The 288,358-nt window shown below is 42.2% G+C and overlaps 13 protein-coding genes, 1 long non-coding RNA gene and 1 pseudogene across 39 annotated transcripts in view; 10 read left to right on the plus strand and 5 right to left on the minus strand.

Annotated features, from left to right (window-relative positions):
• Nucleotides 1–7,391: 7,391 nt before the first annotated feature.
• Nucleotides 7,392–10,939, minus strand: LOC110538114 (uncharacterized). The gene is made up of 2 exons (XM_021624713.3): nucleotides 10,581–10,939; nucleotides 7,392–9,444 (listed from the first exon to the last, which is right to left on the minus strand). Exon 2 carries the CDS (start codon nucleotides 9,268–9,270, stop codon nucleotides 7,735–7,737), a length of 1,536 nt encoding a protein of 511 aa, XP_021480388.1. The 5' UTR covers nucleotides 9,271–9,444; nucleotides 10,581–10,939; the 3' UTR covers nucleotides 7,392–7,734.
• Nucleotides 10,940–14,800: 3,861 nt separating this feature from the next.
• On the minus strand, nucleotides 14,801–28,778 carry LOC110538115 (uncharacterized). Of its 2 annotated transcripts, none has more exons than XM_021624714.3 (4): nucleotides 28,227–28,778; nucleotides 23,843–24,148; nucleotides 21,174–21,494; nucleotides 14,801–20,876 (listed from the first exon to the last, which is right to left on the minus strand). In XM_021624714.3, exons 1-4 carry the CDS (start codon nucleotides 28,573–28,575, stop codon nucleotides 20,404–20,406), a joined length of 1,449 nt encoding a protein of 482 aa, XP_021480389.2. In that variant the 5' UTR covers nucleotides 28,576–28,778; the 3' UTR covers nucleotides 14,801–20,403. The 2 variants fall into 2 exon arrangements, with proteins under 2 accessions (XP_021480389.2, XP_021480390.2); XM_021624715.3 differs by lacking the exon at nucleotides 28,227–28,778 and adding an exon at nucleotides 27,188–27,272.
• Nucleotides 28,779–54,538: 25,760 nt separating this feature from the next.
• On the plus strand, nucleotides 54,539–55,823 carry LOC149979363 (uncharacterized; annotated as a pseudogene).
• Nucleotides 55,824–56,648: 825 nt separating this feature from the next.
• prf1.3 (perforin 1.3) lies at nucleotides 56,649–60,914 on the plus strand. The gene is made up of 4 exons (XM_021624717.3): nucleotides 56,649–56,688; nucleotides 57,701–58,220; nucleotides 58,390–59,259; nucleotides 59,566–60,914. The coding sequence occupies exons 2-4, from the start codon at nucleotides 57,709–57,711 to the stop codon at nucleotides 59,870–59,872; spliced, it is 1,689 nt and encodes a 562-aa protein (XP_021480392.2). The 5' UTR covers nucleotides 56,649–56,688; nucleotides 57,701–57,708; the 3' UTR covers nucleotides 59,873–60,914.
• A 4,515-nt stretch (nucleotides 60,915–65,429) lies between these two features.
• Nucleotides 65,430–125,220, plus strand: LOC110538117 (syntaxin-1B). The gene is made up of 10 exons (XM_036938149.2): nucleotides 65,430–65,934; nucleotides 94,545–94,619; nucleotides 96,965–97,064; nucleotides 102,702–102,776; nucleotides 109,120–109,193; nucleotides 113,246–113,354; nucleotides 114,880–114,953; nucleotides 115,239–115,376; nucleotides 116,832–116,942; nucleotides 117,503–125,220. Exons 1-10 carry the CDS (start codon nucleotides 65,905–65,907, stop codon nucleotides 117,581–117,583), a joined length of 867 nt encoding a protein of 288 aa, XP_036794044.1. The 5' UTR covers nucleotides 65,430–65,904; the 3' UTR covers nucleotides 117,584–125,220.
• A 2,130-nt stretch (nucleotides 125,221–127,350) lies between these two features.
• LOC110538118 (zinc finger protein 646) lies at nucleotides 127,351–153,086 on the minus strand. Of its 14 annotated transcripts, none has more exons than XM_036938150.2 (7): nucleotides 152,642–153,086; nucleotides 138,731–141,517; nucleotides 138,118–138,192; nucleotides 136,814–137,929; nucleotides 134,783–135,690; nucleotides 129,774–130,160; nucleotides 127,351–129,652 (listed from the first exon to the last, which is right to left on the minus strand). In XM_036938150.2, exons 2-7 carry the CDS (start codon nucleotides 141,319–141,321, stop codon nucleotides 129,174–129,176), a joined length of 5,556 nt encoding a protein of 1,851 aa, XP_036794045.2. In that variant the 5' UTR covers nucleotides 141,322–141,517; nucleotides 152,642–153,086; the 3' UTR covers nucleotides 127,351–129,173. The 14 variants fall into 14 exon arrangements, 10 of the variants coding, with proteins under 10 accessions (XP_036794045.2, XP_036794048.2, XP_036794047.2 ...); XM_036938153.2 differs by having other exon boundaries at nucleotides 129,748–130,160; XM_036938152.2 differs by lacking the exon at nucleotides 138,118–138,192.
• A 6,680-nt stretch (nucleotides 153,087–159,766) lies between these two features.
• LOC110538119 (MBT domain-containing protein 1-like) lies at nucleotides 159,767–178,100 on the plus strand. Its single transcript, XM_021624720.3, has 17 exons — nucleotides 159,767–159,988; nucleotides 161,045–161,246; nucleotides 161,463–161,596; nucleotides 163,236–163,368; nucleotides 163,580–163,662; nucleotides 166,195–166,312; nucleotides 166,591–166,725; nucleotides 167,086–167,174; nucleotides 167,419–167,653; nucleotides 167,987–168,042; nucleotides 168,144–168,248; nucleotides 168,371–168,518; nucleotides 168,694–168,776; nucleotides 169,151–169,385; nucleotides 169,858–169,929; nucleotides 171,427–171,621; nucleotides 171,884–178,100. The coding sequence occupies exons 1-17, from the start codon at nucleotides 159,968–159,970 to the stop codon at nucleotides 172,000–172,002; spliced, it is 2,163 nt and encodes a 720-aa protein (XP_021480395.1). The 5' UTR covers nucleotides 159,767–159,967; the 3' UTR covers nucleotides 172,003–178,100.
• Nucleotides 178,101–178,934: 834 nt separating this feature from the next.
• Nucleotides 178,935–181,546, minus strand: LOC110538120 (nucleoside diphosphate kinase B). The gene is made up of 5 exons (XM_021624721.3): nucleotides 181,476–181,546; nucleotides 179,929–180,058; nucleotides 179,749–179,850; nucleotides 179,479–179,591; nucleotides 178,935–179,232 (listed from the first exon to the last, which is right to left on the minus strand). The coding sequence occupies exons 2-5, from the start codon at nucleotides 180,052–180,054 to the stop codon at nucleotides 179,115–179,117; spliced, it is 459 nt and encodes a 152-aa protein (XP_021480396.2). The 5' UTR covers nucleotides 180,055–180,058; nucleotides 181,476–181,546; the 3' UTR covers nucleotides 178,935–179,114.
• Nucleotides 181,547–181,659: 113 nt separating this feature from the next.
• On the plus strand, nucleotides 181,660–185,102 carry LOC149979364 (uncharacterized). Its single transcript, XR_016485227.1, has 3 exons — nucleotides 181,660–183,104; nucleotides 183,389–183,425; nucleotides 184,645–185,102. It is a non-coding gene; the product is annotated as an uncharacterized LOC149979364 (long non-coding RNA).
• A 156-nt stretch (nucleotides 185,103–185,258) lies between these two features.
• On the plus strand, nucleotides 185,259–188,809 carry LOC110538121 (uncharacterized). The gene is made up of 5 exons (XM_090191397.1): nucleotides 185,259–185,267; nucleotides 185,334–187,599; nucleotides 187,766–188,064; nucleotides 188,188–188,275; nucleotides 188,599–188,809. The coding sequence occupies exons 1-5, from the start codon at nucleotides 185,259–185,261 to the stop codon at nucleotides 188,760–188,762; spliced, it is 2,826 nt and encodes a 941-aa protein (XP_090047523.1). The 3' UTR covers nucleotides 188,763–188,809.
• A 1,285-nt stretch (nucleotides 188,810–190,094) lies between these two features.
• On the plus strand, nucleotides 190,095–207,303 carry LOC110538122 (U3 small nucleolar RNA-associated protein 18 homolog). Of its 2 annotated transcripts, XM_021624723.3 has the most exons (14): nucleotides 190,095–190,584; nucleotides 191,009–191,145; nucleotides 192,054–192,149; nucleotides 192,237–192,307; nucleotides 193,314–193,411; nucleotides 193,898–193,984; nucleotides 197,029–197,067; nucleotides 197,360–197,534; nucleotides 203,075–203,175; nucleotides 203,309–203,399; nucleotides 205,026–205,149; nucleotides 206,308–206,482; nucleotides 206,679–206,821; nucleotides 206,959–207,303. In XM_021624723.3, exons 1-14 carry the CDS (start codon nucleotides 190,378–190,380, stop codon nucleotides 206,981–206,983), a joined length of 1,569 nt encoding a protein of 522 aa, XP_021480398.3. In that variant the 5' UTR covers nucleotides 190,095–190,377; the 3' UTR covers nucleotides 206,984–207,303. The 2 variants fall into 2 exon arrangements, with proteins under 2 accessions (XP_021480398.3, XP_090049289.1); XM_090193163.1 differs by lacking the exons at nucleotides 203,075–203,175; nucleotides 203,309–203,399; nucleotides 205,026–205,149; ... (1 more) ...; nucleotides 206,679–206,821; nucleotides 206,959–207,303 and adding an exon at nucleotides 199,170–199,352.
• Nucleotides 207,304–210,223: 2,920 nt separating this feature from the next.
• btr30 (bloodthirsty-related gene family, member 30) lies at nucleotides 210,224–226,586 on the plus strand. Of its 7 annotated transcripts, XM_021624728.3 has the most exons (12): nucleotides 213,336–213,451; nucleotides 213,729–213,817; nucleotides 214,156–214,800; nucleotides 216,524–216,619; nucleotides 217,022–217,255; nucleotides 217,532–217,703; nucleotides 218,239–218,316; nucleotides 221,177–221,203; nucleotides 224,486–224,512; nucleotides 224,747–224,922; nucleotides 225,136–225,521; nucleotides 226,354–226,586. In XM_021624728.3, the coding sequence occupies exons 3-11, from the start codon at nucleotides 214,174–214,176 to the stop codon at nucleotides 225,499–225,501; spliced, it is 1,803 nt and encodes a 600-aa protein (XP_021480403.1). In that variant the 5' UTR covers nucleotides 213,336–213,451; nucleotides 213,729–213,817; nucleotides 214,156–214,173; the 3' UTR covers nucleotides 225,502–225,521; nucleotides 226,354–226,586. The 7 variants fall into 7 exon arrangements, 6 of the variants coding, with proteins under 6 accessions (XP_021480402.1, XP_090049290.1, XP_021480401.1 ...); XM_090193164.1 differs by lacking the exons at nucleotides 213,336–213,451; nucleotides 213,729–213,817 and adding an exon at nucleotides 210,252–210,374; XM_021624725.3 differs by having other exon boundaries at nucleotides 225,136–226,586.
• Nucleotides 226,587–227,382: 796 nt separating this feature from the next.
• Nucleotides 227,383–236,731, minus strand: LOC110538124 (NEDD8-conjugating enzyme Ubc12). The gene is made up of 6 exons (XM_021624729.3): nucleotides 235,955–236,731; nucleotides 234,555–234,649; nucleotides 234,220–234,258; nucleotides 230,197–230,300; nucleotides 230,005–230,068; nucleotides 227,383–228,343 (listed from the first exon to the last, which is right to left on the minus strand). Exons 1-6 carry the CDS (start codon nucleotides 236,067–236,069, stop codon nucleotides 228,203–228,205), a joined length of 558 nt encoding a protein of 185 aa, XP_021480404.1. The 5' UTR covers nucleotides 236,070–236,731; the 3' UTR covers nucleotides 227,383–228,202.
• An 8,176-nt stretch (nucleotides 236,732–244,907) lies between these two features.
• Nucleotides 244,908–272,920, plus strand: LOC110538125 (F-box/LRR-repeat protein 19). 2 transcript variants are annotated; one of them, XM_021624730.3, is made up of 11 exons: nucleotides 244,908–245,634; nucleotides 252,071–252,256; nucleotides 259,345–259,488; nucleotides 259,698–259,784; nucleotides 261,001–261,183; nucleotides 261,812–261,844; nucleotides 262,175–263,385; nucleotides 263,621–263,784; nucleotides 263,906–264,067; nucleotides 268,831–269,052; nucleotides 269,389–272,920. In XM_021624730.3, the coding sequence occupies exons 2-11, from the start codon at nucleotides 252,086–252,088 to the stop codon at nucleotides 269,544–269,546; spliced, it is 2,535 nt and encodes an 844-aa protein (XP_021480405.1). In that variant the 5' UTR covers nucleotides 244,908–245,634; nucleotides 252,071–252,085; the 3' UTR covers nucleotides 269,547–272,920. The 2 variants fall into 2 exon arrangements, with proteins under 2 accessions (XP_021480405.1, XP_021480406.1); XM_021624731.3 differs by lacking the exon at nucleotides 261,812–261,844 and having other exon boundaries at nucleotides 244,926–245,634.
• Nucleotides 272,921–273,372: 452 nt separating this feature from the next.
• Nucleotides 273,373–288,358, plus strand: part of LOC110538948 (importin subunit beta-1) — a 19,410-nt gene continuing 4,424 nt past the window's right edge. Inside the window, exons 1-16 of one of the 4 annotated variants that reach the window (XM_036938160.2) lie at nucleotides 273,373–273,924; nucleotides 274,888–274,946; nucleotides 278,288–278,470; nucleotides 278,822–279,022; nucleotides 279,255–279,407; nucleotides 279,681–279,749; nucleotides 279,864–279,953; nucleotides 280,281–280,391; nucleotides 280,780–280,881; nucleotides 281,720–281,944; nucleotides 285,005–285,196; nucleotides 285,703–285,833; nucleotides 286,380–286,527; nucleotides 286,783–286,854; nucleotides 287,210–287,354; nucleotides 288,219–288,301. In XM_036938160.2, the coding sequence (XP_036794055.1) occupies nucleotides 273,885–273,924; nucleotides 274,888–274,946; nucleotides 278,288–278,470; nucleotides 278,822–279,022; nucleotides 279,255–279,407; nucleotides 279,681–279,749; nucleotides 279,864–279,953; nucleotides 280,281–280,391; nucleotides 280,780–280,881; nucleotides 281,720–281,944; nucleotides 285,005–285,196; nucleotides 285,703–285,833; nucleotides 286,380–286,527; nucleotides 286,783–286,854; nucleotides 287,210–287,354; nucleotides 288,219–288,301 (2,004 nt within the window). In that variant the 5' untranslated portion in view covers nucleotides 273,373–273,884. Of the gene's footprint in view, nucleotides 274,647–274,887; nucleotides 274,947–278,287; nucleotides 278,471–278,821; nucleotides 279,023–279,254; nucleotides 279,408–279,680; nucleotides 279,750–279,863; nucleotides 279,954–280,280; nucleotides 280,392–280,779; nucleotides 280,882–281,719; nucleotides 281,945–285,004; nucleotides 285,197–285,702; nucleotides 285,834–286,379; nucleotides 286,528–286,782; nucleotides 286,855–287,209; nucleotides 287,355–288,218; nucleotides 288,302–288,358 lie in introns of all 4 variants that reach the window. The other 3 variants (XM_036938161.2, XM_090193166.1, XM_090193167.1) reach the window with 3 other exon arrangements.

Below are 288,358 nucleotides of genomic sequence, written 5' to 3' on the forward strand. Positions count from 1 at the left end.
GGTTGAGAATATACCTCTAGTCGTGTGGGGGCTGTGCTTTGGCAAAGTGAGTGGGGTTATATCCTTCCTGTTTGGCCCTGTCCGGGGGTGTCATCGGATGGGGCCACAGTGTCCCCTGACCCCCCTGTCTCAGCCTCCAGTATTTATGCTGCAGTAGTTTATGTGTCGGGGGGCTAGGGTCAGTTTGTTATATGTGGAGTACTTCTCCTGTCCTATCCGGTGTCCTGTGTGAATTTGAGTATGCTCTCTCTAATTTTCTCTTTCTCTCTTTCTTTCTCTCTCTCGGAGGACCTGAGCCCTCGGACCATGCCTCAGGACTACCTGACATGATGACTCCTTGCTGTCCCCAGTCCACCTGGCCGTGCTGCTGCTCCAGTTTCAACTGTTCTGCCTGTGATTATTATTATTTGTCCATGCTGGTCATTTATAAACATTTGAACATCTTGGCCATGTTCTGTTATAATCTCCACCCGGCACAGCCAGAAGAGGACTGGCCACCCCACATAGCCTGGTTCCTCTCTAGGTTTCGTCCTAGGTTTTGGCCTTTCTAGGGAGTTTTTCCTAGCCACCGTGCTTCTACACCTGCATTGCTTGCTGTTTGGGGTTTTAGGCTGGGTTTCTGTACAGCACTTTGAGATATCAGCTGATGTACGAAGGGCTATATAAATACATTTGATTTGATTTTGATTTGATTTTATTCAGACCCTTTACTCAGTATTTTCTTGTGGGTGCACCTTTGGCAGTGATTACAGCCTCAAGACTTCTTGGGTATGACACTACAAGCTTGGCACACCTGTATTTGGGGAGTTTCTCCCATTCCTCTTTGCAGATCCTCTCAAGCTCTGTCAAGTTGCATGGTAGCACGGTTCAAGTCCGGGCTCTGGCTGGGCCACTCAAAGACAGTCAGAGACTTTTCCCGAAGCAACTCCTGCATTGTCTTGGCAGAGCGCTTAGGGTCATTGTGTTGTTGGAAGGTGAACCTTCGCCTCAGTCTGAGGTCTTGAGCAGGTTTTTCATCAAGGATCTCTCTGTACTTTGCTCCGTTCATCTTGCCCTCGATCCTGACTAGTCTCCCAGTCCCAGCCGCTGCAAAACATCCCCACAGCCTGTCACTGCCACAATCATGCTTCGCCATAGGGATGGTGTCAGGTTTCCTCCAAACGTGACACTTGTCATTCAGGACAGTCATTCAGGAGTTCAATCTTGGTTTCATCAGAACAGAGAATCTTGTTTCTCATAGTCTGACAGCCTTTTAGGTGCCTTTTGGCAAATTCCAAGTGGGTTGTCATGTGCCTTTAACTGAGGAATGGCTTCCGTCTGGCCACTCTACCAAAAAGGCCTGATTGGTGGAGTGCTGCACAAATGGTTGTCATTCTGGAAGGTTCTCCCATCTCCACAGAGGAATTCTGACGCTCTGTTAGAGTGACCATCGGATACTTGGTCACCTCCCTGACCAAGGCCCTTCTCCCCCGATTGCTCAGTTTGGCCAGGCAGCCAGCTCTAGGACGAGTCTTCGTGGTTCCAAGCTTCTTCCATTTAAGAATGATGGAGGCCACTGTGTTCTTGGGGACCTTCTATCCTGCAGACATTTTTTGGTACTCTTATCCAGATCTGTGCCTCAACACAATCCTGTCTTGAAGCTCTATGGACAATTCCTTCGACCTCATGACTTGGTTTTTGCTCTGACATGTATTGTCAACTGTGGGACCTTATATAGGCAGGTGTGTGCCTTTCCAAATCATGTCCAATCAATTGAATTTACCACAGGTGGACTCCAATCAAGTAGTCGAAACATCTCAAGGATGATCCATGTGTAACGGCTTTCTTCTGTGGACGAAGGATCGGACCAAAGCGCAGCGTGGTTAGTGTTCAACATGTTTAATAAAGACAATAAACATGAACACTACAAAATACAAAACTACAAATGTGAAAAACCGAAACAGTCCTATCTGGTACATAGACACAAAGACAGAAGACAACCACCCACAAAACCCAACACAAAACAGGCTACCTAAATATGGTTCCCAATCAGAGACAATGACTAACACCTGCCTCTGATTGAGAACCATATCAGGCCAAACATAGAAATGGGAAAACTAGACACACAACATAGAATGCCCACTCAGCTCACGTCCTGACCAACACTAAAACAAAGAAAACACAAAAGAACTACGGTCAGAACGTGACACCATGGAAACAGGATGCACCTGAGCTTAATTTTGAGTTTCATAGCAAAGGGTCTGAATACATATGTAAATGAGGTATTTCAGTATTATTTTTTTAAATACATTTGCAAAAATGTCTAAAAACCTGTTTTCACTTTGTCATTATATGGTATAGTGTATAGATTGATGAGGACATTTTTTTTTTATTCCATTTTAGAATAAGGCTGTAAACGTAACAAAAAAAGCAAAAAAAAGACATTTTATAGCATGTGAAATATCCAAAATGTATGAATTAAATTCCAGGAAGTCATACTCATTTCGGCTTTTCATTTAGTAGAATTCGCTGCATACTATAGAGGAAGATAATAATTTCACATTTTAGTTCATGTAAATGAACTAACTATTATTACGTTACAGTATAAAATAGCTGTGTCAGCCAAGATTACATAATGGTTGTGAATTTGTAGACGTTCAAGAATGTGATTTAAGAGGTGATTTAAGACATACAATATGTCAATATGTCAATATTGAAACCCAGGTGTGTTTGACAACAGCTGTCAATCAGCTGAGGGGACCAACTGTACCAAAATGAATGAATGGCGAGAATTAATGTAATTGCGCATTAGATGACGCGTTGCAGTAGGATGAGCCTAGTATGCTGATATTTGTTGTTAACTGCATTTGTTTTTTACTAAACAGTACGTTCTAAATAGTATTCAGTACAATAACTACACATTATGCAGTTTAAGTAAGTAGTAGGTAAGCCAGACTTTGGACACGGCCAGTGTCTAAAGGCGCCTGCATACTACGTTTGGTTTGCTCGTAGCAGAACTTGGCTAGGTGAAGCGAACATCTGTGCCTCGCATACTCCCTTAACTAAACGTCTAAGTCGTTGGGGGGAATTGTTTTAAGAGGGTCATACCATGGATCATTTAGCTCTTTGAATTTTAGGCCCGCTTTAGGTATTAAAAAAATACATTTAACAATTCTTTGATAAAATATAGAATTTGCCCTTTACCACTACACATTGAATAACACATTAATAAATGTCAAAAATTAAATCAGAAGGAATAAGGTTCTGAAGTGTCTATCCTATATTTAAGAGATAGAAGAAAGCTCAGGAAACGTTTGTGTCTTTTTTACACGTATTTAACCACTCATTTTTGTTGGCACAAAACTACCTCCATACTTCTATTAATTTGTATGGGTTACCGTCGTAGAGCAAAATAGAGAAAACATTATGTTCGCGAGAGTCTCCCTTTTCCATAGAGGGGTCATAATAGCTCATAATAGGTCAAATGCTACAAATGTTTTCGTGAGAAGGCCGATTTTTGTGATGACTCAAAAGGATTAAAAGACCGTCGCTTGAAAAACTAGATATGTATTCTATCGTTAATGCTGTCTTTGGTGTGCTTTGGCGTGCTTATCGAAACAGTAGATGCCTACTGGAGAACTTATTTGTATTGCTCCTATCAATAATTGTTTTTTTATTGAGTCATACAAAATTAAAACATTGCATGAAGTTTAAAATGCATTCTGTGTAATGTAATATATTTTAACATGATTCATTTTTATAAAATAATTTGATTAACAAAATATTTAATCAGTCATTTATATATACTGTATATATATATATATATATATATATATATATATATATATATATATATATATATATATATATCAGATTACAGAGTGATACAGCAACACTCAAGAAATGACAGAAATAACACTTTTTTTGCATTCCCATTGCTGTCCACCTGAAATCACATGATGTATCCATACTATATGCTTTAAACTCATTGCCTTTCCTTTTGGTCACAGAAAAAGCATCCCTGGAAGGTAACCTCTTTGAGACAGAGACATTACTCTACTATGTCTAGTTATCAGATGCAGGTCACCAGCTTAGCTTGGAGGAACAGTTGGGAAATCTCCGGGCTGACCTGGTGCAACATTACAGCAATGAAGGTTTTGATGCCCTGTGGTACTTTAATTTACTTACTTTGCTCTTATATGTTTTGCAGTAACAGCAGAATGTCGTCATCCTCCACCAGAACCACAACTGTGATCACTACGATGGAGGATGGAGAGGCTAGTCTGGACCTGAAGTGGGAAAACTGTTTGTGGACTTAAAATTGATGAAATGCTGTAGGTCCTGTAGCGGTGCAATCTTATTTGTCTTGCAGTAACATCGGTGGAAGTTCCTCCACCACAACCAAGACAGTGACCATGGTGGATAGAGGAGAATCGATGTGGTGGGAAAATATTTTAAATGAAATAATTAATGAAAGCATTTTTAAACATGAAAAATACAAGCTATAGGTTTGTGACTCACCTTCTCTCCTGTTTGTGTTGCAGCAGTAGCAGCTCCACAGTGGTATCTGTGATAAAGGATATGGCGAGGTGTTCTCACGCCATACCTAGTCACACACGAATGAGGTTCTAGTCATGGCAAGGGTCAACCCAACTAAATGAACTAATCAAGCTATTCTTTATCTCTACAAAAATGAATTCCATTCATTTTCAAGATAAACCTGTTACATCTTAAACATAAGTGTGAGTTCTAGTGAATCTGTTATAAAGGTATAATACTCAGGAAGCGTGATATACAGTGGGGCAAAAAAGTATTTAGTCAGCCACCAATTGTGCAAGTTCTCCCACTTAAACAGATGAGAGAGGCCATCATAGGTACACTTCAACTATGACAGACAAAATGAGAGAAAAAATCCAGAAAATCACATTGTAGGATTTTTAATGAATTTATTTGCAAATTATGGTGGAAAATAAGTATTTGGTCACCTACAAACAAGCAAGATTTCTGGCTCTCACAGACCTGTAACTTCTTCTTTAAGAGGCTCCTCTGTCCTCCACTCGTTACCTGTATTAATGGCACCTGTTTGAACTTGTTATCAGTATAAAAGACACCTGTCCACAACCTCAAACAGTCATACTCCAAACTCCACTATGGCCAAGACCAAAGAGCTGTCAAAGGATGCCAGAAACAAAATTGTAGACCTGCACCAGGCTGGGAAGACTGAATCTGCAATAGGTAAGCAGCTTGGTTTGAAGAAATCAACTGTGTGAGCAATTATTAGGAAATGGAAGACATACAAGACCACTGATAATCTCCCTCGATCTGGGGCTCCATGCAAGATCTCGCCCCGTGGGGTCAAAATGATCACAAGAACGGTGAGCAAAAATCCCAGAACCACACGGGGGGACCTAGTGAATGACCTGCAGAGAGCTGGGACCAAAGTAACAAAGCCTACCATCAGTAACACAATACGCCGCCAGGGACTCAAATCCTGCAGTGCCAGACGTGTCCCCCTGCTTAAGCCAGTACATGTCCAGGCCCGTCTGATGTTTACTAGAGAGCATTTGGATGATCCAGAAGAAGATTGGGAGAATGTCAAATGGTCAGATGAAACCAAAATATAACTTTTTGGTAAAAACTCAACTCGTCGTGTTTGGAGGACAAAGAATGCTGAGTTGCATCCAAAGAACACCATACCTACTGTGAAGCATGGGGGTGGAAACATCATGCTTTGGGGCTGTTTTTCTGCAAAGGGACCAGGACGACTGATCCGTGTAAAGGAAAGAATGAATGGGGCCATGTATCGTAAGATTTTGAATGAAAACCTCCATGCAAGGGCATGGAAGATGAAACGTGGCTGGGTCTTTCAGCATGACAATGATACCAAACACACCGCCCAGGCAACAAAGGAGTGGCTTCGTAAGAAGCATTTCAAGGTCCTGGAGTGGCCTAGCCAGTCTCCAGATCTCAACCCATAGAAAATCTTTGGAGGGAGTTGAAAGTCTGTGTTGCCCAGCAACAGCCCCAAAACATCACTGCTCTAGAGGAGATCTGCATGGAGGAATGGGCCAAAATTCCAGCAACAGTGTGTGAAAACCTTGTGAAGACTTACAGAAAACGTTTGGCCTCTGTCATTGCCAACAAAGGGTATATAACAAAGTATTGAGATAAACTTTTGTTATTGACCAAATACTTATTTTCCACCATATTTTGCAAATAATTTCATTAAAAATCCTACAATGTGATTTTCTGGATTTTTGTTTCTCATTTTGTCTGTCATAGTTGAAGTGTACCTATGATGAAAATTACAGGCCTCTCTCATCTTTTTAAGTGGGAGAACTTGCACAATTAGTGGCTGACTACATACTTTTTTGCCCCACTGTATGTGCGTAGAAGTCCATTCAAATTCTTCCAATGATATTGTGAACCTAACAGTGCTGCTGGTGGTTGAAGGATTTCAAGCATCTGTGGTTACTGGTATCTTCATTCTGTATCTCAGAGCAAACATGTCTATAGTGTCATAGTACTAGAGTGTGCAATAAAGTATGTTATAACTAAGAATTGTAAAAAGGACCATGAAATCACATACCTAGCAGGCAGTTGTGTAAAGTACCAATGTCATGTGTTATCTGTACTTCTCTATTTATATTTTAGACAGCTTTTACTTCACATTCCTAAAGAAAACAAGGTACTTTTTACTCCATACATTTTCCCTGACACCCAAAAACACTCATTCGATTTTGAATGCTTAGCAGGACTGGAAAATGGTCCAATTCACACTTCAAGAGAACATCCCTGATCATCCCTACTGCTTCTGATCTTGCAGACTCATGAAGCACACATGGTTTGTTTGTAAATTATGTCAGTGTTGGAGCGTGCCTCTAGTTATCCATAACTATAAAAGATACAAATTGTGCCATCTGGTTTGCTTAACTAGCAATTTGAAAAATGTATACTTTTGATACTTTAGTATATTTAAAGCCCAAAACTTTTACTCAAGTAGTATTTTACTGGGCGACGTTCACTTTAGTCATTTTCTACTAAGATATCTTTACTTTTACTCAAGTATGAAAATTGGGTACTTTTTCCACCACTGCTAGCAGGGAGGTGATGGTGATCACAAACAACATATGGGAGTGTTTGGGAGTCATCTTTTCTACAATGAAAATACTACAGTACCCATTTTTACTACAGTGCTACCAGTATCTATACTACTTTCTCAGCTCTGTACACTTTATTTATAATGAGTATAGTGGCAATACAGTAGTGTGCAATTGTGGTACAACATTCAGGGCCCAACATTCAGTCTTGACCTGTTACCAATGTTCTAGTAAAGAGATTCATTTGCCACTCCGGTAGACAATATCGTAATTCAGGATCATAATACAGGATAAGACAAAAGAAAGGAGAGATTTGGTGTTGCATTAGTTTCTTTAATAATGAATTCCAGTACATGGTTTTAGGAATTACATGTTATCAATAAGTGATTTTCCTGGAGGAAAGAAACTGGAATGGCACTCACTACAACACAGATCAGACAAGATAGAAAGTTTTCTATAAGTCCCTCAGTAACTTCACTGATCCCAACATACAGACATTTGCATAATAGCAAATCAGTCAAGTTGACCCCCAAAGAACATAACTCAAAAAGCACAAAAGGTATGAAAAACGTAAGAAAAGTGTAAAGAAAAACATATATATATATATATAGTATTTATATAAAAAAAGGAATAATACTTAAGAGGTTAAAGGTATTTAGCTACTATCAGTACTACGGCTGCTGCTGCCACCACTGCTGCTGCTGGAGCTGCTGCTGCTCATGTCTGATCTCTCTCTTTTGTGAATTTGCTCGTGTGCTTTGAGATGGCCTGACTGGCTGAAGTTCTTCCCACACTGGAGGCAGGCGAAAGGTCTCTCCCCAGTGTGGATTTGCTGGTGTGCTTTAAGATGTCCCAAACGGCCAAAGCTCTTACCACACTGTGTGCAGCCGAATGGCCTCACCCCGGAATGTATCTTCTCGTGTGTTTTGAGGACCCCCGAGTTGCTGAATGTCTTCCCGCACTGAGAGCAGCAGTACGGTTTCTCACCGGTGTGAATCTGCAGGTGGTTGTGGTAGCTCATTTCCTTGGTGAAGCTCTTCCCACAGTGTTGGCAGCAGAAAGGCCTCTCTCCGGTGTGGCTTAGCTGGTGGGCTTTGAGCTCCTTGGACTGCCCAAAGCTCTTCCCACACTGAAGGCAACAGAAGGGCTTCTCGCCGGTGTGTAGCCGCTGGTGTGAGCGAAGGTCATCTGCTTTGGTGAAGCCCTTGGGGCAGTGGGCACAGATGTAGGGTTTCTGACCCGTGTGAATGAGCTGGTGCCTCTTCAGGTTCCCTGCCTGGCCGAAGCTCTTGCCGCACTGCGAGCAGGTATACGGCCTCTCTCCTGTGTGAATGCGCTGGTGTGTTTTGAGGTTCCCCAGAGTGCTGAAATTCTTCCCACACTGGGTGCAAGAGAAAGGCTTCTCCCCACTGAGGTTACGAGGTTTACGTGGGGTTGTGCTATGCCCTTTCGTGCTTGTGTGCCCTGGGCCTTTGCCAGCATGGGTAGACTGCAGCTCGTAGAGGCCTCCTGCACCAGGGAACTCGTTGTCCAGCCTATGACCTTCCATGACACCGTCATGGCTGAGCTTGTTTAGCTCAGTCCGGAGCTCGGCCATGTGGATAGACTCTAGGCTCATTTCGGTCTTGATGTGGCTGGACATCAGGTTGGGCTCGTACTCAGTCTTGATGGCCCCGAGCTCGGTGGTGTAATAACACTGCAGGTCAGCGTGCTGCTCCGACCTGATGTAGTCCAGGCTGTCGGACACGTGGGTGATGTAGTCGAACACCAGGCTGGGCTCGTAGTGAGACTTCATAGAATACGAGTCGCTCTCGTACTCAGAGCTGTGGAAGCAGTGGAGGTCGTGGACGTGGTGCTCAGACTTGATGTAGTCCAACCCACTGATCTCCATCTTGATCTGTTCGTGGCCCAACTCCGCCATGCTCAGTGGCTGGATCTCTGACAGGTCCACGGTGCGGATCGGGTCCAGGTCGTCTGCGGGCTCAGTCTTCACGCAGGGCAGCATGATCATGGGCTCTGCGATCTCTGCCGTCAGCGTGCCGAGTGTGGGCGTACTGCAGTCGGACGAGAGCAGGTGGAGGGTTGGCGAGGTGCACTCAGGCCGAAGTGGATCCAGCGGTGGCGAGCCACACTCTGATGCATGCAGCGTGTTGAGTCCTAGCATAATGCACTCTGTCTCTAACTCTGCCATGGCTGCAGAGTCCTTATGCACCCGTCTCCAGTTAGTCCAGTAATGGATCAGAGAATAGTACTACTTTGCCCTGAAAAGAGCCTTGGTCCACTTGAGTGTCCCTCTGACAGTATAGCTTGTTCTGATGCCAAGCCTTCTTCCTTGGGTTAGGAGCAAAACCTATCTTTGAAGCCCCTGGAATAAAAGAAGACAAGGGATATGAAATCCTTCAGTTAAAAAAATATAACCAATTGTCTTCTACAGGCCTCACTTTAATTAGAATATAGCAGGGGTAATGTAACGGATAGGCCTAGTAGGGAAAGTAATACAAAAATAACAGGTCTGTCAACTCATAATAACATTGGCTTATTATTACAAATAAACCAAGCACACAGAATACTAAAAAGATAACTACACAGACTCACAATAACTAGTGACAAGCAAGCTATATGTATGAGAAAACACACAGATGTGCAATGACAATAGAGATGTGCAAACTTCGAGAACTGTGTATTTTGTATTTCGAAAAGTTTTAATGATGGCTGGTGAGAAGTTGGCAGCCAAACGTCCTGAAATAGTTTTGGCTACTTCTAACTTCACAACATTCATGCTCGTCAATTCGATGACTATACAATAACTCGCCTTGAAATCTAAATAGCACATTGCACCAAAATTAAGGACTTTAATGTAAACTTCCAACATGAGTGTTCATGTAATACCTGCATGTTCTGACCAACTAGGCAAAATGACAAACCAGCCACGCACATCATGCACTAGTTGGCTGCAAGAATCTGGCGGCGATTTTTTTCTCTCACCCAGTTGGTTGAGGATGGCAATATGCAAGCTATTGGGTGACATATGAAGCGCTTACAACCAGCACAAACTTTTCGGAGAGGGGATTTTTTTCACCAGCCAACTCTTTGCATAATTTTTAAAAGGCATATTTCAGTTTACCAGCTGACTACCATCGTACAAAGACAGGGCAAGATGCCATTTCTAGCTAACTAGCTAGCCAGTGGCCATCTTGTTTATCGCTAACGTCGATGTTGCTAGCTAGATAGCTAGCTTTACAGATGCGTCTAACTAGCTCGATGACATGTAGCTAGCAAGGAAAGTGAGACGGCTATACTGCACTGTTACTAGCTACTTTTTTTTATTCACTTTGAGCGTGCATCCTGAACCCTTGCAGGTTGTACTAGGCAAGTGTCGCTAAATAAATTGTGTCGAATTACGAAACCTGTGTTGGGCCATGCACATTCACACACTGGCATATGAGAAAGTGGTGGAAAAAGAAGGAAATCGGTATAAAAAAAACAGCTAGCAATAGCTACCTGCGGTTTCTCCGATTCATGGCTTTTTTAGCCTTCGGCTCGCTTTCGCCACAGTTGCTTGGCTTCAAACTGAACCGGACCCGCCACGTCCACCTCGACCAAGCAACTCTGCAGCCTCCGTATTGCTTTCTCCTTTCTTTTCCTTACTCCCTCTCTCCTCTCCTCCCTCTCCCCCTCTCTCTCTCTCTCATTGACTAATTCTGCTTCGTTTTCACTCCCTTGACGCTTTCCCCGATGTTTCTGCTGTGCACTTCCGTCGTCTGATGGAAATGCGCGCGCAGCATGCGTTCATCTCGCTTCATATATTGCTGTCAATCCGTGGGACTCGCAACATTGTATCATTCTCTCCACTGATCTATGGACTCGGCTCGTAAACGCAGTTGTAAATCAATCAGAGTATTGTCAAAGACCAGCCCTGTCAGAGACCACTCTTGTAAAACGTCCAGGCTACATCATAGGCCAGGCTAGTGCTTGCAAAAACATAATTACAGACATAAAGACAGTAACTGAACTGTAAAGGAACGTCTTTGATTTTATTTTTTCCAATAACCTATGTATAACATATTTTAACTATTCATGTAACTTGACATAAACTCAAAGTATAGCAGTAGTTCAATTGTGTCTAACTTGCACTTTGTGTTGCAGTACTTCTCTCTATTTCTACTTCTCTCCACTATTTATTGTTCAAATTACATTTTCACTCTCCAGGTGTGTATATATACCCATGGTAAATAAAAGCAACACATGACCACATGTTTACATTACATAGACATTAGAGTTGGTACTAATAACTGGGTCCCTGACTTGAGTCAGCATCTGATGCAGCTTCTTTTTTGTTTGATCACCTGGACCAGCCTTAAATGTCTGCACACATCCCTGCTGAGAAGACAAGCACAAAGACCCCCACTGACGCCAGGTACCTAAAATCACGAGACTCAGACATGAGACACTTTTCACGAGTTTTACCTGCTTGGCTTATACTGGCAATATAGGGTGCACAACCAATCAATTACACTATCTGATCAATTATTGTAAGTGCCAGGGAGAAAAGAAGGACTATAATTGCTACATTTACTATCAATATAGCATCAAAAATAGTTTTCCAGATTGTATTTTGCCAATTATTTTTCGCAATGTGAATATTGAGACAAGCTGGATGAGAACCACTGATTTAAAGTGATAGTCTACTCAAAATACAACAATAACATGATTTCCCACTTACCTGGCTATTATTGATTCACCAAGACAGTTTTTGTACATACATGTCACATACCTGGGTTCATCATAACCATGTGTGCACACCACCTATCAGTAATGTCAGAGCATAATGTCAGAGCATTTATTGGCCGTTTTTTATTAACAACACTTAAGGGATTTCCAGACTGGAAGCGATGGGACGGAGTGGAGTTCGCCCAAATAGAGCAGATTCTTATTTTCTCCGCCTCGGCTGAGTGGCTTTCACGTGCACGAGCACCGTCGGCCTGGAAAGAATTCCGCCCACCGCCATTATAAATGAATGCTAAACTCTGCTAACGCTTCCTGTCTAAACACAATACCAGAATATTACTTTATTTTCAGGTTTACCTTAAGATGTATGAGGACAATTGCCTCCTATCCCACATTTAGATAGTTATTGCTCACCAAATGACTTGGAAATTATTTTGAATAACAAGAGAAAATTAAATACATCTCATTGGATTACATCCAAGTTTCAAATTAAATCAAATGTTATTGGTCACATACACATGGTTAGCAGATGTTATTGCAAGTGTAGCAAAATGCTTGTGCTTCTAGTTCAGACAGTGCAGCAATATCTAACAAGTAATATCTAACAATTCCACAACAAATACCTAATACACACAAATCTAAGTAAAGGAATGTTCTTTATATAAGAACGACAGAGCGGCATAGGCTAAGATTCAATAGATAGTATAGAATACAGTATATACAGTTGAAGTTGGAAGTTTACATACACTTAGGTCGGTGACATTAAAACTTGTTTTTCAACCACTCCACAAATTTCTTGTTAACAAACTATAGTTTTGGCAAGTCGGTTGGGACATCTACTTTGTGCATGACACAAGTAATCTTTCCAACAATTGTTACCAGACAGATCATTTCACTTATAATTTACTATATCACAATTCCAGTGGGGCAGAAGTTTACATACTCTAATTTGACTGTGCCTTTAAACAGCTTGGAAAAATCCAGAAAATGATGTCATGGCTTTAGATGCTTCTGATAGGCTAATTGACATCATTTGAGTCAATTGGAGGTGTATCTGTGGATGTATTTCAAGGCCTACCTTCAAACTCAGTGCCTCTTTGCTTGACATCATAGGAAAATCAAAATAAATCAGCAAAGACCTCAGAAAAAAAATTGTAGACCTCCACAAGTCTGGATCATCCTTGGGAGCAATTTCCAAATGCCTGAAGGTACTACGGTCATCTGTACAAACAAGAGTACGCAAGTATAAATACCATGGGACCACGCAGCCATCATACCGCTCAGGAAGGAGACGCGTTCGGTCTCCGAGAGATGAACGTACTTTGGTGCGAAAAGTACAAATCAATCCCAAAACAACAGCAAAGGACCTTGTGAAGATGCTGGAGGAAACAGGTACAAAAGTATCTATATCCCCAGTAAAATGAGTCCTATATCAACATAACCTGAAAGGCTGCTCAGCAAGGAAGAAGCTACTGTTCCAAAACCGCCATAAAAAAGCCAGACTACGGTTTGCAACTGCACATGGGGACAAAGATCGTACTTTTTGGAGAAATGTCCTCTGGTCTGATGAAACAAAAAATGTAACTACTTGGCCATAATGACCATCTTTATGTTTGGAAGAAAAAGGGGGAGGCTTGCAAGCCAAAGAACACCAACTCAACCGTGAAGCAAGGGGTGGCAGCATCATGTTGTGGGGCTGCTTTGCTGCAGGAGGGAATGGTGCACTTCACAATATAGATGGCATCATGAGGATGGAAAATTATGTGGATATATTGAAGCAACATCTCAAGACATCAGTCAAGTTAAAGCTTGGTCACAAATGGGTCTTCCAAATGGACAATGACCCCAAGCATACTTCCAAAGTTGTGGCAAAATGGCTTAAGGACAACAAAGTCAAGGTATTGGAGTGGCCATCACAAAGCCCTGACCTCAATCCTATAGAACATTTGTGGGCAGAATTGAAAAAGCGTGTGCGAGCAAGGAGGCCTACAAACCTGACTGTTACACCAGCTCTGTCAGGAGGAATGGGCCAAAATTCACCAAACCTAGTGGGAAGCTTGTGGAAGGCTACCCAAAACGTTTGACTCAAGTTAAACAATTTAAAGGCAATGCTACCAAATACTTAATTGTGTGTGTTAACTTCTGACCCACTGGGAATGTGATGAAAGAAATAAAATCAGAAATTAAATATTCTCTCTGTTATTGACATTTCACATTCTTAAAATAGTGGTGATCCTAACTGACTTAAGACACGGATTTTTACTAGGATTAAATGTCAGTAATTGTGAAAAACTGAGTTTAAATGTATTTGGCTAAGGTGTATGTAAACTTCTGACTTCAACTGTACATATGAGATGAGTAATGCAAGATATGTAAACATTATTAAAGTGACTAGTGTTCCATTTATTAAAGGTGCCAATGACTTCAAGATTGTATATAGGTAGCAGCCTCTCTGTGCTAGTGATGGCTGTTTAACAGTCTGATGGCCTTGAGATAGAAGCTGTTTTTCAGTCTCTCGGTCCTAGCTTCGATGCACCTGTAATGACCTTGCCTTCTGGATGGTAGAGGGGTGAACAGGCAGTGGCTCGAGTGGTTGTTGTTTCAATTATCTTTTGGGAATACCTTAGTGCCCCATGGCAAAATGAATAGAATTGTATGAAATTAGTCATACAATTGCAAAATCTTCTCTCCGCCCAATGGCAATGGCAAAAATGTGAGGAATTGCCGCAAACTTGCTGTAAAACAGCAACATTTTCTCTCCGCTGTCAGTGGGGCCATGAAAATGTTTTGCTGGCAAGGTGAGGGGGCCCCCAAAAAATTCCCCCCAAAAGCTAGGGCCAGTTCTGACTGTACGTGTGGATATGGACGTGGATATACAGACACTGCAGTCCCTCATGAGTTCAGATGTTTTGTGGCCTCCACCCTCATCAAAGTTGCTAATCTCTGACCTAAATAATAAACAATAAGGGATAAACAATAAGAAACAAAAAAGGTTGATTGTTAACATTTATTTTTCTTACACTAAGTACCCAGTTGTTATTTTCTAATGGGTATAACACAACGTCACATTGCCTACATAATTACATTATCTTGGCAGAGTTGACTTGGCATGAATGGCATTTCAGAAGTGCTCTCTTGTTTTGAAGAAATCCAGAAACCAAACTAGTTTACAATTTGGCAAAATCTAGCTTCAGTATGCCAAATTATAAAAGAAATACAGATATAGGATCTTCATTTGATCACCCTGTTGCAGGATAACTTTGTTGCAATGCAGGACACTTAAAACGTGTCGATAATTTGAGGTGTAAAAAGACATCTGAAATTTGTAATTTCCACTTTGACATTTCCGACCTGATTTTCCCTCATGAAAAATGTATCAACCCCTACAAAAATGTCCATTAATTATAATCCACATAATTCAAATTTCCTGTTGCTGCAGGATTATTTTCCTGCTGTAGCAAACTGGCTCAAATTAATATCCTACATCTGTATGTCCTACAATTGATCACATCTTATCAGAATAGAATTGAGTGAAGAACTAAAAAATTTAACAATGTCACGAATGGAACATAAAATAAATAAAATCCTTATCTGAAATCATTTTAGAATTTGGATGTCAATTTGAAATCTGCACGTTCCCTGGATTACAAACATCATTCTAATACTTCTAAGAAATAAAACATACAACCAAAACCACAAATTCAAAAAACACATAAAATATGTCTACTCCCTTTAATTACCTCTTTCAAATGTAGCATCACAATTCATTTGAAGTCCCTTCTTTAATCATTTTGCACCTCCTCCTTCACGTTTGGTTCAAATCAGGATGAGGAGGCTTTTACTCAGTTCATATTACTTATAAAAAGGTAACCACTCAACCACTTTTCAGGAAATAACCTGAATAAATATGTCTAGAAGCAAGACACACAAGATTGCTTTACCATAATGCAATGCTCGAGTGAATGCACTTCTTAATGACGACCAAACTCTGTGTGCATGCTCTTAGTAGGCTATAACTATATCCCCCTATTACATGCATACGGATAAAACATTATATCTGACTAAACATATAAGGCTACCATCTTTTTGCACATCGTATCATATTGTAATTGTACAGTTGTGCAACTGTGACAAATGTGTATGGAATTAAATGTCCTATATTTCTTGCCAGGTAACTAAATAACATTTATTCTGTGGTCCCATCAATGTTTGCAACCTTACAAAGAGGTAACTGCCAAAATAAAGGAAACACCAACATAAAGCGTCACAATAGGGTGTTGGGTCACCACAACCCAGAACTAACTTCAATGCACCTTGGCATAGATTCTACAAGTGTCGGGAACTCTATTGGAGGGATGATACACCATTCTTCCATGAGAAATAAATTGTCCAATTGGGTTGCGATCTGGTGACTAAGACAGCCTTGGCATATGGTTTATTTTCATGCTCTTCAAATCATTCAGTGACCATTCTTGCCCTGTGGATGGGGGCATTGTCATCCTATTGGGGCATTGCCATGGTAGCCAAAATAATGGCCTGCCCAGCATTTTTATGCATTACCCTAAGCATGATGGGTTGTGAATTACCTGCTTTCACTATACTTTGTATTCCTCATTTACTCAAGTGTTTCCATTATTGTGGCAGTTACCTGTACGTCCATGTGACAAGGCAAGAGAATATGCTAAATAGTGAACTGTTTTGGTAGGAATCCTTAAGGTTGTGCCAGTTAACGCCAGTCAAACACTATTCTGTCATGCAGACAAATATTAATATTTGTGATAATATTGAGGTAATGTTTCAAAAAACCAATTTGCTGTGTTTACTCTTTTCTGATATTCAACGTGAGGTACAGAGGTCTTGTAAAGTAACGGAAAGATAACAAAGAAGAAAACATGTCAGTAGGCATTTGAAAAAAAAGTGGCTGGGTGATTCATTAGCATAAGCAAAAACAACTAAATGAGTTACCTGTTGAACACAGTCGTCACAACTGTTTCAAGAGGTGGATTGCGCTTAGCAGGCATTAGGAGACAAAACGGCTGAATACGAGAGTGAAGTGCTAGATAGCCATAACACACTCCTGTCTTTCTCCTAACATAGAAAAGCAATAAACAGATTCCGCATTGTTCATGGTTAGCGTACTGCTTAGCACAAACGTGTTTTGAGTGGTGATGTGACTTTACAAGACACTGCTTTTAGTGGGAATGAAGTGCACTATGTGAGTTCTAGATACTAGGACAAAGCATAGGCTAATAATCAATAACACTACATTAATTGCAAGTGTGCAGCACTGGCTGCAAATACAATCAGAAACATACATTTTCTACCACTTAAAGCCTTTGAGGGTTTCTACAATGTTTCAGTCTTAGGCTGTGTTTACACAGGCAGGCCAATTATATTTGTCCAATAATCAGTTCAGCTCTTTTGCCAATAATTGGGGAAAAGATCAGAATTGGGCTGCCTGTGTAAACGCAGCCTGAGAGACAAGTCTTTAAAACACTTCAAAATCCTAAATTTGCACATTGGTTACAACCCTGAAGACACAGAGGGAAATTCTCTCTCTCCATATATTTTCATACATTTTACCTTGTAAAAATGTGAAGACATTGCATGCAATTTCTTTAAATTGGTTACAGTTGAAGATGAGAGGTTGTGTACCAAACCATTTTTAAAATTGTACCCATGTAAACTTTAATGCTGGTTTGACCTGAATAAAAGACCCAAATCTTTTGGAATCCATTGTCTTCTCAGATTCTGATAGAAATAGAACACATGGTCCTGATACATAGTAATTAAACTATCTACACTTTATGTCAAGGACTTACATGAGTTAAAGCACAAGGGAGTGTAAACTAAAATGTAATCTGTGGCTACAATTAACCAAAACACAAAAAGATAGCACAGGAGGAACATTTCGAAACAGCGTAAGTACGACTACTTTAACAGAAAAAGTCAGTGGGCACGAGGGCACTTAAAAAAAAAATATATATATATATATATATATATATATATAAAAAAAAATATGTATGTATATATATATATATATATATATATACACACATATTTTTTTTACAATGGATTGGGACGTTGCCATGGGTTTCCCGCTCTAGTGTAGAAGTGTGACCTGATCTCTTGGAAACAGAGCCACAGAAACAACCTTCCCGGAGGAAGACAAAAAAAAAATCCTGTGGATTACAGGGCCGATTTGAGGATTTCTTTGCATCGATTGTTGTTTGAAGTACAGGTACATCGTCAACAATCGGTTACTGGCTTTGCCACAAATAGGTAACATTACCATGTTGTCAATGGTACACAGTATTGCTTGCTATTACATTAATGCTTTGTGCAGAGCGATTAACCATAATTTCAGTTATTTTGACCGATGGTAAAAATGGCCCGATGGCAAAATTATTTGAATTCCATTTTTTCTTCTTCTGAGAGCTCAATGTGCATATTGCAACGTTTCTCTACAGATAAATCAGATCAAGCCTAAACTGTGCGATATAGTAGGGAGTTGCAGTTTCAAACATGCCAATATTCTACATCGTTTAGGTGCAGAAAATGTGGTAATTAACTACTATGCCGAAAATACATTGCGTGTCTACTTGTCCCACCTGTGTGTTTATTTTACGCCTGCTACGTCAGGTTAGTGTGGGGCAGACAGAGAGAATGCGCAATCAAGAGGGAGAGAGAGCAGTTGCTACGCGAGGTATCTCTACCCGAAAATACATGATCTTAAGTGATTGATAGTTGGTATTTAGCGGTCATAAAATTCTACCTTACTTTGAAGAACTACTAAAATAGTAATTTTGTCAGACAGCTTAGGCAGCAGCTCCATAGAGATTTGAGATGACTTGGAATTAAATAATAAAGCCATCAAATAAAACATGTAATATACACAACTGAAATATTTTATTAAAGTAATGTGAATAAATTATGGTTAATAATGGTTAAGTCATAAATGGGCAGTCGCTACCATCATGGGACCGTAATTATTTTATTCTGTGTTACAGCAATCAACCTACATAATGCATGTAATGTTATTTTTTCCCAACTTAAAACCGTGATAATTTTTTCAGAATTGAACCGAAACCATCCTCAAAAAGCACAAATCACTCAGCACTACAAACTGCAGACGCATCTACAAGATACAAAGCACAATCAAAATGGGAAGACGCTACGATACTTAAGGAATCTGGCAGAGGGTCTTGAACAGTGTTTGCCTTTCTACAGATATCTTTTCGGAGGCCAAGAGCAGTCCTGCAAACACCTGTAAGTCTCCAAAGTCTATACAACCCTGCCCCTCAACCCCACCACATCCCTTATTTGAATGGCCCATCCCTTCAATATTGTATGTTCCCAACAAAGTATTCTGTTAGGCATGGCCATATGAGCAGAAACAATATTCCCGATGTCCAATCAGATGCTCCACATCCATTTGACTCATCCGGAGGTCAAACAAGACAAAGCAAACCAAAAAGTGTTTCTCATCAATGTGGTATTTCTCTACATCCCATGACACTTGAGAATTCAGCCTTCCACAATCAGCACGAGGGCAAGATTCCGTTCTTTACCTCACTATCTTCTTAGACTTGTGTCAGGAATGGTCCTTCCAGGGCAGACAGGATATATAAAAGCCCAAGATGGACCATTGTGATATGTCACACAGCTCGTGCTAGTCATCAACTAGAGGTCTGCAGACTCTGAATCTGTGGTTCTTTATAAAAAAACAAAAAGGGCTACCAACGTAACAATACCTTTATCAAACATTTGAGTGTTTTTAAGGAGGTATTTATGTTGAGTGAAAAATAAAAATACTGTCAAGTGAGGACTGTAAATAGTGAATTGCATGAAGAAGGTAAAAGAGAAATACCAGGTTATTTCCATCTGTACAGAGATTCACATTCAGAGGTAAGCAAAACAAAGGTATGACATCTGCTATTGACTCCAGCAGTCCGTCGCTCTCCCCCTTTACCCTGGGCACATAAGCCCTTTGAAAGTGAGTCACTGTTTGTAGCACCGGAAAAAAGACGAGTTGCGATTCACATTCGACTTGAGACAACGCGTCTGCAACTGAAAGATACAATTCTCACAAATCAGTGTACTGTTTATTGAAATTGCAGTCCACAAAAGCCAAGATCATTGCCTCCGGTATAGCAAATAACCTTGATGTTAAATAAAGCACAAAGAGACCAGTTTGATATTCCAAAAAAATTTAGAAAAGTATACTGAGAAAACTAAAAAGAGCACTTAAAAAGGTCACTTCATTGCTTGTTGTGAGCGCCACTGTCCCATGCTATACATAATGTAAAATGGTGATACTAATCACAACTACCAGCCAGATCCAATCCCAAATGATTACAAAGTATTTACCTTGTCGCCACATGTAAGGAATCTTAATGGTGGTAACAATTAAGAAACATACAGCAGTCAGCAAAAACTGTACCTTCAAATCAGCAACATGAAAAAAATGCCTCCGATTCCCAACTTGTAAGGTACTTAAAGTGAACTCAAATGTATGAACTCGAATACCGGTGACCATCCTGCTACTATGGCTATTTGTGAGATATGGACTGAAGAGCGACTTTTTTTTCAGGACTCAGGACTTTTTCCCAGTGTGAGTCCGTAGGTGCGCCTGTAGCCGGGATGCCTTGGAGAAGCGTTTCCCGCACTTTGAGCAGCAAATTGCTGGCGTCGTCCCCATTGCTGTGGTGATATGAGTCTGCTGGTGAGCTTTCAGGAGCGGCGCCCGGCTGAACTTCTTGCCGCATTCTTTACACTCGTGAGCCTTCCTGCCTTTGACAGGCTCGGTCTTCACCTTTGAGTCCAGCGTCGTCGTCCCTTTGTCTTCCTTCTCTTCCTCCTCCTCCAGTGAAACAGCAACCTTTTTCTTGGGAGATGGGCAGCTCTGGTTAGGCGATTCTGTGTTTTGCCGTCGCTCAGCTGCTCTGCCAGGGGAAGCGTCGGCGAGCAGCGGAATGGTTTCCATGGCGTTCTCGTCCTCGTCTAGGAGCTGAGCAGGGAGTGTGAGGAGCCTGTGAAGCATCGACGGAGACCTGAGGGACTCCTCAACTGAAACACAGACAGAGGGATATAAATAAAAGAGAGCAAGTGAAATGAAGATTAAAGGCAACAAAGGCTGACAGAGTTTTTAATAATAGGGAAGGAAAGACGATTGGTCCAGGAGGATGTGACAAGGAAGCTACAGCGGTCTGGTTTTGTACTAGACTAAGAGAATACACATTAAGGAGAACACATATCTAAATATAACACAAAATTAAGCATAAAGAGTCATGGGACTTATGAGTAAGCGTGCGTGCAACTGGCCAGGTCACGTAGGGGCATCAGTTCAGTAGTTCCCATGAGCACCTGTAGCGCTTATGGTAGCAGGAGGGTCTTGCGGAGTGTCCAAGGTCGAGGAGAGGACCTCCATGTCCTCCAGAGGCATCCACTGGGGGTCCTGCAGGGGGCTAGTGGGGGAGGGCTCCAGGTTCTCACGGATCAGGGCGTTCAGACTGGGGAAGGAGCCCACAATCCCCAGCCCAGATCCCCCAGTCCTCTCCTCACCCCCCTTCCCTGAAGCCAGCTCTTTGATCTGCCACAGGTCACTGCACCACTTCTGCCCAAACACCTTGTCCAGGATGGGGACCCAGTCCTGGGCTACGGTCAGGACAGCCTGCTTGTCACTGTCTACACACAGAGAGAGGGAGAGAGAGCAACAAATCTGAGAAGACAAACCTGAACTGGAAAACAAGTACAATTCACACTGGCTGTGGTCAGGACAGATTTCTTGTCACTGTCTGCACAGGGAGAGGGAGAAAGGAACAAAAACAAGACAACTGAACTGGAATAAAAGTGCAAAACCTATCCATGATGTGGATACAAACACTGACAAATATTTATAAAAACAGCACAAGTGCATGTTTGTGTTCATACATCATTGCACCTGAAGAAGCAGTTAACACATTCGGTGATTATTTTCATCATTATAGCAGTTATTTCTAATGCAGTACATTTTAATACTGATCCATTTTTACAAAAATGCTTACATTAAGAGACCCAAGGCAATATACACATAGGAAGTGTTTGCTTATAGTGAACCGGCTTAATAATATCTAAGCTGTATTACCAGCACAAGTATAAGACTGGACTCCTAAGAGTAGAGGGAAACCTATATCTACTGTACATGGCATACCTAACATGGCGCCAAATATACGTAACAGACTGCAGGGGTTTAACTGGAGCAACTATTTGGCACTGACACTGTTAATAGTTAACTATAACAGGGGAGCTTCAGCTCCCATTTTGACAGCTACTAAATAGGTCAATTGACCAGTTCAACTGATTCAGAGGACTGGTGTGTGAAAGTCATGGCTTACAACATGGTTATGAAACACACAAACATTTTTATTTATAAAAAAAATGGTGCCTCAGTGCTCTGATTAGTCCATATTGAATCCTAATCATGTTTTTTTCCCCAGTCTGACTACTTACACAAGCTTATTTTCAGCACCAGAAATGAAGGTAACACTTGATGCGTTTAAACTGATATTTAAAATGAAGTGTGCCCGAGATTAACAATACCCTTGTATTCATTTTACTATGTTGTGTAAATCCATTTGAATTCAATCACTTTGACAGCATCCCTTTTCATTTAAATAAAAACTTTCCATACATGTTTGCCCATGGATGAATTGGTCAGAAAGTCACTTTTCAGACATGAATGCCAAAACATTCATGAGATAAAGGTGCTCAGAGTTGACCCATTTTGCAAACCATGAGACATCCATTTCTTCATCACTAGAAAAGATAAATGGTTGAGTTTGATATCATTTAAAAGCTTACAAAAAAAAAAAAGGGATGTCAAACTATTTTACAGTTTCTCGATAAATGTCAACAAAAAAAAAACATTTTTAAAATGTACCTTTAACGTCAATTATATTAAAGCATGTGGCAATTTTTTTTCTTCATATTAGCATGTTGTAACTTAGAGCCGACTTCACATTATCTGAGGTTATGTTGTGCCCGCCCTCAGTTGAGACACTACATGCTCATAAATACAGGTTGGGTGTAATTTGGATCGTAGAAATCAGAATGTACATGTCCCTTCAGATCACTGCAATTTAGCTGCTACACCATTGACATTTACATTGAATGTTTTACTTCTAATTAGTACCAGAAAGACTGCCGCCGGTCCATCCACTGTCAACTTAAATGGTTATGTCTATTATCTATATGATTTCAATAGGTTTCCTATGAAGAATTGACAGTACAATGTAAAACAGATATTCCCATTCAAGTCAAAATTCTCTGATGTGTGGACCTCCATCTTTGTGGTACCATTTGCACGTTAGAAATGTCAATTTTATTCCAGTTTCTGTACATTTATCAGCTAAAACATGACACCCATGCTGTATTCAAGAACATGTGTCTCAACCGATGATGGGCACACTACAACAACCTCAGATTATGTAAAATATGGTCTAAGATACAACACGAGAATTTGAAGAAAAAATGAATACCTTTTAAAGTTAACATATTATATATATAAAACTTTTTTTCCCCAGGGAATTATCAAATTGATTGACAACCCTGTTTGTAAGCTTTTAAATGAAACTCAGCAGTTTATCTTTTCCAGTAATGAAGACATGGATGCCTCATGGTATTTTCTTAGTACATCTACAATGGGCAAATATGTATGGAAGGTTTCATTCAAATCAAAAGGGGTGCTATCAAAAAGTGATTGAATTCAAATGGATTTACCCTGTGGCATTGAGTTGCAACTTGAAAACATATGAACAGGAAGTTACTGGCCTCTCACGAGTAATTGAATGTATAGGCAGAGGAGGTGCTGAGTCTTGGCACTTTCCATCCCTATATTTTTCATAAGAAAGCATAACCTCCAGTGCTGTGGGATTTGATTGGTATCATAGCAAGCATCCCCAGATTCTGTGTGTGTTACATTTGGGACTTGTAAATAAAGCCTGGAGTTGATTATCATGTTGACTAGAACATCATGTTAAGGTTCAAACACAGACCATTTGTTGTCTCAGTTTGCTCTCTTTGTTCTCGGACAATTTTGACTGTGACGTTTCTGGATTCCTGCCGGGTGTCCTCTGAGCCGCTGGGGAACGCTGTGTTGTTTTCCGACCCACTCCTCCTCGACACCCCGCCCTTCCTGTTCTCCTGGTGCGCCAAGTGGCGCAACTGCTCCTCTAGAGCGATGTGCTCCCGCTCTTTCCTGGTCAGCTCCAGGAGCAGGTCATCGAAACTGGCCTCCACAATTTTGGTCAGCTCGCACACAGCAAACTCCAGCACATGCTCCATGACCATCTTGAGCTGACCTGCAGAGAAGGACATGGACACAAAATAGTCATCAGAATTAGTCTACTGTCTTTAACGATAACTATTTCCTTATGTAAATAATGGACAGGAAAGTAGAAATAAAAACCTGTTGTGTGTAAAGAGGAAATAATGAGGCATAGATCAATGGCTGGTATGTTTGTAGATAAATAGTGACACATTTGAGAGCTGCCACTGATCAAGGTTAAAAAATAAATAAATGCGTTGCGCACAATGCTGTCATTCTAGGATATTTGTTGAACACAGTAGGCAAAAACAACCCCGTATCCTTACAAGGAAACGTCTCTCCAAACGACTCTTTTTGCTATGCAAATGACTAAGGCTGCAATTATTTGTGTCGCGGTTTTAATCAAGTAACACAAAAGTGCATTGTGCAATGAATTTACAAAGCACACTATTTTCAAATTTGGTTTGGATAAAATGGTGCCTCATCCATTTAAAATGTTACGGTCTATTTTAGGCTCAGCCATTAGAATTGGAAAAACAACAGCCATTGAGTCCTTTTGAATGTCCATGCCTGCTTTACACAAACTATCCCTGAGAGCCCTTGGTTGTACAGCATTGTTATCATAAGCATTTCTCTAGCCTACATATATGTTACACACACAGTGGCCCTTTTTTGGGGGGCCCAAAACACTAAGAAAAACATTGTCATCCCATAATGAATTTTACTCGGCATCCTTTGAGATGAACCATTTTTTAGCAACCAGCAATGGGCATTAATTTTTGCCTACGCAATACAACGAGTCTAAAGTTACAGACCTCAGCCATGGCTCTTGATTGATATGTTGTAGCACTGCCAGACTGAAAATCACTTGATTGATAACAACCATATAAGACCCAAAAAATACATGTGTCTAGGGGACAGATTTGAGCTTTCCTTATAAAATGCCAATTTCTCAGTTTGGGATTGGTGTATATTTGTAACAACAACCAATCAAAACAGTTTAAAATGTGAGGCGGGTTTTATTGGGCATTTCATCCATGGTGGCAATGACAATAAATTAGTTATATTCAATATGAGTGCATTACTATAATTAAATCTGCTTACATAGAGAGGTAAAATATTGAAAGGAATGATTTATAATACCACGAGAAGGCTTTATTGCTCAGATAGCTCGGGTCACATCCCCCTTTGCAATAGGTATAATTTGGGAGTGGTAAACACTTCCCTGAAATAGTCGAGCAAGTTCTCACCGATCCCATAATGGTTTTTGAAGCTAAATCAATTACCACACTTGATATTTTCAAACATCTCCAATCAGAGAAAATGATATAAGCTTTTCATCATACAAATATCTCCATGATGATATCTGACAAATGAGCCAGGCTACTCTAAGAATTAACACCTGTGTAGTAGAAAGCCTAGGCGGCATACTGAATCACACATTGTCTACACACATGATGACTCTCACCCCATTCTTAACCACAAGTTCTAAATGTAAAACAAGTTGTGCAAAACATGGCGAGAAAACATTTTACATATCCATCGCCACACATAGATGGTGTTAGGTCTTAGTTACAGATAAAGCTGAGAATAAACTGAACTAAAACTACTTAGTCATTGATCACTGTTTCATGAACACAATAATAAGATTGTGGATAGTCAGATTAATAGAATAGATTGTTTAAAGATGCACTATGCAGAAATCCCTCTGCCATTTCCTGGGTGCTAAAAAAAATAATAAATCTAATAGTTTGCCTAATTTCAGTTTGTGACAAAACAAGCAACCGTAGTGTAGAGAATAAATTGTATCATCCAAACCGCTGTGAAAGATATTTTCCATTTTCAGCTTTTTGAAGCTGGTGTACAAAACCAAAAGACGCAAAAACTAAACTTAATTAAGAATGGGAAGCATAGAAATAATGCACATGGAACAGATCTACTGCTTTTTTAGTCTTTCAATATGAATGACAGATAAGTAGCTCACTTTTCTATGTGAATTTGGTCAGGGTGCACAAGAAGTTAAATTTTGCAGCTATAAAATGTTTACATAAAGAACAATTTCACTAATAAATGTTATTTACATGACATCTGAAATCAGGCTTCACGTGGGACTTTTGATATATACAACAACAAAAATCAGCAATCAAAATAAAAGTTATGCCACAGTGACCATGTTACTTTTGTGAAGACGTGTTCTAAGTTTGGACATGAAGTTTGTATGTGAAAACAATTTCTAAGATGCATACTTTCAGTCCTTCCAAACTCAATTCACTTGCGCATAAAAAGGAGGCTTGCGCTACTGGTGTGCTGGCAAATGCGTAGACCAAATACACTGCTGGAACACCGATTACATGTCCTAAATATTCAGATTGCTCAGAAAACCGGGTGTTTTAATCAACGCATGCTTACTTCGATTATGACCGTACACCGATTAAGATAAGCAAAGTAAGGTGTTTACGTGATTGATGCCACACTCGGCCTTCTGCTACAAATCAGTTTCAAATAAAAAAAAGTAGTCTGCATTTAAAACGTACTCATTGATGCGATTTAACTAAAAAGTAGGAGTGGGATGGCAACTGCTTGAAAGCTGTGGTGAGCAGCAGACAACGACAGCATAGGCCTAGTAGGTTTCTGGCAACCTTAGATCTACAATGTTGTTTTGACAAAGCAAACAGGGTTTTACACACACACCTGGTCTGTTTTACAAACACACAGGGATTGATAATAAGAAGAATTTGGTCTTAACTGACTTGCCTAGTTAAAGTTGATTTTTTTGTTTGTTTTTAAGTAACTTACATAACTAGAAAAGAGAATGGATTACATGTCCAAATCCCTGAGGAAGAAAACAAATCAAGTTGGAAATCAATTGTAAAAACCGTGAGCAGCATGGTCTCTATAAGTGCCCATTTTGTTAAAACCACAGGATATAAATAGTAATTGAGCAGAGTCAAAGAAGAAGCCTACTAGCCTAATTGTTGTGTTGCATTGTGTAAGTGTGACATCATGCACTCTGAGGAGCTACCTGTGTGGGTGTCTGAAGTATGAATGTTGCTGCCAGGATTCATTTACTTACATCAAAATGGCCTCCCTGGCCATCGCAACCTAAATAGGAGCCATGGCTTTATGCTAAGTGGCGAGGTACAGCCTCAGCTTTGTCCAAAATGTGCAAATTGAGTTGAAGGCCTGCCAATGGCCTCAGCATTTTGGGGCATAATGACACACAGCTTGCCCAGTGTCTCCTCCTGCCCCCTTTTATATCTCACACCCCTCCTCTCCCTAAATGTATCCTCTCTAAGAACTGAGTGGGTGTGGTTTGCACTTGTGACTTTCATTGGAGAATTATTGGGAGGGGGGCATCTGTTCTTTTGCTGCCAGCGCTGAGGCTCAACAACAATGTCACTGATAGTCCTCTCATCACAACCAATCTTCAATTACAGAGAATAATGTTTTAAGGGGTAGTCAATAAGTAGGCCTATCATTTTCACTGATAGGAAAAATGATTGAGGATGGATGTGCTGCCTTTCAGTGAACCGTGTGCTCGACACCTCCAGTGACAAGGTTGGTGATGTCACTGGCTGTCATTCCACAACTGTACATTGTAACAATCTCAATGGCAACAATGTCACCACAGATGCCAATAATTAAGCATCAGGAGGCCAATTTTGTCAAGTGTACACCTCTTGAGACAAGAGACCATTGTTCACAAGGACACATGCCTGAGTCAAACAGAACACCAAGGTAATAGAACCAAAATGAAAACGACCGTTTTTCATATCCTGAAGATTTGACCACAGGTCATTGATTCTCAGTGTGCTACAGGCTACTACTGCACGTCATCTTACAATATCAACTCTGCTTATTATCGTCATCAAGACTTTCTGCTCTATGCGGAAACCCATACCAAGATACTGGTGCTTTGTCCTTTTTGTTGTTGACTTCAACCCTATGTAAACGGAGTGTGTGGATACGTTGTGCCACAGAAACATAAACAAAAGGTCCACGATCAAACAGACTGTAGGGCAACATAATGGTGTTGTTGTCTTGTGTTTCAAACGTATACGATGAAACCTCTAGGTGCCATGGTAGTAACCTTGCCTAGCTAGTAACCTTACCCACTACTCGACATTTTTGATCCAGTCTTAGAGTGTTTGCGTAAAAGCCGGGCTCTGCGCTGTGGCTGGGGGTGTGTGTCTCGGGCTTTGTTCGATCCGTGGCCGCGTTGTCTTCCCTGCCACCGTTGAATTCGGCTCCATTTTCTTCCCCATTACATTCAAACTCCAGTGACTGAAGCTCTAACTTAAGTCGTTGGTTTTCTTGTTCTTTGACGGCCGTTTTCATTAACATAGAAGTCAAGCTTGATCCAACAGTCTTGGTTATTTCCTGTACTGCGACTTGCACTACTTCCTCTAGTGCAGATTCCAGCTGACCTTGAAAAAACGAAATGTATACGGCGCCGTTCATGATTTCGTCCGTTTTGGTGGAAGACCTTTTTCATTCTTCCCCCAACGCCCCAAAAATATAAAATAGAAGTCAGCACACAACTGATTTACACGAGAAGTAGATACCTCTATCAACACATCGTGTGTACGCCCCTTGGATGCTACCGTAGTATCACGAGTGCAAACGCAATGACGTTCCCCCATCTCATTAACGCCAATTGTGTTTCCAGTCAGGAGAGGGTATAGGGACACGCCTGGTGCCCACATTTATGACGTAGGATATGTCGTGTGCGTGAGAGTGCAGTGTGGAGACGATTCACGATTCCATCCACCTTACAGGTGTGGCATATCAAGAAGCTGATTAAACAGCATGATCATTAAACAGCTGCACCTTGTGCTGGGGACAATAAAAGGCCACTAAAATGTGCAGTTTTGTCACACAACACAATGCCACAGATGTCAAGTTTTGAGGGAGTATGCAATTGGCATGATGACTGCAGGAAGGTCCACCAGAGCTGTTGCCAGATAATTTAATGTTAATTTCTCTACCATAAGCCGCCGCCAATGTCATTTTAGAGAAGTTGACAGTACGTTCAACCAGCCTCATAACCTCAGACAGCGTGTAACCATGCCAGCCCAGGACCTCCATATCTGGCTTCTTCACCTGCGAGATCGTCTGAGACCAGCCAACCGGACAGCTGATGAAACTGAGGAGTATTTCTATCTGTAATAAAGCCCTTTTGTGGGGAAAAAATATTCTGATCGGCTGAGCCTGGCTCCCCCAGTGGGGAGTAGTAGGATAGCAGCCTCCACAACAAAGAACTTGTAATATTGGTCGTAACCATTTGGATGCCACCGTCATACAGTCTACACTGCTCAAATGGGAGAGTTTGCTCTGCAAGCCAACGGACAACACAACTACACCGGGCACAGTGTCCGTCACTCCTGCAGTAAGGAGAAGGAAATAGATAGATAGTGTACGCAATATCAGGCCAGGTTGACGGCTGAACCTCATTTATTGTTGTTTTCACCGAAAAAATATACATCTGTGGGATTAACGTCTAATGTTACATTTTTGTTTATAAAAAAATAAATCTGATATTAAATGAATGATTCGGAACACTCCCAAGTTCCAATTTCGGCTGACAAGTTGAACATTATCTCTAGAGTTTCTAGCCACAAGTATTATTCTTATGTTTTATAAACTAGAATGGTTCATCAGAACTACTGACTGACGTGAACCAAATAGTCATAGCCATCGCGAGACAATTCCGATTGTGTTATTTTCTTCTCAAAGCTGACGGGATGTCACGTGTCCTACTTATATCAGTACACTAGTGAAACCTGAAGCATTACGAAACTTTATTCGATCAAATAAACCTCACGTAGCAAATAAGCCATTAATGTATATGTTGACCTAATTCCACACTCTCATTGACGTCCATACAAAAACTCTTTGCTTAATTGGCGAAACAACGAAAAAAATGCCACCTGCTGGAGGGAGACAGATTTTCCGCAGAGTTGGACATCACAATTCAATTCAAGGGGCTTTATTGACATGAGAAACAGGTTAACATTGCCAAAGCAAGTGAAGTAGATAATATACAAAGGTGAAATAAACAATAAAATGAAAAGTAAACATTACACTCACAGAAGTTCCAAAATAATAAAGACATTACAAATGTCATCATGTATATACAGTGTTGTAACGATGTGCAAATGGTTGAAGTACAAAAGGGAAAATAAATAAACATAAATATGGGTTGAATTTACAATGGTGTTTGTTCTTCACTGGTTGCCCGTTTCTTGTGGCAACAGGTCACAAATATTGCTGCTGTGATGGCACACTGTGGTATTTCACCCAGTACATATGGGAGTTTATCAAAATTGGGTTAGTTTTCAAATTCTTTGTGAATCTGTGTAATCTGAGGGAAATATGTTTCTCTAATGTGGTCATACATTTGGCAGGAGGTTAGGAAGTGCAGCTCAGTTTCCACCTCCTTCTGTGGGCAGTCTGCACATAGCCTGCCTTCTCTTGAGAGCCAGATCTGCCTACTGCTGCCTTTCTCAATAGCAAAGCTATGCTCACTGAGTCTGTACATAGTCAAAGCTTTCCTTAAGTTTGTGTCAGTCACAGTGGTCAGGTATTCTGCCACTGTGTACTCTTTGTTTTTTTGTTAATTCTTTCCAATGTGTCAAGTAATTATCTTTTTGTTTTGTCATGATTTGGTTGGGTGTAATTGTGTTGCTGTCCTGGGGCTCTGTTTGTGTTTGTGAACAGAGCCCCAAGACCAGCATGCTTAGGGGACTATTCTCCAGGTTCATCTCTCTGAAGGTGATGGCTTTGTTAAGGAAGGTTTGCGAATCGCTTCCTTTCAGGTGGTTGTAGAATTTAACGGCACTTTACTGGATTTGTATAATTAGCGGGTATCGGCCTAATTCTGCTCTGCATGCATTATTTGGTGTTTTACATTGTACACAGAGATATTTTTGTAAAATCCCATTTTGTGAATTCTTGGTTGGTGAGCGAAACCCAGACCTCACAACCATAAAGGGCAATGGGTTCTATAACTGATTCAAGTATTTTTAGCCAGATCCTAATTGGTATGTCAAATTTTATGTTCCCTTTGATGGCAAAGAATGCCCTTCTAGCCTTGTCTACCAGATCGTTCACAGCTTTGTGGAAGTTACCTGTGGCGCTGATGTTCAGGCCAGGGTATGTATAGTTGTTTGTGTGCTCTAGGGCAACAGTGTCTAGATGGAATTTGTATTTGTGGTCCTGGCGACTGGACCTTTTTGGAGCACCATTATTTTGGTCTTACTGAGATTTACTGTCAGGGCCCAGGTCTGGCAGAATCTGTGCAGAAGATCTAGGTACTGCTCTAAGCCCTCCTTGGTTGGGGACTGAAGCACCAGATCATCAGCAAACAGTAGACATTTTACTTCAAATTCTAGTAGGGTGAGGCCGGGTGCTGCAGACTGTTCTAGTGCCCTCGCCAATTCATTGACATATATGTTGAAGAGGGTGGGGCTTAAGCTGCATCCCTGTTTCACCCCAAGGCCTTTGTTTTGGTTTGTTTGTTTGTCAATTAGGTTGTGCAGGGTGAATACGTGGTCTGTTGTATGATAATTTGATAAAAAGCCAAATCTAGAAGACTGGTTTTTGTATAGGCCTATTGTCACAAAGTAAGCTGGTCCGGACAGTCTGTAAGTAAACAAGCAACTTTCCAGCTTCAAATAATGTAAAATGTTTTTCTCTCAAGGAACTTCATTTATATGAGTTTACATAGATGCTATGATAGATCACCTTTAACTTCTTTCCCTGTTCCTATGTCTAACACAATAACTCAATAATGCTTTAAGTCAGTGAAGAAGATATAGGCCTATAGCCTATGTTGCTATCATAATTATATCACAGTATATTATTATTATTTAATGTCTGCACTTAAATGATTCCCTTTTTCTTATTTGAATTCTAGGTTCCTCGTTGCCCTTAAAAGTTACATGGCATTTAATGTGCTAAACTATGGGAATTTTGTAATTAGTCTACTACACTACAGTCCCTGGTTCAAATCCAGGCTGTATCACACCCGGTCGTGATTGGTAGTCCCATAGGGCGGCGCACAAATGGCCCAGCGTCGTCCGGATTTGGCCGGGGTAAGCCATCATTGTAAATAAGAATTTGTTCTCAACTGACTTGCTTAGTTAAATAAAGATTAAATAAAAACATTTAAAACAATTAAACACTAATCCGTGACTGCGTTACATAAGTGCGCGCCACTTGCAACAATAATTTATCGCGCTCTTCTCTCTACCCTACCGTACAAAAAAATAAACGACCATTCACAACGCAACCGGAAAACAGGGCTAGGATCATGGTAGATCATTACACTCCCTCGTCTTGGTTTCAATAGGATCTGGCTCCAGCAGATACCTTCTCACGCCACAGACATAATAGATGAGACAGGATGTCGGGTGGTGAAATTACATTCATAATTAGAAACTAGAGTAATAGCGCTGCACAATTAACAGTGGATAACATAACGCCCTGGACCAGAGCAAATGCGTCGACTGGTATGTGCATAGCACACTAACGCCTTGGAACAAAGCTACAGACTCACTCGATACAGGAAACCAAAAGGTTTACAGGTTGCGTGCGCACATACCGTTTGAGACGCATGCGTATTGTAGACCACACAGCCTCAGCGCATACTGCAGCTGGATGCTTCCACTTTAACGCGGCTGCATGGTCAATCTGACTAGCATTTATGGTGATATGGCCGCTGCAGAAGTCAGGGCAGTCATACTTCTTGTACTTTCTTGAGCAGCGCAGAGCTGTTGTCAAGGAAGTGTGTGTTTATACAGGACCTCCTGCCGTCAACCAATCATGTCAATGCGAAGCTATACGAGCTATATGGAGCACTCCGCATTGTTATACAATTTGGGAGGCGCATGGCGATGCAGTACGGTGTTCAATTTGTGTGTGGTAGTATGACAAAATAACAAGTCACCCTTCCTGAATCAAATCCGTCCGAAGAAGGAGGGGCCAGTAGAGGAAAATGTTCATGCTAGTCTTAACAAAATCTTGGTTCTTGCAAAAAGTAGGCATCTCACTTGATGTTGAATGATTTTATTTGGGTTTTAAAAGGGTGTGTTCACAATTTTTGCCATTTCAAATTGTGTTGGGCACATACACATGTTTAGCAGATGTTATTGCAGGTGTAGCGAAATGCTTGTAAATGTGTGTAGTAGTAACTGTATGCTCTCCTCCATGACCTGGAAACCAATAAGTGGCAGAGGAGAGTAAACAAAGATGATCTATTGTGATCTATTATAATCGAGTGACCGCTATAAGGGCTCAGACACACCAATAGGATTTGCTGGCCTCGAGTACTTGGCACCTCTGAATGTAATTTGCAAACCGAGTGTGCACCGATTTTACATGTAGAATCATGTTAAAAATGCTGGCAGTCAGATATATACAATACAGCGTGAGATCACAGAGCACTGTCCTGTTTCCATTACCCAATCACATCACATTTCCCTTGGTTTAAAAACCCATACAGTTGTTTTCTCTGGAGCTTAATCTCCCTGTCATGCAATCTCTCTGTAGAGCTCTTGTTTGGTTTAGCAACTACATGGCACTTTGTCCGTTACCCTGTGAGTATTGTTTTTGTTATGGTGTTTGACTGTTTGTTTGATGGTGGGAAAAGGGTGTACCAAGACCAGTCGCCCATGGGCATACACTACCCGTAGGAGTTTTTTTTTGTTTTTGTCTAAGAACACTAGTTAGAATGGGGCGGACCACCACTGTATTTTTGGTTAGTTAGCTGTATTGAAGTAGGCTAGTCTAGCTTAGGTTTTTAAAAAAAATATTTGTTTATTTCCTTGGGTCCAGCTCAGCCCCTTTTCCTGCCCCCCTTTACTGTGTGTTTACCAAATAAACCATGAGTGTTTGATGGTAGATTTTAAGTTGTCTGTGGTTATTTGTTCTCACTGTTACTTTTTCATTGTTATAATTTGCTTGAGTTATGTTACTGGTCTCGACTGTAGAGCCAATGGGATTTGTAACAATGCCTTATGTACCAAAACTGTTACTTTCATTCAATCAACTTCACTTTAAAATGTAGCCAACCTGTATACAGTTTGATTTCAAGAGAAGAAACTGTCAAATCGCAGAGTACACACCGGCCGACCCTACACAAATTATTGTGCCGATATTGTGTTTGGCTACTCCCCAGAAATGTCAGGTTATGTAGGCTATAGATATGGTACTCCCTCAACTATACTTTGGAAAGTGCATGAGCAATTAACTATTCAATACAGACTATAGGGGAGGGGACTATGCAATAGTTTATTTCCTTTAATCTGTATCACCAACATGTTTATTTCCAACACTACAGCGAACTGATAAAGAGTCAAATCAATACCAGTGTTGGAACTACAATTTAACAACTTCTTGCAGTAGCTTGGTGGTTAACTAAATTAAAATACTGGTAGTGTTTAGAGCAAACTTTTTTTTGTCGTGTAGCTAACTACTGGAACTACGTATTTTTTTATTTGAGAAAAAAGTGAAGTAGGCAAGAATTTCTCACTTGAAACAGTTTGTTTAATAGGCATAATTTTGTTAACATCTGACTCCAGAGTGATCAGTTATTCCAATTTGTAGTCTGACATTTCAGATTTGGATATGATTTATCACAAAGTAGTTTGGCTGTAGTGAAGTACTTTTTCAAAATAATGCTAGTTAAGTAAACTCTTTTTCTAAGGGTAGCTTAACTTCCACCAGTGTGAAGCAATTGGTAGCTAGGTAAACTACACTGCGTTTACAAAACATTAGGCACACCTTCCTAATATTGAGTTGCACCCCTATTTGCCCTCAGAACAGTCTCAATTCGTCAGGGCATGGACTCCACAAGAAGTCGAAAGCATTCCACAGGAATGCTGGCCCATGTTGACTCCAATGCATCCCACAGTTGTGCCAAGTTGGTTGGCTGTCCTTTGGGTGGTGGGCCATTCTTGATAATCTATAGGTGAAAAACTCACACCTATTTAGGCGAAGTGCTGGCTAGCGGAGTGGATCACTTTTTTAAAAATAAACGGAGAACCGCATAGTCTAGGAGCTCAGATGCAAAAATATTTATGTCCAATGTTTCGACAGACAAGCTGTCTTCACCATTCTTGATACACAGCAGCTTTGCAGTTCTTGACACTCAAATCAGTGCGCCTGGCACATACTACCATACCCTGTTCAAAGGCACTTAAATCTTTTGTCGTGCCCATTCACCCTCTGAATGGCACACATACACAATCCATGTCTCAATTGTCTCTAGGCTTAAACATCCTCTTTAACCTGTCTCCTCCCCTTCATTTACACTGAAGTGGATTTAACAAGTTAAATCAATAAAGGATCATAGCATTCACCTGGTCAGTCTGTCAGGGAAAGAGCATTTTGTACACATTGTGTAGCTTTCCCAACACTGATCAACACAATCTTGGAATATTTTAAATTCTCCATTAACTAGAATGAAAGTATTCAGACCCCTTGACTTTCTCCACATTTTGTTACATTACAGCCATATTCTAAAATGTTCCCCCCCTCCCTCAATCTACACACAACACCCTGGAATGGCAACGCAAAAACAGGTTTAGAAATGTTTATATTTTATAAAATAAGAATAACGGAAATATCACATTTTCATAAGTATGCAGACTCTTTACTCAGTACTTTGTTGAAGCACCTTTGACAGTGATTACTGCATCGAGTCGCCCATTCTTCTCTGCAGACCCTCTCAAGCTCTGTTAGGTTGGATGGGGTGTGTTGCTGCACAGGTATTTTCAGGTCTCTCCAGAAATGGGTTCAAGTCCAGGCTCTGGCCCTGAAGGACATTCAGAGACTTGTCCCGAAGCCACTCCTGTGTTGTCTTGGTTGTCTGCTTAGGGTCGTTGTCCAGTTGGAAGGTGTACCTTCACCCCAAACTGAGGTCCTGAGTGCTCCTCTGGAGCAGGTTTTCATCAATAAATTATCCGTACTTTGCCCCGTTCATCTTTGCCTAGATCCTGACTAGTCTACCAGTCACTGCCACTGAAAAACATCCCCACAGCATGATGCTGCCACCCCCATGCTTCACTGTAGGGATGGTGCCAGGTTTCCTCCAGACATGATGCTTGGCATTCAGGCCATAGTCTGAGAGTCTTTAGGTGCCTTTTGTCAAACTCCAAGCCGGCTGTCATGTTCCTTTTACTAAATAGTGGCTTCCATCTGGCCACTACCATAAAGGCCTGATTGGTGGAGTGCTGCATAGATGGTTGTCCTTCTGGAAGGTTCTCCCATCTCACCAACCTCATGGCTTGATTTTTGCTCTGACATGCACTGTCAACTGTGGGACCTTATATAGACAGGTGTGTTCCTTTCCAAATCATGTCCAATCAATTGAATTTACCACAGGTGGACTCCAATCAAGTTGTACAAACATCTCAAGGATGATCAATGGAAACAGGATGCACCTGAGCTCAATGTCAAGTCTCATAGCAAAGGATCTGTATGCTTAAGTAAATAAGTTATTTATTTATTTTTTTATATAGATTTGCAAACATTTCTAAAAACCTGTTCACTTTGTCATTATGGGGTATTTTGTGTAGATTGCTGAGAAAAAAGTAATATTTTATCCATTTTTGAATAAGGCTGTAACGCAACAAAATGTGGAAAAAGTCAAGAGGTCTGAATACTACGACCTGCAGTAGTGTTTAGCTGATGAATGTGTCATTTGTCTCTATAGAGTAGCCTACAACTTCATACGTTTGTCATTTAATTTGATCCAATCTGTCATTTAGGAAATTAGGAGTCACATCTAATGTAGATCCTATAAATATTCAAATGGTCAACTAGATTTAGATTTAATAGCATATTTTTTTTCAATTAGGCTTGAGGAGTGTTTCCTCTTTTGATTAATAGGGTACTACAGCCTGTCATGCAATATACCCATTCCCAATCTGTTATCTTTTGTCTCTGGTGGACAGATGGCATTTGGCATTTAAATAGTCTCTCAGTAGGCTCAGTGAGAGCAGTGGAGTGACTGCTAAAGAACAATCTGTGATTCAGTGGAGGTCAGATGAGGAAGACCTATTAATAGAGTCAGGTTTCTTCCAATCAAATGTCAATATGTGGTTATCATAAAGTTTCCTTGAAAAAAACACAATTCAAACACAGTTATTTTTTCATCATGTCTTTTAATGTGATTGTTATGTTTTCTTTCCCCCACCAGAAGACTTTACCCACTTAGTTTTTATTATTTTATTAGGATACACATTAGCTGTTGCCATGGCACCAGCTACTCTTCCTGGGGTCCAAACGGAGATAAAAACATTTAATCAAACAAAGCAATGTGCATTATACAAATTTACATTGCTCAATTATAATATTACAACACTACATTACATTACTAAGAATAATGTTTGGGTGTGTTTTATTGTGTGTGTGTCTCTTCACAGTCTGCGTTGTGCAGTTTTATCTGTTTTTTCAATTAAATCAGATTTTACTGCTAGCTTGAGTTACCTGAGGTGGAAGAGAGCTCCATGTAGTTGTGGCTCTATATAGTACTGTGTGTTTCCTAGCCTCTGTTCTGGACTTGGGGACTGTAAAGAGACCTTTGGTGGAATGTCTTAGGGGGTATGTATGACAGTTTGGTACCTTAAACACGTCAATACCTCTCACAAAGACCAGTAGTGATGCAGTCAATATCTCCTCTACTTTGAGCCAAGAGATTAATATGCATGCTGTTGGTATTATCCCTCTGAGTACATTTAAGGGCTAGACCTACTCTGTTCTAGACTGACTGTAATTTGCCTGTCCTTTTTTGCCACACTTGACCATACATACTGGGCAGTAGTCCAGGTTTGATAAAACCACAAACCGCAGGACTTGTTTTGCTGATTGTAATGTCAAGAAAGCAGAACAGAGCTTTGTCACGGATAGACCTCTCCCCATTTTAGCAACCGTTGAATCTATGTTTTAACCATGTCAGCTTACAATCTAGGGTTACACCAAGCAGTTTAGTCTCCTCAACTTTCTCAATCACCACATTATTCATGTCTAGATTTAGTTGAGGTTTAGGGTTTAGCGAATGATTTGTCCCAAACACAATGTTTTGGATATATTTAGGTCTAGCATATTACTAGCCACCTATTCAAAAACTGACTGCAGCTCTTTGTTAAGGTTTGCAGGGATTTCACTTGCTGGGTAGTTGTTGTGTACAATGTTGAGCCATCAGCATACATAGACACACAGGCTTTATTCCAGGCTAGTGGTAGGTCATTAGTAAAAATATATATATATATATATAAACAGTAGCGGGCCAAGGCAGCTGCTTTGAGGTATACCACACTCTACCTGGTTTACGTTAGAGGCTTCCATTAAATAAACCCCTCTGTGTTCTATTAGATAGGTAGCTCTCAATCATTAGTAATATAGCAGGATGTAAATCCATAACATATAAAAAAAAATTTAGCAACAGATTATGATCGAAAATATAAAAAGTCTAAATACAGCTCCCACAATCTTATCAATTTCTTTCAGCCAATCATCAGTTATTTTTGTCAGTGCCGTACATATTGAGTACCCTTCACTATAAGCATGCTGAAAGTCTGTTGATCTATTTACAGTGAAATAACATTGTATCTGGTCAAAGAAAATGTCAAAAGTTTACTAAGGCTGATTGGGGCTGTTTGAACCGGTAAAGAGTGCTTTGCTACACTTATGTAAAGTAAGTGAAAAAAGACTAAAGGAATAAGGTAGTCCTACGAGGTGATGGTAACAGCTGAATGGCACAACAATGGGTCTCGGGATCGTATCACAGTATCTCTGTGCATTCAAATTGCCATCAATAAAATGCAATTGTGTTCGTTGTCCTTAGCTTATGCCTGCCTGCCCTTACCAAAACCCTACTGCCACCATAGGGGCACTCTGTTCACAACATTGACATCAGCAAACCGCTCGCCCTCATGACACCATACATGTGGTCTGCGGTTGTGAGGCCAGTTGGATGTACTGCCAAATTCTCTAAAATGACGGAGGCGGGTTATGGTAGAGAAATTAACGTTCAATTCTCTCACAACAGCTCTGGTGGACATTCCTGCAGTCAGCATGCCAATTCCACACTCCCTCAAAACTTAAAACATCTGTGGCATTGTGTTGTGTGATTTTTTTTTTAGAGAGGCCTTTTATTGTCCCCAGCACAAGGTGCACCTGTGTAATGATCTTGTTGTTAAATCAGATTCTTGATATTCCACACCTGTCAGGTGGATGGATTAACTTGGCAAGGGAGAAATGCTCACTACCATGGATGTAAACAACCTTTTGCGCAAAATTTTGTGCATATGGAACATTTTTGGGATCTTTTATTTCAGCACATGAAACATGGGATCATCACTTTACGTTTTATATTTTTGTTCAGTTTAAATTGCAATCCACACTGCGCTCACCCACAAAGACAAGAGGGGAAATACCTATGTGAAAATGATTATTGACTACAGCTCAGTGTTAAACACTATAGTCCCCTCAATCTCATTACCAAGATTATGACCCTGGGACTGAACACCTCCCTCTGCAACTGGATCCTGGACTTGCTGATGGGATGCCCCCAGATGGTGAGGGTAGGTAACAACACCTGCGCCACGCTGACCAACAACACTTAGTTGTGTTCTTAGTCCCCTCCTGTACTCCCTGTTCACCCATGACTGGGTGGCCAACTCCATCATCAAGTTTGCTGATGACACGGCGGTAGTGGACCTGATCACCGACATTGATGAGACAGCCTACAGAGAGGAGGTCAGAGACCTGACAGTGTGGTGCCATGGAAAAAAATCTCCATCTTAATGTCAATCAAGACCAAGGAGCTGATTGTGAAAAGGGGGCACCCCCATCCACGCTGACAGTGTGGAATGGAAAGGAGAGCGTCAAGCGCTATAAGTTCCTCTGTGTCCCCATCACTGAAAACTTAACATGGTCCTCTCACACCGGCACAGTCGTGAAGAAGGCGCGACACCGCCTTTTCACACTCAGGAGGCCAAAGAGATTTGACAAGGCCCCTCAGATCTTCAACAGATACACCATTGAGAGTATCTTGACTGGCTGCATCACTTCCTGGTATGGCAACTGCACCGCCCTCGTCCGCAAGGCCCTAAAGAGTGGTGCGGATGACCCAGCACATCGAGCTCCCACTCATTCAGGACATACACACCAAGCGGTGTCTGATGAAGGCCTGAAAAATGTCCAACGACTCCAGTCACCCCTACCATGGACTGTTCTCTCTCCTTCCGTCCGGTAGGCGGAACCAAAGTATCAGGTCTCGGACCAACAGGCTCCGAGACAGCTTCTACCCCCAAGCAATGAGAATTTTAAACAGACAATAGATGCCCACCCAGGTCTCCGCCCACACACCCACACACACCTAAACTGATACTCTTGCACAGACTCACCCACTCACATTCACTCATGTGCCTTCAGAAAGTATTCGCACACCTTGATTGTTTACACATTTTGTTGTGTTACAGCCTGAATTGAAAATGGATTACATTTAGCTTTTTGTAAATGACCTACACACAATACCCCATAATGTCAAATTGGAATGATGTTTTTGAAATTTTAACAAATAAATAAGAAATTAAAAGCTTTAATGTATTGAGTCAGTATTCAACCCGTTTGTTAGGGCCAGCTAAATAAGTTCAGGAGTAAAAAAATATGCTTAACCAGTCACATAATAAGTTGCATCGACTCTCACTTTGTGTGCAATAATACTGTTGAAACATGTTTTTTGAATGACAACCTCATCTCTGTACCCCACACATTTCAAACACAGATTCAACTATTAACACCAGGTAGGTTTTCCAATGCCTTGCAGAAAATGGCACCTGTTGGTAGATGGGTAAAACAGACATTGAACATCCTTTTGAGAATGGTGAAGTTATTTATTACACTTTGGTTAGTGTATCAATACACTCAGTCACTACAAAGTTTCAGAGTTTAATGGCGGTAATAGGAGAAAACTGAGGATGGATCAACAGAATAAAAATATTTAAAAACGTCCATCCTGTTTGCCATAAGGCACTAAAGTAAAACGGCAAAAAGTGTGACAAAGTAATTAATACAAAGTGTTATGTTTGTGGCAAATCCAACACATCACGGAGTACTACTCTCCATATTTTCAAGAATAGTGGTGGCTAAATCATATTATGGGTATGCTTGGCAAGGACTAGGAAGTTTTTTTTATGATAAAATGAACGGAATAAAGCTAAGCACAGGCAACATCCTAGAGGAAAACCTGGTTCAGTCTGCTTTCCAACAGACACTAGGAGACAAATTCACCTTTCTGCAGGACAATAACCCAAAGTCAAATAAACTGTACACTGGAGTTGCTTACCAAGATGACATTGAATGTTCCTGAGTGGCCTAGTTACAGTTTTGACTTAATAAATCGTCTTTAAAATCGCTAGCAAGACTTGAACATGGTTGTCTAGCAATGATCACTCATTTTATAAAGCTTGAATTAAAAGCATGTGCAAATATTGTATAATCCAGGTGTGCAAATCTCTTAGAGACTACCAAATTTAGAATTAGTCTTCCACTTTGACATGAGTATTTTGTGTAGATCGTTGCCAAGAAAAAAGACAATTAAATGCATTTTAATCCCACTTTGTAACACAACAAAATGTGTAGAAAGTATTCACACTTTTTAAAGGGACTCACCACCACCACCCTCCCACCACTTATGCTGCTGCTATAATGTTAACTATATTTGTATTTTTTATCCTGCTAGAACTGTAGCGGAGAGGGAAACTGTGTCAGGCAAGGAAAACCAGCACAACAGGCTCTAAATAGTAACAAACGGCTAGAACTGTAACCTGACTGAGCAGAGATTACAATCTGGCAGTGTGGAAGTGGCAGGACTGAGTATTTGTAGAGGTCTTGTTCATGGAACAGGTTACAGCTGGTGGGGATCTGCTCTGACTCCAGCACACCTGTCTGTGCCCACACAATCACACACACAGAGGGAGAGGGCACTGGGAGTGGCGGCAGGTCAAGGAGTCACAAGATGAGCAGTAGAGGGCATGGCAGGAGCAGATGTAACATAAAAAGAAAATGAAAGTTCAAGTCACCCAGTAAAATACTACTTGAGTAAAAGTCTAAAAGTATTACATTTACTTAAGTATCAAAAGTAAAAGTATAAATCACAAAAAATTCCTTGTGTTTACCAAACCAGATGACAGCATTTTTTTATTTTTTTTATTTACAGATAGCCAGGGCACAGTTCAACACTCAGACATAATTTACAAACAAAGCATTTTGTTTTAGTGAGTCTGCCAGATCAGAGGCAGTAGCGATGACCAGGGATGTTCTCTTGATAAGTGCGTGAATTAGACAATTTTCCTGTCCTGCTAAGCATTCAAAATATACTTTTGGGTGTCAGGGAAAATGTAAAGAGTAAAAAGTATATTATCTTCTTTAGGAATGTAGTGGAGTAAAAGTAAAAGTAGTAAAAAATATCAATTGTAAAGTACAGGTACCCCAAAAAACTACTTAAGTAGTACTTTAAAGTATTTTTACTTAATTACTTTATACCATTGTTAGGGTTATGGCAATAAATAAGGCAATAAATAAGGAATAATTAAGTGTGGGATAGTCACACACTGCACAAATATTAGTTTTATGTTACAGCATATACTTTGCTGCAATGTTGTCATAAAGGTAAATCAAGTACTAAGACTTATTTTTCGATTGCAAACTCGAAGATAACAGGGCAAAGATAACTTGGTGTAAGTATATTAGGAATGTTGAAAGGCTGCAGGGATTACTCCCAAAATACGACATGTTCTCATTTCTCACCCAATTTGTCATCCCAATTGCAGTGCTATCTTGACAGTTTAGAATGCATTGAGGGTCTGGGGGTTTGGAGAGAGCACTGCACTGCACATTGATATGATGTGGCTTCCATCATTAATCCTTGTATCGCCATTCCCAAAAATAACTAACATCAAATATATGTTGACACAATTAAAACATCTGATATCGATAGGAAATAACAGTTTAATTATACTGAAAAGCTCCCCCAAAATCTGTAAATTCAGTAAATAACGTAAAATCAAATGTATAATAATAATCTATTGTCAGACATAAACAATAATATATTTATTTTGAAGATGATCTTGTCATTTTTTGTTGTTGTTGCTATATTACCTCTATTCAGCCAAGTGATACTGTGATACATGATTCGACCAGAAGGTGGTGCCGTTTGGAGGAATTGTATTGTGGAAAGTTGATATTGTATGCATCCTGCATACAAAGCTCATTGAAATTGAGCTTCGCACTCAGTTTTAGAGCTAAAAAGTTACAGGGCGTTTGGGAAGTTTTCTTAGGGAAAGTTTGTCCTCTCACACAGCTGCCACAGGAATTCCTTAGTTAATAAGGAGCTGACACACACGCCTGCACAAACACAAATACACACACACACACACTGGCTGGCGCTGTCTGGCAGCCGGTCGTCTCTCCTCCTGTCTTTCAGATGTCACAAATGCTGGAAGACGGGAGTGATGTTTCAAAGTAAAGACCAGGCCTCTTCCTCAAGAGCCTGATCGAACATCTTCATTGATCCAGGGGGACAGACGTCATTGGCCTTAGCAAGCTCCCTTACTGTACTCTGGGTCTGTTGCTGTACCTGCAGAGAGCCGGAGGGGACATGCACACTTAATGACAGGGATCTCCCAAACATGTCTGTCTGAGCCTCAGGTCACCTTCACCAGAGACAAACATAATGCCTCCCCAAATAGAGTTGAATAAGGATTCAATTGTATAAGAAGCAACGCTTCCCTTGGAAACCTACTTTATAAACCTGAGCTCTTTAATAACTGACAATTGAACAGTTTTAAGAGCTCCCATCTGATTAACCCAAGCAAAAAATAAATATATTTAAGTATACTTAAATCAAACTTGATTAATATATTTGAATATATTTAAGTAGGTGTGTGATAAATATACTTAAGTATATTTAAAATGATCTAAATTGGAACAATTGAAATACACATAGTGCATTTAATGTCAATTGTATGTACTACAAAAGTATATATCGTATTTGAAGTATATTTAGTGTACTTGTAATATACGAAAATAAAATAAAACATTACTTTGGTAGCTATCATCCCCTTACCGGCAGAGGCAAGTTGCTTTACATATGTTCCTGAATCCTTAGAAAATGGACATGGATGCGTGACCACAAGGTCAAATAATTACATTTGACTCTTTGTCATGCATAGAGGTTACTTTACATATTTTACATAATATTATCTACACACTTGTCCTGTCAAGGGTGTTACAGAGCCTTCTTTGAAGTTCTACTTTTAGGCTGATTTGTTTTTGCAAGACTGTGAGGCCATTATGTTGATTTCCCTATTTTAAAGCCAAATATAGGCTAAACTTGATTATTTATAATTATTTCCGACATGTAAAACTCACAAAAAAAAACATCTTGACCAAGTGATATAGCTAACTATCTTGTTTAGAGCGGAGAAAGGCTTCCTCCTGCCAAACCAGCCTACACATACTGTAGCCCTCAAGGAATTGATTTAGCTGTTCCTGTCATATACTGTACTATAATTAGCTTCAGGCCTCACAGTTACAAAAACTCTGTAGGATGGCCTCCCTCGCATCCCAATGTAACTATTTATCTCTGTTACCTACAAACACACCGTAAGCCAATGTGTACTTAGTACAGTTATGTATGATAGGGGGATTAAGTGCAGTGATTGATACACAAGCAATAGCATCACGGTAGCAGTGTTTTTCTAAATAGGCTCACTCTCTGTGTGAGTGAAAGAACATCGCCTACCTACATTACCAAGCCTCTACCTCTGTTTTTGGTTAGAGCATACAGAAAAGGACACAGCCTAAGACTGTGTCTGTTTTTTTTTTTTTCTTCTTTTTCGTTATCTCAAACGTGCTGGATCATTCTGCTAAATGTAGCACTGGTATCTCCTGGCTGGCATCAGTTAATCTTCAACAGGGAGAGACAGGGTCATCGCGGCAATCTAAGATCCTCCACATATCCGCGGTTTTGGAAAGATTCACCTTTTAAAACCATACCACTTGTAGATATTATTATTATTATTATTATTAAACCTTTATTTTGACAGAGAAGTCATACTGAGACTAAGGTCTATTTTTCAGATGAACCCTGTATAAATATATCAATCATACTGTATATACAGTGCATTCGGAGAGTATTCAGACCCCTTGACTTTTCCCACCTTTTGTTACGTTACAGACTTATTCTAAAGTTGATTAAATTGTTATTTTCCCTCGTCAATATACACACAATACCCCAATATGACAAAGCAAAAACAAGTTTGTAGATATTTTTGCAAATATATTAAAATGAAAATATCAAATTGACATAAGTATTCAGACCTTTTACTCAGTACTTTGTTGAAGCACCTTTGGCAGCAATTACAGCCTTGTCTTCTTGGGTATGACGCCACAAGCTTGGCACACCTGTATTTGGGGAGTTTCTCCCATTCTTCTCTGCAGATCCTCTGAAGCTCTGTCAGGTTGGATGGGGAGCGTTGCTGCACAGCTATTTTCAGGTCCCTCCAGAGATGTTTGATCGGGTTAAAGTCCAGGCTCTGGTTGGGCCACTCAAGGACATTCAGAAACTTGTCCCAAAGCCACTCCTGCGTTGTCTTGGCTGTGTGCTAAGGGTTGTTGTCCTGTTGGAAGGTGAACCTTCGTCCCAGGTTAAGGTCATGAGTGCTCTGGAGCATGTTTTCATCAAGGATCTCTCCGTACTTCGCTCCGTTCATATTTCCTCTCAATCCTGACTAGTCTTCCAGTTCTAGCCCCTGAAAAACATCCCCACAGTATGATGCTGCCACCACCATGCTTCACCGTAGGGATGGTGCCAGGTTTCCTCCAGACGTGATGCTTGGAATTCAGACCAGATAATTTTTTTCTCATGGTCTGAGAGTCCTTTTGCCTTTTGGCAAACTCCAAGCGGATTGTCATTTGCCTTTTACTGAGGAGTGGCTTCTGTCTGGCCACTCTACCATAAAGGCCTGATTGGTGGAGTGCTGCAGAGATGGTAGTCCTTCTGGAAGGTTCTCCCATCTCCACAGAGGAACTCTGGAGCTCTGTCAGAGTGACCATCTGGTTCTTGGTCACCTCCCTGACCAAGACCCTTCTCCAAACAATGAGAAAATGGTCGCCCCTCTGTTTTGGTAAAAAGCTGAGGGCCTGGTGAAATGTAACCACTCTTAGAAATGAAACCACTCTCAGATTAATAGACAGAGCTATGGATGCCAGGACTGACTATCCATGATATCAAAATTATTGTTTTAGCCATGATATGAGACTATACAGCGTTTTGTTTACATTTACAATGTTTACAAACATTGAAGAAAAACAAGCTTATATTTTGGGTGCTCGTGGAGTGTGACAATTGAACTAAGCTCAGGCATTTACAAGATATGTTCTTCAATAATCAATTAATATATACACTACCGGTCAAAAGTTTTAGAACACCTACTCATTCAAGGGTTTTTGTTTATTTTTACTATTTTATATTTTGTATAATAACAGTGAAGACATTAAAACTATGAAATAACACATATGGAATCATGTAGTAACCAAAAAAGTGTTAAACAAATCAAAATATTTTTTTATATTTGAGATTCTTCAAATAGCCACCCTTTGCCTTGCTGACAGCTTTGCACACTCTCGGCATTCTCTCACCAGCTTCATTATATATATATATATATAAAAATATGGCCTCCCGGGTGGCGCAGTGGTTAAGGGCGCTGTACTGCAGCGCCAGCTGTGCCATCAGAGTCCTGGGTTCGCGCCCAGGCTCTGTCGTAACCGGCCGCGACCGGGAGGTCCGTGGGGCGACGCACAATTGGCCTAGCGTCGCCCGGGTTAGGGAGGGCTTGGTCGGTAGGGGTGTCCTTGTCTCATCGCGCACCAGCGACTCCTGTGGCGGGCTGGGCGCAGTGTACGCTAGCCAAGGTGGCCAGGTGCACGGTGTTTCCTCCGGTGCATTGGTGCGGCTGGCTTCCGGGTTGGATGTGCGCTGTGTTAAAGAAGCAGCGGCTTGGTTGGTTGTGTATCGGAGGACGCATGACTTTCAACCTTCGTCTCTCCCGAGCCCGTACGGGAGTTGTAGCGATACTACACAATTGGATACTACGAAATTGGGGAGAAAAAGGGGTAAAATTCAAAAAATTATTTTTTTTTAATTTTTTTATATATATATATATATATATACAGTGGGGCAAAAAAGTATTTAGTCAGCCACCAATTGTGCAAGTTCTCCCACTTAAAAAGATGAGAGAGGCCTGTAATTTTCATTATAGGTACACTTCAAACATGACAGACAAAATGAGAAAAAAAATCTAGAAAATCACATTGTAGAATTTTTTATTAATTTATTTGCAAATTATGGTGGAAAATAAGTATTTGGTCAATAACAAAAGTTTATCTCAATACTTTGTTATATACCCTTTGTTGGCAATGACAGAGGTCAAACGTTTTCTGTAAGTCTTCACAAGGTTTTTACACACTGTTGCTGGTATTTTGGCCCATTCCTCCATGCAGATCTCCTCTAGAGCAGTGATTTTTTGGGGCTGTTGCTGGGCAACACGGACTTTCAACTCCCTCCAAAGATTTTCTATGGGGTTGAGATCTGGAGACTAGCTAGGCCACTCCAGGACCTTGACATGCTTCTTACGAAGCCACTCCTTCGTTGCCCGGGTGGTGTGTTTGGGATCATTGTCATGCTGAAAGACCTAGCCGCGTTTCATCTTCAATGCCCTTGCTGATGGAAGGAGGTTTTCACTCAAAATCTTACGATACATGGCCCCATTCATTTTTTCCTTTACACGGATCAGTCATCCCGGTCCCTTTGCAGAAAAACAGCCCCAAAGCATGATGTTGGGGCGGCAGGGTAGCCTAGTGGTTAGAGCGTTGGACTAGTAACCGGAAGGTTGTGAGTTCAAACCCCCGAGCTGACAAGGTACAAATCTGTCGTTCTGCCCCTGAACAGGCAGTTAACCCACTGTTCCCAGGCCGTCATTGAAAATAAGAATTTGTTCTTAACTGACTTGCCTGGTTAAATAAAGGTAAAATAAAAAAAAATTTAAAAAAATGTTTCCACCCCCATGCTTCACAGTAGGTATGGTGTTCTTTGGATGCAACTCAGCATTCTTTGTCCTCCAAACACGACAAGTTTAGTTTTTACCAAAAAGTTATATTTTGGTTTCATCTGACCATATGACATTCTCCCAATCTTCTTCTGGATCATCCAAATGCTCTCTAGCAATCTTCAGACAGGCCTGGACATGTACTGGCTTAAGCAGGGGGACACGTCTGGCACTGCAGGATTTGAGTCCCTGGCGACGTAGTGTGTTACTAATGGTAGGCTTTGTTACTTTGGTCCCAGCTTTCTGCAGGTCATTCACTAGGTCCCCCCGTGTGGTTCTTGGATTTTTGCTCACCGTTCTTTTGATCATTTTGACCCCACGGGGTGAGATCTTGCATGGAGCCCCAGATCAAGGGAGATTATCAGTGGTCTTGTATGTCTTCCATTTCTTAATAATTGCTCCCACAGTTGATTTCTTCAAACCAAGCTGCTTACCTACTGTAGATTCAGTCTTCCCAGCCTGGTGCAGGTCTACAATTTTGTTTCTGGTGTCCTTTGACAGCTCTTTGGCCTTGGCCATAATGGAGTTTGGAGTGTGACTGTTTGAGGTTGTGGACAGGTGTCTTTTATACTGATAACAAGTTCAAACAGGTGCCATTAATACAGGTAACGAGTGGAGGACAGAGGAGCCTCTTAAAGAAGAAGTTACAGGTCTGTGAGAACCAGAAATCTTGCTTGTTTGTAGGTGACCAAATACTTATTTTCCACCATCATTTGCAAATATTTTTTTTCTCTCATTTTGTCTGTCATAGTTGAAGTGTACCTATGATGGCCTCTCTCATCTTTTTAAGTGAGAGAACTTGCACAATTGGTGGCTGACTAAATACTTTTTTGCCCCTGTGTGTGTGTGCGTGTGTATGTATATGTATATATATATATATATATATATATATAAATAAAAGTCCAAAAATTGATGTAGCAACTACAGATTGCCCCTTTAAGTCTTTCAAACGTGTGCGAGTTTGAGCATGTGTCCATTAGGCCTATATATTTATTTATTTTATCAGCATGAAGTAGATTGAGCAATAAAAGCTCCGCGTTTATTCCATAGGCTGGGATCCGCACTATGCAGCTGTTGCAAGAGGGCATTTTTCACTGGCTGTCCACTGATTTCAAAAACAATGATTGATAGGCAGCTTAAACTTCTTGAATTCAGCCATTATTCGGTTCAAATACACATTTAGATTTGTGAACAGCCACCCACAACAACCACAAGGCGCAAATAGCTAAATGAGAGAGCAGCTGTGTGATTCACATCAATGTGCTATGTAGACATCAATAATAAGTGATATCCATATCACTGTAGACTACACCACTGCTGTCATCCTTACCTCCAAGCGTTCATTCATGTTGGACAATCTTTGGATGCCGACAGCAGTCGCTCCATTGGAAGACACATTTTAAAATTAAACTTGCGTCTTTTTTCAATGCTGATTTGAATGTCATTGAGAAAACAGAGAAGATTCTTTTTTTTCTCGCAAACATCCTTTCTGAATTTCAAAGTAATCCAATAAGTAATCATCTAGTTTTTCCAAAGTATCTGATTACAATATTTTTGTTGGTAACGTAACAGATTACAATTGCTGTTTTTTTTTGTATCCCTTACATGTAATCCTTTACTCCCCAGCCCTGACAACAAGCACGGTAGCCGTAGTGGTACTATGTTTAGGTCTGAATCCGGATTGATTAACATTAAGAACACCATTTACAGATAATAATGTAGCTGTTTGTTGACAAATGATTCTGGGATTTCCGCATGACAAGGGAGGATTGGAAATGGCTCGATAATAATCGAGATCACTACTATCCCCGCCCTTATGGAGTTGAGTAGCAAACACAAAAGCTGCTTTCCACACTTTTGGAATATTTCCTGATAGTCAAGTTAAACAAGAAACGTGTGTTACTGAGCCAGCAATGGGGGGTGCTGCATACGTAAGCAAAGACGGATCCAAATTGTCAGCCTCTAATGACTTCTTGGTGTTAATAGCTAATAAGGCAGCAATAATGTCTGTTTCTGTGAGTTGCCCAAAAGAAAAACCCTGATAAAATGCTCTTGCTAATCAAACATGAGATGGACACCACAATTTCCATCTAAAGCTATCGCCTGACCTTAAACCTTCAAACCCAAGGTGAAAATCAATTTTTTTAGCACATGGCAGAGTGTGTCTTTGCCGTCTTTAGCCTCTAGGTGGAGCAGGGCCTGCAGCAGCATGATTCAGTGGACTTTTGAGTTGAAGGGCCAGAGGAGCAGAGGGATGGAAAGAATGACTGTGACCAAGGAGGCATGCCAGGGAGCTGTAATGGGACAATATAACACCATTTCACCCACACATACAATTGGCCTGTTGGTCAGTTAAGCGTAAAGTGTTGCAGTGCATTGTGGGTCCAGCTGGCCTGTGACTACACTGTGGAGAGGTGATAAGGGATTAGACAAGTATGTTGACATAGCCCTAATTTGGTGTTTACAATCACTAATTGTTATTCGGATTTAGATGGGGAGGGCTTAAAAATATATATATCCTTAATTTCTGCTCATTCTTTTGCATGACAAGTATTATTTTCAAGGCACTGTTCCATCTTGCACTGTCACAAATTAAATTTAGAGTTCTCCCTTTCTCAAGACGTTTTGGAATAAATCCAATGAGACTAAGGCTTTTTTATAGCCTCCCATTTCTGCCATGACTATGTCAAATAGTACATCATCATAGCAGTATCAGAGATTTATCTGAACGCATGTTGAAGAACTAAGAATATAAGTCTCATTCTGGATTTTTCCATTCACTTCCTGGTTTGTTTCCTTGTCCTGGCAGCGTCTTGCGCAGAGTGCTGAGGTGTCAGTAAAGTACTGCAGTGGGCACCAGGCCCTGGCCTTTATTTTGGAATTCTGTGACATTGTTTGATGGCTTTGGCTTCCACCTGAAACTGAAACAGTAAATTTATATGTCCGTCATCAGTCCCCTTACGCCTCTGCATCCTGCCGGTTAGACTGAACATAATTTGATCTCTCAGAGGACCTGAGTGCTTATGTGTCAGATTCGGATCTCGGTTTAATCTGTAACCAAGTACAATTCCTCACATCAAACATAGTTTACCTTTAATTGCGGCACATTTAACCAAAAATATGTAAGTTTATAAATAGACACATTTATTGTAAATCTGCTGAGGTCATGTCTCAGGCCATGTAAGCATCTGGGATTTCCTCTGGCTGCTCAGACGGTTAGAGGATTCTCCTGTGCTAAAACTGTTGCGTTAATTAGTTCCATGACAAGGGCTGCGGTGCATATGTAGTTCATATTTTAAATTGCTTACAACATTGTGGTCTGAATTTGAATTGAGCTTCACTGTACATTCGGAAGTCTTTTGAGATCTTCAATCATCAGTCTTGTATCATCATAGAACGTGACAAGATTCTCCCCCCCCACAAATGGATTGAACAACCCATTTTACTAGGCTACATATCAATAACCACTACTGCAACAGACAGACTACAGTAGACGGACATGGAAACATGGAAACTCACACCCTTGTTCAAACCAGGCCATACAGACTTCAATACGCAACAGGTATTACAGCATGCTCAGCAAAAACCATGCTGGCAGGCAATTTGTCCGTTGGCCGACAACCCTGAGGCCACTTGGGGTGAAGTGAGAAGTAAAGACAAGCAGATGAAGCTAATTTTGACTGACTTGCCATAAAAAAAAGGGAACTAAGTTCCTCTTTCTGTTATAAGAGAAGGTGCCGTCTCGGCAGAGCCATTTGAGAGGTGTGACTTTCCCCAACTTTTCTGCTGAGTCATGTATTTGTCTTCTTCCCTTTCAACACATCTGAAGCTGTTCTGTACACACACACACACATGCAAATTCTCACACACAGTTACACTCACAAAGCATAGCCAAGCAATGTGTCGACTGTAGTCATTTCTACTACTAGTACAACTAATACTACCAATACTACTTCTACTACTACACTACTAGTACAACTAATACTACCACTACTACTACTACTACACTACTAGGCCTACTAAATAAATGAAACAACCATTTTGGAACCTAACAATAAAACTCCTATCTCTACTGTACCAGCATCACAGCTGCTGTAATGAGCCAATGGAAACCAGTTGTACCCCATCACTAATGGTGCTTTTCCATTGAAACTTACCACCACACCAGTGGGCCGCCAGTGTTTTGTGTTAATGTGAGATCTAGTGTTATTTTGGTTCCATCAGGAGTGTGATCGAGCAGAATCAGCAACTGCATCATGCAAGACTGTTGCTTTCTGAGAAGGTGTGAACATTCACAGTTAGCCATTGTTATGTCATTTTTTTATTTTGTATTTAACCTTTTTTTAACTAGGCAAGTCAGTTAAGAATTTATTGTATTTACAATGACGGCCTACCCCGGCCAAACCCTAACGACACTGGGCCAATTGTGCGCCGCCCTATGGGACTCCCAATCACAGCCAGTTGTGATACAACCTGGAATTGAACCAGGGTCTTTAGATGCAGTGCCTTAGACAGCTGCGCCACTCGGGAGCCAGCTGAAAAGTAACCAGGGCCTTGACTTGGCTCCTAGATAGAGCAGGTCCGCAGAGAAGTCTGAGCCTTTTGGGTAAAACACTGGGGAAATGCACCATGAGTGAAAATGGCTCAAGGACATACAGTATCTGCTGCTCAACAAACCCTGTGTCTGAAATCAATGTTGAGAGCCATATTCAATTAATTTTCTGTATATTAGTTGCGTAATTCATGTAACACATTTATAATAGTAACACATTTTCATACAAAGTCGTATTACATGTTTGTGTGTGCATACTAAACAATGTGCTGGATTCCATTTGTCACACATACAGGACAATCTGTCTAAAATGTCTACAGTATTTACCCAAGTTCACTGCAGACACAACATTAAAGTGCCAATATGCAACTTTTTGGTTGACCAAACCAAATTCACATAGATATGTGCGTTATAGATCTATCATTCTACTTGAAAGCAAGTCTAAGAAACATCTGCGGATCTGTTCTATGTGCACTATTTCTATGCTTCCTGTTCTTAAGTTTGGTTTTTGTTACTTGTTTTGCACATCAGCTTCAAACAGCAGAAATAACAATATTTTTGGTTACTGAACATATATTTTAGATGGTACAATGATTCTCTACCCTATACCAGGCTTATTTTGTCACATAAACTGAAATTAGGTGAACTATTAGAGGTTTAGCAACCAGGAAATGGTGGAGCGAAAGCGCAAAGTGCAATGGATTGGAAAACAACCGTTACTGATGTGCACACTCCAAAGGGTATCTTGAAGGATGCAACATTAATGTAAATTTGGCACATCTGGTTTTATACTCCTGAGCATTCATTTTTCATCAGATAAAAAAACCGAGGGCCTGATCGAACTCTCAATGTTCAGGGCTGGGACTGTCATAAAATATGCAGTTGGAGGAACAAGAAAGAGTGTGTGTCAGAACAATTTTACTGGTCTGTCAATGGGAAATCGTCAAACTAAATAAGGCTAAATAAAGCAGTGAAGTGATATTTTTTTTATTACAGTTTTTTACGATTGCTTACACACTAAAATTGAACTTTTCCCCCAATTAGCAAAACCTTACACTCAAGGAGCAAAACACAAGGCTAGATATGCACAACTGTAAGCACATTGTCAGCTTCACACTATTTGCAAAACACTAAACACACTTGTATACATCGGACACAGAACTATATCATGATGTCACTTCTTTGCAATTCCAAAGCACTGACAGTCAAATTACCACACCTATGAGCCAATCTGTTAAACACAGCCATCAGGTGCACAAACACATGATTGCTAAAATGTAGACACCAATCAGGTTTAAGCACTATAAAAATGCAGCAGGTAGGTTCATCTGCCTTCAACCAAAATGGAAGGAGTCAGAAGAAGAGTGAGGGTGAGAGGAGGAGTACACAGAGGAGGAGAAGGAGGAAGAGGAAGAGGCAGAGGCCGAGCCAGAGGTCAAAGAGGAGAACGTGCACAAAGAAGAAAAGGACCAAACTTATCAAATGACATTCGTGCAACACTAGTGGACCATGTTGTGAACCACAGATTGACGCTGAGGGAGGCTGGACTGAGATTTCAGCCAAATCTTAGCAGATATACACTGGCATCTGTCATAAGGACTTTTCGACCAGGAAAACAGGTAAAAGAAGATCTGTCTACAGTTACAGTAATCAGCCGCTGATTGTCAGCACCATGTCAGCACTTGTGATACCCCTTCCTGTGACATTGTACAGTAAGTTACATGTATTATTCTCTACATAGGATTGAGGGTCGGGAACAACAAGGAGGAAGGGGGCCCATATTCACGGAAGAACAAGAGAGAGAGATAATAAACATGGTTTTGGCCAATAATGCTATCAGGCTCAGAGAACTACAAGCCAACATTATCAGTGACCATGCCATTTTCAATAATGTCCATCAGGTCTCTCAGTCAACACTGGCACGCATCCTGAAAAGACATCAGGTTCAAATGAAACAACTTTATCGAGTGCCTTTTGAGCGGAATTCAGAGACGGTCAAGTGGCTGCAGCATGAGTATGTGGAGGTTTGTATTGTTCACTTTAGCACTGTGATGTTGCATACTGCACACATGACTTTTTTTTACATTGACTGTATACTAGACCTATCCTGAACTACACAATCTTGTCTTTCACTGTATTTCAGGGAGTTTTGCAGATGGATGCTGAGGAAATCCTGCAAGAATTCGTATATATTGATGAGGCAGGGTTCAACCTCACAAAAGCAAGAAGGAGAGGCCGAAATATAATTGGCCACAGGGCTATAATCAATGTCCCAGGGCAACGTGGGGGTAACATCACCCTTTGCACTGCCATTTCACAGCATGGGGTTGTCCTCCGTCATGCCAAAATGGGCCCTTACAACACACCTCACATTCTCGCATTTTTGGACCGATTGCACCACATCGTCACAGCCAGGTAATGAAATCCACCAGATGCACTACACGGTCATCTGGGACAATGTGTCATTCCACCGCTCTGCTTTGGTCCAGAACTGGTTTCAACACCATCCACAGTTGACAGTACTATATCTTCCACCATACTCTCCGTTTCTAAACCCTATCGAAGAGTTTTTCTCTGCATGGCGGTGGAAGGTTTACGATCTCCAGCCCCAGGCTCAGGTACCCCTCATTCAGGCCATGGAGGTTTACGATCTCCAGCCCCAGGCTCAGGTACCCCTCATTCAGGCCATGGAGGTTTACGATCTCCAGCCCCAGGCTCAGGTACCTCTCATTCAGGCCATGGAGGTTTACGATCTCCAGCCCCAGGCTCAGGTACCCCTCATTCAGGCCATGGAGGTTTACGATCTCCAGCCCCAGGCTCAGGTACCCCTCATTCAGGCCACGGAGGACACCTGTGACCAAGTCGACGCCGCAGCTGTGCAAGGATGGATTCGACATTCAAGACGGTTCTTCCCGCGTTGTCTTGCTAATGACGATATTGCTTGTGATGTTGATAATTCTCTGACCAGATCCAGCTAGGTGAAGAGATTATGTATAGTATGTTTACTGTAGTATTTTCTGTACAATATTGTCAGTTTTTCTTTTCAGATTATTTTTTATGTTGTCGTTTACTGTAATTGTAACCTGTACTGGATACAGTATTTTACGTTTGTCTGTTTGCTGAGCTAAGTGTTATGCACACTACTGTAGTAGCATGAAAACTGACATGTTTTGTTGTGATTCTCCATGTTGACATGTTGACTGATGTGGGTATATGGAGAGAAATACATGATGTTTTCCTCAGTCTGCAGCATTGGTCTTGTGTTGTGTTTGTATAGTTGCACTTTCTCTGTGTACTTCATTTACAGTACTCTAATCACTGACAATTAGACTTGCTAAAAGTATTTTAGGTTGGCAACAGCAGTGTGTAACTGTTTCAAAAAGATTTAAGTCATATGAGATGTGTGTGTTTCGTGGTAACAAAATATATATTTTTTTATGAAGTCGTGTATAGTTTTGACAAAAGTGTTCCATTTTGCAAATTATCTGAAGTGTTGTGCTACTTTGATGTAGGGTTGTGCTAATTGTGTGTCGTGGTTTGACAAACCGGGCCCTGTTTTCAAAATTGTGCTAAAACAATTGAAGAAAACTAAGTATGCCTGTCCCCTTGTATTTGCGTTGTGTGTATGGGTATATTTGGGTGTTAGAGGTTGTGAGAAAGTGTGTGTGTGTGTGTGTGTGTGTGTGCTTAGTTGGTGGTTTGGTTTGTCACAGGCTACTCCATAAATGGGTATATCTCTGTTAGCCACTCCCCATTCACCAATCTGAATATTGGTATATAAAGATATAAGTAGGTTTACTGTCCAATATATTTCACCTCAAAATACCAACATCTCTGTGTAAGGTGAGTCCAAATAATTTGATTGCATTCCTCTTGTAGAAAATGCACTATTGTTTCATTGCCACTCAATGTACATATTTTATGAATCATCACACTTGATATAAAGTATTCAAAATTAAGTAACGTTATTCTGAATTTCAGTTCTATTTTCGTCATCTACATGATGGTCATATAGTCACTATTGTGAACCCTGGAACTATTGTTAACTCACTTGACTATTTCCAACAGTTAATAAGAGAGATAATCACAATCCAAAGAATTAAAAGAGCTTGATTGTCCAAAAGACCATACTGCCTAATATAAGGTTTAGGTATTTGGATTATCAAAGACCGTTCAAATGAGAGAGCCATTCAGTCAGTGAAGAGTATGAATACTGTAATCATTGTTGCACAGTACGGAGAAATTGAGAGCGAGAGAAACAATGTTGGTACTAAATCATGTATTTATTTATTACTAGAAAGTCCTCTTTAGGATATGATGGCAGATCAGTAAATCAAATAACAATCCATTTGCTCCTCAAAGTAACATGAGTTCTAAAATAACTTCTATTCACTATGAAACTGATTTTAAGATATACTTTATCAAAATGATTCTCTCATTACAGTATGTACAGCAAACTCTTCCCGTTAAATGTCAACCTTTGCTTTAGATCTGAATCCAAGATGTTTGCATCAGTAACTCTTATATCCAATGTATGATTTATGTTATATTATTTTCCAATTCATTAACTTTAGTGACCTTTTAAAGGCAATGTGGGAAATACAAATCTTGGAATGCCTGAACTTCCGTGTGGTTTTCACAGTGACCTGAGATGTTTTATAGATTTTGTCCTTTATTAATACACCCAAATGTAGTAAATACACCCGTTTTTTGTGATGTTGATGTGACGTCTTTGCCCAGTGGGATGGCAATTGCAAAATCGTATAACTTTATTTCTAAAATCCCTCATGATATTCTTTCTATGTCTATCCCCTGCCTTTGTCACACCACATTTGCCAAATGTCTCTCTTCCCAGCACCTGCCATGCCTGTCAACCTTCTACTCTTCCTCCTCTTCCTCCCTGTGTGTCACGGCTGCCACACTGGCTCCTTCACCGACTGCCAGAAGGCTCCGTTCGTCCCCGGCCACAACCTGGCCGGAGAGGGTTTCGACATCGTCAAGATGCAGACCTCCGGCGCCTTTGTGGTGGATGTGCGGAAGTTCATGGTGGGTGGGCACGACGGTAACTGCACCCTGTGCACCAACACTCTGATGGGCGGCCAGGTCCAGAAGTTACCGCTCTCCGTACTGGACTGGCGCACAAAGGTGAAGTGTCGTCGGAGCCTCAGCAGCCAGATGTACGAGTCGAGCACCTCCGTTCTAAAGGAGACCGCTAACGCTGCCAGCGTCAGCTGGAAGGCTGGCCTGGGAATCCAGGGCATTGCTGGGGTTGCTGTTGGAGGCACACACTCCAAAACTGCCATGTTCGCCAGAGGCCACTCCACCAATGACAAGTTCTCTTTTACCAGCCATGAATTCAAATGCGAATATTACACGTGAGTCGAAATTTAGATTTTAGTGCCATAGGATGTAAATTAAGGTGGCCCAAAGCAACAAAAAAAAAGCAGACAGCTATTTATATAAATTGTGTACGGGGAAAAAAAACAGTGTTCTCCATGTTGTTGAAGTTGTTTTTATTCATCATACCTCTCTCTCTGACCTTAGCTTTCGCATCCGAACCCAACCCCCTCTGAGCCAGGAGTTTCAGGACTCCCTAAAAAACCTGCCCAGCACGTACACTCACAAGACCAACCCTGCCTACAGCCAGTTCATCTCCATCTATGGCACCCACTACATCCGCAACGTGCACCTGGGGGGGCGGGTGCACTCCACCACAGCCATACGCACCTGTAAGATGGCCATGAGCGGCCTCTCCCTCCATTCTGTCAGCAACTGTCTGGGGGTGGAAGCCAGTGGCACCATCAAAGGTGTCACGATCAGCGCCGAGACCAAGTACTGCAAGTCCCTGAGCAATAAACTGAAGACAGGCGTAAGCTTCGGAGCCACCTTCTCGGACCGCGTCACCGAAGTGCAGGGCGGCAACGTCGAGGTTGAGGACATCCTCTTCAGCCCTGACAAGAAGTCTGGCTATAAAACCTGGCTGAAGACCCTGAATAAGGTCCCTGGTGTGGTCTCCTACAAGCTCAGCTCCCTGCATTTCCTGGCCAGAGACAACCCCATCCTTAAGGCCAACCTGCGCAATGCCATCAGAGACTACATCCAAAAGAACGCTGTGTCCACCTCCTGCCCTTCTGCTTGCAAGACAGGGAGACGCAACAAAGGCTGTGCCTGTATCTGTAGCGGTCACAGGAATGTGGACTCCAACTGCTGCCCCAGTAAACCGGGCGTGGCCAGGATGAATGTGACGGTGGTCCGAGCTACGGGGCTCTGGGGCGACTACTTCTCTAAGACAGACGGCTATGTCAAGGTCCTCTATGGAAAGCAAGGCAGTTCCACTCCTGTGATCTGGAACAATGACTTCCCCTACTGGAACTATAGGATTCAGTATGGAACAGTGGATTTGAAAAGTAAACAGTGAGTTTTTTTCCATTTTTATGTTAAATAGTCTCTTGAGGGTTACTATGTATAGGCATCCCGTGCAAAGGAATAAGTGGAGCAACAAGACATATGATAAGGGTGTTTTGGCCTCTCTGTGTCTTTGTCAGTGGGATCTCCAGGGTAGTTTCCAGTTTGCTAATTATGCTCCCTATTCTATAAAACCTTGTAAGAGTTTTTTGAAAACAATTACATTTAGCCAGCATTGTGAATATTTTGTGTATTACCACTGCTCTTACTTAGAGCTCTCTATCTCATTCACCCACTCTCTGTGTTCCCTAACAGAACCTTGTACTTTGAGGTGTGGGACCGCGACAACAGATGGAACGATAACCTGCTAGGAAAGGGCTCCATAACCCCTCAAAGGGGCATGAACGTCAACCAAAGTTTCAAGTTGAAACACGGCACGCTTTATGTCTCCCTGTCTGTGGTCTGCGGCCCCAGCCTTAAAGGAGCCTTCTGTGATCAGTATGCCCCCTCACCTGGGTCCCAGGGTAGGCTGAGTTACGTCCATGACTGGGACAGAGCGACAGAGACGTTACCCACCCTCTTCCAGGGTTCTCACAGTACCCGGAACAGGACCTTCCTGTGAACGGTGCCCCTCATGTTAATTTACTTACTTAATTATAATAATATAATAACATGTGCCATTTGGCAGATGCTTTTATCCAAAAGGACTTACAGTACGGTGCATATATTTTTAGAATATGTGACCCCAAGCGGAAATCAAACCGACAACCTCTAACCAATGCTCTTACCAGCTGAGCCTCATATGACTATTTTCTCCTCTTCACTCTCTGTGGAGCATAAGGCCGCAACAACACATGCCATGCCAGACGGTCCTTTGCCGTTTTCTCTCTGCTTCACCTTTGTGACATGAGGCTAATGGTAAATCAGTTTTTTTTAAATGCATTAAATCGATAGGTCAACCAATTAGCTTGCGTTGACAAGCTCGGGTATTCCTTTCCACGGCGATAAAATGATTCATTGCTTCAGGGTTGCCTCTACATTCATATATTTTTTCTTTCTGTCACAAAACTAAATTATTTCTCAATATTGACCTTTTTTTGTGTATTTTTTGTTGCACAATTCTATGTAATGTCTGATACATCCAAATAGTTGGGGTTTCAGTATTACTCGTATAACTGTGACACACAAAAAAAAACGTATTGAAAGTAATGTGAAAGGAGGGATTTTAGGTCTACTTGAGGCCTGCTTGAAGAGGAACATTACCCAAGTGCTTTTGCTGATTCATTACCACCCAGATGAAGTGGGTGAGACCACTGACTCTGGATGCGTCGCAAATGGCATCCTATTCCACTTCTAGTGCATGCCTTTGACCAGGGCCCATAGGGCTCTGGTCAAATGTAGTGCACTATATAGGGAATAGGGTTCCATTTGGGACTCCTCCTCTGCATTAGACCAATGTAACAGGAACATGACCACATTCCTCAATTGACATGACACTTGGCAATAGCTGAGAAAGCAAATGTGGCTTACATACAGTACGTCACTTACATTTAGTTTTCACTGTATTTATCTTTTTTTTTTATGTTTATGTTCCTTTCCTTTCACATTTGTTTGCATTTTCTATTTTCTGCTTGTACTGTCATTCAATAAACTGAGTAGACCTATCGTGGTGCCAGTGATTATTTAACTACTCAATAATTTGATACCTGTGGGCTGAATCCTACCTGTGGGCTTAATTTACACGCGTTAACCCATACTTTCATGTAAACCATGTATTGGGGTCAATGGTAGATGTGTATGTATGTATGTGTGTGTGCGTGTGTGTGTGTGTGTGTGTGTGTGTGTGTGTGTGTGTGTGTATATGTGTTGGTATGTATGTATGTATGTATGTGTATATACTGTATACAGTGTGTCTGTATGCACAGTGGCACAAAATGTATGCGAACCCTTTGGAATTACCTGGATTTTTGCATAAATTTTACATAAAATTCACAACAATAGTCACAACAATAGACAAACACAGTGTGCTTAAACTAATAACACACAAATTATTGTATTTTTCTTGTCTTGTCTATATTGAATACATAATTTAAACATTCACTGTGTAGGTTGGGAAAAGTATGCAAACCCCTAGGCTAATGACTCCAAAATCTAATTGGAGTCAGGAGTCAACTAACCTGGAGAAGAATCAATGAGACGAAATTGGAGATTTTGGTTAGAGCCACCCTGCCCCATTAAAAAACACTCACAAAGATCGAGTTTTCTATTCACAAGAAGCATTGCCTGATGTGAGCCATGCCTTGAACAAAAGAGATGTCAGAAGACCTAAGATTAAGAATTGTTGCCTTGCATAAAGCTGGAAAGGGTAACAAAAGTATCTCTGAAAGTCAGTCCACGGTAAGACAAACTGTCTATAAATGGAGAAAGTGCAGCACTGTTGCTATTCTCTTTAGGAGTGGCCGTCCTTCAAAGATGACTGCTGGAGCTCAGCGCAGAATGCTCATTGAGGTTAAGAAGAATCCTAGAGTGTCAGCTAAAGACTTACAGAAATCTCTGGAAGATGCTAACATCTCTGTTGACGAGTCTACAATACGTAGAACACTAAACAAGAATGGTGTTCATGGGAGGACACCACGGAAGAAGCCACTGCTGTCCAAAGTAAACATTGCTGCACGTCTGAAGTTCGCAAAAGAGCACCTGGATGTTCCACAGCGCTACTGGCAAAATATTCTGTGGATAGATGAAACTAAAGTTGTGTTGTTTGGAAGGAACAAAACTGTAAAGTATGGTGGAGGGAGCATCATGGTTTGGGGCTGCTTGGCTGCCTCAGGGCTTGGACAGCTTGCTATCATCGACTGGAAAATGTATTCCCTAGTTTATCAAGACATTTTGCAGGAGAATGTAAGGCTATCTGTCCGCCAATGGAAGCTCAACAGAAGTTAGGCGATGCAACAGGACAACAACCCAAAAGACAGAAGTAAATCAACAACAGAATGGCTTGAACAGAAGAAAATACGCCTTCTGGAGTGGCCCAGACAGTCCTGACCTCAACCCGAATGAGATGCTGTGGCATGACTTCAAGAGAGCAGTTCACACCAGACATCCCAAGAATATAGTGGAACTGAAAAAGTTTTGTAAAGAGGAATGGTCCAAAATTCCTCCTGATAGTTGTGTGGGTCTGATCCGTATCTACAGAAAACGTTTGGTTGAAGTTATTGCTCCCAAAGGAGGGTCAACCTGTTATTAAATCCAAGGGTTCACATACTTTTCCCGACCTGCACTGTGAATGTTTACACAGTGTGTTCAATAACGACATGAAACAGTATGATTGTTTGTGTGTTGTTAGTTTAAGCAGACTGTGTGTGTCTATTGTTGTGACTTAGATGAAGATCAGATAACATTTTATGACCAATTCATGCAGAAATCCAGGTAATTCTAAAGGATTCACATACTTTTTCTTCCCACTGTATATATGTTTGTATATTATTTTACTGCTCTAGGGATGTAGTTATTGTTTGGATAACCTTATTTACTAATATGTATTGATTTTCTTTCTTTCTTTCTTTTTTTCACTCTTTATTCAATGCACAGTGAGTGCAGAGAACACCGGAAGAAGAATTATCATTTAATTATCATTGTAAATGATTGTAATGTTTGTTTATGTGTCAATTAATCCCATAAGGGATGGGTTGCCAGTTGGCGATTCGACACAGGAAAAAAAAATATATATATATATAAAACTTTCCTTTCGGTAGCCATGAGAATTCAAGTTATTCATGGATACCAAGTTACAGTAGGATTTGGCCCTGTATTCCTTTACAGAAAAACTCAAATATTTCCCATGTGGAAAATCACATGATTTTGCCTGAAATTACATGTGAAATCATGCGAAAACATGTTTTTGGAACACTTCACATGTGATCAGGTTTTCACATGTGTAGTTTCATGATATCACGTTGCTTTACATATTGTCACATGTTATCACATCAACTTCACATAAGATCATGTGTTCACATGAAATTCATGTTGTTTTTCCATAAGGGTTTGGTGATGACAGTTCAGAATTCTAATTATAACGGCTGATTATTTGGAAAAGGATAATCAACCCTAAAGACGAATTCCTGGAGTGAAATGTTTTTACGACTTCTTGAAGGGAGCACTTAAACTGCCAGAGATATTTGGGGTGTATACGACAGGTATAATCTCTGACTTAACTTCCTCCTGATCATGGGTTTTTTATTTCAGTTGTAGGCCTTAACTCCGAGTCCTTTTCAGCAGGCCTGGTTTTGTGAGGACAGCTGGGAACTTGTTAGAAAGGAAAAGAACAGGTTACCCAGTTACCCAGTTAAAACAGAGCAAATGTGCACAGTGGATTTCATTACTGTATCTATTTCAGCCTACTCAGACAAACTGAGCTGAACCAAACTGTGCCGAGCCAAGCCAAACTGTACTGGGCTGAACTGGTTACACATCCACCATAGTTACTGTAACTCTGCAGGACAATGTGAAAAGAAATGATCCGAGCCAGCGAGGTATAGTTCAGGTCGGCCCTATAGTGTGTATCAGGCATTTGTGACATGCAATGACTATCAGGGTCTCCTTCAGGACATAACCCCTTTTTAGTGAGATGGACCCCCACTCTATTGGCTATGTTTTAAACCTGCCTCATCTCTGCTTTTTTCTTTCTACTCTATGCCAGCTAAATGGAAGACATCAAGGTGGGTTATACAGTACAAGACAGTTTGTCACTGGGCATGCTGCCACTTCCAAGGAAATTAGAGTAGAGCGTGAGTTCATCACAATCATAAAATTCTTATTTGAAATGAATCTGCACCTTGGCCCAATCTATTAACTATCTTACTGGATATAAGACGTCACTGCATAACATAGGTACTGATTCATTGGTAGATAGTATATGTTTATCCTTTGAATTTCTCACGTGTAATATTGGTAGCCTAACAACTTCGGTCTAACCTCAGTACCTGTTACTGTAATTAAAACTGAGAAGTATTTCAGATAGTACTGGACCATTGCCAAGCCACAGGTTGGGTTATCTGGGCTAGACGAATGATTCCACTGAATGAGGACATCGTGTGCATTATTAGGACATGAAGTCCATACATTGCCTTGAATACAGGCATTGAATAATGTTAGGAGCTCTTATTGATTCTTCTTTGCAGTAGGCTATGCTCAAACAGTCAGGCCATTCAGGGATACTGTCAATGTGGAATGTGAGTGCACAACTCTGATCAATTGAGTCAACATGTGAGGAAATGGAATTGTAACATGAGGTTGAAGACAACATTTATGTTATGTTTAGTAATATGACTCCTTCTGTTGGTTTGGGGGGAAAGGCCACTGAATACGGTATACAATAAGATAACTTTGACACAAGATGTAGACTCATAAAGAAATCTAACATGGTAGCCTATTCTAATTGAATTAAACAAAGAAATGTTGAAACAACTTTGATGTCATTTGCCTCAGGTTATAGGCTATTAGAATGCAGGTCTAGATGTATAACAATCGAATAACTTTTATATATTTTTTTTACCTTATACAATTTTGTTAAGGTTTTCAAAATCTAGGCCTATTTTTTTTATTTTACCTTTATTTAACCAGGCAAGTCAGTTAAGAACAAATTCTTATTTTCAATGACGGCCTGGGAACAGTGGGTTAACTGCCTGTTCAGGGGCAGAACGACAGATTTGTACCTTGTCAGCTCGGGGGTTTGAACTCACAACCTTCCGGTTACTAGTTCAACGCTCTAACCACTAGGCTACCCTGCCGCCCCACTATCAGTAAAATAGTTAGCCTAATATTAAAACAGAAAGTAAAGTCTGATATTGAATTATCTAAATCATTAGGTTACATTGCCTTTTAGTCTACAGCTGACTTCTATTCCAGTCATTATGATGGCGTTTGCCAGTTTGTGGTGGACAGCTCATAAATAGAGCTCTTGTGCATTGAAGTGGGTGGCTTCCGATAAATAAAAAAAAAACGTGTTTAATGGGGGTAACATCACCTCATCCTCTGATTATCTCACTTCCTTCTGCCTGCCACTATAGACCACCCTGAGCCCCTTGAGGAAACCGCTCCTTTGGGAAGGGGGGCTGGGGTTTCCGTTGCCCTACCCAGTCTCCATGCGCGTGGATTGAATTCCACCAAATGATTTTAATTCACCTAAAACAAACTACAGTTCACTGGTTGGCTTGGAGCGCCGACCGATTACGCGCTGCGGATAGACACCGAAGGGAAAAAGGGCGGAGGGGGAGGGATAGCAGGTAAAGTGTTAGAGATGGAGAGAGGGAGACCGCGCGTGCGCACAGAGTTCCATCCCTCCGCATCGCTTCTTTTTTCATCCTTTTTTTTTTTTGCAGCATCAGTACCGCGCTCGTATCGCATTCGTTTGCTGGAGTCGGAGCGCGCTGCGGGGCGACACTGCACCGCCAAGGAGGACGCACAAGCACGGTAGAGGGGGGACTAGAGAAAAGGAAAAAAGGCAGAGAAGGTAGCTAACAGGGGAGACTCATAAGCTATCCCCTCATTTGAATACTAGAAGAAAATATCAAATTGTCGGACCTTTGGACATAAGAAGACAACGAGGCGGAAAAACCCAGGCGATTATATTTTAGCCAGCACGGCGGGGAAACAATGAAGGATCGTACACAAGAACTACGAAGTGTAAGCTTATATATTTATACTATTCCTGCCCTCTTCCCTTGGTTCCACACTCTCCTCCCTTCCGAATCCTCAGCGCAATCGGGCGTCAGCGTCTGACATCTCCTTGCTGAGCGCTACTTCACCGCAAACATAACAAATATGTGAGGTTTCGGTTCTTACCAAAAATACAGAGGCGGATATCTTTAGGCTATTCATTTATATTTTACGCATTCGAATGTGTCTTCCCATCAGTGTCAATAGCCTAGTGGTGCCCGCATGCGTGCACTGATGATCATACACGTAATATGAGCAGGATAAAATATGACTTCTCTATTAATGGTCCGTTAAAATGCAGTGATTTGAGAAAATAGTATAGGGCTATTAGCATTACAGGCAGGCAGACAGGCAATAATATAAAACAAACACATCTACCATAAATAGTCTCCTGCTAGAAATCACCCAAATCAATATAAGCTTATGAATTCTTATTGCTGGCTAATATGGATGGACAGCTACCCTTAACAGTGGTAAAATACAGTGGATGAAAGCTATCATAGCCCATAGTCCTCCTAGCCAAGCAATCCCTGCAAACACCGTTAACGATTGTTCTTCAACCCTTGGTAGAACGAAATATGTGTTCAGAATTACCTCAGCCATTCGGATTTACCTTTTTCTAGATAGTTGATGGAGAGAGCGTTTTATAGGAGTGGGACGGGGTCGAATAAAGTGGGGGTGGGGGGTCATATGAGATTGTACATTTTGTTATAACTGGCCTCTACAATGGGGTATAGTTTACACTATTCCTTGTATTAGACTCAAATTCAATCAAGGAGGACAGAATTGTAGCTCTCTCCCAACTATGCGTCTGTAGGGTTCAATTGGGTTTGCTTTGGCGACACCATGCTATGGCAGGATCTGCACCAGGGTTTCATTTTTTTCCTGAAAACCACATTCATACCGGTTTATAACACATTCGGTGACTAGATATATGCCATGAGGATAGCCACTGTCATATGTTTGTGCAATTTGTCTGTCTAGGTTTAATTGAAAAACAAGGCAATAAAATCGATATGAGGCCCGAAGCATGCATGGCATTTTTGGCGTACCTCCAACGGCTGGAGATCAATAAAATATCAGAGGAAACGCCTGGACTCACTGCCGCTCTGCACGTATATCTAAAGCGTGTGTGTGCGTGTGTGTGTGTGTGCCTGTGTGTGATTATTATATCCAAATGTAGAGCCAATACAGGCTATACTGCTGTGAACATTATAGCACATGATTGTGATTGTGCCACTGTTCCTGAGATAGCCCATGGTCAGCGGATTCACCTTGCATGAATTCTGTGCCCCCTCCTGTGCCTTCCCACTGAAACGCTGAAAACGCTAGATCCATACTCAGTCAGACACTAGGCACTTGCCTCACTGCCCACTGTAGATTCAACGAGACTAGGCTACAGAAATCTCTCGGCTATGATGCTTACATGTCCAAACGAACCATAAGAGCGTTTATTAGACGTGTTCATTTTGTAGATTATCTTTCTCTCTGAGACGGATTTTCGTTATTTCTTTACCTGTAATTTGTGGTTTTGTCCCCCGCCCCCCCACGTACCCGAAATAATGGATGCCATCTGAAGTGAAATGGATAAATGATCACTACCGTCAGTCTAAGTTCTATGAAAATAATATTGTTTATGTTATATATAATGATCGAATATCACGTAATTCTGGCAACAGCTGTTATATGATTGGGTAATAATTACATTTTATGTAATCGTCAACATCACAGTGACGTATACGTTGCGCGCTACATCGTCCTACTCTGAGCGAGCCGTGTCTGCACGGGTTTTACCGAATGTGCTACATGTGTGAGTGAGCAAAAGATTGGCCGGCTATATTTACCATGTCTATACCGACTATTCCGGTGTAATCCAAAGAGACGGCTGATAGACCTTCGATTGAGGGTGCGCTCGTGCGTTGCTGCACAATATCTGTACCAATTGTATTGATTATAAACTGGGGTAGGGGTTGCTAAGAAGGGACATAATCGAAGCTCAATCGCACTATGTATCATATACCTAAAATGAAACTGAAACTTTGAGCCAAATTCTGGGGGTTGAAAAGGCACAGGCATAGTTTTCTTATTCTAAAACATATTTCTACGCATTATAGGCTACAGATGTCATAAAATTAATATTGCTTTCTGTCATTGACACACACACACATTATTGATTTGTTCTCCCAATACCAAAATATATCACTCACCTAATGTCCTTAATATTTCTGCATGATGACACAATACATTTATTCAGTGCAAAATTGTGTGTATTTTTTATTTTTATTGGTTATATGGCTGCATTTCGACAGGCACCCCAATTCTGATATATAGTTTTTTACCACTTATTGGTCTTCTGACCAATTACATCATATCTTTTCATGTCAGATCTTTCTCAGAGCTGATCTGATTAGTCAAACAACTAATTAGTGAAATATCATAATCGGGCTTCCTTTCTTAATGCAGCCAAAGTGTCATTTTAGTTGCAAAGTGGATACTCTTCTGGACTGTTTTATGTATAGGCCTATAGCATTGCCAACCGCTCTCATATTGGTAGTCTATAGAGCTTTATGTCATTTATACTGTCTTGAATATCAGTAAAATTACTTATGGCCTTGACTGGCAGAGCCATAAATTCCATACATGCATCCAATTTGTACCTACTCGGTAAGCTTATTTATAACAGGTTTATAACATATCAGTGACATATTGGTGTCCAATGCAGAATTAGCAAAACATTCTGTTATTCCAGTTACTGTATATTTTGTGTCGTTTTGCTTAAAGCTTTGTGTGCCTCGATTCCCTGTGTTGCTTTATTTAGCCCCACATGTATTTAGCGTTCATATTCACCACATGTATTTAGCGTTCATATTCACCACAGGTATTTAGCGTTCATATTCACCACAGGTATTTAGTGTTCATATTCACCACATGTATTTAGCGTTCATATTCACCACAGGTATTTAGCGTTCATATTCACCACATGTATTTAGCGTTCATATTCACCACATGTATTTAGCGTTCATATTCACCACATGTATTTAGCGTTCATATTCACCACATGTATTTAGCGTTCATATTCACCACATGTATTTAGCGTTCATATTCACTACATGTATTTAGCGTTCATATTCACCACATGTATTTAGCGTTCATATTCACCACATGTATTTAGCGTTCATATTCACCACATGTATTTAGCGTTCATATTCACCACATGTATTTAGCGTTCATATTCACCACATGTATTTAGCGTTCATATTCACCACATGTGTTTAGCGTTCATATTCACCACATGTATTTAGCGTTCATATTCACCACATGTATTTAGCGTTCATATTCACCACATGTATGCCATGACGGAAGTTTAAGAGTGAGAAAAACAGCATTCACCTCCCTACCATGCAATGTGTCCCAGATAAACAGGGATTCTAGTAAGTCACAAGCTGGAACTCCCTGATTGTGCCAGAGGAAAGGACTGTTTGACTTCCTTCTCCGGCCTAGACAGCACACCTTTATTTGCATTGACAGGCTTTTTCCTGTAGAGTTCTGTGGTAATGTATATAAAGTGCCGTCAGAAAGCATTCACATCCCTTTACGTTTTCCACATTTAGTTGTTTTACAGCCTACATTTAAAATGGATTACATTTACATTTTGTGTCACTGATCTACACACAATATCCCATAATGTCAAAGTGGAATTTTGTTTGTAGAACATTTTAGAAATGTGTATATAAAAAAAAATGTCTGGAGTCAATAAGTATTCACACATCTGTAAGGTCCTTCAATCGAGGGGTGAATTTCAAGCACAGATTTCCAATGCCTCGCAAAGAAGGGCACCGAATGGTAGTGTAAAAAAAACATCTGAGCTGAATATCCCCTTGAGGTGAAGTCATTTATTAGGCTTTGGATGGTGTATCAATACACCCAGTCACTACAAAGATACAGGCGTCCTTCCTAACTCAGTTGCCGGAGAGGAATGAAACTGCTCAGGAATTTCACCATGAGGCCAATGGGGATTTTAAAACAGCTACAGTGTTTAATGGTTATGATATGAGAAAAATAAGGATGGATCAACAACATTGTTGTTACTGTACTCCACAATACTAACCTAAATGACAGAGTGAAAAGAAGGAAGCCTGTATAGAATACAAATATTTCAAAACATGCATAGTTTGCAACAAGGTACTTAAGTAATACTGCAAAAAATGTGGAAAAGAAATGAGCTTTTTGTCCTGAATTCAATGTCTGGTGCAAATTCAACACAACACATCACTGAGTACCATTCTTCATATTTTCAAGCATGGTGGTGGCAGCATCATGTTATGGGTATGCTTGTCATCGGCAAGCACTACAGAGTTTTTTAGAATAAAAATAAATTGAATACAGCTAAGCACAGGCAAAATCTTAGAGGAAAATCTGGTTCAGTCTTCTTTCCAACAGACAATGGGAGACGAATCCACTTTTCAGTAGGACAATTACCTAAAACACAAGGCCAAATCTACACTGGAGTTGCTTACCAAGATGACATTGAATGTTCCTTAGTGGCCTATTTACAATGTTGACTTAAATCGGGCTTGAAAATCTATGGCAAGACTTGAAAATGGCTTTCTAGCAATGATCAACAACCAACTTGACAGAGCTTGAAGAATTAAAAAAATTATAATGTGCAAATATTGTACAACCCAGGTGTGCAAAGCTCTTAGAGACTTACCCAGAAGGACTCACACTGTCAAAGGGGGTTCTAACATGTATTGTCTCAGGGGGATGAATACTTATATAATTCAGATATATTTGTGTTTTATTTTTCATAAATTTTTCATAAATGCTAGAATCTTTTTTCCACTTTGACATTACAGAGTATTTTGTGTAGATCGTCGACCAAAAATTTGAATTCCACTTTCTAACACAACAAACTATGGAAAAAGTAAAAGTGGGTGTGAATACTTTTTGAAGGAACTGTATATTGAAACATTCACCTGTACAAACATGTCCCACACGTCTACGTTAGCAACACGTTTAGCTCAGATTATACAGTACCATACTTAAATGTTGCAAAACATTGTTATTGCAATGATATAACAATGAAACAACTTTAAGATTACATTGTTCATATTTTTATCAAGGCTGTTGAGAATTAGGCTGGAAGAGGAGACATTTATAGCATCTATTCTGAATCAAAAGCCTATGTTTTATGACAATCCATCATCGAAATGGATACAAGCAAACACAGATAGCAGCTGATGAACGAGTGAACCTTCTATAACCTTTTGACCTTTGACAACAAGGGTTAATTAAGGCTCCCTCAGCACAAAATTATACTAAAGCTAATAGGGCTAACGTGGTGTAATGATAGTAGAATACAAAGGATAGCAAAGCACAATTTGCCAGCTGTAATAAAGATTATGCCACATGAAATTTGTGATATATCTTGCCTCTATTGTGCCTTAAGCTGTCATTGAGTCATTGAAGGGCATGGCACAAACCACCACTTAAAAAACGCAGAGCAGAACTGTGTACAGGGGAGTGGACAGAGACACTAGCGTATTATACACGCTGAATGAGGTTTGGTCAAAGTGTATGACTGGATTCTGTTGGATGTACTTCAGAAATGATCATATTTAGGTAAATAACGGCATGTTAAAATCTGTGTGAGGGAAGTTCTGTCTCAAAGCCATGGCCTAGCAGTTTTGACATATTTGCATCTATTTGTAGCGGCTTTTGTAAAGGATTTTATTGGCACATTTGAAATTAATCTTGTCTTTTATTTGAAGTATGCATCTTTTATGTTACACAATTCCATATTAGGACATTTCTATAAAGTTTCTAGGAGACAGTAATCCTACCTGACCCTAAAATGTCAACATGCTCACTGCTAAACAAATGATATCAGAGACCACAGTGGCGATTTGCATTTGATGCAGTTAGTAGATGTATAGGCTATCATTACCCCCCCCCCCCCCCCCCCCCCCAACACATTGTTTGAAATGATTCTTATCCTTAAGTGGATTTTTTCCAAGAGGAATGGGGTCACAAAATGTTTCGCAGAGCATCTCCATTTGATGGCCATCCAATAGTCACTCCCCATGAGTGATTACCGCAGCTAGTAATACATTATGTATGAGCACCACCCCTGACTACATGCCACATCAATGTAATAGCGGATTGCACCAGAGAATACTGGTCGCTCCGTGTTGAGTATTTTCCTTAAGGCATGATGCTTTGTGGATGGAGAGTAGATTCCAGGAGAGGTCAAGGATGTGCATTATCTATTCTAAAGATGTGTTTGTATCAAACGGTGAGTCATAACGGCAGCCATGTTGGAAATTAATGACCCAGGAAAAGCCAGAGTTTCCTGGTTTAGCCTAAAGTCTAGCTCGTCTGTGGTAGAGTGGGGGATGATGTGGGACGGGCGCAGTGTTCTGAGAGGTCATATGCAACCAAGGGCAGAGACAGCCACTATATTTAAAACCACAGTGCTTTTCAGTGGTACACACAATACAAACACAAACCTAGAACTACCGGTAGATTGGTCCCAAATTGTATTTATTCCCCAATAAACAAGGTTGCGCAGACCCAAGCTGAATGAGTTATGTGTGTTTTGAGTCCTCCAAAGTCATTTAAGCAGAGGGATCTTATTTGCACTCTGTCAACCCAAAAAGTAATTAAGCCTGAAATTGTAGTCGTGGAGACACAAAAGTTCAACAATGTAGTAAAAAAAATGCTAATCAGTATTAAATAGCAGGAGGGAATGTGACGGATTTCTTCCAGCTAGACGTCTTTCATCTGACCGAGGGATCGGTTTGCCAACTGGTACTTACAGACTGGTACATGTGCCCTTGACGTGGTGGACACATTAGACAGTACAAATACCCCTCCGAGGCATGTTTTAGCATCTAAATTCCTCTCAATGGCAATGAACTGGACAATGGAGGGAGAAATCACTTGAGGTGGACAACAAATAGCCTTTGCTCCGAGTGTAGTATGTATTTTGTGTGGATTGGGTTTGGGGGTATGGTTAAAGAGTAACCCTAGTCTAGTAGGCTTAGGGTACTCAGGAACAGCCTCGGTCTCTGTCTTTGAGTCTTACTCACCTCACACTGGTGAATCTGTCACTTGTTGTTTATCTATTATATGGAAACTACCTGGATGTCTGCCCCGCCTTTTTGTGATATAGTTAAGTTTACCTCAGTACAGCTAGTCATTTCTCCCAGGTGTTATAACTTCAAATGAGTTCCAGAAAGTCCAAAAACCATCTGATAATTCCTACTCCACTTTTACTCAATTGTTTTTACTATGCGCTATATAAAGAATAGCTTGCATTTTTAAAATGTCAAGGTTAAAGAAAGACATGCTGACTGGCCATTCCAGGCCGGACCACTTACTCCCGTCAACAATTTTAGCCACTAAATTAACACCCTGAATAATTACTTTCGCTCTGGCATCCATCCTACTTTTGTGAGAATTCTGTGTCCGACTGTGCCCATACAAGTCAGAGAGTAGCGGGTTGATCAGTCAGATGAGATCATGTGGCTGTCTAGCGGAATTCTGTTCATAGCCTACCTCACATCCTAAAGCTAAAGACAGGTGGAAGTGAGATCACCACCAACCACATGGAGCCGTCTCAGGATGCGTACAATGTCGTACAGTTGGAATTTATTGTGACTCACACTCCTTTAAGTAATAAGACGTTCCAAGGACTGTCATTCTATCGTTCAAGCTCTGTAGAATGTAAATCTCTTTGGATATTGAATGCCCATGATCATTCAAGTCCGTTTTTGTACGTTTTGAAACACGGAATCCGAAGTGTTGTGTGTGCCAACTCCAACGACCTATATGGATAGGGATGTATTGAAATGTTTCTTACGGAAGAAATATGAAAAGCATATGTATAAGCATGGCTGCCATTGAAAGGGTTTGCAAAATGTAATTATGGGAAAATTATTAGACCAAAGGTTAGGACACAACAGTTCACCTGACATAAGACTGAATCCAAACATTACACTATTGATTTTATGTACATTTTACATTTACTGTCATTTTTGCCGCGTTTGTTGATAACAACATCAGAAAATACTCGGAATACATTCAGTAACATGATAAGAATGTTCCTGGAGAATGTGGGGTAGGTGCAACATAAGATTACAAGGTTTCGAGTGAGCGGACTAACTTGTGTATTCAAGTGGCCACACTCCTCTCCAAAGTGTGCACAGTTACTAAGTCAATTCAATGCACTTCAATGACTCAAAGAAGAGTTGTCAACTATAAAGTGCTTTTTTTGAGCTCTCCTAGCTGTGCCGTTGAGGAACTAGAGCAAGTACAATTGTAGTTGTTCTGATTGGAAAACAACCCTGCATCCTCGCCATCAAACAATTACTGTTGTTTACACAATCCAAAAACATCCCATTATAAATCACAGTCTGGGTCAGGTGGGCATCATTTGAAAGCTTGTTCTATTGCCAAGCTAGACTAGATACGTTATAAAATACTATCTTACCGTGTAGGGCTTTCATAAGGCAATTCAGCGAAACAGACTGTAACTTTGGTGCGCATATGCTCTTGAATAAAAAGGGTTCATCGGTTGTCCCAATAGGAGACCCTTTGAATAACCTTTTTGGTTCCAGGTAGAACCCTATTGGGTTCCATGTATAATCCTTTCCCCAGAGGGTTCTACATGGAACCCAAAATAGTTCTACATAGAACCAAAAAGGGTTCTACCTGGAACCAAAAAGGGTTCTCCTATGGGGACAGCCAAAAAAACCTTTTGGAACCTTTTTTTCTTTGAGTGTAGAAAGGAGTCATGAGTGCATTCAGGTGTGTGTTCCGCCTTAAATTTTCTTCACAATAGACAAACATAGGCTCATTCTGTTCAGAACAACACGGGGTATAACACCATGTCATCTTGTAACTGTACATCAAACATAGTGATCAAAAACGTTGACACTGTATGTGACATGAGTTTTATGATTATGGAAATGTGAAGTGCACATTTGGACTCACAGGTGTTTGGCTTGCTTGTATGACATCAAAACAGCATTCATTATAATCCTCAATGTCTCATCTTTCAAAATACACAGAGTCCTCTTAATTTAAAGCATTTCCCTTGCTCAGACAACAAAACATCTGCAAAAGTTTCCACTAGTGGGAGAGACGGGGGAAGTTCAGAACGGCTGTCAGTCAAAACCCATACAGCGCTGTGAAGCTTAGAGCGAGAGCTCCGATGTAATTTATAGCATGTTACTGTACAGCTACTTTGTTTCAATTTAGGTGCTTATCAGTGCCCAAATCTTCCATTTTCAATCCTGAGTGTGATTGTAAAGGACTACATCACGTGATATGGTTTTAATCTAACATCTTTAAATGACTCAGCACAATGGTAGGACAAAGGAAGGACAAGAGTTCAGCAGCAACATGCCCCTTAAGGACCACTATGTTGGGGAGATGTTATTGAAGTTGGATTATCACCTGCTCTCTCAGTTTGCATGATCACCATGTTATCGGTGCAGAATGTTATTGCTAGGGGAATTTGTCTTGGAAACAATCTAGGAATGTCAGATGGTCTGATTGTGTTGTATGATCTTTTGGAGGTCAGAGTTTTGCCATTTTTGGGGGCGAGGAGATACAACGTCGGTTTGTATTGTGAAGGGTAAATGTCAGATCTATTTACTACACTGTGGAGCAATCATACACCCTGATGACAAACACATTTAAAAGGTGCTCCCAGATATATCAATCCACCCACTAAAGTGAGTAAAATAGTTTTACAACAGAAGGACAAAACGTTTATATGACCGATTTAGATTGATGTACTGTGTATTTGACATCCTCAAGAACCCATGCCTGCAGGTAGCCTAACTATCGATAAAGCTACAGACTACAGTACGTGAATAAGTTAAGCACTTAAAGCATTTTGATGGGTGAGAAGCTACTTATGGCTGATGTAAAGCCCTCATACTACCATTTTACTTAGAAACCATACTATAACAACATTGTAATTGCTGACAAGGAAATTAACAAACAACAATTGAATCCTGCATTTAGGGAGGAAATCCAGGGCTGATAGTACCATTATATAGTAGGGCTGATAGTACCATTATAACTGTACAATCAAATCCTGATATGAGAAACAGCTCTGAATTGATTTGTCCCATACTGTCACTTTCATTCCGAATATCCATCCTCATTTGTGTGTTTATTTCTGGTTCTGTCGGCACAATGCCCCTCGCATCCTTAAATTACCTAGTTTACAAGTATTGCTGATCTCACATTGGTATGGTGGTAGTGGCAGTACGCTTTGAATCTCCCACATTACATAATAAGTTGTAGCCATTGAATTTGAGTCTGGGCATAACTATCTAACTACGTAAATTACAATGAAACAGCCTTCAGATGCTATACTTAAGTGGGTAAGCTCATTTACATATAGTTCAGACTGTTCTTTTATGTGTAAGTCGAACATGTAATTGATCACCCACTTCCTGTTTCATTCATGAGGCGAGGGATGGAAGGAGGAAGGGGAGGTGAGGAAATATGCAGCTCACTGCTCATTATAACGTCTTCTGCAAGGGGATTTGGCAAGGCAACAGAAAACCAATCAATCAATTAGTCAATACAGCTTCATCATCCTAATTGGGTATTTGCTTTTAACACAAGGGAAAAATTGGTGACACTTTACTGTAGGTGTCCTTATGTATACAATCATAAAGCCTTTAAAACAACTATATAACACATTATAGCATTTGTCATAAGCTGTTACAAGTAGTTTTAAATAGTTATGAGTAACGAATAAGATGTTATAAAACTAGGTATAATGGGCGTTATATGGATGACTGTTCATCCTGTTGTCATATGCACTCATGTCAATGTTAACTGCTATTACACAGTCTGCTTGGCAACTTATGTCATATGTTATTACATGCTACACAAGAGTCGACATACCAGATGATATTACAGGGTGTTATTTCATTTACCAACCTCTGTGCCACATTATTACATTGAATGGAATGATGGGCGTCATAACCATGTCATTTGCCGTTATAGAGTGTGCACAGACACCTTAAGTAACGTGACATTCATTTGAGGTCTTATAAAACAGTTATGAATGTGATTATACCACAGGATGAGTTGAGAGTATCACAACATTGTACCATTCAAAGGATTTTAAAAAACATGGGCAAATGGGAGCACAGATGTACTTAGTATTTTTTTATTTGGATGAGACAATAAACTGCTCAGAGTCCACATATAAAAAAGGACACATTATAATACCAACAACTTGCCCCCCCCCCCCCCCCCCCCCCAAAAAAAAAAATGAAACAGAAGCTAAAAAATGTTACAACAAAATCAAGGTTTCTGGGGCACAACAGGATTTGTGACAGCTGTGAAAAAAAGGAAGATGAGCAGGCTACAACACAAATGACAGCTATATTATAAAGGAGATTGGTAATTAGTCAGGTTGCCAGCTAGCTAACTAAGTAGTTGATGGTGCAGTTGCAACATGTAGCTCTCTCCAGGAACAGAGTTGGAGAGCCATGCTTCTCACAATCCAAATATTTTCTGTAGCTAGCTAGCCGCAGACGTAGGGCCACGACATGAGAACAAGCAGCCCCACTGTGCCCCTATCTATGCATAGCTAGATAGTTAGCTAGCTAGCTTGCTAGCTACCGGAGGAATTTCAAATTATGAAGCAAATTTTGCAGCACATCACACGATATATTCTCTTTCAGTACACTTTAAACAATTACTTTTTATCATTTTCATCGTTTCTCATGTGTTGTTGTTCTGTTTTTAAGTCTTCCGATTTCAGGGATATGATACGCTGACACGAGCTGAAGCTAAATAACTTTTCATAGGATCTGCAAACTGTCTTCTTCTTCATGTGCTTTTCCGGCAGACTAGACGCTTTGTTGTGAATTGCTGCTTTTCACAGTTCAGAAAGTGCATTGACCATTTGTTCGCAAAAAATAAATAAAAAGGAAATGGGGAAAAAAGGAAATTGCACCACCATCTAACCCTACATACATACCACTATTCCCACCACACCTTTCCACTACAATTGCCCTAACAGATCATACACCAGGCCGTCGGCCTGGGAGGCTGAAACCCCTTCTCTCAAAACCCCCTGTGGTTTTTCTGCATTAAAATCTATGACAGCCTAAAAACTCTGCTGCTGCTACTACCAATTCAATCTTCTGGGATTCCTTTTCCATCTGTGCAGTACAATTAATGACCATTGTAATAAACGCCAAGAAGCCAACTTGAATAAAGCGCAAACTGTTTGGGTCACTGTACTGGCCTACTACCTAATACTCTCAGGCTCCCTCACCCTTTGCCCACAATCCTCTACTTTCCTCACTGCCTCAGCATATAACACTTTCTGCACTACCCTCACCCTGGAAACTTAAAAAAGGTCTCACTCGCATAGGACATTTCTAATCCCCAGCTACATGGCCACCCCCACAATTGAAGCACTCCACTTTGTCTCATGTCCACCTGCACACTTCTCACACCTTGGAATCTCCCTCCTACATACTGCTGCATCATGACCATAAACTTGGCACCGAAACACTGTGGTGTGTTCAGAACAAAAGCTCTCATGGGATAACTTATATACCCTAGCATGACTTTATCCGGCAAACACTCTGCATCTAAACAGACAGAGTCTCCTCAGTCTCGTGCTCGCCACTGGGTCTGTGTTGTGCCAAACGGCGTGCATCGCAGACACAGGGGATCCTCAACTTCAGTGGATCTACTTGAACACTCAGGGAGATCACTTCTTTGGGAAGAAAACACACAAACAATCAACACATGTCCACTTCTGGATACTTTGACCGAATTTACAGAACCCAACTCCTTCTTCACCCAACCTGATACTGTCACATTTCAGGTTTGACCTAAATGCAGACAGTGTCGTAGAAACAAAAGTTTATTTCTAATACAGGGGCAGGCAAATGACAGGTCAGGGCAGGCAGGGGTCAATAATCCAGTGAGGTGGGGCAAAGTACAGACCGGCAGGCCGGCTCAGGGTCAGGGCAGGCAGAACGGTCAAAACAGGAAAGGACTAGAAAACAAGAGCAAGAAACAGGCAGGAGCAGGGGAACAAACAGCAGTAGATTTCACAAACAAAACGAACTGGCAACAAGAGACAACGGGCTGTGAGACATGGATTATCTCTGGACACATGAATGGTGGGATGTATACGAAGGGTACGGGGCAACAGAAGACGAACAGCAGAGGGGCTAATGACTTAGGAGATGGGAAACAGGCTGGCCGCTGGATTGGGGGTGGAACCCGGAGGACAGGCTGGCCGACAACCCAATGAGGGTGCAGAACGCCTTCCAAAACCAGGATGAGAACTGAGGACACCGGTCGGAGACCATGTCAACTGGCAGTCCATGGATCCGGAAGACGTGCTGCACCATGAGCTGGGCCATCTCTTTGGCAGAGGGTAGCTTGGGGAGAGGAATGAAGTGAGCGGCTTTGGAAAACCAGTCCACAACGGTCAGGATGGCGGTGTTGCCATCCGATGGGGGGGAGAGCTGTGACAAAGTCTAGGGAGATGTGAGACCAGGGACAGTGAGGGACCGGCAGAGGTAGGAGGAGACCAGCCGGAACTTGCAGAGGAGTCTTGTTCTGTGCACAGACCGGGCAAACGGCGACAAATGTGGAGACATCAGTAACCATGGTAGGCCATCAAAAACGTTGTCACAGAAAAGCCAGGGTCCAACGGGAGCCCTTGTGGCAGGAAAGCCTGGAGGATGGTCTCAGGTTCCAAGGTAGTTGTTGTGGGGCTAAAGCAATAAAAACACAATAACAGCAACTGTAACTGCTGTTATTGTGAAGTGGAAACATTTAGGAGCAACAACGGCTCAGCCGTGAAGTGGTAGACCACACAAGCTCACAGAACGGAACCGACGAGTACTGAAGCGCGTAACGCATAAACATCATCTGTCCTTGGTTGCAACACTACCGAATTCCAAACTGTTCGTCAGGAGCTTAATGAAATGGGTTTCCATGGCCGAGCAGCCGCAAACAAGCCTAAGATCACCATGTGCAATGCCAAGCGTCAGCTGGAGTGGTGTAAAATTTGCCCACATTGGACTCTGGGGCAGTGGAAACGTGTTCTCTGGAGTAATGAATCACGCTTCACCATCTGGCTATCTGACGGACAAATCTGGGTTTGGCGGATGCCAGGTGAACTCTACCTGCCCCAACGCATAGTGCCAACTGTAAAGTTTGGTGGAGGTGGAATAATGGTCTATGGCTGTTATTCATGGTTCGGGCTAGGCCCCTTAGTTCCAGTGAAGGGAAATCTTAACACTACAGCGTACAACGACATTCTAGATGATTCTGTGGTAACAGTTTGGGGAAGGCCCTTTCCTGTTTCAGCATGACAATGCCCTCATGCACAAAGCGAGGTCCATACAGAAATGGTTTGTTGAGATCGGTGTGGAAGAACTTGACTGACTTGCACAGAGCCCTGACCTCAACCCCATCTAACACCTTTGGGATGAGTTGGAACACTGACTGCGAGCCAGGCTTAGTCACTCAACATCAGTGCCCAACCTCACTAATGCTCTTGTGACTGAATGGAAGCAAGTCCCTGCAGCAATGTTCCAACATCTAGTGGAAAGCCGTCCCATAAGAGTGGGGAATATCTCCATTATAAGGCTAGGATAGGGAGCAGCCCCCTATCCACATCGACGGGACAGTAGTGGAGAAGGTGGAAAGTTAAGTTCCTCGGCGTACACATCACGGACAAACTGAAATGGTCCACCCACAAAGACAGCGTGGTGAAGAAGGCGCAAATCTAGCAGGAAAGTCTAAATGGAATCCTTGGGATGTCCTAAATCTGATGTCACCCAATTGAAATATACATTTTAAACGGTTAAGGTAAGGGTTAAGGTTAAGGTTAGGTTAGAGGTGAGGGTAGGGGTTAAGGTTAAGGTTAGGGTTTAGGGTAGGGATGTCCCAAGGATACTTGATATCACTAACCCTAATCTAGCCACAGCACATAACATGGTTAATAGCTAATGGCATTAATTAGATTGTGTAAAATAATGTGTATTAAGATGAAAACGTTATTGCGTTTAAATTGTGAAGGAGGATGTTAACGTGCAATGTGCTACAGAGTATGTTTTTTTTATTTCCACCAGTAGCTAGTGAAGTTAACTTGCTAGTGCTGACAGATTGCTAGATAGTAAGCTATCTAAGCCATCAACGAAATGTTGCAGTTGCAACATCAACTAATTAGCTAGCTAGATACCTGCCTAACTAGCCATTGTTACTGTAGCCTGCACATCTTCCTTTTTTTCACACCTGTCACTAATCCTGGTGTGCTCCAGCAACCTTGATGTTGGAAAATTCTATTTGCTTCCGTTTTATTAGAACATTCTTGTGTTTTGGGAAGTTGTTGGTATTAGGTTTCTTTTTTTTATTTCTATATATAACAAAAATGGATATACCTGAATACATCTGTGCTCCCATTTGCCATCGTTTCTTGGAGGTCCTTTGAATGGCAACGTTGGGTGATTCTCAATTTATCCTGTGGAGCAGCCACATGCATAACTGTTTTATAACACCTCGAATGAAGCTCACTTTACTTAAGGTGTCTGTGAACACTCTATAACGGCACACGACACGGTTATGACGCCCATCATTCCATTCAATGTAACAATGTGACACAGAGGTTAGTAAATGACATAACACCCTGTAATATCATCTGGTATGTAGACTCTTATGAAGCATCTAATAACATATGACAGAAGTGGTCATGCAGTTGTTATTAACAGTTGACATTAGAGCATATGACAACAGGATGAAGTATAATCTAGGTAGACACTAGTTCCTAGGCTACGTGATGCGAGATCATTTAAAACACGCAATCACAGATTTGTTAAATCCTCCCATCATTCACCGTTTTATATATTGATTACATGGCTCATTGAATTCTGGGAATTGGTCATGTACAATGCCCTAAAAACGTCCTGGCAGCCTCACGAACCTGTTTCCATTTCTCAGCTGTGATTCCCTGAGGGAGACCACAGACTTGGTTAAATGAGGATGAAGTGAATTTAAGTAAGTCTAAATGTATTTTGGGGGCTTTGCGTGCCGTTCAGAGAGGGTCTAAATTGAGTTTGAACTTAGCACCGTGCCACATGTTTCCAAAAACACCTCTGGCAATATTTCTACTCCTCTTATCATACTTGTTGATAACACACAAACGTCTGATAAAAACTGATAGTGATAGTCATTAAGGTTTTATAAATTAATTTAAAGGGGAATTAGAAGATTGTCATTTTGTGTTAGGGTTTTAGAGATATGGCTTAGCCGACACTCAACCTTTCGATTAGCCCTTTTTCATTAGTTACTTTAACCCCTAACCCGTTCCACAAAGTAAATTATAAACTGGGTGGTTCGAGCCCTGAATGCTGATTGGCTGACAGCCGTGGTATATCAGGCCGTATACCACGGGTATGACAAAACATTTATTTTTACTGCTCTAATTACGTTGGTAACCAGTTTATACTAGCAATAAGGCACCTTTGGGGTTTGTGGGTCACCACATGATCAAAAGTATGTGGACACATGCTCGTCGAACATTTCATTCCAAAATAATGGGCATTAAACAGAGTTGGTCCCCACATTGATGCTACATCAGCCAGCCTCCACTCTTCTGGGAAGGCTTTCCACTAGATGTTTGAACATTGCAGCAGGGACTTGATTCCGTTCAGTCACAACAGCATTAGTGAGATTGGGCATTGATGTTGGGCGATTAGACCTGGCTTGCAGTCGGCATTCCAATTCATCCCAAAGGTGTTTGATGGGGTTGAGGTCAGGACTCTGTGCAGGCCGGTCAAGTTATTCCACACCGATCTCAACAAACCATTTCTGTATGACCTCACTTTGTGCACGGTGGCATTTTCATGGTGTAACAGGAAAGCGGCTTCCCAAACTGTTTCCACAGCGTAAAGATTTCCCTTCACTGGAACTAAGGGGCCAAGCCAGAACCACTATGCCTAGGGGCAGGTAGCGTTCTCCTGGAATCCGCCAAACCCAGATTTGTCGGTCAGACAGCCAGATGGTGAAGCTTGATATACCACTCCAGCCAGCGCTTTGCATTGCGCATGGTGATTCTTAGGCTTGTGTGCGGCTGCTCGGCCACAGAAATTTGATGAACTGACTTGTTGAAAGTCACTGAGCTCTTCAGTAAGGCCATTCTGCTGTCAATGTTTGTATATGGAGAATGCATGGCTGTGTGCAAGATTTTATACACGGGTGTGGCTGAAATAGCCCAATCCCCTAATTTGATGGGTTGTCCACATACTTTTGTATATATAGTGTGCATTGCCAATATACCATGGCTAAGAGGTATATCCAGGCACTCCACGTTGCGTCGTGCATAAGAACAGCCCTTAGCCATGATATATTGGCCATATACCACACCCCCTCGAGCCTTATTGCTTAAATATAAGATTAATACTTTACCATTTGTCACTAATTATATTTCAGGATTCTGGGGGGATGCGCAGTACAGTGGATCTTACAGTGCAAAATACTCTGGGAAGAGCGGTTGATATGACTGTGCATAGTATTGATGGATTAGTGATGTGCGTCCCGATTCTCCACACTTCTCCCAAAGTGTGCACTTCCTGTCATGGACTAAAAAGCATTGGAGTGGTGTAAACGTAGACTGGCGGGAGTTTCTACCGTGGTGTGTGTGAAGTGCACACTTTGGGAGAAGGGTGGAGAATCGGGACAGAACCTGTGTCCCTCTACTGGAGCCTCCCTCTCTCTCTCTGTGAGCCTGTGGGTGCTGCCTGTAGCCCAGGTTTGGCAGCCAGTGCAGCTCGCTCATCACATCCTGACCTTGTTTGTTACTTCACTTAAGACACTCCCCTGAGTTTTCGCTGAGTCAGTCTGGAAGCCACAGCATCTATTTCTATCTAAACATCCCCTCCTCCATCCTCCATCCTTCCCCCCTCCATTATGAGCCATAAAAAAAGACAGCTCGCTTCCATTTTCTCCCTTGGCCCCCTCAAAGCATCAGAATGACGGTTGATAAAGGAACATGGACAATCTATGCTTTTTATAGCCCTGGAAGTGGAAAAGCGAACATGGATTGACAAAAGATGGACATGAAGTGGATGAGGGTTGACGTGTGTATACATCAGGGCTCTTTATTTCATCTCTCTCCTCTCCATGCCCTCTACCTCTCCTGCCACCACTCAACCCCCCAAGTCTAACCCTAACCCCTGTGTACTACATTGGGACATTAGTTCATGTTGTTACCAGGCCCAAAAGACATGGGCAGTAACGGCGGACAGGGGGCGTCTCTCTCTCTCTCTACAATGGCTTCTTCCTCTCCCAGTACAGATGGACTAAGGGTTGGGCAAGGTGCTCATGGCATTTGTATTCACCCCGACACCTGAGGTCACCCAGGCTTATGTAATTCTCCCTGACAGGGAGTTGTGTGTCGTGGATGCAGAAGGATGGCGTTGGGGGTGGGAGGACGTATGAAATGGGCGACCCCTGGTAGGGTCACAACGGATGTTAGATCCCCTGTGCTGGGAGCAATGAGATTTTTTTGTAGGTAACAGATGCTGTTTAACCTGCATCATGTGTGTTAGCTAGCTACAGACTCTCTCCTCTCTTCCCCTCCCCCCTTTTCCAATTTCTCTCCCTCCCTCTTTCCATCTCGCTCTCCTTCTCTCTCCCTGGATCTCTCCCTCCCTCTTCCTCCCATCCCCCACTCTCTCTCTCTCTCTCTCGCTCTCTCTCTCCTCTGTCCCCTCCCCCACAGCCGCTCTCTCTTTTCTCTTGACCCTTTCTCTCGATCTCTCTCTCACATTCTGCCTCACTCTATCTTTCTCATCCCATCCCCTCTGCTCCTCATCCTCCTCATCCACACTCACCATAGCTCCATCTTTGCCGCAGGGCTTTAGCTGTCAAAGTGCAGTCAGTCAAATTAATCCAATTAATATGCACATAAACACACTCATATACACATATGTGTACATATTTGCACAAATAGGTTTATAAGCTGTATGACCAAACATCTGAACATACATGGGCCCTATCAATCCATCCATCCTCCCAGCAGCCCGTTAGCATCAGCAGCAGGGATCGCAGCAGTATGCATCCTTCCTCTGTGGTTGAACTGATACACTCACTGCCTCTGTTTGGTAGCTGTCCGGATGCTACTCACATTATTCCTGGTGGATCCTATGCTGTCCGCAGGCTATCAGGCGATCACGGATGATGGTTGCTGCAATATCTCCCATAAAAGTCTCAGTTGTTTTTTGAGCTGCTAAATATGATTTACTCAATATGATCATTTTGCGAGCCTTCAGTTTCAAATGGTTTTCAAGAACATTGCAAGAATATAATTCTGCATTTCAAATGTGCTTGGGCTGTTTTCTAGGGTGTGTGTTTTTAGGAGATAATCAATACTTGTGTGTTTAGGCATTCTCAGAGATCCAGACTGGAGTTTTGTGAATAACACTTCAGACAAATACACATCCACATAAATACACACGTACAATGCTACACATACACACGTACATACACATCAAAGGTACACATACATAATACTCACATTCTATGCATCCATACTCTCTTCCCCCATCCATCCACTCATCCACCCACTCATCCATCCACATATCCATCCACATATCCATCCACTCATCCATCCACTCATCCATCCACTCACAAAAGCAAAGCAGAGAGTGATATTGCATGTTATATTATATGTAGACATTTTTACTGCAGGGCCAACATGTCATAGCTTCGTGTGATCCCATGGACAACGGCATTGTAACTTCCCTTCTCCTCCACCAATAAAACAATATCCGTAGAGGGAAGCTCCCCTGCCCCTAGATCCAAAACAGCTGGTTAGGCTGTCAACGGCTTGATGAATAAGCGATAAATTCAATATTTGCCTATGTAATAGCGAGTGAGATGGTGTGCTTTTTTCAGCGTTTACGTTCGACCAAAATGTGTAGTGGTGTTCTAATGAGGCGGGGATCATTTATTACACAAGACGTATTGGAGGTAACTAATTGTACTGTTTAAAATGCTTTAGTATACTTTTCTGATGATTTGCCTTTATGTATCACTCCATAAGTGTAACATTGCCTGTAGTACAACATACTGTACAGTACATAGTCATTTCTCTGGTGTGAGGGATAGGCCTATTGAAGGTTTTTAAATGACTACATCTCCATTGAAGGCTAGCTTTTTCTTTTTTTACAGGACATCCAGTGACACAACATTCAAATTCATGCTTCCTGCCTAGCATTGTATCTCCATGAAAATAATGAATGAACTACTTGAAAAGGCGTGCTACAGTCTGCGATACAGAGAACCCCCCATGGCTAGCTTTGTGGTCGCTTAAAGTTTCATTGTGTCACGAGTCGCTGGCGTGCATCTGGACGCGGCTGGCTATTTAGAGGGGGCGAGGGGGACACAGACAGGGCTTCCTCATGTGGGTTACCCAGTTGAAATGTGATTGTGTACGTTGTTGGATCACACGCAGAGTACACACACTTTTAACTAGGGCGACTTTATACCTCCATAAACAGTTTAGAACCGTGTACGAACTGAGACTCACATGGCAGGTGTATTAGGCATGCCCTACATTGCTCAGAGCTACAGCATTTCTATGTGGTGCCCTCAAGAGGCCTATCTCCCAGATGTGCAATGCTTTATGTACTGCTCTGAACACTATGAGGTTGCATTCACACCTAGCAATGAATGTGTTTTTGAATGTTCTGGGAAATCTGAAGGGAGGGCAGTGGTGGAAGTACTGTGCATCCATTACATTGCTATCAAATCCTTTCTGCTGCCTGTTGTAACTAAGAATAATGTGTACAGTGAAGATGAGGTTGTCTGGGGTTAGCTTCAGCTAAAGGGTCTACATTAGTTATAGGCCCTACTTAACATTAGATTAAATATGGATTTGGTTCAAGCCCTGATTAGCCAGTCTAGGCATTTAGCCTGTCCAGTGTAACCTGAATCCTAGCGTGATGGTTTGTTTAGTCCAGCTGTTACAACAATCCATTGCCACAAGCAAGTGAGCGGTACACTTCTGTGGATCGTTCTGGAACCCCATCTGATTCCACCAACCATGTCTAACCGTATTCAACCATATCTTACCTCACAGCATCTTTTGATGTCTATTCTCTGCTAAATAATTAGCATTTAATTTCCTCAAAAACTCTTCAAACAAACCAGTGTCTATGTTGTACCATTGTTGTCCATGTGAATTTTAATACTAGATTGATCAATCTAGTACCAGCTGTAACACAATCGAAAGATATTCATTCTTTATATAGATCCTGTTGCTGATGTTACTGCAGAAAACCTCTCTCAAACCTTATCTCTGCAGCCCAGGCATGTTATGCACTATTATAGTCACATTCCTATCAGTTGAATTCCATATCTTAACTCCATTCCATTATACATAGTCCTAGCAGATTTACCTGCTCATATATGCAACTATTCATACCATACCTACCTACGTGCTCTCTCTCCTCACGAATATCTGTTGTCGTGGAATGTTTTGCCCCTTGGCCACTTATCATTAGTTTGCGCATACCTCTCATATGGAAGATATGAGCTGTGAACTAGCTTATCTGCCCATTGGCAAGCAAGGGCTAGAGAGGCTGCCATTCCCCCCGTCGGGTGAAACCGGACGCAGGTGGAGTGCTGGGAGAGCCTGGGAGGAGTAAAGGAAGAAAACAGCCAAATATAGCTACATTGAGTAGACAACACACACACACAAAAGTGGAAATGTAAAAATGCTGAGCAGTTCAAGATGAGATAGCTGTAGTCTAGCCGACATAGTTGCAGCTTGTGATGAGGATCCCCTCAGAAGCTTCTGGCAACAGAGCTAGCGACGAGTTAGCATTAGCCCTGCTGCTCGTTTCACTACACATTTTAAGACGCATTTCACTACACATTTTAATACACATTTCACTACACATTTCACTACACATTTCACTACACATTTCACTACACAATTCACTACACATTTTAATACACATTTCACTACACATTTCACTACACATTTTAATACACATTTCACTACACATTTTAATACGCATTTCACTACACATTTCACTACACATTTGAATACACATTTCACTACACATTTCACTACACATTTGAATACACATTTCACTACACATTTTAATACACATTTCACTACACGTTTTAATACACATTTCACTACACATTTTAATACACATTTCACTACACATTTTAATACACATTTTAATACACAAGTTGGGTGCTTCCTGTCTTACTTTAGGTCGGCGCCAAGAGTATTTATTGCAGATTATATCTACCTTGCAGTGACAACAGTGGGTGAATGAGGTACATATGCTACTCACATCGTAACATAATGCTTCTGCATAACATTTGCCATATTTAATTAATAATTGTTATGAGGTCAAACAGAGGTGCTGCCTGACCTCGAGTCATGAAGGGCTGCTGGTTTTCATTTCTTGCTTTTTTAAATCAGTGGCAGATTTAGACCTGTGTTACTAGGTGTGTGGACTCTCCGGGAAATCGGTGACATTAACTGATCAATTAGGGGCAAGGGCGAAATGGAAAACCTGCAGCACTGCTGTCCTAGAGGACTGTCCTACACCCCTGGGTGAAAAGCATGATTGGTATCCTTCTCTTTTCTTGGCTAAACACATAGTTCAAAGCCAGCATGTACGCACACACACATACGCAAACAATGCACAGTGTTGTAGGGTGATCGCTAGCAAACAAATGCAGCTATTCAAGCTCAGCTATTTATGGCTGTATTGATTTAGCAGGGGGTCTGTGTTAGTGTGTAGGTAAGATGCTAATGTGATAAGAGATGGTGAAAAGACTCCAAGTTGTAAAACAACACTGACATTGTGGAATATGAGAAGATATTGCCTCTCTGAAGAGGTCAGCTATCTTGGACATTCTGAATATCTTTGTTGTTACCTGACTCCTTTACAATCAAAGCTACTTGTCATATAAACATATAAACAAGTCCGGAAATATATATTTCTCACTTAATCTCTGTCACATATCAGGATTAAGGTGCCTTTATCCATTGATGTGTGTTTGCCTTTTCAAATAAAGCCAACATGCTTTTGTGTGATGCTGCAAGTTTGTTAGCGTTTGCATATTTGTGTGGCTTACCATATACATATTTGTGTGGCTTACCATATACAAATTTGTGTGGCTTACCATATACAAATTTGTGTGGCTTACCATATACATATTTGTGTGGCTTACCATATACATATTTGTGTGGCTTACCATATACATATTTGTGTGGCTTACCATATACATATTTGTGTGGCTTACCATATACATATTTGTGTGGCTTACCATATACATATTTGTTTGGCTTACCATATACATATTTGTGTGGCTTACCATATACATATTTGTGTGGCTTACCATATACAGTACATATTTGTGTGGCTTACCATATACATATTTGTGTGGCTTACCATATACATATTTGTGTGGCTTACCATATACATATTTGTGTGGCTTACCATATACATATTTGTTTGGCTTACCATATACATATTTGTGTGGCTTACCATATACATATTTGTGTGGCTTACCATATACAGTACATATTTGCGTGGCTTACCATATACATATTTGTGTGGCTTACCATATACATATTTGTGTGGCTTACCATATACATATTTGTGTGGCTTACCATATAGTGCATTCGGAAAGTATTCAGACCCCTTCCTTTTTTCCACATTTTGTTTTGTTACAGCCTTATTCTAAATTTGACTCAATAAACATTTTCCTCGTCAATCTACACACAATACCCCATAGTGACAAAGTAAAAACCGTTTTTTAGAAATTGTGGTCGCTAAAATAAAAAACAGAAATACCTTATCTACATAAGTATTCAGACCCTTTGCTATGAGACTCGAAATTGAGCTCTTGTGCATCCTGTTTCCATTGATCATGCTTGAGATGTTCTACAACTTGATTGTAGTCCACCTGTGGTAAATTCAATTGAGTGGACATGATTTGGTAAGGCACACACCTGTCTATATAAGGTCTTACAGTTGACAGTACATGTCAGAGCAAAAACCAAGCCATGAGGTTGAAGGAATTGTCTATACAGCTCTGAGACAGGATTGTGTCGAGGCACAGATCTGGGGAAGGGTACCAAAACATTTATGCAGCATTGAAGGACCCCAAGAACACAGTGGTCTCATTCTAAAATTGAAGAAGTTCGGAACCACCAAGACTCTTTCTAGAGCTGACCAAACGGAGCAATCGGGGGAGAAGAGCCTTGGTCAGGGAGGTGACCAAGTACCCGATGGTCACTCTGACAGAGCTCTAGAGTTGCTCTGTGGAGATGGGAGAACCTTCCAGAAGGACAACCATCTCTGCAGCACTCCACCAATCAAGTTTTTCTAGTAGAGTGGCCAGAAGGAAGCCACTCCTAAGTAAAAGGCACATGACAGCCCACTTGGTGTTTGCCAAAAGGCACCTAAAGGACTCTCAGAGCATGAGAAACAAGATGAATTAGTCTGATGAAACCAAGATGATTGAACTCTTTGACCTGAATGCCAAGCGTTACATATGGAGGAAACCTGGCACCATGCATACGGTGAAGCCTGGTGGTGGCAGCATCATGCTGTGGGGATGTTTTTCAGCGGCAAGGACTGGGAGACTTGTCAGGATCGAGGGAAAGATGAATGGAGCAAAGTACAGAGAGATCCTTGATGATAACCTGCTCCAGAGCACACAGGACCTCAGACTGGGGCAAAGGTTCACCTTCCAACAGGACAACAATCCTAAGCACACAGCCAAGACAATGCAGGAGTGGCTTCGGGACGAGTCTCCGAATGTCCTTGAGTGGCCAAGCCAGAGCCCGGATTTGAACCCGATCGGAGAGCTCTAAAGAGACCTGAAAATGCCTTTGAAGCCCATCCAAACTGTCAGAGCATGAGAGGATCTGCAGAGAAGAATGGGAGAAACTCCCCAAATACAGGTGTGCCAAACTTGTAGTGTCATACCCAAGAAGACTCAAAGCTGTAATCGCTGCCAAAGGTGCTTCAATAAAGTAGTGAGTAAAGCGTCTGAATACTTATGTAAATGTGATATTTCATTTTTTTGCTAAAATGTGCAACATTTCAAGAAAACTTTTTTTTCTTTGACATTATGGGGTATTGTGTGTAGATTGATGAGTTTAAAAACATTCACCTTTTTGTGCAATACGTAGGTGTAGGCTATATGCTTAGGATTTAACTCACATTGATACCTATTACAACATCATGATCTATATAAAATAAGCCCAGCTAAGATTATGTGCATCTGTGCAGTGTAACAGTCAGGCAGCCTTGAAGATGGTGGGCAGGGCAATATGCAGCAGAAGCTGCTCCATCATCCCATGAATAATACATAGAAAATGGACAGAATATTTCAGCTCTGGGAAGGAGGAAATCTGAGCAGTTGATCGTGAACAAACCATTGGGGGATCCCTGAAAGAAATGATCGAGTTTTTGGTAGTTTCAACATGGATTATAATGTTAAATCTGCATCAGCTATCTTAATTGGAAATGATCTAGGAATAGGCCACTATCTCTTATCAAATTAATGATTTACTTGCAACACTGCAGTTATATCGCAAGCATAGTATATTACTATGTCTGCTATATGGTTTTTACTTGCTACTTTACACGTATAAAAACATCTACCGCGTTATCCAGATTGGTGGTATCCGTAGTCCTATTATAATCAATACTTTGATTGACTGTATGTTGAAACCATACCCTTTCACAATGAAAGCTTGGAGGACGACACAATGCACGTATGACCACAGCCACAGCCACGACTGCACACAATCAGTCGTGTTCATATCTTACTCCAACATGCTCCAGTCCAAGGCCTTCTGAATGAAACGGACCAGACAGATGAACCACAGTTCCAGATCTGTAGCCTTTGATAAAAACCAAGGGAAACCTAAACTGATTCAGGCGAGTCTGTCAGAATCGTGGTTCTCTGTGGAAGCCTGACGGTTGTTTCAATCTGATTGAACATTCTATATGTCTTTCTCTTCGATGATCATATGGAGATGTGAAACCAATGACTCATTAACCCAAATTTGAGCAACATCTCATTCAATCAAATAACCGCAGCAATTTTTTTCTGCATCGCAATGGCCATTTAAATTGAGCTGGTACTAAAAGCTTCAGAAAATAATTGCGAGAAATTGATACGAATATGGTAGGTCATTGATATTGCCTGTGTGAATGTTAGCACAAATGTGAGTCACCGCTCATTAGCCTGAAAGCTACTGTGAAACTCAACACATTACAGTCTCTATTATGTGCTTAAATGGAGCAAAAAATTTACAAAAGGTCCATTTGTCATGGAATGTTTTTCAGAAAAGTATTTAAATGACAAAAAAATCTATACAATGGGGTGAGAGAAAAAACAAAACAAAAAGTGGCTAAATGGCGCTGTGTCCTCCAATAACTGCAGCGTGTATCAATATCAAAGCTCCGTGCACTGAAGTTATATTAATCCTTTGTCACACACTCCATATACACTAGCATCACATTACATTGGACAGTGAGGGATCCAACCAGGAACCGTCTCTCATCATACCATACAAGGCAGAGTGGGGGACTCTCATCCGAGGGCAGGAACATGAACTGCACATCCTCGATGTGGAGCTAGCTAGTTAGAAGTGGGCACTGGAGGGAAATGTTTTAAACCCTAACCAAGGCAAAGCCAGCCCCAACCGCTGGAGACATAGTTAACTGTCCGTTAGTTAAAAACCTAGCAACTCGACTAGGCCTCCCAACGCATCCAGCCTCTTCCTTGGAGCTATTTTCCCCTCCCGCATGCCCTTATGAAAAAACATTGTCTCCCTGACACACTTGTCTGCTGCTGTATCTTTTGGCATGAGATGCGATTTAGATGACTTAACTCTCCTGTATTCTTCTGGCCAAAAGGCAAACAGGAAGCAATGAAGAGTGAAGGGAATATGTTGACTAGAGTGTGCCCAAGTAGATGGCTGCCATTTTGTACATTTCTCTGTTTGCCAACAGTTATAGATAGGTGTCCACTAGCTGTGTTTATGACTAAGCTGTTCAGCAATGACTGTTCTTGTAGTGTGGACTTAGTAGACAACACTGTAGAGGTCTTGTCGATTTGTTGTTTTTCTCCAGGTGAAATGGATTTGTCAACCTCTCTCCCCCTCACAATGTGATTCAACATGACTGCCATTAGGTCACAAAACACTCTAGGGGCTCGATTTAATCCGTATCGTTGAGGTTTAGCGTTATAGCGCGATTGAAATGTAAAGGTAATTTCAGATTGAGCCGACATATGTAGCGTTTTCTGTGAATGCAGTCCTAGCTAACGCGGGAACATTGCCTTTAAATGTCTATCGCGCTATAGTGCAGCTCTTCAGCGCTACGGATTAAATAGAGCCCTAGATCTAACTGTTGCTTGTCTGTTAATTGAACATGAATACTCTGCCCTTCTCTGACGCAAATAGGAAAAATACCCATCAAGCTATTGCCTAAATAGTTCATCAATTTGACCATACAGCATACACATGGTGTGATCTATCCCTATCTATTGCCTGGTGTCACCTTTTTCGTTGGGTGTATAATTTGTAGTGCCCATAATACTGTATCAGCAACAGAATGAGCTGTGTGCTGCCCTATGGCAGACGGCCCACGCTCCACTTTGCCAACACTGCACACCTCAGGCCCTCTCCATGGGCCTCTGGCAATTCATCAACGCTTAGCGCGACAAGAAGCCGAGGACACATCTTTATTATTTTAGCGCAAATGTAAGGTGTTCCATCGATTCTCCTGCCATTTTCAACAGCTTCGTTTACAGCTTCTCTTTCTCACTGTCTCTTAGTCCTTGACCCCTTTGAGGTCGGTTCACACAGCTTGCATCACTCTAAGTCGAAGAGGATTTATGTAAGGGTTTGTGTTATTTAAATATATATAATTTACAATTTAACTTTTATTTAACTAGGAAAGTCAGTTAAGAACAAATTCTCATTTACAATGACGGCCTACCCCGGCCAAACCCCGATGACGCTGGGCCAATTGTGCGCCGCCCTATGGGACTCCCAATCACGGCCGGATGTGATACAGCCTGGATTGAACCAGGTACTTAGACCGCTGCGCAACTCTGGAGCCCCTGAGAGTCACTCCCTTCATATCATGAACTGTTTGAAGTGACAGCGCAAATATAATACATATTTCAAAGCCTTTTTTTGTGGCTTTATCTAAAATGGTTGCCATGCATGTCACCAAGCAGTATGGATACAAGGGTTTTCCTTTTTATTCTCTACCCCTTACCCCCTTCCATCCTTACTACTTACCCTTCCATTCTTACTCCTTACCCTTCCATCCTTACTCATTACCCTTCCAACAGTTAGGAGAGATCTATAGCCAAGTGTGGTACTGTGTTATCTGCGGTTTGCACAGGTCACAAATACGCAATCAGCAATAAATAGCAATATGTCAGTGCAGTGCATTGGGGACTGATTTTGTGTTTCACCTCTTCTGTTTCAGGCTAAGGACAGCGATGATGATGAAGAAGTTGTCCAGGTTGACCGGGATCACTTCATGGATGAGTTCTTCGAACAGGTCAGTGCAACAAAACAACTGTAATACATGCCATTGAATGGTATAAGAAATATCCTAATTACCATTATTACAAACTTAACCTGGTAGTTCCTGTATCCACACATCTACGGGTCATGTTTAATAAAAGGGGGCAAAGGGCTAATTAAGGTCTATACATAGTGTCATAATTGCTGATTAACTGGTAGTAAATGCCTTATAAGTGCCATATATCTCAAGTTAAGGTGTTACTGTTTAATGTGTTCCCCATTTAATAGTGGTTCCAAGTGCAGTACATATTAATGCCATATCATTATGGGTGAAATCAGGCCACATAATGTAACAACAAGAAAATAAAATAGGCCTAATGGCTACATTATCCCCAGGTCATGTTCCCTTCAGCTTTATCTTTCAAAATTGAAAGTGATTAAGAATCATTTCTTTCAACATTCATCCTATGCAACCAGGAACATGCTATGGGAGGAAAAGGAGGAGGGGCAGGACATGCAAGTAGAGCAACATTATGCTTGGTGTGTTCAAACACAAGAAATGAGAATGACTTACATACTAATCTATGATCCAATGGCGGGGGAAAGCTAATTAAAGACCAAGGTGTGGAGGATGTAACAGCTTTTATTTCCCTCCCCCTGGGTTTCCTGTGATTTATTTAGACTAATATGCCAAAATTGAGTGACCTTACACTTCTTCCTACCATAATAAGACTGCAGTGAATCAATCAACTCTATCAGTGGTATATTTTATACGTTGGAGATGCTGCCAGAACTCTTTATCGCTGAGTGTTAAGTCTTAACGAAGACATTAACACCCTGGATGTCTGACAATATGGCTACAGAGTGCCCCAGCATTTATGGGAGTACAGACAATCTGTGGCTTAAAATGTCCAGTAGTTGATTTTGTTTTGTGCAAGACGCTCAGAACGTGGCCTCCATTTCTTTACACAGAGGAATTGTTTTCTCTCTTTGAAAAGGCTGTTAAAGCAAAAACCTTGGAACAGATACACAGTTATCTGCAGTACAGCACCAGGAATCGCAAACCAAATCCACAACTCTGGTCCTTGTCTTTTGATCAGCATCTTATCAAGCCTGGAAGACCAGGTAAGCAGACTCTCTGGCCCATCAAGAAGCAGTAGACACTGTTAGTGGGGCCCCGAGGGGCTAGCTGGGATTGAGGACACCTACCTTTGAAGAGCTCTGCTGCTGCTGCAGGCAGGGTGCAGTTATTGAGCCTGGCTTAGCTGTGCTCCTCACTATCTTATGAGCCGTGGCTCAACTCCTCCGTCCTAGCGGAGACGAATCTGTCTGCTTTACAACGCTCTCCTCTAAAACTATTAAGTGAACACTATAGGGGAAGGGGAATTGGCTCAATCTGGGCTAAACAATGATTCACTATAAAGAATGAGTTGATTCGGTATGCCTTAGCTTCGTTGCGGAAGTAGCTCACAAGCCATTGTCATTGAACTCTGTCCCCTAGAAAGAAAAATAGGAAGAGCTTTTAATAATTGAGTAGAGAAGGAATAGGAATGCAGAGCACATATATGCTCATATCCATACAGTCAATGCAAAAGTATCCGCATATCCACAAACAGTGCCAAAACACGTCTGTATTGGGAATTGGATTACATAACACATTCAGATGGAGAAGTGGAATGAATGCAGAATGTGTGGTTAGGCTGCTGAGTCTGACTTTGCACAGGCTTTCAGGGGATAGTCAGAAGTTCTTGTATTATCTGCAGGCGCCTCTGCACATTCTGTGGGGTTTGGAGGAGTTTGAACACCCACCATTAAAACAGCGGCCATCTTGTATCATACAAATGTTAGATAGAGATATTGGTCCACAACGAGTGACGATATATAGCTAATACTGTAATAAGGTATTAACAATCAAATCAAATGTTACTTGTCACATGCACGTGTTTAGCAGATGTTATTGCGGGTGTATGTATGTAAACAGGTCTCGCTGTGATGTCTCAGTGTGAAAACCATTTATAACATGCAATTCTCAGCAGAGATTATAATTATCAGTCAGTAATTGACTTATGTCGTCTTATGGAGATTCCCCTGCTCTCCCACCCATCAGAAAGTGCTTCCATTGGGTCGTCATGTCAGTCGATGATTGAGTATGTGAGGTAGTCCTGTCCATGATGAGGTTCGGAGGCTCTCAACTCTCCCATGCTGTACACACATGCTCTCCGTGGGTGGCTGCGGTTGGTCGATTCCATAGAAATATAATTACTAGAACGGAAAAGCTCCTTAGACCACGGCCATTTGACAGTACACTCATTTAAAGGGTACAGGAATTAAGCCCTTGTGTATGTTGCCTCTGCCCCCTCCTTCTCACTCCCTGTGCAGGTGGAAGAGATCCGAGTCTGTATAGATAAGCTGTCAGAAGATGTGGAGCAGGTCAAGAAGCAGCATAGCGCCATCCTGGCAGCGCCCAACCCTGACGAAAGTAAGTCTCGCCACATCCATGAGCCCGAATGGATACTTTTAAGATGGGGCCAATTCCATACCAGTTCCATACTGCTTTCCCTCAGTCCTTATGGACTCCACCTTGCAGCACTGACAGGACTGGATAGGTAGAAGTGATATGCCAGAAAATTCAATATTGCTTTCCGGTTTACTATCTGTATCAAATCCTTTCAGGTCTGTGTGAGGGGGAGTCAGGAAGGGCCTGAGGATAGCGGAGACAGATTGGTTTAAGTGTGTGTGTGACCCTGGCGATATACCTGTGGGAGGCACTCCACCCACGCACCCAGTGAATGTGACCCCACCCACGCATCTCTTACTGAGTCACACCCGGCCCACGCACACACACCCGGCCAACACACACACGACTCAACAAATTCATTTGCAAGGGTGGGACTCCACCCACTGGTTGACGAGGGTTCACCACCACACTCATTGAATACTCAAGGAAAAGTGTTTTTGTATTTTGTGTTTATTGTGACAATATTATCATTATTATAACATATTTTAAACTTACGGTCAATGAAGACAGCACTTAAATTTGCCCTAATATGAAATGAAGTTGTTTTTAGGCAGGCTTTCAAAAAAAGAAGAGCACTAAGGTATTACCTTGCATAGCACTTATAAGTGTACAATAAAACAGACATGAAGATGTGTATAAATATTTAAATAATATTGTATTTTCTCCAATAATTTGATTGATATCCAATCTTGTTAACCTTCAACCACTGCTTTTAGGCCCTGATGACTGTCTGGCATTTTGTCAAAACCTCAATAGGGCCCAAAATATGCCACAATCAATCAGTCAAAAACGTACAGTGGAAGATGTTTCAGAAAATGGCCCCTTCATTGTTGCCGTGCTGCAGTAGGGCCGTGCGGTTGTTAGGAGATGAGTGTAGTATGTTCTTCCAAGTTCACAGTGACCCAGGCTGCTAGTGATTCAACTGGAGTGAATGAATGTTTCATTGCTAATATTAGGCCTTGTCAGACAACCTCTAGTCTGTGTTAACCCAGAGTCTCAGGGCAGGCAGTGGCACAATACCTACTGTACCCTCATCACGGAATCCTTCAGATGTCACTTCCTTTTCTCACACGTTCACATCCCTTTTATTGCCCAATCACTTTTATTGTGGCTCTTCAATGTGTTTTTGCACACCGTTTTTTTTTTTTTACTTATGATTTCAATATTTGATTTGAATTTCTACACATGCATGTTTTATCTTATGTAATGTTGTTGGACTGTTTCTGTCTTTTTCTGTCTGTCTTTTGTTCCTTTTTCCCCCCCTTTCCCTTCCTTTTTTTTCTTGTCATGCATGCTTCATGAAGGACTTGCTCCAGGGGACTAGTTGTCGCAGTTTTTGTGAGTGAGCTAGCTGGTTACTAGTTATCTACCCAGGTGGTTTAACTAGTAAGTATGTGGTTGCTGTGCTATGTGTGTGTGTGTTGTCAGATTTCTTTATTTGATTAACGTGGGGAATCTGGCCATTTGGAACATTTCTTTGTAACTAATGTGTCTCAGTAGGAATATCATTGCTTACATATACAGTTGAAGTCAGAAGTTTACGGGCACCTTAGCCAAATACATTTAAACTCAGTTTTTCTGACATTAAATCCTAGTAAAAATTCCCTGTATTAGGTCAGTTAGGATCGCCACTTTATTTTATGAATGTGAAATGTCAGAATAACTTTAAAGATAATGATTTTATTTCAGCTTTTATTTCTTTGATCACATTCCCTGTGGGCCAAGAAGTTTACGTACACTCAATTAGTATTTGGTAGCATTGCCTTAAAAAAAAAAAAAAATTGGGTCAAACGTTTCAGGTAGACTTCCACAAGCTTCCCACAATAAGCTAGGGTGAATTTTGGCCCAGTCCTCCTGACAGAGTTGGTGTAACTGAATCAGGTTTGTAGGCCTCCTAGCTCGCACACGCTTTTTCAGTTCTGCCAACAAATTTTCTATAGGATTAAGGTAAGGGCTTTGTGATGGCCACTCCAATACCTTGACTTTGTTGTCCTTAAGCCATTTTGCAACAACTTTGAAAGTATGCTTGGGGTCATTGTCCATTTGGAAGACCCATTTGCAACCAAGCTTTAACTTCCTGACTGATGTCTTGAGATGTTGCTTCAATATATCCACATTATTTTCCATCCTCATGATGCCATCTATTTTGTGAAGTGCACCAGTCCCCCCTGCAGCAAAGCACCCCCACAACATGATGCTGCCAACCCTGTGCTTCACAGTTGGGATGGTGTTCTTCGGCTTGCAAGCATCCCCCTTTTTCCTCCAAACATAACGATGGTCATTATCGCCAAACAGTTCTATTTTTGTTTCATCAGACCAGAGGACATTTCTCCAAAAAGTACGATCTTTGTCCCCATGTGCAAACCGTAGTCTGGCTTTTTAATCGCGGTTTTAGAGCAGTGGCTTCTTCCTTGCTGAGTGGCCTTTCAGGTTATGTCGAAATAGGACTCGTTTTACTGTGGATATAGATACTTTGTACCTGTTTCCTCCAGCATCTTCACAAGGTCCTTTGCTGTTGTTCTGGGATTGATTTGTACTTTTCGCACCAAAGTACTTTCATCTCTAGGAGACAGAACGCATCTCCTTCCTGAGCGGTATGACGGCTGCGTGGTCCCATGGTGTTTATGCTTGCATACTATTGTTTGTAAAGATGAACGTGGTACCTTCAGGCGTTTGGAAATTGCTCCCAAGGATGAACCAGACTTGTGGAGGTCTACAATTGTTTTTCTGAGGTCTTGGCTGATTTCTTTTGATTTTCGCATGATGTCAAGCAAAGAGGCACTGAGTTTGAAGGTAGGCCTTGAAATACATCCACAGGTACACCTCCAATAGACTCAAATTATGTCAAATGGCCTATTAGAAGCTTTATTTTGTGGAGTTTCCCAAGCTGCACAGTCAACTTATTGTATGTCAACGTCTAACCCACTGGAATTGTGATACAGTGAATAATAAGTGAAATAATCTGTCTGTTAACAATTGTTGTAAAAATTCCTTGTGTCATGCACAAAGTAGTTGTCCTAACCGACTTGCCAAAACTATAGTGTATTCACAGAAACATAATATCTTTAGATTCGCTGTAATTATTGATTATATTAAATATTCCAACTCAGACAGTAAGTATGTTGTCCCTACAGAATTGCTGGCATATTTCTGTTTCTGTTATGTTTTTTTATTATATTCATGTGTTCTAGCTTAATATTACATGTATGTCCTCAAAATGAACCAAAAGCTTAAATTTGGCCAATCCCTATGTCAAGCCATTCCAAATAATGTTTGGCAGTCAGTGGACGATACAAAATGCATTCCAGTGTACTCCCTTGAATAATGCATGCTGGGAAGTGTAGTTGCTTACTGAAGAAATCCGTGGAGAGAAACCATCTTCATTTATCATCAGTTGGAAACCCAACGCTGTAGCCTGTAGTTATTCAGAATGCACTGTGGACTTGGCAACGGGGACATGTTTAAATCTCATGCCTCTTTCCAATCATGGCCGAAGGGCATCTCCATAATGTATAGTGAAATCCCGAGGAATCCCTCCATTTGAGTTGAGCACTGAATTCACTTATCACGTTACACACAGGGTGTACACAAGGACAGGGCGGACCTGTCAACGGAAGGCAATACACAGCAGCCAAAATATTTAGTAAGCTATTTAGTTGTAGTCTACATCCAGTTACACTTACACACATAAAATGCCTTATAGGTTAGGGTACAGGGTTTTTTCTTAGAGGGCAAAAGCTAAATCTTTCAACTGAAATGGCTTTGTGTTGTAGCTAGCTCATGTGTTTTGAAATATAAATCACGGATGCTAGTCCCAGACAACAGTATTGACCCACAAGGAGGTGTCGTTGTGTGCAAATATGAGTTGCCAGTTCAGTAACATAGGACACTTTTTGCTTTTGGGACAATCGATAGACAGGTAAAGTGCAGAGGCATAGAGTAGCGACAGGCCACATGTAATACACAAACATTTAGTTCAAAAACAGCACAGGATTCAAAACAAAACACAACCCAGCAAACAAGGCTTCCAGTGTTTACCTACTGCATGAAGTACCAGACAGGCGCTTGTTAGCATCTGATTGGTTTGTTGATAGCACCTAAACATTGCCCAGTAATTACAGGCTAATTGGCACTAACTAACTCTAAATATACCCCACTCAAATATCACAAAACTACAATGGCTTTCCTTGCTGATACAGTACATTGAAAGGTAATTCTCCTATCTGTGTTTTCTGTATACAAATGACTGGTTATCTTAATTTTCCTGTAAATATCTCATTGATTTACTTGTGATGGATAGAACAGTCCATACATTTCAATGCACATAATAATTCTAGAGAGCAGTGGTAGAATACTGTATGACAATAGCAGCCTACTGTTGTCTATATGATGAATATCCTTTTCTACCACAAAAATGTGATTTTAAATTATATTATTTTCGCGTGTTGAATGATTCATTGTAAACATTTCCAATTTCCGACTCCTTTCCGACTTTTTGGTTACACTTTTGGGTTCCATGAAGAGCCCTCTACCTGGAACCCAAAAGGGTTCCTCAAAGGGTTCTCCTATGGGGACAGCCGAAGAACCCTTTTAGATTCTAGATAGCACCTTTTTTTCTAAGAATGTACTTCCTGGCTTCACATAATTAGACACGTTGTTTATTTATGGTTCATGAGGTACGAGGCTACAAGGCCCATGTTTTAAGATTAACCAGAGGATTTAGGTGCTGCACTCTTGTGAAAACTCTTATCTCAGGTAAAGCGCAAACTATCTTATTGAGCCAACAGCCAAATTACAACACGAGAGAAACATGCCGGCAATTAACTCATTAGTTATGTATAATCATGGGTAGACGTTATACATTTATTGTAGATAAACAAATTATGCATATGAGTTTCTATTACCAGTTAATGATGTGTTAGGAGATAGTCTTCTTGTTGGTGGAGTGTTCTGGAAAACAGACTTTTGCACTAGACTAGACGAGAGTGTCGGGGTGTTTGCGGAGGTGGGGCGATAGAGAAGGGAGTGATTGAGGGAATTAAGGGTGCGAAGGAAGGAGAGGATGAGGTACTGGAGGAAGTGAAGTGTGTGGGTGGGAGGGAGGGAGGGAGGCGAGGAAGAGAGGAGAGATTGAAAGGTCTGAGCTGGTTTCCAGTGACTGAATGAATGGCACTGCAGCGGTAATAAATCAGCCCAAACACTGCAGCTGAGTCCCACACACAGGCTTATTAACACACAGGCTTATTAACACACAGGCTTATTAACACACAGGCTTATTAACACACAGGCTTATTAATACACAGGCTTATTAACACACAGGCTTATTAACACACTGGCTTTAAAACACTGTCACACACACTCATCCACTCCAACCTACACAATCCCATATTCTTAGTCAAGATAATAAAACTGATGAATAAACTGATTATACACATACAATATCTCTTCTCAATTTGCCCACTTGTATGTTTGCATACTGTTACATACATGAGAGTATTTGCAACATCACTCACATATCTGAATATCGTTGCCATAATGTTACAACATGGAACACAGTGTTGAGCGTTGCATAATTCTGTCTCTCTTTCTGTATCTCAGAGACCAAGCAGGAGTTGGAGGACCTCACAGCTGACATCAAGAAGACAGCCAATAAAGTTCGCTCAAAATTAAAAGGTAAGTATGAAATGAAAATGGAAAATGTTGTGTGAAACACACCATGTCAACCGATACCGCACGGTGTTAAGTTGTCCACGCCTCAGCTAGATGTTGAACACAAGATTAGAGCCTCTTGGCTATGAAGGAAATGATGTCAACCCGACCCTATATATTTTTTTCCATTTTCAATCTGAACTCGGTACTAAAACACTTGCTCAGAGCCAGAACACTTGCTTCATTAGATTACCTGACTAGAACACTGATGGACAGATAAAGCCATTTATGTAATGGCAACGCAGCCGATTTCTATAGCGCAAATAAAAACACAAGACACTGTTCAGTCTTTATCAGCCCCTTAAATCAGAGTGTGTTTGGCCTCAAGGGAGTCCCCATGATTTCAGGCCCAACATACTAAAACAAAATGGTTACGATGGACAAAAAGAAAGATATTTGTTACATCTAGTGGCCCCCTGCAATAACGTCAAACGAGCGTCTCAGGGACTTTTGTTAAGGACAAGAGTCAACTGGGGTCAGTGTATCATTTCCAACCATTGTATTTTTAATGAGGGGAGAATTATAGCTAAGAGCAAAGCTGAGGCGGCTAAATGTTAACTGCATTGAGAGTTAACAGTTCAAGGACGTTCCTGCATTAATGTGTGGCGGTCGAGCAGTGAATTCATCTATCTGGGAGTTCCAACCAACCATTCGCCCCAACACACATCCCATTCACACTCGCTCATGCACACTGAAAACTGCTTTCATGGTGCATATCGGTCTATAATTGCAATCCCCACAATGTCTTTCTGTTTTTTGTCCTTCAACAAACATGGGTCTGCTTTTCATGTTTTAGCTTTCCATATGTATCTCGAACGCACAGACAAATATTTGCAATATGTTGAGTGTACAGAACATTCTGCCGTCTTGCAAGTGTGTGTTTGTTTGAACCTTATCCGCGACATCGTTTGTAAATACACTAGCCTCTCTCGTGGTAGATTTATAATATAAGTGAGTAGGAAGTAAAGGTCACAACAGAGAGCATACAACAATCTTGGACACTCTTTGATTTGACGCTATACAGAAAAAAAATGCAGAATTTGTCAAATTATCTATTTTTTTTACAGTATCATTACTGTACATTTCAACCCTACCCACTGTGAACACGTGAATATATGCAAATCATTTGGCAATTAAATCAGCTCGTTAGCTGCCTAGTTATACATACAGTAGAGAACAGAGAATATACTTTAGGGGTTTTTCTGTAGAAAATAGGTTGTCTCTGGTGATCCCCCCCCCCCCCCCCCCCCAAGGGGCATATTGTAAAAAGCAAAGTCGCAATGGAGCAGACATCACTCTTGTCATCCAAACGCCTACTGCCTCCAGCCTCTGCCCTCAGACTGCCAGCATGTCAGGTCGCATATCAGTTGACACCGGGTTCTAGGAGCAATATGTTGCTTTGCTCAACATTTCTTAATAACTAATAAAGTGAGAATTGACAAATGTCCTTTAAAAACTGTAATAGGTCTTGATGGTGTAGCAATTTATATTTTCGCCTTCTTAGGAACGCTGTCCTGTGCCTCATAAAATTTTATTGAAAATGCTTTTTTACAAATGTAAGAACTACCATTTATAGTTGCTCACCAGTCTAGTTTGTAAATGAAGAAGCAACCTCTTTAGACTCCCAATACACTGAATGGTGCATTCAACCACCATCAGTACAGCAAAAGTAATAACATTCAGATGAATTGAATGCCAAGCTGCATTATACACTGCGCTCCAAAAATGCACCATTTTCCATCAGACCTCGTGTGAAAGATCAACTTAGGTTGACAGGCGCCCGCTACACTATGCTACTACTCTGCTTCCTTGTAGAGTATATCATGCGGTAGCTTTGCAGTCCAGGAGAGAGAAGCAGCTCCTGTCTCATCCAGCCAGACAAAGTGTAGAACAACAATGATCAAATGACCTTTCAACCAGCCAAGTAGAGTGTTGATATTTACTGAAAGACAAGTAAACCCCTTGTTTAAAGACCACATTAAGGAGCCCCCCCCCCCCCCCCCCCCCCTTGGCATTATTATGCAAATCAGCTGAGTCATGACACAGTGAAAAATGAAAAGGCAGCAAGCCAGAGGAAGTGCCTCACCGGGGAGCGCTGCTGTACTGTAGCTAGGTAGCTGACCAACCGTAGATCCACCACTAAAGATAGATGCTCAACTATACTGTAGCTTCTCTGGATTGGTCAGGATGTTATGCAACGATAGGGAAACCATCGTAGAGAGATACTGTATGACCTCATAGATGCTGTGGGTAAGTACTCTATAGATGCCCTGCGTTATCCACATTACCACACGTGCACTACACAAGATACAAGACCAAAGATAGGTCAAGAATACGTAACATAAAATCGATCATTTCAGAGATACAAACTAAAACAAATCATACTTATTATATGTAGTTGATACCAATATGCCTGAAGCACCACGAGGCACATCTCAAACATCTCAGTGTACAACCCACTCGCTGCTGATAGACCACTACTAAGATACTATACAAACGTGCACAAGAGGTCTGATTTTTGGGACTTGAATTCAAATACCGGTAGGAGTTTTAGACTAATCTCATTTGATGTATAAGCTCCCTCTGAAGACAGATAGGAAACCGCTCACTCAAAGGTGCTGAGTCGCATTCCTCTAGCTTCGTTCTTTATTTTAGTCCAATAATCTAGAAGACTCCCACTCATCTGGTTGTTTCTTCTAAATTGCATCACAAAATACTTTGATGCTGAGAGAGAGCTTCCTCTATCAAAGGTAATGAACAGTGATGGGACATTGGCATCTGGGCACCATGCAGTAGCAACAAAGCATCCAATCAGCAATATGGAAATCTCCTTTGTTATTGATCTAAGGTGGGTTCAAAGTTGGCCTAGCTTATAGGAAGAGTATGCGCCATATGGTGAGGCAATTAATCTGGAATATGACAGGGGAACTCTATGTTATTTATTTTTATTTTATTTATTTAACCTTTATTTAACTAGGCAAGTCAGTTAAGAACAAATTCTTATTTTACCATGACGGCCTACCTCTAACCCTCCCTTAACCCGGATGACGCTGGGCCAATTGTGTGCCGCCCTATGGGTCTCCCGATCACGGCTGATACAGCCGGGATCGAACCAGGGTCTGTAGTGACGCCTCTAGCACTGAGTTGCTTTGCCTTAGACCACTGCGCCACTAGGGAGCCTAAAAGAGGTTAAGAGGTGGAGATATTGTGAGGAGGGTTGTACAGTTATGTTGACAATCTTATGAAGCTTAATGAAGCCTTTACAAATCCTACATAGATGATTCACAAATGCAAATGTTATACTATGGGTGATATAATAGGTCCTTACATCTGGTGCTTTCGTTTGACATTATTTTATTTCTCCATTTTCTCTTTATTGTTTTTGAAAATGCTCTTGGGGAAGGTCACAGAGAGAGAGAGAGAGAGAGAGAGAGAGAGAGAGAGAGAGAGAGAGAGAGAGAGAGAGAGAGAGAGAGAGAGAGAAAACCCATGTTAAACGATGGTGCACAAAATATGTTTGAATAATCACATACAGTACACAATAGATTATATTGGGAATCACATTATCTCGTAGTTGTGAGAAACCCAACATTTGTCCATAAATATGTATCAGGAATTACCTTTTTTTTCAAAAGCTTTTTAAGGACACTGCCTCTATTTAAAATGGTCTTGTCAGAATCCCCCGAATGTGTTATTTGGGATCAATATTTTATAGTTTTGGGAACATTGTATTTGTTCAAAAGGAGATGGTATGTCATAAACTGACAGTTTGACATCCCAAAATCCTGCTATTTCTCTGTTTTGCTGATCCAAATTAAATGCATCAAGGGCATTTTACACAGTTACATCACATTTAGAACACAACTGGAAAATAATGTTTGGTTTGTGGTCAGCAACACTATGGGCCCGATTCACACTTAGGAAATCTATTCCCTTTTGACGCATTTTGATTTAAAGAGCAACTGCCCCTAAAAAGCAACTTCTCGTGTTGAAAATGGCCTACAGTGCCTTCAGAAAGTATGCACACCCCTTGAATTGTTCCACATTGTGTTGTGTTACAGTCTGAATTTGAAATGGACTACATTCAGATTTCGTGTCACTGATCTACACACAATACCCATAATGTCAAAAGTGGAATAATGTTTTTAGAAATGTTTACAAATGAATAACATTTGAAGTTGAAATGTCTTGAGTCAATAAGCATTCAATCCTTTTGTTATGGCAAGCCTAAATAAGTTCAGGACTAAAAATGTGCTTAACAAGTCACATAACATGATTTTTAAATGACTACCCCATCTCTGTACCCCAAATATACAATTATTTGTAAGGGCCCTAAGTCGAGTAGTGAATTCCAAGCACAGATTCAACCACAAAGACCAGGGAGGTTTTCCTATGGTTCTCAAAGAAGGGCAGCTATTGGTAGATGGGTAAAAAATAGCAGACATTGAATATCCCTTTGAGCATGGTGCAGTTATTAATTACACTTTGGATGGGATTTCAATATACCCACTCACTACAAAGATACAGGCGCCCTTCCTAAATAATTTTCCGGAGGTGGAGGAAAGCGCTCAGTGAAAAGAAGGAAAAAATATTCCAAAACATGTATCTTGTTTGCAAAAAGGTACTAAAGTAATACTGCAAAAAATGTGGCAAAGAAATTAACTTTTTTGTCCTCAATACAAAGTGTTATGTTTAGGGCAAATCTGAGTACCACTCTACTTATTTACAAGAATGGTGGTGGCTGCTTCACGTTATGGGTATGCTTGCCATCTGCAAGGACTAAGGATTTTTTTTAGGATAAAAAGAAACAGAATAGAGCTAAGCACATGCAAAATCATTGAGGAAACCTAGTTCAGTCTGCTTTCCAACAGACACTGGGAGATAAATGCACCTTTCAGCAGGATAATAACCTAAAACATAAGGCCAAATACACACTGGAGTTGCTTACCAAGAGGCCCTAACCACATAAAGTGAAGTGCTACAAAAAAGGTTTTCATGTGATCATATGTGAAGTTAATGTGATAACGTGACGACATGTAAAGCAACCTGTGATAACATGAAACAACACGTGAAAACGTGATCACAGGTGAAGTGTTCCATGAACACAGGTTTTATTTTTTACATTTTATATGAACTCATGTGATTTTCCACATGTGAAATCATGTGTTTTTTTCTGTAAGGGCGGCATTGAATGTTCCTCAGTTGCACAGTTACAGTTTTGCCTTAAATCGGCTTGAATATCTATTGCAAGACTTGAAAATGGTTTTCTAGCAATGATCAACAACCAATTTGACAGAGCTTGAAGAATTTTGAAAATAATCATGTGCAAATGTTGCACTATCCAGCTGTGCAAAGCTCTTAGAGACTTACCCAGAAAGACTCACAGCTGTAATCGCTGCCAAAGGTGGTTCTACAAAGCATTGACTCAGCAGTGGGAATACTTATGTAAATGAGATATTACATTATTTAATTTTCAATAAATTAGCAAAAATGTCTAACAACATGTTTTTACTTTGTCATTATGGGTATTGGGTGTAAAATAAACCCACAATCCATAGTGAATTCAGGCTGTAACACAACAAAATGTGGAATAACTCAAGGGGTGTGAATACTTTCTGAAGGTACTGTATATTTATAATCCCCTTATCTAAACTGATTATTCATTTACCTAGGTCTTATCAATAGCCCTTATCAGTTTATGAATTACAGTGCATGGAGATTGGTGTTGTTTCTATCGCAAATAAGATATTTTTCCACTTGGAACCGACAGGTTGCTCGACCTTATTAATGATTTCCTTGCACATAAAGGTGGCAGAATTATAAGGGAATTAAGTCAAGGTCAGAATACAGCGTATCGGTAAACACACCTCTGCCACACCTCCAGTTCTATGATCTCCCCCCAAATGAACAGCTGGTTTAAGTTCAAGGTCAGAATATACGCTTAGAGGGAAAAGTACATAAAAAGGGAATTAAGTTCCATTTACGCCATAACTCGGGTCTGAATTCCCTCTATCAGGTTTGGTACTGTATAATGACCCATTAAGTAAAATACCTCTCTATCTGTTGTAAAACAGCATACTTTTATCATTAGGCCTGGATCTATTTGTAATTGTAGCATTAGCACATTGCCCATGACATACTAATTGCTCCACCCAAGATGGCGAAATGTTAGCATATTAGCACGCTAGCTATATTACCTGACTGTGATGGGGAGGTAATTGACTGAAGTTCAGTGGAAGATGGGCAATCTCCTTTCCGTTTGGCGGTTCCATTGTTTATTTCTCACAATTTCTTGCCTCTTTCCCAGCAATCGAGCAGAGCATTGAGCAGGAGGAGGGGCTGAACAGATCATCTGCAGACCTGCGAATTCGTAAGACACAGGTGAGTCACTCGCTCGTATCTTCCGCACATCCACTGAGATGCCAAGTACAAAAAATGTGTTGATCAAACATAAAGCTGCTGGTGTATCATAAAGACAGAGAATACACGGCTTCACCATAACTTTAGCCTTCTGCCAACTACACTTTGCAGACCTGGCTTTGAAAAAGAAACGAAAACAAATACTGTTTGACTACAGGTCTGGATTTAAAGCCATATTGTTATTGTACCATGTGGCCTGATGCCTACCCATAACACCACTACTTAGGCCTAGAGTATAAATCTTCATATAGTAGGAGACTTAAGGGATACCTCTATGAAGCGGGAATTCCTAAGGCCTTCATGACCATGGACTGTCATGCACCACTGAATGTAAACGCTCATTGACATCCCTTTATCTTTTGACATGATAGAAAAGATGTTAAATTGATCATGTCATTTCAATGACTGATGAACTAAGTGATTATGTAGCACATAAGAAAGGCCCTATGAAAGATATATTCAAATGTACTTTTAAGATTAAACAACTTGGCATATATCAAGTGTTTTAGAGTCGAAATGTGATTGATTACAGAATGTAATGATTGAAGATTAGGATAAATGTTCCGCTGGCTTGGGGTAGGTTCTCCCGCTTAGGTTGTAACCTGTTCTAGAATTAACCGGTGATGGTGAATGAAGCTTCATTCTCAGATAAAGATTCATTAGGTTTTGACGTCTGTATGAGGACTAATTATCTTTCACATAGAAACACATTTAAAAGCCTTTGTTTAGAGTGACACAAAGCCCAAAGGTATATTCTTTGGATATGAAGTGAAATTATGGATGGCCCCACATTCTCTGAATGGAATTGTGAAAGATTGTCAGACTGCTCAATGACAAACAGTTATCAGTTGTGGCAGGAGGGAGAGTCCTTTTTTTACCTTTTACTGTGGTGGGCTAAATCAGGGTCACACAGAGTGTTTCTTGGTAGTTTAAACAAATCTACTTTGAAACCAAATTATACACCTCACACACACATGTTATGGGCTTTAAAAAAGAAGACACCTGTACCCTGTCAGATATAGAGTTGAAATGTATTAAATTTTGAGTTTGCACCCTAAAATTACATATTTTATATACTGAACAAAAATATAAAGGTAACATGGAACAAGTTCAAAGATTTTGCTGAGTTACAGTTCATATAAGGAAATCGGTCAATTGAAATAAATTCAATAGGCCCTAATCTATGGATTTCACATGACTGGGCAGGGGCCACCCGCTTGGGAGCCAGGCCCACCCAATGGGGAGCCAATTCCACCCGCTTGGGAGCCAGGCCCACCCAATGGGGAGCCAATTCCACCCGCTTGGGAGCCAGGCCCACCCAATGGGGAGCCAGGCCCACCCAATCAGAATGAGTTTTTCCCCATAAAAGGGCTTTATCACAGACAGGAATACTCCTCAGTTCCCATGCCCCTCCCCTCAGATGATCCCGCTTGTGTAGGACCCAAATGTGGAGGTCCTGGGCTGACGTGATTACATGTGGTCTGCAGTTGAGACCTGTTAGACATACTGCCCAATTCTCTAAAAGGACGTGGTAGAGCAATGGACATTGAATTCTCTAGCAACAGCTCTGGTGGACATTCCTGCAGTCATCATGACAATTGCACGCTCCCTCAAAACTTGAGATATCTGTGGCATTGTGTTGTGTGACAAAACTGCACATTTTAGAGTGGCCTTTTATTGTCTCCAGCACAATGTGCACCTGTGTAATGATCATGCTGTTGAATCAGCTTCTTGATATGTCACACCTGTCAGGTGGATAGATTAAATGCTACAATGCTCACTAACAGGGGTGTAAACAAACATTTTAGAGAAATAAACTTTTTGTTGCGTATAGAACATTTCAAGGATCTTTTATTTCAGCTCATGAAACATGGGACCAACACTTTGCATGTTGCGTTTATATTTTTGCTCCGTGGACATCACAGAAGACTGAACTATAACACAACCGTTTGACCTAGAAACACCAGATTTTCAGCAGGTAAAACAAAACCAAAAATGTTTAGGAACGATGAATGAATGAAAAATATTATTAACATTTCACCCACGAGGCCACTAGTCATTTGACTGCTGGAAAGGGCTGTGGGACCTTTGAAGAAGCCCCACCACTGCCCTGCAGTGTGAAAAGGAGGTGGTATAACAAGGAGCGACACAGCAGCACTACCCAACATTATTCACATACAGTGGGGTCTGAAATGATTGACACCCTTGATAAAGATGAGCAAGAATGACTGTATTAAATAAATCATTCAAATACTAAGCTGGACTGTGTGGTCAAAACATTTGGAAAATATGTTATTTTATACTAATACAATTGCTTGACACCCCCTTGATTGACACCCCCTAAAGATTCTTATGAATAAAGTCGTCAAAAGTTTAGTATTTGGTCCAATATTCTTAGCACGCAATAACTACGTCAAACTTGTGACTCTACAAACTTGTTGGATGCATTTGTAGTGCCGTTTGGTTGTGTTTCAGATCATTTTGTGCCCGATAGAAATGAATGGTAAATAATGTATTGTGTCATTTTGGACTCACTTTTATTATAAATAAAAATAGAGTATGTTTCTAAACACTTCTTCATTCATGTGGATGCTACCATGATTATGGATCATCCTGAATGAAGTGGGAATAATGATGAGCGAGAACGTCACAGAAGGTCAAAAATCATACCAATAGCGGAGGAGTATAAGATTCTTGACCCTCTGTGACATCATTAATTCACGATTCATTCAGGATTATCCATAATGTAGTCGTTGTGTGCTAGGAATATGGGACCATATAATACATTTCGACTGCTATATTTATAAGAATCTTTAGGCGTGTCAATCATTTTGACCCCTACCTTTTTGAGAAAAAAAATAATGTTACTTGTTAAACAAAGTCATCTCTTTCTCTGAGCAATTGGATTAGTATAAAATAATATAATTCCCCCTATTTTTGAGCATATAATATAGTTCAGTATTTGAATTATTATCAAGGAGTGTCAATCATTTCGGACCCCACAGTATGCCAATACAAGTACAATGGCAAAGGTGACATTTCCCATATCAAATCACATGAACAACTCTAGATACTCAGTATAGCCAACCTAAACGTTCAATCAAGCTGTGCGCTGAATTGTGCCTTTTTCAAAACAACACCACTTTCTTTTAAACCACCCAAATGTTTATTCATTTGAAATTCAGATCATCTCACTGTGAACCAATGTTCTTCAGAGGTGGCCAGAAAGGACATCTGTCATTGTAGGCTCTTGACTCTCTCAACCACCTGATCCTCTGACTCACTGCCACTAATCCAGCCCCTCTTTCATCCCCACCATAGCTACACTTAGAAAACGGGTTCCAAAAGGGTTCTTCGGCTGTCCCATTAGGATAGCCCTTTTTGGTTTGAGGTAGAACCCTTTTTTGTTCCAGGTAGAACTATTTTGGGTTCCTTGTAGAACCATCTGTGTAAAGGGTTCTACCTGAAACCAAAAAGGGTTCTTCAGAGAGTTCTACTATGGGGACAGCCGAAATAACCCTTTTAGGTTCTAGATAGCACCTTTTTTCTAAGAGTGTACCTTGCATTGTTAGTGGGTTATTCAGGCACGCGGAGAAGGAGACACTGCTGGGCTGAATCTCAGGCCTTCCCTCCAGCACACAGAATTGAGCCATCCTTGCTTTGACCCCTGCCTGTATTATTTTCAGCAGTAATTCAACGCACAAGGCTCAATGATACTCAAGGATCCCCTCTGGTGGTCGGAACGTTCAACTGCCACTGTCATTGACTTTGCAGCATCAGCAAAATCTCTAACGCAGCAGCCATTATTTGAATGGAGGTGCATGTGTGCATACATATGAAGGCGTTTCTGCCATTTTCATAAAGGCTAAGATTGATGTGCACTGCAAATGGCCAATTAGGCATCATCACAGTATCAGATGGTGTTGATCGACCTTATTTGGGGTTTTCTTTTCTCCAGTGGCCACTCCCTAACCCCCCCCCTCCCATCTGTTCTCCCCGTGTCTGTCCATTAGCACTCGACGCTGTCACGCAAGTTTGTAGAGGTGATGACCGAGTACAACACCACGCAGTCCAAATACAGGGACCGCTGCAAGGACCGTATCCAGAGACAGCTGGAGATCAGTGAGTATCTGTAGCCCACCACCATCATAGGGCACAGTTAATACACCACTGACATTAGATACTATACTCTATATCAGGGATCATCAACGAGATTCAACCACGGGCCGATTTTCTGTTGAGCGGATGATCGGGGGGCCGGAACATAATTACAAATCATTTGTGGACTGCAGATTGATCTCATGAAGCCCAAACAGATCATTTCAAGCCTTGCTTACACTTGTATACAATCACTTGTCTCTCTATTATGCGTGGGGATATTTGGGAATAGATTTCTTCAATTAAAATGAATTGGAGCTGATTTCCTGGTGTTTTTACAGTCCTTTATATCCAACAATTATTTAATTTTAATTTTTTTTATGTCAACTTTTTTGGGGGGTGGGGAGGGGGGCAGAAAAATTGGGGGGCCAAATGATTCCACCCGCGGGCCAGTTGGGGAACCCTGCTCTTTATAGTATCTATGTATGGAGATACTATACAAGTACAGTTCATAGTGAATAGAACCATACACAGACATTACAGTATATTGACACTATCAACCTAGATTCTCTCTTTTAGGGTGGGTTAGGCCTAGACTTAGTTTAGCATTCTTTGTCAATTACTTTGTTAAAATGGCTGCACAAATACAACACACTTGATTGGTTGATTGATTTAGTGATTGGTAATAAATCAACAAGACCAATGCCATACACACACATGCTGACAGCAGACAGGGTAACACCGACTGACAAAGAGGTACGTTAGTATCTTACACAAGAAATAGCCAGAGTTCTTACTAAATATATACTGGTACCCAACAGCGCAGACACAAAAATTGGCTTTGCAGACGTAAGGATATTTTCAAGGCAGCCCCACTGACCTTCATATGAGACAGACTGGAATTCACAGACAGTGAGTATCCTTTTAATACTGAAGTACACAGATACAGACACTGGCAAGTGTTTCATACACAACTCACAGCCATAGTGACATCTGAGATCCAGACATCAACCAATATTATGCACAGACACAGTATTTTTCAAAAGACTGGGACAGACTTAACAGAATAGATGCATTTGAAGTTTATTGAGACGATAGTTGGTAGACAAGGGATTTGAATGGCCACATATTAGCCAATGATAATTTGTATAGTCATGCAGATTGCAAAAACAGAAGACTTTCCTTCATTGTAATTCAGCTTGCACATTTTATTTAAAAGCTATATTTTCTTTCATATTATTTCATTTTGAATAATATTTTTAGGATACCTTAGAGCTTTAAATTGATCTAGATTATTCTAGACATCTGGTTAGAGATACATGCTCTTTTTTAATTACTGCCCAGAATCTGTGCTGTGCTTCAAATGGCACTAAAACGGTGGAAATGTGTTGATTTAAATAACTAAACTGTAAGTGCATCAGGCAAAGCATTATGATAATTTGTTGGCAATATATTTCATTGTGTGTGTGTGTGTGTGTGTGTGTGTGTGTGTGTGTGTGTGTGTGTGTGTGTGTGTGTGTGTGTGTGTGTGACTGTGTGTGCTCGGCAGCTGGGAGAACAACCACCAACGAGGAGCTGGAGGATATGCTGGAGAGTGGCAAGCTTGCCATTTTCACCGATGATGTGAGTACAACACCTGAGCCCGGCCATTCCCCATGGCAGACATATATCCACAGTGAAGGCATGGGGACCACAGACACTAATAACCTGTGTGGCTAGTCATAGCTAACTCGCTACATCTGTCACGTTTGCATTCAATAAACTACTGCTACGTTGACTATTATTAGTCCTGATATGATTTTTAACAGAAGAAGAATGTTGATTATTACAGGTGGCAAAAGAACACATTGAATCCTCTTCTCTCCTCATCCTCGGTCTCCTTCTCAACCCTCTGTTTTGGGTCCTTAGATCAAGATGGACTCTCAGATAGACAAGCAGGCTCTGAATGAGATTGAGACCCGACACACCGAGATCATCAAGCTGGAGAACAGCATCCGTGAGCTGCACGACATGTTTGTGGACATGGCCATGCTGGTCGAGAGTCAGGTAAAGTTTTGTTTTTAATTTGAAATGTTTTTAAAAGACGAATGAATCAATAAAAGCCCAGTTTTATGCCATTAGCCTTACGTTGAGCACAGAATGGATTTGAATCGGCCTTGAATCGGAGTCATTTTTTGTGATGTTAAAATGAAAACATTGAAGCAAATCTGTGTATCTTCAAACTGAGTCTTACATCTTTCATAATGAAATCCGTCCAACTGTGATTTGGTTTTTGCCACGACTGACTGAGAACGGGGCAGATATTTGGAGCTGAGAGTTGAACATATGACATTTAGCCTCAGGCGTGTGGGTTCACAGGCATATTTGAGTAATTGTGCTTTGAGACTCGAGAAGTGTTGCATGCAGTGCCCTGTTATTATTATATGTTTAGATTGAGACTGGGAGTAAACACACTGTTGCCTTGACTAGTTCCACACCAATGAGCAATGCTGTGTAGCCATTCAGATAAGCTCAGGCTACAACTGTAGCCTTTTTACATCCTGGTTTCATCAGTGTAGCCAGCTCTCTGCTGCTAGTGTTCAGTTATCTCAATTAATGGGTTCTTATAGTATGTTCAGGGTTGTGGCTGTACGCAGGGGTCGCACTTAAGTTGAAATGGTACAGCAAAGACTTGCACTTTAAAAATGCATTACAAAATACCTCACATAAATGTGTTGGTAACATGCTACAGTTTATTCCCAAAATGATGACCACTTAATTAAGTTACATTTTCAAATATTTTCACATTTACAGAACATTTGTTAATATTACATAGAATCTTGACATGTGAGATACAATATGAGAATATTATGTTGCCAATTTTGATTCTCACTGTGAAGAAATGCCCGTTGACTTCCACTAAGAGCCTATGAATCTCATCAGGACGACCTAAATTAGAAAATTGCTTCTGGGTAACAGGGAAATATGGTTTCTAAGTTTAGCTCACGCACTGTAAACCGTTTGCGAGTTGGATTATTTCATCCAAACTACAATAGGGAGGAAAAACGCTTTTGAGTGACAATTCTTCTCTTTCTCTGGGGGCTTTTCCTCATGGACAATATGCAATTGTGTATGATGAATAAACATAGGTACTTAGCTACGCTCATCTCATTTATATACCAATACTGTTGTTTCCTCTGGCAACATTATGCAGCACACAATGTTAAAAATCCATCCTTTAGATGGAAGACAACATGTAGATGATAAGTGGCTTCATCAATATCACTTACAGTACTTTGTAACTAGAATATAAATTAATAGAAAACAGCTGATATTTGTGCTAGAAGCTTTGTTTGGATTCGAAATAACAGAAATACGATACCACCCTTGAGCCTTAAAAAAAATATGGGGCGGAAACATGTGCATACAATGTGGTTGAGGCTAACTTAAAGTGGTAATAGACAAGGTATTCCCCTCACTCCGCTTGCATTTTGATGACGGTGCTTTTTTTGCTGTTTACAGGGAGAGATGATTGACAGAATTGAGTACAACGTGGAACACTCCGTGGACTTTGTGGAGCGGGCGGTGTCTGACACCAAGAAGGCTGTCAAATACCAGAGCCAGGCTCGCAAGGTAAGTCACAGGCTCTCCGTATAACAGGGCTAACGCATATATTGTGTATACGCATATATTCTTCCACATGTTTTATCACTGTTACGTTGCTGTAACCCACATCCCCCACCTACATGAGGATGTGTACATACTGTACATTCTAATATACATACTATACCTATGCCATCATGTAAACACACAGACAAGCATACTAAAATAGGCACAGCATCCTCCTACAGTCAGTCATATCATAAAAGGTTCATGCCCACCACCCCCTCATAACTATATTATTAAAGAGTATACACACACTCTCACACACACACTCAAATAATAATAATATCCACCACCTCTTCATGTACAGCACATTCCACCCTCACTCACACAGTACCTCAGTGATTACCAAGCGACCAACCTCCACAGACACATGAAAGGTTGGGGCACAATGTACATACTAATGTGTTGTGTAGATAAATGATATTGTCCCTTACCGTAAAACTGTCCCGTAGCATGTATACAATCACAAGTCTCCCTGTGTCTTGCTAACACCATCAACGCCTTGTCCCCCCCCCCCCCCCATGCAGAAGAAGCTCATGATCATCGTCTGCTGTACTATTTTGGGAGTCGTCTTGGCATCCACTATCGGCGGATACCTGGGCTTTTAATGACGACAACGACGAAAGGCGGCCACAAGAGAAAAAAAACACACAGAGAGAAAAATATCATATACAATATCAGATAAGGAAAATGTTCTAAAAGGGGTGGGGTTGAAAAAAACAAAGACAAAAAAACTAAACCGACATTATAGCTGACTAAAAACATAACATATACAAAAAAAGAGGGTACAAATAAACAAACAATTTGCAATGTACATGTACATTTATTGAACATAAGAAACAGCACATGGGTTAGCTACCTGGAAAGAAATATGACGTAAAACAGGTTCTTTTTTTAAGTTTCTTTCCTTTTTTTGGGGGGGGGGGTCTCCAGGACAGTGCCAAAGACTGCTAAATTGTGTGTTGTTCCAGCAAAGGTAGTTTACTTGGATGCGATTTTAGAACCTAATGCACAAAACTGGAGACGGATTAGGATGATCGGTGTTCCTTATTTCATAGATACAACAATCACGTTTCGTTGGGAGAGACTGACTTTGGTTTTGCTTGAACCGTGACTTTTAAGAGACTTCTCATGGGTTGATTATTCCTGTCAATCACGTAAATCAGCCAGACAAATTAGTGTAGTCAACTTGAGTAACCCGGCGATAGGCTAATCAAATCTCCTAGATAGGCAACAATGTCTTTACTTTGACCAATAGGGATAAGAGCTTAAACCCATGGAGCTGTTACAACGGCAGATGAAAGGCCCCGGCTGACAGACAGATGGAGGCGTGTCCTTTAGGGCGTGGCACTGCAGTAGCAGGTTTGAAAAACAACTGACAGTTTGCAGGTGCTCCATCTAGGCCCTTCTCTGCTCTTATCCATACAGTAGGAGCTTGGAGAGAGGAACGTCTCCGGGCCTTCAGCTAATTCCATATGCCTGCGGCAGAAACCAAATTCAGAGAGAGATTAGAGAGGTAAGACGGGGGGGGGGGGGGGTAAACCCGACGGTCGAACTATGCAGTTTTGACAAAGAAAGCCGACCAGTTTGAGTTTTCCCAAGGATGTTAAGAGAGAACAGACAGAGGGGGGGGGGGGGGGGAAATTATATTATAAAAGGTTGCAAGCTACACCAGAGAGGGAAGGAAGAGAGGGAGGTGAAAGAAAGAGAGACCTGTAGCCGTCATGCCTGTTCTACAGATTAGGAACGCATTATAAAAAAAGTCAATTGAACAACGGAATCTCAAAACTTGAAATGCTGGCGAGCCCTGGTGTCGAGTCTCATGTCTTGCTTTGGAAGTGGTTAGTTCTACTGTGGTGGTGTAGTGTGTGACGTGTCCTGTGACAAATCGTCTGGCCTCATATTTCCTTTATGGACCTTCAGCTATATTTTTCATTTTGCCATTTGCTTTACTTTATTTTCAAAGATACAAAAACATATAAGCAAATGGGTACTGTGAATGGAACACGTTTGTGTGCCCCTCTTGTGAAATTGTATTTTTTACTAAGCAAAGATATAATCTTAAAAAAACACGCAACTATAGAATCTATTCATAAAACATGGTAGGTATTAATAACTTAGCAATCGGTCGGTCATGTTGAGTTTTTAGGGAACCTATTCCACCCTCTGCTTGAGTTGTTTGGGTGCTATTTCATGAAGATGGGCGTTTCCCTCTTAATAGCCCATTGGTGGTGCTGAACTATTACCAGTTCAGAATAGCAAGGTTAGGAGAGAATACTGTGCTCTATGATTGCACATTCTACAAATGAATGCCATTTGAATTCAGGCTAAGAACAGATATGAATGCTGCTACATTTATCTGAAAGAGACAGCTCCACCTTGCCAAGGAAATATGCATGGCAACGTGACACGGATGTCACAGTGACTCTGTTGAAGCCAGCACTGTAATGTCGCAGATTAAGATCCAATCGCGGGAGTAACTGAATCAAAATCATCACTCGTGAGCCTTGCCCTCAAAGTCCCAATTCCCTGGCTTGCGTTGACGGTGTTGGCCCCCGACTGGATGAACTAAATCGTTCCGACTGTTTGGGGTCACCTTCATGGAAGAGTGTCCCGGTGTAGTTCATATGACAAGGCCTTATACCCCCTGTGATCTAGACTGGACATGGACCTAATCTGAATGGAGAATATACTCTACGATCAATAGATGTTTGACAAAGCAACAACTTTGTTGCTGGTGTATTGATTTGATTAGAATATAGTCCATTTAAAGATGAACCCAATTATCCTCTGACGTTAGCTTCCTATATGTAGGAACGTCATAGGATATAAGTTGTGGCTCAGCGGTTAAGAGCGTTGGGCCAGTGACTGAAAGGGTTGCTGGTTCAAATACCTGAGCTGACGAGGTGAACAATCTGTTTATGTGCCCTTGAGCATGGCACTTAACCCTAACGCGCCTGTACTACGCTCTGGATAAGAGTGTCTGTTGTGTGTGCCCAAACAGACTATGCTAGCTACCGCAACATTAAACCGTTTTTTTCTTGTAACAGATACTTTGCCTGTATATGTAATAATTGTAAGGAAAAAAACAATGTTGTCAAATGTTTTCGGGAAAATCCTAATTTTGTGTTGAAAATGTCCTTAATATTGTATATTCAAAGGGAGGAGCCAGCTCTCAGTTTTCTGAACTTGGATTTTAAGATGGAAATGTAGCTAAATTCAACATTTCCAAATGCCAAAAGTGACTCTGTTCAGTGTAAAACCAAAGGCGCATGATTTTACTTCATGAGTGCCCCAACACAGAGAATCACGTTAGATTAACCTTCTGACACAGAATTGTCTATTAATGCAAATCTCACAGGACACTGGATAGGATATTTCAGAGTTAGCATACCTAATTCATCTTACCTATTGGCTGCTGCAAAATCAATACACACCTACCCACTTTTTTACAGTTACATGGTCATTCCCCTGTCATTGACATCAGCAAGGAACATCATTTTCTAAGTCACTGGTTTCTTGGTGAATTTCTAAGTCAAGTGGTGGTCATCCCTGACTGACTGTCATTGAACTGCCTCTGTTGTTGTCCAAACTTTACACTATAGTAACTACATTAAAGTTATGGTCCACTTTCAGCTCGGTGGCCAACCAAATCATGGCCCTTTCAAGTGCTAGGTAGTAGTTAGCTGATGCTTTGTGCTAAGGCCCGCCATATCATCATAAGGACAATACTTGCAATAAATAGGAAGCTGAAACCTTAAATGAAATGTTCAGTCATTTCACATATCCATGCAAACGGCTCTTTGGTTCTGAGTGTGAAACAGTGGCCTTTGATAGTGGGCTGTCCTTATAGAATGGGAGTTTGCGACTTTTTCCATGAACAACCACATAACTTTGGGAGATTGGCACTGACTTACACCTTGGAACACAGTGAGCAAGAAACAACAAACAATGGCCTCTATTTAAACGTGATTTAACTTCAGGACTAACCCATGTCACTGTTTTCTACGTGCATACCGGTAACCACTTTTGAGTTCTGTACAATCTCGATCACCACGAGACGTGATATTTCAGTCCCACCACGATTTAAAGGCTCTCTTATATCACTTTGGTGAGCCTCAAGTCCAATTTGTATATTTCCATGGCAAGAATGTCTCACTGCAGCAAGAGATATTGATGGCATAGGAATGGCGAACGGGAAATCTAGGTTCGTTCGACCAACATCTCCACCCACAGATCCAGGAGGGAATCTGACTGTAGTCCTCAAGTCATTCCAGGACTGGCCAGCATGTTATTTTTTAAAGCTTCTGTGTATTTAATTGTGTCCAACCACTTACATGTACAGTTAAAATGGGGTTATATTGATGTCGTTGTTGTTTTTTAAAAGGAATATGGCTAGGGAACCCTTATTCTTATTAAGGCATGCAACTATCGGCTTTGTGAGTTTGCATGGTGATTTCTGCTCTCAATCATGTGCGCACTTTACACTCTTAAGAAAACACTGTCTATCACGTTCACAGTTTATTTATCGATCGATTATTTATATTTACTCACTGGGGACGGGGTGAGGGGTTGTAGTTATATCGCTGCTGGTGTCTGTTTTATCGCAAGTCTACAGAGACACCATATTGACAGTGGTACGTCCAGAGGAGTGATCTACGTATGTACGAGTGTGTGTAAACGTCCGGGTACTGTTTGGTGCAAAATGTCGTCCCTCCCTTCCTCCAGAGTACTGTAGTGTGCGGTTTTCCCCCACCATGGCAGAACCCCTAGTAGTAATTCTGATACATTCCATCCTGTACCCCTCTTTCTCTCCCATAGCATCTATCCCACTTTGCTTCATGTGCTTCTATGGTGGCGTATGCGTCCTTTGTGAGGAAACGTTAATCGTGAGTCTTTAAGCTGCGACTGCAACTTGTGAGCTCCTAGGCCTTATGTGCATGCCCTTCGTCCCTGGCAAAAAAAAAGATGGTGCGTGTGTGTGTTTGTGTGTGAGCATGAACGTTTGTTTGTGTACAGTATGTGTGTGCACGTCTGCGATCGACGCAGACCACTCTGAGCACGCGACTAGGTGTAAGGGCTGTTCGGGTTTAGCAGGTCCATGGGTTGTAGCTGTTGAGTTCCAGTTTTATGTTGAAAACAACAACAACAAAAAAAGACACTATTTATATATGTTGCCAAATTCAAACCAAAGCATTTTGCCCCACGTGTTCTCAGTCACCTGATCAAAGAGCACAAAGAAAGTAAAGTTTACAAAAAAAATGCTTATAATATAATAATAGTAATCTATAGTTATCATCCAGATTATCCCCCCTTCAAATCATTGTATGTTGTTCTGTCAGCTACTTGATTCAAACTTCTGAGTTGACTTGTTGAAAAGACTTGGCAAGTTGTCCTTTAATCATCTGTAGTTTGTAGTCTTTGTGGTTGTAATAGTGAGAAGAGATGCATAGTCATATGATGTACACGGAGTCCTCTGACACGCGAGTCCAAAGGAGACAACAGTGGCGATTATTATTTGGTGAGATACATATCCCTATCCAAATGTCTGTGTAGTCTATACACCTGTCTTTATGCACACAATATCTACATGTTTTTTGTCATGGCCTCTTTAACACCCAATTCAACGCTCACTTGCTTTGCTTTCTCTGTGCTGGCAACACACCTGAACTGAGCGTTCACCAGATCCACTTTGGTGAATATAAGGGCACTGACCTGGATGAACCAAAAGTATTCTGTTTTTATTCCTGTATTGTTTTGAAATGAAAAGATGTATCGGGTGTGCGCGGAACATCGGAATGACCTCCGAACGTAGTGAGCATAGAGGAAGCATTCTGTAAATGAGTGGAGAATGAATGACGGTAATGGCCTGGCCGTCCAGCTTCTGTCAGTGCAAAGCCTTATCAGTGCAACCGATGGAAAGGAAAACCTCTTCTGGATAGGGTTTGAATATGGTCTTGAACTGCAAATATAACCAGTTAGATCTTTCAAAACGAAATATCTGTTTTATATTATCATGGTTCATATTTGGGGTTTCCCTTCCTATATATGGGCACCCTTACCTATTTGCTTGTTGTAGCCACAAGAAATTCAAGGCCCTATGCAATGGCCACTGGCTTTATCCTCACCGTTATGTCAATATTCAAACTGCTTTCACAGAAGAGGTTGTTCTTGGAATGAAATCATTTCAACAACCAACGAAACCCTCTTCAGAGATGCTACTTTCTATTGTGGCTTACTAATGTGCTACTGTTATTTGCCACAATGAAACCGTTTGTTGTTTTCGTTGCTCTTATGGTCCTATTCTGGAACATACTCACCATATCTCACAACAGTATTCCTTTGTATCAGTGTTCTAATTGGGAGGGGGGTTGGCGGTGTAGGAATGGTTCCCCCGAAACTGTGACTTCGGAAAGTTGATTATTATCTGAATGGTCATAACAGTAGGTTAACAGAAAACTGAATAGATGTTAAATATATTATTATAATGAGAAGAAAATGCGGGTAACATTTGCAAACTGAGGGAGATAGAATGGCAAAAATGATCAAATGCTAAACTAAAAAAAAGTGAGTGATTCTATTATAGCAATGATTTAAAGAAATAAAGGAGTTATGTTAACAAAAATAATAATAGTAATATTGAAATGCTCGCAATTTTGTCCAACTGAACTGGATCTTTGTGTCTTGTAATTATTGTAAATACCTCAAAGAGAGAAAAAAACGACTTGCATGTCCATGTATAAAACTACTGAGAAACGTGTTCCGGTCAAAGTTGTGAAGTGGTTCGATCTCTGCCCTATCCCCACTGTCCCCCCCTCTTTTGGACTGACTGTCTGTACATATATGTTCTTTCAGTTTTAATGCGTGTTTGGAGAGTGTTTGGACAAACGAAAGAATCATTTGTGTGACCAACCATATCAGTCAAAAACCAACCAGTATGATTTCGTTCAGAGGCAATCCGTCTCTGATGAACAGTGCTTCCCTCCATCCGTAGTAAGAAGGGAGTGGCAATCTACATATTGCCATTTTGTCTCGGTTTCCTGCTTCCAGGCCAAATATGAATTCAAACACTCTCTTTGTCTCCAATTATTAGCCGGTAGTCAGCCAAAAACAGCCCTGTCATTATGATTGGTATTGTCTTGTATAATGACAATGTCAACCTTGTCACTTGGCTTTGGGCTTCTTCTCATGGGCCCAGGGTCTCTCATCGCTGTGGAAAGTATACTGTGGTGAAAAAATAAGTCCTTCTCTTAATTGAACCCGCCATTACGTAGTGGTCATGACATTTAGAGTCATTAAGTACTCATTTGTGTGATCTTTAATGTCTGGCAAGTGTTGCAACTCTCCTATGTTCATGTGCATAGGAGAGAAAATGATTTCCATTGTCAAAATTGTAAGAAGAATTTCAATGTTTGAAATGAGTTAGGCTCTGCGTTGAGTTTTGTCCTCTTTTGTATTGAAATCTTAGCGATGCGAACAACTGAATCACCTTCTTAGGAGTTTGAGAGGATTTGTCCCAATTGTGAGGCAACCCAAGGAGGTCTGATCATCCTCAAAGGGAAAGTTGTGGATCATACTGAAAGATTGGCCTGTGACAATATAGAAATCCACTTTTATGTGCAATACAAAAGAAAAAGGGCTTTCTCTAACATGCAGAAGTGAGACTAAATTATTTCAAACCTCGGTCGACCACAACACAGTTTTGGTTGCAGATCGAAGCCACAGTTGGTGGAAGTGATTTGAAATGTGTAACAACACAGGCAGAAGAGAACAACTCCATCTTGTTCAGTGAAAGTCAGTTAGAGGGGGTTGTCAGGGTGGGCCAGAACAGAGTGAAACAAGAATGATACTGAGAGAGACTGAAAAAAAGAGGACAGTTGGATCGTTTGCTGCAACTTTGACTGGAAATGCAACTTGTGTCCCGTTTTTTTTGTGTGTGTGTGTGTGCGTACTGTAATGTAAAAAACTATCTGTCCCTCTCTCTCCCTCTCTTGTACTGCTGTTTGCTGTTCTGTTTAGTTAGTGTGACGTGCCAGTATTTCCCCTCCCCACCCTTCGCTATCTCCCCTCCTCTCGCTCCCTTTTCTCCATGGATCTTTAAGATGACAACTCTATGCAGATGCTGTCTTTTATAAGTGTGTCAAATTTTAATTTAAAATAAAAACGATAAAAAAAAAAAAACTAACCCGACAGACATATTGAAATGATAATAAAAAATGAATAAAGAAAAGGATTGTTCAGTGTACCCTCGCAGTGGTTGGTCTTCATTACTGTTTGTCAGTCTCCATCGCTATAGTACACAATGGCTCAAATTCAATTGTATTCTTTGCTAATTATGTTCTTAGATCATAATCTACCAAACATGTGGCAATGCAATGTTATTTAGATTTAGGAATATGGGATATTAGTTTGTGTTAAGCATCCTCATGTTATCCTATCAACACCTTGTCATGAAGCATTAAGTGGGTCTGAAGTCCCTGGGGCCTATTCACTGGGCTTTGGATCAAGTCACAGTGAGTATCTCTGTAGACCCTGATCGCCCTCCACTGGGTTAGCAACATCTCAGACAACTCGTCACTGTGATATGCAAGACTTGGCAAGCATTCGGATGGCTGCTGTGCGTCACTCAGGTAAGTCAAGTGTTAGAAATTGGTAGTGGGTGAGGTGACTGAGTTCACTCCTTAAGATTTAACATATTTTGACACCTAGTGAAATGCACAGTATAAATATCATCCATCGTTATTGTATTATGTCAGTGTTTTTCCTTGAAAGGCCCCACTGCCATCCAGTGTGTTTTTAAAGGTGGACTAGGCCATGTTGAAGAAGCATCTCAGAGCAGCAGTGCGGATCTATGATCCGTCCCTGTCCATATATTATTCATTAATATTCGATAGACAAAACTGATCCGATATCAGCACTCCTGCTCAGACCCTTTGAACAAAGGACTTTGAACAGCTGCTCAGCCATGTTGTGTGGGTTAGCTCCTCCAGCACTCTGCCCATCTGGTTCCCAGCCTCCCAAAAGGACCATTAGGAATCCATGACTCACGGTCCAGTCTACACATTATGACCTCATCATTAAGGCATGCAAGACATCCCCACTTTGATCACTCACCCTGGTGCAAATTCTATCCCCATCACCTCATCATGGCTACTTACCATTGTGGTGGGATGAATGTAATGTACAGTACGCTGCTGTTCATCTGTCCTCTGCTATGTGCTGATTCTAATTAGTTAGTATGGGCATCTGTTAAATGACACAGCACATACTTTAACATTTGAATGTACAATACTTTACACAAGGTTTTGGTGAAAGACTGACACAAAACCACAATGAAATTAGCTGAATGGGGAATCTGGAGAAGTAGGAAATTCAAGATGGGGATAAAGGGAAATGCAAACAAAAAGGCCTGTTTTTGATTAACTAAACCATTCCCATCTGTGTCAGCCACACTAATCTAGCTCCACCAATCAACAAAGGAAAATGGCAACAACCAATTTGAACATGACTGAAAAAACACCTAAATAAATACAGTACTCCATTTTGTGCAGGAATTCAATAGTCTGTTACCTCCACATCCACATGCTGTACTCCCCCACTACCCCCTCATGGCTGTACACCCAGACTCTGTCTATATCCCAAATGGCACCCTATTCCCTACACACTGGGCAAAATCTGGTTGAATCAATGTTGTTTCCACATCATTGAATTCACATTAGTTGACAACTAAACCAAATGTAAATTAAAACTGGATGTTGAAATGACGTCTGTGCCCAGTGGGATGGACCCTCGTCGAAAGTTGTGCACTGTAGGAAAAAGGGTGCCATTTGGGAATCTGTAGTGCCCCCCTCATGGCATCAACAAAACACCAGGGACACAAGGCCCTAGACAGTGATGAATGGCTTCCTCTGACTGGACTCTCAGGACAGTCACAGTCCTTGTTCCCCAGGGGGACTTGCCTTGATGCTAGACTCCTCTGCTCTCCCATGGTACATGGGGCTTGGGTCACATCCATCATTCCGAAAGGACATGTACATTGGGAAACGGATGTGGGATTCACTGCAGACTGCTCAGGTAAACTGACTGATAGAGCACAAACGAACAAAGCCTTAGGGATCATGAAGGTGAATATATGTGTTCTATTTTCTATGACAAACCTTCCTGACTGAAGGGAATGCACTGTCATAGAAAAGAGCCCCCAAAACAGGCTTACTTTAAACCTGCTTTTAATAGAAATTAAATACTCTAGGACTTTTGGAAATATTGAAGCAACCTTCAAAGAAATTGTGACTGTTATTAAAAACACATAAAAAAAACACGGTTAAAAAATACATAAAGTGTGAGGAGCTGAAGGACAATTGTGATTCACAACACATTTTTCCAGCTATTTATTTTCAGTACTCAGCATTAGGGATAATAATATGGACAAGTTTTGTTAAGAAATTAATTATCAAAACATAGTTTATAAAAGTGTATAGTAAGCATTACATATATACTTGAAACAAAAAGTAAGAACTTGAAATTAATACTTGTTCAAAGCAATTCTTTCTAAACTAGGTTCAAAAGTGTCCATTTTGTATATATATTTTTTTTTTTATAGGTTTAACTCAAATATAAATGTGGTCTAGTTTTATCACATTACTACTAAATCAATTCACTGTGACTTTATTTCACTTACTAGCAGTTCTCCCAGTAAAATATGTACACAGAGCTTTGAATAGTTGAATATAACAAGTGTATAAGGAAATACTCACTAATGAATGAATACAAAGGTTACAATACAAGAGTAACAAACTGAACATAATAAACGCGCTAAACTTTTACAAGTTATGTTTGTAAGTGTGGTTTCTTTTCTTTTGTGTGTGTGTGTGTGTGTGTGAAACAGAAGTGTCCAGTCTGAGTTGAGGGAAGACAGTGGCATCACTCAAAAGGCAAACATGTCAACAATAATCCTTAATCTTCCTTAAACTTCATATGGCAATCAAAACACACATAGCAGCTCCCTGTTTGTTGTACAAAGGAAACTTAAGGAAGTACAGTCAATTTAATGTGTCAGAGTCCTTCATCCTTGACTCCATGTCAATTATACATACATGATGAATAGTCAGGGGTATGTGTAAGGACAAGGGGTGGTTACAACACTTCTCCTAAACTGAGAGATCCTAAAACTAGCATTTATGTTACAAATGCTGCTACAAATAAGCATACTATAATGATTTATAAAAGCTGCAATGTTAATAATACAGTCATAATTACGATACGTGATAAAAACCAAACGCCGACAGCGGCCTAACGATATACATTTCTTTACTTTTATCCGTAAAAAAAAAAAAAAAAAACATCTACACGCGCTTGCTGGTTTAGGCGTAGTGTTGAACATATTGGTGCCAAGAGCCATTTTGAAATAATGGGAGGAATACAGAAATGCCAGAAAGTAGCAACCCATTAAGAGCATTGTCGTCATCTGCAGAACAATAAAGGTTTGAAGCTCATCTTCGTGCTGCAAGAAACACACAAGTTAGAAAACAATTAGAACCTCACAAGAGAGCAATACACACTCAGGTCAGTTCTATATTACAGAAATGTGACATCTCCAACCACTACATTCACCATTAAAACTACATTTTTTTACAATGTCAAAGTACATCTACTCTTTAATCCAACATATTGCGGATACGTTTAAAATCCATGATTTACTCTTCAATACTGTATGACACAACAAAAGCCACACATGATTTTTTAAAATGTATCTAGGCAAGTCAGTTAAGCACAAATTCTTATTTGCAAGCAAAGGCTTCATTGAAGATTAACAGATGGGATGTTATGATGTGTAGCAGTCAAAAAGGAACAATCCACAAAACCTTAATATTGAAGGTTTTTTACCAGTAATCCTGGTGTACCATTGCAGGCGGAAGGGTTGTTGTCCCCTAGCAAAGGCTACCGAGTGAATGCAGCAAGCACAGCTAACTAATTGGGTGGGATGAAGGCAGATGGGTGAAGATTTTGCAACCCGTGTCCTAACCAGTGTAGATATCGTCCATGTCTAGTCCACTTTTCCCCCTTGTCTGGGGTTGCATGCAGGGCCTTGAGTGTCTAGACCACGTATCCTGCTCTATGAAAATCACAGTCTATAACAAGAGGGAGATGGTGGTGAAGGAGTGTGAAGAGAAGTTTTGGCACCTCCAGAACCTTGGCATTTCAATGCTTCCCCTTTCCCCAACCCCACCCATACTTTGTAGAGATATGGGTCTGAGGCAGAGCCAAGAGGGTGGCACTGGTAGCAGCCACAGACACATTGGTGCGCACAGGGCGCACTGAGCTGCCCCAATGCAACTTCATGTGGTGGCGCAGGTTGGACTTGCTGGAGAAGCGCTTGTCACACTGCTGGCAGGAGAAGGGTTTCTCCTTGGTGTGGATGCGCCGGTGGATTATGAGCTGGGTGGACACGCGGAAGGACTTTCCGCACTCCGGGCACTCGTAGCGCTTGGTCTCCGTATGGATGCGCTGGTGGTTCTTGAGGGCGTTCAGATTGTGAAACTCCTTTTGACAGGAGGTGCAGAAATAAGCGCCAGTCTTGTGGATGGTCTTGTGGTTGAGGAGGGAGCTGGCGTGGCGGTAGGCACGGCCACACTGGTCACAGACGTGCGACTTGGCCCCCCCACCAATTACCGGTTTACCTGAAAATGTAAACGTTGAACTTGTATTAAACCAAACCTCCAGAAACCTTTTGGCTTTTCAATGTAAATCACAGCAGCACTTTCCCTTCCCCCACCTATAGAAATGGGCCTGAGCGCATACCCAGGAAACTGGAAGGAGCTGAGCCGCTCCAATGCAACTTCATGTGGTGACGTAGGTTGGACTTGCTAGAGAAGCGTTTGGTGCATTGCTGGCAGGAGAAGGGCTTCTCCTGGGTGTGAATGCGCCGGTGGACGATGAGTTGGCTAGGCGCACGGAAGGCCTTTCCACAATCTGAGCACCGGTGGCGTTTGACCTCAGTGTGGATGCGCCGATGGGTCTTGAGAGCCATCAGGTTGGAGAACTCCTTCTGACAAGAGCTGCAGAAATAGGCGCCTGTCTTGTGGATGTTCTTGTGGTTCTGGAGGGATCCGGCATGGCGGTAACCACGGCCGCACTGGTCGCAGACATGCGACTTGGGTGGTCTCCCTGCGCCAATTGGTGGATGACCTGAAAATGTAAAATGTAGGAATTGTGTCATGCCATAATTCTGATATTTCGTTTGTATACACATTAATGCTGGCTTCACATGCTCGTGGGAAATGGGGAAACTGGGAAGTCATATGCTCGACATGGTTGTGTTCAAGTGCTATTGAAGTTGGAACAATTCTTAATGAAGTAAACTAGCTTACTTAACATCAACAATATGGTCAGACTAGCTACATTATACATACTGATAAGATTGTAATTGTCAATAACAGATTTGCTGTCAAAGGTGAAGGGTCAGTGGTGAAACGTCAACTTGGTAGCAAAAATGTCTCTGAGTTTCCGTCTTGTAATTCCGACATTGACAGTCCTTCAAGTGAAACTAAACGCTTCTGATAACTGTGACAGCATGTAAACGTTGCATTAGAAACAGCTTCAGCCATGGGGGGGAAAAAAGTCATTCTTCAACAATTGAAAGTGCATTCCGTAACATTGCCACATGGACATAGATCTTGATATGTCACGGTAGTAATAAATGAATACTATTAATCGAGACAAAAATAAAAATAACTGTCAGAGTGGCATGTCCTGGCCACCCTCAGTGTATACAAAATTTGTCTTCTTGATTCAATATTGGATGTAGTTTTCGGAAGTTGAAATATTGTCTCTACAAAATAATATTTTGGACTTAATAATATTCTTCAAAATCAGAGAGGGAGTCAAAATATTACTGAAATGTTAAAGACGGCACATTTAACAATAAATTGTTTATTTCGGGCAATTCACCGGAGCCTTTTCAATATGTCAATCAAACCATTGGGCAAATCAAATGGGCCTTCCCTACGCTGATGGTGTACTGAGCCTGGAGTCAAATGATGAGGCTACTTGTGTTGTAAATGTCACTCTCCCACTGTACACAGCAGGTATATATGGGTTTATTATGCATTTCCACTAGCTACCAGTATTTAATATGGTCGTTTACATAGTTTAACTGTACCTTGAATTTGGTCAAAGAAACTGATGCCTCAATTTGGTAACAAATGTAAAGCTACAGTTAATTATATTCAACACGGGTGGATCTTTATTAAGCACAAACTATCATGCATATATAAAAGACGAAATGTACATGAAAACAAAACAAATATGGCACAGATCAGAGTTACATGTGTAGGATTAAGGGTGAGAGATTTGTATCTTCAATATCTGGGTTAGTTTCATCTTCATGGTGACAAATACACACAAATTGGGAGTCATATTGCAACGTTGATGATTCTACAGCCCTTAGGACAATTTACTCAAAAAACAAATTTTCTTTGGTTTCTCCCAGTACTTGAGTGTTCCCAAACTAAAATATTTGATTTATTTAGTTATTTGGAGCAGACACTTGTTAGTTTAGCATGCTAATCCAAGAGTCCACACTAATCAATTGAACGTCCAAAAACACACTTAACCACCATGCAGAAACTCCATTCCAACGTGTATAGTGACCATATCACTCTTGAACAATGTATTATAATAGAAATGCTTCTGTGGTTGCTAGACGTTGGCATCAGCTCAGATTCCATCTGGACACTGGCGTTAGCGTGCTAAGCTAACTAGCAGCAAATATGCACTCTCAAACTTGTCTGGGTTGACAAAAAAAAAAAAAACCTACGTGGATCAATGAAGTTGGTCTAAATATCACTGGAAAAACTAAAGAAATTAGTTTTGGGAGGATATTCTTCTTCTTCCAAGGATGAAAGAACTCCAAACCTATTTGGCTGGTTATAAAATAAAAGGTATATTTTCAACAACCACATTGTAAACTTGATATCATTTTGTGATTTTTATGTGTTGCATAAAACTCAATATTCTAGCATCAAGATAATGGAATTCATTCAAACATTGCACCTTAAAGATTATATATAGATGCATTAGTGTCCATTTTTTAAATGTATCGTTTGTGGACTAACATGAGCAAATGACATTTTCAGAGGTCTAATCCTCTAGGGCTGTGTTTATACAGGCAGCATTATTCTGATCTTTTTGTTCACTAATTAGATCAGCTCTGAATAAGATCTGATGTGATTGGTCAAAAGAACAATTAGTCAAAAAAAATATCAGCATTGGGCTGCCTGTGTGTACACAGCCTAGGTAAGGTGTATGATGAGGGCACCCGTCTTTCTAGAGGCAACAAGGTAAATCACATTATCAAACTTCATCCTCAGTCTGCATCATTTGCTTAAAGATCTGCAATTGTATACCCTCCTTCCTTACATTCCAACGGGTCAATTATTTGGCCCCTCAACTAGACACATTAATTTGACCAATTCACTGAAGTGAAAATGTTCAAGCTAAGTCTTTAACAAGGTTGAGTTAACGAAGTTGATTTCGCCTTCATCACAGATTAAAAATTGCCTGTGTGAAAACAGGTTGATTATTAAAACACTTAACACTTTCAAAAGTACATGAAAAGTGAGGAGTGAAAGGACAATGGATTCACAACAATGTTCTTCACTAGTTTTCCAGCTATTTATTTTCAAATACTCAGCATTAGGGGTTATAATATGGACAGGTTTTGTTAAGAAATTAATTATCAAAACAGCTTATAAAACTGTATAGTAAGCATTACATATATGTATGAAACAAAGTTAGAACTGAAAATGATTCATTATAGTTGTTCAAACCAATCCTTTCTAATCCAACCGTAATGATGGTTGGAAGTGTCCACTTTTAACCAATTCTGGAGAAAACGCAAGAGTTCCATTAAAATATAGTTAGTTGTCCCGTGGTCTAGTTATCACATTGCTCTTAAAAATCACTTCACTGTCACTTTATATTTCACTTACTAGCACCAGCTCTCCCAGTAAAAGGTGTTCACACAGAGCTTTGAATAGTCCAAACGCAATTAAATAAAAAGAAATACTAATAAATACAAGGGTTACGATAAGGTATAACAAAATCTTAAGAGAATGAGGTCTGAATGCACAAACAATTCAAAGTCATCCCCTTTGAGTGTGAGTTTTTTTGTGAAACAGAAGGAAGTCCAGTCTGACTTGAGGGGAGACGGTCACAACATCACTTGTAAGGCAAACATTTCGGAAATATTTCCTTCGTCTTCATACTGCAATCAAAACACACATTATACAAGTTCCCTGTTTATTGTGCAAGGGACTGATTATTATTATTATTATTATTTTTAAACCATAACAAATTGAGACAACATGGAGGAGTACTGTCACAAGTGTTCTTTGGGAGTCCTTCATACTCGACTCCATGCCAATTATACATACAGGATGAGTAGTCAGGGGTAAGTGTAAGGAAAGGGGTGGTAACAACAAAGCTCCTAAAGTGTTATTATAAATAAATGCATTCTACAATGATCTGTTTTATAAAAGTTGAACTGTAAATAATACAGTCAGAAGTACGATTACGATACAGGATAAAATCAAAATGCCGGCATGGGCCTAACAATATACATTTTTCTTTTAAAAACAACTTATTGTCTATACATGTTAACTCGTTAGGCGCAGTGTTGAAAATATGGGTGCCCAGAAACATTATTTATTTATTTTTTTAAAGAGGAAAACACAAATGTGATGCCAGAAAGAAGCAACCGATAAAGAGCATTGCTGTCATCTGCAGAAAAATAAGGTTTGAAGCTCATCTTCGTGCTGCAAGAAACACACAAGTTAGAAAACGATTAGAACCTCACAAGAGAGCAATACACCCTCAGGTTAGTTCTATATTACAGAAATGTGACATCTCCAACCACTACATTCACCGTTAAAAACTACATTTTTACAATGTCAAAGTACATCTCAACTATTTGTTCCAACATATTGCTCACTTCAGAGATACTGTTTGAAATACATGTTCTTACTGGTTAAGATGTTTTGTATAACAGGACAAAGGTCGCATGCAAAGGCTTTATCCAAAAATCAACAGATATGGAATGGGATGTCGTGATGTGCAATGCATTCAAACTGCAAAAAGATGCCACACAAAAAAACCTTAACATTGGTCAAATTCATCAATGTGGTTGACTTGGTGAGCGTCACGCCACACTCTTGGCATGGCATCAGGATGTTGTTCCTATTGTGACCCGTTTGTTATGACTTCATTGACACTGGGCTTAACGGTCAATAAAACACTGAGAAATCTAGAATTGTCTACGGTGTAACATGCAACGGGGAGCTATGACAACAGTATATCATTAAGGTTTCTAAAGGGCCGAACAGAGAAGTCTAGCACACATCCTACACTCAGTGAGCAGTAATCCATGTGTACCATTACAGGTGAATGGGTTCTTGTCCCCTAGCAAAGGCCATCGAGTGAATGCAAGCAAGAGTAGCCATGCTGGTTGGGATGAAGGGGACGCTTTCGCAACCAGACTGTCTTAACCAGTGTAGAGGTCGTCCATGCCAAGTCAGTCCTCTCCCCCTCCCTTGTCTAAGGTTGCATGCAGGGCCTGTGTGTCTAAAACACATAACCTGCTCTGTGAAAATCTAAAGACAAACCTCACACTCTACAACAAGAGGGAGATGGTGGTGAATGAGATGGGGACTAAGTTTTGGCAGCTCTAAAACCTTGGCATTTCAATGCATCTCACACGAGCACGCACCCCCCCCCCCCCCATACTTATAGAAATGGGCCCGAGGGCATACCCAAGAAGCTGGCAGCGCCCATGGCCATGGTAGGGGGCGCTGAGCTGCTCCAGTGCACCTTCTGGTGGTGGCGCAGGTTGGACTTGCTGGAGAAGCGCTTGTCGCACTGCTGGCAGGAAAAGGGCTTTTCCTTGGTGTGGATGCGCCTGTGGCAGATGAGCTGGGTGGACACACGGAAGGACTTTCCACAGTCGGGGCACTGGAAACGTTTGGGCTCAGTGTGAATACGCCGGTGGTTCTTGAGGGACATCAGGTTGGGAAACTCCTTCTGACAGGAGTTACAGAAGTAGGCGCCTGTTTTGTGACTGTTTTTGTGGTTAAGGAGGGAGCTGGCGTGGAGGTAGGTGCGGCCGCACTGGTTGCAGACGTGCGACTTGGTCCCCGTCGCCCCACGGCTCCTGCTGCCACTGGGGCCTTGGAAGGACAGGGAGTTCATTTTGGGTAGTCCATTGGGGTCCAGTCCTTGGGCCTGCAACAACGTGAGATCCAGGCCGGAGCCCCAGCTAAGGCCTGAGCTCCCGCCCCCGGATGTGCCCCCAGAGGCTCCCCCAGCCCTGGTCTGTGTCTGCTGGGGGGGCCTGGGGGCTTGGCCGTGGGAGATCTCCTGGTGGAGCCGGAAGCTGGCCTGGCTGGGGAAGCTGCGCTGGCAGGGGCCACAAGTGAGCTCCCTCTCCTTTAGGTGGACGCGACGGTGGCTGTTGAGCTGGGAGGAGACACGGAAAGCCTTGCCGCATTCTGGGCAGCGGTGACGCCGTATCTCTGAATGAATGCGCCGGTGGTTCTTGAGGGCCAGGAGGTTGGAATAGGTCTTGAGGCACACGGCACAGTGGTAAATGCCGATGGTGTGGGTGTTTTTGTGGTTGAGAAGGGAGCTGGCATGGGCGTAGGAGCGGCCACACTGGTCACATCTGTGGAGAGACAGAAGAGAAGAAGAAATTAGTAACTGCTTGCGGTCCTTTTTCACTAATCTAATTGGCTGGTTACCACTTTTCCATTAGATACAACTTTAATATATTTATATATCCATCTAAAAATAATTTGTACAGGTATATGATCTGGAATCCGGCTTAAAGCTTTGGAGATGACTAAAAGTGGTTTACCATGTCCTGCAAGAAGAAATAGTCAATTTATACACATAATAAAAGGGGAACACATTTTGGTGGAAACAAGGGGAAAAAATATGGACTGTCCTTAATCAAATAATTGAAAACTAATTTGAGTCTTGGAAGGTATGTGTGGCTCCCTGCACATTTGGATACAACAATTCCATATCACACTTTTCATAGTTATTGAAATTATTCTGGCTTTCACCAACTGTGGTGAAATATGTTGGCTTGGTGCAGATTACCCCCCCCCCCCCGCCCAAAATAACTAATTTACAACAAAGCATGTGCAGTGTAGCAAGCTCCAAATACTTACTGTGGATCTAAGTCTAAGGATAGGCCCATGCCCTTTATCAATGTAGTCTTCACTGTAATATCAGCAAAAAAACCAACAAGAACCTTCTCACTTCTATGGTCTTTTACCATTTTAACCAGCTTTTGTGCCATGACTTTGTCAAACAAAGAAGCCCACTAAACTAGGTTTACACTATCAACAACCTAAAAAAATTACAATGTACCTATAAAAAGAGACAGGGAAGCACAAACAAAAGGAGCACTACAATTCAAACAAGTACAAGGAACACACAAAATCATAAATCTTACTTATACTACGTCAGCTGCTTTGAATTGGTATCAATTAATGTCAGTATTCTTTGTAAAAGCAGAAAATAAAACATCCAACTGAACAATCAAATCAATTCTGATGCATAGTAGCCTACGAAACGAATGTATATCTAACTGAAAGCAAAAGGGGGGACTTATCTGGTCTCCACTAATCAATCTGTCCAAACTTCAGAAATAGCCGAATTCCGGTGCACGTATGGTCCCAAGGAAGCCGGATTGGAGATCATATACCTGTAATAGACATGTAGAAACCTATGATCTTCACTATTTTCACTTCAAGAATCACAAACAGACGAAAACTCACGTGTACCGGCACTCTTCTCCCCCTGTCGTGCTTGCAGTGGCCATCCTCCTGCCCTCCTTGCCTACCTGGTTCTCCCCGCAGCGGTGCCTCGCCAGGCCTGACCTCCCCTGGAAGCTCTTCCCACAGCTGGTGCAGCCAAAGCGTGTGTGGCCCTCCTCATGGACCTTCTGGTGATTGCGGAGGAATCTGGCTAGCCGGAACGCTTTCCCGCAGTGGTGGCAGATGTGCCTCTTCTTCTGCGTGTGGATGCGCATGTGGTTGCGCAGCGCCATGTAGTTGGAGTACGGCTTGTCGCAGTAGGTGCAAGTAAAAGTGCCTGTCTTGTGTGTGTGCTTGTGGTTCAGCAGGCTGCTGGCATGTTTGTAAGAGCAGTTGCAGATGTCACAGCTGTAGGGGCGTTCATCTGGCACAAGGTCAGCCCCATCGATGCTGAGGCTTGAGCTGTTGAGGGAGGCCGAGGACGAAGGGAGCTGCTGAGCAGGGCAGTCATGTGCAGCCAGATCGTCTGCAGTAGCGAAACCCTCGCAGCACCCATCACACTCGTAATCCATTTGAGCAACAGCTCCTGCAGCCCCCTTGCAGAGCTGTGCAGAGTGGTGGGTGGTCAGCTGCTTTTGGGTACGGAATCCTTTGCCACATTCCTGGCAAGTGTGCTTCTTGAGGGCAAAATGAAGACGCAGATGGTTTTTCATGGCCAGGCGGTTGGGGTAAGTGGAGTTGCAAACATTGCAGTGATACTCGCCAATTTTGTGAAGATTCTTGTGATTGGCCAAGCTGCCTGCATGACGATAGCTCCGTCCGCACTCATCACAGGCGAAGGGTCTTCGTCCCCCTTCTTGTAGATCAAAATTCTGAGCCCTTGAAGTACCAGCCTCTGAGTAGGGTTGCTTGAAGCCTTGTTGTTGTCCATACTTGACTTCCCCCATGCCAGGGTTCTGGGATTTGGACGATTCTCCTCTCATGGCCTGCATGCCAGAGGGTCCTCCTTGATACCTCCCATTGCCTAGTTTTGCGAGCTGGGCGTGAGCCTTTGCTCTGTGTTCTTCATGGAGCCGAAGGTGGTTTTCCAGCTGCTTCTGGATCTTGAAGGCCTTCCCACACTCCTCACACTTGTGCCTGTAAAATAAAGTGAGGACCAAATTAAAAGATGGGTTAGGAACTGGTAAACACTCCTTGCGCCTATTCCACGATCTGCCAGCCATTCAACTCGCTCCTGACATCATGAATGGACAGCCTACTGGCTGAACGGGCACTAGCTACGTTTAGTAATGATGATAAAAGCACATTTGGGTAAGGTTATTTACCATTCAAGTAAAGCCATCGTTTCGGAATCGGGTGCCACTTGGGGACCGCTTCTCCCTGTGCCAGCGGCAGCCTTGCTGTAGCAAGCCAATAAAGGGAAATCACCAGTCAGAAATACATTTTACGTTTAGAATGGATTCAAAGATGTCATGGCCTGGCCATTTCTTGGGTTCCTCAGGGTTGCTTAAGGGGTGTTTTGTTTTTAATTAGCTTTACAGATTGGACTGTAGCACAGAGTAGACTCTTACATTCAATGACAATGTTGTTCGTTTTCCAGCTGTGCCGCTGTACAGTGAGGGAAAAGCGGTGTGTTTTCTTCAACAAAATCGAATGCCTATTTTTTACATCGATGCGGAGACCCCGATAGGAAAATTTATTATTCTTACTCATATCTAGAATTATTACAATAAAAAAATAATGCATCTCATTATTTCAGAGAAAATAAAGACCAATCCATGAAGGTACTGTACAATCCTGATTTTAGTGTAAAATGTCCTATTGATGTCAATTTGAAATTTGGACCAAATTCAAGCAATGCAAACAGATCTTATGTTATTAATAGGCCCACAAAGACAAACAAGTCTCAATGGGGAAAAGCATCAAACAAAAGCTTACCTTTTTAAATCAAAGTGGGTCCTCTGGTGGTTCTTAAGGGCCAGCAGGTTGTAGTAGCGCTTCTGGCAGACAAGGCATCTGAAGACTCCGGTCTTGTGAGATTTCTTGTGGTTGAGCAGGGAGCAAGGGTGCCTGTAGCCCCTTCCACACTGGTCACATTTGTGGGGTCGATCCTCCGAATCTGGCATCTGTTGTCTACGGTCCTGTCCTCCCATATCACGACTGCCTCCAGGTCCTCCAACTCCGCCACCACTAACTCCATCTCCGCCAGTCATCCCTTTAGCTCCATTCAATCCTTCTTTGCTCAGCACTCCTCCTCTTCCCTTACCAGGACACAGGTGAGTGATCAGGTGATGGCGATCAGCAAAGAACATGCCACAGTCAACGCAAATGTGATTCCTCCCATCACCATCCATTTTGCCATTAGTATTTGTAGGATCGGCCCCCATGCTCTGCGCTGCTGCATCGGACCTTTGTGGCCCATGAATCAGTTGGTGGTTTAACAGGTCTTGCTTTCTGGAGAAGCTCTGGCCACAGGTGCTGCAGATAATCCTCCAATCTGCCTCACCGTTAGGAGAAAGCACTGAAGTCCCAGGCCCTGTGGGATTGTTAGCATGGCTGCGCAGATGGCTCCTCAGGGCCCTGAGGCTGGCATAATGGTTCCCACACACCGAGCACTGGTACACTTCACCATCATCTTCATCTTCTTTATTCATCCTTTTCCCCCCTCCTTGGGCATGGGACTGAGAACCATACTGAGAGCGCTGTCCATTGCTCTCTTTCACATTTCCTCCACCTGAAGGGAGAGCAGCGCCTCCAGGACTGTTGAAGCTACTCATGTTTCCCATGAATCCATTGGACATCCCCTGGTTCTGTCGCCGTTGGGGGCACATGTGAGACTTGATGCCAGAGATGTCCCCATACATTTCTCCACAGTCAGTGCACATATGTCTATCAGCCTGGCGGTGGTTCTGGGGAAGAGGGGAGTGCCCAGAGTTGCTCTGGGCAAGGGAGCCATCAAATCGATCATGGAACTCCAGTGAATCCAAACCACTGCTGTGGCCACCATCAGGTACAAAGTGAGCAGCGTCACCAAGATTTCCAGGTAGGGAGATAGGGGTGGTTGCGCCGCTCCCCTCCTGCACATAACTATTCTGAGAGTCAAGTGTCAGGGGTTCCGAGGAGAGCCAGTCGCCTTCAGTGTTGAGGGATGATTGGTTGGATGTTCTTCCCTTATGGCTGCGGAGGTGGCTATGCAAGGCAGCCAAATGCGGATACTGCTTGCAGCAGATGGTGCACTGGTAGAGGCCAGTCTGGTGGGAGCGCTTGTGGTTGACCAGGCTTCCAGCATGGCGGTAGCTTTTCCCACAATCCTGACACTTGAAACGACGTTCACCATCATCAGAAGAAGATTGCGCTCTCTCTCCAGATGGAGATGGGTTAGAGTTAGAGCCAATCCCATCAGTGTTCAGGATACCATCCTGACCATGGGAGCCTGGGTGGGGGTCATGGGTCAGGTAATGAACTTTGAGACTCTCCAGATCAGGATGCCCAGCCCCACAGTATGCACAAGTGTAAATGGGGTTATTGACAGGAGGGCCAAGCATTGGGTCAAAGGGTCCACGTTTATCATTTGGCAAATGAGGAAGCGGCAGAGGGTCACCCAGGGCAGGTGTGTATGCTGGGGAGCGGACAGCGCTGAGATTGTGCGGCATTATCCCAGGGAAACTACGGGCAAGACCCAGTGAAGAGGAGGCTGCATTATGCAATAGGATGTGCTCCTGGAAGTCACTCTTGTTGGGCAAAGCTACCTGGCACAGGTGGCAGAAGCAGTTAGACGCATCATCGGTTTGGGGAGCAGACGAACGCTGATCAGTCACAGAATCATGTATGTTGTTGTTAACCATCGATGCTCCAGGAGTCTTAAACTTTGAGTGGGTTCGCTCATGGCCGTTGAGAGCAGCCAGGTTGTTGAACTGCTTGTAACAGACGGTGCACTTGAACGCCCCCTCCTGGTGACATTTCTTGTGATTAACCAGGCTGCCATGGTGGCGGTAGGTCCTATCACACTGATCGCATTTGAATGGGCGATCCCAGGCATCATCAGTTACAGGTGACTTCTTATGATCATCTGGGTCATGTGACATCACACCATGACCCATTCCACTGTTGTTCAGGTGATTGCGGGCAAAGCCATCAGACAGGTCCTGTGCAAGACCATAGTTCCTCTCATCATGTCCGTCTTCAGCGCCTTCGTCACCGCCGTCTTCCTCTGCCTGGGCACTGCTTGGGGATAGTGTGTGGATACGGAGGTGGTTCTTCAGAGCCACAGCATTGGGCAGGGTTCTGGTGCAGACTGGGCACTGAAAGGAACCCACTTCATGGGATTTCTTATGGTTGGCCAGGCTGCCAGCATGCTTATAGATGCGGCCACATTGCTCACACTCAAACCTGCCATTCTCTTCTTGCTGGTAGTGAGCCTTCATGTGTTCTAACAGACTAGGGGTACTGGGGCAAACCATATCACACTCTTTACAGGGGAAACCCTTAACACGGCTCATATCATGCATTGCCATAGTATGCGTATACATTTAAGGAAGGGGAAATCAAGTCTCAAGATAATCAACAAAGCAGACAAGGGGAAAAGAGAGAGTCTTAGCTCTTGGATTCTGTGGTGTCAGCCATTTTCTTCCCGGAGCTGAAGAAAGTCTTCTTTCAGCCATTCAATGCCACCTTGTCAGGGCAGCACCAGAAGGATTTGAACACGGAGCAGGCAATGGAAGAGCACTGTTGAAATAGGAAAAACATTAAAAAAAGGGGGCATTTAATCATTTAGAAGAGACTCAAACCAGAAACGACTAGACATACTGTACATCTAGCCATTTGCACAGTCAATGTGGAAAGGTTATCTATTCTATACTGCAAGTAATATGACAAAGAACACCTTAATTGAAATAATAATGGTCTGGCAAAAGCAAACACAGGCTACAAATCCCCCACATCAGACATTCAGACCAATTAACTGTTCCTAACATTGAAACTCTACCTATCAAGGGTGCTGGGCAGGGTAAATCTAGCACACCTACATGTAAAGAGCAAGAACACACACAGGATTTTTTTACCGTTCGCCAGCCGAGAATAATTTGCAATTCTTATCAGTGTCGGCAGACAATCTCTTTGTGTACACAGAGCAAAAACCTCGAAGTCATCAGCCACAAAGCCTTAAAATACTACAAACCAGAAGAAGGCAGTAGCGTTGTTTGGCAATGCCTGTCTGTGTGTGTTGCTTAGTTTATGGACTAGATTCCAATGTTAGCTAGCTAGCTGCGCGGATGTTGCTATTTTGTAGAAGGCCCTTGTTGATACTAGCCAGATGGCCACAGCTAGATAACTACCTAACAAGATGAAACAATTCAATTCACTCTCCATAATCCCATACGGCCAGTGCCAGCCCATAGCCAAATGTTTAGCCAACCAGCGCAACATAGCTAGCTAGCTCAGGACACTGTATTAACCCGGCAGCTAACACAGGAAGCTGTTTCATGGAAAATAATCCATTGTGATTAAATTAGAATATCAATACTAGCAATACTGGTTAGCTAGCTTGGGGGAAGTATTTAGTGTTGTGTGCATTGCATCTGTGTACTTAACTAGCTACCATCCCATAGCCTACATTGCAAATGAAGTGTGATTGGCTCATCCATGGATGTACAGAGAAATTGCAATTTTTTGCCCTTTTTGTTATCACTCCTGTTGACTTCCCCATGTGGGGGTTCGTGCTCTCTGATTGGCTCAAAATCAAGTCAAATTTTATTGGTCACATACAAGTGTTTAGCAGATGTTATTGCGGGTCTAGCGAAATGCTTGTGCTTCTAGTTCCGACAGCGCAGCAATATCTAACAAGTAATTCACAACATATACCCAATACACACAAATCTAAGTAAAGGAATGGAATTAAGACAATATAAATGTATGGACGAGCAATGTCAGAGCAGCATAGACTAAGATACAGTATAATAGTATAGAATACAGTATATACATGAGATGAGTAATGCAAGATATGTAAAAATGATTAAAGTGACTAGGGTTCCAATTATAAAAGTGACCAATGACTTCAAGTCTGTATATAGGCAGTAGCCTTTGTGTGCTAGTGATGGCTATTTAACAGTCTGATGGCATCACTACTCTGGACGGCTCTGACTTAGAATACGTGGACAACTACAAATACCTAGGTGTCTGGTTAGACTGTAAATTCTCCTTCCAGACCCACATCAAACATCTCCAATCCAAAGTTAAATATAGAATTGGCTTCCTATTTCGCAACAAAGCACCCTTCACTCATGCTGCCAAACATACCCTTGTAAAACTGACCATCCTACCAATCCTCGACTTCGGCAATGTAATTTACAAAATAGCCTCCAATACCCTACTCAACAAATTGGATGCAGTCTATTACAGTGCCATCCGTTTTGTCACCAAAGCCCCATATACTACCCACCATTGCGACCTGTACGCTCTCGTTGGCTGGCCCTCGCATCATACTCGTCGCCAAACCCACTGGCTCCATGTCATCTACAAGTCCCTCCTTATCTCAGCTCGCTGGTCACCATAGCATCACCCACCTGTAGCACGCAGGTATCTCTCTCTATCTCTATATCTCTCTGGTCACCCCCAAAACCAATTTTTCCTTTGGCCGCCTCTCCTTCCAGTTCTCTGCTGGCAATGACTGGAACGAACTACAAACATTTCTGAAACTGGAAACACGTATCTCCCTCACTAGCTTTAAGCACCAGCTGTCAGAGCAGCTCACAGATTACTGCACCTGTACATAGCCCATCTATACTTTAGCCCAAAAAACGACCTCTTTCCCTACTGCATTTATTTTATTTTATTTATTTAGCTTTTTATTTATTTATTTTGCTCCTTTGCACCCCATTATTTTTATTTCTACTTTGCACATTCTTCCACTGCAAATCTACCATTCCAGTGTTTTACTTGCTATATTGTATTTACTTTGCCACCATGTTCTTTTTTTGCCTTTACCTCCCTTATCTCACCTCATTTGCTCACGTCATATATATAGACTTGTTTCTACTGTGTTTGTTTTACTCCATGTGTAACTCTGTGTTGTTGTATGTGTCGAACTGCTTTGCTTTATCTTGGCCAGGTCGCAATTGTAAATGAGAACTTGCCTACCTGGTTAAATAAAAAGGTGAAAAAAAATACAAATAATAAAGATAGAAGCTGTTTTTCCAGTCGCTCGGTCCCAGCTTCGATTCACCTGTACTGACCTCCTGTGGTTGAAGAGGCGCTTCAATGCCTCTTCAGCCATTTCAGTGTCCGTGAGGTAATACGCCGAGGAACTTAAAACTTTCCACTTTCTCCACTGTCCCGTCGATGTGGATAGGGGGTGCTCGATCATCTGTTTCCTGAAGTCCACAATCATATCCTTTGTTTTGTTTACGTTGAGTGAGAGGTTATTTTCCTGGCACCACACTCCGAGTGCCCTCACCTCTCGTCGTTGTTGGTAATCAAGCCTACTACTGTTGTGTCGTCTGCAAACTTGATGATTGAATTGGAGGTGTGCTTGGCCACGCAGTCATGGGTGAACAGAGTACAGGAGGGGGATGAGTATGCGGGGCCCCAGTGTTGAGAACCAGCAAAGTGGAAGTGTTGTTTCCTACCTTCACCACCTGGGGGCAGCCCGTCAGGAAGTCCAGGACCCAAATGCACAAGGTGGTGTTCAGACCCAGGGCCTCGAGCTTGGAGGGTGTTATGGTGTTGAATGCTGAGCTATAGTAAATGAACAGCATTCTTATATAGCTATTCCTCTTGTGCGGATGGGATAGGGTAGTGTGATGGCGATTGCATCGTCTATGGACCTATGGGGGCGGTAGGCAAATTGAAGTGGGTCAAGGGTGACAGGTAAGGTGGAGGTGATATGATCCTTGACTAGTCTCTCAAAGCACTTCATGACGACAGAAGTGAGTGCAATGGGGCGATAGTCATTTAGTTCAGTTACCTTTGCATTCTTGGGTACAGGAACAATGGTGGCCATCTTGAAGCATGTGGGGACAGCAGACTGGGATAGGGAAATTGAATATGTCCATAAACACACCAGCTAGCTGGTCCGCGCATGCTCTGAGGATGCAGCTTGGGATGACATCTGGGCTGGCAGCCTTGCAAGGGTTAATGTCTTACTCACGTCAGCCACGGAGGAGAGCCCTCAGTAGAGGGCTGCGTCGGTGGCGCTGTGTTATCCTCAAAGTGGGCAAAGAACGTGTTTAGCTTGTCCGGAAGCAAGACATCAGTGTCCGCGACGTGGCTCGTTTTCCTTTTGTCGTCCTTGATTGTCTGTAGACCGTGCCACATGCATCTCCTGTCTGAGCCGTTGAATTGTGACTCCACTTTGTTTCTATACTGAAGTTTTGCCTGTTTGATTCCCTTACTGTTTGTGTTCTGCCATATTCCCAGGCATCTTGCCATAGTTAAATGCGGTGGTTCGTGCTTTCAGTGTTGTGCAAATGCTGCCATCTATCCACGGTTCCTGGTTGGGGTAGGTTTTAAAGTTGTTGGCCACTGACGAGCATTGCGATTCTACAAGTAGAAACGGCAGGTCCGTCGCTACCGGGTCAGCATGCAGCAGGTACCGCTTTTGTTCTAGCAAGAGAAGGAACCGCCTCTCACTGTGGTACCTACCTATCGGCAGTCTGATTCTCTGCATTTCATGCTTAATGGTCCTGAAATTTAGGTTGTCCAGAAACAATGGCCCAATCCCAAATTGGCCCCTATACACTTGTGGAGATCTGATTTGATAGGAGTACTGTAAGTAACATGGCAATAGCTCCACTTTGGCCTTTGATAGACCAGGGGGAAGTTTCACCATATTTCTTGTGCCAATCAAATCTTCTCAGATCTCCACAAGTGCATTGGGATTGGGCCAACCCCTAGCCCCATTTCCCCTAGACCAGGGCCACACGCCTACAGGGTCCAGAGGCTGCTGGTTCTTTTCTACCTGATAATTACATACACAGTGTCCCAGGTCAAAATCAGTCCCTTATTAGAGGGAAACAATGGCTTTGAAGGTCCAGAGCTTAGTTTGAGGTCCCTAGACCCAGTACTGCTGCTTTTGTAAATTATTCCCTTCTAATCAGGGACTGATTTAGACCTGGTACACCATGTGTATGCAATGAATTATCAGGTCGAACAGAAAACCAGCAGTAGTCCTGACCTCAAAGTTTAAAAAAAATGATATCACTGCCCTAGACACAGATCTAAGAGGCAATATCTACCAAGAGATTGCCATATTTCCTCCACCTGTTCAATCCTCTCAGATCACGTGTCCAGGATAGGGGTCGAAAACAGGTGGCCCACGGGCCAATGGGGGGGGCTAAATTGTGTTCAATTTGCATTGAAAATCATTATGATCCGTCACCCCGTCAATCTGCTCTTCCAAAAACACTCCAGCTGAATCTAGTTGCCTACCCCATCACTTGGTCCACAGGCGAATACAGCGATAAGCAGACCAAGTGGGGAGTTTTTGTATCAAGATCTATGAAAGTGTGTGGATTTGGTCAACAAAAAAATGTGATTGCTAATTTGCTAAGTGAGGCTTATTTGATTGAAAAGAAGTTTCATAATGTTTAGGTTGTTACGAATGTAGTGATAACTGAATGAAACTGTATCTAGTTGTTTGTTTCAATCACGCATATCTGCCCTCTCATTGGCTAGAACGGTCCCACCTGATCTCTCCCCCCCCTCCACCCACCTTTCTGACAACAACTGCCATTGTTAGGGCTGAAACAAGACTCATTGTATAGAGTCTCTTACAGGGCTTTAGAGATTTGAATTCTACCAGAAAGTCAATCATTATTCTTAAAGCCCTAATGTAGTCTTTGGAATTGTATTTTTAAATCCACCACTGTATGTCTCGAAATCATCAGTCTGATCATGTAGGCGTTGGGAAACAAATTGGACGACTTTTACATACACAGCCCTGAAAGGCTGATAGGATGGTCTAGAGCCCACCCACCCACATCAGATGAACAGTCATTGGTCTATTAAACTCAGATCACATTGTGACATCATGTTGTGGGCCAAAAGTTCCATCCCACCTGAACAGGGTGAAATTCCAGGCTTTTTAATTTTTTTATAAACAGCTCTTAAACAAAAGGGGCATTATCACAATTTCTGTGTTATTTTGACCTACGTGGAAATATAAATGGGGAAAAAAAAGGAAAATCTCATCTTCAACTGCACTACCCTTTTAACATTCAACACTTATGCTTTGTGGGGTAAAAATACAGTGCCTTGCGAAAGTATTCGGCCCCCTTGAACTTTGCGACCTTTTGCCACATTTCAGGCTTCAAACGTAAAGATATAAAACTGTATTTTTTTGTGAAGAATCAACAACAAGTGGGACACAATCATGAAGTGGAACGACATTTATTGGATATTTCAAACTTTTTTAACAAATCAAAAACTGAAAAATTGGGCGTGCTAAATTATTCAGCCCCTTTACTTTCAGTGCAGCAAACTCTCTCCAGAAGTTCAGTGAGAATCTCTGAATGATCCAATGTTGACCTAAATGACTAATGATGATAAATACAATCCACCTGTGTGTAATCAAGTCTCCGTATAAATGCACCTGCACTGTGATAGTCTCAGAGGTCCGTTAAAAGCGCAGAGAGCATCATGAAGAACAAGAAACACACCAGGCAGGTCCGAGATACTGTTGTGAAGAAGTTTAAAGCCGGATTTGGATACAAAAATATTTCCCAAGCTTTAAACATCCCAAGGAGCACTGTGCAAGTGATAATATTGAAATGGAAGGAGTATCAGACCACTGCAAATCTACCAAGACCTGGCCGTCCCTCTAAACTTTCAGCTCATACAAGGAGAAGACTGATCAGAGATGCAGCCAAGAGGCTCATGATCACTCTGGATGAACTGCAGAGATCTACAGCTGAGGTGGGAGACTCTGTCCATAGGACAACAATCAGTCATATATTGCACAAATCTGGCCTTTATGGAAGAGTGGCAAGAAGAAAGCCATTTCTTAAGATATCCATAAAAAGTGTTGTTTAAAGTTTGCCACAAGCCACCTGGAAGACACACCAAACATGTGGAAGAAGGTGCTCTGGTCAGATGAAACCAAAATTGAACTTTTTGGCAACAATGCAAAACGTTATGTTTGGCGTAAAAGCAACACAGCTCATAACCCTGAACACACCATCTCCACTGTCAAACATGGTGGTGGCAGCATCATGGTTTGGGCCAGCTTTTCTTCAGCAGGGACAGGGAAGATGGTTAAAATTGATGGGAAGATGGATGGAGCCAAATACAGGACCATTCTGGAAGAAAACCTGATGGAGTCTGCAAAAGACCTGAGACTGGGACGGAGATTTGTCTTCCAACAAGACAATGATCCAAAACATAAAGCAAAATCTACAATGGAATGGTTCAAAAATAAACATATCCAGGTGTTAGAATGGCCAAGTCAAAGTCCAGACCTGAATCCAATCGAGAATCTGTGGAAAGAACTGAAAACTGCTGTTCACAAATGCTCTCCATCCAACCTCACTGAGCTCGAGCTGTTTTGCAAGGAGGAATGAGAAAAAATTTGAGTCTCTCGATGTGCAAAACTGATAGAGACATACCCCAAGCGACTTACAGCTGTAATCGCAGCAAAAGGTGGCGCTACAAAGTATTAACTTAAGGGGGCTGAATAATTTTGCACGCTCAATTTTTCAGTTTTTGGTTTGTTTAAAAAGTTTGAAATATCCAATAAATGTCGTTCCACTTCATGATTGTGTCCCACTTGTTGTTGATTCTTCACAAAAAAATAGTTTTATATCTTTATGTTTGAAGCCTGAAATGTGGCAAAAGGTCGCAAAGTTCAAGGGGGCCGAATACTTTCGCAAGGCACTGTACATGATCAGTTCAAAACCTCAAAATATGTTGTCTTACATTTATAGAATGTATTGCTTTATGTTTTGCCAATGTTTGATGAATAATACATTTGTTAAAATTAACCTATATTTTATGCATACATATGATTTATCATCTACTGCCAATTGTCAGTGCGGATTCAAAGTCTTAGTATTTGGGCATATGTGCTAAATAAAGGCTTGTGTTGTGACAACTTTTAGACATGGCTTTAGTTTTATTAGATGTGGCACGTTTGCAGCTTGTGTTCGCTTCCAGGCTGTCCAATGTGTCGTGTGCCAAGTTCTTCCTGCAGAATCTTGAGAACCACACACCTATAGTTTTTACATTTACAGCACAAAAGACAATATAAAGGTTTGTGGAATACTTCCATTTCACAATTTCACATTGTGAAAAATCAATGTAAGCTCTGTGATATCATCCAAATTTGAGAAGTTGGCCCTAAAACAAGCTAATGCAAGATTGATATTGCAGTTGCACACAACATTCAAATAATAAATAAAAAAAATGTAAATGGTCAAATGTCACATTGGTCATTTTCAGTAACATAGGCCTGGTAGTCTAATATAGGCTCAATCCACTATTCTAGAGCCTTCCACCATTCCCCCCCCAACCTATATTTGAATAAGGCATCCTATTCCAGAATGGCTTATTGACATTGGCCTACCAGTATTTGTTCCTGTAGTCAAGTGACCTCAACAGAACATACTTTATACCTGCATGGGTTAGTCTTAGAGCTCTAATGTTAAAGTGAAAGCCTCATAACCTCTGGGAAGGTACCCTGACCCAGGGGCTCTGATGCCAGGCCATCTGGGTGTGCTCTAACATCACAAAAAGCACTTCCTTGGGTTGTCGGTCATCTGTTGTTTACACTTTGAAGCATATAGACTCAGCAAAACAATAAAATGTCCTCTCACTGTCAACGGTGTTCATTTTCAGCAAACTTAGCATGTGTAAATATTTGTATGAACAAAACAAGATTCAACAAGACAAACTGAACAAGTTCCACAGATGTGACTAACAGAAATGGAATAATGTGTCCATGAACAAAGGGGGTGTCAAAATCAAAAGTAACAGTCAGTATCTGGTGTGGCCACCAGCTGCATTAAGTACTGCAGTGCATATCCTTCTCATGGACTGCACCAGATTTGCCAGTACTTGTTGTGAGATGTTACCCTACTCTTCCACCAAGGCTCCTGCTCCAACAAGTCCCAGACGTGGATTGAGATCCGGGCTCTTTGCTGGCCATGGCAGAACGCTGACATTCCTGTCTTGCAGGAAATCACACACAGAACGAACAGTATGGCTGGTGGCATGCTGGAAGGTCATGTCAGGATGAGCCTGCAGGAAGGGTACCACATGCGGGATTCCTGTAACGCACAGCATTGAGATTGCCTGCAATGACAACAAGCTCAGTCCGATGATGCTGTGACACACCGCCCCAGACCATGACGGACCCGCCACCTCCAAATCGATCCCGCTCCAGAGTACAGGCCTCGGTGTAACGCTCATTCTTTCAACAAGAAACACGAATCCGACCATCACCCCTGGTGAGACAAAACCGCAACTCGTCAGTGAAGAGAACTTTTTGCCAGTCCTGTGTGGTCCAGCGACGGTGGGTTTGTGCCCATAGGCGACGTTGTTGCCGGTGACGTCTGGTGAAGACTTGCCTTACAACATGCCTACAAGCCCCCAGTGCAGCCTCTTTCAGCCTATTGCGGACAGTCTGAGCACCGATGACGGGATTGTGTATTCCTGGTGTAACTCAGGCAGTTGTTATTGCCATCCTGTACCTGTCCCGCAGGTGTGATGTTCGGATGTACCGATCCTGTGCAGGCGTCGTTACACGTGGTCTGCCACTGCGAGGATGATCAGCTGTACGTCCTGTCTCCCTGGAGCGCCATCTTAGGCGTCTCACAGTACAGACATTGCAATATTGCCCTGGCTACATCTGCAGTCCTCATGCCTCCTTGCAGCATGCCTAAGGCACGTTCACACAGATGAGCGGGGACATTGGGCATCTTTCTTTTGGTGTTATTCAGAGTCAGTAGAAAGGCCTCTTCTGTGTCCTAAGTTTTCATAACTGTAACCTTAATTGCCTACCATCTGTAAGCTGTTAGTGTCTAAATGACTGTGAATTTTTTAGGAATTATCTTTGAAAGACAGGGTCCTGAAAAAGGTCTGTTTTTTTTGTTGCTGAGTTTATATATTCATTGCTGAGCTGGGCCCAGGTTGGAATAAATGCATATGTCTACTCAAATGATAGCAGGGTGGGAGGATTTAGATTTATATAGAAACACACAGCGAGCAAGGCATGAGAATTAAAAGCTTGATTGCTTAATTTATAGGATGCAACAACAACAAACATCACAATGGGCCCACGGTGTAAAAAGTGAATTCATAAATCTCTGGCCTGTAGAAGCCAGGGTTTCTGGTTCTCTCTGGGGATGAAAATGTAATGTGAATGTTCACACTTAAGCTCGATTGGCCATTATCAAACGTGGTGTAAATGATGCAAGTAGAATAATTATTAATACATAAGAGACAGAAATGGGGAGGTGAAGCATAAACAAGTTTGGAATAATTTTACCTTTACTGACTAATTCCCATTTGCAACTAAATGCAAACAGAAAAATATATATTTACACTGTCTAACTGTAATATAATTAACTAACTAGTGTGCACAAAAGTAGTTAGCCTAGCAAACAAGCTAAACTAATTTGATAGCAGAAGGAAATCAAACTATTTTAAACAGTGAAATCACAAACACCTTTACCGTGCAAAAACGGTAAAGTTTTTTGCAGGATACTGTAAACAGCCTGAGGGCAAGGAACCACAAAGAAAAAAAGAATATGAATATACATATTTCAGATAGCTGTACATACACCGTTCAGCTAGGTTAATATCTTTACAATTACTTTCTGTGTGACTCGATGTTTACACGTGCATTGTTTTGATTGAGAGCTCGGGGTCTGGAGCACATTTCAACAAATAACGTTTTTCTTTCATAATAGGGAGGCCCAAGAGCCTGTAATTCAAAATCATTTTAATAAAGTATAATCTGACTTCGTGGTGGGAGGCGATTCTAAAGTGCTCCCTGACCTTGGCTTGTCTTTCCACTGAGTTCACACAGCGTAAATTTTTCAGGACAAAAGCTGGGCATCTTTACCGCCGATCCGCGAGACATTCCGTGCTCTTTTCCATCGAACGACTCCCCAAATTAGGCAACGTCAAGGCCGGAGGACCGAGAAAGCATAAACTATAAGACATTTTAATCATAAATGCATAGTTAACTGAAACATCGAGTTATTCAATGTTAAAATATAACGTTTATACGCGTTACCCCAAAATAACAAAAACGACTAAATTTCCATAAATTGCTTTCTTAGAAGCTATTTGCAACTAGCTAGTACACTAGCCGCATTTTAGATAGCTGTGCAAACATTAGCCTGTTAGCTGGGTCAAGTCGTGAAAATACATTACTTCGGATCATATACATGCATAGTATTATTTTTATACAAGTGTAGCTAAATGTGAGACATTACTTCCCCTTAAGGGGCATTTAACCTGGCCAACTATCAAACTAATGTAATAATCTGCACCGACCTAACAAAATAGCTAGCGCGGCCGCCTAGCTAAGTAACGTTACACCCCCCCACGATGCTAAAAAAAAATACAAGGAAAACGGAAGTCGTTAACTCTACATTTTGCAAGCTCAAAGAAATTGATGCGCACACTGCATAAATGTTTGTATATTCCCTTGTTATATACACAGACCATATTATTTCAGGGGTAATTAATGCCTAAGCAAGCCAAATAACCGTGGCACGCAAAGGTTAGCTTGCTGGCTAACGTGCGCTAGCCTAGAACCAACAAAGATCTCGACAAATACACTCTGGCCCATTGATGGAAAACATTTTTTTTTTTTTTTTTTTTTAAATACGTTTTACGCACTCGACTTACCCGTTTAATGACGTTCTTTGCACCAGAGAGAATGATGCCGAATCCAAAAACCGCAGCATTTGCGTTCTCATTTAGGAGACTTGTTATTTTTTTCAGATCAACAACCGACTTTGGTTCTTCGGTCATTTTTTTCTCCTCGGATTCAACATACTTCCTGCTAGCTAGCGGTGTGAAGCGGAGACATACGTACTTTTGCGCGTCATCATGCGCAGAATAACATTTTAGTCTGCATCAAACACCTATCTTTTTTAAACAAATTACTTTGTTGCATACTGTACTGCATTTTGCTCTCCAGAAACTATAACTTGTCCATTTAGCTCCGGCGCCCTCAATCGTGTTGTTAATCAAAATCAGACAAACGTCCACAGTTGGTGCAGGAGCTGCTCAGAATAGATTTCCGTGAAAACAGCCTTTGCTTCGTGGATCATGAAGGAAATGACATTCTGAGGTCACTATGTCTATATGATATTGTAAATTACTATAATCGTTTATTTCATGGTTTGTGAGTGATAGTATAATACCCCAAAATGATTTAGTTTATTAGATTGCAACACTTGGTAACCTATAGTTGATTTTCTCAGGCTGTCCAATGTGCTTCACATTGTGATCTGTGATCTAATCTGTTTTTTATTAGCCTGTTCCAAATATAGTTTGAATTGATTCACATGCAACATTATTGCATGTAAAATAGAATCACGTGTATCAGTTTACAATTCACAGCCATCCAATACATTTTATGCCATTGTGTTAGTGAGTCTATTAGTATTTCTAAGGCATATATATTTCTTGGCCCACAGATGTAGCCTTCCTAACCGTCATTCAAAGCAATTGCAGTCATTTATGATGGTTCAATCAGTGACATTAATCTCTGATCCATGAGATTTCTATTTTTGCTTTGAAAATGTATAGTTACCTAGGAGCCTGGAGGTAACCACATAAGCCTGATTATAGGATACTGCATTTGAGTAAAATATTTATCATAATTTGTTTTATTATTATTATTATTGTATATCATAATTATGAATATTGTAGGGATATTTAATCATCTAAACCAGTTATGTTATATACAGTACCAGCCAAAAGTTTGGACACCCCTACTCATTCAAAGGTTTTAGATTCTTCAAAGTAGCAACCATTTGCCTTGATGACAGCTTTGCACACTCTTGGCATTCTCTCAACCAGCTTCATGAGGTAGTCACCTGGAATGCATTTCAATTAACAGGTGTGCCTTGTTAAAAGTGAATGCTTTTGACCCAATCAGTTGTGTTGTGACAACGTATGGGTGGTATACAGAAGATATCCCTATTTGGTAAAAGACCAAGTCCATATTATAGCAAGAACAGCTCAAATAAACCATCAAGCTCTATGATAAAACTGGCTCTCATGAGAACCGCCATAGGAAAGGAAGACCCAGAGTTACCTCTGCTGCGGAGGATAAGTTCATTAGAGTTACCAGCTTCAGAAATGGCAGCCCAAATAAATGCTACACAGAGTTCAAGTAACAGACACATCTCAACATCAACTGTTCAGAGGAGAGTGAATCAGGCATTCATGGTTAGTGCGACTATAATTCGTTTTTCAACAGAACAATGACTCAACACACCTTCAGGCTGTGTAAGGGCTATTTGACCAAGAAGGAGAATGATAGAGCACTACATAAAATAAATAATATATAAAAAATAAATGTATATATAATTGTAATGAGTAAAAATTCACTAGCAATTAATACACACACACACACACACAGTGCATGAGGAAAGCATTCAGACCCCTTGACTTTTCCACATTTTGTTATAAAAATTTTAAAAATGTAATCCCTCATCAGGGGTGGAAGGTAGCCTAGTAGTTAGAGCATTGGGCCAGTAACCGAAAGGTTGCTGAATCAAATCCCCGAGCTGACAAGGTAAAAATCTGTTGTTCTGCCCCTGAACTAGGCAGTTAACCCACTGTTCCCCGGTAGGCCGTCATTGTAAATAAGAATTTGTTCTTAACTGACATGCCTAGTTAAATAAAGGTTAAATAAAATAAATCTGCACACCCGATAATGACAAGGCAAAAACACGTTTTGAAATGTCAGAATGAAAACCAAGCCATGCGGAATTATCCGTAGAACTCCAAGACAGGATTGTGTTGACGCACAGATCTGGGGAAGGCTACCAAAACATTTCTGCATCCTTGAAGGTCCCCAAGAACACAGAAGAACCTTTGGAAGCGACTACAGTCTAGAGTCTTCTTGTGAACACTACAAGCTTGGCACGCCTGTATTTGAGGAGTTTATCCCATTCTTCTCAGCAGATCTTCTCAAGTTCTGTCAGGTTGGATTGGGAGCGTCCGGGCTCTGGCTCGGCAACTCAAGGAAATTCAGAGACTTGTCCCCAAGCCACTCCTGCGGTGTCTTGGCTGTGTGCCTAGGGTAGTTAACCTGTTAGAAAGTGAACCTTCACCCCAGTCTTCAGCACTCTGGAGCAGGTTTTCATCAAGGATCTCTTTACTTTGCACTGTTCATCTTTCCCTCGATCCTGACTAGTCGCCCAGTCCCGGCTGCTGAAAAACATCCCCACAGCATGATGCTGCCACCACCATGCTTCACCGTAGAGATAGTGCCAGGTTTCCTCAAGACATGACACTTGGCATTCAGGTCAAAGTGTTCAATCTTGGTTTCATCAGACCAGAGAATCTTGTTTCTCATGGTCTGAGAGTCTTTAGGTGCCTTTTGGCAAATTCCAAGCGTGCTGTCATGTGCCTTTTACTTCTGTCTGGCCACTCTACGACAAAGGCCTGATTGGTGGAGTGCTGCAGAGATGGTTGTCCTTTTGGAAGGGTCTGCCATCTCCACAGAGGAACTCTGGAGCTCTGTCAGAGTGACCATTTCTCCCCTGATTGCTCAGTTTGGCCGGAAGCCAACTCTAGGAAGAGTCTTGGTAGTTCAAACTTATTCCATTTAGGAATGATGGAGGCCACTGTGTTCTTGGGGACCTTCAATGCTTCAGACATTTTTTGGTACCCTTCCCCAGATCTGTGCCTCGACACAATCCTGTCTCGGAGCTCTACGGACAATTCATTCAACCTCATGGCTTGGTTTTTGCTCTAACATGCACTGTCAACTGTGGGACCTTATATAGACAGGTGTGTGTCTTTAAAAAGAATGTCCAATCACTCAAATTTAACACAGGTGGACTCCAATCAAGTTATAGAAACATCTCAAGGATGATCAATGGAAACAGGATGCACCTGGGCTCAATTTTGAGTCTCATAGCAAAGGGTCTAAAAACTGTTTTTTGTCTATAAAACATTTGCAAAAAATTCAAAAAATCTGTTTTCACTTTGTCATTATTGGGTATTGTGTGTAGGTTGATGAGGGAAAAATGTATTGAATCAATTTTTATAATAAGGCTGTAACGTAACATAATGTGGAAAAAGTCAAGGGTTCTGAATACTTTCCGAGTGCACCATAAACGAATTAGCGTTTTGTTTAGCGAATTGTTTATCTCGCGAATTCGCGACAGAAAAAACCCACCCAATATAGCTCCAGTAAAATGGATCATATCTTTGAACGGTTTGGGCTAGTGATACACGGTTTTCAGTAAAGTAATGGTGAAACCATGACAGTCACAAAGCTGTTCTCTATGGCATACTACTTAGTGTGTAAGTGATGCACCGTTATGGAACTAATTTTAGACATACAACCTGCAATTGTGCAGTTTTTAGACCATCAAAAGGTTTCGGCCCTGGAAGTCCCGGGCTAAAGATGCCATTGCCCTGCACCCACCATAAAGCTCCACATCCCATTAAACACACCCATGAGTTTCATTGTAAATGTAGAGGCTATTGGACAGACAATAATGGGTCAATTACCTAAAATGTATAGCTTTACATTTGAATAATTGGGAATGTTTTATTTTGATTTGCAACCTCATATGATGACCTATATGGTATGGCCAAATTTGGGCAACTGGTATAACATGCAAAGGGATATTTTACTCCATACATTTTCCCAGACACCCAAAAGTAATCGTTACATTTTGAATGCTTAGCAGGACAGGAAAATGGTTCAATTAACACACTTAAAGAGAAAATCCCTAGTCATCCCTACTGCGTCTGATCTGGTGGACACACTAAACACAAATGCTTTGTTGTTTGTAAACCAGATGGCACGATTTTCTTGTTTTTTACATTTACGGATAGCCAGGTCCACACTCCAACACTCAGACATAATTATTACGTCTGAATGTTGGAGTGTGGCCCTGGCTATCTATGTCTGAGTGTTGGCGTGTGGCACTGGCTATCCGTAAATTGAAAAAAAACAAGAAAATCGTGCCATCTGGTTTGCTTAATATAAGGAATTTGAAATGATTTATACTTTTACTTTCGATGCTTAAGTATATTTTAGCAATTACATTTACTTTTGATACTTAAGTATATTCAAAACCAAATACTTTTGAACTTTTACTCAAGTAGGATTTTGCTGGGTATGTTTCACTTTTACTTGAGTCATTTTCTATTAAGATATCTATACTCCTACTCAAGTATGACAATTGGGTCCTTTTTCCATGACTGCTAATACACAGGATATCAGTACCGAGTAGATGTGCAGGGGTACAAGGCAATTGGGGTAGATATGTACATTTAGGTAGGGATAACGTGACTAGGCAACAGGATGGATAATAAAAAGTAACAGCAGCGTATGTGATGAGAGTTGCAAAAAGAGTAAATGCAGATAGTCCGGATAGCTATTGGTTAACTATTTAGTCGTTTTATGGCTTGGGGGTAGAAGCTGGTCAGGGTCCTGTTGGTTCCAGACTTGGTGCATAGGTACCACTTGCTGTGCACTAGCAGAGCGAACAGTCTATTCCCAAGATTCCCAAGATAAATACTGTAATATATACTTTTTGATAAAACATTTTTTTTGTATCTTTAGTATTGCTTTGGGCATTTGCTGATGTATTCATCCAGCAAGGTCAAAGGTAATCTTCTCTACAGTGGTAAGGTTTTCTTCTGTCTGACTGATGCTGGTTAGATAGGCCTAAAGGTTTGACAGTTCTTTGCTCCATCAAGCACTTCTTTATTACTTCACTACTCTGTTGCAAACTCAATGGAAGGTTTTGGCCACTGGGTGTTGAGCCATGCACCTCAGTGATGCTGGCCTGATCTACTGTGTCTAGGATGATAGACCATCCACTGCTTAATTCTTGACCATGCTCAAAGGGATATTTTGAGTATTTTTCATACCCCTCTCCCAAATCTCTGCCTTATTTCTTTATGAATTGATTTATAGAGTACACTGGGTAATCATTTCCATACCAACATTTCCATACTGGTTCAGACATACACTCTATATACAAAAGTATGTGGACACCCCTTCAAATTAGTTGATTCGGCTATTTCAGCCACACCCGTTCCTGACAGGTATAAAATCGAGCACACAGCCATACAATCTCCATACACAAGTGTAACAGTACAAATTTAAACCGTCCCCTCGCCCATACCCGGGCGCGAACCAGGGACCTTCTGCACACATCAACAACTGACGCCTACGAAGCGTCGTTACCCATCGCTCCACAAAAGCCGCGGCCCTTGCAGAGCAAGGTCTCAGAGCAAGTGACGTCACTGATTGAAACGCTATTTAGCGCCCACGCTAACTAAGCTAGCCGTTTCACATCCGTTACACTCACCCCCCTTTTGACCTTCCTCATTTTTTCGCAGCAACTAGTAATCCGGGTCACGGCACCAATGTAACAGTACAAATTTAAACCGTCCCCTCGCCCATACCCGGGCGCGAACCAGGGACGTTCTGCACACATCAACAACTGACGCCTACGAAGCGTCGTTACCCATCGCTCCACAAAAGCCGCGGCCCTTGCAGAGCAAGGGGAACTACTACTTCAAGGTCTCAGAGCAAGTGACGTCACTGATTGAAACGCTATTTAGCGCCCACGCTAACTAAGCTAGCCGTTTCACATCCGTTACACAAGCACTGGCTGTAGAATGGCCAATACTGAAGAGTTCAGTGACTTTCAATGTGGCACTGTCATAAAACAAGTCAGTTTGTCAAATTTCGTCCATGCCCCGGTCAACTGTAAGTGCTGTTATTGTGAAGTGGAAACGTCTAGGAGAAACAATGGCTCAGCCGTTAAGTGAAAAGCCACACAAGCGCACAGAACGGGACCGCTGAAGTGCGTAGCACGTAAAAATTGTCTGTCCTTGGTTGCAACACTCACTACCGAGCTCCAAACTGCCTCTGAAAGCAACGTCAGCACAAGAACTGTTCATCGGGAGCTTCATGAAATGGGTTTCCATGGCCGAGCAGCCGCACACAAGCCTAAGATCACCATGCGCAATGCCAAGCCTCTGCTGGAGTGGTTGGTGTAAAGCTCGCCGCTATTGGACTCTGGAGCAATGGAAACACGTTTCTGGGGTGATGAATCACACTTCAACATCTGTCAGTCCGACAAATGAATCTGTGTTTGGCAGATGCTAGGAGAACGCTACCTGCCCGAATGCATAGTGCCAACTATAAAGTTTGGTGGAGGAGGAATAATGGTCTGCGGCTGTTTTTCAAGGTTCGGGCTAGGCCCCGTAGTTCCAGTGTAGGGAAATCTTAACGCTACAGCATACAATGACATTCTAGACGAACAGTTTGGGGAAGGCCCATTTCTGTTTCAGCATGACAATGCCCCCATGCACAAAGTGAGGTCCATACAGAAATGGTTTGTCAAGATTGATTTGGAAGGACTTGACTGGCATGTACAGAGCCCTGACCTCAACCCCATAGAAAACATTTGGGATGAATTAGTATGCCGACTGCGAGCCAGGCCTAATCGCTCAAAATCAGTGCACAACCTCACTAACGGTCTTGTGGCTGATTGGAAGCAAGTCCCTGCAGCAGTGTTCCCTCATCTATTGGAAAGCCATCCCAGAAGAGTGGAGGCTGCTATAGCAGCAAATGGGGGACCAACTCCATATTAATGTCCATCATTTTGGAATGAGATGTTCGACGAGCAGGTGTCATTTACTTTTGGCCATGTAGTGTATTTACTGTAATGCATTATACTGTACGTATGTGCATACAGTACAGTAGATGGCGGTAAAGTACTTTTACTTGGCTAACCTGCATGCTATATAGATGAAGAAGAGTGTCTTGCCCAATCAGGAAATAGCGGCTGTATTCCGCGCCTGCGCGTTTGAAATATGATAATTTTGTTTATATGCTATGCTAGCTAGCTAGCGGAGTTTATTTTTGCATGTTAGGTTACCATTAACTTTCCTCTCTTCACTGTCTCGCCACTGTATCAAGAGAAAATAGAAAACGCTCTGCATGAAGGGCTGATGGAAAACGCAAGAGATTTGGTGAGCGCTATTATTGTGTTCTGTGTACATATCTGGTGTAATCCTATTTCCCCTTTCTTTGTTGTGGTTGTCAGACTGCAGCAGCTAGTTTAGCTAGGTAGGCGAGGCAACAGTAGTGCCAGCTAGTTACTGTAGCCGCAGAAAATAAAACAGACAGCTTTATTCCAGCATTGCCAGCCTTTCAATTGTTTAATAAAGCTAGCCGTTGTTGATGGCAAGTTGTGGTGCTGCATCTTCAACAATCTTCCAACCTTCTAGGGCAGCTTGTCCGCTTGTATAACGGCGCAAGATTCAGCAGCTACCATTAACGTTACGTTAGCTGGCTAGCAAATCATTGCAAGAAGGCAGGCCCGTCATGTTAAATAGACCGCACTGCAGTGATTTTTGACGCTGTATTGTGGTGTCTTGCAGACTAATTCCTGGGATATCAGGTCATGAGCCAGCGCGTGCAGCTGTCATTTCAATATTGTGCTTTGGCAACAGAGGTTCTGAATAGAAAGGGGGCGGTGCACCACCGATGACATTAGCTATCGGTTACTGCAGTGCAAAACGTTTGGCATGTAGCTTACTTGCTGTATGTTGTCACAATATGTCGCTATTTTGATCACTGAGAACAGACATGTTTTAGTGTAAAAATGGTAGGTGAGCTACCACCAGATATGTGGTGGTGGGTGTTACGGTTATAATTGGTTAACATGTTGAGCTCTCAGCAATTTCCTTTATGGTTCAATGCAGTGTTATTCATATATTAATTAATTGGTATGTAGCTATTGAATTGACATGTTATACTTTCAAAATCCCCTTCACTCTTCATCCGAATTCTGTCCGTGTTGCATGGAAACATTGCACATAGGCTACATATCCTCTTGGACCTCTATATGAACGCTTATCTAAAAAGGTTTATGGATGCAGTGATTGCTTTGCCGTTTTCAGATTTTTTTTTATCAGCAGTAGGTTATCATGCAAAGCAACCACCTGCAGTGGCATGTGGGTAAGTGAGACTGCATTGACTGCACTGTGCTATCTCTATCTGACACAATCCTCTCTCTCCTACAGGCTGAACGGACTGTTCGTTCAGAAAGGAAGAGGCGGGACTCGTTTGGGATGTTCGATGGCTATGACAGCTGCAGTGAGGATTCTAGCAGTAGCTCGAGCTCTGAGGACAGTGATGAAGAGGTGCCCTCCCTCCCTGCCAGCCTGCCCATCATCAAGACCAACGGCCAGGTCTACACCTACCCCGATGGGAAGGCAGGAATGGGTTAGTAGCACTGTGACTGCCTCTGCCTATTGAACATAACCACTGATGACCACTTATTACAGGGAGGTAAAGGCAATAAATAACCACTTATTACAGGGTTGAACTGAGATGTTAGCATTCTATTATATGGCCATCTCTTCGACTGAACAGTACTCACACCTCGTTATCCCTCGTGTGTGTGTGTGTGTGTGTGTGTGTGTGTTTCACTCTCCACAGCCACCTGTGAGATGTGTGGGATGGTGGGAGTGAGAGATGCTTTCTACTCCAAAACCAAGCGCTTCTGCAGTGTATCCTGTTCAAGGAGCTACTCATCCAACTCTAAAAAAGCCAGCATACTGGCCAGATTGCAGGTAACAGCAAACTGCACTAAGTCTACTTCTATTGTCCTTGTCTGTTCCTCTATAACCACCATTTTTAAGTTGAATTGACATTGAAAAGTTGTGTAAACAGGTTGTATTTATTTCATTTTAATTCCTTCCTCTGTGCATCATCCTCTGTGTATCTATAAGTAGCTATGTTTCCATTAACTGGTCCAGTAATAATTTTTATTTGTATTTTTTTGACATTTGGAAAGTTTGTATAGAAAATAGATGCAACAATTGCCTGCTACATTGTGTTTCCATTTAACTATATTGTCAATAAAAACAGCTGGACGTAATGACGTCACACCAAAACATATATACAAATGAAGGAGTTAGTGTTTCCATTAACCTTTAAGGCAAATTGAGCATTAATAAATTGTTGACAGCATGGATGCCCTCCCAACTATGTGTTTCATGTCTCAGGTAGCCCACAAAAGCCAGGATGGATATACTGCAATAATTTACTAATATTTGTCATATTCTAATAACTATCATGTTCCCACGTATTGCAACGGTCCGTTTCATTTCTATTTATTTATTTCACCTTTATTTAACCAGACAGGCAAGTTGAGAACCAGGCAGGCAAAGCAGTTTGACACATATAATAAAACAGAGAATTACACATGGAGTAAAACAAACATACAGTCAATAATACAGTAGAAAAATAAGTCTATATACAATGTGAGCAAATTAGGTGAGATAAGGGAGGTAAAGGCAATAAATAGGCCATGGTGGCGAAGTAAATACAAAATAGCAATTAAAACACTGGAATAGTAGATTTGACAGTAGATGAGTGTGCAAAGTAGAAATACTGGGGTGCAAAGGAGCAAAATAAATATATACAGTAGGGGAAGTGGTAGTTGTTTGTGCTATTTATAGATGGGCTATGTACAGGTGCAGTGATCTGTGAGCTGCTCTGACAGCTGGTGCTTAAAGCTAGTGAGGGAGATAAGTGTTTCCAGTTTCAGAGATTTTTGTAGTTCGTTCCAGTCATTGGCAGCAGTGAACTGGAAGGAGAGGCGGCCAAAGGAGGAATTGGCTCTGGGGGTGACAAGTGAGATATACCTCCTGGAACGCGTGCTGCAGGTGGGTGCAGCTATGGTGACCAGCGAGCAGAGATAAGGCGGGACTTTACCTAGCATAGTCATGGTGAAACTTGCATCCAGCCAACCAGAAACGTAAGGTGAAGCAGTTCAGGCATTCTTGAAATTCAGGACAATCGTTGTCCTGCAAAAAAAAACAAACACAATTTTAATAGTTGAAAAAATAGATTTAGGCAGCAATAGGTATTTAGGGCTAAATGTTGAGTAGATATTTTTTTTGTTAGGGCTACGTGAATGCATCATGTACGTTCTAAATGATTTTGCAATCCTGTTTTCGAAAAACACCGTTTCCATCATAAATTGTTGCAGTAAAGAAAGTTAGACAAAATATATCCATCTCAGTCGAACTGATACAAGTGTTGTTGATCTTCAGAAAATGTATCCTATAATCTGCCGTTTCCGTTACACACGTTGCAATGATTTCTTTTTGCCGAATAAACCTGGGACAAAGGAAACCTGCCTGGCTTGTATTATTCTTCTTCTATCTCTCTCCAATATGTGTTCCTTTATTATTATTTTCAAAGGGTAAACCACCAACGAAAAAGGCTAAAGTATTACAGAAGCAGCCTCTCATGGCGAAGTTGGCTGCCTATGCCCAGTACCAAGCCAACCAACAGTACCAAGCCAACCAACAGAATCAAGTCAAATCAAAAACGGGTAAGTTCCATGTAAAAGTCCATGACACGTGAAATGTATTTATTACCCATTACAAATGACTACAGTATAGATGCAACAGTCTTCAAAGATGATTCTACTAGGGACTAGATTGAGATGATATCTTTCTCACTGTAAATAAAGAAGGTGATGATAACAAGGTGGTCGTTGATTGAGTTGTGTTCTCTCATGACGATACTTGTGGTGGTTGCAGTGATTCCTGTGAAAGGCTTTGATTGGGGACGCTACATAGGCACCGGCGACATTAACGGGGCACCTGTCGGCTGTTTCAAACATGTAAGCAACGCTCAGCTCAAACACTCCAAATGGTTGCTGGTGAAAAGTGACAGTGTGTGGAAGTCAGAACATGTAGACACAGCCAATATGGTATATCTTAAGTAACATTATACTTTTAAAGTAGAGATCACGCTCAGTGGATAAAAGATGCAAGCGTCTATGGTTGCCTCTCATGACGACTACTTATTAAGGGACTAATACTACAATAAATACAAAGTAATTGAATTTCAGCTTGGGCCTTTCTTGGTTGTTATAAAGAAGTAGATTCTTCTAGATATTAGAATGTGTTGATTTGTAACCTGGTAAGATGTTTTATGCTCCAGTACAACAAAACTCAACAGAGAAAGTATGTTAGAATATAACTCATCCCTACTGACCCATCAAACAGTGTGATGAATAGCTCGTCTGGATGTTTTGGAAATACGATGTCATTCTTCCTCTGGGGGGGGGGGGCTCTGGGATGGCAGGTAGCCTAGCGGTTAGAGCGTTGGGCCAGTAACCGAAAGGTCACTGGTTCGAATACCCAAGCCGACAAGGTGAAAAACCTGTCTGTGTTCTTGAGCAAGGCACTTAATCCTGATTTGCTCAAGGCGCGCAATACTACTATAGCTGACCCTGTGAAACAACACATTTTACTGCACCTCTCTGGTGTATGTGACAATAAAACATAAATAAATATATATATATTTATGTTTTATTGTCACATACACCGGACACTGTGTGTGTGAGTGTATATATATATATACACACACACACACAGTTGAAGTCGGATGTTTACATACACTTAGGTTGGAGTCATTAAAAGTTATTTTTCAACCACTCCACAAATGTCTTGTTAACAAACTATAGTTTTGGCAAGTCGGCTAGGACATCGACTTTGTGCATGACACAAGTCATTTTTCCAACAATTGTTTACAGACAGATTATTTCACTTATAATTCACTGTATCACAATTCCAGTGGGTCAGAAGTTTACATACACAAAGTTGACTGTGCCTTGAAACAGCTTGGGAAATTCTGGAAAATGTCATGGTTTTAGAATCTTCTGATAGGCTAATTGACATCATTTGAGTCAATTGGAGGTGTACCTGTGGATGTATTTCAAGGCCTACCTTCAAACTCAAAATAAGCCAAGACCTCATAAAATGTTTTGTAGACCTCCACAAGCCTGGTTCATCCTTTGGAGCACCTTCCAAACGCCTGAAGGTACCACATTCATCTGTACAAACAATAGTATGCAAGTATAAACACCATGGGACCACGCAGCCGTCATACTGCTCAGGAAGGAGAGGAGACGTGTTCTGTCTCCTAGAGATGAACGTACTGTGGTGCAAAAAGTGCACATCAATCCCATAACAACAGCAAAATACCTTGTGAAGATGCTGGAGGAAACAGCTAAAAAAAGTAGCTATATCCACAGTAAAATCAGTCCTATATCGACACAACCTGAAAGGCTGCTCAGCAAGGAAGAAGCCACCGCTCCAAAACCGCCATAAAATAGCCAGACTACGGTTTGCAACTGCACATGGGAACAAAGATCGTACTTTTTGGAAAAATGTCCTCTGGTCTGATGAAACAAAAATGGAACTGTTTGGCCATAATGACCATTGTTATGTTTGGAGGGAAAAGGGGGAGGCTTGCAAGCCGAAGAACACCATCTCAACCGTGAAGCACGGGGGTGGCAGCATCATCTTGTGGGGGTGCATTGCTGCAGGAGTGACTGGTGCACTTCACAAAATAGATGGCATCATGAGGTAGGAAAAGTATGTGGATATATTGAAGCAACATCTCAAGACATCAGTCAGGAAGTTAAAGCTTGGTTGCAAATGGGTCTTCCAAATGGACAATGACCCCAAGCAAACTTCCAAAGTTGTTGCAAAATGGCTTAAGGACAACAAAGTCAAGGTATTGGAGTGGCCATCACGAGCCCTGACCTCAATCCTATAAAAAAATTGTGGGCAGAACTGAAAAAGCGTGTGCCAGCAAGGAGGCCTACAAACCTGACTCAGTTACACCAGCTCTGTCAGGAGTAATGGGCCACAATTCACCCAACTTATTGTGGGAAGCTTGTTGAAGTCTACCTGAAACGTTTGACCCAAGTTAAACAATTTAAAGGCAATGCTACCAAATACTAATTGAGTGTATGTAAACTTCTGACCCACTGGGAATGTGATGAAAGAAATACATTTATTCTCTCTACTATTATTCTGACATTTCACATTCTTAAAAAAAGTGGTGATCCTAACTAATCTAAGATAGAATTTTTACTAGGATTAAATGTCAGGATTTGTGAAATTGAGTTCAAATGTATTTGGCTAAGGTGTATGTGAACTTCTGACTTCAACTGTGTGTGTATAACATTTTTTTTACATTGTTGAAGCTGCACTAATTGTGAGGATAGGTGACAATGAAGAGTATTAGCTTGCCATGATGCGTTTGGTTGTTTTAATTAATAGCAGTCCTTTTTGAACGGACATATTTGTATTGTGATGTCGTTCTCTATGTTCAGCGTGTGTTGTCTTCTCTGCCTTAGGTTCCCATGGGAACTTCTTGGGGTGACCTTGCAGAAGGGGTGAGGGTAGAGGTGCCCAATACAGACAGCGGCCTGCCAATGAAAGTGTACTGGATAGCAGGAGTTATCAAATTAGCAGGTAACAAAGAAGCCCCAGAGAATCCTCTTCACTCTGAAATGCACCTGGTTGGATTCATAGATGATGGGGTACTTTCTCTGCATTGTTTTCATCAAACTCTGTTTACATATAGACATGTTACACTTAGATGTAACCTACACACAATGCTTGGAAACATAGATACTTCTCTCATCCAACAATACTCCTATGATTAATTTTTAAGGGTATTTCCGGATCAAAATTAGTAGAAAATCAGTGGTTTTCCTAATCTTAAAACATCATTGTGTTTCTCTCCGCAGGCTTTAAGGCACTGCTACGGTACGAGGGGTTTGATGGTGACTCTGGCAGGGATTTCTGGTGTAACATCTGTGTCCCTGACATCCACCCGGTGGGCTGGTGTGCAGCAGGAGGAAAGCCCCTGGTTCCTCCCAAGTGTAAGAGTAACAGAGGGAGTCACTTAGAAAACAGCCAGGATATTTGTGGCCATAAAGTTAATAATGATAATGCCTTTATTTTGCAAAGCACCTTTCCTGAATTATGCTCAAGGTCACCAAATCAGTGCTCAGTGCTCTTTTTAAACAAGGTACTGTATTTTGTTATGTACACGGCATGCGTAGTCTGTTCTCTGAAAGGTAATTAGAACAAATTATAGTACCTTACTTTGTTTTGCCAAGATAAGGATATATGCTCTGTTACAAGTGGTGGGGCAAGTGTTAAGTAATTTATAATTTCTGACCTGTTTGAGAGAATCATTTCTAATCTATCCCAAACGTTGTCTGACTGTTTCACCTTAGCCATTCAGCACAAGTGCACCAACTGGAAAGCGTTTCTTGTGAAATGCCTAACAGGAGCAAAGACTCTACCTATTGATTTCTCCACCAAGGTGAGCTACAACTCTTCATCACAAGACACTCCAACTCCTCACTCATAGTACAAACATGCATCAAATATCAATATGAGAAGATGAATAGGCTTGTATTATTTCCACAAATGCAATGCTAATAACCTTATGCCACTACCAGTACAAACATGCATTGCATGTATTATTATATAGTGACATATGCTATAATGCCTAACTGGATTGTCAAGTAACCTTGTAGAATCCTCACCTCCTCACCCTTCCCCAGGTGCAGCAGAGCATGCAGTTCCCCTTTAAGAAGCTGATGCGTGTGGAGGTGGTGGATAAGACTCACCTGTGCCGGACGCGGGTGGCCCTGGTAGAGCAGGTGATCGGCGGTCGACTTCGGCTCGTCTACGAGGAGTGCTCGGACGGCTCGGATGACTTCTGGTGCCACATGTACAGCCCACTGATACACAGCATCGGCTGGTCCCGCGGCATCGGACACCGCTTCAAGAGATCGGGTCAGTGACCATAGTGGGGAGGGCACGCGAGACTAGGCACGCGGGTCTGACACATGAGGGTCTGACGCATGAGGGTCTGACGCATGAGGGTCTGACGCATGAGGGTCTTACGCATGAGGGTCTTACGCATGAGGGTCTTACGCATGAGGGTCTTACACATGAGGGTCTTACACATAAGGGTAAAGATTTGCTTAGTGTTTTAAGGATCCTGAAAATCTCAACATGGGTGAAACACTTAGGCACTTTAAGAATCTAGTTGTTTCTGTATGATTTATATGGACTTTTAGGGTTTGATTGTTGTCCATTAATGACCGATACTCTTCCTTGTTTCAGATGTCTCAAAGAAACTTGATGGCCAAGTAGATGCCCCAGGACAGCTTTTTGTGAAGGTGAGTTCAAATAAATGTTTCAATTTGCCACTTGACTTAGTTGATTCAAATATTGTTCTGGTCTCTGACATTTGTTTGATACGTGGCACAATCTCTCTCAGGTGAAGGATGTTGACCAGAGCGGGGAGTGGTTTAAAGATGGCATGAAGCTGGAGGCTATTGACCCTCTGAATCTATCAGCTATTTGTATTGCTACTGTTAGAAAGGTAAGCCCTATAATCGTGATGAGAAATATGACTGACAGAGAAATGAGGGAAATAAAGACAAATGACATTGCACGTGTAGCAGAGTTGTACACATTCACCCTCCCTGCCTTCTCTTCTTCCAGGTCTTGGCGGATGGATACCTCATGATCGGAATTGATGGTTCCGAGGCAGCTGATGGCTCTGACTGGTTCTGCTATCACTCCACCTCTCCCTCTATCTTTCCTGCTGGATTCTGTGAAATCAACACAATTGAACTCACCCCTCCACGTGGTACACACTGAATTACATTACATTGTGTGGTAAAAGCATAATCACAATTGTCTATTTGAGTTTATTTGTAGTACCAAGAGAGTGCGCACCACTGATTCTTACCTCACAGTGGCTATTTCAATTGGCCAGCCAGTTGCTGTTACTTGTAGCCTCAATAAGTAAGTCTTTTCTGCAGGGTACACAAAACTCCCATTCAGATGGTTTGACTACCTCAGGGAAACGGGTTCAGTGGCAGCTCCGGTGAAGCTCTTTAACAAGGTAACCTTGTTCAGCTTTGTCTGCTAGCTATTTTGCCTGTTAAGTCATTTTGACTCTTTACTTTTGTTCTCAGTCTGTTAGTTAGACTGAATTTGTTGTCAAAACCAACTACTTGCTGTCTGAGTAACCCTTTACATTTTTCATCTATTTGAAGTTTGATTGTTTATGCACTTTGGCTTTTTCAAATTGCTTGATTTCTGTCAGTAGTGTAGTCGTTACAGGATATTAGTCCGAATAAGAAAGACCAATGGCATCTGAGTGCAGTGAAGTTAAGACTAGTAGCCCACCAATGTACAACTTTGCTTGCTTGTAGTTATGAGTGTTATGAGAAATTCCACCAGCTGAATGTCCCCTTCTCTTTGTTGACTTTAAAGGAGGTTCCAAACCATGGGTTCCGCCCTGGCATGAAGCTGGAGGCTGTGGACCTGATGGAGCCCCGGCTGGTGTGTGTTGCCACAGTGACACGTATTGTATATAGACTGCTGCGCATCCATTTTGACGGCTGGGAGGACGAGTATGATCAGTGGGTGGATTGTGAATCACCTGACCTCTACCCTGTGGGTTGGTGTCAACTGACTGGCTACCAACTACAGCCACCAGCTGTGCTAGGTGAGTTTTTTTTTTAAATATTCTGTTTATTGGGATTTTTCAACCATTTTTACACAAAGACAAAGATGGACAAAGATATACATTTTCTTACTGCAAGGTCTGAACTAGCTCTAGCCTAGCCCAAAACAACCTTCTGGAAAACCAAGTCGGATTTTTAATTAGCATCATCCCCCAAATGATCTTGACTGTAATCTCCCAAATAACCAAAACTACCAATACAGGTAGAACTGCTAAATACAAAAAACACCCACCAAGACAGTCAAAACATCAAACTTAATTTAAGCAAAACACAGAAACCTTCAGATAACCAAAACACTGTGACTTTTACGCAAACCTTTAATCTGAAACCAATTCTAGTAATGTAGGAAAATTGAGCTAAAGCATTGCATTTTTTTTGAACGAGTTGAGACGAGCTGTGCTGAACAAATGTATGAATGAATGAGTTGTTCTCTGGTTTGTGCTTTTTTTTCAGCCTCTAGAGAGCTCCCTCCGAGTGTGACAAAGCAGAAGAAGAAATCCCAGCAGTACAAAGGCCAAAAGAAAAGTGGGTCATCCGTCCCCTCGTTTTGCCCCGTGCCTCTGCCTCCTCCCCCGCACCCTCCCCTTTCCCTCTTTCTTTCTCTATTTAAGGGCAAAGCTGCACTCACCGCGGCTCTTCATGGTTGTTGCTCTGCATCTCTATTCACACCAAAACAGCATTGAAACCAAGTCAAAACCCTCCTACACCAGATTGAATGTTCGTACCAGTGTGAAGCTGTTACCTCAGGCTGAAGAAAAATCTTCAATGACTACAATAAAATACAAATCATTTGATTATGTAGGCCCATAGTGTAGATCTTTTTATAGTATGCTTGGTTTTTATGTTCCTTCAGTCTTTGTTAGTCATGCCAGACATTACATTAGACTGTAAACTCTCCTTCCAGACTCGCATTAAGCATCTCCAATCCAAAATTAAATCTAGAATCGGCTTCCTTCACTCATGCTGCCAAACATACCCTTGTAAAACTGACCATCCTACCGATCCTCGACTTCGGTGATGTCATCTATAAAATAGCCTCCAACACTCTACTCAACAAACTGCATGCAGTCTATCACAGTGCCATCCATTTTGTCACCAAAGCCCCATATACTACCCACCATTGCGACCTGTACGCTCTCGTTGGTTGGCCCTCGCTTCATACTCATCCCATCCACTGGTTACAGGTTATCTACAAGTCTCTGCTAGGTAAAGCCCCGCCTTATCTCAGCTCACTGGTCACCATAGCAGCACCCACTCGTAGCACGCGCTCCAGCAGATATATCTCACTGGTCACCCCCCAAAGCCAATTCCTCCTTTGGTCGTCTTTCCTTCCAGTTCTCTGCTGCCCATGACTGGAACGAACTGCAAAAATATCTGAAGCTGGAGACTCACATTTCCCTCACTAGCTTTAAGCACCAGCTTACAGATCACTGCACCTGTACACAGCCCATCTGTAAACAGCCCAACTATCTACCTACCTCATCCCCATACTGGTATTTATTTATTTTGCTCTTTTGCACCCCAGTATCTTTACCTGCACATTCATCTTCTGCCAATCTACCATTCCAGTGTTTAATTGCTATATTGTAATTACATCGCCACCATGGCCTATTTATTTCCTTAACTTACCTCAATTGCACTCACTGGTATATAGATTTTTTATTTTCTTTTGTTCTACTGTATTATTGACTGTATGTTTTGTTCATTCCATGTGTAACTCTGTGTTGTTGTATGTTTCGAACTGCTATGCTTTATCTTGGCCAGGTCACAGTTGCAAATGAGAACTTGTTCTCAACTAGCCTACTTGGTTAAATAAAGGTGAAATAAATCAAAAATAAACATCAAGCTTTCCTGAATAACTTACATTTCTAAGACATTTTTACCTAGATTTGAATATTTCAATGTTACCTTATGTTATTAATCATTAATAAGTAGTCACACGTCAAAAACAGCAAAGGTATAAGAGACATGAAGGTAACAGCAGAGCTGAAAAAAACATTTTACCGTTGTCTTGATTTTTAGAGAGGAAGATCCCCATTGGCAAGCGGCCAGTGAGTTTGTCGGGGGTGGTATTGAGTGGAGTGCCCCAGAGGAACCTATCTGGAGACGAGAACATGACCCCGCCAGACTACCCATCTCCTCCCACGCCAGCATCTGCCCCGGGAAACGCACAGCCTCCCTCGGCAGCCCAGGAACTCGGCCCCAACGGAAAGCCAGGTAACCTAAGCCACCCTACCAACTGAACTCAAATTAGAAACCCATGTTAAGCCTGGTAGTTGGGTAGGGATGTCCGCTGCTGAAACTGAAAAGTGTAGTTGTCCAAGGACTCTACCCCATCTCAACATCAACCATCTTGATAAGGCAACTTATTTTCTCCTTTATCTCCTGAGTTTTATAATTCTTCCTCTCCTTCTTGTCTTTCAATTCCCCATCTTTCCTACTTCTCTACTTGCCCTCTTTTTTTTCTTTTTTTTTTAAGGGGTAACGCTGAAGGAGGAGGTTCAGGAGACGGACGAGTTCAACTTCCCGCAGGGCACAGCCTCTGACCTAGAGAACAACGGCTCCGGCTGCAGTTACTACATCAAACAGGAGCCCTGAGTCTCCGTGGGGCACTGCTGCACCCACCACCGGAGGGCCAGCCTAAGGGCAAGAAGGAGCCTGTCCCACTCCCTCCCTCCCCACAACATTAACATGGAAGGTCACCAAGTGCTCCAAGCTGTGCCCATAGAGAGATTCAGGACAGAGCGGCTCAAAGACTAGTTCCAAACAGACAGCGCAAACGGGGAGAGTAGAAAATAAAGGAAAAAAGAGGTGCGTAAATGACAACTTTACGTTTCAGTTCAGTTTTTTGTACTTCAACAAAAAAAAGTTTTTGTACGACTTTTTCAAATCCGAGATCTTTTTGTGCATCTCTCGTATTCGTTACTTTGAGGTAGGGTAATCTTTTGATGGATAAACTATGTGATGTTTGAGTGTATATATAATCAGATTTTCCAAAAAACAGGGTGTATGTACAGTTGAAGTCGGAATTTTACATACAGTGCCTTGCGAAAGTATTCGGCCCCCTTGAACTTTGCGACCTTTTGCCACATTTCAGGCTTCAAACATAAAGATATAAAACTGTATTTCTTTGTGAAGAATCAACAACAAGTGGGACACAATCATGAAGTGGAAGGACATTTATTGGATATTTCAAACTTTTTTAACAAATCAAAAACTGAAAAATTGGGCGTGCAAAATTATTCAGCCCCCTTAAGTTAATACTTTGTAGCGCCACCTTTTGCTGCGATTACAGCTGTAAGTCGCTTGGGGTATGTCTCTATCAGTTTTGCACATCGAGAGACTGACATTTTTTCCCATTCCTCCTTGCAAAACAGCTCGAGCTCAGTGAGGTTGGATTGAGAGCATTTGTGAACAGCAGTTTTCAGTTCTTTCCACAGATTCTCGATTGGATTCAGGTCTGGACTTTGACTTGGCCATTCTAACACCTGGATATGTTTATTTTTGAACCATTCCATTGTAGATTTTGCTTTATGTTTTGGATCATTGTCTTGTTGGAAGACAAATCTCCGTCCCAGTCTCAGGTCTTTTGCAGACTCCATCAGGTTTTCTTCCAGAATGGTCCTGTATTTGGTCTCCATCCATCTTCCCATCAATTTTAACCATCTTCCCTGTCCCTGCTGAAGAAAAGCAGGCCCAAACCATGATGCTGCCACCACCATATTTGACAGTGGGGATGGTGTGTTCAGGGTGATGAGCTGTGTTGCTTTTACGCCAAACATAACATTTTGCATTGTTGCCAAAAAGTTCAATTTTGGTTTCATCTGACCAGAGCACCTTCTTCCACATGTTTGGTGTGTCTCCCAGGTGGCTTGTGGCAAACTTTAAACGACACTTTTTATGGATATCTTTAAGAAATGGCTTTCTTCTTGCCACTCTTCCATAAAGGCCAGATTTGTGCAATATACGACTGATTGTTGTCCTATGGACAGAGTCTCCCACCTCAGCTGTAGATCTCTGCAGTTCATCCAGAGTGATCATGGGCCTCTTGGCTGCATCTCTGATCAGTCTTCTCCTTGTATGAGCTGAAAGTTTAGAGGGACGGCCAGGTCTTGGTTGATTTGCAGTGGTCTGATACTCCTTCCATTTCAATATTATCGCTTGCACAGTGCTCCTTGGGATGTTAAAAGCTTGGGAAATCTTTTTGTATCCAAATCCGGCTTTAAACTTCTTCACAACAGTATCTCGGACCTGCCTGGTGTGTTCCTTGTTCTTCATGATGCTCTCTGCGCTTTTAACGGACCTCTGAGACTATCACAGTGCAGGTGCATTTATACGGAGACTTGATTACACACAGGTGGATTGTATTTATCATCATTAGTCATTTAGGTCAACATTGGATCATTCAGAGATCCTCACTGAACTTCTGGAGAGAGTTTGCTGCACTGAAAGTAAATGGGCTGAATAATTTTGCACGCCCAATTTTTCAGTTTTTGATTTGTTAAAAAAGTTTGAAATATCCAATAAATGTCGTTCCACTTCATGATTGTGTCCCACTTGTTGTTGATTCTTCACAAAAAAATACAGTTTTATATCTTTATGTTTGAAGCCTGAAATGTGGCAAAAGGTCGCAAAGTTCAAGGGGGCCGAATACTTTCGCAAGGCACTGTACACTTAGGTTGGAGTCATTAAAACTCGTTTTTGAACCACTCCACAAATTTCATGATAACAAACTATAGTTTTGGCAAGTTGGGACATCTACTTTGTGCATGACACAAGTCATTTTTCCAACAATTGTTTACAGACAGATTATTTCACTTATAATTCACTGTATCACAATTCCAGTGTGTCAGAAGTTTACATACACAAAGTTGACTGTGCCTTTTAAACAGCTTGGAAAATTCCGGAAAGTTATGCCATGGCTTTAGAATCTTCTGATAGGCAAACTGACATCATTTGAGTCAATTGGAGGTGTACCTGTGGATGTATTTCAAGGCCTACCTTCAAACTCAGTGCCTCTTTGCTTACCATCATTGGGAAATCAGCCAAGACCTCAGAAAATAAAGAGCAATTTCCAAATGCCTGAAGGTACCACGTTCATCTGTACAAACAATAGTATGCAAGTATAAACACCATGAGAACACGCAGCCATCATACCGCTCAGGAAGGAGACACGTTCTGTCTCCTAGAGATGAACGTACTTTGGTGCGAAAAGTGCAAATCAATCCCATAACAGCAGCAAAGGACCTTGTGAAGATGCTGGAGGAAACGGGTACAAAGTATCTATATCCACAGTAAAACGAGTCCTATATCGACATAACCTGAAAGGCCACTCAGCAAGGAAGAAGCCACTGCTCCAAAACCGGCATAAAATAGCCAGACTAACGTTTGCAACTGGACAAGGGGACAAAGATCGTACTTTTTGGAGAAATGTCCTCTGGTCTGATGAAACAAAAATAGAACTGTTTGGCCATAATGACCATCATTATGTTTGGAGGAAAAAGGGGGAGACTTGCAAGCCGAAGAACACCATCCCACCCGTGAAGCACGGGGGTGCCAGCATCATGTTGTGGGGGTGCTTTGCTGCAGGAGTGTCTGGTGCACTTCACAAAATAGATGGCATCATGAGAAGGAAAAGTATGTGGATATATTGAAGCAACATCTCAAGACATCAGTCAGGAAGTTAAAGCTTGGTCGAAAATGGGTCTTCCAAATGGACCCAAGCATACTTCCAAAGTTGTGGCAAAATGGCTTAAGGACAACAAAGTCAAGGTATTGGAGTGGCCATCACAAAGCCCTGACCTCAATCCTATAGAACATTCGTGGGCAGAACTGAAAAAGCGCGTGCAAGCGAGGAGGCCTACAAACCTGACTCAGTTACACCAGCTCTGTCAGGAGGAATGGGCCAAAATTCACCCAACTTATTGTGGGAAGCTTGTGGAAGGCTACCCGAAACGTTTGACCCTAGTTAAACAATTGAACAACATTGCTACCAAATACTAATTGAGTGTATGTAAACTTCTTGACCCACTGGGAATGTGATGACGGAAATAAAAGCTGAATAAATCATTCTCTCCTCTACTGTTATTCTGACATTTCACATTCTTACAATAAAGTGGTGACCCTAACTGACCTTAGACAGGGAATTCTTATTAGGATTAAATGTCAGGAATTGTGAAAAACAGAGTTTTAAATGTATTTGTCTAAGGTGTATATAAACTTCCGACTTCAACTGTATGTCGGTATTGAATGGACTAAACCTTACTGGTAAAAAAAAAACAATCACTCAGATATAAAGTAGAAACACCCCACCAATCAGCTTCATTACAGTTCCACACATTCAACTAAGATTTGAGCACCTGACCACAATCTCTGGATCTTGTGTTCCATTTGTGTGATAGCCAATCATGACTGACAGCTATCACTGGGACATTTACCATGGAGAATGTGGACGAGCCCCGAATCTCAGGTCGATCCTTTTCCCACACTATATTTCCCATGCCTTATTTAAAGTATGTTTACAAATATTACTCCTCTTGGCCAGTTGATTGCAGGCAAATTTGTCAAATCCAAAAAATTCTACTCTATGAAAAACAGGTCATTCACTGTGGTAATATTTAGTTCTATCATAGTTTACTACACAATGATATGCAAACCTTGACTCTTGTGTCAAATAGTACAGAGATCTATCTGAAATGTGTTATATCTAATGTATGTAGCATTATTCTACATGAATTATGTCATAATTCAGAGCGATACTATAAATGTGAGTCAAGGAAATATTCAAGCCACTGTAAGAGTCGGGCTATTGTTCGTCATTATCACCATTAGTGTTTCATCACTTCACTACCATCAACAACATGAGAACCATTTATCTAAATAGAGAATGTACTGCCTTTTGTAAAAGAAAATCTTCAAAATAATGCTATGTTTGCTCTTCCTCTTTTAGAACTTGAATGTTGCAAGGTAGTCAGGTTCTGGTCAATCCGCACATCAAGGTGATTTTCATGACAATTTAAATCACTTTGTGTGCATATTTCTTAGTAAGTGATTGGTAGGCTTGGGTTAAATTGTCACACTCACTGACTCATGATTTTATTCATAGGCCATCCTTTCGTTGGGAGATATTAAATGAATGTCAATATTGATTTCTAAAACAAAATATATCACATTAGATATTTATTAACAAAGCATACAGTATATAACAGAGCCAATTTACAAACATATGGTGATTTATTTTGTGCCATATGAGGGATTATAATCTACATACTTTATCAAATATCCACTGCACTCCATTGTCTCACTTTATATACCAGTAAGGTTGACAATTTACTCTCAGGAAATCTTAGCGTATTGTATTATAGGCTTCTTCGTCGTTATGGTTATTGAGAAAGGTGTTGTCATTGGCTGTTGGCATGCTGAAATTAGGCTTCAGAGATTGATGTGGTCAACAGTATTAACAAAAATGTGTTAGTCCAAGATCGGTCTTTAAAGTAAATGTGTCACTTGGTAAACCATCTCACTAATGTAGAGACCTATCTGAATGTGATACAAGGTCCCATTTCAAGTGGATTTGTCATATATTTTGTCTCTAGAGGTAGGATTTAACTGTCTGTCACTGTCTGATCATGTGTAGGTGTTTCTTGAACAATTTTTTTTTTCTCTCCAAAAGTTCAGTTAAATGTTAGCTTTGTCGATTTGTCTTACTGTTGTTACTGTTTGTTTCAATGTCTGGCCCTGAGTGAAACTCAAACTAGTATTAGTCTCAATGAAAATGTACATTTTACGCGTTGGCTGGTGTAAACCAGCTCAGGTGACCATGGTGATGCCAAAGATTGCCGAAGGTCACTGTCAAGCAATAACGTCTTATCACAGTACTCTCCTAATGCAGTGAGATCCTAAGCTTTGAGCTGTACTTTCACTCAAACTTTAGATTGTGCATCAAAGACTGAATGGTGGAAATATACATTACATTATGTTAATATATGGTATGACTGTTTTGAGGTGACAAACCTTGTCTCCATCGTCCTTGTAACACAAATGTTAAACATGAGAATTAATTGAATTTGAATGAAGAAAAGAAACGCACAAAATATAGGGCTACACTATTCTGATCATGACGTTCAAATGCATTATTTCATCAATATTATAATCAATATAAGAAAACAAGACTGAGGGTGTGTTTGTTAACCAAAATATGTGCATGCAGCAGTGAACATGTCCTCGTGTGCTTAACTAGTTGATCTTGGTTTATGTGTAACTGTTGGTCTTTGTACTAACATGGGTCTGTGTGCTTGTTTCTATTGTGAAACCCCTTCATTGTCTTTATGGTGCTATGTATATATATATATATTTGATATTCATAACCTTTTAAGAATTAAATGATTTTCATAAACTGTGGCCATGGAGAAATTCAGTTCTCTTGTATTTTGGATACAACTATGAAAGATTTGTATTAACTGCCAAAACATTCTTTGCATGGCACTTATGGGATAAATTATTTTTTTCATCCAAGTATGTTTTTGTTCCTTGGTTTCCATGGTAAATGTGCTGTGAACATGAAGTTTACTAAGCTACAGTATATCAAATACAAAAGTAAAGAAATGTTTAGATGTTTACTTTCATTTAACATGTTTGAATTTTGCAGCATGTTTGTGGAAAAAGTATTGTAAAATAAATTTACTTTCTACACTGCATAATATGCCAGCGTCCATTGTTTTACCTACACCATTAACGGAATACTTCAGGGTTATGGCAATGAGGACCTAGACTTGGCACTCCGGTACCGCTTACCATGTGGTAGCAGAGAGAACAGTATGACAATTATGGCCTTCCTGATACGGCCTGGTATAGAGGTCATCATTGAGCTAAAGTTGAGCCAATGCCAACTTCCTTCATACTGGACAAACATTCATCAACTCATTGGACACTGGGGAAGTAGAAAACATTCACTGCCCCCCCCCCCCCAATCACTGTTTTAGACCTGGGACACCAGGTGGGTGCAATTCAGGTAGAACAGAAAATTAGCAGGCGTCAGACCTCACAGGGTAAGCATTAAATACCCCTGCTATCGTTAATGTTACCAAGTTGAGCCAATATAGCAGGCATATAGGTTAACATCCCACTTTGGCAAGTCAAACATCCAGAAGGGTGTAGTTGACAATACCTAACCATCACATTGCAAATATTTTCTGCACAAGATGCTGTAATGTTGCCCAAACAGTTAAGGTCTACCAAAACCTGTCAGGCTTGCCCAATGGAAAACAGGTTTCAGAACTGTCACGGTTGTAGAATTACACTGACCCAATTAGGTAGTACACCCACATTTAGACCCCGCCCCCCCCCCCTCACAGCAGAGCATAATCAGCTATACTAGAGGGCACCCTGAACAGTAACACCTTAAACAAATGGCATGTAAACATCTTGCAAATTGTGAAGGATATCCAACAGCATTCCTTGCCATTTATGAATATGTTGAAGCCCCTTCAATATTAGCCCACACTGACTGAACAGAAGCCAGACAATACCAATTCAAGAAATCAACGCTTTAATCAAGTAAACTAGGCGAGCCTTGCATATTCCACTTCATGATTGTTTTTTTTATTGACATTTGTAAGTGCCTTCAAGTCACAAGGTACATGAACAACTCCAGATCAACAGCATTCAGAATGGTTTGCGATAAGTCAGTTCCAGTTGCAATTCCATTTTATTTACTCATACAGGAATCCATGTTGGCAGCTCTTGTACTCAACCACCTCCTCTGGCTTGAACCACAGGCCGATCTCCTTTTTGGCACTATCAAGGGAGTCACTGCCGTGGATGATGTTCCTGTAATGGCAAAAGGCAAATCAGCAACTCTGCATCATGTGGATAACAGACTAAGTTTATTGGAACTATAGCCACTGCAGAAGACATCTCTACACAGAAAATCAGTTACAGCATGAATATTTTAATCAGATTCCTGGCCAACGATGGTCCACACATTTTTATGCTGCACCCACTACTCAAATTGGTTTGGCACTTTAATTCTTCCCATATGAGATTCTGTATGGACAGGCATCAGTGGACACTTACCTGCCAAGCGTGATACAGAGGTCACCGCGGATGCTGCCGGGCTTGGAGTCTGCAGGGTTGGTCTCTCCCAGCATCAGTCTGCCGTTCTTCACAACATTCAGGCCTTCCCAGATCTGAACACAAGGGGAGGGTAAAATTGAGGCTTGAGTGGAACAATACATTCTATCACAATCACTGCTCAAGAGAACCTGAAGTATTGTGTTCAGGGTGGCATTAGCAGTGAGCGAGCATTTTGAAGAGGCCTGCGAGTAGTGTCTGGAGGATAGTTACCATGGCAACAACGGGACCAGAGTGCATGAAGGCGCAAAGGCCACCATAGAAGGGCATGTCCTTCAGGTCAATGTAGTGCTGCTTGACATGGTCCTCAGATGCCTGCAATCACAAAGACTCAGTTCAATGCCGTTGAACCCTACAAGACGCACCTCTGAAAAGATGCAGTTACTCACATACCTGGAGCATCTTCATGGCCACAAGCCTGAAGCCCCTCTGCTCAAAGCGCTTAATGATCTCCCCCACAAGCCCCCTCTGGACACCATCGGGCTTGATGGCAATGAAGGTACGTTCGGTGTTTGCCATGGTGCTGCAACATGAGGATAGAGATGGTAGTGGGCCATCAGTGAAATGCACTTTAACAATGAATAAACTGCCTAATTTGTGGTTATGCAAATGGCCTCTGATTTGGATGGAGTAAGCCAGGCCACTCTGCACAATACATCAGCTCAACCTTATCAATGTACCGCTAGTTGACAGCTCTTCAATGTCACCTCGACTGCTATGGAGTGAACAGATGTACTGTACCTAGTGGGATAGTGGCCAAGGCCAGTACAAATCTATTCTTATCACCATCCTGCGGAAAGTATTCCCACATGCCCATTCCATGCCTATGGGGTATTTAGTATGAATTTGTTTCGTTGCCAATGCGCAACTCATGTAACATACATGGGCAAACGAGTTTGTTTTACTGGTACTGTAGCTTAGTTAATGGTAGTGCAACGTGAGCTCAGGCTTTAGCCGTTTTATGTTTAGATTTGAAAAGTACGGTTCACTACATTCGACTGCAACCAGATGCTGCAGCAGTGTGACAATGCAGTGTTGAACCATAGCGCAAGCTTAACTTCATTGGGCTTTCAAAAATATAAATTCAATAACCTACCGACTTAAGTACATTAAAATGACAGTCATCTAATCAACTCACAACCACACGAACTGCGCACAGATAAGCGAATTTGACAGAAGTTAACATTTTTACATCGACATTGTTAAAGTGTTTGAATGACCAACGAAAAGCAGTTCACGTTAACTTGCCATGTCCAGATTTAATGCAAATCCGAGTTACTGACATTAATTTAACTTTCTAAGCGAGCTACGGAGGACGTTAAAGAAATAAACTTGAGCACACCCCATTGTTGAAAGCAGCCATATTTAGTAAATGCCACATGGCCCGGTTTGCCACTGCCGTTGGTCGAAATATATTCCAAGTAGATTAAAGTCGAATTGTCAAGTACTTGCCACCTACAACTGAGTTTATTGTAACACGAATGCGACAAATAAATTGGCTTAAGGTAACCTGCAAGGCTTAACTAGTTTGCTTTGTAAATTAACTGATAACACCACGCAAGCCAATCACGTCCGGTGAAACAGAAATGCACTTCCCCGGTCGTTTACGAGATTGCATGCTATCGATAGTTAATATATGACTGATCCAAGTCATTGGTTTACTATTAGGATGGGACTTAACTTTAAAGCGTCACACAATGCATGTCAATTAGCTAGCGAGTTGGGTAGAAACGGGCGAAGAACCAAGCCGTTACGTGGCATCCTAGCTAACAGTTGGCTAACGTTAGTCAATGTGAAAGGCAAAACACAAGCGAGACCTATCCACCAACTTCCTAAAAGCATGAAAGGAATAGATCGACAACGATAAGACACGTAAAACACAACGCTGTGATTTAATGCAAAATTAAGGGAGCTGTGGCGCCACCATTCAAGTAGCATACCTTTAAAGTTGAGATGAAGAGACTGACAGAAGACCCAGGAGACAACCGTTCAAGGCAGGGAAACAATCAGTAAGGACAAGAATTGATGACAGCTAGTTTATAAAGGCTGCCGAGTGAATGGGTGGGGCTTGGATGAGGTCAAAAATGGATTGACATGTTGCTTGCCTATTAATCACCAATGTTATTTTGTGCATTCTAGCGCCACACAACAGTTCAAGGTGATATCGACATGTGCTGTCAAATATTCGAGTCTAGACAATGGGAAGTGCAAATGATGTACCATCGCAACACCAAAGGTTGATATCAGCAGACTAACCAAAATGGTATCTTTTGCAAAGGGTGGGTGTAAACAGGCGTAGGTGTAAATATATAATATATAGCCTCACATTTTACAAACACTCTTTGAAACAATTTCCTTTACCCATTTTTAATTAAGTCTGCTTGTGGTGGCCGAGGCATATGTTATTTTTTTTATGAAGCAGACTTTATTTGACTGGAATAGTGTCTAGTCTAGTAACTGTTGTTGGCATTTATGCAATAATGCTTGAGAACCCGGGAATTATTGTGTGACAACTCGCGACAATGGCTGTACTGAGGTCCGAGGCGGAGCAACGTTTTTTATGGAGGCAGAATTGATTTGACTGGAAAAGTATTGTAACGCTCAGTGGTCTAGTCTGGTATCTGTTGTTTCACCGTTGATTTTGCTGCCACCTGTTGACTGTTGCATTTACCGCACAATTACGTTTGTGACGTGTATCAAATACGCCATAAGTGATCGTGTTCGTATGGAACGCCTTCCATATGTTTGAAACAGATCAGACATTTGACCATCCATTCAGTCATCACGTTGGCGTTGTTGGTGGTCGAAAATGTATTAATCTGCATTTTATTGCAATGTAATTGCATCATAATTTTTTGGGGTGATACATCCGGTGATAATATGGAGAAGAAAGAAGTTGAGGTAGGCTTTGTTTTTCAGATTTGTTTTATATCACACATTTTGAAAGGCAAGATAAGTCTTGCCATCTGCCAAAGTCAGGAATAGTGAGTAGTTGGGTAAAGGTGATCACCAAGGTGACATTATGCATAGAGGACTTTCTGAAGAGATTCCAGGGTCAGAGGTCAAAGGTTATATAACCTTTTGATAAATAATGTAGGCTAATTAATGAGAGTCTGAGGAAAGTGATATGTAAAATCTCAGTCACAGGACACTGAAGCAGAGAGAGAGATGCAGGAGGCTGATCCAGAATCAGCCGGCCCATCTCAGTCACAGGAGACTGAAGCAGAAAGAGAGATGGAGGATGCGGATACAGAGTCAGCCGGCCCATCTCAGTCACAGGAGAGTGAAGCAGAGAGAGAGATGCAGGAGGCTGATCCAGAGTCAGCCGGCTCATCTCAGTCACAGGAGACTGAAGCAGAGAGAGAGATGCAGGAGGCTGATCCAGAGTCAGCCGGCCCATCTCAGTCACAGGAGACTGAAGAAGAGAGAGAGATGCAGAAGGGTGATCAGGACTTAGCTGGCCCATCTAACACATGGGAGCCACATCAGACTTTTCATTGCAACCTATCCTTGGCCCAGAGAAGCTCCTCCTCAGAACTCAAATTCTTAGGGGAGGAGATGACTGAGAAGTAGGTTGCTCTTTGTCTTCCCCATACTTGCCTCCTATTCTCTATACTGTATGTTCTGCAACCGGCAAAGAACCAATCAGAAGGTGTGTTTGTAGTGTACATGTACAGTACCAGTCAAAAGTTTGGACACACCTACACATTCCAGGGTGTTTCTTTATATTTTTTTCTACATTGTAGAATAGTAGTGAAGACATAAAAACTATGAAACTATGAAAGTTCTGTAGAGGTCAAGGGTTAGATAGTTTTAATAATTAACAGTACTCATCTATTTACTCCTTTTGCAGGCAATGGATTCGTTTTACTGAGAATATGCATGAAAGGGTGAGTTAGTGTTAGCTCTGGAATTTCTAACATCAAGGAAACTGTAAAATAGACTTTGAGTGCATCCCAAATTGTGTCATTTTCCATAGTGCCCTACTTTTTACCAGAACCCTATGGGCCCTATATAGGGAAAAGGGTGCCATTTGGGACACAGCCTAGATCAGGGATGGGCAACTGGCGGCCGCGGATCTCCTTGTGTAGGCCCGCGGATCCATTTTGTTTTGTAACTGTCGTGGTCTCAACTTACTGTTGACAGTTAGTACAGTAGAATACACAAAGTGCAACTTAAAGATGTGGTTTTGCATCAGCAATTTTTCTCTTGCTATGTCAGTCACTGACAGTCACTCAATTAGCCCATGTTAGCTAAAACATTTTTGGGGGGCTAAATTAATCTAGTGGACATCTATCTAAACTTGTGGTAATCGTGGTTGAATTGCTGTGGGGGAGTTTCTCTCTGTCCCATAGCAAAATGAGAAGAATTGCATGAAAGTAGTTCTAAAATGTCAAAATGTTCTCTCTGCCGCAGGGCAAAATGTGTAGAAATTAGGCCTCCCGAGTGGCGCAGTGGTCTAAACCACTAGATATTCTGGGTTTGAGTCCTGGCTTTGTCGCAGCCGGCCACGAGCAGGGGACCCATGGGTAGGCGCACAATTGGCCCAGCGTCATCTTGGTTAGGGGAGGGTTTGGCCGGCAGGGATGTCCTTGTCCCATTGCAAACTAGCGACTCATGTGGCGGGCTGGGCGCAGTGCAAGCTGTCACGGTCACCAGGTGCACGGTGTTTCCTCCGACACATTGTTGCGGCTGGCTTCCAGGTTAAGTGAGCATTGTGTCAAGAAGCAGTGCGGCTTGGTTGGGTTGTGTTTTGGAGGACGCACTGTGGCCCCTCATGATTTCAAATTTTTTTGTTGCCCCACCCCCATAAAAGTTGCCCATCCCTGGCCTAGATATTCAAAACCTCAGTAAATGTACCAGGAGCTGGCGAGTCAGCACTTTGAGTCTAGACAATGAGAACCTGGTGAAGAAGCTTTATATCTCAAAAACAAGGTGGGAGGAAGTTGAATAGAATAACTTTATTTAATCAATTAAGTTGTGTCATTTGGATTAGGTAATAAATACATACGCCAAACAGCACAATGTAGACAGACGGTGGATTTAAGTGAATGTTAGATCTTGTTCGATTTTATAACAATCTTTCCCGGCTGTTCTTTTACATTACAGTTCACCATATTTGAGGCTCATGCTAAGTGCAAGAACATCCTGTCATGGGTGAAGAAGGCCTCTTCAACTGAGGTGGTCCCTGCCCTTGATCTCAGCATGGATTTGCCCTGGACACCATCATCATCATCAACTTCCTCCTCCTGGTCTTCAGTCGTAATCAATGTAGCAGATCTGGGAGCGGCCTCCACATGCCGCAGCATCAGATTCAGCCTTGGGCCAAGTCATGGGCCAAGCGAGGTCGCCAACCCTATAACTGGTGCCAGCACACGGAACCAAACTCCCTTCCCCTCCCCCATTTTGTATGTATGAGCATATTCCTCCCCATAATGGTTGAAACAGTTATTTCCTTTCCTTGTGTATAAATAATGACTTCTCTAAGAATGTTTTATTTCCACTGAATACACATGTGGGATCTTAAGTTTGCTACAGCAGGAAAATAATTCTGCAGCAACAGGAAATGTAGATTATTATCTGGATTATAATTAATTGGACATTTTTGTAGGGGTTGGTAAATAAAGTGGAAATTACAAACCTCAGAAGCCTTTTTAAATCATAAATACACTACACGTTTTACATTTCCTACCTTGTTCATCAAATTAAGATCCTGCATCTGTATGACTTTAGTTTTTTGATTAATTTATACAATTTCTTTGCTTCTTTTAAATTATGTTAGCAGTGTTTGTGTTCAGAAAGGTTTGTTATTGTCATTGTTACCATATTTCTGTTGTGGGGCCTTCTTCAGCTCAGAGGAGTCTTTGGGAAATGAGGAAGAGGATGACAACCTAAGAAGATATTCCTCCGCATCTGAGGACAGAGATAGAGAGGATTGGGACAGACCCCGCTCAGACCCCCTGAGGTCTGTGTTTGGACTGTCTCACAGCTTTATCTTCAGTCAGGTTCACAGAGACGCCCACAGGTCCCTGAGTGAGGTCATACTGCCGTCCATCCAGAGGAGACCGAAGAAGATGAGGCCTATTATTCTGTCTGCGGACACCAGGCTGATCATGGCCATTGTGGAGATCATCATCAAGCAGATAAATGCAAGACTAGCCCAGATTGTGCTGAAAGGATGTGCCAGTCAGGGAGCCGAAGCTCCTTCGACCAGCATCAGCTCACTGAGCAGTCAATTTGCTGAGCAGATGCTGAGGATAATCACAACCACAATGAATGGCCATATCATGGGACAGATGGCGCTCACTCGGCTGTCTGGAAAGTCCCCTCTGGAGATCGAGAGCAGGCTTGAGACAGAGCTAGGGCCACTGGCAGGTCAGGTCATTGTTGCAACCATCAGCAGCATCCAGAGGGCGAAGAGCGATGCTCAGACAGGACATGAGGTTCGGGTGTCCTCACCTTGCACCTACTTCCTGTCAGCTGTGTCGGCTGAGGTGCAGAGTCTGGTGGTCCAGAGATCAGGGACCAGGATGTCAGCCAGACAGTCAGGCAGCAACCACCTGCTGAACCTGTCTCAGGCGAAGATCACCAGGGCCGTCGAGTTGAAAATGGCTGAAATGTACCGCGGATCCCTGTGGGATTGGTCCCTGACAGAACAGAATATCCAGCCAGGTCATGGCAGAATCACTGCCATGTCCAGTGATTTGGTGGATTTGGTGGTCGATGATACCCTGGATGCCCTTGGATATCTAGAGAACCAGGCATTATCCGGGCCCCAGAGCGTTGGCTACCGGAACGGGATTGAAGGCCTCGACATTGATGGTGTGGCAAGGGACATGGTCCGGAAAGCTGCAGTCAAACTCAAGACATCCATGTCTGAGCTTGAGCTGGAGGTGGGATCCAGATCCTCACAGGGCAGCAGTGGTCCCTCGAACCACTCACCTCTGTCTCGCTCCCACTCCGACCCGAGGATGCTCCGTGTCTGGTCAGCAGTGGGAGTCAGAACTGTCCTGCAAGTGTTAAAAACAGAGCTTGACAGCAACTCAGACGAGTCCTTTGATCCGCTCCAGATGGCTAGAAACCTTCTAGCACGTCTAGCGTCGGGTGTCAAGAGCATCGACAATCTGGAAATTGGTGAGATGCTCCGGGGCACCTCAGCAATCATGGAGCCGGAGGCTGTGAGAGAACACCCAGAAATATCTTCCACTGCCATCTACCAGTCCCTGCTCATTGATTGTCCTTTCCCACCATCAGAGAGGGTTCAGGAAACAATTATCCTAAGCCATCCACTCACTGCACAGGACGTGACCACACAGAGGAAAAAGCAGCATTCTCCTGACCTTCAGACCGACAGCCTAATGGCAGAATACCCTGCCAAGGCACAACGGGTAGTGACTCAGGTCATAAGAGATTCTCCTTTAACCGTGGACATCCTGTCAGCCCACGTCTCCTCAAAGAAAATTGCTGAGGCCTCAACTCACGTTCTTGAGTCCCTTCTAGTGGACTTAAACGAGGCAGTTGAGGTGAGTAGGGCAGAGCGGAGCAAGTTCTGGGAACAGGTCCAGTTATCCTCCCAGAAACTTTACAGCACAGCTGTGGACAAGCTGAAGAGTTTGTACACTGGTTGCCTCCTCAACAACGAGCAAGACCACCAGGATACCCATGTAACCGCTGACAAAATCCAGGACATGGAAGTGTCTACCAACAATGACTTTAAAGACCCAACAGTTGCAGTCAGCCAGGAGTCAGTCCAACGCAGCGCCAAGAAGATCCTCACAAAGGTTCTGAATGTGATCAAAGCCGGAGTAGCTGGCTCAGAGCACTCATCTGTGGGCGAGCAGATGACCGAAAAGTGCCAAGTTGCCACAGAGATGTTGGACTCCATTCTGAACAGACTAGAAGATGATGAGCCTGATGTGGGTGAAGAGGATCATCTTCATGTGATGTCTGTCCGTGACATCTACGAGGATGTCTCATCTAAAACCTCTCAGGTTTGTATGGTGATGAGTAGCCAGGCGATGGACGCGTTGACCGATGATGTGTCTGCCGCGACATATGTGCATGGTAAGTGAAATGAACACTTTTCATTTATTTTATTTTCTAATATGCAATAAATTGATTAGCTCCTGTTGAATGTAGGATTCACTCATTTTGAGCTTAATAGTTGAATTGCAATTGTGTTCATTGGATTTTCATGATTGTGTATTATTGTAAAATATGCACAACATAATCCTGAGCTTAATTATTTTATCTCTTCTGCCCCCAGATATTGTGTACAGGTCAGAGAGTTGTCTCTCTCAGGCCACAAGTACCCACAGGTCAGGCACTAGCCAGGCCTCCAGTGACCTTGTTGTTGAGTACATGTCTGAGCGCCATGCCAACTGCCTTGACACCGCATTGCCTGTAAGGTGCACTTCTACAGCTGTTGGCGATACAGAGACTTGTCATGTCCCCTCTGCCAGAGTGAAGAAGAAGAGTCAGGGCCGGAGGTTCAGTTGCTGCCCAAAGTTGCCAACGGTCAGGATCAAGGTATGGAGCTCCATGTTTGGTGTTTTTCCCCTTCATTACAGCTGAAATAGAATCCAAAGCTAATGGGGTCAGAGTGAGACATTGTGGGGCGTCTAATGGAAGGATGAATTTACTCTGCAACAGGTGTTCAAGGGCAGAGTGGAACCAGAGAGCCACCCCGCTCAAAAGGAGCTGCCTTCGCAGCGTTTCAGCACCTCTCGAGTTGCGCTGCGTAAGCGACACACAATGATGATCGTTTTATTTTGATGCATTGCCAAGATGTGGCCAGTGGTTAGAGTGAATGCAGCTTTACTGAGTTTAATGCTGAGGTTTATTCATCTCTGGTCCCATAACGCTTTCTCTGATCAAGGCCACTGAGTTTGACGAGCTGTCAGGCATACATTGTAGCGACTCTTACATTTCCCAAAGTCAAAATGATAGATGCTGTCATTTTGATGTATTACCTTTTGTCTGGTTGGTTTAGACTGTGGTCAGAGAGAATGAAAGTACATTTGTCATGTTCAATTCTGATCCTGTAATGTTCTCTTATCACAGATGATGATCATGCTGTCCCATTCATTCCCCAACTTGAGGACGACCTGCCACCAGCACCTGCACAGGAGTCCCGTAAACGTCCCCTGTTTGTGAGAATGTTCCGGGCCATTTCCAGGGCCATCTCAAAGCCATTCAAGGGCTGTGCTTTTTGCAAGAATAATTAGGAAAGGGTTAGCCATCAACATCTAATAAACATTAGCAGCATTGATTTGTGTGTCTGCAGTCAAATTTAATAGACTCTATTGACATGGCATTTTAGCAGACACTTATCCAGAGCAACTAGGGTTGGGTGCCTAAGTCAGTTTGAAGATACAAACCAGTGACCTTTTGGTTATTGGCCCAACACTCTTAACCACTAGGCTACCTGCCACTGCATGGGTTTTACCATGTTGCTTATTCTTTTTTGATTCCTTCCTATCTGCAAAGAGGTTGACCCAACTGAACATTTCACACCAGATTTCTATGTTCCATTTGCTGTTTTAAGTACATGATTTCAATATATGTAATATACTTGCAAACTGAGAAGGCATTTCACACCAGATTTGTTTGTATTGACCTTGGTGAAAATGTGTTTATATGACATTGCAGCACAATATTAATATAATAAGTGCCTTTTTCAACACATTTTGATGCATACATTTCCAGGGGGGGGGGGGGGGGTATGGTTTGTGGCCCATTATATTCTATACAGCTCTTCGGGAGAGGTTGCCATGGTCAAAGTAGAGCTATTATCATCCTGCTGATCATACCGTATTTGGAATGAAGAAGGGTCCATTAATAGGGGCTAGGGTCAGCCTGAAACTGAGAGGTATCTGTTGGTTGGGGGCCAAGGGTGGGCTTGAAAATGGGCCACTGACAGATGCTATTTAGAGCTTCTGCTTTCCCATAGCTCCTTCTGTCAATTTACATAATCCCTCTGTCTCTCTTGCACCCCTTTGATAGTTTGATTCGTGATCACCTCTGTAAATCGCTTGTATTTTTTTACAAAATAATTATCTCAACTATGGTCTATGAATGTAGGGGTACCAGGAGGGAAATGTAAGAGAATACAGATGTGTATTTGAAAATATAGGAAAGTTCCCAATTCCAATACTGTATATGAAGATGATATGTTCCCATTATGCATAATTGTTATGCTTTTTCTATGCATAGTCTTTTATCTTTATTTTGTATCATTTGTATCTGTCTCTTGCCTGTCTCTCACATACTTTCACACATACCCAATGATTACACTAATATGTACACTCTTAAAGAAAACATAAATAAATACAGATTGATGAGATAGTTAGGAACATTACATTCAAAATACATTTAAACTTTTTGTCAAAGGCAATAGCTAATATATTTCTACAACCCATGGAGAACAAGGCGCAAGTATTTTTGTGAGACCGTTTGTTTGTAAAGAGAGAAAAAAAAACACAATTTATTCCGAGTTCAGGGCGTCAAGAAAAAGGAATCACGTGATAGTGAATGTTGCACTAAGCCTGCGCTCAACCACTGATTAATAAAACACCTACACCGTTGGAGCGTTGCGTGGGCTATGAGTTCTTCTCTGTGCACATACTTTGCAACTTTGTGAAATAGTGCAGCCACGTGTTGACTTTGCTCACAACTAACACAGCGTTGCAGCCAGCCCATGTGGAAAACATTGGGCGCATGAGGCATGTTATTGTAAAAGGCTAGCTAGCACATCTATGGGTCTACTGAATCTTGCTAAATTCTAGTGTATCCTGAGACAATTTACAATTCGTTTCATATGCTAAGGTATAAACGATAAACATGGACAAAGTCGGTATACACTCTAGAAAGGGGAGAGAGACGATGAAGAGAGTCTCTGAACCAGAGCCTGACTACGAGGAAGAAGTATTAAAAAGACACAAAAACGCCCAAGCAGTGACTGTTTTAGGCGAAGAAGATGCATCTGTAAAACTTCTTGAATATCTTGTTTTTGGTGCTGAAGAGGATCTTGTGGAAAGGCTCGTGGAGGTAGGAATTCATTAGTTACATCTAGGGTGTATTCATTATGCCGGTTCTGTAGCTTAACGTTTCGTCTGTTACAAAACGTTTTGCAACAACTCCAAACGCTCTTTAACGTGACGTAAAATCTGTTGGGTTCTTAAACGGAAGTTGTAGTTCATTTTAATTTTACGGTTGCCATTCCAATCCGAAAAGTCGGCGTAATGAATACACCCCTGATTCCATACAGAATGACCCTGCCTGCCAAGTTTTTCAGTGGATTATGTTGTCACATTGTCAGCATAGTATAGATGTAAATCCCAATATTGATGAATAGTTAGTTACAACCAGGTACTAGACTAATAATCTCCAGTGTCATATCCGTCAGTCACATATCATTTACTTTTTAGTTTCATTGCAGTCAGTTTTTATCAAATACATTTCTTGTCAACAGGACAGAGAGGATGGTGGTGCCACACTTCTGGCTGATGACGATTCCAGCGAATCCGATGTAGAGAATGAAGCACGGCTGACAGTTCAGACAACCAGGACAGCAGTGTGGGAGGATGATGATGATGATCTGGAGGAAGAGTTAGTACCTGGGACTGCAACGACGATGTCTTATTGTTTCTTTTCAGCATCATCATGTGCAATGCTTCTCACTTCATGTTACTACATTAGCTGTAGTCATGTAATCCTATTGTCAATTAAATTGATATGTGAATCAAACATTGCTTGTAAGAGCAGTTACCAGTGATATGCATCTTTTCTCTTTTGAAGATGAATTGAAATGTATACATGGGCTCCAGTATGATACAGAAAGTAGTGCTTGACTTGGACTGAAATAGGTTCCGGTACTCATTTTGGGTGCCGATACTGTTTTATATTTAGGTGCAGGAGCGCCACAATACCTTTGAGCTAATATTCTATAAGATGAACAGGAGCTCAAGCAGTAGAACATTTGAGGTGCTGGTCCTCTGCTCCGGTGAGCTCCTACCCCAGTCAAGCACTCACTTGCAGGAATGACACGTTTTAGTTTGCAACAATTTGGTTTGATGAGAAGAACAAATCAATGGGATAAGATTTGGTGCTACAACATTTGTTGCATTAACACATTCATTTTCCATTCTAAATTCAAATCTGCTGATGGAGCTCATGGGCTGGGCCTCTCTGAGCTGGATCTGTTCGAGCTGACCTGTGTGTGTGTGTGTGTGTAAATGTCTATGGTGTATTTTGTCACCTGAGCTGAGCCATAAGGAAGTCTAGTGGGCATCTACCAACCCACTATCAGATTAGTTTTTTTTTTTGCGTAGACAGATTGACAGAAGTGGTAGCAGGTGAATGTTGAACTTTTGTTAAGCCTCGATCACACCTACAGAGTCATTGAGTATCTTACGTATTTGAACCGGGAACTGATGCGTATCGGTGAGCGGTTACATCCCTAGCAGTTAACGTCACTATGTTTATTCTTCCATGACCTTTCTCTCCCATTTCTTAAGAGTGGACATGACACACCGGTTCCGTAGAGACCTGACCAAGAGTGACGCAGAGGCCAAGATGTCCAAACAGAAGTTACAGCAGAGGATGAAAGAACAGTAAGTGGATGTTAGTAACACAGCCATGGAGTAAATACCACTGGGATCTGGTGGTTCAAACTCACACTTCCAACACATTTTTGCCAGGTTCCAAAAAGCAATGGGTGGAATGCCGTCCTGGGCAGAGTCAAAAGTCAGGAAAAATAATAAGAAAAAAGGTAAACTCACATTTTGGTAATCAACATCTATGGTCCATGTAATATGTTATGAGAGATGCCCCTCACTTGTTATGGGATTTTTATCAATAATGACTAAATGAGGTATACTGCACTATAACTGGCAAGAATTCTATCCTGTCTTTATTGTAGTATTAAATAATGTTTGTTCATTAGGAAGGGGTTATATGGCATGTACCTAGGAAGAAAGGAAAGTATGTGGAGATAAGAGAGGACAGGGAGAGCTCCTCCAGAGTTATGGTGTCTGGGGGAGCCTGGAACTGTCAGCTGAGGGGTTATAAACTGTGGTTAGACTCATGTATGTATGTGTGTAGTTTAGGATGGTATAAGAAGGAATGTATTTGTGAAAATTTGAGAGCTCTCGCAAATAAATTGGGATCTGATCAATTGTGAGCTGGGAATTCTGTCTGTTTTATTTAAGACCAGAACTTTACAAACTCTGGGTATCAGACAGATAAATATAATTGGAATTTATGAACACTGATTAAATAATTACATGACACTACTATATAATGATGAGAGGGTATATAGCAGGGTTCCCCCAACTGACTGCCGCGGGCCAAATATTGGTGATTTTATTTCGCCCTTCAAGTTTTCTGAAGTTATTAAAAAATATATATATATATATGTTTTTAACATAAGACTGTAAAAACACCAAGTCAGCTCCAAGTGATTTCATTTTGGAAATCTGTTCCAAAGTATTCCCACCCATAAAAGATTCACACTAAGTGTACAAAACATTATGAACACCTACTCTTTTCATGGTATAGACTGTTTGAAATGATTGCTTTAATAACATTGTATATATGTTTGGGCTTCTTGCGGTCAATTTGAAGTCTACAAATGATTTGTAATTATGTTCCGGCCCCCTGACCATCCGCTCAAGAAAAAATTGGCACGCTGCTGAATCTAGTTTATGATCCCTGGTGTATATAGTATACATTTGTGTCTTTTCAATGAAAGATGTGTATATTTTCAAAAAGTAAAGATGACTCTGATGATGAAGATGAGGATGGAGATGACCTGATGAGGAAGACGGGCAACTTTGTTGGCTCATCTGACAGTCTTCCCAAAGGAATCATACGGGTGAGTTCTGTTCTCCTATCATCTCGCCACTACTAAATTTGAGATTAAGTTGGAGTAAAACAACCAGCTCTCTCTCTGAGTGCAAATGGGGACTCTAACCAGAGTTCTTTAGAGATTTGGGAGTTATAAAACCATGACATTTTCCAGTATTAGATCATGTGGTTTTCGCAATCGATATCACAATAGTGGGCTCCCGAGTGGCGCAGCGGTCTAAGGCACTGCATCTCAGTTCAAGAAGTGTCACTGCAGTCCCTGGTTCGAATCCAGGCTGTATCACATCCGGCCGTGATTGGGTGTCCCATAGGGCGCCGCACATTTGGCCCAGTGTTGTTCAGGTTTGGCCGGGGTAGGCCATCATTGTAAATAAGAATTTGTTCTTAACTGACATCCATAGTTAAATAAAATAGAGTATTTTCAACGTCATGTGATACTAGTACATTTTATGCTGGATGTATTTTATGCTGGATGTATTTAACTCTCTTGCAGATGAAGAAGTGCCTACACGCCAACAACGACCGGCCGTCTGAGGACCGGCTGACCACGGTGCAGTTCCACCCCTCCGCCCAGGTTGTCATGCAATCTACTGCAAAGATAGCCTGCAGAGTTCTGTCCTACTATCCAGGTCTGTACCCAAACAATTTGAACTTCTACTTTTAAAAATCCACCTCTCTAAAAACAAGTCTCTCACCGTTGCCGCCTGCTATAGACCACCCTCTGCCCTCTGCCCCCAGCTGTGCTCTGGACACCATATGTGAACTGATTGCCCCCCATCTATCTTCAGAGCTCGTGCTGCTAGGCGACCTAAACTGGAACATGCTTAACACCCCAGCCATCCTACAATCTAAACTTGATGCCCTCAATCTCACACAAATTATCAATGAACCTACCAGGTACCTCCCCAAAGCCTTAAACATGGGCACCCTCATAGATATCATCCTAACCAACTTCCCCTCTAAATACACCTCTGCTGTCTTCAACCAAGATCTCAGCGATCACTGCCTCATTGCCTGCATCCGTAATGGGTCAGCGGTCAAACGACCTCCTCTCATCACTGTAAAACGCTCCCTGAAACACTTCAGCGAGCAGGCCTTTCTAATCGACCTGGCCGGGGTATCCTGGAAGGATATTGACCTCATCCCGTCAGTAGAGGATGCCTGGATATTTTTAAAAAATGCCTTCCTAACCATCTTAAATAAACATGCCCCATTCAAGAAATTTAGAACCAGGAACAGATATAGCCCTTGGTTCTCCCCAGACCTGACTGCCCTTAACCAACACAAAAACATCCTATGGCGTTCTGCATTAGCATCGAACAGCCCCCGTGATATGCAGCTGTTCAGGGAAGCTAGAAACCATTATACACAGGCAGTTAGAAAAGCCAAGGCTAGCTTTTTCAAGCAGAAATTTGCTTCTTGCAACACTAACTCAAAAAAGTTCTGGGACACTGTAAAGTCCATGGAGAATAAGAACACCTCCTCCCAGCTGCCCACTGCACTGAAGATAGGAAACACTGTCACCACTGATAAATCCACCATAATTGAAAATTTCAATAAGCATTTTTCTACTGCTGGCCATGCTTTCCACCTGGCTACTCCTACCCCTGTCAACAGCACTGCACCCCCAACAGCAACTCGCCCAAGCCTTCCCCATTTCTCCTTCTCCCAAATCCATTCAGCTGATGTTCTGAAAGAGCTGCAAAATCTGGACCCCTACAAATCAGCCGGGCTAGACAATCTGGACCCTTTCTTTCTAAAATTATCTGCCGAAATTGTTGCCACCCCTATTACTAGCCTGTTCAACCTCTCTTTCGTGTCGTCTGAGATTCCCAAAGATTGGAAAGCAGCTGCGGTCATCCCCCTCTTCAAAGGGGGGGACACTCTTGACCCAAACTGCTACAGACCTATATCTATTCTACCATGCCTTTCTAAGGTCTTCGAAAGCCAAGTCAACAAACAGATTACCGACCATTTTGAATCTCACCATACCTTCTCTGCTATGCAATCTGGTTTCAGAGCTGGTCATGGGTGCACCTCAGCTACGCTCAAGGTCCTAAACGATATCTTAACCGCCATCGATAAGAAACATTACTGTGCAGCCGTATTCATTGATCTGGCCAAGGCTTTCGACTCTGTCAATCACCACATCCTCATCGGCAGACTCAACAGCCTTGGTTTCTCAAATGATTGCCTCGCCTGGTTCACCAACTACTTCTCTGATAGAGTTCAGTGTGTCAAATCGGAGGGTCTGTTGTCCGGACCTCTGGCAGTCTCTATGGGGGTGCCACAGGGTTCAATTCTTGGACCGACTCTCTTCTCTGTATACATCAATGAGGTCGCTCTTGCTGCTGGTGAGTCTCTGATCCACCTCTACGCAGACGACACCATTCTGTATACTTCCGGCCCTTCTTTGGACACTGTGTTAACAACCCTCCAGGCAAGCTTCAATGCCATACAACTCTCCTTCCGTGGCCTCCAATTGCTCTTAAATACAAGTAAAACTAAATGCATGCTCTTCAACCGATCGCTACCTGCACCTACCCGCCTGTCCAACATCACTACTCTGGACGGCTCTGACTTAGAATACGTGGACAACTACAAATACTTAGGTGTCTGGTTAGACTGTAAACTCTCCTTCCAGACCCATATCAAACATCTCCAATCCAAAGTTAAATCTAGAATTGGCTTCCTATTTCGCAACAAAGCATCCTTCACTCATGCTGCCAAACATACCCTTGTAAAACTGACCATCCTACCAATCCTCGACTTTGGCGATGTAATTTACAAAATAGCCTCCAATACCCTACTCAACAAATTGGATGCAGTCTATCACAGTGCAATCCGTTTTGTCACCAAAGCCCCATATACTACCCACCATTGCGACCTGTACGCTCTCGTTGGCTGGCCCTCGCTTCATACTCGTCGCCAAACCCACTGGCTCCATGTCATCTACAAGACCCTGCTAGGTAAAGTCCCCCCTTATCTCAGCTCGCTGGTCACCATAGCATCTCCCACCTGTAGCACACGCTCCAGCAGGTATATCTCTCTAGTCACCCCCAAAACCAATTCTTTCTTTGGCCGCCTCTCTTTCCAGTTCTCTGCTGCCAATGACTGGAACGAACTACAAAAATCTCTGAAACTGGAAACACTTATCTCCCTCACTAGCTTTAAGCACCAACTGTCAGAGCAGCTCACAGATTACTGCACCTGTACATAGCCCACCTATAATTTAGCCCTATCAACTACCTCTTTCCCAACTGTATTTCATTTATTTATTTATTTTGCTCCTTTGCACCCCATTATTTTTATTTCTACTTTGCACATTCTTCCATTGCAAAACTACCATTCCAGTGTTTTACTTGCTATATTGTATTTACCTTGCCACCAAGGCCTTTTTTGCCTTTACCTCCCTTCTCACCTCATTTGCTCACATTGTATATAGACTTGTTTATACTTTATTATTGACTGTATGTTTGTTTTACTCCATGTGTAACTCTGTGTTGTTGTATCTGTCGAACTGCTTTGCTTTATCTTGGCCAGGTCGCAATTGTAAATGAGAACTTGTTCTCAACTTGCCTACCTGGTTAAATAAAGGTAAAATAAATAAATAAAATAAATAAAATGACAGCAGGGCTCGACCAGTCCATCTCTCTGTTCCAGGTATTCATTTTACTCGTCAGCTTCAGTCTTCTCTCAGGCATTCTTGTGGCTGTCATCGTGAGACATAGTATAGGGAACGTCATAAACGGGCCAGTTGGGACTATATGCTTTTAATAATATCCTCCAGGTCTTTTGTTTGACCATACAAACTATACACCCCAAAAAAATACAAACTCTCAATGGACTACCAAAGTAGCCACCCTTTGCCTTGATGACAGCTTCGCACACTAACAGACAAGTTTGTAATGAATTACCTTCCACCTCACTCTAAATGTCCCTCCTTCCTCTCCAGGTTGATGGGAAGACCAACGCTAAGATTCAGAGTATTCACCTGGAGAAGTTCCCGGTGCACAAGGCCCAGTTCAGCGTGGACGGGGAGCAGGTGGTGGCCACCAGTTTCAGGACCAAGCTGTTTTACATCTACGACATGATGGAGGGCAAGGTCATCCCAGTCCACACTGTCAGAGGTGAGGAGGAGGAAGCAAAGAGGAGTCACTAGAACCCCAAGGCTGTTAGGTAGTAATCTAACCCGTTGGCTGTTAGGTAGTAATCTAACCCGTTGGCTGTTAGGTAGTAATCTAACCCGTTGGCTGTTAGGTAGTAATCTAACCCATTGGCTGTTAGGTAGTAATCTAACCCGTTGGCTGTTAGGTAGTAATCTCACCCGTTGGCTGTTAGGTAGTAATCTAACCCGTTGGCTGTTAGGTAGGGACATAGCCTTTTATTACTAGGCTTGGGGGGTATTGAGATTGTCAATCCTTCATACCGACCTTGTGCCATCCCAGGATATAAGGCAATACTGGCACTGAACACAAACCCCACTGAGCCTCTGTAAACCGAAGGTTAGCAATGCTAACAAGTACATGTCTAATTTTATACAGTCTCTGACCTAAGTTATTCGCAGGACAGACACAGCTCAAAGTTATACAAAAAACAAAAAAAACACTACTCACAATTTGCTGCACACACAAAACAAATATTAGATGGCAATGCTCTTGATCCAGGAGGGCATTCTTTGCTGTTACCAGGAGAAGCTTGTTTTTTGCAAGAAGCTAACCAGCTATATAACTACTGTAAGTGAGCAAACTAAATGCACAACTGCAGAGTATTTAGCACATTTTAAACGGTTCAATTAATAGTTATAAGATATATTTTAATGCAATTTAATGGCGCCGGATATATATTTTATATTTGAGATTCTTCGAAATAGTCACCCTTTGTCTTGATGACAGCTTTGCACACTCTTGGCATTCTCTCAACCAGCTTTGTGAGGTAGTCACCTAGAATGCATTTCAATTAACAGGTGTGCCTTGTTAAATGTTAATTTGTGGAATTTCTTTCCTTAATCCGTTTGAGCCAATCAGTTGTGTTGTGACAAGGTAGGGGTTGTATACAGAAGAGACCTATTTGGTAAAAGACCAAGTCCATATTATGGCAAGAATAATCAAAGAGAAATGACAGTCCATCATTACTTTAAGACATGAAGGTTAGTCAATCCAGAAAATGTCAAGAACTTTGAAAGTTTCTTCAAGTGCAGTCGCAAAAGCCATCAAGCGCTATGATGAAACTGGCTCTCATGCGGACCACCACAGGAAAGGAAGACCCAGTGTTACCTCTGCTGCAGAGGATAAGTTCATTAGAGTTAACTGCGCCTTAGATTGCAGCCCAAATAAATTATACCTCACAGAGTTCAAGTAACAGACACATCTCAACAACAACTGTTCAGAAGAGACTGCGTTGAGTCAGGCCTTCATGGTTGAATTGCTGCAATGAAACCGCTAGACTTGCTTGGGCCAAGAAACACGAGCAATGGACATTAGACCGGATAAAATCTGTACTTTGGTCTGAGTCCAAATTTGAGATTATTGGTTCCAACCGCTGTGTCTTTGAGTCAGAGTAGGTGAACGGATGATCTCCGCATGTGTAGTTCCCACCGTGAAGCATGGAGGTGGTGGTGTGGTAGTGCTTTGCTGGTGATTCTGTCAGTGATTTATTTAGAATTCAAGGCATACTTAACCAGCATGGCTACCACAGCATTCTGCAGTGATACGCCATCCCCATCTGGTTTGCGCTTAGTGGGACTATCATTTGTTTTTCAACAGGACAATGACCTAACACACCTCCAGGCTGTGTAAGGGCTATTTGACCAAGAAGGAGAGTGATGGAGTGCTGCATCAGATGACCTGGCCTCCACAATCACCCGACCTCAACCCAATTGAGATGGTTTGGGATGATTTGGACTGTAGAGCGAAGGAAAAGCAGCCAACAAGTGCTCAGCATATGTGGTAACTCCATCAATACTGTTGGAAAATCATTCCAGGTGAAGCTGGTTGAGAGAATGCTAAAAGTGTGCAAAGCTGTCATCAAGGCAAAGGGTGGCTACTTTGAAGAATCAAAAATCTATTTTGATTTGTTTACAAATTTTGGGGTTCCTGCATGATTCCATATGTTATTTTATAGTTTTGATGTCTTCTCTATTCAACTATGATGAAAATAGTAAAAAAAAAAAATAAACCCTTGAATGAGTTGGTGTAAGTCGGGGTGCCTTGTAAGAATCCGACAGCGAGTGGATCAGTCCTATTAGCCAACGTGCAATTATTGGATAATAAACTCAGATCTAGACTATCCTACCAACGGGACATTAAAAACTGTAATATCTTGTGTTTCACAAGTCGTGGCTGAACAACGGCATGGATAACATACAGCTGGCTGGGTTTTCCGTGCAAGGGGTGGCAGTCTGTCTATTTGTCAATAACAGCTGGTGCACAAATTCTGATATTAACTAAGTCTCAAGGTTTAGTTCGCCTGAGGTAGAGTATCTCATGTTAAGCTTTAGACCACACTATTTAATTTAGCTGTCTATTTACCACTACAAACCGATGCTGGCACTAAGATCGCACTCAACGAGCTGTATAAGGCCATAAGCAAATAAGAAAATGCTTATCCAGAGGTGGCGCTACTAGTGGCCGGGGACTTTAATGCAGGGAAACTTAAATCCTTTTGACTTCATTTCTACTAGCATGTGCAACAAGAGGGTAAAAAAAAAAACTCTAGCCCATTTTTACACCACACACAGAGAGGCGTGTACAAAGCTCTCCCTCGCCCTCCATTTGGCAAATCTGACCATAATTCAATCCTCCAGATTCCTGCCTACAGGAATGCCTAATCGCTCAATACGGAAGTGGTCAGATGACGCAGATTCTAAGCGTCAGGACTGTTTTGCTAGCACAGACTGGAATATGTTTTGGGATTCTTCTGATGGCATTGAGTACACAACATCAGTCACTGGCTTCATCAATAAGTGCATCGATGATGTCGTCCACACAGTAACCGTACGTACTGTGGCGGTTTCGGCGCCATGATCTGGTAAGGCAGGGTTTACACATACAAACACACACCACCAGTCCATGGGAAGGGTTAACACGGTTTATTTTTTCAGGTACCTGCAAGGTTCCTGATATACAAAACTCAATCAAAGTAAATACGTCGTCACCAGTGAAAGGTCCTCCACTCTTGGTCTTTGGGGTTCACTCCTTGTTGAAATCTCCAGTTCCATTATTCCGGTAAACCACTTCCTCCACCGTATGCTCAGTCTCTCCAATAGCCGCCTCCTCGTTCACCTGCCTGGGTCAAAGGAAAGACAAAGAAAGCAAACCCAGGGCGCGGTTAAGTAGAGGCCCATGATTGGATTTATCTGTCTGCCGTTTAGTCTCTAATTACAGCTGGAGACAGGTGTGGCTGTTCTACTGCAGTCTGTCAGTTTCCTCTGAGCTGTCCATGGTCCTGGCAGCCAGAAAACAAAGAAACCTTGCAGGCACATAACGTCCATCCACCACCCCTGAAACCGCTACAGTACATAAGCCAAGGATTACAGGCAACATCCGGACTGAGCTAAAGAGTAGAGCTGTCACTTTCAAGGAGTAGGATTCTAACCCAGACGTTTATAAGAAATCCTACTCTGCCCTACTCCGAACTATCAAACAGGCAAAAAGTCAATACAGGACTAAGATAGAATCTTACTACACTGGCTTCGACGCTCGTCGGATGTGGCAGGGCTTGCAAACTATTACGGACTACAAAGGGAAGCCCAGCCGCGAGCTGCCCAGTGACACAAGCGAACCAGACAAGCTAAATGACTTCTATGTGCGTTGTTCCGGACGACTGTGTGATCACGCTCTCCGCAGCTGATGTAAGACCTTTTTCTTTTCTTTTTGTTGTTTTTTTGTTTTGAATTTTACCTCTTTTTCTCCCCAATTTCGTGGTATCCAATTGTTTTAGTAGCTACTATCTTGTCTCATCGCTACAACTCCCGTACGGGCTCGGGAGAGACGAAGGTTGAAAGTCATGCGCCCTCCGATACACAACCCAACCAAGCCGCACTGCTTCTTAACACAGCGCGCATCCAACCCGGAAGCCAGCAGCACCAATGTGTCCAAGGATACACCGTGCACCTGGCAACCTATGTTAGCGCGCACTGCGCCCGGCCCGCCACAGGTGTCGCTGGTGCGCGATGAGACAAGGACATCCCTACCGGCCAAGCCCTCCCTAACCCCGACGACGCTAGGCCAATTGTGCGTCGCCCCACGGACCTCCCGTGGTGAGAGCTTCAAGTTCCTTGGTGTCCACATCACCAAGTTCCTTGGTGTCCACATCACCAACAAACTGTCATGGTCCAAACACACCAAGACAGAGGGCACGACAAAACCTATTCCCCCTCAGGAGACTGAAAAGATTTGGCATTGGTCCTCAGATCCTCAAAGTTTTACAGCCGCCTGGTATGGCAACTGCTCAGCCTCCGACCGCAAGGGACTACAAAGGGTAGTGTTTACGGCCCAGTACGTCACTGTAGCCAATCTTCCTGCCATCCAGGACCTTACCTGGGAGCATGAGCAGCAGTGTGCAGCGTTTTCCTTTCTGTTTTCCATGAGTTTGCTTACATCTCCAGCACCCGTGGAAAGTACCTGGATGTGTGTATGTTCTTCAGCTTTTGTACATATTACCTCGACAAACCTGGGCCCCGCACATTGACTCTGTACCGGTACCCCCTGTGTTTAGCCTCGTTAGTTATTTTATCGTTGCTCTTTAATTATTTTTAATTTTTCTATTTTATTTGTTGATTTGAGTGAACACTTTTTCTTAACTGCATTGTTGGTTAAGCGCTTGTAAGTAAGCAATTCACTGCAAGGTCTACTACACCTGTTGTATTCGGCGCATGTGACAAATAACATTTTATTTGATATCTAGCTGGCAAACATTTAGTTGTGTAACAAGGGGAAAGGGGGATAACTAGTCAGTTGTACAACTGAACGTATTCAACTGAAATGTGTCTTACGCATTTAACCCAACCCCTTTTAATTCCGAGAGGTGCGAGGTGCTGCCTTAATCGGCATCAGCGGCGCCTGGGGAACTGTGGGTTAACTGCCTTACTCAGGGGCAGAACGACAGATTTTTGCCTTGTCAGCTCAGGGATTCGATCCAGCAACCTTTCGGTTACTGGCCCAACTCTCCTACCTGCCAGGCTACCTGCCGCCCCTAGATCACCTGGCACGTGGTGCAAAACATTGAGTGACTCACAAGGCTCCAGTCTCTCGTCGGTGTGCTTGTAAACCAAACACCATGTGACTGGGAACTACCGGTAAGCTTCATAATGAAATATTATGTGACCGGGGGAAATGAAGAATGGGAACTGCTTTATCTCCTAACATATTGCTCAAATGGACTGCAGGTATTTACTTAAACAGTAGCTACAAATATTAAAATGTATAAAAAATAAAGTTTCAACTGTATTGACGGTATTGAAAACCATCCCGTGGCTATTTCCAAATACCCTGTTATACGGTATACCGCCCAAGCCTAGTTGTTACCAAGCAAATTATTGTGTTCTGTGATTGGTTTAAAGATAAAATCACTGTATATTCTCAGCCAGACTGTTATTTTTTTTAAATGGGTAGTGGGTGAGTGACTGGTTGTTTGATTGAGTGCAGTAACAAATATTGTTGTCCCTTAGGTCTGAGGGAACAGAGAGTGAAAGAGTTTGATGTATCCCCTGATGGAGAATCCCTCCTTCTCACTGGCACCTCCGGATACCTCCACGTGTTAACAATGAAGGTAGGTGATTGTAGATGGCAAATACCTGGTATACCATGCATCCAAAATGGATCTAAACACAAGACTCCGTTTTGGATCCGGTGCATACATGCATTGCATAAATGTCTGTATATTCTCACTGTTGTTTTTTCAGACAAAGGAGGTAGTGAACAGCATGAAGATCAACGGAAACATCGCAGGAGTGGCTTTCTCCCATGACGGCAGCAAAGTCTTCACCAATTCTGGTGGGTTTTTACCCTGGTCTAAAAAGACACACAGCCTAGCATCCCAATCACATCCTAAAACCTTTTTTAGTTGATTTTAGTTAATTGCTGCAATATGTGACTTTTTGGGCGACTTGACCAAATTCACATAGAAATGTGAATTATAGATCTGTCATTCTCTTTGGAAGCAGTAGATTTGTTGCATGTGCGATATTTCTATGCTTTTACTTTTGGTTTTGTACAGCTTCAAACAATATTTTTGTTTATGGAAAATATATTTAACAGAGATGGTACAATGATTCTCAGTGGTCCTAGTCGGTCACCAAACATTTCTGTAAAAAAACAACAACGATAAATCCTTGTGTCCCTATTATTTTGTATTTGTTTTGTGCTGTTGGTGGTAGGTACACTTGATTCAGCAGCCCTAACACTGGGAAGGCAAAGTGTTCCCATTTTGAAAAATATCATGTGTCGGAAGGTAGAACTCCACTTACCCGGCAGGCCCAAAGATCAAATCAAGTGCACCTACCTCTGGCCAATCAGATAGCTCAGATCACTGTGTATGCACAGTTTCCTCAAGCCATAGACGGTAAAAAGAAGCCTCGAGCGCACAGCAAAGTTGATACTGAGATTTCAAAACTTTTAAAACCATGACTGTTTTTATCAATAAGTTCATGTTGAAGTTGTTATTCAGCACTGTCAATACGCGTTCTCCCTACATCCACTCACACTGCAAGCAGTATAGCAAAGTGTTATTAGCGGTGTGCCTCTTTTTTTTATATAGAGTAATATTTCACTAAGTGGCCATGAGATAAACAACATGAATTGGTGCATGAGGCAGAAATGAGTTTCACCACTGCTCTCTCCTTCCCCTCAGACTGACCATCAGATGCAGGTCATCAGTCCAGTAAAATAAATCAAAGCAAATGATTATGCTCACTCAGCTGTGCCTCAAGTAATACAGCAAATGATCTATTACCAGTGTGATCATATACCTACAATTTTGAAATATAATTTCAAAATGGTCTGAGAAGAACAACATTAGCAGGGCAATTCAAGCATAGCCAGTATGCAGTGATAAAGTATTGGGCATATTTTATTTTGACCTTTTATTTAACTAGGCAAGTCAGTTAGGAACAAATTCTTATTTTCAATGACGGCCTAGGAACAGTGGGTAAACTGCCTTGTTTAGAACGACAGATTTTTACCTTGTCTGCTCAGGGATTTGATCTGGCAACTTTTCGGTTACTAGTCCAACGATCTAACCACTAGGCTACCTGCCGCCCCAAAATATAGCCTAATACAAACCTAATTGCTACAGAACAGTTTTTAATAGGTTAATGGTTCAGGCTTTTGTTTTTTGTCATGTTTAAAAAATAAAATAAAAATCTGAGTGGTAGATCTTGGCTTGTATTTTGACTCAAGGTGACCACTGCCCTGGTGATCAATGCCCTGGTGATCAATGCCCTGGTGATCAATGCCCTGGTGATCACTGCCCTGGTGATCACTGCTTGTTTTGTCACAAACTGAAATTAGGCGAACTATTAGCATTTTAGCAAAAAAGAAATGGCAGATTGAGTTCTGCATATTGCACCTTTAAAGCTGTACATGGGTACCTGTATGTACTAAGCCTTTTTGATGTTGCAGAGGAGGGTGAGGTGTATATATGGGACATGAGGAGCAGTAAATGCCTGAACAGGTTCACAGATGATGGCTGTGTGAGTGGGACCTCCATAGCTGCATCCAAGAACGGACAGTATCTGGCCTGCGGGTGAGTCAGCCATTTTGTTTTCAACATTTTCCCCGTCGTTTTGTGACATAAGGTTGTTGGTGGGTAGCTCATTTATTCATTCAACCATTTCCTTGCTGATATGATTCAGCAGCGATTGTGATCGAAACCATTGCAATGTTTGTGTATTGTCCTGTTTGTCTTGCTTCAGATGTCTTTTTTTGTTTGTTTTGATGTATGATTCTGCCACAAAACCTTCAGGATAGTTGGGTCGTTCCACCAATTAAGTGTCTTTTTTAAGAAGTGTACCAAATGTTAACATTCTGTCATAAAGAGCACGTTCAACTTAATAAAAAACATGTTTTCCCACTTTAAGCGTTTAAATAAAACAATTATAGTTAGTGCCAAATAAAGTAACAGGGTAGACGATTTCATCTTTAATCAGCCGTACATTTCCTCGTGACAGGGGGAATGGAATCTTGTTTTGTGCAACAGGAAGTGTTCATTAAATGCAAGCTTCACAAAAGAACATTAGGTAACATGTCTAGCCTGTCTATCCATGGGTAACAGGGTTGACATGTTATGCTCAATCCGCTCAGTTTTCCACCACAACACACAAGAAAATGTCCAAAAAGAGTAGAACCATCTCACCTGCTTTTATTCTGATTTGACTATTAGGTGTTCTATGTTTTTTTTAGGGGGGGATGATATTTTAAAAGGAATAGTTTCACTATATTAAAACGAGAATTCAGTTCAAGCATCATGGTTGATCTTAAAATGAAGGACAGATGTAAATGAATCACATTAAATAAATTATCTTCAGAAGGATAACAAAATAGTGTTGTAGAATGATGGTGAAACTTGAAGAAATGTTTGGGTTAAGTGGGTTAAAATCTTCCTAGAGGTGACACATGGTTGACGGAGGGACATGTCAAAATACAGAATTTTTGGCACGTAAGCAAGTCTTTATTCATATAAAAAAAAAAAAGATTTATTGAAAACTCCATGTGGTCTAAATTAAAGGGCACCTAATATAACAGGCTTTTAAAATGTAATACTTGTGCACAATTTCTACTTAAAATATCAAAGGGATGCAAAAGGCACCCATTTTGTGGAAAAACCCAATTCTATTTTTTCATATAGTATACCTGTAGCAGACAAGTTTTTCACATTCTTTTTCTACCGTTTCTATTATCTCAGGTCAGCGGCAGGTGTGGTGAACGTGTACTCCCAAGAGGAGTGTATGCGGCAGAACAACCCAAAGCCTCTGAAGGCCATCATGAACCTGGTGACCTCCGCCACCTCTCTCCGCTTCAACCCCACCTCCGAGATCCTGGCCATCGCCTCCAGGGCTGACGACGAGGCTGCCCGATTGGTCAGTCTCTCTCTCTCACACACACCTAATGTTGTCTTTGTCATCATTACAGCTACACCTGGTCTCTTGTAAAATAAGAGGTTTTATCGCAGCATGACTTGGGTAGTAATAAAGTTTGAATTGATTTAAAATGAAGTAAAACCATGTCACTCTTTCACTGTCATCAAGTGTCATGTGTCTACCCTTCTCATTTCAGGTTCATATCCCCAGCTTCACAGTGTTCTCCAACTTCCCCATGTTCCAGAGGAAAACCATATACAGAGCCCAGCGCCTGGACTTCTCCCCAAACAGCGGCTTCTTCTCCATGGCCAACAACAAGGGCCATGCCCCTCTCTTCAGGTGAGTCTCTTGTTTTTCCTTTTTTTTGTGTGTATTTTTTTCTCAGACTGCAGAAAATAAAAACATCATCATTGATACAAATACATAACAAAATATCAGAATTATAATTTGGTTAATTTTTCTCAACTACATTTCAGGTTGTTGCATTACAAAAACTTTTGATGAAGAGCATCCCAAGCAGGCTCGTAATCAACATCAAGACACCAAGCTCCCTCAATACAACTACCATTGTCTTCAAGAAGATATTTTACAATGAAAAGGACTTGAATTGAGATATCGGTTATGCTTATTACATCTATGAAAGTGTCACAGCAAGATACCATGTCTTCGTCATCCTGTTTTTTTCCCCCCTTCAAATGTGTGTAATTACATTTTTTTAAGTGTTCTGTTTTCAAAATGCACATCCTGTATATTTCTTTCTGTCTACTTTAGAGTTTTACAAATGTTTGTCTAATGGATAAAATACAACTTAATTTCCTTGATACTTGGCTATTTTTATTCTTTCTGTTTCTCGATATCTTGGCGAACAATAACATGATAGATTGACTATAATGCTTAAACTAGTATAGAAAAGCTGTCAAACTTGTATGCACTATAGCCCCATTAGTCTATTCTCTGTTGCCCTGAGAATCTGTTTGCTACCACTGTGAATTCCATCTTGACCAAAGCTGATAGTGTTAATTCCGCATTTTGTTGTTACAGCCTAAATTCTAAATGGATTTTTTTTTTTCTCGCCAATCTACACACAATACCCCATAATGACAAAGTGAAAACATGTTTTTGAAATTTTTGCAAATGTATTAAATTAAATGCAGCAATATCTCATTTACAGAAGTACTCTGCCCAGAGCTGGACCTCTGACCAAACTGATGAAAAAAGTCAAGGGGTATGAATACTTTCTGAAGGAGCAGCCTATCTGACCCAGTTTATCAGCAGAACAAGACCAAGGCCAGAAAGGCACATCAGAAAGGGAAGCTAATATCAACCCTTACTTTGCATTCATGCTTACATTATGGCTCAAGAACAGTTTGCTTGATGGTGCTATTCGCACTGTGAAATTGCCTGCTTTTTTTGTTTTTTTTACTACACCGAAGGGACCTACCTCCCTGCTGAGCCACAGCTTTGAGAGAAACACCTACACATACACCTACAGACCTCAAATGAATGACAGTCACAGCACCATGTGTTACATACTTTAGATCCTCCTTTATGACGTCAGTCAGGATAGGCAGCATTCCAACACCTACATTTCTCATTAGTAAAAGAACTGTGTCCTCCCCAAGGCGTCGTTGTCGTTTGTATCTGCATTCAGCCAAATCATATCTCTCCTTGTGTTTAAGTGCGTTTTTATCACATTTATTGTTTTGGTCTGTCCTGAGGTATTTCTGTAATATAATAGGCTGGAGAAATGTCTTTATGATGAATGAACCTTAAAGCCAAACAAACAAAAGTGTTTTCCCCTGTAGTCCCCCTAATGCAGAAACTAACAAACTATAACGGGTGGGAAGTACTGAAACAAATAATGAGCCTCATCAGCATTTTACTTTGTTTTTGTTCTCATGAGGGTGTCTTGAGAGTCAATAAGTATATTTGCCCTGCAGGTCAGACATGGAACATAGCTGCAATTGTGAAATTAATGGTAATTTGTGTAAATATAGGTTTAGGATCAACACAGGTTCTGTCTATTCTCTGGTCTGTCTGACTAATTTACAGATTGCGATTTCAGCAGCAGGTTGCAGCTGTGTAGTTGATGAATCTCTGAAAATAATCACAAACTCCTTGATCTGTCTCTTATATATGTGCTAGTAGCAAAATGATCTACAGTATTTAGCAATAACTTCTTACACAGTATGTCTCTTTTTCACATGCATGTTAGAAATACAGTGCCTTTAAAAAGTATTCACACCCCTTGACTTTTTCCACATTTTGTTGTGTTACAAAGTGGGATTAAAAATGATTTAATTGTCATATTTTGTCAATGATCTACACAAAATATACTCTAACTGGCACAAAAATTCTACTTTTTTTTATATTAATGGAAAATAAAATAATATATTTTGATTAGGTAAGTATTCAACCCCCTGAGTCGATGCATGTTAGAATCAACTTTGGCAGTGATTACAGCTCTGAGTCTTTCTGGGTAAGTCTCTAAGAGCTTTACAAAGCTTTACAAACCAGGATTGTACAATATTTGCACATTTATTATTTTAAAAATTATTCAAGCTCTGTCAAGTTGGTTGTTGATCATTGCTAGATAGCATTTTTTAAATCTTGCTATAGAAGATGTTCCTAATGTTTGGTATACTCAGTGTATATTTGGCCTTGTGTTTCAGGTTCCTGGTCTTCCTGAAAGGTGGATTTGTCTCCCAGTGTCTGTTGGAAAGCAGACTGAACCAGGTTCTCCTTTAGGACTTTGCCTGTGCTTAGCCCTATTACTTTTATTTTTATCCTTAAAAAAAAAACTCCCTACTCTCTGCCGATGACAAGCATACCCATAACATGATGCAGCCACCACCATGCTTGAAAATATGATGAGTGTGACTCAGTGATGCATTGTGTTGGATTTGCCCCAAACATAACACTTGGTATTCAGGACATAAAGTTCATTTCTGTGCTTCATTTTTTTACAGTATCACTTTAGTGCCTTATTGAAAACATGTTTTGGAATATTTGTATTCTGTACAGGCTTCCTTCTTTTCACTCTGTCATTTAGGTTAGTATTGTGGAGTAACCACAATGTTGTTGATCCATCCTCCAGTTTTCTCCTATTACAGCCATTTAACTCTGTAACTGCTTTAAATCACCATTGGTCTCATGGTCAAATCCTTCCTTCCTCTCTGTCAACTGAGTTAGGAAGGACACCTTTATCTTTGTTGTGACTGGGTGTATTGATACCGCATCCAAAGTGTAATTAATAACTTCACAGTGTTCAAAGGAAAATTCGACATCTTATTTTTTTTATACATTTGTTTTTACCCATCTTTGCAAACCATTGGAAAACCTCCCTGCTCGACTGAGAGACCTTACAGATAAATTGTATGTGTGGGGTACAGAGATGGTGTTAAACACCATTATTTCACCCAGTTAGTCCATGCAATTTATCTGACTAGTTCAGCAAATGTTTACTTCTGAAGTTATTTAGGCTTGCCATAACAAAGGAGTTTAATACTTATTGACTCATGACATTTCACCTTTCCATTTGTATTAATTTGTAAACATTTCTAAAAACATAATTCCACTTTGACATTATGGGGTCTTGTGTTAAGATCAGTGACACAACATGTAAATGTATTACATTTTCAATTCAGGCTGTAACAACGAAATGTGGAAAACATCAAGGGGTGTGAATACTTTGAGGGCACGGTAGTTGTTTCACTAACTCACCTGACTACTGTGCAAGCTGTTGTCAACCGTCACAACACACACCCACACACAATCACACATATACCTGACTAGCTGGAAGTACCTTCTTTGGCAGCGGTGACAGCAGCTTTGTAGGACAGTCACAAACTTATTTCATTCTTTCAACTCCATTGCAGAAGAAAGATACACGGTAAGTTTGTGTGTCAACAATTGTTGTAACAGGATCACGAGTAGCCTATAGCAATTTTTTACAAATATTATTTGTATGTGAAATATGCCTATGTATTGTATTACAATTACACCAATTGCTCATACAATGCTTTTTTGTGTAGCAATATTGATTGCTGTATAGGTACAGTACTGTAAATACTATTATGTTTTCATTCCAACCAATCTTCTGCCTGTTGACTGTTGATGTGGGTCAGATACGTTTCAAAATTAAACACACAACTCAATAGTGGCATTATCATCAGAACATGTAACAGTGAACATCCCAGTTTGGCAGATACCATGGTTCCTTGGTTGACAATGGTTTAGTCACTGAGAAGTTTCCAGGTAGACCTCAGTACAGGACAACCATTGACTGTATTTTATTTTCCATTCTTCACAGCCATTTACATAGACTTGGTTACATATGACCCTCTTCGTAACTTGTTGGTGAACAGGTTTGACAAGCTAGCGCCAATCGTGTAAAGTATAAAATCTAGTAGCACAATGCCTGTGTCATGTCATTTTGGATGGTAACATCGGTGTGACTGGATACAGTAAATTAAACCTGGGCTTTGGACAGCCATTGGCTTTGGGCCAAACTGAGAGAGGCCGCATGAATGGGACACAAGAATCGGCCTTTTGACAGCCTGCAGTTGTTAGTAGTAGATTAGAGTAGATAAGACCTGGGATATTGGTTACCTGACTGGCAGGGAAACTTGAAAGCATGCCCCCATGTTTTTGAGGTTATATAACTTATTTGTTGGATTCACGGATCACTTTCCAAATAAATACATTTGAAAGGTCTTAGGGTTGAAAGAGTAATTTACTGCATCACAAAGAGGCCATTGTTGTTTTTATTGAGGGAGATGGTGCATTGGAATTCACATACATTGACAGCATGTATGGTATGACTTCCACATTCACTCATGTCTGAGACAATCTAAGCCACACGCAACAAAACTGACTATAGTCTACACAGAGCATAGAGATATGTTATTTTCCATTGGCTCAGATATGAAGCCCTGTGACATCACAGTGTCCTGATCATTCCTCAGGTCACCGAGAGGAAAATCACTTGCATGCCACACAGGTAGATTAATGGTTGGACAAGGGAGTCTTTTTTTGGGGACAAACTACAAAAAAACGTAATGAGGAACCTGACAGATTGCATGTTAAATTGGGTTGGAAAGCATCGGAAGTATGGAGTCCCCTGCCTCTAAGCGGAGAATGATACTATGGCAATGTTGGAAATTCAATGCCAGCCTGTCTGTCTGAAAATGAACCTGTGGTCAGAGACCTGTGCTCAAATGATAATGGAAGTACTGAAATCAGAGACTATTCTTCAGTGACTATTCAATTCTTAAAACATGGTTGGATAAAAGCCATGAGCTCACACATCAGTTTAAATTGCATGGATGATGTTTGTCTGTCTGTCAGTCAGTATCATGGCAGAATAATTATTTCAACCTCTCTTGCATTTCTGTGCTCCCATTACGCCTATGTGGGGTAGAACAGTCTATTGTTGTGCTTTCAGGTGCACTGTAGGAATTCAGTTGAGAAATCACACACACACACAGCATAGGAGTGGGAGAGAGTCTTTTGAAAATGTCGCGGAATGCTGCAGGACCAGAAATATCAATAGACTCAAATAAAGAACATTCTGAAAAACCAGACACAGACTTCTGCATCATCATCGCATTTCCCACGGTTTATTCGTTTACCGTTGTTTGTTTTGGGAGCCAATAAAACTCCTTGCTGTGGTATGTGACTTGCATGAGTTCATGGTGTACAGTTCCTTCTTAACACCCATGGAAAAAATATAAGTGTAACGGATGTGAAACGGCTAGCTTAGTTAGCGTGGGTGCTAAATAGCGTTTCAATCAGTGACGTCACTTGCTCTGAGACCTTGAAGTAGTAGTTCCCCTTGCTCTGCAAGGGCCGCGGCTTTTGTGGCGCGATGGGTAACGATGCTTCGAGGGTGACTGTTGATGTGTGCAGAAGGTCCCTAGTTCGCGCCCGGGTATGGGCGAGGGGACGGTCTAAATTTGTACTGTTACATTGGTGCCGTGACCCGGATCACTAGTTGCTGCGGAAAAAGGAGGAAGGTCAAAAGGGGGGTGAGTGTAACGGATGTGAAACGGCTAGCTTAGTTAGCGTGGGCGCTAAATAGCGTTTCAATCAGTGACGTCACTTGCTCTGAGACCTTGAAGTAGTAGTTCCCCTTGCTCTGCAAGGGCCGTGGCTTTTGTGGCGCGATGGGTAACGATGCTTCGAGGGTGACCGTTGATGTGTGCAGAAGGTCCCTAGTTCGCGCCCGGGTATGGGCGAGGGGACGGTCTAAATTTGTACTGTTACATAGGCATGGCAAAGACAACCACATTCATAAACAGTAACTGCTTAGCGCCCAGGTGCTTGCTCAAAAAATGAACACGCATTGCTTGAGGTTTGGTTTTGTAAACATAAGGAACATATATTTCATATTAGCAAGAAATACTTTTAAAAAAAAGGTAAATTGTGTGGTAAATGTACCTTTTAAAAAAAAGTAGTTCTTGCTAATATGAAAGATACGTTCATTATGTTCAGGGTTATGGTTCGCACACAGCCATATTTCCATTACAGCGATTGCTTACTGAAAACAGAGTGGACTACCTGTGCTAATTATCCATCTGCATCTCTGAACACGTGTGTAAATGGAAGATGAACGCCACAAACATGGTGTCACTGAAAAATACTGCTGCAACTGTGTAAAAACAGTGTACAGTGAGTGTGTATTCTGCATTTGTGAAATACATTTTTTGATGTAATATGATTTGTGTTCCTCGGAACGTACCGCAAAGAGAATCGAAACACGTTTAAATGGAGTGAGCAAAGGCAGCCAGCCACTTGGAGTGAATCAGCACTGATCTTAAACAGGTGTTAGGCCAATCCCGGTGGAGGTGGCCCACAATGCACCTGTGCATACCAGTGATAGTTTGTCCACTGTCAGACACACCTCTTATCGACAACAAACAAGTCTGAAAACAGGCCAAAAAAAATACTACTCTGGTATCGGTTAAGGTGTGTTCAGTTTATTCAAAAATATACACCTAGTCAAGTTTAGTTATCTTTTAGAATGTATAGTCAAAATGCTTGATAAAAATGTTGTGTAGGAATTACTTTAACTATTTGTGATGCAACCCTTACTATTAATTGTTTATCAGCCCTTGTAATTTTGTGACCATCATTTGTTTGCCTTGTGGGGGATAATAGGCCTTGGCCCATTCTAAAACGATCTAGTTGTGATTTTCAAAGCGGTTTCTGTTGGTGAGATTTTTCCTAACCTCTTCTCTGCAAGATAATATGCTGTTGATTGAGAAGTGCCCTGAGGGATGTTAACTTGGGTCACCACCACACACACACAACAGCTTGGGTAGTCCTCAGACGGTAGGCCAAATTCTAAATTCCTAGCCTAAGTACTTGTCGGTTAACATCGACCAGCAGTAGAATTAGTAGGCCAGTTGTTGTGCTCTGTGTTGGTTATTGAACTAGTAATGGCAAATGTCTTCAACTTCCTTCAATACAATTAGGGCTACAACCACAAGGCCCATCTAGCCCGGTGAATATGATGGCTTAGTTATAGTTGCATGAGTTATCAGCCTCTACAACATGGCAATCTGGTTTATCGAACCTGTATAGGCCTAGTTAAATATTTGTGACATGTGTTGACCTTTGGGACTAGTAGAAATGTTTTTGTGTGACCTAGTATGTTGTCTCACCCGTAGGGCTTCTGGTAGGAGAAAATGATGGCTGAGGCGGGGGTCCTGGAGATGTTTTCGGAGCAGGAGCTGACCTGCTCCATCTGCTTAGACCTGTTCAACGACCCAGTGTCGACGCCCTGCGGACACAACTTTTGCCAGGGTTGCATCGGAGGCTACTGGGCCTCCAGCACCACCTGCACCTGCCCGCTCTGCAAACATCAGTTCCCCGAGCGGCCTCAGCTCAACATCAACCGAGTCTTCGCCCATATCGCTGAGAAATACAAAGAAGCTCACTACGGCACAGGAAAGCCGCACATGTCGGACGTGAATACACCGGGAGCCATGGCCAACAGCAACCCGTTCCTGGAGGAGATGATCAAATGTGATGTGTGTACAGGGAAAAAACAAGTGGCGATCAGCTCGTGTTTGACCTGCACGGCATCCTACTGCGAGGCCCATGTGCAGCCTCACCTGAACACGCCCTTCTATGCCAACCACCAGCTCCTGGAGCCCCGGGAAGCGCTTCGCGGCCGCACCTGCCCACTGCACCACCGACTTCTGGAGGTGTACTGCCGCACGGACCAGATCTGTATCTGTGCCATCTGTGTGCTGGAGGAGCACCGCACACACCGCACCGTGTCCGTGCAGACAGAGCGAGTCAACAAACAGGTGAGAAGGCAAAGCAGCTTTCACATCAGGCGCTTGGAGCACACACCTCTTCAGAACCTCAATGGCCCAAGCAGCTCAAATATGCTTATGTGCCAAGGCTATGGTCTGAAGGCTACTTAAGGGTGTGATGTGTTTCCTGGGGTTGGATGTGTGCCTTTTTTAAAGAAAAATAATTTCATTCTAGTTCTGTGGTTGGCGTGCCCTAACAGTCAAAACAGACAATGGCCAATGAAGAGAGGGTAGTGTCAGGTATTTTATTTAGGTTACTATTTTTTATATTACAACTTGTATGTTGAACCTTTGAAAGACTGAGTATTGGCTACGAGTTTGTAGGTCATAGGGGACTCTCAGCTTCTTGCAATGCAGATGACATAGATAGATAACCCCTATGTAAACAAGCCACTAAAATCCCTTGTGCGATGCAGATTTTACTCTAAAGATTATCTGAGATGGGAGTTGGTTATGTTCTTGTCTAAGTTGCATCCACATTTCTAATGTAAACAACCTGCATAGAAACAGTGACTGGCTATTTATCTGGTTCGCTTTCAGATAACTGTAAAATCCTGAACCAAGAGGGTAAAAAAGTGACGGGGAACTGTGGAACTTTAAAAATTTACTAACACATTTCCATTCAATGACTGCATCACAATTTGACAGCTGCCGGTTGCACTCTATTTTAAGTAATTAAATATAACATATGATCCTCTTTTTGGCTCTGAGCAGAAAACAAAGAAACAGCTCATTGCATAAATGTTTCTGAGAAAATGGGCAGCTCCATTGAGGCCAATCTATTTTGAAGATCTCAATTTTCTACTGCTACTTCTATGAGCAAACAAACTGGAAGGGTGCACACTGCGGCCTGGAATGTGTTGTATGAACAGGTATAAAGCCAAGGTTTGATTTACTGCCACCTGCAGTTATGGAATGTTTGCTCATGAGTATAATTCATTGGCTGATGACAAGGATGAAATCATGTGATCCTTCCTTAACCTATAGGAAGTCTCATCCAGTTGATTACTTCAAAGTAGATCCCCACAGTGGTGAATATATTGATAAAAGTCACCTTGTCCTAGAGAGATTCACACGGTTATCAAAAAGTCACGCCAGGGTAAGCCAACACAAAACACAGCCCTTATTTAAAGTGTTTTGAAAATCCCCTATGGGAATAATTAATTGTGGAGAGAAACTATTGGAACCATTTCCCTGTTTGACTGCTAGGTTTTATGGGTATTATGACTCGTACTGTGGTACTCTATGGTTAAATTCCTCAATGGCGCTAAAATGGGTTTACGCCACTAGAATCCTCATTTCTCTATGGGTCGGGCATCTGACTAAAAACATGAGCAATTTTACATGATTTAGGTCTAATCTTGTGGATAATGGGTTTGGCTCAAGGCAAATGAATAACGTGATTTTTTTTTAATTAATGTATTTCATTATGTTGTCTGAAATGTATATGGCTATTTCAAAGACAATGCTTTTCTATTTGCATCTAAAAAAAATATTTTCTAGGGTATTTTTTTGGGCACTTCAAAGCACATTTTACTTGAATGTGTTCCCTAAGAGCCTGTTTTAAGCAGCAACAGGACGGCAGCATTGTCTAGTTAGGACAAGTAGTAAACTGGCATGATGCCAAATCTACTCTCAATGACACTGCATTCACATAATTGGTCTCTTTGTCTCTCATCCTCCATCTCTTTGCTGTCCTTTGTCTGTCACACAGAAGCTCATTGGAAAGACGGAACTGGAGATTCAGAACCGGATTGAGGGGAAGCACTTCCGTCTGAATGAGCTCAAGAGCCGACTGGAGACCGTCAGGGTAGGCAGCTGATTCACAGGCCCCGACATTGTATCAACATTGTGTTAGATCTATTTGACCCCTTCACTAAACCCCTCAACGTGTCAGGCTTCATATTCATCAGAGCACGCTACCACTCTGTCTAGTGTTAGGTGACCGTACCAACAACCATTACTCCCACTGCAGTGGCTATTAGCAGGTCAAGACAGTCTGTTTAGTCCACCCAAATGATGTTTGCTATACCCCTGTTATGATACATTACAGAAACTATTAGAATTTTTTAAAAACACATGTTTTAGGCTTGATGAATCGCACATTTTTCAGTTGTGTGACCTGAGATCACAATAATGACCATAACTGGAGAGAAAGAAACGGACCTTAAATCAGTGTCAAGGAGCAACTTAATCCTTCTGTTTTTTCTAGAACTATGCACGGGGTGAGATGTCGGAAGTGGAGCAGTTGCTGGGGGAGCTGAGTCGCTCGGTGGACAGGATCCGTGAAGAGCTGGTGGGCGGGATGGAGGAGAAGCGGGCGTCAGTGGAAACACGGGGGGAGGGGCTAGTGACCCGTTTGGAGGCGGAGCTTGGCCAGCTGAAGGTGCGGCGATCCAGACTGGAAGCTCAGGCCACGTCTGAGGACCACATTGGCTTCCTCCAGGTACGGAGGGAATGTGTTTTAGCTGAGGCACCTTTTATCATTTGTGGATGTACTTCATTTAGCTTATCTGTTGTAACAGTTGGGTGGGGTTCGCACTTTGAGGGCAATGGGACATGCAGCTGGTGTGCCACGTGTACATTCCAATGGCCTCTACTTGCAAGCTATCAGAGATTTTACCAGAGTCCACTCCACGTCCATTCCACTGATGTTCAACTCTGAACTGTAAGTCTTTCAATTGAACATATCTGTCAATGCCTGCCGTCAACCCACTTTCAGAGTTTTGAGGAGGCGAGTGCCCCCATACAGGCAGACTCTGACACCCAGGAGTTGGATGCCGAGGCGGAGGTGTCACTGCATTTCTCTCTGGGGGAGGTGAAGGTGGCTCTGGGGGAATTGAAGAAGAGTATGGATGAGATCCGCATGGGGGAGGTGCAATCCCGAAGCTCCCGTGAGTAGCACCATCATCACTTTCATTGTTTTAACCAATCTCCATAGTCATATCATCATTATTTATTATCCTCATTATCCTTTTCAAAATGGACATCAGTTACCAAATATTCATAATGGTAATGGGGGGGTAGATTATTTGCATCATTTCCATAATGTTCTTCATATCGTTACCAAAAATCCCTACAACATTATTATTTTGTAAAGAAATCATCAGCTGTTCCCTTACTGTGGTTTTCGGGTGAAGTTTCTCATAAATGACTGCTGAAAGTAGTCAGTCTAGTCTGTAAGCAGTCAAAATACCATTCCTACTCAAATACCTCATGCCAATAGAACTCATTCCTTCTGTCATCCATCGGTCGGTCAGGTTAAGAATGAGTAATTCACAAAAGTGGGTTGTAAAAATACCAGGAGGAACACATGAGGAAACACAACCTGCATAACTATTATCATACCTGGCCTGAAAGTATAATGCACTGTATGTTGTGGACCAACCTATTTGTTTGTTACCATAACCCATTATGCGTGTGTTTCAGTTACTTCCCTAAGGGAGAGCGACAGTATGATGAGTATACAGACACTACGGACCACTAAGAGTCAGTGGTCTCTACGAGGTGGGTCAATTTTAAATTGCGTCTCATATATATTATAGTACCAGTCAAAAGTTTGGAAACACCTCCTCATTCAATTTTATTTATTTTACCATTTTCTACATCAAAACTATGAAAATCATGTAGTAACCAAAGGTGTAAAACAAATCAAAATCTATTTTATATTTGAGATTCTTCAAAGTAGCCATCCTTTGCCTTGATGACAGCTTTGCACAATCTTTGCATTCTCTCAACCATATAAATTTATAGGGGACAATGCACATTAATCATCAATATTACAATAATTCAACATGTGAATGTGCCGGGGTTAGCCAAAAGCTCATTTACACCCGTCATCCCAGGGCAGCTAAGGACAGTTACACAGCTACAATACAAATACTCACTAAAACAACACAAAATACAAATGCATCCAATAATATATCATTCTAACGACAACTATCATCAACTGTCTTACATATGAGGAACCACAACTCATGTGTACAGGTTTGGAAAGATATTAGCCATGTTTTCAATTCAAATTTAAAAGTACAATCAGTGCAGCTTCTCAAGTCCGTGGGCATTGCATTCCAGTATATTGTAGCTCTATCAGAGAAGGCCGATTTTACTGTGTCGAAGGGACAACGCAATCCCTCTAGTTACTGCCTTTGTTATCCTGGAAAGCCCATGCAAGCCTGGCCATCAATAATCTGCATCTACATACTGCTTAAAGCTATCCGGGCTAAATCAATTATGCTTGTTTATGATAACGGTGGTAACTGTTTGGTTTGTTATCAGAAATCTTTAGTGTTTGTAGAGTGATTTTCAATTTGTTTCAGAATAGTAGTTCCTGCTTGTGACCAGCATGTGAGGCAATATCTCAAATGTGAGAAGATCATTCCATGCATATATAGTTTGGTGGCCTCCAGAGGAAGGAAATGTGTTATTTAATAGTTTTGATGTCTTCACTATTTTTCTACAATGTAGAAAATAGTCAAAATAAAGAAAAACCTTGAATAAGTAGGTGTCCAAACTTTTGACTGGTATTGTACATGCAGTGCATTCGGAAAATAATTAGACCCCTTGACTTTTTCAGAACTGTTACATTGTTGTAAATGTATAATACATGTTTTTTTTTAAATCACTTGTACATAAGTATTCAGATCCTTTATTCAGTACTTTTAAGCAGAGATTAAGTCAAGTCTCCTTGGGTGTAATGCTACAAGCTTGGCACACCTGTATTTGGAGTTTCTCCCATTCTTCTCCGCAGATCCTCAAGCGCTGTCAGGTTGGATGGGTAGCGTCGCTGCACAGATATTTTCAGGTCTCTCCAGAGTTGTTCGATCTGGTTCAAGTCTGGGCTCTGGCTGGGCCACTCAAGGACATTCAGAGACTTGTCCCGAAGCCACTCCTGCATTCTTATGGCTGTGTGCTTAGGGTCATTGTCCTGTTGGAAGGTGAATCTTCGCACCAGTCTGAGATCCTGAGCGCTCTGGAGCAGGTTTTCATCAAAGATCTCTCTGTACTTTGCTCCGTTCATCTTTCCCTCAATCCTGATTAGTCTCCCAGCTGAAAAACACATCCCAACAGCATGATGCTGCCACCACCATGCTTGACTGTAGGGATGGTGCCAGGTTTCCTCCAGATGTGACGCTTCGCATTCAAGCCAAAGAGTTCAAACTTGGTTTCATCAGACCAGAGAATCTTGTTTCTCATGGTCTGAGAGTCTTTGGGTGCCTTTTGGCAAACTCCAAGTGGGCTGTCATGTGCCTTTGACTGAGGAGTGACTTCTGTCTGGCCACTCTACCATAAAGACCTGATTGGTGGAGGGCTGCAGAGATGGTTGTCCTTCTGGAAGGTTCTCAGATGTCCAGAGAAACACGAGTTCTGTCAGTGACCATCAGATTCTTGGTAACCTCCCTGACCAAGGTCCTGCTCCCGCGATTGCTCCGTTTGGCCAGGTGGCCAGCACTAGGAACACTCTTGGGGTTTCCAAACATCTTCAATTTAAGAATGATGGAGGCCACTGTGTTCTTGGGGACCTTCAATGCTGCAGACATTTTTATGTACCCTGCCTCAGATCTGTGCCTCGACACAATCCTGTCTCGGAGCTCTACGGACAATTCCTTCGATCCCATGGCTTGGTTTTTGCTCTTACATGCACTGTCAACTGTGGGACCTTATATAGACAGGTGTGTGCCTTTCCAAATCATGTCCAATCAATTGAATTTATGACAGGTGGACTCCAAGTTGTAGAAAAATCTCAAGGATGATCAATGGAAACAGAATGCACCTGAGCTCAATTCCTAAGTTTCGTAGCAATGGGTCTGAATACTAATGTACATGCATACATTTGCACATTTCTAAAACCTTTTTCCGCTTTGTCATTATGGAGTATTGTGTGTAGATTGCTGAGGAATTGTTTTTTTTAGTCTTATTCTAAAAAATATATTAATACAATGTGGAAAATGTCAAGGGGTCTGAACTTTACGAAGGCACTGTATTTCCACACTGTGGTTGGAATTATACTGTGACATTTTTAAATCTATGATAAAGCACTTTGTGTAAGAGCTGTTTTGAAAAGGTCTCCTGAAACCAGATTTTGCCCTACTCTCTGCCAATAATAGCTAGTTTTAAAGTGACATCTTTACCATTAAGCTCCTCCAATTAGGTCCCTCTTGGACCACTCTGACAGTCCTAGCTAAATTATTTCTTGTTTTTCTAAGAAGCTGTTTTTATTTTTGACCATTTTAATTGAAAACAAGGTACGGTACTTAATTGTTACCCTAAAAAATGATTTGATATTGAGATACAAATGGCTGCATTAATTCTGTACTCACGCATACTTCCATTAAACAACATGTCTTCATGTTTCTTCTCCCCTCAGATCTAAAAAAGATAAAATCTGGATCAGGTATGTCTGTCTGCACTCTGTGAGCTCTTCACTCCAAAGATTTTCTTTTGGATTAATGTCTAGGACCCATGTGAATGAAGTATTGGGTAATGAGATGGGATATTTTGCAGAGGCTTTGTTTTAGCTTAAAGGAAATGTTAGACAAAGGTCAAGAGTTTGTTGTAAAGGAAAAAGCTTACAAACCTAGTTTACTTACTTAAAATACAATTTTTAAGAAGATTGGTGCTTGGTGATTCACGATGCCTCTTCTGAAGAAGTTTTAAAATAACTCATTTGATGTAGGCCTAGATAGATTCTGTCGTTTTTTTTCCCACTTCATATATTTCGACAATGTATGCATTTTTTTTAACACGCACATCTAATAGAACATCTTTCCCCACCTTCACAATGGTTCACCAATAGTTTAAAGGCCCAGTGCAGTCAAAGTTCAGTTTTTCTGTGTTTTGTATCATATTGTACAACAGCTGATGAAACGAACACTGTACAAGTGTAAAAAATGTTGCTCACTAGCCACATTTTCATCCATAGTTTTATGCAAGTAAAGTCGTACAGTATGAAAAATAATCACGACAGCTGTGATGGAAACGGGACATTTCGGGACAATTTGTCCATGTCGAATTTTAGTTCGACATGGTTGGATTTTTTTAGTGTCAGTAAAATTATTTAGGCAAGAAATGCAGAAATATTGACAACCATCATATTGAAGTAAACGTGGAGTCACTTGATGATATAGTGTGTGGTCCTCTTGCTATGTCTTGGGGAAGCCATGCAATGTATTAGGCTACAGGTGAAAGAAGTTATGAACTTCACTGTGCACTTTCAGTACCCTGTGATTTTGACGTTTCCTTTCCAATAAATATTGAGTGTCTTATTCTGGTGACGTGATGCTTGACTGCTGTCTGGCATACAAATACTCTCCCTTTTTATCCATAATAATGTCATCATGTTGAGTAGCCTACCCGCACAGTATCTGTGAGTTGTTGGCTAGAGCACGCGTGCCAAGACCAGAGTAGGCACATTTGCTATTTAATGCAACAGTTAGTTTTGTCACAATCTGTCGAGTTGAAAATGGGATGGAAATACATTGAACATAACATTTTTGTCGGTACCTGAAAACTTAAATGGAGGAAAAAGAAGTACCCACTGATTTTTATCCACAAAAGTGAGTTTGGTGGAAACACACTGGTGGGAAATGCATTATTATTATTTTTTTAAATGGGGATTCTAGAATAATTGCATATACAGTGCCTTGCGAAAGTATTCGGCCCCCTTGAACTTTGCGACCTTTTGCCACATTTCAGGCTTCAAACATAAAGATATAAAACTGTATTTTGTTGTGAAGAATCAACAACAAGTGGGACACAATCATGAAGTGGAACGACATTTATTGGATATTTCAAACTTTTTTAACAAATCAAAAACTGAAAAATTGGGCGTGCAAAATGATTCAGCCCCTTTACTTTCAGTGCAGCAAACTCTCTCCAGAAGTTCAGTGAGGATCTCTGAATGATCCAATGCTAACCTAAATGACTAATGATGATAAATACAATCCACCTGTGTGTAATCAAGTCTCCGTATAAATGCACCTGCACTGTGATAGTCTCAGAGGTCCGTTAAAAGCGCAGAGAGCATCATGAAGAACAAGGAACACACCAGGCAGGTCCGAGATACTGTTGTGAAGAAGTTTAAAGCCGGATTTGGATACAAAAAGACTTCCCAAGCTTTAAACATCCCAAGGAGCACTGTGCAAGCGATAATATTGAAATGGAAGGAGTATCAGACCACTGCAAATCTACCAAGACCTGGCCGTCCCTCTAAACTTTCAGCTCATACAAGGAGAAGACTGATCAGAGATGCAGCCAAGAGGCCCATGATCACTCTGGATGAACTGCAGAGATCTACAGCTGAGGTGGGAGACTCTGTCCATAGGACAACAATCAGTCGTATATTGCACAAATCTGGCCTTTATGGAAGAGTGGCAAGAAGAAAGCCATTTCTTAAGATATCCATAAAAAGTGTTGTTTAAAGTTTGCCACAAGCCACCTGGAAGACACACCAAACATGTGGAAGAAGGTGCTCTGGTCAGATGAAACCAAAATTGAACTTTTTGGCAACAATGCAAAACGTTATGTTTGGCGTGAAAGCAACACAGCTGAACACACCATCCCCACTGTCAAACATGGTGGTGGCAGCATCATGGTTTGGGCCTGCTTGTCTTCAGCAGGGACAGGGAAGATGGTTAAAATTGATGGGAAGATGGATGGAGCCAAATACAGGACCATTCTGGAAGAAAACCTGATGGAGTCTGCAAAAGACCTGAGACTGGGACGGAGATTTGTCTTCCAACAAGACAATGATCCAAAACATAAAGCAAAATCTACAATGGAATGGTTCAAAAATAAACATATCCAGGTGTTAGAATGGCCAAGTCAAAGTCCAGACCTGAATCCAATCGAGAATCTGTGGAAAGAACTGAAAACTGCTGTTCACAAATGCTCTCCATCCAACCTCACTGAGCTCGAGCTGTTTTGCAAGGAGGAATGTGAAAAAAATTCAGTCTCTCGATGTGCAAAACTGATAGACATACCCCAAGCGACTTACAGCTGTAATCGCAGCAAAAGGTGGCGCTACAAAGTATTAACTTAAGGGGGCTGAATAATTTTGCACGCCCAATTTTTCAGTTTTTGATTTGTTAAAAAAGTTTGAAATATCCAATAAATGTCGTTCCACTTCATGATTGTGTCCCACTTGTTGTTGATTCTTCACAAAAAAATACAGTTTTATATCTTTATGTTTGAAGCCTGAAATGTGGCAAAAGGTCGCAAAGTTCAAGGGGGCCGAATACTTTCGCAAGGCACTGTATATCTGTCGCTAATTGGATGGCAACCTAGCTAGTGTTATTTCCTGATAGTTTCTGGTTGGAATGAATCGACACAGGACCTTCTAATCAACCTGTTTGCATGGGTGGGAGTTTTGCCTTGCCTGGTGATTACACCAGGCGGTAAATTGATTAATAAACAATAACAAACTTCCAAACTTCTCTGCCAATAACAGCTTGTTTTCAGTTTTCCCCTCCCCACTCAGATCACTCCCAGACAGTCATAGCAAAATTCTTCCCTGATTAGGTTTTTTGTCAATTTTAATGAAACACGACAACAGTAAGGTACTTAATTGTTACCCAGAAATGATTTGCTATTGATTTGCATTGGCTTTAACTAATCAAACCAATAGTAGTTTCTATGTATTGGAAAAGAGACTCACCGTAATTACTTTTTCGTACAGGGCTGAAGAAGATCCAGTCTTATTTAGGTGAGTTGTTCTGATCTTAATTCTAAATACCAACCTGTCCTGGTCTTATCTCTACCATTGCTTTTACTGTATTACTGGATGTAGTGATTGACTGTTGTTTTCCAATAATGCTCTCCAAATAGTCTGTTTTACAGAAGACACCATCTCACTGTCTTTTTGGCCATGATTCCTAACATTATTCGGCTGTGGCATTCACACCAGAGCCTTGACCTTTTTGTGTTCCTTCTCATTCAGAGGATGTGACGCTAAACCCGGTGACGGCGTACCCCTTCCTCATCCTCTCTGACGACAGGAAGCAGGTAAAGAGAGGAGAGAAACTGCAGTTCTACAGGAACAGCACCCAACGCTTCGACGTCTGGTCTTGCGTGCTGGCCAAAGAGGGCTTCAACTCGGGGCGACACTACTGGGAGGTGAGAGGGCAGGGGTCAAGGGTTGGGGTATCTCATAGAAATTGGAGGGTGAGAGAAATGACTAAATAGTGGCTTCAGTTTTATTGGTTTAATCTATTTTGGCGTTTGATGTTAGAAAAGTGTATGTCGTGCAGGATTTAACCTTGCATGCTCGTCCCCACTCAACTTTTGTCGGTATCAATTTATCTTTCTCTTTCTGTCTCTTCATCTCAGGTGAATGTGGGTGAGAATAAAGACTGGAAGGTGGGCGTGGTGCGGGAGTCAGCCCAGAGGAAAGGGCTGTTTGACATGAGCCCTAATAGTGGTTACTACGCCCTCTGGTGGGGGGGCACCCACCTGCGCGCCCTCACTATTCCAGCCCTCACCAAGGTTAAGACATCGGTGCGCCTCCGCAGAGTGGGCGTCTACCTGGACTGTGAGGAGGGTCAGGTGACCTTCTACAATGTCAAGACTGGCTCGGAGGTGTACAGCTTCAGCGTGGCTGAGTTCTCTGAGAGGATGTTTCCTCTACTGGGCACTGGGGACAGGGAAGTGCCCCTGGCTCTCATGATCACACAGTGTAGCAGCGTGCCCGAATGAGAGGATAGTGAGAATGAATGGTGAGATGACATGTGTGTGCATGCATAGACAATTTATGAAAGTGAAAATGTGTTTTAGGGTGAATTTGCTTGAAGATTAAAGTGTGGTTAGCTTGGATGAGTCAGTGGGAAAGTGAGTGCAAGTTTGAGTGGATGATGAACATCTTGGTGAAAATATTTTAGGTTGAATGTGCTTGAAGATGAGTGTGAGATGAGGTATGTGAGACGGCAGATGGGGACCAAGAGAAATGGAGTGAAAATAAGATGGAGAGAAGTCTCATCTTTACATTTTGCCTGCAACCTCCAATTCAGCTGTTGGCATTGTCCAGTACCCACTGAACATTTGACTCATTGCACACACACTGGTTCACAATGCACTGAAAGGCAGGTGATGGGGCAAAACACTTGTGTGGAATCTTGGAATTACTTCATGGTCAGGAAGTAAGTCAGAATTGATATCTGAAATCACAATGGTACACTTGTATTCTAACCCTCTTCGTTGTCACAATTTTCTAATATTTGTGTCAAAATGGCTTCAGTCTAAGGTTCTTAATTATCTTGGTGGATAGGTCCTGTTGGGGATATCTTTTGTATTGTTCAAGGTTGTTTCACACTAACTCAGGGTTTCCCCAAACTCGGGACCCCAAGGGGTGCAAGTTTTTTTTTTTTTGCCCTAGCACTACACAGCTGATTTCAACTAATCATCAAGCTTTGATAATTTGAATCAGCTGTGTATTGTTAGACAAAAACGTGCACCCCTTGGGGTCCCGAGAACCGAGTTTGGGAAACGCTGCACAACCTACTTTTGTTCTATATCTGGAATTGAATTCTGTCCTGTTTGCATGTTTTACAGTTGTCAGAGAATGGTGGATGATGATGATCAGACATTTGCTGAATGACTCTCCCTCTCCTTACACAATTCAAGTGGACAGCTGTGAAAGATGCTATTAGCTTATACGGCTATTTACAGCCCTTGACAGCAATGAGTTGGTAATTTATTTTGTGGCAGTATTGCTTGTTATCGTCTGTTCTGTCCCATGTGTTTTTAAATATTTTAACAATAAAAATGTATTGGGTGGAAAAAAAGGACTGTCTCAGTTATGTTTTACAGTTGGTCATTGTAACTTTCCATTATTGTTCCATGGGGCTCCTGAGTGGCGCAGCATCTCAGTTCAAGAGGTGTCACTACAGTCCCTGTTCTGTATCCAAACTGTGATCCCATAGGGACACAATCGGCCCAGCGTTGTCCTGGGTAGGCCGTCGAACTTGTTCTTGACGGACTTAGCTGGTTAAATAAAAAATCACTACAGCTGCACTAGCTGCTGTTGATTCCAGCCACAAGAGGGTGCTGGAGTACAAGAGCAGTCTTTCCCTCATCCCTGCTCTTGGATGCAAACTCAAACCCAGCATTTCATGAGATGCACCAAACTTCCAACATTGACAAATGCGAAGAGCATAGACACTGCATCACAACAGCTCAATTATAATGGAAAGCGTTAACCAGCAGTATATTGCGTCGGTCCAGGGCAAAGACATCAAATTCAACAGTAGGGGCTACCAATTGCATCTTTGTTCAGCTGATCCTGTCACTGAATCCTAGCCACTAAAGTGAGAACGCATGGTTCATTTCAAAAATCTAAATCACCACTGGCAGCCGTGAGATGATTACATAACCAAATCACTAACAGAGCCTTGACTGGTTAAATGGGCCTGTGAGTAAACTGTATCACTGTTTTATGGCCTCAACATTCCAGAAAAATAACCATTCACTACCTTGGTTTTGAGCACAGCCGAAGTGAAAAGGTACAATTAAATGTTATTGGTTGTATAACTCATGTTTCAAACCCTAAACCAAGGTTCGAGTTTGGTTACAAAATACACCTTTATTGAATTATAATGAGTTCATATTTTATTTAACATAATTCATATTGCAGTCATTGTGAACAGCTGGGATTTCAATATACACAATAGAATTGTAACATTGTAAGCCCCCACCCCCCACCCTCCCTGCCCAATGAAATCTAACGCCCACCCCACCCAGAAAACCATAACAAAACTAAAAAGATCTCCCAATACCACAACAGCCCTGCCTGCATTACTGATCCTGTCAATCTATGTCTGCGTCTGTCCTGTCAGTCAGTCCTCTGCCAGTGTGTCTATGGCCTGTATTATGCATCTGGGTTGGTATGTGTACCTGTCTGAAACACGTGTGCGCATGTGATAGCATGTGTCAGTAGGCATGTTGAGGCGTGTGTGCGTGCGCATATAAGTTTTGCCACCAAGCATGTGTGCGATCCGTCAGGTTCAGAGCTCTAGTAATCAAGAGGCGCTCGCATAGCGTTCAAAACATACTTTTGTAAAAGGGAGCAAGAGGTGTCTAAGTGCATATCTCGTCTGTGTGTTTTTGTCCTTGTCCACGAGTGGGAGGATCAGTTGGCATGTCTATCAAAATAACAACTGTGGGCATCAGCGTAGTGGCATTGACCGATTCTCTGAGCGACATTCACTGACCATCCAAACCTGTCATCTTTACCTTCGGACCCCCTCCCTTCCCCCGAGTGACCCCCCCCATACTTTCCCCTCCCGGCCCCATGGACCCACTCCCTCCCCGACCACTCAAGTCTGTGTGTCAGTCAGTGTCTCAGCGTGTGTAAACGGTAATGCATCTTGGGAAAAAAAAGAAAAGCGACATGGGCTAGGAGCTATTTGAGACACCGCTCAAAATACGTGGCGCCCACATAACCCCCCCGCAGCGACCGCTGGACATTCTGCTCAAAGAGCCGTCGGTTCGTCTGCAGGACCTCCGCCGCCTCTTTGTTCAAAGGGTCCTCTGGATTTGGCTCCTGAGGAGGAGTAGAAGGGCGTGGTTATTTGCCAGGTGTTCCTACCTGCTCCAACCAGTTGACCAATCTTTCAGAATCTGAAAGTCATAGCCAAGTCATAGGGTATTCAGACCCCTTTACTTTTTCTACAATTTGTTACATTATAGCCTTGTTCAAAAGTGGATTAAATAGTTTGTTCCCCTCATCAATCTACACACAATACCTCAATGACAACCAAAACATTTTTTTGAATTTTTTGTTCATTTACAACAACAAAAAACATTTACTTAAGTATTCTGACCATTTACTCAGTACTTTGTTGATGCACCTTTGGCAGCGATTACAGCCTTGAGTCTTCTTGGGTATGACGCTACAAGCTTGGCACATCTGTATTTGAGGAGTTTCTCCCATTCTTCTCAGCAGATCCTCTCAAGCTCTGTCAGGTTGGATGTGGGAGTGTCGCTGCATAGCTATTTTCATGTCTCCAGGGATGTTTGATCTGGTTCAAGTCCGGACTCTGGCTGGGCCACTCAAGGATATTCAGAGACTTGTCCCGAAGCCACTCCTGCATTGTCTTGGCTGTGTGCTAAGGGTCGTTGTCCTGTTGGAAGCTGAACCTTTGCCCCAGTCTGAGGTCCTGAGAGCTCTGGAGCAGGTTTTCATCAAGGATTTCTCTGTACTTTGCTCAGTTCATCTTTCCCTTGATCCTGACTAGTCTCCCAGTCCCTGAAAAATATTTCCACAGCATGATGCTGCCACCACCATGCTTCACCATAGGGATGGTCCCAGATTTCCTCCAGACGTGACTATTGGCATTCAGGCCAAAGACGTCAATCTAGTTTCTCATGGTCAGAGTCTTTAGGTGCCTTATTGCAAACTTCAAGCGGGCTGTCATGTGCCTTTGACTGAGGAGTGGCTTCAGTCTAGCCACTCTACCATAAAGGCATGATTGGTAGAGTGCTGCAGAGATGGCTGTCCTTCTGGAAGGTTCTCCCATCTCCACAGAGGAACTCTGGAGCTTTGTCAGAGTTGCCATCTGGTTCTTGGTCACCTCCCTGACTAAGGTCCTTCTCCCCCGATTGCTCAGTTTGGCCGGGCGGCCAGCTCTAGGAAGAGTATTGGTGGTTCCAAACTTCCATTTAATGCTGCAGGAAGTTTTAGGTATCCTTCCCCAGATCTGTGCCTCGACACAACCCTGTCTCTGAGTTCTACGGACAATTCCGTCGACCTCATGGCTTGGTTTTTGCTCTGACATGCACAGATGTGTGCACCTTCACAAATCATGTTTACAACAGGTGGACTCCAAGTTGCAGAAACATCTCAAGGATGATCAATGGAAACAGGATGCACCTGAACTCCATTTCGAGTCTCATAGGAAAGGGTCTGAATACTTATGTAAATAAGCTATTTATGTTTTTAATATATTTTCTAAAATGTCTAAAAACCTGTTTTCGCTTTGTCACTATGGGGTATTGTGTATAGATTGATGAGGGGAAAAAAGATTGAATACATTTTTAGAATAAGGCTGTAACATAACATAATGTGGAAGAAGTCAAGGAATCTGAATACTTTCCGAATGCACTATACATCCAGCTACATTCCTGATTCTAAGCATGGTGAACAAGGAAGAGTAATCAAACTATGCTAGGCAAAATTGGAAATAGGATAATCCTTGTACTCACTAGAAATAGATACTGTAGTCCATATATGATGGAGTTCACTGTCAACACAGGCTTCCAGTCCTCTCTGTAAGAGAAAAAGAGATGTTAAAAGACACTGCTCGATATAATAGTAAAAATGTAGAATTCTGTACTCATTCTGAATTATCAAAACGAGACAACGAAAACAAAGTGACCACCGTGCAAGTGGTGTACCTCAAGATATTTAGGCAGACATTGCCCTCCAGGTCAATGTTCGGGTGGTACACCAGTGTCTCACACTTGACCTTCGGGGGGTCATGAGGGTAGCCCTGTCCTACCTGGAAAACAGAGCAGTCACAAGAAGTCAAAGGAAGATATTCTCTAACCTTATTCACTTTCTTTTGACTAACAACTGAGTTATTAACAACATGCTTACCATCAAGAGTCTTAAAAGACATGATCGGGAACTTTGGCGACCACAAAGTATTTTTTAAAACCTCACACTTTGGGCTGAATATGTCAATGTGTAGCTCATACATGCATAATCTATGATCTGAATGACTGTTTTACCTCAATTAGCCATGAAATCCCTAGTTTGAAAGTAACTGTTTTTCTGGAAGCTGTATTCCGCCATTTTCCCTACATTTTCCACCAAGTGAGCCAGCCCCTAGCAATTTGAGTTCCAGCCAATGAACTTCAGCCCTCGCCACTCGAGTGAGAGCTAGCAAGATGCACACACAGTTGAACCAGAGAGAGAGAGAGAGAGAGCAATGACGTGGTGCACATATCTTCACTTACACTGAGTGTACAAAACATTAAGGACACCTGCTCTTTCCATAGAAGTACCAGGTGACTCCAGGTAAAAGCTATGATCCCTTAATGATGTCACTTGTTAAATCCACTTCAAAAATCAATGTAGATGAAGGAGAGGAGACAGCTAAAATAAGTGTTTTTTAAAGTCTAGAGACAATTGAGACATGGATTGTGTGTGTGCCATTCAGAGGTTGAATGGGCAAGACAAAAGACTTAGTGCCTTCCGGAAGTATTCATACCTGACTTACTGCATATTTTGTTGTGTTACAGCCTGAATATAGAAGAGTACTTTTTCCCCCCTCATCCATCTACGCCATAATGACAATGTAAAAACATGTTATTTCATTTTCAACACATTTGCAAAAATGTCTATCTAATTTACACAAGTATTCACACCCCTGAGTCAGTACATGTTAGAATCACCTTTGGCAGCGATTACAGCTGTGAGTCCTGGGAAAGTCTCTAAGAGCTTTGCACACCTGGTCTGTACAATATTTACCCATTAGTTATTTTCTAAATTCTTCAAGCGCTGTCAAAACTTGTCATTGCTAGACAACCATTTTCAAGTCTTGCCATAGATTTACAAGTAGATTTAAGTCAAAACTGTAATTCGGCCACTCAGGAACATTCACGGTCTTCTTGGTAAAGCAACTCCAGTGTATATTTGGCCTTGTGTTTTAGGTTATTTTCCTGCTGTAAGGTGAAATCATCTCCCAGTGTCTGTTGGAAAGCAGACAACCAGATATTTCTCTAGGATTTTGCCTGTGCTTATTCCTTTCTTTTTTTATCCTGAAAAACTCCCCAGTCCTTAACGATTACAAGCATACCAAAAACATGATGCAGCCACCACTATGCTTGAAAATATGAAGAGTGGTAACTCAGTAATGTGTTGTATTGAATTTGGACCAAACATAACACTTTTCAGGACAAAAAGTGAATTGCGTTGCCACATTTTTAAAAGTATTACTTTAGTGCCATGATGCAAACTGGATGCATGTTTTGGAATATTTTTTTAAATTATGTCCAGACTTCCTTCTTTACACTGTTAATTACGTTAGTATTGTGGAGTAACTACAATGTTGTTGATCCATCCACAATTTTCTAATCACAGCCATTAAACTCAGTAACTGTTTTAAAGTCACCATTGGACTCATCTTGAAATCCCTGAGTGGTTTCCTTCCTCTCCGGCAACTGAGTTAGTAAGGACGCCTGTATCGGTGTAATGACTGGGTGTATTGATACACTGTACAGAATAATTAATAACTTCACCATGCTCAAAGGCATATTCAATGTCTGCAATTGTTTTGTTTTTTTACCCATTTACCAATAGGTGCACTTCATGCAAGGCATTGGAAAACATCCCTGGTCTTTGAGGTTGAATCTGTGTTTGAAATGCACTGCTCGACTGAGTGACCGTACAGATAATTGTATGTGTGGGGTACAGAGATGAGTTAGTCATTCAAAAAGCATATTAAAACACTATTATTGCACAGTCAGTCCATACAACTTATGTTTATTTTTACTAGTGAACATATTTAGGCTTGCCATAAGAAAGGGGTTGAATACTTATTGACTCAAGCCATTTCAGCTTTCCATTTTTAACTCATTTGCAATCATTTTGAAAAACATAATTCCATTTTGACATTATGGTGCATTGTGTGTAGGCAAGTGACAAAACAAATCTCAATTCAATCCATTTAAAATTCTATAACAACTAAATGTGGAAAAAGTCAAGGGATGTGAATAGTTTCTTAAGGCACTGTAAAGTGCATTTGAACGGGGTGCCAGGCTTGTGTCAAGAACTGCAACGCTGCTGGGTTTTTCCACGCTCAACAGTTTCCTGTGTGTATCAAGAATGGTCCACCACCCAAAAAACATCCAGACAATTTCACACAATTGTGGGAAGCATTGGAGTAAACATGGGCCAGCATCCTTGTGAAATGCATTCAACACCTTGTAGAGTCCATGTCCTGACAAATTGAGGCTTGGTGGGGCGGGGTGGGTTCAACTCAATATTAGAAAGGTACTCTTAATTAGAGTATGTGACATAGCACACAGTTTTCAGAGGCCACTTTTGGCTCGTGAGCTTTACTTTCAGAGCTACTGGTTAAAAAGTCCAGGAGAATCTCTGTAAGACATTTAGAATCAGAAAAACCAAAAAGAGAACAGCTTTAATGTAAAAACATGCAGCAGCACAACTTTTGTTAAAGGTCCAGTGCAGCCATTTTTATCTCAATATAAAATTATTTCTGGGTAACAAATAAATACCTTACTGTGATTGTTTTCAATTAAAATGGTAAACAAGAAGCCAAAACAGCTTCTTAGCAAATAACAGTTTCTCAAGCAAGAATTTTGCTCGGACTGTCTGGGAGTGGTCTGAGTGGAGAGGGGAAAACACCACCCCGTTCATGAAAATGGTTCGCTCCTACAGACAGTGGCCGTGGCCTGCTATATAAAGCAGGCACACAGGCATTCTGATACTGTTTGATTGAGTATTAGAATGGGCAAAATGAGTGACCTAAGTGACTGAGTGTGGTATGATTGTAAGCGCCAGGAGTGCCGGTTCCAGTACCTCAGAAACGGAAGGCCTTTCACGCATGATAGTGTCTAGGGTTTACTGAGAATGGTGCGACAAACAAAAAACATCCAGTCAGCGGCAGTCCGGTGGGTGAAAACCACTCGTTGATGAGAGAGGTCAAAGGAGAATGGCAAGAAACATGCAAGCTAACAGCCGGGCCACAAATTAAGCAGTACAGAGGTTTGCAGAACGGCATCTTGGAACGCACAACTCGTCGGTCCTTGTCACGGATGGGCTACTGCAGCAGACGACCACACTGGGTTCCACTCCTATCAGCTATAAACAACAAGAAGTGCCTCCAGTTTTCACGTGATCACCATCACCGGACAATTGAGGAGTGGAAAAATATGACCTGGTCCGACAAATCCAGGTTCCTGTTGATTCATACTGATGGCAGAGTCAGGATTTGGCGTAAACTGCATGAGTCCTCATCCTGCCTGGTGTCAACAGTACAGGCTGGTGGTGTAGTGGTGTGGGAACTGTTTTCCTGGCACACAATTAGGTCCCTTGATACCAATTGAGTAACATTTCAACACCACACCTTATAGAATCCATACCCCGCAGAATCCAGGCTGTTCTGGAGGCAAAGGGAGGTCCGACCCAATAGTAGGTGGGTCTACCTAATAAACTGGCCACTGAGTGTATATAAAACACAGGGAAATCACATTTCTGACTGCACTGGGCCTTTAACCATTCAATACTGACATTAAAAATGTCAAATACCAAATTGTGACCCTAAAAATACCTAAAACAATAGCTATCAAGCAGGTGTAATTGGCATTAACAACAGTTTAGTGTGAAAGTAAAGAAGGATGTAGTGACTCATGTCGTCCCGATGTCTGTCCACCCACATTAAGCCCCCTTACCTTAAAGCTGAAGACAAACTTTCCCCCTTTGTAAAAGCCCTAAAAAGAGAGAAAATAACCTGAGAATGTGTTTACATACAGGTTTCTATGAATGCTGTTCATAGACTGTTTGGTGGGTTGGCATGAGATAATGTCAATGTACAGTGCTAAATAATACATTGTGTACCAAGTATTTATCCTTGGATATTAGTTGATAGGCCACTATGTTAGCATTACAAACCATTCATTAGTTGCAACTGTACAAGTTTGAGTACAATAGTTAAATGTTTAATAAACACATATGACATATTCTCTCTGACAAGTAGCTACAGCTTGTTTCAGGAAAGAGTGAAGACCTCGTCTGGTGAGATGATGAGTTTGAAGTTGAGCAGATCATCTTGGTCGGGGAAGACGATCTCGCACGTCTTTGGGAGGTTCAGCTCATTGATGTCTGCAATGTCAAAATTAATGTGTCAATAAATAGACAGCCTTCATCCACTATGAAATGGAGATTAGCTTAGTCTTTCAAAATCATGGGCTTCAGTCAAACTGGTTATCTTATATGGGGTCCATGGTGTTACAAGGATCATGAACCAAACAAGTGAGCCATTTGAAAAAAATCGCCACACTCATCACAGGGGTGGTTTGAATTTCATTATCCAAGTATCTGGGAAAATATTTGTTGATATGGTTGTGGGGGGCCTTTCAAAACATGACGCATATGTCTTTAAACAGCATTTCCTCTTTTTGGATAGCTGGAAATGTCACGTTCTCTTTTGAATCAATGTTATTAGCTAAAGACCTGGCTTAACAATCCTGTAACTACTTTAAAAGGCTGAGGTTATATATTTCTTGCCATCCAACTCCCAGTCAGTCTTTCACTGTTCCAAATGTCATGTGTTCTGTCATGAAAGGTATGAAACGTTTCAATGTCTCACATGTATCTTTTGTATTGACAACATTAACTAGCCTATCTACATGTGTACACAGTTACTTTGAGACATACAGTGGACTGCAGCACATTGGTCAAAAACTGTTTGTAACCAAAGATAAGTGTGGCAAACATCCTGGCTAGTGATAGCTGTACTGACTTGCAAGTAGCTAACTAGCATAGTACAAGTTGCTGACTAATGAAAAGCAAAGGTTACTTTTATGTTACTCAATAACATCAATAGTGATATCCACAATAGTTTAAGACACGTTTGTAATATTCTGTTGAATAATGAACTATACCCACGTTTTTGAGCTAGTTAGCATCAGACAGAAGTAGCAAGCTAACTAACTTTATCGGCTTAATGGGTGTAGCTACTGGTAGCTTGTGTTCTCTTTTGCACAAACTGCTTAAGTGACACATCTAAATTGAAACACTGATAACGTGGCTAGTTACTGAACAAATAACGTTATACAGTTATTTGTTCAGCTAGCTAACGTTATCTAAGTCACTGAACTACCAGGGCAAATTTACTAACAAGGGTGCTAACTAACAAGAAATGTTGTAAATATGAGTTGATTCCCTGGCTTCACCATCTTCTGGCTGCGACGTTTGAGTTTTGTTTTCATAATAGCTAGCTAGCTAACGTTAGCCAGATGGCTAGCTAGCTAATTAGTCAACTAGCTAGTTCAGCCTCCTATGGCAATACATACCCGTTTTTGTCGTTTCTCATTTATTAAACACGTGGACAGACACGTTAATTAAACAAACATGTTCGTGGTTTAAAAGTAGACCATCTGCTTTTAAAGAAGCCAGTTAGCCTACCTTTCTGTATTCGAAGCTGGGCCGCGCTTGCTTTTTTACCCCCGGCTCCTGTTCTGTTTCCTCCAGCAGATTCCTCGTCTTTCTTCTGCTGCTTCAGAGAAAAGAGCTTAATCATCTTCAATTAGTTTATTGAAGATCTATATTTCAGTTCCTTCAATTAGAAACAGCTCTTTGTCTTAAATTTATGGAGAGTTATGACTCAATATAACACCGTAATGTTGTTGGAGCCGGTGCGTCTCAGCTACAATATCGGAAGACTAGCTGATAGCCTAGCTCGGTAGCACTGGTGCGTGAGACAGTAACGTTAGGATGCCAAGGTAGCGAGTGTGAAAGAAAGGGGAGTTCTGAAAGAACAGTGGCGGTACACAAACTGGACCAGTTTGTTTCTGTTGATAAGAAATCATTGGATATTGCCTAGTTGGGCTACTCATATTCATAAGCTTTATTTAACTTACACTCACGTTGGAGGGTTAGAGAGTGCACATGTTCATGTTTTATGGTTGAGGAACAGCACCCTGAAGTATCAAAGGATAAATCAAAACAGAAACTATTTCATTCAGATGTACAATGTTAAATCCGTGTTGTACATAGCTTAAACAAAATAATAATGCAGGATACACATAGCTATGTATTTACAGCACCACACTGGACAGTATTTTGTCTCTTAGACAAGAACAATATGCTTAGAAAATAAGTTAGTAATAATTAAATGTGAGAAATATTTTTTTCTATCTCAGTACAGAGTACCACAGTATGAGTCATAATACCCATAAAACCTAGCGGTGAAACAAGAAAATCGTTCCAATAACTTTTACATCATTCATTTTCCACATAGGGGATTTTAGAAACACTTAAAACAAGGGCTGTGTTTTGTGTAGGCTTACCCTGGAGTGACATTTTGATAACTGTAATTCACTCTAGGACAAGGAGACTTATTAATATATTCACCTGTATTTACCTGCCAAAAAATGGAATGCTAATTAGCTGATAATGTGACTATCATAAAGAACTACAAATGCCATGATGATCTGGACGAGACTGCCAAATCAAAGCAAAAGTAATAATCTCTGGATTAACTATCTGATGTTAGCTACATTTAGTAATGAATAAATTGGTTACATTTCTTTAAGTCGACAATTTTGTGAACTGTTTTGTGCAAGTTTTAAGTTGACACAATACCTCTTACCAAAGGTGTCAGCTAGAAATGATGTGCAGTAGCATGCAGGGATTTGTAGTCTTGCATGATGTGTACGTTGATATTAATGAGCTTTTTTTTTATCTGAGTAATTGAGCTGAAAATATTGTTAAGTCGACCTGGCCCGGGTATCCTGGAAGGATATTGACCTCATCCCGTCAGTTGAGGATGCCTGGTCGTTCTTTAAAGGTCATTTCCTCACCATCTTAAATAAGCATGCCCCTTTCAAAAAATGTAGAACTAAGAACAGATATAGCCCTTGGTTCACTCCAGACTTGACTGCCCTCGACCAGCACAAAAACATCCTGTGGCGGACTGCACTAGCATCGAATAATCCCCGCGATATGCAACTTTTCAGGGAAGTCAGGAACCAATACACATAGTCAGTCAGGAAAGCAAAGGCTATATTTTTCAAACAGAAATTTGCATCCTGTAGCTCTAACTCCAAAAAGTTTTGGGACACTGTAAAGTCCATGGAGAATAAGAGCACCTCCTCCCAGCTGCCCACTGCTCTGAGGCTAGGTAACACTGTCACCACTGATAAATCCACGATAATCGAGAATTTCAATAAGCATTTCTCTACGGCTGGCCATGCTTTCCTCCTGGCTACCCCAACCCCGGCCAACAGCGCCGCACCCCCCGCAGCTACTCGCCCAAGCCTCCCCAGCTTCTCCATCACCCAAATCCAGATAGCAAATGTTCTGAAAGCGCTGCAAAACCTGGACCTGTACAAATCAGCTGGGCTAGACAATCTGGACCCTCTCTTTTTCTAAAACTATCCGCAACCCCTATTACCAGTCTGTTCAACCTCTCTTTCGTATCATCCGAGATCCCTAAAGATTGGAAAGCTGCTGCGGTCGTCCCCCTCTTCTAAGGGGGTGACACTCTAGACCCAAATTGTTATAGACCTACAGTGGGGCAAAAAAGTATTTAGTCTGCCACCAATTGTGCAAGTTCCCCCACTTAAAAAGATGAGAGAGGCCTGTAATATTCATCATGGGTACACTTCAACCATGACAGACAAAATTTGAAAAAAAATCCAGAACATCACATTGTAGGATTTTTAATTAATTTATTTGCAAATTATGGTGGAAAATAAGTATTTGGTCAATAACAACAGTTTCTCAATACTTTGTTATATACCTTTTGTTGGCAATGACAGAGGTCAAATGTTTTCTATAAGTCTTCACAAGGTTTTCACACACTGTTGCTGGTATTTTGGCCCATTCCTCCATGCAGATCTCCTCTAGAGCAGTGATGTTCTGGGGCTGTTGCTGGGCAACACGGACTTTCAACTTTTCTATGGGGTTGAGATCTGGAGACTGGCTAGGCCATTCCAGGACCTTGAAATGCTTCTTACGAAGCCACTCCTTCGTTGCCCGGGCAGTGTGTTTGGGATCATTGTCATGCTGAAAGACCCAGCCACGTTTCATCTTCAATGCCCTTGCTGATGGAAGGAGGTTTTCACTCAAAATCTCACAATACATGGCCCCATTCATTCTTTCCTTTACACGGATCAGTCGTCCTGGTCCCTTTGCAGAAAAACAGCCCCAAAGCATTATGTTTCCACCCCCATGCTTCACAGTAGGTATGGTGTTCTTTGGATGCAACTCAGCATTCTTTGTCCTCCAAACACAACGAGTTGAGTTTTAACCAAAAAGTTATATTTTGTTTTCATCTGACCATATGACATTCTCCCAATCTTCTTCTGGATCATCCAAATGCTCTCTAGCAAACTTCAGACGGGCCTGGACATGTACTGGCTTAAGCAGGGGGACACGTCTGGCACTGCAGGATTTGAGTCCCTGGCAGCGTAGTGTGTTACTGATGGTAGGCTTTGTTACTTTGGTCCCAGCTCTCTGCAGGTCATTCACTAGGTCCCCCCGTATGGTTCCGGGATTTTTATTCACCGTTCTTGTGATCATTTTGACTCCACGGGGTGAGATCTTGCGTGGAGCCCCAGATCGAGGGAGATCATCAGTGGTCTTGTATGTCTTCCATTTCCTAATAATTGCTCCCACAGTTGATTTCTTCAAACCAAGCTGCTTACCTATTGCAGATTCAGTCTTCCCAGCCTGGTGCAGGTCTACAATTTTGTTTCTGGTGTCCTTTGACAGCTCTTTGGTCTTGGCTATAGTGGAGTTTGGAATGTGTCTGTTTGAGGTTGTGGACAGGTGTCTTTTGTACTGATAAGTTCAAACAGGTGCCATTAATACAGGTAACGAGTGGAGGACAGAGGAGCCTCTTAAAGAAGAATCAAATCAAATCAAATGTATTTAAATAGCCCTTCGTCCATCAGCTGATATCTCAAAGTGCTGTACAGAAACCCAGCCTAAACCCCAAACAGCAAGCAATGCAGGTGTAGAAGCATGGTGGCTAGGAAAAACTCCCTAGAAAGGCCAAAACCTAGGAAGAAACCTAGAGAGGAGCCAGGCTATGTGGGGTGGCCAGTCCTCTTCTGGCTGTGCCGGGTGGAGATTATAACAGAACATGGCCAAGATGTTCAAATGTTCATAAATGACCAGCATGGTCGAATAATAATATTCACAGACAGAACAGTTGAAACTGGAGCAGCAGCACAGCCACGTGGACTGGGGACAGCAAGGAGTCATCATGCCCGGTAGTCCTGAGGAGGGCTCAGGTCCTCCGAGAGAGAGAAAGAAAGAGAGAATTAGAGAGAGCATACTTAAATTCACACAGGACACCAGATAGGACAGGAGAAGTAATCCAGATATAACAAAGTGACCCTAGCCCCCCGACACAAACTACTGCAGCATAAATACTGGAGGCTGAGACATGAGGGGTCAGGAGACACTGTGGCCCCATCCGATGACACCCCCGGACAGGGCCAAACAGGAAGGATATAACCCCACCCACTTTGTCAAAGCACAGCCCCACACCACACCACTAGAATAAGTTGTTACAGGTCTGTGAGAGCCAGAAATCTTGCTTGTTTGTAGGTGACCAAATACTTATTTTCCAGCATAATTTGCAAATAAATTCATTAAAAATCCTACAATGTGATTTTCAGGATTGTTTTTCTAATTTTGTCAGTCATATTTGAAGTGTACCTATGATGAAAATTACAGGCCTCTCATCTTTTTAAGTGGGAGAACTTGCACAATTGGTGGCTGACTAAATACTTTTTTGCCCCACTGTATATCCATCCTGGCCTGCCTTTCTAAAGTCTTCAAAAGCCAAGTTAATAAACAGATCACTGACCATTTCGAATCCCACCGTACCTTCTCCGCTGTCACGGGTGCACCTCAGCCACCCTCATGGTACTAAACGATATCATAACCGCCATCAATAAAACACAGTACTGTGCAGCCGTCTTCATCGACCTGGCCAAGGCTTTCGACTCTGTCAATCACTGCATTCTTATCAGCAGACTCAAGAGCCTTGGTTTCTCAAATGACTGCCTCGCCTGGTTCACCAACTACTTCTCAGACAGAGTTCAGTGTGTCAAATCGGAGGGCCTGTTGTCCAGACCTCTGGCAGTCTCTTTGGGGGTACCACAGGGTTCAATTCTCAGGCCGACTCTTTTCTCTGTATATATCAACGATGTCGCTCTTGCTGCGGGTGATTCCCTGATCCACCTCTACGCAGACGACGCCATTCTGTATACATCTGGCCCTTCTTTGGACACTGTGTTAACAAACCTCCAAACGAGCTTCAATGCCATACAACACTCCTTCCGTGGCCTCCAACTGCTCTTAAACGCTAGTGAAACCAAATGCATGCTTTTCAACCGTTCGCTGCCCGCAACCCGCCCGCCCGACTAGCATCACTACTCTGGACGGTTCTGACTTAGAATATGTGGACAACTACAAATACCTAGGTGTCTGGCTAGACTGTAAACTCTCCTTCCAGGCTCATATTAAACATCTCCAATCCAAAATTAAATCTAGAATCGGCTTCCTATTTCTCAACAAAGCCTCCTTCACTCACACCGCCAAACATACCCTCGTAAAACTGACTCTCCTATCGATCCTCGACTTCGGCGATGTCATTTACAAAATAGCTTCCAATACTCTACTCAGCAAACTGGATGCAGTCTATCACAGTGCCATCCGTTTTGTCACCAAAGCCCCATATACCACCCATCACTGCGACCTGTATGCTCTAGTCAGCTGGCCCTCGCTGCATATTCGTCACCAGACCCACTAGCTCCAGGTCATCTATAAGTCTATGCTAGGTAAAGCTCCGCCTTATCTCAGCTTACCGGTCAGGATAACAACACCCACCCGTGTTCAGCAGGTATATCTCAGGTATACCAGGTATACCAGGTATACCAGCAGGTATATCTCACTGGTGATCCCCAAAGCCAACACCAACTTTGGCCGCCTTACCTTCCAGTTCTCTGCTGCCAATGACTGGAACGTATTGCATAAATTGCTGAAGCTGGAAACTCACTAACTTTAAAAATCAGCTATCTGAGCAGCTAACCGATCGCTGCAGCTGTACATAGCCAATCTGTAAATAGCCCACCCAATCTACCTACCTCATCCCCATATTGTTTTTATTTACTTTTCTGCTCTCTTGCACACCAGTATTTCTACTTGCAGATCGCCATTTGCTCATCTATCACTCCAGTGTAAATTTGCTAAATTGTAATTACCTCGCTACTATTGCCTATTTATTGCCTTACCTCCTCACGCCATTTGCACACACTGTATATAGATTATTTTTTTTTCTATTGTGTTATTGACTGTACTCTTGTTTATTCCATGTGTAACTTTGTTGTTGTTTGTGTCACACTGCTTTGCTTTATCTTGGTCACAGTTGAAAATGAGAACTTGTTCTCAACTAGCTTACCTGGTTAAATAAAGGTGGGAAAAAAATAAGTCATCTTGTCCGAGAGTTTTACATGCTTATCAAAACGTCATGCAAGGGTAAGCCTACATGAAACACAGCCCTTATTAAGTGTTTATAAAATTCCCTGTGGAAAAACAGTTGGAACCATTTCCGTGACTGCTAGGTTTTATGGGTATTATGACACCTCCACTGTGGGGCTCTAACTTTGTCATCCTACAAGAAACATGGTATAGAGGAGACAGACCCACTGGTTGCCCTCTAAGTTACAGAGAGCTGGTAGTACCATCCACCAAACATCCAGGTGTGAAACAGGAAAGGGACTCCGGGGGTACGCTAATTTCTTATAGAGCTGACCTAACCCACGCTTAAATGAGTCAAAACAGGAACATTTTGCATCTGGCTAGAAATTAATAAGGAAATGATCTCAACAGAGAAAAATGTCCTCATGTGTGCTACCTATATCACCCCAATAGAATCCCCATACTTTAACAATGACAGCTTTTCCATCCTAAGGTGGAGATCAGCCATTTCCAGACCCAGAGACATGTTCTAGTCTGTGGCGACCTAAATGACAGAACTGGACAAAAACCTGACACTCAGCACACAGGGGGACAAACACCTACCTGGAGGTGACAGTATTCCCTCCCAAATATGCCCCCCCCCCTAGACACAACTATGACAAAACAACCAACAAAAATGGATCATAACTCCTGCTGCTCTGTCGTACGCTCGGTCTGAACATAGTCAATGTTAGGCTTCGAGGAGACTCCTATGGTAGGTACACCTACAGCTCATCCTTTGGCAGTAGTACTGGAGATTACTTGATCATTGACCTCAACCCAGAATCTCTCAGGGTGTTCAGTCAGCTGACTAATACCTCTATCAGATCACAGCAAAATCACAGTCTACCGGAACAGAGCGATACTCAATCATGAGCCAAAGGAACTGTGCAATATTAAGAAAACTAGAAGGAAAGTAGTGTAGAGACCTACCAAAAAACAATCAGGCAACAACACATTTAATCCCCATTTAGACAACTTCTTGAAGGTGTAAACTTGGCAGTAGAAAGCCTAAACAGTATATTTGACCTTTCAGCTTGCCTATCAAATCTAAACATTTCAAAACAGACAACCAAATAAAATGAACAACAATGACAAATGGTTTGATGAAGAATGCAAAAATCTAAGAAAGAAATTGAGAAACCTGTCCAACCAAAAACATAGAGACACGGACAACCTGGGTCTACACCTTCACTATGGTGAATCACTAAAACAATACAGAAATACACTACGCAAACAGAAGGAACAGCACTTCAGAAATCAGCTCAATGCAATTTAAGAATCCATAGAATCTAACCACTTCTGGGAAAATTGGAACACTCTAAACAAACAACCACACGAGAGCACACACAAAACGATACATACCTTGGCCTAAACATCAGCGTCACAGGTAACTTCCACAAAGCTGTGAACGATCTGAGAGACAAGGCAAGAAGGGCCTTCTATGCCATCAAAAGGAACATGAAATTTGGCCGTAAACAGAAAGTACACAGTGACAATACCTGACCACTGTGACTGACCCAAAATAAAGGATATCTTAATGTACAGACTCCCATTTTTTTTACTCTTTCTTGAACTGCAATGTTGGATAGGGGCTTGAAAGTAAACATTTCACGGGAAAGGGTACACGTTGTATTCGGCGCATTTGACAGACAACATTTGATTTGACTCCGTGAGCATTACTATTGAGAAAGGTCGCCATAGGCAGACCTGGCTCTCAAGAGAAGACAGGCTATGTGCACACTTCCCACAAAATTAGGTGGAAACTGAGTTGCACTTTCTAACCTCCTGCCAAATGTATGACAATATTAGAGACACATATTTCCCTCAGATTACACAAACACACAAAGAATTCAAAAACAAATCCAATTTTAATAAACTCCCATATCGATTGGGTGAAATATCAGTGTGCAATCACAGCAGCAAGTTGTGTGACCTGTTGCCACAAGAGAAGAGCAATCAGTGAAGAACAAACACCATTGTAAATTCAACCCATATTTATTTATTTTCCCTTTTGTACTTTAACTATTTGCACATCGCTACAACACTGTATTACATTTGAAATGTCTTTATTCTTTTGGAACTTGTGTGAGTGTATTTACTTTATTGTTTATCCATTTCACTTGCTTTGGCAATGTAAACATATTTCCCATGCTAATAAAGCCCCTTGACTAGAGCGAGAGAGAAAAGCCACAATAAGTCTTACTTTAGAAAGCTTTTTCAAGTTTAGGAAACTCATTCAGAAACACATATCTTATGTTGTCCCATAAACATCATACCTATATGTTCTATGTTGTCCCATACCTAATGTCGTCTCCATGCTCAATTGCTATAGACAGGATATATCATATAGACAGGTTGACAGAGAGCCAGGTGGTGGATGACATTATCCCATACCTATATGTCCAAGGAACATCAACCTGGTATTGGGTAACCCAGGGTTTCCCAAACTCTGTCCTGGATCCCCCTCTGGGTGCATAATCTGTTTTTTTCCCTAGCATTGCATAAGCTGATTCAAATAATCAAAGCATGATGTAGTGTTAGGACAGGACCGAATTTGGGAAACCCTGGGGTAATCTACCCTTCTGTCTCTTCACTTTTTTTTTAATGTAGTTTCATCACATACTTTTGTTTGTGGATATTGTAGACACAGAAAGTACATGCCCACGGCTCTCCACAATCCTCCATCCATCACAGAATACATAGATGTTAACTGATTATTTGAATGTCCAACAAGGCTTCCTTTGCAGCCTTTCAGTGGAACAGTTATAGCTTGGTTGGTTCTACACTCTTTATACTACAAATCCCACAATTCCATATGCTTAGCTTCTGACACCTTGAAGGGGAGGCGCGGCAATATTTTTCCTTCCCATATTTTATTTACTATATTTATTTATTTATTTATGAATTTTTTTTCGAGACAAAAATGGAGAACGATGGCCTCAAATCTTACCAAGAGCATACGGACGATTAATCGTGTCTTCAAATCGGTAGCAAGGTAGCTGACGAGCTAATAAAAAACCCACAAAACAAGAATCACACAATAGAAAACGAGAACAATAGCCACGTTTACCCGTCTATTCAGATTGTCTCTTTCATTTTGACTGGAATTTATAGGGAAAACCGCAGCAGACATTTAAACTGCGAAATAAGATGTTTTTTTTAAATACGTTTTGTCTCGAAATCATGTGCCATTTTGCATGTTTTGAAGACCTCAAGAACACGTTGGAAGACGTTTGAGAGACCAAGAAACAGGGATAGGGGTCAACCAAAGGAGTGAACGGCACAAAAAACGCTTGTGTTGCGACTTGAAATGTATTGTTACATACCCATTCGGGAACCCTTTACATCTCTGCCTAATCTAGAGTAGAGAGAACACTGGCAAGAAGGAAACATCTAGCTATCTTTCAAGCTACAATCACCACTATAACAACATGGAACGCATGTGAACGTGCCACACGGGACCCAGAATCAGCAAGAAAGGCTGCAGGAGAAAGAAACAAGGAAGCGATCCCCTAACAGCTAATATCAACGCTAGCTAGCTAACGGTTGGCTAATAATATTATTTCTAATGCGCGACCAAGGAGTATGCGACTCGATACCAAGAGGTTAGTAATTATAACAGTTTACCACTAAACTCACATCTTCAATGTGATCAGGTATCTACTACATTGTTTTTGCAAGATGCTGAGCAATATGAAAGAGGAAGATTATAGTGCAGGGAAGCGAATGGAGGTGAGATGACGGAGGACTTTGTGTAATTAATTGATCATTTGATTAATTTATATAACAAACCTTTTTTTCAGTGTTATTCATGTACAGCATGTTCACTACACAACATGTAGTGAACTAACTACGTACAGTAGCCAGTAGAGCAGCCACACTAGTTAGCTAGCTAACGTTAGCTGCTAAGATATTGGCTGCGCATCTATATTGTAGCTAGCTAGCTAACGTTAGTCATCAGACTCAATCTTGCGCTACAGGCCATAATACGTGCAGCCATGTATTATTACAGTAGTCCCTCCCAACAAACACCATTGCTATGAACATTTCAAGCATGTTTTATCGATACATGATTTGTGTGCTAAGTAAATGCTTGTTGTGATTGTTAGCAAGCAGGCTAACAAGCTTGCTTGCCACAGCAGCAAGCAACGCCGATACTTGGTTGAATGATTTGTTTCCATCTAATGAATCAAACCCCCAGTATTTACTGAATTATTTCATATAAAACATGTCACTGGATGTAAGTTTACTGCGTTATAACACACCCATTGTATGCCTTGGCTTGATTGGCAAAGGTTCCTCTGGGGAGGCACACATTGGAATTACTGTTTTGATTTCAGGAGTGCCTGGCTGGTACTAACATCTATCTCAGTTCAGTTTCTGCAACATCATGCCTCTGTCCTTCCTTACCCTCTCTCCTTCCTTAGCCCTTCTTTGTGTGAGATGGAGAGAGACTATACACTTTGTCCATGTTTGGCTCTAATTTATAACATCCTATATTATCATCTATGCTTTTCACCCCCCCCCCCCCCCCCCCCCAAGCCAGCAAGGTGTCATTGCATTAATGTCTCATTATATTCCACACGTATCTGTTTATCTACATTGATTCATGCAAAGTATAGGTGACAAATTAGGGTTGGGCTGATATATGATTTAAATTGAATATCGTGATATTTGACATTGATGATATATCGGGAAGTGCAAGACTATACTCTTGTTTGATCTTTACAAATCAAAATTGTGCAGTTATATCAGTTAGGCTGTGTCAACATGTTGTAAATTAAGTCCAAATGAATTAACTAAGATTATTTAATGAGAATGCAACTAATATTGTAAATAAGCACACACATTTCTTATGATTTAGCCATTAACAGCGCAAAACGATTTTTGAATGTCGCAATATTTGGAGTAGCATATTGTAGGAGAGGTCTTTTCAAATATAGCCCAACCCTACTACACATCTGACATGATATCAAATATATTTTTATTTGTCACATGCTTCGTAAACAACAGGTGTAGACTAACCGTGGCAATGTAGAGACAACGAAAATAGAGAAATAATAGAAAAGTAATAATAGATAACTGGGCTGTATACACGGGGTACCAGTAAGTAATTGAGGTATGTGTTCATAAAACTAGGGATAGAGTGACTAGGCAACATGATAGATATAAACAGTAGCAGAGTAATAAAAGAAAATGGTGTAAAAAGGGTCAATGCAGATAGTCCGGGTAGCTATTTGGCCAACTATTTAGCAGCCTTATGGCTTGTGGTAGAAGCTGTTCAGGGTCCTGTTGGTTCCAGACTTGGTGAATCGGTACCACTTGCTGTGCGGTAGCAGAGAGAACAGTCAATGAATTGGGTGGCTGGAGGCTTTGAGAATTTGTAGGTCCTTCCTCTGACAATGCCTGGTATAGAGGTCCTGGATGGCAGGAAGCTTTGCCCCAGTCATGTACTCGGCCAGATGCACCACCCTCTGTAGTGCCTTGCAGTTGCTATACCAAGCAGTGATTCAGCCAGTCAAGATGCTCTCAATGGTGCAGCTGTAGACATTTTTGAGGAGCTTAGCGCCCACGCCATCTGAGGGCCCATCTTTTCAGCCTCCTGAGGGGACAAGTCATTGTCGTTCCCTCTTTGTGACTGTTCGTGTGTGTCGACAATGATAGATCCTTAGTGATGTGGAAACCAAGAAACTTGAAACTCTCAACCCTTTCCTCTACAGCCCTGTTGATGTGAATGGGGGCATGCTTGGCCCTCTGTTTCCTGTAGTCCACAATCAGCTCTTTTACCTTGCTGATTTTGAGGGAGAAATTGTTGTCCAGGCACCACACTGATAGGTCTCGGTCCTCCTCCCTATAAGCTTTCTCATTGCCAGCGGTGGTAGGCCTGATCACAGACGGCAGTGTTGTCAGCATACTTAATGATGGTGTTGAAGTCGTGCGGCCACACAGTTGTGGGTAAACAGGGAGTACAGAAGGGGACTAAGCATGCACCCCTGAGGGGCCCCCGTGTTGCGGGTCAATGTGGCAGACATGTTGTTGCCTACCCACACCACCTGGGGGTGGCCCGTCAGGAATTCCAGGATTCAGTTGCAGAGGGAGGTGTTCAGTCCCAGGGTCCTTAGCTTAATGATGAGCTTGGTGGGCACTATGGTGTTGAACGCTGAGCTGTAATCAATGAACAGCATTCTCACATAGGTGTTTCTCTTGCCCAGGTGGGAGAGGGCAGTGTGGATTGCTATAGCGATTGTGTCATCTGTGGATCTGTTGGGGCGGTATGCAAATTGGAGTGGGTCCAGGTTGTCTGGGGTGATGGTGTTGATGTTTCATGGCTACAGATGTGAGTACTACGGGGGATAGTCATTTAGAGGTTACGTTGGCGTTCTTTTGCACAGGGACTATGGTGGTCAGCTTGAAACATGTCGGTATAACAGACTGGGTCAGGGAGAGACTGAACATTTCAGTGATAACACTTGCCAGCTGGGCCTTGAATGTTAACCTGTTTTAAATGTCTTACTCACATGGGCTATGGAGAGAGTGATCACACAGTCGTTCGGAATAGCTGGTGCTCTCGTGCATGGTTCAGTGTTGCTTGCTTCAAAGCGAGCTTACAAGGTATTTAGCTTGTCTGGTAGGCTGGCTGGGCAGCTCACGGCTGCGTTTCTTTTTGTAATCCATGATAGTTCACAAGCCCTGCCGCATCGGACAAGCGTCAGAGCTGGTGTAGTAGGATTCAATCTTAGTCCTGTACTGACGCTTTGCCTGTTTCATGGCTCGTCGGAGGTTGTAGCGGGATTTCCTATAAGCGTCCGGATTAGTGTCCCGCTCCTTGAAAACAGCAGCTGTAGCCTTTAGCTCAGTGTGGATGTTGCCTGTAATCCATGGCTTCTGGTTGGAAATGTACGTACTGTCACTGTGGGGACGTTGTCGTCGATGCACTTATTAATGAAGCCGGTGACTGATGTGGTAAACTCCTCAATGACATCGGATAAATCCCGGAACATATTCCAGTCTGTGCAAGCAGATGACATACACGCATTGAATAGCTAGCTGGTCCTTCAAATCCAGACACTGCACGCCACAATGCCACCGTAGGTAAAATTATTTTTGAAGTATCCACTGAAGTCCAAAAAAGGCTTTTGAATTCTATCCGAAGGGAATCAGTTGTCGTTGTGTATTACCTGTTAACAGGCAAAATATGCCTAACCCTCGTGTAATTGTGCAGTAGATAGGCCTGTACAGTTGTTTCCTATAGGTTTTTAAATAAGTACTATGCCTTAAAGTACCATCCAGAGATTGTGGCACCAACATTAAACTTGGCCTCTTTCTAAAGGTTCTGAAAACAGAAGAAATGGATCCTAATGCAGTTCATCCACTGGCTGAAGGTCCACAGAGACAACGATTGTGCCATCAGTGAGCACTTAATTTGAAACGCAGTTACTCAAAATGTCAGAGCGTGTAAACAAATGTCCAAGATCTAATGATGAATCATGGGACCATTAGACATTTCAAAGCCTATTCCCTCAGCCTAAAATATATCTGTTTAGTTGCCCACGCAATGCAATTTGAACCTCCCAAAACCCCTCAACATCCTCAGTCACGTATGATGCAATAATGATCTTCCTGACCAGTCTCTCGTTCTAGGCAGGAACCACATTCTTCTTTACAGAAGAGAAGACCCAGGGCCTCAGTGCCTTTACCATGGGCTCTTTGATTCTTGCTGTTTTGAGGAAATGTAGGATCACCTGTGATAGTTCCTAGAGTGAAGGGGCGAGGCGGGATTTGTTGTTACAAGAAACAATATCTGTTAAGTTCCCGAGGCTTTGTGTTCCAAGTTAAGCAACTAGCTTGGGGCCTGTCACATGGGTTTGGGCTAAGAGTAAACCAAGCCTATTTTATTAGAGGCCATGGAATGCGGAGATTTCATACACTCCCTACAGTATGTGCCCTGTTGTATTTGATAACATGAGGGTAAGGTGCATAGAGGATACGCTATAGCCTGTCTGTCTGAGGAGTCGTCGAGAGAGCAGACTGGCCTCCTGTTGCCCACTAGTGTTTGCACTGTCAGTCTTTCTCTTGGTCTCTTACATGGGTCTATGAATGCACTGGCATGCGTATTCAGTATGTTCACTGAATAAGCTCTTGTCCTTTCTCCTCTTTCCTTCTCTTTATCTATCCTGCTCTCTTTGGCGCACACCCCAGTTTGTGTATGTTCCTGAACTGTTTGTCCTCCCTCCCATATGACATGAGGGGATATTCCGATTGGGGTGCTTATCTGTATTTGCAGTGCATATTTGTGCTAACCGGTATAATTTTCTTCAGTTACTGCAGAGTGGATGTCCGGGTGTTAACCTGTCTCCTGTTTTCCAGTTGACTGTTGTGTATGTGAAGTTTGTGTTGACCTCGCTGTTGACTGCAGAGGGGTTGTCAGACAGTATGTGCATATGGTATAGTCTTATACACTGCATATACAGTTACAGCCTATCTGTTATGTACAGTGCATTTGGAAAGAATTCACTTTGTTACATTACAGCCATACTCTAAAATTGATTAAATCGTTTTTTCCCCCTCATCAATCTACACACAATACCCCTAAAGACAAAGCAAAAACAAGTTTTAGAATTTTTTTGCAAATTTATTAAAAATAAACTGAAGTATTACATTTTACAGTACTTTGTTGAAGCTCCTTTGTCAGCGATTACAGCCTTGAGTCTTCTTGGGTATGACACTACAAGCTTGGCACGCCTGTATTTTGGGAGTTTCTCCCATTCTTCTCTGTAGATCCTCTCAATCTCCTGTCAAGTTGGTTGGGGAGTGTCACTGCACTGCTATTTTCAAGTCTCTCCAGAGATATTCGATCTGGTTCAAGTCTTGGTTCTGGCTGGGCCACTCAAATACATTCAAAGACTTGTCCCAAAGCCACTCCTGCGTTGACTTGGCTGTGTGCCTAGGGTCGTTGTCCTGTTGGAAGGTGAACATTCACCCCAGTCTAAGGTCCTGAGCACTCTGGAGGAGGTTTTCATTAAGGATCTCTATACTTTGTTCGATTCATCTTTCCCTCGTTCCTGACTACTTTTCCAGTCCCTGCCGCTGAAAAACATGTTGATGCTGCCACCATGCTTCGCCGTAAGGATGGTGCCAGATTTCCTCCAGAAGTGACACTTGGCATTCAGGCCAAAGAGTTCAATCTAGTTTCTCATGGTCAGTCTTTAGATGCCTTTTGGAAAACTCCAAGCGGGCTGTCATGTGCCTATTACTGAGGAGTGGCATCCGTCTGGCCTCTCAACCATAAAGGCTTGATTAGTGGAGTGCTGCAGAGATGGTTGTCCTTCTGGAAGGTTCTCCCATCTCCACAGCGGAACTCTGGAGCTCTGTCAGAGTGACCATCGGGTTCTTGGTCACCTCCCTGACCAAGGCCCTTCTCCCCCGATTGCTCAGTTTGGCCTGGTGGCCAGCTCTAGGAAGAGTCTTGGTGGTTCCATACTTCTTCCATTTAAGAATGATGGAGGCTGCTGTGTTCTTGGGGACCTTCAATGCTGCAGAAAGTTGTAGGTACCCTTCCCCAGATCTGTGCCTCGACACAATCCTGTCTTGGAGCTTTACGGATAATTTCTTTGACCTCATGGCTTGGTTTCTGCTCTGACATGCACTGTCAACTGTGGGACCTTTATAGAGATAGACAGGTGTGCCTTTCCAAATCATGGCCAATCAATTGAATTTACCATAGATGGACTCCATTCAAGTTGTAGAAATGTCTCAAGGATGATCAATGGAACAGGATGCACCTGAGCTCAATTTTGAGTCTCATAGCAAAGGGGCTGAATACTTGTGTAAATATGGTATGTTTTTTGTGTAGATAAAATGTTTTTTTTTTTTTTGAATAAGGCTGTAATGTAACAAACGGGGGTCTGAATACTTTCCGAATGCACTGTATACATTTGTTTACCTGTATCTTTTTTTCTCTCCAGAGGGGAGGTCTGGCTGCTGGCATCTAGTATATGTAGTTTATATTTCTATTGACCTGTGTGTCTTTCCTCTCCCCAGTTGACTGCAGAGGGGATGTCAGGCAGTAAGGCTCTGGGAGGGGCACGGCGGCGGCGGACGCGGTGCCGACGCTGTCAGGCCTGCATGCGGACCGAGTGTGGCGAGTGCCACTTCTGCAAGGACATGAAAAAGTTTGGCGGGCCCGGAAGGATGAAGCAGTCCTGTCTGCTCCGACAGTGCACAGCGGTAAGTTAGAACACACACGCTAGTGATGGGGGGAGAAATCAATACAGTTACATATCAGGATATTATTTTTGAGGTGGTATTGTTTTTTTACAATATTGCAATATTGTTTTTTTCTGCTAGTTGGCTGTACCTGCACCAAAACTCCAGTATTTTTCCTTCATAGCTTGTTCTCCATCTTCTTTTTAAATAGGCAGCCTATTTGTTTTCAGCAGCTTATGCTCTCTCTTGTCCCTCTGCAGTAGACATATGGGAGCAATATACTTGAACATTGAATCGCAATAAAATCACAGTATCAAATTGCAATACATATAGAATTGAGATACATATCGTATCGGCACCAAATATCGCATTGTGAGGTCCCTGGCAATTCCCAGCCCTAACACGTACTGCTCATTCTTACCTCGTTACCAATATTATTCTACTCTCACTAGGAAATGTACCACTGCTCTATTCCATCCAAAAGTGAATGTATTAGGAAATCTATCAATTGTACAACTGATGCCATTTTCTAGATAGGATGTAACATCTGACACTAACTTTTGAAACATGCACAGGACATGCAGTGCATTCAGAAGGTATTCAGACTCTTTACCTTTTCCACATTTTGTTACGTTACAGCCTTATTCTAAATTGGATTAAAGAAAAAAAAAAGTGCCCCATAATGACAAAGCGATAACAGGTTTTTAGAAATGTTTGCAAATGTATTAATTAAAAAACAGATACCATACTTAGGTATTCAGACCCATTGCTATGAGACGAAATTGAGCTCAAGTGCATCCTGTCTCCATTGATCATCCTTGAGATGTTTCTATAACTTGATTGGAGGTCCACCTGTCGAAAATTAAATTAATTGGACATGATTTGGAAAGGCACACACCTGTTTTATATAAGGTCCCACAGTTGACAGTGCATGTCAGAGCAAAAACCAAGTCATGAAGTCGAAGGAATTGTCTGTAGAGCTCCGAGACAGGATTGTGTCGAGGCACAGATCTGGGGAAGGGTAACAAAACATTTCTGCAGCGTTAAAGGTCCCCAAGAACACAGTGGCCTCCATCATTCTGAAATGGAAGAGGTATGGAATCACCAAGGCTCTTCCTAGAGCTGGCCGCCCGGCCAAACTGAGCAATCGAGGGAGAAGGGCCTTGGTCAGGGAGGTGATCGAGGACCTGATATTCACTCTGACAGAGCACCAGAGTTCCTATGCGGCGATGGGAGAACCTTCCAGAAGGACAACAATCTTTGCAGCAGTCCACCAATCAGGCCTTTTTGGTAGAGTGGCCAGACGGATGCCACTCCTCAGTAAAGGGCAAATGACAGCCCTCTTGAAGTTTGCCTAAAGGACTCTGACCATGAGAAACAAGATTCTCTGGTCTGATGAAACCAAGATTGAACTCTTTGGCCTGAATTACCAAGCGTCATGTCTGGAGGAAACCTGGCAAGATCCCTACGGTGAGGCATGGTGGTGGCAGGATCATGCTGTGGGGATGTTTTTCAGCAGCAAGGACTGGGAGATTAGTCAGGAAAGATGAACAGAGTAAAGTACAGAGGTCCTTAATGGAAACCTGCTCCAGAGTTCTCAGGACCTCAGACTGGGGCAAAGGTTCACCTTCCAACAGGATAACGAGCCAAAGGACACAGCCAAGACAATGCATGTGTGGCTTTGGGACAAACAAGTCTCTGAATGTCCTTGTGTGACCCGGACTAGAACCCGATTGAACATCTCTGGAGAGACCTGAAAATAGCTGTGCAACGACGCTACCCATCCAACCTGACAGAGCTTGAGAGGATCTGCAGAGAAGAATGGGAGAAACTCCCCAAATACAGGTGTGCCAAGCTTGTAGCGTCATACCCAAGAAGACTCGATGCTGTAATCGCTGCCAAAGGTGCTTCAACAAAGTACTGAGTAAAGGGTCTGAATACATGTAAATGTTTTTTTCAATTTTTGAATTTTTTTATACATTTGCAAAAAATTCTAAACCTCTATTTGCTTTATCAATATGGGGTATTCTATGTAGATTGGAGGGGGGACAATTTAATACATTTTAGAATAGGGCTGTAACGTAACAAAATGTGGAAAAAGTCTAGGGGTCTGAATACTTTCCGAATGCACTGTATACTTCTGTCGTTTTCAATGTGTAATGAGATTTGATTGGCATCTGGTATATAGAGCACATTACCTAACCTATAGCTTAATTAACCTCAGTATCAAATATTGTAATTTATCCACGCAAGACTGAAGTTTAGGTTGTTTTTCCTGTTACACAAACCTTCCACACTGCCAAACAATAAACGTGAAGAAGGGAGTTTCCTCATACAGTGCTAACATGTTGTGACCCGTGTCTTTTCCCAAACGTGAAAGGACGAGCTTTAAGAGCTTTTGGCATATCCCTCACACTTATTGAGATCCCGTCTAAACAGAAACCACCGTTTAGACTAGAATATAAACTCATGTTTATGATACACAATCAATTGACAACCCATTGACGACAGTTACAGTGCCTTCAGAAAAATATTCATACTCCTTGATTTGTATAAATATGCACACCCATTTGACACAACAAATTGAGCTCCGGTGCATCCAATATCCTTTGATCATCCTTGATGTTACTACAACTTGATTGGACTCCACCTGTGGCCAATTTAAGTTGTTTGGACATGATTTAGAAAGAAAAACACCTGTCTATATAAGGTCCCACAGTTGACAGTGCATGTCAGAGCAGAAACTATACCATGAAGTCAGAGGAACTGTCTGTAGATCTCTGAGATATATGCCTTATCACAATTCTATCTTAGGGAGGGTATAAAACCATTTCTAGAGTGTTGAAAGTTTCCAAGAGCAAATTGGTCTCGAAAAAATATGGAACTACCCAGACTCTGCCTGGAGGTGGCTGTCCGACCAAACTGAGCAAGAAGGACCTTGGTCAGGGAGGTGACCAAGAACCCAATAACTACTCTGACAGAACTACGAAGTTCCTTGGCTGAGATGGGAGAACCTGCCAGAAGGAAAGCGGTCTTATATGTGCTTTTGTATGTATGCCAGTGGGTATGCTGTATATAGGGTTGCAACGGGTCGGAAACTTATTGCGAAATTTCCAGAAATTTTCCATGGGAAGTTAATCCCTGCAATTTAAAGTCACAGTTATGAAAACTTAGGACACTGATGCGGCCTTTCTACTGACTCTGAATAACACCAAAAGAAAAATGCCCAGGGTCCCTGCTCATCTGTGTTAACGTGCCTTAAACATGCTGCAAGGAGGCATGAGGACTGCAAATGTAGCCAGGGCAATATTGCAATATCTGTACTGTGAGACGCCTAAGACGGCGCTACAGGAAGACAGGACAGACAGCTGATCATCCTCGCAGTGGCAGACCACGTGTAACGACACCTGCACAGGATCAGTACATCCGAACATCACACCTGCGGGACAGGTACAGGATGGCAATAACAACTGCCCGAGTTACACCAGGAACGCACAATCCCTCCAGTGCTCAGACTGTCCGCAATAGGATGAGAGAGGCTGGACTGAGGGCTTGTGGGCCTGTTGTAAGGCAGGTCCTCACCAGACATCACCGGCAACAACGTCGCCGCTGGACCAGACAGGAATGTCAAAAAGTGCTCTTCACTGACAAATTGCAGTTTTGTTTCACCGGGGGTGATAGGCGGATTTGCATTTATCGTCGACGGAATGAGCGTTACACCGGGGCCTGTACCCTGGAGCGGGATCGATTTGGAGGTGGAGGGTCCGTCATGGTCTGGGGCGGTGTGTCACAGCATCATCGGACTGAGCTTGTTGTCATTGCAGGCAATCTCAATGCTGTGCGTTACAGGGAAGACGTCCTCCTTTGTGGTACCCTTCCTGCAGGCTCATCCTGACATGACCCTCCAGCATGACAATGCCACCAGCCAAACTGCTCATTCTATGTGTGATTTCCTGCAAGACAGGAATGTCAGTGTTCTACCATGGCCAGCGACGAGCCCGGATCTCAATCCCATTGAACACGTCTGGGACCTGTTGGATTGGAGGGTGAGGGCTAGGGCCATTCCCCCCCAGAAATGACAGGAAACTTGCAGGTGCCTTGGTGGAGGAGTGGGGTAACATCTCGCAGCAAGAACGGGCAAATCTGGTGCAGTCCATGAGGAGGAGATGCACTGCAGTACTTAATGCAGCTGGTGGCCACACCAGATACTGATTGTTACTTTTGATTTTGACTCACCCTTTGTTCAGGGACACATTATTCCATTTCTGTTAGTCACATGTCTGTGGAACTTGTTCAGTTTGTCTGTTGTTGAACCTTAAGTCCATACAAATATTTACACGTTAAGTTTGCTGAAAATAAACACAGTTGACAGTGAGAGGACGTTTCTTTTTTTGCTGAGTTCTTTTTTTGCTGACTTTTTTTGCTGAGGACGTTTCTTTTCGTCCACAGAAGGTATTTGCACTGGTGACAGACAATGCTGTGAACATGAAGGCTGCTTGGTCTAAAGTGAGGGGTCCTACCCTCACATCACACCCATTGGTTGTGCTGCTCATGCATTAAATCTTCCCCTCAATCTTCCCCTCACTGAAAACAATGGATACATTCTACAAAAGAGCCAAGGAAATTGTTAGGTATGTGATCAAGGTCCTCAATTTATAGCAGCAATCTACCTCACCAAGCAAAGTGAGAAGAATAAGAGCACCACATTGAAGCTGCCCCGCAATACCTGTTGGGGTGGTGTTGTCATCATTTTTGACACTCTCCAAGAAATTGCCATATCACAGTCTGCCGATATGGACAGCCCCATCAAGAGGATCCTCCTGGATGATGTATTTTGGGAGAGAGTGGTAAGCAGCCTGAAACCAGTAGCAGTAGCCATTGCACGCATTGAGGGAGACAATGCCACCCTGTCTGATGTTCAGACTCTGCTTGCAGATGTAAGAGGAGAAATCCGTACTGTCCTGCCCACTTCACTGTTGCTCCAAGCAAAGGAAACTGCAGTTCTGAAATGCATCAAAAAGCGTGAAGACTTCTGCCTTAGGCTCATACACGCCGCAGCGTTCAAGTTGGACCCCAAGTATGCTGGCAAGAGCATCCTGTCTGTTACAGAGATCAACAAGGCCTATGGTGTCTCGCCACCTTGGCCTGGATGGGGGCAAGGTTCTTGGCAGTCTGGCGAAGTACACTTCCAAGCAAGGTCTTTTGGGATGGAGATGCAAACATCTCATCAGCCACCTAGTGGAAGGGACTTTGTGGATCTGAGGCTCTTTCCCCTATTGCCTCATCATCCTCCAAATCCCACCAACATCAGCTGCCTCAGAGCGCAAATGGCCCTTGTTTGGGAACACACACACACCAAAGCATTTAACAGGCTGACCAATGCAAGGGTGGAAAAATTGGTGGCCATCCGGGAAAGTTTGAGGCTTTTTGAGCCTGACAACGAGCCATCCTCAACAAGGTTGGAAAGTGACAGTGAAGATTAGGCCTCTGATGTTCAAGAGGTGGACATACCGTGAAGCATGGTGGTGGCGGCCCATGGTATGTGCAAATGACCTGAGACTGGGGCGAAGATTAACGTTCCAACGGGACAATGACCCCAAGCATACGGCCAGGGCAACGCTGGAATGGCTTCAGAACAAGAATGTGAAAGTCCTCGAGTGGTCCAGCCAAAGCCCAGATTTGGATCCCATTTGAAAAACAGTGGAAAGACTTGAAAATTGCTGTTAAATTAGATACATATCGGTGGTTAACAGAGCTTCAAAAAATCTGCAAGGAAGAATGTAAGAAAATCCCCAAATCCAGATGTGCAAAGCTGATACAGACATACCCAAGATGACTCAAAGTTGTAATTGCTGCCAAATGTGCTTCTATTGACTCGGGTGCGAATACTTATGTAAATTAGAGTTCTGTATAAAATGTTCAATAAATTAGCAAAAAAAAATGTAAAAACATGCTTTCAATATTTCATTATGGTGTAGTTGGGTGAGAGATCACTAATCCATTTTGAATTCGGGCTGTAACAACAAAATGTGCAATAAGTCAAGGGGAATGAATACTTTCTGAAGGCACTGTATAACATATACAATATGTCAACTGTATTTTGCTGTTTACATTCTGAAAATCTGCCTCTGGTTTAGCAAAGCTGTTTCAGAGAGCGAATGTCATCAAAATAGAGTAGTCATCCCCTGCATGAAAGTGGATAAGCTTGTTCGAACGCCTTTAGTGATTTAGGGTGTGATTTTTATCGATTGGTTTGCGAATGCCTGAAATGGCATAGATGGCTGGTTGCCTAGACGTGGGAAATGTGATGCGTTACCTTGGTAACTGAGCACATTGTTACTTTAGTGTTATTTTTTTGGGCGGGCAGCAATTTGCTTTGATCAGTTTTATTTTCTCGACAGATAGCTGGAAGACTGATCTTGTGGTGAAGGAAGGAAATTAGGTTGGATGTATACAGGGATACTAATCCACAGAATCTGTGCAGATTAGTTCTTCAATCTCATTAATTTCTAATAGTTGGTCAATGGATCTTGGCTAGATTCTGTTCACCTCAAACTTGTTTGGCTTGATAAGTGAGTAATTTTGACCTCAGTACAGTTTATTTTTTCGATTAGTCAAAATTCCACTGTTGGCAGGTTCATGAAAATGTTGAGCTGGACAACTGGGGTAATGTGTGAAAGAAAATAAACCTAATAAATACAGTGCTCTGTCCCTGTGCTTCTGAAAAAGCACTCCTCCCTTTACCTCTTTTTTTATTTTTTTAATATTTTTTAATTAAGTGGCTGGCAAATATCTCTATATTAATGCATTTGCTTTCATCCACACACTCTCAATTAGCTAGGTCCTCCTAAGAGCAGCAGGTGTCCAATTTTGTTTTATTTATTCCTGCGCTTCAATTTAGATGCATAATAAATGTACCATCCATAGTGAATGAATACATGGTTACAGCTCCACCTCTGAGCCCTCTATCCTGAATGGACCCACATACAATATTTGATTTATGTACATATACACATTTATATTGGTTACGCACATACAATATTTGATTTTATATTGAATAAATATATTGTTTAACATGGTTATATAACATGTTATTTTCTTCCTTGTAGCCTGTGTTGCCCCACACAGCGGTGTGCTTCTCGTGTGGGGAGGCGGGGAAGGAGGACACGGTAGACACAGAAGAAGAGAAGTTTAGCCTCTCTCTGATGGAGTGTACCATCTGCAACGAGATCATCCACCCCAGCTGCCTCAAGGTGGGGCCAGACCCTCTGTGTATGGCCGGCTGTCAAAGCTGGAGAAGTGTGTGTGTGTGTGAGAGAGAGCGAGAGAGAGAGAGAGTGGGTGTGTCTCTCTTCCATTCATACTGTCCTAAGTCAAGTGTCTGCTCTATCTAGTATTGGTTACATACATTTATTGATTGAATGATTTGTGATTTCATTGTTTTATTTTCTCCAACCTACAGATGGGTAAAGCAGAAGGCATCATAAATGATGAAATCCCGAATTGTTGGGAGTGCCCAAAATGCCATAAGGAAGGCAAGACCAGTAAGGTGAGAACTGTGACTGGGAACACTGGTCTGTCAGGCTCTGCTGATAAAACTAAACCAGAGAGGTTAACAAAGGACATCTATGATGTATGGATTAATCAATAATGGTTGATAAGGTAGGAGGATTGATTTGGAATGGAACGCGTTAGTCCTTTTATAGAAAATGTATTTGTCTAAATAAGCTCTTGGAATATAATTTTGTTTCATTGACCAGATCCCCATTTCATATACTGTAGTAGGCTATTACATATACAGTGCATTCGGAAAGTATTCAGACACCTTGACTTTTTCCACATTTTGTTATGTCACAGCTTCATTCTAAAATGTATTAAATAGTCCCCCCCCCCCCCACCCTCAGTCTACTCACATTATCCCGTAATGACAAAGCAAAAGCAGGTTTTTAGAAATCTTTGAATAAAATAAACGGAAATATCGCTTTTACCTAAGTATTCAGACCTTTTACTCAGTACTTTGTTGAAACACCGACAAGCTTGGCACACCTGTATTTGGGGAGTTTCTCCCATTCTTCTCTGCAGATCCTCTCAAGCTCTGTCAGTTGGATAGGGAGCTGTTAGATCGATTTCAAGTCCGGGCTCTGGCTGGGCCCCTCAAGTACATTCAAAGACTTGTCCTGAAGCCACTCCTGCGTTGTCTTGGCTGTGCGCCGAGGGTCGTTGTCCTGTTGGAAGGTGAACCTTCGCCCCAGTCTGAGGTCCTGAGAGCTCTGGAGCAGGTTTTCATCAAGGATATCTCTACTTTTCTCTGTTCATCTTTCCCTTTATCCTGACTAGTCTCCCAGTCCCCGCTGCTGAAAAACATCCCACAGCATGATGCTGCCATCATGCTTCACCGTAGGGAAGGTGCCAGGTTTCCTCCAGACGTGACGCTTGGCATTCAGGCCAAAGAGTTCAATATTGGTTTCATCAGACCAGGGAATCTTTCTTTCTCATGGTCTGAGAGTCCTTTAGGTGTCTTTTGGCAAACTCCAAGGGGCTGTCCATGTTAATTTATTTTACTGAGGAGTGGCTTCTGTCTGGCCACTGTACGATAAAGGCCCGATTGTTGGAGTGCCGCAGAGATGTTTGTCCTTCTGGAAGGTTCTCCCATTATTTAATCCATTTTAGAATAAGACTAACGGAACAAAGGGGAAGGGGTCTGAATACATTCCGAATGTACTGTACATATTCTTCAATCCTCTTCCCCTTTCTCCACACATCAGGATGGGGGTGATGGCTCAGGGAAGAGGCGGATGGACAACGGGGAGGTGGGCCGATGGAAGCTGACCGACGATCCTCCGCCCACCAAAAAGAAACCCCCCTCTTTAGATGACGGGGGGCGGCAGGACGGTCACAAGAGGAAGAAGGAGAAGGAGCTTCCCCAGGACAGCGGCCCCAAAAAGAAGGTAGGACGATCTTGGTGAAGTGTTGCAGTTTGCAGACATTTAGCATGCACACCGAGTATACCAAACATTAGGAACACCCTCCTAATACTGTGTTGCATCCCTCCCCTTTTGCCCTCAGAACAGCCTCAATTCATCGGGCATGGACTCTAAAAGGGGCAGAAAGCGTTCCACAGGGATGCTGGCACATGTTGACCCCAATGCTTCCCACAATTGTGTCAAGTTGGCTGGGTGTCTTTTGGGTGGTGGACCATTCTTGATACACATTCTTGACACAAACTGGTGTGCCTGGCACCTAGTACCATACCCCGTTCAAAGGCACTTAAATCTTTTGTCTTGCCCATTCACCCTCTGACTGGCACACATGCACAATCCATGTCTCAATTGTCTCATGGCTTAAAAATCCTCTTTAACCTGTCTCCTCCCATTCATCTACACTGATTTTTGAAGTGGATTTAACAAGTGACATCAAAAAGGGATCATGGCTTTCATCTGGTCAGTCTGTCATGGAAAGTGCAGGTGTCCTTAATGTTTTGTATGCTCAGTGTATAGTTGCTAAGAGGCCTACAAGTTGTGACCAATTGTATGAACGCAGCTTGCCAACTCTTCTCTGTCTGACCTTTTACCTCAGATGAAAGGGGCGCATGAAAAACGCTTGAAAAAGGTAATTTCATGTGAACAAAATGTTAAGCTCTGTCATAAAGCATATGGTAACTACGAACTGGATTCAATCTGTATCGCTGAAGTTCCCTGTACATTTTTTTTTAAAGGTAATTCCCGATTGAGCCGACATCTGCAGTGTTTACCGTTGAATGCAGTCTTTGCGAATGCGCCAACATTGCCCTTGAATTTCAATTGAGGTATAACGCGAATCTTCTGGGATATGGACTGAATCCAGCTCTTAGTCGAGTTCAAGTTATATTTCTCAATGGTAAAGGTTAGGGTTCATGCTCCTCTGTCACTCTCTTCACTAACGTTATCCCTCCCATAACAGAAACAGAAGCCTAACGTGTCAGAGACTGCAGAGTCCAATGGGCCCAACTCCTCCACCGGAGGCGGCCAGGGTTCCGGAGGGGGTTCCAACTCCACGCAGTCCCCCACCTCTACGGCCAGCCAGGACCAGCGCTCGCACCACCGTGAGAAATTGGAGCGCTTCAAGCGCATGTGCCAGCTCCTTGAGCGTGTCCGCGAGTCCAGCTCATCGAGCTCGTCTAGTTCTGAGTCTGACTCGGAGTCCGACTCTGACTCGCCTTCCGGTTCAGATGGCCGGCGCGGCTCTGAACCGTCCTCCCCCGTACTCGTCACTTATAGCAACAGTGCAAGGGAGCGCAACCGGGAACGGGACAGGGAGAGGGACAGGAGGCTGGCGGAGCTGGGCTTCAGTGCCAGTGAGGACTCTGAGGGAGAGGGAAGTGTTAAGGAGGAGGAGGAGGCGGTGGAGGAGCAGGTTGTGGGAGACAAGCCTCGGCGTAGAGGGGAGGGACCTCCACGGGGCCGCAAGGGGCTCACGACAGACGGGAATGACGAGGAGAGTGGGGAGAGGAGTCGGAAGTCTACCCCATTGCCTCCACCCTCCCCTCTCTCCTCCACCCAGCCTCCACCTTCCTCCGGCCACGGTCCCTCGCCAGGTTCAGAGGGATTCTCCGGTAAGCGCAGCAACGGCTCTGAGACGCGCAATGGACGGACACGGGCGGGGGTGAGGGACCGGGAGACTCAGGAGAAGGAGAACGCCAACAACAGCAGCGGAGGCTCAGTGGCCAACCACCGACACGGAACTGGCAAGGGCAACAAGGGCAGCAAGATCCGTAGCAACAAGCAAACAGGGTCCCAACCAACGTCGAGGAACAGTAGCAACTCTTCTGCTTCTACTGCCACTTCCACATCCAATGGGGGAGGGGGAGGCAGCAACTCCTCAGGGGGCATGTCAGCCCTCGCCGCCTCACCCCGGTCACAGCCGTCCCGGATGGCTCCACGTTCGCAGATGATGAAACGCAGCCCCCCTGCTGTGCCCTCGCCTCCCCGGCCTGTTCAGATGGAGCGGCATTTGGTGCGGCCACCACCCGCCTGCCCCGAGCCCCACTGCCTGCCCCTGGACAGCGGCTCCTCCCACGTGATGCCCCGCGACGTCTGGCTCCACGTCTTCCAGCACCTCAGCCAGAGGGAGCTGTGCGTCTGCATGCGGGTCTGTCGGACATGGAGCCGGTGGTAAGTCTAGACAAACGGTTCAGATGTGGTCAGCATCCAGTTGGGCTGGGAGGGGGTAGTTCAACACAAACTTGTTTGGACTACTGAGAAATGCCTCTTTGATGTTGAGAACAATAGAAAACCATCCCTGAAAGGATATTCATTGACTGCAGTGACTCAAATTCTGTGGCGTACAGTAGACCAGACTTTCTCTTGTTCTCATCCCAGTCTTTTATTTTCTGTCTTGCTCTCTCAGGTGCTGTGATAAGAGATTGTGGACTCAGATTGACCTCAGCCGGCAGCGCTCTATCACCCCTCCTATGCTGAGTGGTATAATCCGCAGGCAACCAGTCTCCCTTAACCTGGGCTATACCAACATCTCGAAGAAGCAGCTCATGTGGCTTATCAACCGTCTACAAGGTATCTTGTGTTCATTCAACACCTGATCATGTCCTATTGTAGTTTGGCTGTCATCACCTCATTGCTGTATTGCTAGTCTGCCTTAGGGATTACGCTAACTCCTGGCCCCTTTCTCTTCCAGGTCTACTGGAGCTGAATGTGTCGGGCTGTCCCTGGTCCTCTGTGTCGGCCCTGTGTCAGGCTGCTTGTCCCTGCCTGCGTCTGCTCGACCTCAGCAGGGTAGAAGACATGAAGGACTCGCACCTGAGGGAGCTCCTGGCGCCCGCTGCTGACACTCGGACAGGTTCGTGACAAGTCACTCACATGATTTATTAGCCATCCATAACCTGCAATACGAGGTGAATGCTATATAGGTGCAAATGAAATACAGTTGCAAATGCAGAGAATTGGTCTGTGTTAACAAAGCCCTGGCTTCCCAAATATTTTTTTGAAATCCAGTTTGTTGGGATTTTGTTTAATTCGTTTAGTTTTACCAGTTCCTCCAATCAAACTACTTGTTTACTGGTGAATACAGACAAGGGCATTAGTAGTGGGAGATTTCCGAGGAAGTGGACTGGTGTGAATTGTATTGGAATGTCGGGAGGCCCAGCTTTATTGTTATAGGCACGTTATTGGGGACGTGCACAATTCTGGAAGGAGAAATGGAGTCCCTTGAGAAAGCAAGTACAAGATTGGTGTCAGGGATGGAGCGGCAGTATTATCATAAGGAGGCGTGAGGGAGAAGAGTGAGGGAGAAGAGGTCTAAGAGAGTGAGGGAATAAGAGGGTGAGCTTGAGTCGGATAAAAAAAATTGTGGAAAAAAGGGAGATGGTTTGTCAAAGAATGGTAGAAAGTATAAGCAGAGGGAGCTGAAGACGAGGAGAAATGGAAGTGAATGAGGGTGAAGTATCGGAGGTGGTAGGTGAGGTAAAGTTATCGAAAACTGAGGTATGCACCAAGGATCAGGATAAAGAAGAGTCTGACAGTAGGCATGTAGTTTATGGAAAAGGGGGACTCTAGCCTCCCGGGTGGAGCAGTGGTTAAGCTGTGCCCATCAGACTCTGGGTTCGCACCCAGGCTCTGTCGTAACCGGCCGCGACCGGGAGGTCCAGGGCGGCGACGCACAATTGGCCTAGCGTCGCCAGGGTTAGGAAGGGGTTGGCCGGTAGGGATATCCTTGTCTCATCGCGCACCAGCGACTCCTGTGGCGGGCCGGGTGCAGTGCGCGCTAACCAAGGTTGCCAGGTGCACGTGTTTCCTCCGACACATTGGTGCGGCTGGCTTCCGGGTTGGATGCGCGCTGTGTTAAGAAGCGGTGCGGCTTGGTTGGGTTGTGTATCGGAGGACGCATGACTTTCAACCTTCGTCTCTCCCGAGCCCTTACGGGAGTTGTAGCGATGAGACAAGATAGTAGCTACTAAAACAATTGGATACCACGAAATTGGGGAGAAAACGGGGTAAAATTGAAAAAAAAGGGGGACTCTTGAATTTTGGCTGATCCATTTGTGGTTTCATGGTGGGTGGAAAAAGTGTTGGGTAATGTGGACTCTGTGGGTAAAGTGGTCTAGTGATAATTGTTTGTTTCTGTTGGGCAGAGGAAGAATTCGCTCAAAGTAAAAACAAATGGGGGCAAGTAAAGTGAATTGTTTCGTTCTCATGAAAAGGGCACCCGTGAAGGAGTGATAACTGGGGTAGCAGTAGATATACAGTTGAAATCAGAAGTTCACATACACTTAGGTTGGAGTCATTAACTCGATTTTCAACCACTCCACAAATGTATTGTTGACAAACTAGAGTTTTGGCAAGGCGGTTAGGACATCTACTTTGTGCATGACACAAGTAATTTTTCCAACAATTGTTAAGATTATTTCACAAACACTAAGTTGACTGTGCCTTTTTTAAACAGCTTGGAAAACTCCAGAAAAGGATGTCATGGCTTTAGAAGCTTCTGATAGGCTAATTGGCATCATTTGAGTCAATTGGAGGTGTACCTGTGGATGTATTTCAAAGCCTACCTTCAAACTCAGTGCCTCTTTGCCTGACATCATGGGAAAATCAAAAGAAATCAGCCAAGACAGAAAAAAATTGTAGTCCACAAGTCTGGTTCATCCTTGGGAGCAATTTGCAAATGCCTGAAGGTACCACGTTCATCTGTACAAACAATAGTACGCAACTATAAACACCATGGGACCATGCAGCCGTCTTACCGCTCAGGAAGGAGACTCATTCTGTCTCCTAGAGATGAACGTACTTTGGTGCGAAAAGTGCAAATCAATCTCAGAACAACAGCAAAGGACCTTGTGAAGATGCTGGAGGAAACTGCTACAAAAGTATCTATATCCACTGTAAAACGAGTCTTATATCTATATAACCTGAAAGGCCGCTCAGCAAGGAAGAAGCCACTGCTCCAAAACCGCCATAAAAAAGCCAGACTATGGTTTGCAACTGCACATGGGGACAAAGATTGTACTTTTTGAGAAATGTCCTCTGGTCTGATGAAACAAAAATAGAACTGTTTAGCCATAATGACCATCGAGGAAAAACGGGGAGGCTTGCAAGCCGAAGAACACCATCCCAACCATGAAGCATGGGGGTGGCAGCATCATGTTGTGGGGGTGCTTTGCTGCAGGAGGGACTGGTGCACTTCACAAAATAGATGGCATCATGAGGCAGGAAAATAATGTGGATATATTGAAGCAACATCTCAAGACATCAGCCAGGAAGTTAAAGCTTGGTCGCAAATGGGTCTTCCAAATAGACAATGACCCCAAGCATACTTCCAAAGTTGGCAAAATGTCTTCAGGACAACAAAGTCAAGGTATTGGAGTGGCCATTACAAAGCCCTGACCTCAAGCCAATAGAAAATGTGTGGGCAGAACTGAAAAGTTGTGGGCGAGCAAGGAGGCCTTACAAACCTGACTCAGTTAAACCAGCTTTGTCAGGAGGAATGGGCCAAAATTCACCCAACTTATTGTGGGAAGCTTGTGGAAGGCTACCCGAAACGTGTGACCCAAGTTAAACCATTTTAAAGGCAATGCTACCAAATACTAATTGAGTGCATGTAAACTTCTGACCCAATGGGAATGTGATGAAAGCTGAAATAAATAATTCCCTCTACTATTATTCTGACATTTCACATTCTTCAAATAAAGTGCTGACCTAAGACAGGACATTTTTACTAGATTAAATGTCAGGAATAGTGAAAAACTGATTTAAAATGTATTTGGCTAAGGTGTATGTAAACTTCTGACTTCAACTGTAAACATTGACCAGCTGAGGGCATGTGATGCTTGTCATTTGATGCGACAAAGACCAGGTGGACAGAGTGGGGAAATAGCGATTGGCTGTTCTTTTGAGTTTTGAAGTTGAGTCTTTGCCTGACAAAGTGAAGTTAGGATATACATTGGGGCAAAAAAGTATTTAGTCAGCCACCAATTGTGCAAGTTCTCCCACTTAAAAAGATGAGAGGCCTGTAATTTTCATCATAGGTACACTTCAACTATGACAGACAAAATGAGAAAAAAAAATATCCAGAAAATCACATTGTAGGATTTTTAATGAATTTATTTGCAAATTATGGTGGAAAATAAGTAATTTGTGAGTATAGTGTTAGATGGTAGGGTATTTATTTAGTACATTTTTCTTTTTCAAGTAAAGTATAAGGGAGTTGTACTCCAATCTAGTAGGTGGCGGTAATGCAACAAATTGGATGCCAACCGCTGTTAAACCTCATAGAAGAAGTAGTAACCTGCACTACACTATGGAAGGGAAGATGCCGTGCTGTGTTCATTGGCATTTGTGACATCGTCTATCCAATCGTCTATAAAATGTACTGTTTAATTTCACTGTACTGTCATGCTTGTTTTCAGTGAATATTGTTGCAAGTGAAGAACCACTCCCTTTTCATAGTGCAGTAGTTCCCACACTTTTTATAGTCCCGTACTCTTTCAAACATTCAACCTCCAGTTGCGTACCCCTCCAGCACCAGGGTCAGCGCACTCTCAAATGTTTTTTTTTTTTTTTTTTGCCATCATTGTAAGCCTGCCACACACACTACACAATACATTTATTAAACATAAGAATGAGTGAGTTTTTGCCACAAACCAGCTCGTGGTAAGTGACAAAGAGCTCTTATAGGACCAGGGCACAAATAATAATAACCAATAATTTTGCTCTTTATTTAACCATCTTACATATAAAACCATATGTGTTCATCAAAAATTGTGCATAACTCACCACAGGTTAATGAGAGGGGTGTGCTTGAAAGGATGCACATAACTCTGCAATGTTGGGTTGTATTGGAGAGTCTCAGCCTTAAATAATTTTCCACACAGTCTGCCTGTATTTAGTTTTCATGCTAGTGAGGGCCGAGAATCCACTCTCACATAGGTAAGTGGTTGCAAAGGGCATCAGTGTCTTAACAGCGCGATTTGCCAAGGCAGGATACTCTGCAATTCACAGAACCGCTTGTTGCAATTTCGGTGGGGCTCTCTAGTTCAGATATTGGTAAGTGGACTGGAGGCAGGGCATGAAAGGGATAACGAATCCAGTTTGTCATCTGTTTGGGGAATGTAATTGCGCACCCAGCTCACTCAGGTGCTTCGCTATATCACATTTGACATTTTCCGTAAGCTTGACTTAATTTGCACACAAATCATACAATGATGGAAAGACCTGTGCGTTGTCCTTGTTAATGCAGACCGAGAAGAGCTCCAACTTCTTAATCATAGCACATTGAATGTAGTTGCGGAGAGTACATGTAATCTTAGCTTCAGATCATTCAGGCGGGAAAAACGTCACCCAGATAGGCCAGTCGTGTGAGAAACTCATCATGCAAGCGGTCAGACAAGTGAAAATGTAAGCTTGTAAAAATGTAAGCTTGTCTCTCAAAAAAACGTGTCAATATTTTGCCCCTTGATAACAGCTCATTTTTTGTATGTGAATCACATTTTTATTTGGCCAACCCCAATTTGGGAATACCTGTCATAGTGCATTACATTGATAAACACACAGACTGTGAATCCTAAATGTCCTGTAACATGTTTTGCTTTGTTCTTGGTTGAAAAGCTCATGGCGAGAGCAGAGGGGGGCGGTTCCAGAACGTAACAGAGCTGCGATTGGCCGGGCTGGACTTGACAGATGTCACGTCCCGCCTGTTGGTGCGCTACCTGCCCCACTTGACCAAGCTGGACCTGAGTCAGTGTGGCAACATCACGGACCAGACCATCCACACACTGACCACCCCCATGTCTCCACTGAAAGATAGCCTCACCCACCTCAACCTGGCAGGTAAAGACTACACGGTAGACTCACTAGCCCCAAATACACCAAGGTAGGTACCCTGTTTTTTGTTTGTTCGTATATTTGACTATTGCAGGTTCAGACTACTGATGACCAGGGATCTGCTCCAGATACTGACCTTTTCTTCCCTCTGAGATGTTTAATTATGCTAAAGTAGCAAGTAGCAACATACAGAGATACTTGTTGTTTTATTTCCCAACGATATCAACCTGGCTCCTGGTTGAAATATTCAAACCACGTTTACTGATTGAAGTGTTGCAGTGATTGTGGTTATGTAGGTAGACCGTTGGTAGTTAACCTCCTGTTGTTTTCTCCTGTCCGCAGGCTGTGTGAAGGTGACTGAGCAGTGCCTGCCCCTGTTGCGCCGCTGTGCCTCCCTGCAGAGCGCTGACTTGCGCTCCTGCACCTTGCTCACCCCTGATGCCTGTCAGCTCCTCTCCTTCCCTTGCCCTGATGATAGGGTGCTGCTCAAGAACAGCTAAGGGCCTGCGACGCCTCCACCCACACACACTTGCACACACACACACACATCAACCCCCACCACACTACAGAGAGATAAGAGAACGAGAGGGACCCTGCGATGTGGGCAGTGAGCCAGCCACTGAGGGAAAAGGACATGGAGTGGGAGCCACGAAAGAGAAAAGTGGGATTAGAGAATGAGAGAACCATAGACCTTTGCCTACATTTCTCTGGATCGACTTGTTTGTGAACGGACATCATTGAAAATGTTTTAGCATGTACATATTCAATATCTGTACAATGGGTGTGTGTATATAAATGTAGTTTACTGTAAATTACCCAATCCGCCCCTTCCCTCTCTCCTACCCTCACACCAACCATTATCCAGCTGACGTGTAAAGGCACTGCACTGCGCCACCATCTTGAACTAGCATCATTTGCACTCCATAACCAAAAACTCCTGACGAACTAATCAATTTCCTCTTTCGTGGCGTCAGACTACGAAGAATGTACCCAATGCCAGAGGCTGCGCCCCATCGGAAGCCGTTTAATGTCCAGACGGATGCTGGGCTGTTAGTGTGTGTGTGTGTGTCTTTGTAAGTATGTGTGAGAGATGTAAACGGTGTTAATGTGACAGTTGGTGCGAGAAAGAGACGGAAACATGACCCGTGTGTACGTCTCCTTCACCGCTAAGCTCTTTGCTGCCCTCAATCTTTCTGGGGGTTAAGGACATTCAAGGCCCTACATATCCTGTTCAATGGCCAGAGAGCCACTAGAGCCCATAACTCCTAGCCCCGACCACAACCCCTTATTTTCCTCTCTTTTCCTGCCCAACGTGCCATTCTTATGGGGTCTGTCCATCCTTGTCAATCTGATTGTCCTACTCTGTACACTGGACAGCCCTTCCCATCACACTCTGTCTCTCTGCTGCCATGGCCCTTTTGCAGCTTGTGCTGCCCACCGTCTGTGCTGTGTGCGTACATTATGCAGAGAGCTGGACCTTGCTGTGTCCGACTGCAATGAACCATGCTTACCGTACTGTTTCATACCAGACCTGGAATTTGCCACGGCCCCTTTCTTCACTGCTTCACAATGCCTGGCTGATGTAACATTATCTTGTATATTTGCAGACCGGTTCAGTCTAGATCACGACCGCACGAACTTCCAGTGAATGACTGACACGTTTTGAGTATGACTTGGGAAAACTGTGTCGATAACAGAGACCGTCCGTTGCACTGCGCTTGCTGCGCCACGTGGCAGGGGGGTTTAAAACTAAGGCTGACCCTGGTTGGACTTCTGCCTCAGATGTGAGGGACTTTGAAGATTTTCCCAGAATTGGGTTTTCATTTAAGTGTCCACATGCTGCTTTATCTTCCAAAGCCAGGAACATCCCAGCCCATCCAACCTGCCACGCAGTGTCATTATCTTAAAGGTCTTGTAGGATGAGGGTTTGATTGAATCAGTTGTAGCAATTCCCCAAATTGTTTCTCCATTAGGGTATCCCTGGGCGTGCTGGTTTTGGACTCTAATCACAAATCCATTGCAGTATTTTATTCAGGCTCAACTTTTTTAACCAATCAACTCTCAATCCAGTTCAGAGTCCAACATCAACAGTCAGTTGTTCCTTTTCCTGCTCACCCTATCATTATTAATAATGGATGTTATCGGTTGAAACCAGCATGTACAGGTTGTTCAGACCAGAGCCCAAGCTGTATTTTATTTGGTTGAGCTGTATTGAATTAACATGAGCAGTATTTGACATGAGTAAACGTCATTCAGCTGAATGGGACTGCATTGGACCAGTTCAGAGAGTAGCTATTGGACTCAACGGGCCAGTTCATTCAGTATTGGACTGGACATCACTTTGTCATGCAATGCTGGACTCAACCATGCCAGGTTGAAGTGTTTCCCTTGTCTGTCTCCTCCTTCAATAGCAGTTGTCCACTTCCTGAGCCATGTTGATCTGTATTTGTGCTTCAGTGCCACAGTGGATCTTGCTGCTGTGTGCTATCTGGAACTAAACCCAACCAACTCTAGGTGGGTTGGTGGACGGTCTTAAACCTCAATCTGTAATTCTCATCTAAATCACGTGTTTCCGTATCCTTTCAACTATTCTGTTTGACTGTGTGATTCCATCCTCATCTTTTCAATTCCCAATACCATTATTAGAACTCAAATCAGCTTCCTTTGGGTATAACATGTAGGGCTAGAGGCCTGCCAAGTAACTCTAGAGCCACTAGACAAATGGTAGTTGTCCCAATGCATTCAGTTGTACAATTTATTAGGTATCTCCCTTTCCCTAAAAGGTTGGTTTGAAAGGTCACATGCCCAGCTTGGACAGCGATTTCATCTTTACCCAGTGTATTCTAAATCGCTTCCAGTGTTCCTGTGTGAATTTATTGACTTGCGTACAAAGCATTGGTACCAGGATTGCACTAACTGATTGATCAGAAGACAATTTAGGAGGGAACACTGAGCTATAGTGTGCTTTATTACCCTGAAATTGTATCTATTAAAACAGGTCAAATTAAAACACAGCCAAATCATGAACCTTGAAAAAAGAACTTGATTCAAAAGTAGAACTAATTAGCTGTCCATGCTAGTTACCATTTAGCTGGGTAGTCCAGCGTGTTTCAATGTTAGCTCAGGTTGAGTCCTACTTTAGATCATAGATGAGTCATTGTTGTTTGCCACTAAGCTATGCTGCTTACAGAGCTGAGCTTACCAAGTAGCAACTGTAATTGTGGTGGGCTGAGGCTTACAGCAAAGCAAATGTCCAATATATGGTGGAAAATTGCCTTGTGCCATACACACTCATCCAAATCAATATTTAACTTTTCATAGACTGAATGGGTCAGTTTTCCAAAAATGTTTACTTCCATCAGTAATGTGGGGTTGTTACTACTCCTCGTCATCCAGTATGTTCATCAGCGCACAATCTAGCATGCGAAAGCATATCAAAAGTTAAACTGACAACCACTTTCAGAGAGAAAATAAATGGGTAGCGGTTCATGGGAATTGATCCGGTTGTCCGATAAGGAAATTATTCCAGACTCAAATCTGTCATCTTTTTCACTCCCAGCCTAGCCAAGTTGACTCAGATTTGACCCCTAGATTGTACAGTCTTGTCTCTACCAAATTGTATTGCACCAGAGATGCACTGGGTCAACATTGTCATCATCACCTCTTGCCAAAATTCCTGCTTTCTTTGATAAGGGGCATTTTATCCATTTATTTTGCTCTTGTTTATTTGTTCATTCTTTCTTCCATTGTGTTGATCAAAATGAGAAAGAAAAGTAGAACAATGTGAAAAGAGACAAAAAGAAACTCAAGGCAGCTACTTTTGAGTGACTACTGTAAAATGACTAACTAAATAAAGACAGTGGGGTGTTTTTTACACTGTGTGGCCTCTGCTGATTTCTCAGATTTTACATTAAGTAATTTTGCCTACATAGCAGCTCACTCATAGTCCACTTTCAATTTAGCTGCTGGCGGTTTCTGAAATGATGCACAAAACAAATGGCCAGCCCTGGAGGGCAGCTGTGACGGATCAACCAAGACTATCACTGACCAAATCAATAGTGCCCCCTATGGACCTGAATGGCAGGGTAAGGGACGATTTATTTTAACTTTGTCCAAATATTATGATTATTATTGTTATGCGGGTGGTCCTCCAAGTTCGGTATCCTGGTTGCACTCTGCCATGGCTTATTTCATCACGTTCATTGGAAATAAAAATATATAGGCAGTACATAAGTATAGGGGGATTACTTACTTACGTGAGTCGTACCAACTGAAATGATGGTCAAATGTCATTCCATTCGGCTAGCTACCACATTTTGTCCACTCCACATTTGGTTTAGAATTTACTGAGAAGTCAGATAATTGTATGGTTGATTAGGTACAGGACATCAAAGCTACAACTTCGACAACAATTATACAACAGTTGGCTAATACCTTAAATGTTTTGGTTAAAAATGAATATATGTATCTTCCGACAAGGTGCGCACACATGCACGCGCAGGAGAGAGGGAGGAGTTTATTTTTTTTAAAATGCCATAGCAGCGGCGTGTGATATCCTTCCACGGGAGTCAAACAAGGCCTTTCCCCTCCCGACCACAGAATGGACAAGCGGCATTGCTGCTTAAACGAATTGTTTTAAGGTTCCGCGTTTGGAAATAGCGCATATCCAGAGTAAACTAATCGGCTGGAGGATACCCGGCGTGTATGTTTTTCTCACCGGCTTTCATTGTTTTTATCCAGACGGTCCTGTTACAGTTGGCTGAACACTGAATAAATAAAATCCGGGGTTGTGCGCGGCAATCTAACTAGCGACTTCTGTTAAGAGTGGTTGGGACAGAATGGAGCTGATAACAATCCTCGAAAAAACTGTCTCTCCGGGTGATTATACAGTTCCATATACTCATCTTTAACAGTTATGTGAAGAGTTTAGGGCCAGCAACTTGATATATCTGTATTTGATAACGATTACGGGTGAAAGTTAAATCAGAAAAGGGGAGTAGTGAAGTGCCTTGCTAGCTAGGCTGCTAATGTTACGGCCTATTCACTCCACGGATCCGGCTTTCTGTTATGAACTCGCTAAATGTTAGCACTGTTAATAGTTCAATCTGGGCGGCATTGACAGAGCTGCCAGTTGTCAAAATGTATTATCCGTTGAAAAAGTTGTCACCCACATAGTTTGTCATTTTGATGTCATATTTTTACTGGGTTGATACGTTTAGTTACCTATCAATTTACTTGGCTAGCTAGCCACTCATGTGTAATTAAGTCGGCCCTGCCTTGCACGCCAGCTAACTTTACAGTCTAGATTACTAGCTATGTAATGTAGCTAGCATGTGCCGATGTGGGAAAAAAATAGAATAGGCCTGTACTCGATCGTGTAAACCTTATTAGGTCGTATACGCTAGCTAGCTAGTGAAGTATGCACTTGTGCATTGTCCGTGGTGATGTAACTAGAACAGCTAACTACGTTAGCTAAAGTTGGATATGAGTTGATTAGCTCGATGGCTAACTCAATCTTTGCCATCAAGTAGCTATCCGCTAGTGAGCAACGCATCCCCGGGAGCCAGCATGTTGCATGACATGGGTCACCTTTCTAACGAGTAAGGCTTGATAAATTGGCTGTTTCATTTAACAAACTAATATCTCATCATGAAATGAACACCCATAATTTCCCAAATAGATTACCGCAGTAGCATTGAATGTGATCACTGCTAATCGTGGTAGCCTAGCTAGCTAGGAATTGTAGATGTATGCTAACATAACTTTGCTGCTTCATGTTGTGGCTAACCAGCATGTGCACTAGCTATTCACATAGTGTAACTCTAACATTTCCCCCCTCAGATCGAAATGAACTGGAGGCGGCACAGAAGTTTCTGGAGCAGGCGGCAATTGAGAATTTGGTTTGTATAACTACACATTTCAGTCAGACGGATAATTTATTCCTATCATATTCAGGTCTGGCGCCAGAAAGACAGGGCATTGAATTGCCGGCGTTTTCAACTGGACCGTTCCTTCCCCCATCTTAACATTATGGCAGCAACGTCACACACCTCAGCTTTCGCGAATGAATGGGGACCTAGCATTAGCCCACGTTACCTAGCTAGCACACCAGCTACACCCATGTAGGCATCCAGTACCTCGGCATGATCACTTGGCACAAACTAAATTACGACAAATTCTCGTTTAATTGATTTTCAAATTCAGTTGAATATCACTTGAGCAAAAAAAAAAACGGCATCGAAAACGAGTACACTGCTAGTGATAGATCAGGATTACCCTGCTTTGATATGAACACATGTGGCTAACATGTTGTAATCCTATAGCTAGATTTGTGTATGTATGATATTCATGTACCTAATAGTTAACCGGAAAGCTGCCTGATAAGCTTTTAGTAGTGAGCAAGAGCACTCGTCCCCCACTGACAGATGGTCATTGCATTTTTGGAGTAGAAAGCAAGCGGGTGTAGCTAGCTGGCTAGAGAAAATCGAATTAAGGGTAATCTGTCATTGCGCTACATTTTTGCATAGCTATATAGCTTTGCTATATGAGTGCTTGTGTGTATGCACTCTGCCTTTTTAGAACACTTATGCTATGCTGTTTACTATTTTGGGCAGTGGCAGATCCCCTCAGAAAAAGCTAGGTTATGCAAGGTGTGCAGGGCTCATTTTGAACCGACATTGACATGCTACTTACATCTGACACTTACCCTTTCTCCTGCTCACTCTATATTGTCCATGTGTTACATACAAGTTACATGTGTTGTATATTCTGCAGGGTACTCAAGCTCGAACCAGTGACTTTTTGGTTACTGGCCCTACACTCTTAACCACTAAGCACCTCAAATGTCTATGCGATGTTTGCAGCTCTGTTAATGATCAGTCACATAATTAGCTAGGATGATCAAAAACTATTAAGGGAGTTTTACCCAAATCAGTAGTCAGAAGATGCCATGGTACAAGTCTTGCTAAATGTTTTTTTTGTGGTGCCCGCCTGTCTTTCATTATCATTGAAGACCACATTGTGATTAAACCCAATCTGTCTTTTGATCCATCAGCTAAATGACAGAGATTTCCTCTCATCTAAATATTTGGACATACTTTTTCAATCTCCAGGAAGCCTGGTTAGTGACGCCAAGCTAGACCCTTGATGCCTCATAGGCCCCACTAGTGGGATCTGGAATATGGGTCACCGGTGGTATCCACAGATGAAATCTTATAGTGAAAATTGGTCACAATGCAGAGTATACAGTGCCTTCGGAAAGTATTCAAACCACGTGACTTTATCAACATTCTGTTACAGCTTTATTCTAAATTTGATTAAATTGTTATTTTCTCGTAGCAATCTACATACACTACCCCATAATGACAAAGCAAAAACAGGTTTAGAAATTCTTGCTAATTTATATAAATAAAAAAAACTGATCACGTTTACATAAGTATTCAGACCCTTTACTCAGTACTTTGTTGAAGCACCTTTGGCAGCGATTACAGCATCGTGTCTTCTTGGGTATGACACTACAAGCTTGGCACACTTGTATTTGGACAGTTTTTCCCCTTCTCTGCAGATCCTCAAGACCTGTCAAGTTGGATGGGGAGCGTTGCTGCACAGCTATTTTCAGGTCTCTCCAGAGATGTTCGGGCTCTGGCTGTGCCACTCAAGGATATTCGGAGACTTGTCCCAAAGTTACTCCTGCTTCCGCTTGGCTGTGTGCGTAGGGTCGTTGTCCTGTTGGAAGTTGAACCTTCGCCCCAGTCTGAGAACCTGCTCCAGAGCACTCAGGACTTCATCAATGATCTCTCTATTCTTTGCTCCCTTCATCTATCCCTCGATCCTGACTAGTTTCCCAGTCCCTGCCGCAGCAAAACATCCCCACAGCATGATGCTGCCACCACTGTGCTTCGCTGTAGGAATGGTGCCAGGTTTCCTCCAGATGTGAGGCTTGGAATTCAGGCCAAGCAGTTTAATCTTGATTTCATCAGACCAGAGAATCTTTTCTCATGGTCAGAGTCTTTAGGTGCCTTTTGGCAAACTCCAAGTGGGCTGTCATGTGCCTTTTACTGTGGAGTGGCTTCCGTCTGGCCACTCTACCATAAAGGCCTGATTGGTGGAGTGCTGCAGAGATGGTTGTCCTTCTGGAAGGATCTTCACTCTGGAGCTCTGTCAGAGTGACTGTCGGGTTCTTGGTCACCTCCCTGACCAAGGCTCTTCTCCGCCGATTGCTCCGTTTGGCCTGGCGGCCAGCTCTAGGAATAGTCTTGGTGGTTCCAAACATCTTCCATTTAAGAATGATGGAGGCTGCTGTGTTCTTGGGGACCTTCAATGCTGCAGAAAGTTGTAGGTACCCTTCCCCAGATCTGTGCCTCGACACAATCCTGTCTCAGAGCCTACAAACAATTCCTTTTAACTCAGGGCTTGGTTTTTGCTCTGACGTGCACTGTCAACTGTGTGACCATTTATATAGACGGGTGTGTGCCTTTCCAAATCATGTCCAGTCAATTGAGTTTACGACAGGTGGACTCCAATCAAGTTGTAGAAGCATCTTAAGGATGATCACTGGAAACAGGATACACCTGAGATCAATTTTGATTTTCATAGCAAAGGTTCTGAATGCGTAGGTAAATAAGGTATTTCGGTAAATTTCTTGACATTTGCAAAAATGTCTAAACCTGTATTCCGCTTTGTCATTATGGGGGTAGTGTGTGTAGATTGCAGAGGATTTTTATTTATTTAATCCATTCTAGAATAAGGCTGTAATGTAAGAAAATGTTGAAAAGGTCAAGGGTCTGAATACTTTCCGAATGCATTGTATATGTAAAACAGACCCAAACAACTCAGCAGGACTTGTATGAATGTAGCAGTTTGTTGTTTTGGTTACACAAACTCATTACAGATCTGATTTAAAACTACCACATATGGATCATTAGTGTTTTGTGGAGGCCACTGCTGCCACTCACTGACTGCAGCATGAACGGAATTTAGTGTCAATTGTTTTGCTGTTGCATACGAACCTGCTCCGTCATGTCTGTTGATTGCTAGCCTCCTACATCCTTCAGTTGCTGAATGTAACTGTTGAACATTTCAGTGTCACTGCAGTGAAATCTTACTCATGCCAAGGACTGAAAGACTGTGGTGATGACAATTTTATTCTTACCTGTGTTTTACTAAAACACTACCATCTTATGGCCTGATTTGTGAAAATACATTTTAAAAATCTCTCCCCACTCACTCTCCCTTTCTCCAGCCCACGTTCCTGGTGGAGCTCTCCAAGGTGCTCGCCAACCCTGGCAACACCCAGGTGGCTCGCGTGGCCGCAGGACTGCAGGTGAAGAACTCGCTCACCTCCAAAGACCCGGACGTGAAGACGCGTTACCAGCAGAGATGGCTGGCCATCGACGCCAACGCCCGGAGGGAAATCAAGAACTTTGTAAGGAGAAACTCCTCTTCCACCTCTTAGTGCAGATTTATTTATACTTTCTAGCTTTAGTAGGATTTTGTGGTCTCCTGACTCCCCACCACCCCTCCTTTTTTGGGGTTGAAGTATATTAAAGTCTATATTACGGTTTTAAGTGACAGTGTGGGTTACACAGTGGCAATCATTTCATTCAAATATCCCCTGGGGGAAAGAGGATCCAGGTGCTGAAGTTGATAACTCTTCGATAATTTAACCTTAAGAAACCTACCCAGCCAAATTACTTATTTTTCTAAAGCCCGTGGCTCCTATAAGAACCAATGTCCTCACCCAGCCAAATGCACCAGTTGATTCACTCCCCTCCAGGTTCTGCAGACCTTGGGCACGGAGACGTACCGGCCCAGCTCGGCCTCCCAGTGCGTGGCCGGCATAGCCTGCGCAGAGATCCCCGTCACACAGTGGCCCGAGCTCATTCCCCAGCTGGTGGCCAACGTGACGGACCCCAGCAGCACCGAGCACATGAAGGAGTCCACCTTGGAGGCCATCGGATACATCTGCCAGGATATAGTGAGTGCTCCTGACACACACACTTGCGTACATGAGGGACACGGGGGTTATAATCTAAAAGTCAAACTACTGTAATATGAAACTTGTGACATTGTGTCCTCAATTGCACAAAGACAACATTTCAAAATCGAACCTAGACTAACTTGATGTCTGTGTTTTCATGTGCCTGTTCCACTGCAGAGCAGACGTAGCTTCCACGAACAACTGTCTTCTCTCCTCCCCTGTGCCGTAGGACCCTGAGCAGCTGCAGGACAACGCCAACCAGATCCTGACAGCCATTATCCAGGGCATGAGGAAGGAGGAGCCCAGCAACAACGTCAAGCTGGCTGCAACCAACGCACTGCTCAACTCACTGGAGTTCACCAAAGCCAACTTCGACAAAGAGGTGTGTTTGTGTCTCCTGCCCTGCCTGTGTCCCACTATGTTAGTGTTTAAGTTCCTCCTTTGTCTCATGCTGTGACCCCAAAAATGGAAAGACGAAATGGACAAATCTGAGCTTGTTTATCGACTTAACGGTCTGATGATGAGAAATCATGCACCACGCTGAACGTGTGATGGAGAACCCCTACCACAATATCTGAGACATTCGCAAAAGGCTGGTTTTCAAATGCTTTGTCTATGTGCCTGTCGTAACAGTGAATGGGTTTGTGTTTTCCAGACGGAGAGGCACTTTATAATGCAGGTCGTCTGCGAGGCCACACAGTGCCCAGACACCAGAGTGAGTATCGTGAGTTTCTCTTTTCTATTTAAAACCTTTTTTTGGCACATTTTATTCCATGCTTTCAGCCAATAATCATCTTCTTAACCAATGTTGGTGGAATGCGATGTCTGTCTCCCACAGGTACGAGTGGCTGCCTTACAGAACTTGGTGAAGATAATGTCTTTGTATTATCAGTACATGGAAACGTACATGGGACCAGCACTGTTTGCGGTAAGCAACCCCCATGCAGCAACTTAGTCTTGCTCTGTGGTCTTTAGATGTGCTTCTACTTTCTGAAGTACCTGAGGCAGAGAACTCCAAACAAGGTCTTGGTGGACCTTATCAGTTATTGATATTGTATTGTCGCTTGTTGACCACTTGTCTGGTCTGTGGTGAGAAATCGTGCACCACGCCGAAAAGGCCTGATGTATAACGTCCTACCACAATATCTGAGTCCTGCACTGACGTCAATAGTCCGTATCAAGGACGCTCCTTTTAAATTGACCCCCCCCCCCCTTTTTTTTGGCTGCTGTCCTCTCCCTCCCTTACCCCGAACAGATCACAATAGAAGCCATGAAAAGTGACATTGATGAAGTTGCCTTACAAGGAATCGAGTTCTGGTCGAACGTGTGCGACGAGGAGATGGACTTGGCCATCGAAGCGACTGAGGTGAGGACCCCCCCCCCCCCCCCAACACACACACACACACTTCCAAACGTGTTTCAACTCTATAAACTAAACACAAGGTAACACTTCAGCCCACAAATGTAAATATGTTTTATATATAACACCAGAAATGGTCCCAGTTAGCCATGTTGCTGAGTGATGATCTATCTCACCTGTCTGGTCTGATGAGAGATCCTGCACCACGCTGAACGCCTGATGGATCACCACTACCTGAGACCTGCATGTACCTTGTTATTTTGTTAACACTCTACTTTCAGCCATCAGGCTGACATCCTTACCTTGAGGGGGTTTGTTAGATGCAAAATGCATACAATGGACAGCAAAAAGGTCAATATTCCTCTAAGCTTATTACCACTCGCTCTCTCCCCAGGCATCGGAGCAGGGCCGGCCTCCGGAGCACACCAGCAAGTTCTACGCCAAAGGAGCCTTGCAATACCTGGTGCCCATCCTCACCCAGACACTCACCAAGCAGGTACGCAGGAGAAGAGCCCGCGGCAGTCATTTTACACCTCGTTAACCTCTTCATTTACACGTTAGGGATGATTGATAAGGATGCATCATTTACTGGTATTAAAATCTCTATTGAAACACCAGCTGGCAGAATAGCTGGCAGAATTCTCCAGCTTTAGATGAAATGAAGATTCTGACTCCTAGGAAAACCTGTCTGCTCTGTGATGGAAAATCATGCACCACGCTGAACATGTGATGGATAACCCCTACCACAAAATCGAAGACCTGCATAGACGTGCAACCAGTCAGAATTAAGGGGGAGGGGGGCTCACCCATCCAGACACCAACATTTTGTGTCTAATACCACAGATGCTCCCCCAGGAAGACGGTGTGCTACTACTACCACCCATTTTTATAATTAGTCCAAGTGTACCATGTGAAGTCAGGCAGGGAGGTGAGTGTTTCTGTACATGCCATGGCAGTCTATCTATTAGGGGCTTTAATGAGAGGCACTGGACTTGTCTAGCTGAGTTTGTCTGTCCTTTGTGTTGATATCTGTTCTTTTGTTTGTATCCTTTGCTACTCAATGTCCTTGTTCATATGCTACAGGTACCTGTTCATGTAAATATATGCTATTTTCCTCTGGATCTCCTTCCCCTGTGTACACGATCAGGTCATCTCTATGTAAATGCCTGTTTTTCCTCTCTCCTCTCCTATGTGCAAGTCCAGTAGATTCCTTTCATACCCCCCCCCCATGTTCCTCTGTCATGTGACATTGGTTTTTATCCCTCCTTTCTCAATGTCATAGCGTTTCATGTAAATGCGCCTCCTCTCATTCACCCCCCTCGCTTCCTCCTCAGGACGAGAACAACGACGATGACGACTGGAACCCGTGTAAGGCGGCGGGCGTGTGCCTGATGCTGCTGGCCACGTGTTGCGAGGATGATGTGGTGCCTCACGTGTTGCCCTTCATCAAGGAGCACATCAAGCACCCCGACTGGCGCTACCGCGACGCCTCCGTCATGGCCTTCGGCTCCATCCTGGAGGGGCCCGAGCTCAGCCAGCTCAAACCCCTCGTCATCCAGGTGACTAACTTCATCACATGAAGACACATATTCAACATGCTGTAGACTTACTATTTTAACAGTTTCGCTCAATTCATTCTAATTAACCTCATAATTATGATACAACCCCTCACTAATGTCAGTGGTTGCAGTCTTTGTCAACATAACCTGGTTCAAGCATTCATGACATCACCCTGAAGAAGGCACAGTGATGCTGAAATGTAGGTTTACCCAATAAATTACTGAGTTTTATATATATGTATTTAATATGCTGCTACTATTACATTTTATTCGCCGTTAGTCAGCACCTCTACGCAAATACATTTTCTCTGGGTGTGCTCCAGCTTTTTATTAGACATGAAGACATACCATGAGCGCAACACCACCATACGATCTCAACCAGAGAGCCTGCTATAAACTAACATATCAGATAGAGGAGACCATCTGCTAGGAAATTATCTTTGCATCTTACGCATAGTAGTGATGGGATGTTCTTTTGACTGACTCAGATATTTTCGTTCAGTCAAAGGAACGACTCGCTAGACGCCCTTTTGTTCATTTGAGTCTGTAATGGCCCGCGCACGCAGGACCCAACCCCCCCCCCCCCCCCCTCCCTAACGTTGAACTGAGAACTCGAGTCATGATTCTACAAGCGTCTCTTTCACCGTAGGGGGCTTATTGGAGCTGTCATTTGTGATTGAGACGTGAAACTGTGCTTTAAACAGTGCACATTGGTTGATTGCTAGGCCCACAACTAAGATTGTTTCTTCATACATTTGAAACGGGGTATAGTTGTGGCTGCAACCGGACTAGATTGTGAATGACTCTTGTTTAAACGTCTTCTGTGGGCGTTGAGCACAATGCTCAAACTGCAGCCCCCAGAACGATTCATTCTCCAGGTTGAGTTTGTTGAGCAGAGGCTGTGTATGTTTTGGTTCTAAAACAAGCTGTGTCAATGACGTTCAATAATCAATGAATCGCCGTCGTTCTTGCACCATGCGATCAATTACCAATTCGAAACTTGTTTTTCTTCTCGCCGCTTATGATCTATTTCCCCGTGCGCGTATGATCGGTGGTGTGCGCACATCTCTGGAGCCGCTGAGCCAGGGGTAGGTAGGACTCGCTGCGGCCAGTACTAGCAGGTCAAAACGAAAGACAAAAATGAACCAGTCGCCCAGGAAAAACTAGTCATGCGTCTCGAGTCGGTAAAACTATTTGTTTAAAAAGAACGACTTGTTCGCGAACTGCACATCGCTAAGGCATGGCCCAACCAGCTCAAGCCCCTTTTCATGCAGGTAACTACACCAGCTACCACTGTATAAGGATACCTACTTCCTGATACTGCTGATTTTCCCAAGGGGAAGTTTTGGTGGAGTTTCACAGCAGTGTAGACTAACATGCGTACTAACAATCCACCGTCTGATGGGCGTGGCGAGCAAGGAAGGGGATAGCTTGTGGCCAAGTAGAAATGTATCTGTTGCAAAGGTCATCTCTAGGCTGCAAGTATTTCTCAGTTTCCTTGTGTTGCACGTCCATCACATAATGAATTGTCGTCTTTGTGCTTAAACTCCCATATGGTTTATAATGAAACTATCCACAAGTTTGGCTTTAAACTTAAAATGTATTTATCTTTAGATGAACCACAGACCTAAGTTGTTGCAAGGGTGATCGGGTATTTACAGACATGTTCACTCACAAGTAGGGTGGACTGGAGAGGCTGTGAATAGGGTGGTATCAGCTGAACCACCATGTTCTTTCATGGCTGTGTGTGTGTGTGTGTGGCTGTGTTTCAAATGGCTCCCTATTTAGTGCATTGCTTTCTACCAGGGCACATAAGTAATGCACTATGTCAGGAATAGGGTGCCATTTGGGACACAGTCTATGCCCAAATCCTTGACCCCTAAGCCCTATTGAACTGATAACTGAATTGGGTGCTTGTCTCAGAGTGAGCTGGTGATAAGCTTGTGCAAGTGTCTATAATCACACCGCTGAAACCTGTCATTCCCTAGACACCAAATTCAAGAAAACTGACAAACGGGACTAGCTGACGTTGTCCAATAAAATACTCCTGTTTCCGTTATAAAACGGAAATATATGAAGCAAGAAATGTCAGCAGTGGAACCTTGTATCTGGTCTGTGATGAGAAATCTTGTACTAAAGACCCTGAGAACCCTGATGTTTAATAGGATTTATCTGAGACCTGCACAGACAAGTTCAGTAAATCTGCATTTAGACTTTCTCTGTAGTAGTGATGATGGGGGGGTCGATAGTTGCGTATCGGAATATTATTTTTGACAACTCGTATCATTTTGACAATTGCAATATTTTTGTGTTAGTTGGCTGTACCTGCACCAAAACTCCTGTGTTTTTCCTTCATAGCTTGTTCATCTTTAAGTATGGAGACAATTTTTGTCTTCACTTAATTCCATGACTGATCAAACCCTATTTTCTCATGGCTCTCTCTTGTGCCTCTGCAGCAGACATATGGTGAACAATATGTTTGGAACATCGAATCGCAATAAAATCCCACTACCGAATTCCCAGCCTTACTCTGTAAACGAGGGGTGGGCAACTCCAGTCCTCCGGGGCCTGATTGGTGTCACACTTTATCTCCGTCCCTAGCAAACACAGCTGATTTAATCAAATTGCATTCTAAACTGAAGATCATGATTAGGTGATTATTGGAGTCAGGTGTGTTAGCTGGGGCAAAACTGTGACCAATCAGGCCCCGAGGGCTGGAATTGCCCACCCCTGTTTCTGTAGTCTGGCGCACTACTGTTGTAAAATCTCGCCTACTGCCCTCCCGCTCCTTCCAGTCCATGCCTCTCTTGCTACACCTGAATACTGCTGTTATATTAACATTAACTGTCTTTCTCTGCCCATCCATGCCTGTCTTTTTACTCTTGAACACTGGTTAACAGTACTTAATAATGAATAAATTAGAATGTATTACATTTCTATAGCGCTTTTCATGGAATCTCAAAGCTCTTAAATGGGGAGACTTCATGTATTGCTGCTCCCCTCTGCTTATTGACACTACTGTGGTTAACGACCAGTCTGCTCTTGTTTCTCCCCTCCCAGGCGATGCCCATGCTGATTGAGCTGATGAAGGACCCCAGTGTTGTGGTGAGGGACACCACGGCCTGGACGGTGGGCAGGATCTGTGAGCTGCTGCCGGAGGCGGCCATCAACGAGGTGTACCTGGCCCCTCTGCTGCAGTGCCTCATCGAGGGCCTGGGGGCCGAGCCACGCGTTGCGTCCAACGTCTGCTGGGTGAGACAGAAGCTAGAGCCGCTAATTTATGTATTTTACCATTGTTTTTAAAAACCTAATTCAACACGTTGATATACAATGAATTTAAAATCATTGAGGATAATGCCAGAAGTTGAACAGCTTATTTCCATTGTGGTCCTCTTGTGGGCCTCCACATGTAGCAGTAGTTCTTTGTTAATCCCACAGATAAGAATTTATATCACCACAAGCATCAACGATATACTGCACAGTACAAAGACACTTGCTCAATTACAACAATGAATCTCAGTCCACCCCACTCGAGTGGAATATGTTGCATCAAAGTGTCTGTAGTTGAGAGAAATACCTGTCAGGTCTGTGATGAGAAATCATGCACCACGCTGAACATGTGATGGATAACCCCTACCACAATATCTGAGACCTGCTAGAAATGTTTTTCTTTTTTAGGACCAAAAATAATGATTCATGGGTTTTCTTATGAATGTAACGTCTCCCTCCATCCCTCTCTCTCCCTTTCCCTCCCTCAGGCCTTCTCCAGCCTGGCGGAAGCCGCGTACGAAGGCACAGATGCAGCAGAGGAACAGGAGGAGCCTGCCACCTACTGCCTCTCCTCCTCCTTCGAACTCATCGTCCAGAAACTCCTAGAAACCACAGACAGGTAGGCAGGACTGTCCAGAAACCGCAGGCAGGACTGTCCAGAAACCGCAGGCAGGACTGTCCAGAAACCGCAGGCGGGTAAGCAGGACAGTGGGTTGGAACGGCACCTTCTATTGTCAGGTCTGTAGAGGTTTAGAAACCTCTCCACTTGGCTAGGCAAGCTAGACATTTTGTATGGAGGAGTTCTAGAGTTGGCTAGAGACTAACTCTCTCTAGTCTGTGATGAGGAATCATGCACCACACTGAACGTGTGATGGATAACCCCTACCACAATATCTGAGACCAAAAATGCATTTGGAGATGTAGAATGGTGTTAAAATGTACTTCCTCAGGAATTCCTTTTGAAGCCCTTAGCTAGCTGTACATACCCCGTTGAAGGCTGTGAGTCTCTTATCCAGTCTCGTTGTCCTAGTTCGATCAGGTTTATGTATTTAAGTGCACCAAATGTTTTGCTAAGAATTGTACACATTTCTGTATACTATTGTTTTGCTGTTGCTGCATAGTAATGATTTAAGTGAATTTAATGTTCTTCCTCTGTGTCCACCAGGCCGGACGGTCACCAGAACAACCTGCGTAGCGCGGCCTACGAGGCCCTGATGGAGATTGTGAAGAACAGCGCCAAGGACTGCTACCCAGCCGTGCAGAAGACCACCCTGGTCATCATGGAGCGCCTGCAGCAGGTCCTGCAGATGGAGGTAGGTCCCAACCGAGAGAGGCGGGATGGGAGTGATGGATTGGGGGATGGATGGCTATTAAAAAAAGGGGGGGGGGGGGTGGCCTTTTTGGTCTGTGATGAGAAATCATGTACTCACTACTCTGAAAACCTCTGTTTACTTAAGGATTTATCTGAGACCTACTTTAAACTATTATACATTTTGCTTGGAGTCTTTTCTATATTGAATAAACTCCCATTGAATAATCTGTTTTTCATGCGTTCTCTCTCTCCTCAGTCTCACATCCAGAGCACGTCGGACAGAATTCAGTTCAACGACCTCCAGTCCCTGCTGTGTGCCACCCTGCAGGTGAGACGAGTCGACTTCATTCAGCTTGACCCTCAAACTATTTCGACCTCCTCGAACAAGAGGTAGAAGAAGGATACCTAGGGCGTTCCATTAATATATTTTGCGGTCTTGAGTATTTTAAAGGTGATACACATTTTAGTATCGGTCTGTGATGAGAAATCGTGTACTGAAAACCCAGATGACTCTAAATGGAAGATCGAAAACATACTAGGAAAGGAGAAGGCTTTATGAGGAAAGGAAACAACTTCTGGGTTTGACTTATCCTCTTTCCCGCTTCTCCTCACAGTAGCTAAACGACGTTCAAGTTAGCCTGTGCTATGTTAGGTTAACCCTTTCCCTCCCCACCTCTCTGTAGAATGTGCTGAGGAAGGTGCAGCACCAGGATGCGTTGCAGATCTCCGACGTGGTGATGGCCTCGCTGCTCAGAATGTTCCAGAACACTGCCGGCTCCGGGGGCGTACAGGAGGATGCACTCATGGCCGTCTCAACCTTGGTGGAAGGTGAGCCGTTTAAAACTGTCACACTGTAGTGGATGGGTTAATTTAAAGTTTTTTAAACTTAGTTTTGTTTTACATAAGTCACACACACACAGGTTTTCTACCCACACCCTTGTGAATCTAAGCCGTAAAACCTCGTATCTGGTCTGTGATGAAAAATCTTGTACTCAAAACGCTGAAAACCCTGATGTTTAATAGGATTTATCTGAGACCTGTTTCCAGCCACTTGGTCAATGTTAAACTGATTTCCACGCATCTTACAGTATGTATATGGTGTGTCGCATGTCCAGTGTCACATGCCTCACTGAGCACGTTTACATGCACACTAAACATGTGGTGTTATGGCTTTGGTCATATAAACACCGTACTCTGCTGATCTTAATCACTGTACGGTCACGATCAAAGTCAACATAAGCCTATTAAAACAGCTCAGAAAACCCAGGTATCTCTCTGAAAGATTAGGCTTTAGAAACGGCTCAGTCGGTGTTCCAGCTGTGTGTTTGATCTGTGCTTGTGCTAGCACCAGCAACTCAAGCCTCCCTCGAATGCCTGAGTTTGGACAAACTCAAAGTATGAATCTTAGAACTAGTTTTCAATCGAAACTTTGTCCGAAACTCCGACTCAAATAGTTTTCCCAAAAATAACATGGTCGCCATGGGAGAAAGCTTATTTTGATTGAAGATCAAAAGATTTCTACATTTGATCAAAGTGCCGTCAAGGAGACGGAATTTAGATATGGCCATATGTACAGGATATTCTTCTTGCAAAGCATTTGAAATGTTAATTGTCATTAATCCTACTGTTCACAATCGTATTATTGTGTGCATGTAACCATGTTGTTCTGTAATGTCTTGTATGTTTCCTCAGTATTGGGTGCTGACTTTCAGAAATACATGGATGCCTTTAAACCCTTCCTGGGAATTGGATTGAAGAATTACGCAGAATATCAAGTGGGTTCTATGTTTTTTTTTTTTTTTTCAAGGATTTATATTCATGTTAATCTCTTA

The sequence above is a fragment of the Oncorhynchus mykiss genome, chromosome 12 (assembly GCF_057628025.1).
Source record: "Oncorhynchus mykiss isolate SJ-2025 chromosome 12, ASM5762802v1, whole genome shotgun sequence".
Classification (NCBI taxonomy): Eukaryota; Metazoa; Chordata; class Actinopteri; order Salmoniformes; family Salmonidae; genus Oncorhynchus; species Oncorhynchus mykiss.

Excerpts from the sequence above, each read along its gene's own strand:
- LOC110538114 (XM_021624713.3), bottom strand. The coding sequence starts at position 9,270 with ATGGCAGAGTTAGAGACAGAGTGCATTATGCTAGGACTCAACACGCTG.
- LOC110538115 (XM_021624714.3), bottom strand. The coding sequence starts at position 28,575 with ATGAACGGCGCCGTATACATTTCGTTTTTTCAAGGTCAGCTGGAATCT. Across the intron at positions 24,149-28,226 it reads TCAAAAATGTCGAGTAGTGG|GTCAGCTCAAGATGGTCATG; the intron begins GTAAGGTTACTA and ends CCTTCTCTGCAG. Across the intron at positions 20,877-21,173 it reads TGCTACCATAAGCGCTACAG|TTGAGGAGTCCCTCAGGTCT; the intron begins GTGCTCATGGGA and ends TCTGTGTTTCAG.
- prf1.3 (XM_021624717.3), top strand. The coding sequence starts at position 57,709 with ATGCCTGTCAACCTTCTACTCTTCCTCCTCTTCCTCCCTGTGTGTCAC. Across the intron at positions 58,221-58,389 it reads TTCAAATGCGAATATTACAC|CTTTCGCATCCGAACCCAAC; the intron begins GTGAGTCGAAAT and ends CTCTGACCTTAG. Across the intron at positions 59,260-59,565 it reads GTGGATTTGAAAAGTAAACA|AACCTTGTACTTTGAGGTGT; the intron begins GTGAGTTTTTTT and ends GTTCCCTAACAG.
- LOC110538117 (XM_036938149.2), top strand. The coding sequence starts at position 65,905 with ATGAAGGATCGTACACAAGAACTACGAAGT. Across the intron at positions 97,065-102,701 it reads AGCGCCCAACCCTGACGAAA|AGACCAAGCAGGAGTTGGAG; the intron begins GTAAGTCTCGCC and ends TCTGTATCTCAG. Across the intron at positions 116,943-117,502 it reads ACCAGAGCCAGGCTCGCAAG|AAGAAGCTCATGATCATCGT; the intron begins GTAAGTCACAGG and ends CCCCCCATGCAG.
- LOC110538118 (XM_036938150.2), bottom strand. The coding sequence starts at position 141,321 with ATGTATACGCATACTATGGCAATGCATGATATGAGCCGTGTTAAGGGT. Across the intron at positions 138,193-138,730 it reads ACCCACTTTGATTTAAAAAG|CAAGGCTGCCGCTGGCACAG; the intron begins GTAAGCTTTTGT and ends GGCTTGCTACAG. Across the intron at positions 129,653-129,773 it reads AGCTCCTTCCAGTTTCCTGG|GTAAACCGGTAATTGGTGGG; the intron begins GTATGCGCTCAG and ends TTACATTTTCAG.
- LOC110538119 (XM_021624720.3), top strand. The coding sequence starts at position 159,968 with ATGGAAAACGCAAGAGATTTG. Across the intron at positions 163,369-163,579 it reads TCAAGTCAAATCAAAAACGG|TGATTCCTGTGAAAGGCTTT; the intron begins GTAAGTTCCATG and ends TGGTGGTTGCAG. Across the intron at positions 169,930-171,426 it reads GTACAAAGGCCAAAAGAAAA|AGAGGAAGATCCCCATTGGC; the intron begins GTGGGTCATCCG and ends CTTGATTTTTAG.
- LOC110538120 (XM_021624721.3), bottom strand. The coding sequence starts at position 180,054 with ATGGCAAACACCGAACGTACCTTCATTGCCATCAAGCCCGATGGTGTC. Across the intron at positions 179,592-179,748 it reads CTGGTCCCGTTGTTGCCATG|ATCTGGGAAGGCCTGAATGT; the intron begins GTAACTATCCTC and ends CCTTGTGTTCAG. Across the intron at positions 179,233-179,478 it reads CTCTGTATCACGCTTGGCAG|GAACATCATCCACGGCAGTG; the intron begins GTAAGTGTCCAC and ends TTGCCATTACAG.
- LOC110538121 (XM_090191397.1), top strand. Across the intron at positions 187,600-187,765 it reads TGCCGCGACATATGTGCATG|TCCTGAGCTTAATTATTTTA; the intron begins GTAAGTGAAATG and ends TGCACAACATAA. Across the intron at positions 188,065-188,187 it reads TGCCAACGGTCAGGATCAAG|GTGTTCAAGGGCAGAGTGGA; the intron begins GTATGGAGCTCC and ends ACTCTGCAACAG.
- LOC110538122 (XM_021624723.3), top strand. The coding sequence starts at position 190,378 with ATGGACAAAGTCGGTATACACTCTAGAAAGGGGAGAGAGACGATGAAG. Across the intron at positions 190,585-191,008 it reads TTGTGGAAAGGCTCGTGGAG|GACAGAGAGGATGGTGGTGC; the intron begins GTAGGAATTCAT and ends TCTTGTCAACAG. Across the intron at positions 192,308-193,313 it reads GAAAAATAATAAGAAAAAAG|ATGACTCTGATGATGAAGAT; the intron begins GTAAACTCACAT and ends CAAAAAGTAAAG.
- btr30 (XM_021624727.3), top strand. The coding sequence starts at position 214,174 with ATGATGGCTGAGGCGGGGGTCCTGGAGATGTTTTCGGAGCAGGAGCTG. Across the intron at positions 217,256-217,531 it reads ACCACATTGGCTTCCTCCAG|AGTTTTGAGGAGGCGAGTGC; the intron begins GTACGGAGGGAA and ends ACCCACTTTCAG. Across the intron at positions 224,513-224,746 it reads GAAGATCCAGTCTTATTTAG|AGGATGTGACGCTAAACCCG; the intron begins GTGAGTTGTTCT and ends CTTCTCATTCAG.
- LOC110538124 (XM_021624729.3), bottom strand. The coding sequence starts at position 236,069 with ATGATTAAGCTCTTTTCTCTGAAGCAGCAGAAGAAAGACGAGGAATCT. Across the intron at positions 234,259-234,554 it reads TCATCATCTCACCAGACGAG|GGCTTTTACAAAGGGGGAAA; the intron begins GTCTTCACTCTT and ends CTCTCTTTTTAG. Across the intron at positions 230,301-234,219 it reads AGTTTGTCTTCAGCTTTAAG|GTAGGACAGGGCTACCCTCA; the intron begins GTAAGGGGGCTT and ends TCTGTTTTCCAG.
- LOC110538125 (XM_021624730.3), top strand. The coding sequence starts at position 252,086 with ATGTCAGGCAGTAAGGCTCTGGGAGGGGCACGGCGGCGGCGGACGCGG. Across the intron at positions 259,489-259,697 it reads TCCACCCCAGCTGCCTCAAG|ATGGGTAAAGCAGAAGGCAT; the intron begins GTGGGGCCAGAC and ends TCCAACCTACAG. Across the intron at positions 269,053-269,388 it reads CACCCACCTCAACCTGGCAG|GCTGTGTGAAGGTGACTGAG; the intron begins GTAAAGACTACA and ends TCCTGTCCGCAG.